Genomic DNA, 287,551 nt, shown 5'->3' with positions numbered 1-287,551 from the left:
AGAGAACAGTGACAGGATCAGAGAAATGGGCTTTTAACTAACATGCAAAGTGATGAATGGATTGACCACAATGTAGACTAATGGAGCCATGGAACTAATTAGGCCGAGCAGAGCTGTGCTTAAATGTAAATGGATTGAGCTGGATGAAACGTAGGAACAGCTGAGAGAATGATGAGGTCCTTCACTTGGGGGTCAATCAATGGCCAAGCAAACACAATCTATGGGCCCCTGTGAGGTTGTAGTCAAGGTTTTTTTTTTAACATCTGTTAGAATGCAGGTATTGTTGCATGTATACAGTTCCTCTCTGTTTATGCTCGGATGTCTCATAGATCCTCTGTGTCATTGATACATATGGCCGACTGCATGACTTTGCAGAAAAGCTGTAATAAATCTCTAATCACTCTCGTCCCTGGAGCCCAGCTCTCAGACCCTGCATCTTGGCACCTACCACATGTTTGCTGGCGTGCCCTCTGACTTTGCGGTCCGTGTAGACCGCTTCTGTTGGCCGTGCCTCAAATCTGCTGCTTTCACCTCAAGAAATGGCCTGCAAAGATAATTAATGCGCTCAGCCACAACACCTAACCCAGGGTTCTGCGTCTCACGTTGAGCTGCGTTTCACGCGTTGACTCGGTCTTTATGGTCATGCTGTGACCTTGTAAACATCTGTGGAGTGAAGTAAGTGACAGCAGCACGCAGACTTGGCACATGTATTTCTCCGTGTGTTTGTCTTTGCCTGCTATGCTTCCCAGTGCCTCTTGTACAGCACTTATTTAGTGAAAAGAGCTTGCAAGCTAGAAAACTACCGGGTGAGGAGAGCAATAACATCCACTGTGAAGCCCTACCAGTTGATGGGAAGCAGTTCACGCCCTCTGTTTGGCTCTGTAGGTGCTGCACATCCCAGAATTAATGTGTGTAGAAATGCAAATAACCCACCCCAGTAAAAGTTGACATTGCCTCCACTGATAAATTTTTCTGCTGAGGTAAGAGACAATTTAATGCAGAATTAGAAGACACTCTCCACCACCATTTACATCCTTAATTAGCTGTAATTTCTCTGCACCCATTAGAGAGAGAGAGAGAAAGAGAGAGAGAGAGAGAGAGAGAGAGAGAGAGAGAGAGAGAGAGGACAACAATAGAAGAGGAAGAGGTTAAGATGAAAGCGGTGTTGCTCTCCCTGTTGCCAGGCTGGTGTGTGTCTGTTCCTGTCAGAGTGTGTGTGGTGAGTTTGTGTATCAGCACGTCCTCCCCGACTAGGTTGCCTTTGGTGATTGATACACGTCTTGCTCAGTCACCAGCCATTGGCACTGGGGTGGATGTAAACACTGATTAGAGGGAGGAAATGAGGCCCTCACTTTGTCCTCTGTGTCAGGGAGCACTGCGGTGGCTGTCTCTGTTTGTCTAGTTCTTTCCACCTGAGCACGTTTCAGAGGACACCGTTAGCTACGCTTTATAGCCATTATTTAGATAGCGACACAACGGGATGCTCCTTTTGCTCTTTGACTGACATGCCCAGCCATGTGCTCAGCAATTCAGCTCCGTCGGACAAAGTGCCTACAAGTTTGTGAGTGCACAAAAATGATGACGTGTCGGTTTGTGTGAAGGAGAGGCTGGACACGGTTACTGTTAATTTGATGGGAATACACAAGTAGCAAACTGTAATTTTGCCCTCTGTCAATTTAATGCAGAAGGCAAGGTTTCATAAGTGTTTTACCACATTTTACACCACTCTGTCTTTGTTACAAATTGTATTTCCAATCTATTAATTTCACAACTTATTTACAGCTGGTTATATTTAAGTAAAAACCAGACAGATTCTTGATATTGTTTTTTCCAATATTATAAAATGCATACAAGCAGTATGGTTTGCTGTATGTTCATGTTACTGGTTATATTTAGGGATATTTATCATACTGTTTACCTGTAATGTTACAATACATGCAAATCATGAAACTGGATACTTTCCACTTATGAAATTATGACAAACCATTCAATTTGAACAACAAATCGGCTTCAACTACTTTGGTGGAGCCTTATCAGGGAAAGAACAGCGCAGAAAGACTGCTGCACAGAAAACATTTTTCTTTCTTTGCCAGGAAAAATGAACTGTCAACATTTAATGATAGATATTTGCATTGTGATACAAATCGTGTCCTTGGCCCTAAACATAAGATATAGATCCATTTATAATGAATTCAGATAAAGTGTCCCTTTTGCATTCTCGCTCTAATGGATTTGTGGAGCCAGCGTCAGTGACCCTGGTGCAATCGACAAAAACCTGTGCTGGTGGATGATCAAGACAGACATCTATCATTTCCTCTCACACCTTCTAAGACGTCACTGATACATAGGTGCAAATGTTTGTTTTTTTGTTTTTTTGTTGTTTTTTTTTTTGTTTTTGTTTTTGTTTTGTTTTTTTGGAACTGAATGTATGTGTAACTTCTGCAAGCTGGCTGACTTTTTTTCATGGTGTTGTGAGAATGTGAAGAAGAAAGGGGGCAAAAAGACATTAGATTTTTTTTTTCCATCATTAAGCTGTGTCTGGGAGATGATGTGCTAGCCGTATGTGGTCCAGGGGAAGTATTTATAGCCCTGCTGGAATCTTGCTGTGCAGCGTTGATAGCAGAGATAATGGGAGAGAATGGGACGCAGCGAACTGTTCTAATGACACCAACAAGACAAGAGAACAGCGAGGATAAATAAATGTTAGCCATTTTCTCTCGCACATCATTTGCATTTTTTCTTGTTAAGGTCACTTATAGACTCAGACAATAACAATGAGGGGAAAAAAGCTCTTGCCGAATATAAAATCAGAAATAACAAAAACAGAACTACTTAGTATGCAAGTAATTGATTTTATTTCCTAATAGTGTGACATTCAGTTAAAGATAGTGCCGGTTTTTAATTTTTAGCCGCTTTAATTCCTGTGTAGCTGCTTGAGTGGGTTTCCTTGTGAAATAGGGGGAATACAAACAAGATTTCACTTCATTACACAGGAACAAACTGTACAGAAATTGCACTTACTTATGGAAATGACTGTTAAACATGCACAGCATTACGTGCTCTGCCTGTGCTGAAAAACGCTGGAAACATTAAAGTATGAGCATATGAGTACAGACAGTGAGCCAGTAAGGAGGACCAATTACCAAGGACTGAGTTTGAGGAGCACTGTTCCCAGAGATGATCAAAAGGGACAGCTGATTAAAGAAATACATTGACCTTAAAATGGGCCTAATTTAATCGCCCCCTGTTGCTGAAGGCAGAAACACATTCTTAATGATAAACTGACTTTCCTTCTTTTCAGAGGCTCACTGTACCACCTAACTCAAATAGTAGCGAAACTGCTGACGGATCGTGCTGAGCGAGCGGGCCCCGTGTGTGGAAAATAACTTAATTGTTTCCTTTCATACTTCCATCTGACAACAGGAGGAGTTGCAATAACTTTGTGAAAGAGTGGGTCATTAGAGTAACCTCTGGGCCCGTTTTGCTGCCGGAAGGTAATGAGAGACAAACAGCATGGTCAGCAGTAGGCATAAGTGCTGGGGTTTATGGGCAGTGTGTTGTGTCCCAGGTTAACACTGATGCCACCATTTAGAGCTCTGTGTTTTAGCACCCGCCTGCTAATTGAGATGACAAAGGCCATAACAATGACATTGTTGGCCAAACGGCCCTCTCTAGACCTGCGTCTGGCTCCAGTCAAGGACGTCCAGCAGGCCGTAAGTGCAACCTTGGAATTTAAGATGGTGCCTGAGACCTTATGTGTATCTCGAAGACAATTAGCACGGCTCAGGTGGGCCAGCACACATTCTCAGACTCTTCTAAGTGCTAGAACTGCGCCACTTGTTTTGTTTGTTGTACTTAAACTCCCATAAACCACATCCTCCACTCACAACAATGGCACATAAACGGCTCTGGGAAAGCAACTGGAATGGATATTGTGTTTGTTATTTCAAAAATCAAGTTAGATTACCTTATTCGTCATTTATGCTTCTCATTACACACTGAGGCATCCTTGTAAATAGGCTGCTGTTGTAATATGAAACAACATGAATTGACACCCCATAAAACATATATAACGTGTTAACAAGAGATATAAACAAGGCCAGCTGTTGAATTATCTTCGACTATCCTAAAACTGTGTTTGTGATCAATTAAAGCTCAGCCTCACAATTTTACATTGAAAACAGGATGTCTTCTGTTACCAGTCTAATAATAGTAATGCATATGGCGAGTGTTTTGATTAACATAATGGAAAAATAGCCCACATAATTTATCTTCTAAGTCCGAGGGAGAGAGAGCCAGATTGGAGCCTGAGGACTCAATCCACCTCAACATATGCTGCCATTGTAAGTCTCTGAATGTGGAGTATCTCGAGCCTCGTTCCCATGATATTTATTGAAAAACATTTGACTTTATGAGCTGCATACTTAATGAATGCCTATCGATGCTGCGGCTCAGCAGATGAGGCTATAATTCCACATATAAGTATCACAACCACACGTAGACCTCTAATGTTGTTTCTAATTGTGATCTATTCTAATTTCTGTTTGTCAGTCCTGGACCGAGGCCGGTTAAAAGACTACTCTCCATCACCATTTACACTGTTGTTTTGCAAGCAATTTTATGAAGATATATTAACAGTATTGTTATTTATTTCCTCTTAAAGTTAACATTTTCTCTTTCTGTCCTAACTAGACTTTTTTCTTGTACAATAAAAAGAAACAGAAATCCTGATCTGTATGGTTGACAGCTGGTCAACTTAATAAAGCAACTTTTCCTGCTCTGATTGGGTCGCCCAATTTCTGAAGGAAGGCAGTTAAGTTTTAGCTTCTTAATATCAGTCAGCTGTATCAATCCATCTGCCACAGAAACTATCTCTGCTGGATAGGGATTCTTTTTTTTTTTTTTACTAACCTTTTACACATACAGCTCCAGCCTGATGCGAGCTATGACTGAACAAGAACACAGACGAAATCCTTTTTTGCTATACCTCGCCATAAGGGAGGTGTTGATGTCTGGTCCAGCTCTAGTTTTATACCCAGCAAAAGACAAACATAATTCAAATGCATTGCCTGGCTTATCTTATCTTTTAAGATGGAAAAGAAAACCTCGGAAGTAAATCTCATTCATGTATTTGTCTGAAACCAGATCTGCTGTTGCTACTTAACGCTAGTCCATTGGTTTTGTCTGAGTGATTCACCTATCGGAGGAAAGTTAGATGTATTCCACTGATTGTCTAGCTGCAAGGAAAAATCCATCTCGGAGCATCCTGCGGCTGCTGGGCCTTTATTGACATATCAGATGGGACATTGGAGGAGAAATTGGCCTCATTTGTTTCTCATGTCACCTTAATGGCAGATCTCTTTCAAGGGGCAAAGAATTGACAGGCCCCCAGTCTCAGTGAGCAAACAGCCAAACCTAGTTTATTAGTTTCCTCTTGCAAACACTCACCCTAATGTGGCTGGCTAGATCAGCCACCAAAGTTGAAAAGATCCCCCAGAAAATATTAATCAAGTCCTCTGACTGATTGTCTCTGCATGATAAATTATCTGGAAAGGGACAGTGTTGCTATAGCCCAGGGACATTTATCACACACATAGGCTGAGTAGGATTTCCAGGAGAAAAAACGACTATGCTGACAGAGTGGAAGGGTCAATTAGACATTTTCAGTTGGGATGTACTGGATACAGCTTCTCAGAAACAGTGATAAGATGTTGATGTTATATCACTTTCTGTAGTGAAGGCAATGAATGACTTGATGTTTTGCACCAAGGTTGTTCACGTTGTCCAGCTGTATGGCAGTTATAACTTCCACTGTTGGTTATCCACCAACCATCATCGCTGTCAATACTTTTACCAATCACTTCCCTCTTCAGCTGTGTTAGCGTCTTGTTTCCCGGCTTGATTGAAGTTTCTGTACGTCACTTGGAAGTGAACAGGTGTCAACCTAGCACAGGCACCTCGCAGATGGCAGCATAATTAGCATTGATTCTGGCAGGCTTTCACAGGCCAGGGTCTAGATGGCCGTGACGACCAACTAACCTCCCCACCTCTTGATGGGCTACCTCTGGGACAGATCGAAGCTCATTTTACTCCTAGAGTGGTGCACACTAAAGGACTCCTTAGTAACACACACCATCTGAGGCTCACAAATCGCACTGTACAGTCTCTGAGTGAAATGACTGACAGTGTAAACATGCTCTTTAGCTGGCTAAAATAAGCCATGATTAGTGCTTTTGCCTATTTAGAATGATAATGACTTCAAATGAATTTGTTTCTTGTCTGCACAGTTCACGGTTATTAATTAGGGCAGCAACAAATTATTATTTCCTTATCGAATACTCTCCCGATTATTTTCTCAGATGATCAGTGAATGGTGTGGTCTGTAAAATGTCTGAATAATTCCCATCACGAAGCCCAAGTTGATCTGTTCAGGTTGTTTGTTTTGTCCAGCCAACAGTCCAAACTCCAAAAAATGTTCATTTCACTTTCAGACTAAAGAAAAGCAGGAAATATTCACATCTGAGCAGCTGAAACCAGATAATTTTTGGGATATGTGCTTAAAAAAATAACTTAAATTATTAGTTCATTGTCAGAATTATTGCCAATTAATTTTTCTGTCAATCAACTAATCAATTTATCGACTAATCATTTCACCTCCATTGTTGATCTTAGTCTCAATCAATTTATTGATCAAATTATTGATCCAGAATAGAATAGATTAATCTGCATGTATCTCTACCTCTATCCATCCATCATCTTTTTGGATCAACATTCATAAATAATATTTTGGATTTATTTTTTGACTTATTTTGTTGAGGATCAAAGAGTTGCTTTAAACAGAATGAATAAATTATATCTGTATAAATGTTGTTAAATGTGGCAGCATCCTTCAAAAGCAGACAGCAGGATTATTCTCTAAGTGTGTCACTGTTCATGCCTCAGTACGCCTCCTCTTGCTTGGTATTTGTATATTGCAGATTGTATGCTGGAATAAGCCAGCCACTGCACTTCCTGCACTTTGAAATGGATCTCATCTAATCTTATTTCACCGTGTCAAATGGCAGCATGACATGCTGTTTTACTCCGTAACATTTGGTTGTAGTGAACCAGCTGACTGCATCCGATGCGAGGAGTCCCCTTGTTATTATGAACCACTTGTAACGGTGTGTCTGTGGGGTTGTTGTCGGAGTCGGTGGGTCATGCAGACATGTTGGTCACTAATACAATACACAGAAAATTGCTTCCGCGGCAGACATTTGTCATTTGTTTTCGTCCTTGTGTTTGAGTGTGTTCAATCCATTACAGAACCATTTTCTGAATCACTAGACAAATCTACACAAAGACCTTTTAATAACATCCAGTGTAGATTGAATATGGAATCATAGCTCTCTAAATGGCTTATATAGCAATAATAGTAACCAAAATGCAGAACGCAAAACAGAAACACACATCAGTGACTCATTAAAGTCAGCAGCAATAATATAATTGATGATCTCCAGTGTGTTTTTCCCTTTTCACCTCAGTCTCTTTCACCAAATACTGTCAACAGTCAGTCCCTAACAATGAGAACCACCCATGCTGTGTACTGCACTGGTCAGGTGTCAGGATTCATTATATTTGGCTGAGATTTGCATAATGCAAGAGTCATCAAATTAAATTTGCATAATTCCTTTGATTACACTTGTTATTAATATGTGAGTGACATTGATTTACAAAATGGCCTGATATAAGGTTAATGGCTGATGTCACCTTCTTGCGCCTCTGTCTTTTCTCAATTATCGCAAAGCTTTGTTCAGTGTGTCATTTCTGTTTCTATATCCTCAAGTAACACGGCCTTAGACTGTATGCATCTCTGCCTTCACCTCTATACATTACACTGCCTCTGTGCTTGAACCACCCTCTTACACCAGGTTTCTGTAATTATGTAAGGCAGAAAGTAATTTAAATAGGATGAACAGCCATAACATTGGTGTGCCCTGGCCCATTTAAGCACATTTACGTGGGCCATTATTGACAGATGGCTAAGTGTCATTTGTCAAGAAAGGAAGAATTGACAGGGCTACGAAACAGAGTGAAATAGCGGTCAATCAGACCTACTTCACAGTCATAAGAGTAAAAAAAAAAAAAAAAAAAGGGGACATCTCCAGTGTTTCATTTTCTTCTGGGAGAAAGTGTAAGATCATAATACCTATTTTCATAATAATACAAACAGCCTTTAGGCTACAAAATAAGAACCAGGCCATACTCTGTGTGTATCTGTGCATTGCCTGTCAGAGACAGAAGGGTTTCAATCTCTTTTTCATTTCATCCTGATAGCTCTGCCTTTTATTACCGAGGGACAGGAACGTTTCCTGAGGTAAAAAGGAGTGCACATTCCCAAGATAAAGTTGGAGGTTTACAGCTATTTCCAGCCGTAATGTATTATTCCGTTAAAGCAATGATCAGGTAGTGTTGGATGAATGGGAGATGTTCAGCACCATTACTGCCTGGCACATCAGTGAGGCATTATTACATTATCGCTGCTCTTTAGTAGGAGATTGGGTGTGTGACCGGGTTCTGAATACACTCATCCCACTCTCCACGGCGTAAATTGCAGATTGGCTCATTGACTTCAATGATAAAATGTAAAAATTGCCAGTAAAGAGAACATAGACTCAGGTTACTCCTTAGCTGTTTGTCAACGGCAGATGTGACTCAGTTGGTGCAGAGCATGTTAAAGAGTTCCATCTCCCAGAAGTCAATGTCATTTATGCCTGAAACTGCTAAAGCAATAGCTCATCTTGTCTCTGGTGTGTCATACTACACTGCCTTTGTCTGAGATTAAAATTTGCTCTGGTGGTCGGCTAAAATCCTAAAATGTCACTTGTAGTGTAGAGCAAAGATTTACTAACCAGAATATCCTGAAATGAAAAAATGAAAATATTCAGTATTTAAAATTAGATGCGCTAAAGAGCTGTTTAGATTAATAGAAAGGTGTGATCTCCTCATACAAATAATTAACAATTACAATACATGTCACCAGCATCTTTGGGACAATTTGTGTTTGATAATTGACAGCTAATTAATTAAATAATGCATCAACCATCCATCCCATAGACCATGTGTTCAGTGTGTGCTTTAGTGCCACATCAAAGGAAAAAAAAAAAAAACTGAAGGTATTATTATTCTGCTTATTAGGCCTGGGCAGGTGATTGTGGAAATGGATACCGCTAATGTTATTTCGCACGACACTCCAGAAAAGCATTAATCCATGATAATTACCTTGGAAGGAAGCAAATAAAGACAAACTAATGGCGGGGTTGATCATCAATTTCAAACATTCGACTCAAATGCCCTACATTTTTATGCAGGAAACGTCCAGTTGCTGTGCTTCTGCTTGGAATGCCTTTTTAAGTGTATATTATCCTGTCCTTGACTGGGAAAGTGCTAGGAGAAATCATTAAAGCAAATTAGACTATTAACATCCTAAAGAGCATTTATCTTGTGGATCAATAGGCTCTCATCTTCTTTAGAGGACCCTTTGGTGTCCTAAAGCCATTATGAGTCAGATTATGAGGATAGTCAATTCATTACATGCAGATAGGCCAATAATTATTGACACCATAGGTACCAATAATAATTTCAAGTGCATATCTTTTGCAACTTTTAGATTATTTTTAAAAACCAAAAGACAAGCAAATGCGCTATTGTGAATAAATGAAAATGACTTAATGTCTTCAGCTGAATTCATTAAAGTTTTCACACAATCTCGGGAGAATCCAGCCGATCACTGAACAGGATATTTAAAGCATCTTCTCAGAAAAAAAAAAAAAAAAAAGCGAGTCTCTTGGCATTGATACACTTGTCGTAGATCAAGCAACACCTCACCATATGATTTTCCCTGCTTTGCTGACTGTGTGTGAAGATGCCATACACCAGGAATGGATTGGATCTGCAGTCTACCATCACAAGATCTGCGATGCTCCAATCAACACACAAGATGTTCAGACATTTATAATTGCATCATTTTTGCAGCGCCCTGCATGTGACGTCACGGCCGCCTCGTTGATGTTTGCACACGCTGACATTTGTGTCTCCTGGATTATTCGACAAGATAAATCGACACATACATGTGTTTTTTGTTTTTTTTTTTCAGTTAGGTTATTCTTTTAGGTTTCTATTGTATGCCAAGTACGCATTTAAAGAAGCAGGAGGGAAGGAATAATCAGATGTCATGTGGCCCAGGAGTCAACGTACACAAATCAACAGTGCAGCCGCCTTTGACATGATGTTGATTTGATGAACATGATGTTGGACCATTATCTCTCCCCAAGCCTTTGTCAATATGTTGACCAAGAAAGGTATTGTTCAAAACCCATAAATCTCACCCCCTTACGTCGTGCCAATAATAGCCCTAAATAGGAATAAAATGACTTTCCCTTCTTCATCAGTTGTTATGCTAAAAACTGTAACCTCAAAGTGACCGCTGCCACGCATAATATGCTACACCGTTTGTTGTGCGCTGAAAAGGCGAGCGGGAGATCCTTCTGTTCCCCATATGGCCCCATTGTCTTGGTAATGCCGTACAATGCGCCCCCCCCTCCAGAGCATGCTCCCGGCCCTGCTGGTAGAGAATAAACTGTTGGTTTCACAGAGGCGAGCAGGAGGCCTGTGGACACAGAAGTGTGTAAGATGTGGGGCTCCCATGCGCGTGGCGGGTCGATTCCACCCCACGGCCAGGGACAAGCCAGCTGAAGAAATGGAAAACGTTCCCTGAGCGGTAGAGGAGGAATGCTGCACCACAGCAGGATGTGTTTGAAAAGTTTCTCGGCTTGTAATTGGGGGGGGGGGGGGGGAGCACCAGGACTGAATGTGTTGAGTTCCTATTGTTTCTGTTTTGGATGGATTCTAATGGTCATCCCTCATATCTTCACTTCATTTTGAAGCATCATTTGATGACTCACTTCCTGTCACACAAATTTCAGCTCCAAGTTTTAAATTCAATATGTCAATCAATTAAAGCAGTCATGAATTTTGCATTGATAACGATGTAAAAATAAAATTGAGCAACATGTCATCTCGGCATCTATTTAGATTAATTTAAAACATCATTTTTGATTTGTGCGTTTAGACACACTCCATCAACAAATAATTACAGCAACCACCAACAACAAATAATTGTAAATATTTTAATTTATTGATTCATTAGCTATTGGCACAGCAATAGAGCATTACTCGAGCTGTATCCTTTGTGGGGGCTGTGTGAATATTTCCTCCATAGCTTCCATTGTTTGGCCCCTGGTAGCACTGAAGCTAAACTAAATCAGTCAAGGAGTTGCCGAGTAGACAACAACTGCACACGTGCTAAAAACACAATCAGACCATTAAACACTAACTGGCCTTACCACACAACTGTCATGTTCCAGCTGCTTTTTCAACATACATGTAGAGCTGCGATTAACCGTTATTTATATTTTCAATTAATCTGACTTTTTTTTCCCAGTGAATCATTTGGTCTAAAAAAAAATTAAAAAATAAAAAGCAAGAAAATAGTGAAAAATGTCCTTCACAGTTTCTCAGAGCCCAAGGTGACATCTTCAAGTCTTTTTTTTTGGTCCAACCAACAGTGTGAAATTCTGAGATATTCAGTTTATTATTCTGGAAATTAATCAGCAGCTATTTTGATAGACTGATTATCCATCAATTTAATGATTAATTGATTCATGCGTATACATGTATGTTTACAAATGCTCCATGCAATACATATATTTGCGCAAGCATGCTCATAATATCATCTCTCATCACCACAAGCCTCCTCCTCTTCTGTTTGGCCACTTGTTTTTCTCTTTTCCATCCTTTTCTCTTTGTGTCTTAAACAGTTGACCGGGACATTAATAAGAGCACAGTGGAGACATGAACCAGGCCGTCTGTGTGGATGGAGCTGGAGGCTTTGGGAATGTAAGGGTCACCTGGTCAATGAATATGAAGGCCCCTCTTATTATAACTTTGTCAATGACAAATAACAAACTGTTGGTATATGAAATGCTCCGTTGTATCATTTTGTGGAGGACAAGGGACATTTTCAGCTTGGCTGCCTGTACACTAGCCTCTGAGCTGGCCCTGGAAAAGCTGTTTGTTTGACCCTAAGGAGTGAGAATTGACAAAGCAAGCCGGGAGCATTTGTTTCATCTGCTAAGCCATAGATTGAAAATGATTTCCCAATGCCCTGTTTGAGATCCTTGTGAAGGGGGTCATCAATTATTTCCTGATACGTGACACAATATTGTACCTATTTTACTGACCACTGCTTTCTGGTTGGTCAGATAGCATCTCTTTTATCAGCCCATTATTGATGGTGAATGGAAGCCCAGTAAACAGACCTGTGGGTTTATTTCTGCTTTCTCTCTGCCAGGGTGCTGCAGCTCTACAGGGTGAGGGGGAGAGAGGTCAGGAACACAGAGGATGAGCAAGATACAAAAAAATCTTAATAACAATGTAGAAACCTTGTATGTAAATATTTTGAATTTTGTAAGAAACAGCAGTAATAACGCAATAATACCTATATATTCAGCCCTTTTATACACACATACATCACGCACAAAAAAAAGAAAGAAAAAAAGACAACTAGAACAATTGCAAGACATTCATATACAATAAAACTCTTTTAGGCAATGCTGTTTAATCTTCATTTTGCTGGGAGAAGTGTGAGTCTGCTGAAAGCACACTGTTTTTTGAGCAAATGGAGTTCTAAATTGCTTTTTTTAAGTACCATGCGCCAGGGTAATGTCTAGAGGTACCGACACAGCATTCCCGTGGCAATGATTTATGGTGTGGGGCAGCCACAAATTGACTTGTATGCAAGAAATGTAAATGGAAGTGGGACATTTGATGGAGAAGCTCATTTCCAGCCTTAAATGTTTTAAATTAACCACACAAACTCACAAGGCAAAATGTTAATGGGCATTTTTTCACCACTTTTTTTTTTCTTCAAACCCCCCCCCTCCTTTAACTTAATCTACATTACAGGTCAATTTATTATACAAACAGTGATATTGCTCTAGATTTGCAAGGATCAATGGATTTGACAAAGGGGATTCATTTCAGGAAATAAACCTTTGAAATTAGCCAGGGAATGAGGTAAATTTTTGAAATGATATATGTTTAGCACAGGACGGTTTAAATTACATAAAGGTGCAACCAGAACAAAGGAAGCCAGAGACAGACCAACAAAGACAGCAGTGCAAATCCACTCATTCCTCAACCAGGCTGTTTAATACATGTTAAACTGCAATCCTCTACTCATCCTGAAATAGTGCTATATAATCATATGTCACTGTTTTATTCATACTGTTTCATTCATAGGGTTCATACACAGTACAAAGGAGCATTTTTTATAATCCTGATCTATTGATTATTACTTATCCGCCTTGTGAAAAATATGAAAGGGAATCACAACCTTCCAACTTTTAGCATCATTTATTCATCGGACACGAGGCTGTAGCTGGATAACAGGATGGAGGAGTGAAACGTGGAATCAGTGGTGCCCTCAGGCTGAAGAAGAGGTGGCCTAGAGGGAGAAATTGTTTTCTAATAACAAGAGCTTCTGGTCCCCCGAGGGACAATTACAATGTTAGCTCCCTTGTCAGAGTAAAAGCCGCTTTCAAGCTGCTCCTTTCATAATGCTATCATGTTTGCCCCTGAGATATGCCCATGGTCTTCATGTCTCTCTCTCTTTATTTCTCTCTATCACTATTGATTGAGGGGCCATTTATATTCACAGTAGGGGGTCTTAATTATGAGTGTGAGTGAGGCCAGCCAAATAGGGCTAAGTGGTAACAGGGGGCCAATGCCTCTGCCACGGGGCTCTTTACCTATTTAACATTCAGCGCCTCACACCATGATCATTGGCAGTATACTTATAAAATCAACGTTGCTCAGTGGAATAATAACAGTTTTTGAAGTGGCTTCAGTTAGGCTTGTAAGAATGAGAAAAATTAGTATTGTGTTTACTACTGGAAAACAATATATATGTTATCTCACAGGGATTGCAAAATGACATCATTTATGAGCAGTTGTTAAAAAAAAAAAAAACAACTGTATTAGTGCTTGTAATTAGCAATCATGCTTTTTTCTGGCTGTCATTTTTATTGCATTTTCTGTATGAAAATCTGATATTTGAGTCTTGGGGGTTTTTTTTAAACACTCATCCTATTCAGTAGGAAATTACTTTGCTCTTTATAATGTGCCTGTACTGGATTATCTACTGCTAAGTGAAAATATTACAGATTTCACATCCATTTCCTCTTTTTTTCTCGATATGGCAGTCCTCATGAGAATAGCAGCATTGAGTCTTTGCCTCCTCTTTAATTTAAAATCCCCTTATGCAGTTTGGCAAACTGAGACCATCCAGCCAGTAAATGTTCTGACTGAGTGTTAAGTCTCTACATTTCAGTCAGTCGTGGAAATGAGCTCAAGCACAGCTCCCAGTGTTGTGCTAGCTTCAATCTGCCGATCACACAGACAAAATAAGCCCTTCATTTTTACCTTTTCAGGCTTCTCGCTGTACAAATTCTTCCTTAAATGACAACTGGCAGGCAGAACGGCTGAATACTTCTTATTACTCAGTGTGTGCATGACATTTACTTGGTCAATTCATTCGCTGGACTCTTAAATATGTGGTGATAGCTTTGATTAAGAAACATCTTTCACTTGTAGCTGCAGTTTCAAATAACCAGACTCCCTTTTTTTTTTGACATCTGACCTTAGAGAAGGCTGAGAGCGTTTAGGTTCAAGTCCTCTCTCTGTGTGGCAGTGCTCAGTGCTGTGGCCACCATAGTTGAGGGTTGAGGCGGTGGTCGAGGGGTCACGTGGTGCCTGGCTCATAGGCCTCTGTATCTGCAGTCGCTGACAGGAGGACATTGTGTTCCTCTTTTTTTTTTTGCTTTAACCAGTCAGCCATGGCTTACATGGTTTGTTGTGGCCCCAAGATCAGAGGGAGGAAGCTGAATAATGTCTTCCTATTCTTTAAGGGGAGGGCCACGGTTGGTTGATTATAGAATAGCTTTGACAGACCAGAGGGAACTATGGCTTTTGTCCAATTCCCCACACAAAGAAAGGTAAGTTCAGAAAGAGCTTGGGTTGGCTTTTTTAAGCAGATGCTGGCTGGCCTACCCCTCATCATGCCATCATAAACTTATAATACCTTCAGGGACTCCCACCTATGCAGGCTGTCAAAGGACAAGCAGAACCACTCACACTTAAAATACGGCATGAGTAATTTTAATCCAAGGCCAACATGGAGTGAATGATTGAATTTAGAAATCTTAATTTAAATGTTCTTACAAGGGCAGATATCATCGTAAGACTGAATCCTGCCCATGTTTTTTATTTGCAACTGTTTTTTTAAAACAATATTGTCTTCTTCTTTACTTTGCGGTTGATTCTGATTTTTATATCACTGAATAAATTCTATGAATTCCACCCTTCCCTATGCACACGTGCAACGTGTGTGACCACACGCACACACACTCGCACAAAGACCCACAATCCAGACAGTCTGTGAGAATTAGCATTTCATTCAATGTAACAAGACCAATATGTTTCCAGAAGTGCTGCCATACTGAAACAAGTCCTTTACAAAACAGAGCCTGAGGGCTCGGGGCTGACTCCTGGGACCCCGGCAGCCTCCACGGCCTATTTGTTCAGCAGAATCTGTTATTCTGTCACAGCAGGCCTGTCACAAGTGAAATCATTTAAATGTCCAATCCTGTATTTAAGCAGACTGTCTCACCACGAACAGATGAGCAGCACAAAGAATTTATAGCCAGACGTATCAAAGGGTGAGCAGAGCAGTGTGCGACCTGGTGAAGCAGTTGTCCTGTGGGAGCTGATTTAGTGGCTCTCTCCCTTATGCAACAATAACAAACTCTCTCATAATGAATGTCATGGGTATTTCTCATTGTAAATTCAAATTCAGCACTTTAACAGTATGTGTGATGAAGTGTCCATAATACTACTCATTATTACACACTGAATAAATAATTAGAAAAAAGTTGCTCCTACTTTAATCCAGTGCAGTTGGTATTATTTTCTTGTTTCCACCAATAACAAACAGAATTGAGATCAGAAGTTCAAACTGCTGTGTTTGCTACAGACAAGTTATTCTCTGTAATATTTCAAGTTGCTTGTAATACTTCAAGTGGGACATAGTGGACAAAAGGGTTCAGACCACTAAAAGCATTTTGATGTTGGGGTGTAATGGACCTGTCAACTCTGATGGATTTTCAACTCTGCCATATTGTTTGTCCCGCTACAGACAATAGAGAAAGCTAAGGAGATATCCATGCAGGTCTACGTGTGTGTATGTGTGTGTATGTTTGTGTGGTGTGTGTGCATGTGCAGCACACATTGATCAATAGTAAATTTTTATCTGCAATTGGACCAAAATATATAATTGCATGAAGCAGATAAGGGGGAAATACGATGCAGACTGCTCTTAGGGTGATTTCTCATAAACATAAAAGCTGTTTGGAGGATTATAATCAATGGTGCAACACGACCCACCACGTTGATGATGGACTATCATTACAGATTGTTCTCTGTGAGTAATGGGACCGAAGCAAAAACAGATAATGTGATTCAATAATATATTTACTTAATTTGTGAAGAGAAAGAAATGGGAAAATCTCTGACTATCCCAGAGGCCTTAATTAGAAACTTGCCAGAATAGTGAGGATGTAAGTCAGAGCTCGTCGTTGTCTCTCTACTGTACTTGTAGTTGTGTCAGATTTGAAGCAGAAGTGGCTCTCAGCCCCCTGATGCTTGGTGTAGACTCACATTAAGATAGATGATTTGTTTATTAGATTTCCAATCAGAATATAATGGCCTTGAAGCATTAGCTGCTGTAGGGTGTGTCTGCTGAGGAGCCCCCCCCCCATCCCCTACCCCCACCCCTCCCTCCAACCCTCCTGATTTCGTAGCTCTTCCTCTGAGTGTAAACAGACCAGAAAGAGAATTAAAAGAGATCGTATCGCTGTGTGCCATGCCACTGTGCAATTCCCGAGAGATAAACATTAAGCAAAAGGCAGAATGGCTGTGTTTTTTTTTTTTCTAACAGTCATCAAAGACCCCACCCTCTGAGATTGTTATTAGCCAGGATCCCGGGGAATGTCATATTAACAATGAATGTCTGGTAGTGAAGGAGATTGTCCTAAGTATGAGCCCGGCAGGGAGCTCTCTTTAACTCTAATTCACACTGGAATCAGATCGCCCTGCTAAGATCTCATCAGCGTTATTACTCCTGTGCCCAGCCACCTCCTTCTCCACTGTCCATGTGTGTCCTACTGAGCAAGGCAGGCCTCCGCCATCTCCTTTTGCCATTACCACTCCCTTTCTCATTTCATACAGCCTAAACTAATGTTGATCCGTTTGAAGGAGGTGGGGTAGGGGGTGGCATAAAATAACCTTTTTCTACTTTGTTTTTCTGTGACTTTCTTCTGTCTTTTTTTCCTCATTCTTTTGTAAAACATAAAACCTAAAAACTGACTACCTAATTCTCCCTATAAACAGCTGGTGTGCAGGTCTACCAGGAAGTGATGTGTTTTATGTTTCCAGTAGTTTGTCTGGAGTAAGTACCCACCATGGCAGGCGAATAAAATAGCACCACTTGTAACCTAAGATAGAGACTCAGCTAGGGTCCACATTTGTTTTAATTAGTTGTTTAAGTAACGGAAAATATATATATATTTATATATATAGTCTTCATGATCTAGGCCAGAGAATCATGCTGACAGACTGATGGCGCCCATAATGTTTGGTGAATACCTAATATTAGGACTTTGTACAAGAAAGGATTGTAAAATCTTAAGAGAGTTGTGTTTCTGTAGCACCACCTATAGGCACAGTGCCATCAAGTTTGACACAGTTATTCAGAGTTAGAGGTGAAGCTAATTACAGTTGAAACAATTAGTCCAATGAAGGAGTGGAATAAATGAGTCAGTTGAAAAAAAAAAAAAACAACCAAACATTTACTGGTTCCAATTGGTGCTGTTGTTCGTTTGATTTTTTAACTCAGCAAACTGAATATATTTGAGTTTTGGAAAATCAGATACAAAAAACAAGACAGTTAAAGATGTCACCATGATATCACTCAAGGGGAAAATATCCAGGGCATGTAGCACTATACTCAAAATGAGCAATCCAGCATTTAAGAAAATAATAGACTGAATAATCGTTGCAGCCCCACAGCTAATAAAATGTGAAAAAAAGCAATATCACTTTAATACAACATGATTCTGTGAGGTTGCATCTAATGCTATATAGTACATCATGGTATCAGAATTATGTCAACGTGATGCACATTTCCTCATTTGCAGCGCTGACGTGCATACCAGAACATAACACTGAAGTCAGTAGGTCACAGATACGTCTGAAATGTACACACCTTCATGCAAAGCAGCTGTATCTTGCATTGGAGACCCTGTGGGGAGACTTCACTGTAGAAACCTACAGGACTCTGGTTGAGTGTAATGTGTTTGATATTGGCTGAGAGACTGAGGGGGTCGAAGACTTCACTTGTTTTACTCAGATGAATTGGACAGGCTACTAGAAGCGCCGAGGCTTCAGCATCTTGATAGCAAACTTGATAGAGCAATGGGCCGTGGTGGCACTGAACATAGGCTTACATCGATAAAATGCAGCGTGGTGTGTATACAGTATATATCCAACGAGATGTGTATTCAGTTGAAACCATTAAAATGCTAAGAGAACCCTATAGCATAAATGAAATTGTTGTACATACTCACTGGGCCCTGACCGACAAAATGGAGTGCAAATGTTAAGTACTGCGAGATGTAAAAGTACAAACACATTATGGGCAGGTATTAGCTTATAAAACACCGCAAAGCAGGGAAGAGTGTGAACAATCCCTGCACTGCTCTAGCTCACTCCGCTTTTTAAGAATAGCAAGGTTTATTATTGTTTTCTGGAAAAAGTCAAAAAATTTGATGTTATGTACTTTAAGAGTAAGCAGAGGGTTGTTCACAATATTATATGATATAATAATAACACAATATTTTGAGCTTTTGTTCCGATTTTTCAGTTTTCAGGAAAACATGGCAACATTTTGATTTTCATAGTCAGGATATTATATTGTTGAACGTAATCAGAATCGTTGCAGACTTTATTTCTCAGTAGCTGTTTGTGATTTATTGAATTCAGAAATGTGAGATTTCACTTGAAGGTCTTTACCAGAGACATGTTTTTGTTCGACACAGTACGTCAGTCAGACATGAGTCCGACTTGTTTATAAAGCTTTAAATGACCTCAGTCGTCCCTACATCAGATATCATCTTTCATTTTATGCTCCAGCCGGATCACTAAGGTCCTCCACAGCTTGTCTTTTAAATGTTCCACATGTGTCCCATAAAAGTACCGGTGAGGCTGCCTTCTGTTTTTACGTCCCTAAACTGTAGAACACACTGCCTCTAGATATTAGACTGGCAAGCAAGCAAACTAAAGACCTTTCTTTTTAAATCTGCCTTTTAATTTGGAGTAATGTTATAGCCTTAGTCTTTGAGTCTCAAGCATTGGTTTTCAGAAGTTTGTTTCTTGCTTTAACAAGTTGAATAATGGTCTGTTTCACAACCTCGGTGGCTTTAAAACTGAACCATGTGATGTCATATAAAAATGCACCCCAAACTTTGCCACACTCTTTACTCTTTAAGTCTTGAAGGGGAAATGCTCACTGATTTGTTACCACTCAGCAGTACTTTTCTTCTTAATGAATTTTTAATATCCTTAATGACAGCAGAAGAATGATGTCATTAGGAATGGATGTTTGGGAAAAATGCTGACTTGAACTCTTTTGGACGACCATTTTTATAATGATTTAATATAGATTAACGCCCCATAGTAATGAGCAGTTTGGCTATGAGGGGGGCAACCATTTAAAGTAAGACCCCACCATTCATTTAGCCGTACACTTTGAAAACTTCAGAGCTTTTACGATGTATCGCTCGTTCATTCACTGAAGTTTTTGAAGTATCCCGTTAGATGAGACATCAATCTCATCTAAGAGTAGACAAAATATAACAATTATAATATAACAGCTGCCCAAGTTGTGAAACATGCATTCAGTTTCCGTCTCAGAGATGTAATCACATACATTTTCAGAGTATCCAAGGCGAGTATCTTCCTACAACAGTCTACAGCCACTAATGCTGTGATCATCTCCGGACAGAGCAGTAATGCCATGGAGGCAGAGAATTAAGATTGTGTCCTCCTGGTAATTTACCTACTGGACCTTGTGCGCTGGTGAAGTGTGAATCAATTTGTAAAGGATAGTTAAATTTCTATAACAACCTCCCCCTTCTTCACACTTGACTATCCCACATCAGCTATTAAAAAGGAAAAGAGAAAAAAAAATCACATGACGTCTTATGAAGATGATCAAGGGGAAGGCCACTCGCTGGGAATGATAAAACGACTGGCTGCACTTTCACCCTTTTTTTTTTTTTTTTTTTTTTTGCTGAATGGATTGACCTCTCCCTCTGTGTACTGTATGTGTGTATGACAAGCACATGCATTAGGCCGAGAGATAAATAAACAAGCCCGGAATATAAAATGAATAAAACAAGAAGGAGGAAACTGGCTGGCTAGGACACTGATATCCCTTGGCAAAATGTTTTATCATATTCAGCAAAGGAAGAGCCTTTATTTTATTGATTTAAAAAAAAAAAATCCCAGAGGCACTAAAAGGAACAGGCAATGATTAATGTCCCTCTCAGAAAAAGAAATTATATGGAATAAATTAAACTACTGCGGCAGCAAATTGAAAAATAAGGATGTAAATGAGGTTTGAATACTTAATATCTTATAAAGAAAAATAGTCAATGAGCCCCAAAAATGAAGAGGGATTGCCAAAGAAACATAATATTAACTCTAATGACTGAGGCTAGATTCTCTGTACTGTCAGAATTTACCTGTCACAACTGATTTTCTGGCACAGACATGAAAAATGAGGGACAGTGTTTGAAGCAATTGAAGGAACTCAACCTGCTCTCAATGTGAGAAATAAGAGCAGAAACAGATGAAAGTGGCATTAAGGATGTGAAACGTCTTCAGCCTCCGCTGTAATACTGGCTTGCATTACAAGATACATCCATGTAAAACCTCAAAATACTCTAAACACAGCCTGAATGCTTCATCTGTTGTAATGCCAGCAAAGGCTTCATTGTAATCACACATCAGCCCATTACTATAGCATGCAGGTTAATATGTGCATCATTGGAGTGCATTATGTTCATATAAGGAACTCATGTTTATCACAGACTTCATCTCCAGGCTCCATCAAACCTCAGAGTACGTCTTTATGTTAATGCAAATGATCTGCGCTTGATTTATCCAGCATCATGACGTTTATTTTTCCCTCACTATCATCGGAAAAGGTCAAGCTGCTTGAAAGACAGCTCCTGCGATATTTGTCATTTGGACTCTTTTTCAGATCGTCCTCATCACGTTCACACGCTCTCAATTAAGTCACACGCGCAATCTGGAATCAGTCACTCCTCCAGCTATAATTCACGTTACAGTACACGCCGCACAATGCCAGCTAAATGAGAAGAAAGCCACAAGCGAGATGGGGGAGAGAGATCTGTGTTACGCTATCAGTCCAAGTCGTTGTAGAGTTGGCCCCCGGTCCTCCCTATCCATCAGAGGTGGGGTAAAGATGAGAGAGTGAGACTGGGGCCTGGGGAGTGGCAGTCGGGTGCTTGCATTGCACCCCATTACTTCAGATGGATAGCAGAGGGGTGCTCCACATTAAACACTGTTCCCTCAGTCGGAACCTTTAATTATAACTCCTCAGTATCACTTACAGCAGCCCAGCGCAGATGTTAAAAACCTTTCGCGGCTTGGTTACCCCACCTTACTTAATCTCAAGGAGGGGTGAAGATACAGATGGCATATCAAGAGTCTGAGGATATGCTTGATCTCTGACAACAGAAGTGCTTTTCCTGGTGGGGAGGGTTGATGCTCCATGTTTGTGTATGTGGTTAAAAAAAAAAAAGAAAGAAAAAAAAGAATTTGGCATATTTTGCAGTGAAATCGTACTGAGTCAGAAGTTGAGAAGTTGCCATAAAAACTGGTGAGGGGTAAAATGCATCAGAGCTCATACTGTCACTAAAGCGGCGCAACCAATTCAGCAGGGAGCAAGACTTGTGCTCTTAGGTAGGAAGGGAGCACTGTAAATCAGTGTGCCTATGAGCAGCTTTGTTTACATATTACACTCTTTACTCTAGTCTGAAGGGTTCAGCAGCCCTTATATCACCTTGCCTTTGTGTATGGCTCATAAAACTAAAGAAGGAATATAACGCCAGTGTGGTTTGCTGCTTCAACAGTGTGTTGTGGCATCACTGTCAGAGTAATACACACGGAAACATCAAAGAATATGTTGAATTACATCCCGATATACCATCTGAGCAAAGAAAAAGTCGGCTGCAAACTGACTTGAAGGCGATCTGTGGTGTTCAATAGAAAGTTTTCTACCTTAAGTGTCCTGAGGTAAAAAAAAACACATTTTATCTAGAGAGGTTAATTTACAGGATTCCTTTTCATTGAACTCTGGAATGTGCTATTGTACAGCAACACACTCATTAAAACGATTCTGAAAGAATTACTTCACACAGTCACCTGTATTAAACCGAGCAGGTAAACTTGTGGGCAGAGAGCAGCAGTACATCCCGCCGCTGCACTCAGATCACTGTGTTTGAATTACATTATACCACGGAGCAGTACTGTATCTCAATGGGTAACCATTTAAACGTTGTTACTGAGGTGCAATTTAAAGACGTGCCTTGGCAAATTACCACGCTCAGCTGTGAGAAGATACTGCAGAAAAATCCAAATCGGGCTCGTCTTTCTCGCCGCTGTTACCGCGCCGTCCGCTCATCAAGAGGTGGCTCCACACCTGCCTCTTGCATTTACGATAGCCTACTCATTTCAAAGTGCAATAAATTACATCTGTGTAATCTTGTAAAACATTAATTATTGCTGTCACCTTCAAGTTTGCGATCAGGAAAACTTCGTACAGAGCAGTATATTCCCACTCCTTTCACAACAGCCAAATCAAAACACTTTTAAAGGTTTTACTTAATTGCACATCCATACTTAATTGTATTTACACTACCAATGTGGAGGTATATTGGATCAGTATCAAGGTCATAAAGCTTGGTTGTTAACTTAGACTTCCAGACATGTTGCTCACGGCTCTCTCATCCAGCTGATTTTATTACGCAGGATCTAATTAATTGACCTCTCTTACGCTCTTTTGTTGTCACGGGTCGTCTGTAAAACACTGTCTGTGGAGGTGATTTTATATGGGCCAGAGAGTATTTGTGTCAACGTCAAGTCAGGCCTGGATACAAGGTGCCACACTCTAAAGGTTTGGTAAGTGTGATATCCTGACATGGAATCCATTTCCCTGAATCTATAAGCCTTGCCTGAGTGACTATGTATTGTGTGAACAGATAACTCCCTCACCCTCTCCCTCTCTCTCCTCTATACAAACATTCATTGCTGATGGTGCATGCATGGTACCTGAGCAAACACACCAACAATGTGTTACAACAACTGCATTTCAGTTTTGCCACGTTGCTGCTGTGATGCAGATGAACTGTCAAAATGTTTCACAATTTGTTCGTTTTACATTAAAGAATTGCGTTATCACTCATGGAAACCCATAGGGACCTTTCTGTGTTAAACCGCCAGTTTTTCCATCTCTGACATTTTGCTTCAACATACAGAAATACAGTATATATACAAAATGATAATAAAGCCATGGATGCTGTAGTTGCCACAGTTATCAAAGGCAGGTGAGCGTAATGTCACCTCTTACACTATCGCAACCAAAGACCAATGCAATGGATTAGTCTGCCTCAAACTGATATCTCAAGAATCCAGTAAAAGGGTTTTAAGCAACTGAAAAAGTTATTCATGAGAATGGGACTGTTTAATAGATAAGGAAGATAAAGTGTTCTATGACTGGTCAATTGTATCAGTTTGTGTTTCATAGGTTAGGCTTTGATGCAAGTGTACTATGTTGGGTGCAATGTTGATATTGTAAATATATTATTTATAGAGAGAATCTGTGGTGGAAGAAGTATCAATCTTCATCTATCAATCGATTTTGTACGTAAGAAAAAGCAGCAATTCATCAGTGTAAAATTACTCCATAACAAGAGAAAATCCTGCATCACTGTTTTTTTCAAGTGAAAGTAAATTTATCAGCAAAATTTGTTTAAACTGTCAAAAGTAAAAGTAGTCATTCTGCAAAAAGACACCATTCAAAGTGTCATACATGTTATTGGACTACCAACACGGTGCATTTTATTTTGTCAAGGTGGCATTGATTTTAACAACTTTACATACTATCTATAGCAATATATCATCAAACTGATCAAATGAATTAAATGTAAAATCTTAATCTGCAAATTAACCTCTTACAATAGCTGTGAAATAAATGTAGCACATACATTCCGAAATGTAATGGAGTAGATGTAGCCTAAAATGGAAGTACTTAAGTAAAGTAAAAGTATCTAGATGCACTTAGTTGCTTTCCACTGCTACAGAGGATGTAGTGCACATGTTAACGCTTGTTTGCTGTATAATGTTTTTTCAATATGGACCCCAGGATGAATAGTTGTTGCCAAGGTAAAAGCTAATGGAAATCCAATAAAACAATACCCAAATATCAGTAAAAGATATGAAGAATTTGCAGCTAACAATTATTTCCATTATTTATTAATCTGCGGGATACTTTGTCAATAAATTGATTAATCAAACTGTGTATAAAATGTCAGAAAATAGTGGAAAGTGCCCATCACAAGATATCTGGGTCGCAGTGATACGAAACAAAGAAAACCCGGAAACATTCATGTTTGTGAGGCTGGAAGCAGCGGTTTGTTGACATTGTTACTTGGAAAATAACAATTATTGAAGTTCCTGTTGTAGCCTTCAATCTAAGTAATAACTTTTCGACATAGTTTAAACATCATATTTTTTCTCTTAATTCTTCTTGATTTCTTGATTCTTGATTTTTTTCTTGACTGCCTGATGGCAGACAGAAGTCGGTTTTACACAAACAACTGGCAAAGAAAAATTAAATGAAATCCAATTCGGATGATATAAGAAAACAGCTGCATCATAATTATTCTCATAGTGCATGTTAAGAGTTTATGTTGTGAATCAACCATCAGCTCAGTAATCTGTGTCATTTGTTGGATATTTCGAACATGAAAAATACATAATCCACAGGATGAAAACAGCCATGCAGATATTGACTGATGTATTCTTGTTGTGGCGCTGGTAATATTGTAACACTATAGAGGTGACTCCGCTGCACAGCACTGGAATAGAAAACTTAACTTAACAGACCTATGCATTAAACATATTGTAGAGTACAGTGTAACATTCATCACTGTCAAGGAGAGAGTTTGTATAAATTTAAATGCACTGAAGCGTTCACGCATTTTTCCCCTCTTCCTTTGTCGATGGGTGGGAGTATATGTGTATCACCATCAAACTGCTCTATTTTTTTTTTTGTAACACCACAGGATTAGATATGAAGACTTACACAACATAATAGTCGTGTTGTATTTAGCAGAGGTCAAATTCAGCTGATTTAAAATAAGCTTAACTATTAGGGCTGCAACACTTTGTCTCAGTGTGATGTGAAGTCAATTCAATAAAAAGCCAGGCAAAAGAATTGCATTGAGATTTGTGGGAATAGCTTGTTCAAAGATGTAGCCTAGTTTAAAACCAATCATGGCCCCAAGTGCAGAATGTACTGGGAACCAAGACATGGCTGTGTAAGTGCCTGACAGTTTTAACATTAAAATAAATTGCCTAACCTTTTCAACATCCAGTGACAAAAACAGGAAAAATGAAAGATAATGGGTTATTATTCACTGAGAGATCCTATACATAATAATGACATCATCAATAATGGTACACTGGGGCTCATGTAGGGCTCCTGTGGCTTAAAAAAAAGCATTTAATGGAATTACTTATTTTGAATCATCAGTGCTAGTGCAGTCTTTGAATGAAAAAGGGGAGAAAGTGGTGGATAAATGGAGAGAGGGAAAATATTTGTTGGGATGAAAGAAAGGAAGGAAAAAAAAAAGGTGAAATGGAGACAGAAAGGGAGAAAGAGCAGGAGAATGTAACACGTTATAATTCTTTGAGGTCTGTTTCCAACCTTCAGCCATGAGTCAATTTGCCAAATAACACAAGCAGAACCACACAAAAGAGGCACATCAGTAGCAGCTTAAAGTACATGGCAGTAAGTGGGCAATAGACTTACAAAGTATTGCAGCGCTCGCCTGACAAATGCAATAAACAGCATTATCCTTCAGAGGCGATGCTGGTGGTGGCGGCTGTGCTCCACGGCCCTGTGCCCACCTCCTCCTCATTGTGGAGGCCAGGGACAACACACAACACTTGGGAGAGTCAGGGAAGCAGTGGGGGTAGTGGCGCGTGGGGTGGAAGTGGAGGAGGGGGGGGGTTCTTATGTGTGGTGGTGGTGGTGGTAGTGGAGGGGGGTATAGGAGTTGCTGGTAGACCGAGACTGGCACCGACATGTGGGGAGGTGTGTGTGAGGCAATCTACAGAACAAATGAGGGCACTATCGCCTGTCATATTTCACATTTTCCCCGTTCTAAATAAGACAAAGACCATGTGAGCCGGGTGAGCAGAAAGCTCTTAGGAGGCATAAACAGCTGGAGAATGCTGCACCTCCACTGCACTGTGACCCACGCTGCAATAAATCTGTATGAAAGTGATTATGATGAGGCAAAGTGATCAAGCAAATGAAATATCTGGGCTTTAGCATATAACTCGCTGAGGTGAGCTTTATAGCCCTTGCTCTAGGAGAGCCATAGCTTGCATGTCCTGGGCAATTTGCTCCTCTTATTGCATGTCCTGTCTTTACTCTGAGAGGGTTTGGCACTGTGAGCGTTACATGTTAGAGAGCCTGCTCATGTTGTTGTTTGGATACTTGAAGACGGTAAAAGTGAAGATAAAAATAAAGACTGGATTAATTTGTTTATAGGTGGGTGCACCTCCTAGCGCTAAAATATGTCTTATGTTCTAAAACTATTTTTTCACCTAGTTGTTTGACTAGACAGCAGGATTTCAAAGTCTATTTTCCTGAATCTGAGTCCCCTCCCTTTATTTTTAGTATTTATAGATTACCACCTGATTTTGCCCCAGTGCCACATACAGTATAACACATTTTTGGAGACGCATTTAGAGGATGCTAAAGCATGTTAAAAATGATGAGAACAGAATTATGGGATGCCAGACTGAATGTTGACTTCCATCCTTTTTTTTCAGTGTGAATGAAATGCAAAACTGACCAACTAAAATCGAGACTCCTATTACAATCACAATATCTGCCAAAATAATCACAATATGAACTTTTTTGCATATCATTCAGCCCTAATTTTAAGAAAAAAATAATTTTGCAGGTGCTCAACAAAAATATAGGGGCTCTAAAAAAAAATCTTCTTTATATTGCAGTATAACAAATATAAGGGATTTGTGGCCTGTATAGCCTACCATGTTAGGGGTTTTGAGTGGTCTTCTTAAAAATTTGGGGATTGTAAGAAAGTTCTGTTTCTGGCCCCTAAACAGTCTGGAGCCGGCCCTGGCTGGGATGCGGCTCCTGTTTGTCCATATCACAGCGCAACAACTTGGCTTTTTCCTCCAGGCAGTCACTCAGTCAGTGAGCTTCTAGTCGGTCCAGTCAGTTCAGTCAGTCAGTGTCCCACCTCTCTGTGCTGCTGAGTCTATATAGTGATGATCTAGCAATGATAACTGGATCAATACCTCCAGCCATGTGGACAGCCGGCTGGGAGCTGCATCACTACTCTCACAGGCGGCCGAGTTGCGAGCAAACACTTCACCACCTACCCCCGTCCCCATCCCCCACCCCCTCCCGCCGAGACTGTGAGCTTGACAACTCCTCTGATACACTTCATCTTATAATTTGATCAAGAAAAGTGTCACATTAAGCAGATCTCACGGTCATAAATGAGAAATATGTGGATTTTATGAAGTGTAAATGAGTGGCCCTTCATGGATGGTTATTTTAGTGTCAAAATATATTAAATACATAGGAAGGAAAGGCTGCACACGATCACCGTTTCCATACAGCCAGCCATGCGCTGTAGTTAGTTGTTTATCTTGTCACACATTTACTTTAAGGATATTTAAATTTAAGGATAACCAGCCACAGAATAAACAAACATACGTCTGAGAATAATTTTTAACAAAATCCATAAAAATAAAATCCTATACGTGTGTGCTGGGAGTATGTGAGCCAGCAGCAAAGGTAAAACCAATGAGATGTTACTTGTAGGGGAATGAAATTGGTTAATACAAAGGCATGTCGGTAATAACAATGTCCTTTCTCTTGGTGACAAAGACAAAGTGCCTGCGTTTGGAGCGTACAAGCGCAAGAGACAAGTGATGGCTGAAGGTAGACTTTGGGAGAGCATTTGAATTTCATGTCCAAGAAGAGGCAGCCCATCATTAAAAAACCCTAATTTCTGTGTCAGGTAGAGTTACAGGTAATCGATCATCTTGTCACACCGATTTATTTTTTTCTGCCCGTTCAAAGTGAATTCTACTTCTTTCCAATTAAACTTGTTGCTGAAAAAGAAAATGTCTCTGGCTATTAAAGGCACATTTTGCCATGTTAGGTCTTTTTCCACCAAAGGTAATTTCTGAACATTTGGAAGAAAGGAGCCCAAGGGAGGCTGTGGCTTCCAGGCAATTCTTCATGTAGAGCTGATCTGAACGAATCAGACCTTTTGAGGTTGGCATCAGATCTATTAATGTATGTGCATATAGTCTTTTTTTTTAATCTTTTTAACTGGCAGGTGAACAAAACAGGGATGTTACCATTGGTTTATGATTTTCTCTGCCAGTTGGCACTTAAAATGTCATCATCATAATTGTTTGTAATGGTGGAAACAATGAACAAGTGGAGCATCTTATTAATTATTCTTAGATATAAGCACAGCAGGTAACAAAGGAAACTTTCCTCTTTACCAAATGTATGAATACGAAAAATGTGTAAATAAATTTGATACGATTCCAGTTGATTTCTCCACTCACAATGAGGCAGCAGTGAGGTTTTATTAAATGGCTGATAGATGCTTTAGGTCTTGAGAGGAGCTTATATTGAGGAGGGTTTCCCTGACTCTTGATAGCTTCACTCAACTAGACACCGCTGAACAGCAGCTCTGGCCCTGACAGTGTGTGCCACCAAGGCATTGGGATATGTCTGCATAAAAGCCATTTATTGGTACATTTCTAAATGTTAACGCTTGTCAGCTTCAATTTCTTGAAAGACCCTAGGCTCACCTGAGGGGGTGGGGTGGGTGGGGGGGTAAGATGCCTGTGCGGTTCTGAGGGAATACTCCTCCGTCCCTGACAGACGATGACAAAAAAAAAAAAAAATGCCACGGCTTGTGGCCTCTGCCAGTAGCACTGAGGTTTCATATGGGAGCGAGCGCTCCCTTTGTCCCTGGGTCTAATTTATTTATGTGGCTAATCTTCAGGGGGTGGAGCGGGCATGCTCAGGGGTGTGTCATTTTACAGGGGGGACCCACCGGAAGGATCAGTGACCTTGTAGAGACATTGCTGTAAATGCCTGATTCATTTCAATTAGCACACTAGATCTGTCTTAACTCACAAACACATCAACAAAGATTATCAAGGGGCACTTCTTGTCCCAAAAAATGTCCATCATTTACAGTTGTACTCAGGGCCAACTGTGAATCAAATGGCTTGAACTAGTTAATCAAAGTAAGAGATTTTATTAAACACATTTAAAGTTGACTCTTTTTCGTTTGTGGCCTGGTTTAACATGACATGAGCGCTGCTTCACAAGGCTCCTGTAAGATTCAGTGTCAGAGCCAAGACTGCATTCATCCTTACCCAACAGCATTTATTTGGACAGAGGTGCAATGGCAGCAGAAAACGAGTGGAGGAGATGGAGCCTTGATTAGCAGCACCCTTCCCAGCATGCTCCACTATGACAAATGACTGACTTCGAACAATATCTAAGGCGATCAGGATAAAGTACCAACCATTTCAAGGCTCAGCAAAATTCTAATTCTAATTAGACTTTGCACCACACACCAAATAAAAATTGTTCCCATGGCATTTTGGCCTATCAACTGTTTCTCCGATCGCTGAGACAAAACGAATAAAGAAAATGATTAAAGTGATAACAAAGGCATAAAATTTAAATTATTGAGGCACCACATCTGGGATCTGTATGTCACTGCGCTGCCATTTTTACCCTCTCATTCAGCACTCCATTCTTTCTGCATGAGAGAAACTGCAAAACAGAGGGAGGCAAGGAAAAAGGAGAGAAAGAGCAGGAAGAAACTGTAACATTAAAAGGTAGAAGGCGAGAACGCAAATAGGCCTTCAGCTTTAGCGTTATTAATGACTCTTCAAAAATCTCCGACTTTTCCAATCTCTCAGAGAAGCGCATGAAGGAGTCTGCAGATGAAGCTGACCTTCAAAATGTTCTTTGGTCTTTAGTTAAGAAATTCACTTGCCATTATGGCATCATTAAGGAAACAAGGATAAAATTACTCCATGGTTAATGGCCTATAGGATCCCCCACCAAAATTTGTTTCAGATCTAATAAAACTGTGCTTAACACACTCGAATGAATTATGAGGACTGTTATGCAGGGTATTAAAATGTGGAAAATAGATTTTCGAGAGCTTGGAGGACTGGACTTTTCAAATCAGATAGTAGAATGGGATTTTCTGGGCAATAAATTCCACCATGTCTCAATTTAATTTCTTTCAGCTCTTAAATCTAAAGGCATGATTTATCGTATGGTTTTGATCATCTTAAAAATACACTGACTCACTGTAGTCAACTTTGCTTCCCCGAGAAGAACAAACACCAGTGCGCATTCGCATGTTATAGTCTACATACATGAACACGTAAAATAGCTTTTAGTTTTGCTCACAGAGCGGCATGAAGAAAAGCTGTGTACTTAACAAGACGTGTTATTTGAGGTAATAACATATTATTAAGACCTTCATTAAACGGGGTTTGCATTTACATTTGCCTAACATGCTGTTGAGAGAAAGGATGCCGAGTTGGTCATTAGCATATCGCATCAGAGGGTTCGAGAAAGCAGGCAGGAAACTGTTATGGAGAAAAATGAAGCTGCAGGCTATTGAGGCTCTTCACTGTCTCATATACAACCGCATCGCAAACCTGCAGAACTCTCTCATCTCCACCACTTATTACCTGCTATTGTAATCCAGACCCTGATGCCTTCGTGAAATACAGACTTATTATGAAGAGGGGGAAAAGTTAGCCCAAGATGGTGCCACAGAGAGGTGGTTTGTGTGGTAATGGCATTTGCTCTCTTTAAACTTTAATCTTTCCTATTAATTCCCTGCAACTGGAGAATGTGCGAGAGTTAATGTTCCATGAACGTGTTTCTCACTCTGCAATCTCTTCAAGCTAATTACCTTCAGGTGCTAAATGGTGGGAAATTGCCATCCATTTGGATGAGAAAAATTTCACCTCCTGCTCCCTAGTGAAACATTTTTTTGCCGGGCACATTAAGGAAAAAAAGAGAGGAAAAGAGGCAGGCCTCCACCAAGGTAAACAGTGGTCATAAAACTACCTCTTCCTGGTCTTTTCTGTCCTCCTGCCTGAAACAGGAAACCATAGTCCCTCTCTCCCACCGCACTGCTTACCGGCAGAGGTCAGGTAGAGGTCAACAGGTGCTCCTCTTGACAAGGGGAATGCAGAACAGATGTTTGATTGGCATGAATCATCTAAACTGCCCATTAGAAACTTATGATGTGAAAGGATAGGACTCCTGGTGCTAGGACACTTTTTAATTTGTCGTCTAAACAGAGAGGAGATCTTCAAGTTCCTGCATTTTTAATTAGACTCCAATGGTTGGACGTCACCTATCGCGGCAGCAGTCTGGGCAAGAATTTGACAAGTTTGCCTGTCAGATCTGTTTGGGTTTTAATTTAACTTTAACACACATTTACAGCCAATTTCAAGGGACTAACTTTACGAAATTTCACTGTCATTCTTATTGCCTATAATAACATTTTACTGTATTCATAGCTTAGTTATTGAGATGTATGTATGTAGTGACATAAGCCAGGTTTCCATCCAAATGTAGCGCATTTTTTTTCCAGAAAAAGTTTTTCAGGCACAAACTGATACTCATGAACAACTCTGCAGCCTAATACAAACATGTTCATATTGTACTGAATTTTAGAGTGCAAACAGTGACTCTACCTGAAATGTTGCCCATTGCATTTTAAGCCTTTATGGATGCACAACTACATTTGCTCAAAGCTGAACATAGACGTAGGTCAACAATGCCGTCTGGGCAAAAATGTAAACAATTAACTTTTTTTTCCACTTCAACATAAGTTGTTTATACATTATAATTAATGTGGCAACTTGTTGAGAAACCTTTCAGATTGCCTGTGTAGTTCTCTAATGCACCACTACACAAACACAGGTGTATGTGTAGTGGTGCTTCAGTGTTTCATTATTCACAAAAAAAGTTGGTTAGTAACAATAAAACAGTGAACAAAACTATAACAATAAGATTAGTAAGAATTTTGTGTTACAGAAACCACATGTAAATGGGAGAGATTTCCGTTCTTGTGACTTGTTTCTGTGCTGCTAATGGAGAGTCCGACCACTTTGGAAGCCTTAAACACTGAGTCCATCCAACTGTATTCAGCCCCCTGTGAACTCCATATGAAATCCTCACGCTGCAGTTCAGCGGGTTCTCAGAAAGAGTCAGGAAGATGCATCATATGAGGGGAGTAAAAAGGCCAGCTGGGATGGGTGGGCCACATTGTGATCACTCACCTTCATCCCTGATTTGTAGTCATTATCCCTACCAGCGTTTGAAGATCAAAAACAAGGACAGGGAGAGTGATGGGGGACAGAGAGAGGCAGCCGGAGACAGAGAATGGGGGAAAAGAGTGAAGGAGGGAGGGACAAAGAGAAGAGACGGCTGGATATGAGTGTGTGTGGGTGTGTGTGTGTGTGTGTGCGCGTCCTTCCCAGTGACTGCCATTTGCCCCTGTTTTGTGGATATAGGAGTGTAGATGGCAGCGATGTTGGGGAGTGGGTGGGGTTGGGAGGAGGGTGGATAAGGGTGATAGCACCTTAAAACCAACCAAGCTGCAAAAGCAATGAATATTAAATTCACGCCTAAATAGCTGGGTCTATGTGAAGCATTACTGTATTATAATTTTAGATTTGTCACCGATGGGATGCAGGTTTGAGTTGGAACAACAAGGCACGTCAGAGAAACCTTTACCCCTCTGATAACGGCGGAGCTGTAAATTGACAATCTTATCATCAGTTATTGTGAATTTGGCTTTTGGTGGTCTTGCAATCGGACAAATGCAAATAAAGTTTGTTTTATTTGTGCTGGGAAGTGTGATAAGGTAAGACTGTAAAAATAGGAACATACAGTAGCCTATAACAACTAGAGGGAAGTATTCTCTTTACCCATCCATGTCCCAGGCAGAGTGTAAATGTTGAAGGACTCCCATCAGGCCATTGTATAAATTAGCCAAACCCTTACTGTGCTGAAATCTATCCCCAACTGTTTGAGTGAGAAAGCAGAGATTTTTCCCTCCTTTTTTAGATTTAATTATCTTTTGTTGTTCTTTTTATCTACCTTCAAGGATTGTCCTCAGTGGGGGGTTAAAAGAATGGGAAGTGGAAAAGACGAGGGGGGTGTCTGATAGCGAGCGCTGGGTATGTAGGGCTAGTTTGTCCTCTGTTTGATCTGATTCCTTACAATGACACAGCGGGAAATTAAATATGAAACCGAATTTAAGCCACTGCTTAATGAACAACAGGGAAACAAAGTTGACTCTGCTCCAAATGAAGCAAAAGCCTTTAACTTCTCCTCGCAGCATTATCTCTTTAGTTCAGCTTAGTCTGAGGTAATTTTTGCTTCATTCAGACACAACATTCAGGGAAGTGCTTGATGGTTTGTAATAAGAATCCTAATTTAAAACCGTTTATCTTGCAAATATATCCCAAAAAACAGTGCAACAGAAACACAAAGCCTACACTGACTTTTGTCAGTGTAAAATCCAGCAGGTTAATTACTCACTTCAGTTTTTGTGTGATGTATTGGAGGCGAGTTATCCACAGTGGCAAGCCTTCCCACATTATTGATTTAATAGACCTTCTGAAAGAGCTTAGCTTTTCCCCTTTGAGAGAAACAACACATGTAGAACATTAGCTGAATTGATGTTGTTAAATAATTTAGTATCAACCTATACTGTGTGTGCAGTCATTCAAGTGAGGGCTGAGGAACAGTACAGAAATAAAACATTGTTATTGGCTGATTTGTGGTTCTGGACTGCTGCTACGCTTGAGCTTTAGATTGTGATACTGCAACCATGGAAAATATTTGGCTATACCTGAGTTTTCATTTTCTTTTTTAATTAATTAAACATTTTCAAAAATTCTGTGAGAAGTTCAGGGATAAATAACATGAAGCATAAAGACAAATCATGACAAAACTGATCATATAAACATAATAATACTAAAGTTAAAGTTGTATTTTTTTCCTTTCTATGACCAACAACATCATTCTACTTGTAAACAAATCAATAGATTGTTTTACTTCTGACAAGTGGAAATAAGTGGGAATAATTTCAAAGTGAAAGAAAAGTGAATGCAGCAAAAACACTGTCGAACGATGCCTTTGGCAGGAACTGCTCCCCTGCCAAACTGTCACCATTTAGGCCCCGATAACGCAGGTAATTGCATTTCCAGAAGAGCAGGAGCAGATGAAACATGCTGTGGACAGATACTGCTGGCACACTGGCCCCTTCTGTTGGAAAATTTCATTTTTCCACAAGGAAGCCATGAATGCTAAGGCTGAATCCAAATCCGTTTTTCCGCACTTTATCAGTGTGTGGCCCACCAAGTGGGGAGATGGAGGTAATTCATTCAGCTGAGACTCACCACCCTAATCCAATTTCCAGCCTCCCCCAGCAAGAGATAATTACAAGTATTAAAGCTGTTAGGACAGGGGGGAAAGGGCCCTCTCTCTGAAACTCTGCTGCAGGCCCTGGAAATATCGACTGAGCGGGGGGATTTCTGCTGGGAGAACTCAAGCTAAGGTATTGTTCAAAACTAAGAAAGTGTGTTAACTAATGAGGCAAAGGGAATCTCAAGGTATAAAAGGACACCCATAGCCACATGTCATAACATACCCCAGGACTTTTCTTTTTTTTTTTTTTTTTTTTTTTTTTTTTTTCCTCGTGCATCACTTCAGCCTGCACGAACAATTGGTCATTTCATGTGTAAAGACTAGCAGGGCTTCCTGCACAATCAGTATGCATATAATAGTCCTTGAAATGTCCCAACACTTCCAACTCTATATGAACTTCATGATCAGAGGTACAGCACTTTGCTGTCATTGCAGCTCTAAAGAAATACTCTAAACTCAAGATGTGATCCCCAGATAGTTTGTTTTTAGTTTTTTTATAGTTTTTTTTTTAATGGCAGCTATACTTCTTACCAGAACTTTACACATAACCCCATAGTTTATTACAATATCCTCTTCTCATTTTTCACTGTTTGTCTTTGCCTCAGCCGCTCCACCATCACAGCCACCTACACCCCAACCGGTGGTAAACTATATCTTTTCATGTCTTGGAAGCCAAAATGGAGGTCTGAGGCTGGAGCAACACAGAGGGTTTCTTTTTTTCTTTTTTTTTTTTCCGCTGCTTAAACTTTGACTCCTCAAGGAGCAGAAGCTGCAAAAAGCTCTAATTAACGGAAGCAGAGACGCTCCTGCGCTCTCCCATTCAGCACTCCACAATAGACAAACCTATGAAGCAGAACCAGGAATGGAATATTGAAGGAATGAATAGAAAAACACCCAAATAAGAGACCCGACATCACCCCGTCCACTCTTAGTCTCTGCTCTTTATTGTGTGTCTGCGTTGAAGAGGGTCTGCCACAGGAGTCCCATTCTCTATCAATTACTGAAGATCAAAGAGGCGTAAGAGAAGAAGGCTTGCTGATGTAAAGAAATGGCAAAGATTGAGTTTTTGTATCATCTAAGATTACTTTTCTATGAAAATATGTTGAGTCACGCGGATAAGAACAACCTATTTCCATGAAGAGCATTTTTTTAGACTTTTTAAGACTATAGCTTTTAAAGTCTGCAAGAAAAACTCCACCACCAAGGCAGCACAGTCCTCCAAACCTGTTAGTTTAATATTAAATATTATCTTAATGTTTAAAGCTCTTTGTTATTTATCAGCATAAAAATAGAGTAGTAGGAAATGCCACTGTTTTTCATTCAATCATTCAAAAAAAAATCTTAATCTTGAGCTTAAAAAATACTTAAGCACCAATCTGCAATCTCTCAGAAAGTTTTTCAGAGATCTCGCTATCTACATACAAGAAAGCAAACGGACTGTAAAACATGTTTTTAGTGAATATTATAAGGTGTATTACTTTAAATGCCATATAACTCATGTTTGTTCCCTACAAGACAAGATATTTTGTCACTTTAATGTACAACTGTTCCATATTTAGGTGTGACAGTTACTCCAGTTACTTGGAGTTTAAAAAAAAAAAAAATTCACATTGTTTTCCGTAACTCACATTTGAGAGACGTCCCACAGCTCCATGCATATTCATACCAGCCGTTTTAGAGAAGTGCTAATCCAGTTAATGAGGCTCAAACTGGTTCCATTACTACTTAGGTGTGTTCAGGCTCCAAGATGAGTCGGTTATCCCTGTTTGGATGTTGTGGTAATTCAAAGGAAAAAGCTTGAAATGTTTCTGCGACAGGCTCAATCAAAATGGAACAACAAAAAAAATAAAAGGGATGCAATCTTTTTCTCTGCAAAATGGTCTAAATCTGGTTTTAATGGCAGAAATCACATTCTTTTGCAATCCAGAGTTTTAGGTCATTAAGTAAAAAACAATAAATACTGGAGAGTCAGTGACAAATGTTAATAGCGTTAATAAGGCAAAACGAGTTTATTTGTATAGCACCTTTAAACAACAAAGCATTTAAACGTGCTCTACATAAGTTATAAAGGAACACAGGGAAATGTAAAAAGACACACAAATAGGATTTTAATACATATGAAAGATATGAATGAATAGTCCTAAATTTAATTTAATAAAAGGTGGTGGCAAACAGAAAAGTCAGAAATAGCCTTAAGCCATGTAAGTCAAGGATTCACAGTACACTGTACTTGGGATAAATGGTTGCACATTACATCCAGGAGTGATCCAGTTGAAGGATGATCTTACAATAAACAGTGCTTTCCATTTAAATAAATTGGCTGTTGCTAATTGTCCCTCTAAACATGTTGAGGGTCTGAAAATGGTGTATATTGTTGCTAAAGGGGAAGAAATGGCCTCGCTGCTCGTGTTATTTGAAACACTGACATTCCTATTCTTTACCAAGAATGTTTACTATTGTTTGCGAGCGTTATTTCCTTGAAATATGACATATCCTCGGTGCGGGGGGGGGGGGGGGGGGGGGGGGCTGCACAGAGTCTTGTGTGAAGTTTTTAATATGTCACAGGCATAGTGCTGTTTGGAAATGCAGTGTATTTTACTCAGCCCCCAATAATCTATTCTGTTCAGCCAGGCGCATACATTGACAAATGTTTCCAGCATTAGGTATTTACCTAGTGGAATGTAATGGATGTAAAGAGTTTGAAAATGCCTGGCGCACTAACAGCATGGGCAGTAGCAAGACTATCTCGACTGAGGAGAAAATACACTATTCAAAACAGAATCAATGGTTCTGAAGGATGGTGTGTGTGTTTGTGTGTGTACATGGCCATGCACTTGTGTTTAGCTCTTTCTGTATGTTTGTGTGTATATCTGTTTGTGCTCTAAAGCGCTGACTGTAAACTTACCATAAGTCACTCTAGACACAGTAATAGTTTTGCCACAATCCATGCAGCGGAAATGTAAATATTTTTCCTCATGCAAAGACAACGTAGAGACTTTAAGTGTTACAGAAAGTTATAGACAGAATAGCAGACAGGAGGGTTTTTCAAAATGTTGAGGTCACACACCACGAGAAAACTCACCAACAAAACAGCATATTCATTTGGATTTGTATTTACATTTAATTGCTTTATTTATTCCTCTGCTGTATATTCTGCAAATTTTATGCCGGAGCTCTTCGTCACACATGTAGTGATGGTCCAGATACTGATTTCAAAGGGCCATCTGAACACTGCAAATAATAATATTCTCCTGAGATGATTCCTTTGATTTTATTCCTTTCCTTTGGCCTAAGAATAGTCAGAAGCCAGTAAACAATAATGACGTGTTACTTTTCTTTGGTAGCACGAAAACTGTACCTCACACAAAATCTGAGGAAGAAATCCCAAGGACATAACTTAAACTATTGTCCTCAGAGATGGTTAATATTTGAAAATTTGACCTTTCACAAATTTCTTAAAATGCCTTAGTTACTGTAGCAAGTATGAACACATTTTTTTTTATATGAACAAAACAGTTTTTCTAAGTAAGTTATCAATGCTTAGCCAAAGTAAAATCAGTTAGGAAGCAAAACTAAGAAAGTGACAACACATTCGACACCTTGTCAACCACCAGTTTTTGATACCCGGTGCAATAGACACATTTGGTCCATACTCAGAAAGCCTTAATGTGGCAGCTCTACGTCCCTGGCAGGCTGAGAGACGCGAGTTTCTGCTGGGACAGAGGTCTGCGTTGGGACAGTTTGAAGGGGCTGATCCCCGCTTCAACTTGGATTCTCTTCGCCTCATCTGCTGGCTGATCTTTTTCTTCTCTCTCTCTCTCTCTCACTCTCTCACTGAAACTACTTTTCAGACCTATAGAGGCCTTACAACCAGCCAGCTCATTCATTACATGCACCGTGTGTCCTGTCAGACGCAACAGACGGGCAGGACACTTTCACACAAAAGGGGGTAAGATAATTTAAATTACAAACTCTGCTAGAAGTATTACTAACACTGTACTGATCTAAACAGTAGAAATCATTGTGGCTTTGTATGGAAAAATCAGATTAAATGATACACATGTAAATTACTCGTTGGTGACCTTAAAGTTGACTTTGAAACTTTTGGGAATAATGTGATTGGAAATGTAAAAAAAAAAAAAAAATCAAAATCAAACATGTGGTTAGGCTGAAGAAAAGGCAGGTGTGACACATCAAAAGTCTCATATATCTTTTAGAAATGGGATTTATAATCCAGCCTACAACATGAGGGCTGCTATGATGTGCAGTCAATATATGGGTGGCACTCCCCATAAAGGCTCTGGCCTTCTTTCTGTGTTTGATTTATTGTCACAGCAGCTCAGCTCAGATGGCCTCATGAAACCTTTGTCAGTGCAATAATGACACTGTTTTTGTTATTTGAATCATCATTTTGGTCTCGTTTTGCCCATTTACCGTCATTTAACTGGTTTGCTCTATATTCCTGCCCCAGAGAAGTCTTCTATATACAGCAATATCATATGTTTTTTAACTGGGGATAATAGATAGAGAGGCGAAGCTATATATTCAGAAGTGCTTAAATGGTTTCTTTGCTGTTTTTTCTGTATTTTATGATTATTTAAATTGCAAATTGAGATTGAGCTAATCTGTTAGCTGTCAGGCTAGAAAGGAGTTAGTATAAAAATGAATTACTGTTTTTTTAATGCCGGTGAGCAATGAAGCCTTTGAAACTGTTCATAAAGTTAAGTTGAGCTGGACATAGTTTAGTCCATATTCATGAAAAATACAGTCAATAATATTTTTATTTTAACAATTATACATTTATTGTACATGATTGAAGTTTAAGGGTGGTGTTTATTTACTGTATTTGCTACCTCATATTATGTAGACGCATCCTACACACCCTTCCTTAAGTCTTCAATGATGATAATGTTTTATTACAGCCAAATAAGCCTGTTGTCGAGTCAGCATAACAAGTAGAGGTTCGCTTTCAACTTGGAAAAATCTTTAGCAAATTCAAGGCTAGGGTTAATATGTTAAATTCTTACTGAAATTTCAGATCTAGAAATTACATTTTCCGCATTTAGTTACTGACATTCTAGTATTCCTGTATTTCTTTATTTTTAGAGGCGGAGATGGTCGCTGCATGACACCGACCTTTGCCAGAATCCCTTTGTAATTTGAGTACAATGTTGCTCCAGACGAATTAAGTACAAGTTAATGATTAAGCTATGAATCTATCAGACACTTGGTATATGGGAAAGTTTTAGGGAGGAACAGCTCGGCCCGGCTCAGCGATCATTAAAACGTGCTGACAGCGATGGGAGAACAAGTTCCCACTTTGATCCGATGACAGACCTGAGCTCAGCCTAACGTCATCCTCCTGCTCTGCCTCTGCTCTCTCACCTTTATTAACTCTGAGCTTCAGACAACAACGCCTACCACTCAAAATCTGGCACGTACACACTTATAATACGAATGTTAAAGGTATTATGTCATATAGGGAGCATTAATCCATCAAGAGCGCACTTAAGAGCTGTGTGGCTTTCTATTCAAATTTGTTCGGGTCACAGATTTGCAAGATATAAACCATAGATATTGACATTATGTGGATATTTTTCACTATGGCTCTTTATCTCCAATATGCCTGTATTTAGCATATGACATGTAACAGTCATGCTCATTAATGTCTTTCTATGCAATGAATGACAACAGACCAATATTCTTGGCAGTGATCTCTTCTTATCTTCTTATTATCTTATTTATCAGGTTAAAACATCAACATAGATATTCAAACACATTTCGATTCATTAATGATATTTTGAGTATAAACAGACAGTTCTAATTATCTACATTAAACAAGCCCTTGCCTGTAGTTAAGACTACAGCTGTAATATTTAAAGCTGGCAGGTTTTATGCATCTGACAAAGACAGAGGCAGAAAAAGAAATGCAGAAGTTTCGGGGACATCTTTGCTTGTTTTGTTTGTGGAAGCAAACTTTACTGTTTCTTTTGGAAGGATTTATCAGCAGCCTGAATCGTGTCCTGACTTGAGCCTCAGCAGTTAGGTGACAGTGGTGTATGTCAGCCGTAAGCAGCTGTGCTGGTGTAGAAATGAAGGTCTTCTGCTGCCCCCCAGGGGCTTGTAGAGGAGATCACAGACAGCCTCTCTGCTTCATACAAGACTTATCTGATGGTGATGCAGCTTTAATATGTGTATATACGGTCATGCTGAGGGAACAGATCTCAGGTCAGCAGGGTGGGCATTGTGTGCTTTTATACGAATATCATGCTCAAAACAATGTGTAAAAAACTAACTCCAAGTGCACAGGGACAGTTTTTTTATTTTTTATTTCTTTCAGCATCTGTGAGTAAGTATTATTTCATTACACTGTGGCTGGTAAAGCTGCACAGTTAGAATACCGATTTTCTATTTACATTTTCATATACTTTCATTTTCATTTCTGTCATGTTACAGTGAAGAATAATGCACATGATGCTGAGAGTCTGGACAATAAATCTAATTGGTATTTAAATGACAATTACAACATAAGTGTAATGCCATTAAACACAGTCATGGCCCACATTACTAAGTAGATATTTGCTCCAGCAGCAGAAAACAAGGCCTTAACAACAAATGTCTGATTGAACCACAGTATGGAGCTTTGATACACTGTGAAAAGACGAAACGCTGAAGTGCATTAGGACACACAAATGCTCCTAACATCTGTTTCCTTTGTGTTACAGAGGATATTGCTTTGTAGCAAGCAATATGTGCCATCAGTGACTGGTGGAATAATATTTGTGTTCCCCCCTCAAACAGACACACTGTCACAGAAGCACTTGTCTACATTTTGTAGTTGCTCGAGGAAAATAATTGCCTTATCTGCAACTGTCAAAATGATGAATGCCCCGGAGAGCACCGAGAATTGACTGATGGAATTGGGGGAAAATCTAATCCCTGATCTGAACACTTTGTATAATACATTAACCCCTCTGGTACAATAGGCTGCACAGAAACAGATTTGTATAGACTTGTAGAAATAAATTCAACAGAGGCTGAAGGATCGATAAACATCAGGAGTTATGGCCTCGTCTGTACGGAGTCAAACAGAGCGTCACTGAAAACATTAAGTGTATTGAAATGTATGCAGGAGTTGAAGTCAAAGGACAGATACAAAAAATATGATATAATGGAAAAATATCTGCATTATCTGCCATACATAAAACTATAATTGATATGAATAAATAGATTCATTAACCCTAAAAGGAAATTGTAGTTTTACAGCAGCCAGCTCATATGAATTACAAATACACATGAGGTAGAAATACATTCAAAAAGCTAAATAATATAAAAGAACTAAAACAAAATGAATGAAAAACTGAGAGAAGCGATTGAAAATAGGGCTTGATTTACATGTGGTGTGTCAGACTTACTGTATTTTAACATTTAGTTTTAGTTTTTAACTTATTAGCTACATGAGGCTGAGACATATGACATACATACAACATATGAAAAACATAATCACCGTTCAGGTAGCGCTCTGTTTCATGTAAAATAAAACAGAAAATAAGAAACTGTATAAAACCTGGTGACAGATGTCTGACATAAAAAAAATCTACGGTAATTAATACTTCTTGCACTTATTGGCTCGCAGCATAGAGATTCACGTTTCATTAATACATGTTAGGCTGGGCAGTAAATGAATATCCCAATATGAATATTTTTCTAGTGTCTATATAATCTGCTGTAGCGAATAGATGCAAAATCACATTCAACATAATCATTCCACCATTACGCATTACAATGGACAAACCTCTTCATAGATATGTGTTAAACAAAATCTGAGCTCAGTTTTATTACTTGGAATTATTAGTTTGGAAAACAGAACTATATAATAACACAATATGTTAACGTACCAGTGAAAGTCAGTACATGATCACAGTAAATTATCCCCCAGCCCCATATTAGTACAAATTAGTATTGAGGGGAATTGTCACTAATATATAAAAACAAAATTAAATGGAAAAAAACATGTAGAGGTGAATCGTCATTCTGTTTTATAAAAGTGCATGAATGCAGTCTTATCTTTAGATGAATATTTAAGTGACAATGGCAAAGAAATAATGGTTAGGTTAAAGAATTCACTGCACCGTGATATGCACAGGAGGATGATGGGAAATTACCTCGCACTCTTCCTGTATCGGTCCACAAGCAGCAGAGTGGAAACCCCCCACCCCCCCACCCCCCAGATATGAAGGATATCTCTTCTAATTAAAAACGATATCAACTTTTCATAACCTAATGTTCCAAAATGAGGTTTTACTAAAAACGAATAGCTGGCGCCGTCCTGTGAACGGGTTCTCCCTCTTTTTTGTCACAGTTGGGTGGAATACATCACCCCCAATACTAGGAGAGAACATACCTGTAACAGGTTAATGACCTCACACTTTCCACACCATTTCACTTAGCGGGCCATAGCCAGGAAAAGCTAAACGCTTCACTTCCAGTTCACTAAATTATGAATTAGCCAAAAGGTGAGGCGATTAAAGATTCAACATTTCGTGGTTTGACCAATAAACGGTCTCCTCTCTGAGCTCGAGTGGGACATCGTCAACCATTAGCTGAAAACTGTCTTGATATCCATTTCGGAGGGCATAAATATTGGAAGAAATCCAGAAATTACCAATCAAAGTGTTTGCAACCTTAGACAGAAATTACTATCTGTAGTAGAAGTAAAATCAACAGCACAATCTTCATCTGTAGTGATGAATAAATAAATAATACATTAGAAAGTGTTGAATCATGGGGATGTTAAATTATTTGTGATGAAATAGTGGAAATATTTCAACAGATGTCATTTTTAATGCGTTACTCAAGACTGATTTCGATCAATATTAGTTTCAAACCACAATTACCAACATTAACAAGCATTTTCTAAAACACATTACCTTGAATTTGGACAAAATCTCAGTTTTAAGCATTGGCGTTTTCAAACAATCCGAACGCCTACACTGGTCTTGACGTGTCAAACCTCTTCAGGCTTATCTGCTCAGTAACGAGCGTTGACAGGTCACATGGCGCAAACTGTGATGTCTGAATAATTTGAACAAATGCTAAATCATTGCAAAGCAGCCAGAGAGATCAACGACGTGAAAGTGAAGTGTTTGCGCTTCCCCAAGGCTCAGTGGCATCTGTTCTACATGTGTGCAGCAACAACATCCATGTTTCACTATATTAATCCCAATTAATTGTGCTTGTATTAGTGTAAATATTTGACTTTGAAGCGCTAAAGCGTTAATTGGAGTCCCTTCCCACAAACAAATCTATGCGTCAATATTCCACAGCAAAATGGGGGGTTGTTTAAAGGGAAATCGTTTAAATGGTCTATGCAAAATTCCTACGTTATTACAATGATTTTTAACTTGTAGCAGTAGCCTACATTTCACAGCCTCAGTTTTCCTTTTAGTCAACCCCCAGCCTTAGAGTTTGTCTTGTAAAACGTTTGTCTTGAGCACAAATCAGCAGAATAAGACAGGCTGATGTCTCCTTAATTCTGTAAATTGGAGGGTTGTGAGTCCAATTACGGTCTGTTGGTTCAGCCTGAGGCCACCAGGGAGAGCTGTGCCTGCTTCTCAGAGTCACTGGAACAAACCACTCCAACTGCCTCAGCCCTGCCATAAGGAAAGTTATCGCTAATCACTGCTACACATCTTTTTTTTATTGGTTGTGCTGCTGAATACGCACAGTAAAAGAGGGATTTGTAACAATCATCCTGTTTTTTTCAAATGAGGTTGTGAATGTACCTCCACATTTGACCCTGAACTTTATAAAATGTCTTCATGAGGAGAGGATATATATTCTAGTATTTATTTTTCTTTCTGCAATCATGATTACAGCAAAAACAAGCTTTGGTTACACTGATTTTTTTTTTCTCTCACAAATTGGGCTGCTGAGTGTGTGGTTTTTTTTTTTAACCTGGCAAAGGAATTATGTACATGAAACCTCTGCAGGATGTGAGGTTGTTGGGGTCTGTTGCCTCTACTGGCCATTAACTGGGGATTAGTGCTGGTGGGGCACACATGCCTTTGAAGAGGTAATTCCTCACACTTCCTTGCTATAGAAAATCAGGAAGCAATCATAGAAGACACCATGCAGATGGCCCAGACAGGGAAGCCCATGACCACTTTTCTTCAGTCACAATTAAGACTTGGAGTAGCTGCTGCCATTGTGCAAACTTAGCACATCAGAAAATTCAAGCGGACGTCAGAATTAGTCAGAAATGCTCCCGACCCGTCACGCAATCTTGTTTTAAACTGAAGGGGAGAGACGATAAAAGTGAGATCAAATATCTTCTTTTCTTTTTTTTCTTTGTGGAGTTACTGTAACTCAACACAGTCACTTCACAGTTCCACACATATCTGTCAACACAATATATCCAAGTATGTGCAAGGCTGTAAATTAGAGTATACGAGTTGTTGGAGGGTAGAGCATTGTGATGTCACACAGAGACGCTCAGAGACGTTAAGAATATATGTTGGTAAGAGTGATGGCTGTGTATGAATGATTGTACTGCTGCTGGGGGAGAAAGACAAAGTTACACCTATTACTGCTGTGTGTTGGAGCACACTGACCTCTACAGGGACTCCAGGTTACTAGACACATTTTTTCAGTAGAGAGTCTGAGCTTTTATATTTAAACAGAGGGAAATGATCTTTGTATAATACTTTACTACTTTACTAACTTCTTCACTGTTAAAGTAAAAACCCATTGGAACGTATCTCATAGGCTACTGTACAGCAGCAGGTTTTCCATGTTTCTCTTGGGTTTCCTCCGGTGGTCTCTCTGGTAAATTGTTAGCATGTTGTCCAAGCCAACCATATAGTGTTGTATATAGCACTGAGGGTTTGTTCACTCCTTCAGACTGGTCTCTGTTTGAAAATCACTGACTCTGTAAAACCAGGGGCCTTTCGGCTTGACTTGCAAAGCTAAAATTGAAGGTTGGAGATTGCACTTTATTTAAAGTTTGCACGTAAACCAAGAGTTTCGAGGTAGTTTTAAGGGCTGCAGTTGTGCTGTGGGCCTCGCGGTGGGTGTTTACGCCTTTTAGTTTGACGTAGAAGTCAAAACAGAAACATAGGAATTATCTCTTTTATGAGGTGTAATTCTGCTTTTACAGAGTTCACGTTGGTTTGTCCCAGTGAGGAGACTGTAAAGATGCTCACTTTTACATTCATTTTATCTTCCTTTTGATCATGTCATTTTTAACATTTATGTCAAATCACCAGGAAAGCAGTGATATTGATCTAGCAGCAGAGCATATTTTATTATTAGTTTTATTAGCTGTTTATTTGGCTTTGTTGCTTGCCTACAGAAACCAACACAAATGTTCTTTCAATATCCATACTATATTGAACATACAATGTCCATATTACATTATTGAAATATATAAACTATACATTTCAAATATATATTACAGGTCTTTTAATGTAATACATGAATCCTATACAATGTTTATATATGATGTAGTAAACTCATTATACAGTGTATATACACTTTCACATCAGATTGAAAGTGAAATTAAAATCAAGGTAATTATCAGCATAGTAAATATAAAATAGTAAAAGTTACCTTTCAGGTAAAAGAATGATTGTGAAAGAACATATATAAATATAATGATAAAGACAGCAAATCATTTCATAATGAACATTAAACCCACACTTTAAGTAAATGCCGTGATTTGTGATGAAGAGTTTCACCCAAACAAAATTTTGATTCAATTCAAGAAAATACAAATGGTACATTTGTGCCTGTATTCAGTCTTCTGTCTACACTGTCAGGATTTTTTTTTTTACTTGTATGCATTTAACAAACATGGAAATAAAAACAAAATGTATTTCAGAGTTAAACACACCTGTCCCCGCATCTGTAATGACGGAGCTCAACCTTAATTGTAACCTTCGTTAATACAGTTCATTAGATACAGTGAAACTGAAATGATTGTTTTATGTGTAGAAAAGGTTATTTAGTTTACAAAACACGTGTTCTCAATCAATGTTCTCAATGCACAGACCTATATATACTCATTTTCTGGACATTTGTAAGAATTGAGAACTATATTCCAAGAACATATTACGCTAACTAACTAATGCTAACTTACTGCACTATAATCTATTTATCTACTCATTAGTTGGAGTACATAAACCATTTTGTGGTCTGTTGGATTAGTGGCTTTGCAATTGTGTAAACATAACAGCAATAAAGATTTTGAGTCATTAAATAATTGACTTGAGTGTTTTCATGTTAATCATTGCTTCAGTCTCTACAATCTCATGCCATGTTATCTTTCTTTTAGCCAAACACCAGCTATGTGAAGCAGCTGGAGGGGGCCCCCGGAGCCACAGTCACAGCTCTCTCTGTTTCAAGCTGCTGCCATCAGATTATCGACCGCTGGGTTACACGTCAGTCTGCCAGACATTTGATTAGCAGCATCTGTGAAACAGAAAAGTCAAGGGCGAGCATGGGAACTGACTTATCCGCCCCCGAGCAACTGGTCATTTACGAGCCATGTGAGAGGCGCACATGGCTTGTGGCTCTGCTTTGTTTGGATTATGTATTATGTCATTTAACCCCACGTCTCCTAATTTGGTGTATCACTTACATTTATTAATGTCATGGCAAATTCAAATAGATTATTATTTGAAAAAATCTGATATGTGATCCTGCTCCCTGCAGTGCATTTTAAACTCATCCTGGTTTACATAAAAACTGGGTAAAGGTGACACTAAACCACATATCAACTGCACCAAATTCCCAAATGCTAAATACAAGAGACTAGGTGTTCCATCAGCTTCAAAAGTTCCGCTCCTGCCCTTGGAAAAGTAAAGAGAGGTGTGTCTCCCCCCTCGGAGGGGCCTCTTTCCTGCAGAAATGAACAAAGTACCAGCGTGGTTGAAAGAGGGTAAACAGGAGCAGGGGGAAGGGGCTCTTTAACTTTTTCTTGCCAAGGAGCAAAGATAAGTGTCCTTAAGTGTCCTTGAGCAAGAAACTGAACCACAAATTGCACCAGTGTAAGCGTGGGAAACAAACTGAAGTCCCTTTATGTAAATGTAAATGTGAAAAAAATTTTTATCAAACTGTGGTCAGGCACTTCTGCAATAGATAAAGTGCACTCAGTTGTCAGTTTATTAGGTAAACCTGGCTAATACAAATGTAGTCTAATCCAACGGTCCTGCTATAAATCCTACCTTCATTACCTACCTCCTTGACTACAGTTCAACAGCACCACAAACTACATCCTCCAAAATGTTGAATCAACGCCTCTTTAACACAGTTTCAACACAAACTGAACATTATAAACTTCATGTAGAGGAGGATTTATTGCAGGACTGTGGATTAGACTGCATTAGTTTTATCTAAGTGTACCTAATAAACTGCCAACTGAGTGTATATTGACTTAAGAGGGAGAATGTCAGTCATATGAAGACAGGTGCTTTCAGTTGAGTTAACTGGTGCTCATCTGTCATCAGGCATTAATGAAGGGTCCTGGCCTGACCACCTGTTCTGCACATTCTAGTGCCACACAGATGTTTGTGTAGCTGCAGGGGACGTCGCTCTGAGGCCAGCGGTGGTTGTCCTGTGTGGTATGTGCAGCACCCGTCCAGTTTGCCCCGCCTCCGTAATAATAATAATAATAATAATGAAAGTCTTTTTCTGTCCTTTGTTTAAAAGAATGCACACCTGAATCTGTCCTCACTGGGAGACGCAGGTGCATAGCGACATCAAACCAACAGTTTTTTTTTTTTTTTACCATGTGTCAAACAAAGGCAGAGAGCACTAACTACAGAGGCAGTGAAGGTTTTAAAGTCTCCAAACTGTCTAGAAAACTGCGCGACAGATTGAAAGTTTGGAATGCCTTTGTCTTACGCCTTTTTAGGTTGATTAATTTACTCAAATGTAGATACTGACACTATGGTTCGTGAAATGAGGAGAAACAGAATGTTTTCTTTCACTTTCTCGTCCATTTTTAACTTGTTTGTACGAAAATTAACTTCATTTTGATCATTTAGTTACAGCGTATAATGCATTGTGTTTGGTAAGTCTTCTTATAATAATTTCATTTACAATTTTTTATCATTGTCTGTCGGCTGCTCCCGTGAGGGGTCGCCACAGCGGATCACCATCCGCATATTTGATTTGGCATAGGTTTTATGCCGGACGCCCTCCCTGACACAACCAGGGTTCAGGGGAACTGAACTGCCAACCCGGGGAAGAGCGGCCAACCTACCACCTGAGCCATGGCCCCCCTTTAATTTACAATTTACTGCCTCTAAATATGTGATTTAAAAATAACTTAACCACCAAATCACATTCATTAAACCTGATAAGAAGCTGAGACCTGCTAAGCTAGTTAACCTTAGCAGCAGTTTAGCTAGGTTTACTCATGATGATGATGATGATGATGATGATGATGATGAGACTGCAAAAACAGAAACAAACATCATGTGATAACTTCTGCAAAGACTTAGCTGCTGATCTATTAACCTTGGTGCTTGTTTTGTTTTTTGAACTGAATGTGACAGCTCGGAGTAGCGACAGACCGAATGTACTACTGAATTGAAGACAGGTGATGCTGTTCACATCGAAGTGCCTTTAAACAGAGTTGAAAAAATGGAACAAACTACATAATGGTAATTTACACCTCGTGCACGGGCAGCAATACAAAGCCAGAACTACACTGCAGAATGCATCTTTGTCTCTTATTATCATATTTTTGTCCTATAGATGACATATTCTTTAAGAAATTCTACAAGTATTGTAACTGTGAACCAGCTTGACTTGCAACAAAGGCAAAGACAAGTGGTTCTTGGGATGGGAAACAATGTGGGTACATATTGTAGGTGTCCTTTTGGGAGTGGACCTCATTTTTTTGATAAGAATCTTGCAATAAGAGAAGGTAAATGTTAGCTTGTTAGACGCACTGGCCTCTTTATATAACATGTTTTTCATCAAGGGGGAATTTTACCCGTACTTTATCTGCACCCACCATGAACCATATAAGACCACAGCCTTGTGCACCAGAAATAGAGCAGCTTTGTGTACGAGAAATGGCCGAGGCAAAGGTATGAAAATGTTCCCTTCCTGCTGCCCCAATCAGACTGGCCCCTGTGGAAAGAGCTGACTTGTTTCCTGTGGTGTTGACTCCTCTTACAGTTATATATAATGCATATTTAGAGGAGGTGGAGATAGAGCAAGACATAAGACAAAAGGTAGAAGAAAGCCATGAAGGATTTCATTGTCTTATCATTTATAGATTCCTTGTTAGGTTGAATTGGATGGACATCCTGGTAAAATACCAGCCCAGATTTGATTTATTTTCATCATCACTTGAACCTATTTAAATTGCATTTTTAAGGTGCATGTTAGCAACATTAAAGTTGACAAATGACCATATGATCCTCATTTTGTTCCTTTATGAGTTACATGCTAGCCTGCTGCGGCGTGGCACACAGGACACTCACTTATTTTAGCACGGTGGTTTGTGGTCAGATGTGGACATAAGCATATCATTAATACAGCTCACGGCTCTATTTTTGTCACTGACCCATATTAAAATTATCACAGTATAATAAATATATATATAAAAAAATCTATTTAATGTTTGCTATGACAACTCCAACTTCTGAATCCAACAACAGGGCACCACAGTCTGTAATTATTGTTCAACTTAAAACTCAAAATAAACTGTCTCCACTCCTCGGTCAGTGGTGCGTGTTACGCTATGAGTACCACAAATGATTCTTTGTTTCTTCTTCTCTGAGACAAACATCAAAGTGAACAGAAAGGTGGGAATGAAAGCCCACAATTTTGCTTCTGTGAATGGTTGCGGTTCACTTTCTCCACCCCTCCACCCCCTGTTTCCTAAATGTAAAAATGGATACTGGCTGTCTGCTTCCGGCGGTCATTCTGGTGCTGTACAAACATTTCTCAGCATCTTTATCGGATCCTTTTATCTGTGGCAGCCATGCCAGCAGCATCACATGGCCGGTGCTCACATGGCATCCGTTATGTCAAAAAGGAAAAGGCCTGTCATTACACTGTAGAGGCTGGAGATTCATCTATAATTGGTAAATGCATCAGGGCCACATCTTAAAGGGAAATGAGGAGATTCTCCATTGACGCTTAATGTTTCTCATTAGCCACCCCGTGCTCCTTCTGCTCCTTTTAGCCCTAAACTGTAATGTCTGTTTTATTGTGACTAGTAGTGGCAGTAGAAAGGCACTTACTCGGAATTTGGAGCAAAGCCATCAGAGTGGGACAAATGGAGCGAACCATTCAGTAGCTCTAAATTTTTTTTAAGGACCCCTTCGCTCTAGCTTGGTGCTGACACAAAAGGAGGTATTGATGTAAGGAAAGACTGAAGCTTTGTGTTCGTATGCCCACCAGATCTGGCAGGGGAAACAGTTTCTTTCACAAAACCCAATTCAAAATGCGAATGGTGGCACATCTTGTACTCGAGAAACCTACAGTAGGCTTGTTTTCCTTGAGCTATGCAGGACTTTAGTAAGACACCACGCAGAAATTTGGGAAATAAACAAAGAGATGTAGAAAAACATGTAGGAAATTGTAAATATTCTATGCTTTTCTTGCATGGCACAAATGAATTGTGTGGCTTTAAATTCCCTGACAAAGGAATGTGAGCCTTGGTTTGAAGTATATGCATGATGAGTGTATTTCCACCTGAGCAAAGAAGGAAACGGTAAGCAAATATGTGAATGACACCTATTCACTGAGAATCAGAGCAGGGCTTTGTCATCTTGTTTTCTTTGCACCACCTGCTGACCTAACCCCAAGTATTTACTTAAACTCTCCCCTCACGCACAAAGCCATTGTTTGTGTTGCAGAGGGCAGACTTGACACAAAATGGTATGCTAGTATGCTAAAACCATGAAACGTTTAAGTCGGATTTCTAAATTTAGGGTGGGAGTAATGCTTCATGGTCTCTTGTGGGACTGGGTAGAGGGGTTGGCAGTGCTATGCATAAACAGTGAGGTCATAATCAAAATGATAAAGTGTGTTCCAGTGAAAACAAATGCAATTCAACAGAAAAAAGACAAGCAGGAAAGTCAAAGATTTGACTGTATTTGGGCAGAAAATCCCTCTTGTTTATCGCATCACATGCCCTCGAGTACTCTAATGGGTCTTTTTTTGGGAGCAAGGGTCATTCGGCCCTAAAGCATCAATAAAATCCAAATAGAAAGTGGCAGAAATAGAACTGAGAACTGAGTTTACAGAAGTAGGATTTTCAGATTACTTCTAACAATACAGACTTTACTGTCAGTTCCAGGATTTTTTTTTTTTTTAAAGATACCACAGTCATCACAATTAATGTTATTTTGTTTCTTAAACATTTTGGTGGCTGTAATGGTCAGACAGCTTCGGCCTCTGCCCACATCTCATAGGCGCTTTTCACATGTTTTGCTGGATCTAAATCCAGAGAAAACAGGCTTTCGTTTCCGTTCTGTCAAAGGCTTTTATGGGGTGGTCAGCCGCAACGGAGTACTTACAAAAAAAAAAAAAAAAAAAAAAAGTTGTCATGTGTCATGTCACAAAGAAATTTAAAAATGTTACTCTGTATTTCAGTGACATCTTTGGTGTAAAATTGCCCAATTATGATTTCAAGCGTCCTCTGTGACACAGTGTGATTAAATAGTTCATGACTTCCCACTGAAAGATGAATGGACGCATAGATAAGGATAAAAGGATGTTAAGGGATGTACATACATGTAGATAAGTTTTTGCTGTCCTGGTCATTTGCATTTGAGAAACACTGGTGTTTGATGTAATTTCTAAACGGCTTTGAGAAAACTGTGGATAGCAAACACATCAGTGCGGGCCGTGGCAGTGAAACCAAACCACATCACATCTTTGATGTCTGTCTATGGTTGTATGTGTGAAGGAAACCAAAAAGAACAGCACTCATAAATCCCCAGGTTACCGTTTCCTGTTTAAGCACAAAATTAGAGAAATGTCTGGCTTTAATAACAGCGAGACAGTTCACGTGACACTTGATCCAGTTTCAATAAATGCCAACAAAAAGAAAAAAAAAAAAAACATTTTACAGGCTGAATTTTATTTGAAGCAGCATGATATCGGCCAAGAAGTGCTTCCTATGCAAAATTTGCCAGAGAGCTTAATGCATCTTCTGCTGATATACTCAAAAACTGCCCGTATAGATTTTATGTACAGTTGGAAAATGGTCAAAGACGACAGAAGACTCAATAATAGTGATATTTCCTGTACATCAGTTTTATATAAGAGATGAAAACTGCTTAATTTGTCTCCTCATCACTCATGAGTTGTATGCAGTGAGTTTTGTGTGTTGAAATTCTGTTCCCAGTCCACATAGTCACTCATTATCACATGCAACAACCTGAGTTTTATGAATTGCATTCCTCCGCGTGAGATAATTTACTGTGTATTTAGATTTATGTCCCCTTCTCAACCATCATTATCGCCTACAACAGCACCAGTTTTATGTGTAGCTCTGAGACACGTCTGAGTCACCTCAATTTTGTGTCTGTTTATCACAGATCTTGCAGCAATGGGTATCGTACATTCAGATCCTCTGCTTGGGCTGTTTTGCATATTTTGAAAACCCCTCACGATTGATGTGGCAGGGCACCATATAACAGAGAAGGAGGGTGGGGTTACCTAAATGCCCACATTTTACCACCGGTGGTGGTGGGGAGGGGGAGGCTTTAATTCAGTGGAAAGTGGTTATTCTATATTTGCCCCAACCATACAGTGACTCCACCCTCCACACGTCCCACATAAAGCCACTCCAATATAAGAGTTTATGAATGCTGAACCTCTTCTCATTAGGTTTATGCTCTGACGCGGCAGACCTGGTAACACTTTACTAAAACAGAACAATCAGCCCAAACTAACCAGATAATGATCTGTTGACATGACTGATTGTACTTCAAGTGCACTGAGGTGGTTTAGCTTAGCAGTGTGTGAGAGCACGAATGAGAGAATTAATAAATATTTAAACAAAAAAGTCACTGCTTAGTATATAAAGAGAATTAATACAGAAAGAGAGTGACTATATAAACGAAAGCCTCTCTGCATTTCTGTAAGCGGGTGGGGTCAGGTGGACCAAAATGACTCGGACCACATTATATGTAAAGTTGGGGTAATTACTAGGTTAGGAGACTTAAATAGCCAGGCCCACAGTGGTAAACACACTGGAAGTCAAGGCAGCTGCCTCCACAGTATCTTTCCTTCTTTCCTCCTCAGAGACAAACCAGTCAGTGTGCAGGAAAATTTGGTTTAAAAAAAGCAAGAGACGCTTCAATTAACCAGTCAAACAAAAAAGGCTTGGAAATCAGTGCGGGTGTGTTTCACAACTAAAGCTGTGAAATGAACTGTGAATGTTTCTTTTATGGATTCTCTTCTTTCTTTGCACAAAGCACAAAATAGGTCAACAAACTCTTATATGCACACAAATAAATGTGAACCAGCCATGAGCAGTTTTGCTGGTAATGGACAAAATAACAGGAAGACCTCAAGGCAGCAATATCCTCTATCACAACTGCTTGTCTGATGTTGGAATAGCTTTGGAAACGCCCTCCCCCCAGAAGTTTTAAGATGTCAAATTTGGGAGGGGGGTTTGATTTCCGATGTGGTCAGACAACACATTGTATGAACTAGTTATTTTCTAGCAAAACCCAGCCCTTAGAGTCTAAAACAATACAAGACAACAACAGTACAAGATCATGTCAGTCTATTGGTCCACCACTTTGGTCCAGACTGAAATATGATCACTATTGTTGTGAAATCTTGTACAGACATCCCCAGAGGATGGATCCTGCAATTGACCTGTAGTGCCACCATAAGATTTTTTTTAAATGAAATGTGTCAAGATATTGATCTGCAATACTTTCTTCCTGTTTTTTTTTGCATTGCTTCCCCTCTACGAAGAAGATGAAAGAAAGAGGAAGCTGTGCTATTGACTGCAGGATGCAAAAATCTTTCAGACAAGTGGTACAGATGTGATAATTTCACAATTTTATAATTGCACCCTCACTTAAAAATGAGTGAGTAAAAGAATGTTTATTGCAACAACAAAAAATGCAAAAAGAACAGACTGGAACATCATCAAACAGTCTGGCACGCCAGAGTATCGGGGGGCCCCTTTTTATCACCAGCCAAGAGACTTGTGTCAACAGACAGAAACCTGCTGACAAACCTCGCACAATCCTGCAAACCAGCTGCAGTTGGAATGTTTGCGTACAGTAGCAGTGTAAACATCTGTTTTTACAGAAAAGGTCCCTACAATCCAGAGGGACAACTTCAAACTATTTTTGGCCCAATTACAAACATGCATGTACAGCAAACTACTATATACGTGTGCAAGAAAAGTACCCCTGCAGGGGGAGAAAATAACCTGTGGAGCACATTGGAGTCTTAATGGCATTTTAGCGACAAGAATAAATAAATAAATTTAGCATGGAGCATTAAATCTAATTCTCGTGTAGAAATAACCTGGCAAAGCATTGGTATTTCCTCTTCCTGCCATGAGCATTGCTATACAAAGCAATTCATTCTTTTTGCTATGCATTACATTTAATTTCAAGTTTCTTTGGTGTAAAAGCAGCTCGTGTTGCTAATTCAGGAGTCACTGGACAAAAATAACTAATGAGGTTCCTGGAATTTTGTGAAACAGCTAATACTGTATATTGCTCACAAACCCACAGCTATCTCCCTTAGGACTTTCCTAAATTTGCTAAACGACACAGTTTACGTTGGACAGAGAAAATACTCCCGAGTGCAAAAAGATAATCTAGCTTCCCATTGTCACCATGCTCTACCCCATATGTAACATTTCAACATCCTCGCTTCAATAGTTAAAAGCTTTCAATGTTTTTTCTGCTCAACAATACCTTGTCTTCATCAAACTATTTTAAATAGTAAAAAACTTTAAATAGCACACTATCATAAAATATACAGCTCTCTGTATCAGGATAAAAGACCCTAATAAATATCAGTTATCAAATATCAGCTAGAGTTTTCAGAAATGTTGGTTTTTCCTGCATCATGGTTCAGAGTTCATGTCCGTTGAAGTCTATAAAAAGTTGAACACTTTATCCTCAATCAAACTAACAGACTTATCTGTTAACATTTCTTCACTGCTTACAAATTTGTAGCCAAAAAGCTTCAGCGTTGGCCCACAAACTTTCTGGACAACCTGGGCTATTTTGAAAGGTAAACTGAACCTCCATTTCTCTACTTGTTGGGAGGAGTTTTTCTGTGTGGAGTAAACACCGCTGGTCTCCTTGGAGGCCTGGGTGTTCTTCAGGATCCAGGATTTCACTTGTGGAGTGAACGGGATTCCGGTAAACCTGTACATCTCCGTTGCCTTCCTCATGGGGAACCGAGCGATGTCCTCGTACCGCACTAGCATGTAACGCCCGCGCAACCACAGCGGCTGCCTGAGGCCGATCTCTGCAGACATCCTGATGTTGTCGCAGTTCCCTTTCAGCTTCCTCACTTCCTCGTCATCAATGGGTACGTCCCCACCCATGGCCCACTGCTTCCAGTTCTTGTATTTGGCTGCAAAGGCCACCATGCGCGAAGCCAGTACAGCCCGAGGATCCCGAACCAGCTGAATAAACTTAACGTCAAGACGTGGGTCCTCAACTAGGGGACGGAGGGTCTCCAGCTGGCGCACCCTCACTGACTTGATGGCCCTGTGCTCCTTCTGGAGGCAGGACTCAGACGCCATGGTCAGGTTCAAGGGCCCACAGCGCCTGGTCCTGCAATGATAGCGCTCAAAGACCCCTTTGATGAAGGGGCTGCAGACTGACTCCTCACACAAAGAGCTGCTGGACTCCCTGCGGAAGAGGGCGGTGGTGATATGGTCCACAGGGAGGGGGTCGAGAAAGCTCTCCAGCAGGGAGAAGTCACACAGGAAGAGCTGCTTGAGCACATCGCGGTACGCCTTGGCCGCCGCTGTGGCGTTGGTGCCGCCGGTCTCCAGTGTCAACATCTTCTCCACATGCCAGAGCGGCTCAAACAAGTAAAACATGTTATCGCCCTGCTGATTGAAAAACTCGCCCACAAACGAGGAGCCTGTCCTGGTGGTGGCTAATAGGAGAATGTGTTTCCTTCCCCTTGTCATCACCTCCTGGTGCTCACTGTAGTTCTCCAGGCGCTGCTTCATCTGCGGGAAGGCGGGGTCCATCTTGCTGAGTGAGGTGAAGGAACCATTGTGCTTCAGCAGTATGTGGGAAAAGCCACTGAGCTGTAGTGGGGTCTGGGGGGTCTGCTTTAAGGTGAGCTTATCTGACACCCTGAGAGTGAGAGAGGAACCACATAGTTGTATTAGCTTTCAAAGTCATCATAAAGGAGTCACAGCCTTATTGTTTACCTCAAGGACTTTTTGTAAAATACCTATTTAAAGCTTGGAAAAGATACAAATACACAAACCTACTGGAAATCAAAAACATGCTCCATTGGTCACTTAAATGGACTTACCTTGAGATAATGTTGTTTTCCTTCTCAATGATAACAAGTGCCACAAAAAAGACAATGGATATTGTATATTTGATCCTCATTCTTGGATGTAGCTGTGTCTGGATATGCTTTTACAGACTGCTTCTTAATAGGTTCTGCCAATCTCGCAAGTCTCCTGTCGCCTTCTTAAAGAGCCTTCCAGTTATTTGTATTCCTTGCTGTAGGCGATGTTTCACCCTGTAAATGAAATGAACATCAACCTGTCAGTTACACATTTTGCACATTTGAGCAAGGCTGCGAGTACCTACTTCTCAATTCTTCCTGTCTGCTGTTTATTGAAAGCAGGAAGTTAAAGGTCTGCTGCTGCATATGTGAAACTGCGCAGTGGTGCTGAGTCAGAGCGGTGGTTACACAGATGCTCTTCTCCTTTCTATGACTCTTTTCTCCCTCCATCTGTTAGGTGTGCAGAGCATCACTGTAACTGTGTTCTGGGAAGCCAAAGATTTACACAGAGACAAAAATATCATATCTGAAGAAGGTAAGAATAGAAAATAGCTGAGTGTGTTATACTGGAATCTAAGCCAGGCCTTCCCACGAGGAAGTCCTTGTTATCTTTAAGTGCACCGGTGCATTTCGGAAACATGCCCACCCACCATGCAAAGACTGAAAGCTGGTGCACTGCATTTATGAGTCAGTCTTTGTAGAAGTTACTTTAAAAAATGAGCAGAAAAACAAATGAAATATGCGTGACAGACTGCAGTCGAGCACAATTTTGTAATTAAACTGTAATTCCACAACTGCAAAGCTGCTTGCTTAAAAAGTCCGAGTTGTCTGGGTTAGAGTGATAAGCCCACCTCCCACTGATAGGTAGCAGGGCAGCCTGTGGTCCAACAACCAGCTGCTCCTCCATGTCAACACTGAGAGGAGAGCTTTTCAACAGAGGCCCTCAGTGACAACTGCTGGTACAGTAGACCATCTGGTGATGGGTTAATGACTCGCTGCCTCCCCATAATATGCCTTTGTGCTTCTAAAAGAGTGACTGAGACTGGGGGGGGGGCACATGTCCAAACTCTAAGAGGTATAACTGCACAGCGCTGAAATTGAAGGGGAAAGCCTGCTTGTCACAGAGCCATAAATTGTAGAGCTGTAAGCCTGGAGGCCATTCAGGTCGTTTATAAGTCTGCAGAGGGCAGACAGTGGGTAGTCAAATGAAGATAAGGGTGGCTTTAATGATGCCTATTTGGGAATATCTTGCACATTCCTGTGGGATTAATATTAGTTCACTTTTAAGATAATAGCAGCTTGGTTCAGATCCCTGACTAATCTTCAGATTTTAACATAATCCTGCCTACCTCCTCTGCCAGTGAAAGGGTCAATAACACGGCAAGAGTAAATGAGACAGTCTCCTCTCTGAGGAAATTGGCAAAGTGTAATTTTGATGTGTGCCCACAAACATGCCTCAGTTAGGAATTCAAAAGTATATATGAGAGCACACAAGATCTGCAGTAGGAGTTTTTAAATCCTGAATCAGGCGTCTAGGTTTGTGAAAACATTTGCTTATTGGATCTGTCAGGTGCTAGAAACAGAATCCTGAGTGTGGCTGTGATTCCTTATGGATTGCAGGTTTAGCCTAGGGGGGCGACACATTAGGGAAACTGGTGCTATTAATCAGCAGAGCCACAAGCAACAGACCAGCCTTTTCACTCACCACAGCAAGGTACTCATGTGTTTGACACGAAACAAGCAGCACTGTGTAAAGAAATGAAAAACCTGATACATGACCATCATTTTCTGAATTCTGATGAGCCTGAATGTCTTTGAGTTTCTGTGTAACACATCTGGAGACCCAGTTCTCACATCCTGTTGGAACCTGAGTCCCAGGGCAGTTTTGAGCACAGAAGCCAGTCCAAGTGACTACAGTCTAAACACAGGGAATGGTTGGATGCTGCCTGTGAAATTCTCCGGGAGGGAATGGGAAGTTTAGAGCTCCAATAGAGCACTGTTGACGTGGAACGGCATGTAATGAAAAGGTGAACAGCCTGTACACTGAGACACGTTTTCACTGGGAGGAAAAATCAGCTCCGTCTTGCACCACCCTGCCGCATGCCACAACCACAAAGGTCTCTTTACACAGGAGTGACTCTAAAACCCCCTGTGGGCTGAGATCGCAGAACATAAACTCCCAGGTCATTCACACGTCATAGGGTCAGTGACTAAGCCCCTGGATGTTATAAGTCATGTCGAACTGGTCAGATAGTTGGGTGAATCAGAGGAAAGTCCTTAAGCGCTCAGTGCTTATTTAACATTTGAAAATACACAGTCACAGTTTGTCTAAGTAAACCAACAGAGGATTTGTGTAGATCTACACTTTTAGTACAGCATATTTATTCTGCAGTTTATTTTCTACTGTGACTGTACCTGAACAAATTAAGACAAACACCACACATGATTTGGCCTAATGAATAAGACATGAGGGAATGATTACTGACTACAGTACTGTAGTTCTGTGGGATTGAAAATGTACTGTATTACAGCAGTTTTACTTTTTCTCCATATATGATTTGAAATGATCAAAAAAGCTACAATAATTCATCAAGAAAATAAGTAGTCTGGGGGTTTGTCATTTATATGGTAAATTAGATGTACACCAATTATCTCAGCTTATTGCATCTGCTGTGTTAAGTAAAAAAAAAATAAATAAAAAAATACACACGAGCTGACATTCTTGAATATTCACAAACCACTGAGGCATATGACACGTTTGATCATCTGCTCATAACAAAACCGCCACTGCACCATTTATCATCTTGTTACAAATGCTTTTAATAGCTGCCTTTTATTTAATGTAAATCTCATGTGAAGACAAATTAAACACCAGCCAGCCAAACCCCACTTTGCTGGGGATTGTGTTGCAGATGTACACTGTATGTCACACAATATCCCCTTCCAACCGCATAAAGGGATTTTTTTTTCTTAGATCCTTTCAGAAATATAGTATTTAGGTGTGATGATTATAGGAGGATGTGTCCTGATATACAAGAATAACAGACTAGAAAATACAAAATGTTTGAAACGTAATGGTGGAGTAGGGTTAGGCGATACTACAGGTTATATTGTGTGATGATAGACATTTGTCAACTGTAAATTTTCTACAACAGTTATACCATGGTATCTACCTTTGTGATGTTTCTGGCTGTACTAAGTCATTGTGGGAAATCTTATAAATCAATGAAGGTAACATTATACAATGTATTGTTCTCGTCTATATTTATTTGATAGCTCTAGTTTAAGTGACTTTGCGGGTTAAGCTTTAACAAACAAAACACATCATTAACATATGACAGGATGCATTGCTATTGCTTAAACCGTGTAAAATTGTTAAATTAGCTGATGAAAACACCCAAACAGACATTCCCATCTGGTTATTTTATCCACAAACTATCTGAATTTTCTTTCCAGAAAATCTACAATTTTCAATCATGATATACAGTGGGATCATATATCAATGTTGTGCTATAACGTGATAACACAGCATTAGAGTGTGTTATTGAATGTATAGCATAGGCCCTTAACAAAGCAAAACAAGGAAAGTCTGTTGTTGGCCAGTTTAATTGCTGGTTATAGGTAAGTTTCAGTGTGAGTTATTAGGCTATCTGTTATCATCAAATTGAAATATCACTGCCATGGTTAAAAGCCACTCATTTAGAAAAGTGGTTCAACTTTTGTTTGAGAGGGGTCATTAATACTACTAATTAATGGTCTTGCCAAAAATTCTATTTGGCCAAATATGTATTAAAAGTAGTAATTTCAAATATGGGGAATATTAATTGGCAGGTTTTAATAAAAGAGTGTGTATAGGAGGTTTAAGGTTTAATTACTACAGGGGTGTTGATATATATGTTTTGGACAATGTGGTGGACAGTAGATGTAGTGGTTATGCAGCAAATACATGCATGCATGGTAATACTGTAAATCTAGAGCAGTGACTTTGCTGTTAAGTGATTTATGAACAAATTGACCGGAGACATAAAAGAGTTAAAAGTCTGATTTATGTAATGGGATAGTGGTTAGGGCCTCTTGAAATCTTGAAGTTAAAGGTCAAAAGGACAAGCCGAGCAAACTGAAGTCATGCTTTCATAATAAAACAGACTGCCCATGAAAGTCACTTCCTTTAAATGACTTATTTGTCAGAGTGAGTGACTTCCATTTTACTTTGTATAAGTTATTCGTATGATTACATCACAGTTTAACAGTCATCCTGGGTGATATTATAGGTTTTAGTTATTTATGAAGTATCATTCAAATTTAAGGGGACCAGTTTCTCTGCTCTCCATACCCACCATCATGATGAGCCGCGGTGTCTGAGGGCGTCCCGCTTCGGTTCATCCGTGAGGTTGATCAGCCTTTCCTCCAGGAGCGACTCCGGATAGAAATGAATTCCATTACTTCTTCACTTGTGCGACAAAGAACAGTCAAATCCAAAAGAAGTAGCAGAACTAGTTTTTGTAAGTAAAACCTGTAATTCAGATGGAATCATGTTTGATAAGGCTCCAGGTCAGGCCACCCGGTGAACTGAAGGACAAGTCCATCCAACAAGTTGCGACTCAGTGAATCACATGAGAAAGTTTTGGTCCAAAGGAGCGGAGCTTCAGGCAGGAGGCGCACCGCCTTGGCCCCTCACAGAGCCTCAGTTTATAGTCTGTAATAAGAGATAACAAAACAAACTTTCACATATAAATCAAATGATTTACAATATCAAGTTAAACAACGGGGTGTTGGCCCGAAATTGCAGTTATTTAGCCCAAATTTGTGTTTTTAGTAGTTATTGATGGTCATAACAAAAGAAGTGGCAAGCACTCCACCTAGTGGAGATAAATGAATTGTGCGTCCCAACTTTTATATAAAGCTTTAGGTGGAATGGGTAGAAAACACACACAGATACTGTCTACCGTCCACTCAATTAGTGTACTTAATTACAACTTTTATTTATTGATAAAGTTTAGGGTTACAAAAATTTAGAAAATTAGAATAATGACGAGAAAAGGATATTAGATAAAATAATTAAAGTCAATGCACATTTTACTGAATGAATGTACCGTAAAATTTTGAGGAACTTTATAATTATAATCCACTATATTTCAAAGGGGAAATATTGTTTTTATTCCACTACATTGTAGCTAATTAGTAACCTTGCAGATCAACATTTTTCATATGTAACAAAAGATCAGATCATAAGATATGACTTTTTTTATGTATTTAGTAAATTAGCTCCAACTCGATCACTTACAACATTAACACATCACTCTTAACTCATTACTGCATCAGTCATAATAAAACAATAATATAGTGCGTCTGTAACACTTTTTGATATTTAAATTTATTAATAATTAACCCTTTGAATGCAGGTAGTATATTTTTACATTTTTCTATTTTATGTCTAAAGGAATCGAATACTTATTCGACTACAGATAACGGTGATATGATGATAGAAAGTGCTGACTGATTTAGAACTACAATTCCCATCAAACGTGTCGCTTAATGATGACGCACATATTGAGAATTTTCAGGAAGGTTGCAAAACAGTTGCGTCAGAAACTTGCGCACTTGTACCCAGAAAGGTGAACGACGAACGTTGTTCTTTCGGTATGTAACTTTGAATTGTACCTCAAAATAGCATCAGCATGTCACTGAAAATGTATTAGTAATGTTATTAGTTAGTTTATTTTCTTAAACTAAAACGGAAATACCTGTAGTGTCTAAAAGACTGTCTTTTACGCAGATATGTCGTGCTAGCTAACGTTTGCTAGGTTACTTAAGTAGTGAAACAGTAGGATATCAAAGTTTATTTTCTTCTCGGTATTATTGTTGTATTACTTAAACCTTTTTTCCTAACTGACTTTGTGATTTCCACATAATCAAACAGACAGAAATGTGCTACCAATGTGCTACTTAGCATCATGTCGCACTCAGTTCCTGTACCTGTGTTTATCTCTCAGGCTGATACAGGATAACATACAGTGACCATGTTGGTTGCGAGGCTGACATGCCTGAGGAGTCTCCCCTTATCCGTGCTGAGGCAGGGCTCCCCGGCCCTGAGAGCACCCACCCTGAAGGCCTGTCCACCCCTGCTCAGGCCCCAGCAGGTACAGTAAAGTTAACACTGGCACACATAGCTCTCTAACAAGCTTCTTCGTAATTGTGTCAACTGTCCATTAGGATGACACCACCACTATTATTGCTACTATGAAAACAGTAGACAAGGTTAGAAGAAACTCTTATAAATCTTTGGTCACAACAGTAGAGACTGAAATACATAAACAATTACATCATGTAGTTGGCCTTGAATGTCTGGAAACAACCCCTTAAAGCATTTAATGTACATAAAGTATCAAGTCCCTAGTTCTTTTTAAATACATTCAAATGAGTCTTTCCTTGATGTGACTTGTGAGTTTATCATCCAGTCCGTTGTAATACTGTATGTATATCTTATTGATGGACAGATTAAGACTCGAAACAAAGTCTACAATTTACCTAGAAACAGAATAAATGTCAGATAATGCCTCCACTCCACTTTGTTTTGTATACAGCGCTTGCCTCAGCCAGGGTCCTGGGTGAGAGCAAAGTAACTAGAAGAAGCCTAATATTCCTCATCATCACGAAATAAGATATGTTGGCAGCAATTCAGATGTTTCAAACAGGATAGAAAAAATTGTCCAGTAACTGATGTGGTGCAACTTTGAGCCAGTCTTGTCCCATTAGTGTCCTCATTAGTGCATCTGAACTTCCCTCTCAGCGAGGTTGCTCTCAATAAGGCCGCCAGCTCAATATCTAAAATCTAAAATGATAGAAGTTCAATAAGGCACTGTAGGTCAACTGACTGATATATGTTGCTCACTCGCTGATTGTTTGTGGTTTTGATTTCTAGAAGTTGGGCATAAAATCCTAGACAGTGTTTCCCACAGGATTGGATTCTATTTGTGAAGGTAGCTGACCAGGGAGTGGTGCTTTTGAAAATAATTATTAAATAATACTGTATATAAGGTTAAACACTGCAAATATTTTAATTGCCTAGGACTTTGTGATAGATAAATAAATAACTGAACAATATATACTGCTTTACTGTCAGTCTCACCTGTTGCTTCTGCCCTGGCTGGCCCTCCCACAGCAGCATGTTGGCTGGTGTCCTCCTCTTCCTCTCCTACATGTCTCTTTTCATTAGCTAGAGCTATCCCTTCCTGACCCTCTCTTGCTGCTTTAGCTGCCACAGCAGTGCTGGTTGAATCCCGGAAATATTTGAAGCAAATTAATTGGATAGCTAATCACACTGGTCAGACTGTTCAGCTTTTCCATGTGCGTTTTCACACATTTTCACACATGGGAAATGCAAGTGTCTAGGTACTCTGTCTTGGTAATCCCTCTGGTCCAGACTGTCTTCGCACCTTTTTAGTTTTTGAAAATGTTTTTTCAAATATGCATCTGGATTGAAGGGACAAACATTCAGCATCAGTTATAGAATTGACATTAACGTTATCCACTTGCATGAGCAGTCAGTATTGACTCGTAGTTATGCTAGCTGTCTTCTCTGTGGGGAAAAGCCGACAACAATCCTTCTTTCCTTGCGTGATCATATTTAGATTCAGAGTGATTGTGACAGGCTGCCTCAAATAAATCAGTGTATGGAAAATACTACTAGTCACCTAATTAGTATTTGCTTGTTTAATGCCTGTTCTTCTTTTATCAGGGTTTTTCCTCTAAGGCTAGATTTGGTTTTCGTCGTGGGAGGACGACCAAAGACCAGCTCAAAGATGCAGCTTTTGAGCCAGCAACAGATACCGCCATTAGAAGTAAGTACTGTGACATATATGATTTACATATTCTATTACAAACTGTTACATAACTGGAGTTTTATGCTGTCAACCTTCTCAAACAGTTTTTGAGTCTAATAATAATTTAATAGTCTAATAGTTTTGCAAAGAATATAATAAACCCACATAGATGGAAACCTTCTTTTATGGTAAACAAAATGACTACTGCATATAATAAAATTTTCTTTTGAAGCACAAATTATACCTTTTACCTCGGACAGTCACATTCCTGGTCTTCAACACTTTACAAGTAATTAGGTTTATGGTATGGTACAATGGAAATTAATGTGTCTAAAACAATTTTTGTTCTGTCCCTAGTTGACAGCATGGGAAGAATGGTTCTGGCTGGAGGTGCAGCAGTTGGTCTTGGAGCTCTTTGTTACTACGGACTCGGCATGTCAAACGAAATTGGTGCCATTGAGAAAGCAGTGTGAGTAACAGCTTTTTGTACCGGCTGCTCTTTCATTTTGTTCTGAAGCACAGATCATTAGAAAGTGTCCGTGATCGACTTTCGTTTGTTTTTCTTTCCCTCTCTCTGCAGGATCTGGCCTCAGTATGTGAAGGACAGGATCCACTCCACCTACATGTACTTTGCGGGCAGTGTTGGAATGACTGCTCTGTCAGCTGTAGCTGTGAGCAGGACCCCAGCGCTTATGGGTCTGATGATGAGAGGATCCTGGCTGGTAAGCTTTATAACTCAACACACTCACACACAGATGTATTTTTGAAGTCCTCACCGTATTGCAATATTCCTTTTTTAAAATTAAATTGAAGGCTAATAAACCACAGATTTCATTTTTTATTATTTGCACTTTTCAGTTGTGGCTCAGATGTATTTGACATATTTGTGAGTTCATGGGTTATTAATTTGTTCTAAACTAGGCTATTGGAGCGACTTTTGCAGCCATGATTGGCGCTGGCATGCTGGTCAGGTCCATTTCATATGAGCACAGCCCAATGCCTAAACACCTCGCTTGGATGCTCCATGCAGGTTTGTAAGACAAGTTCCTGTGGAAATATATTACTCTGTTCTGTTGTCCCAAACAGCCTTGTTCTTTCTGTCATGTAGTTGCCTTGGTTTAACACTAGATGGCAGTCATGTAAAAGGCGCAGTGAGGAATACCTGCTGTAGCATTCAATACACCTACAGTACATCCAGACGTATGGCACAGACCTGTTTAATTGTTGTTTGCTTTGAATGCGGTATTTAGCTGTGTTTCTGTTGTATTAATTCATAAGGTGTCATGGGTGCTGTCATCGCCCCCCTTACTCTCCTGGGAGGGCCTCTGATGATGAGGGCCGCCTGGTACACAGCAGGCATTGTGGGAGGTCTGTCTACTGTGGCCATGTGTGCCCCGAGCGAGAAGTTCCTCAATATGGGTGGGCCATTGGCCGTGGGCTTTGGAGTGGTCTTCGCTTCCTCTCTTGGTTAGTATAATGCAGTTTCACTTCAGAAACCCTGTTTAGGTTTCACCACAGATAATACTTCAAGGTGTCAACACTGAAGATGGCACTGCAAATACTAGAGAATGTGAGGGTGCATCAGCACCCGCTGTGCTACCACAGTCAGTGGCCTCATTCAAATCAGTGAGGAGGCTGCATTTTTTTCATTACAGTGTTGTTGATCTGAACACCAGTAATGTCTGCACTCTATACATAGACATGTCAATATAAACAGCAGTCTTCCATTTACATTACAGTGCTTCTGTGTTGTAGTGTTTACAACTGATGACGCTGAAAGTATAGAAGTGTGAACATCTTTGCAAAATGTCACTAACTTAAATTAGACAATTTGAATACGAATTATACCATTAAACAGCTAATTATTAAACTTCAGGTACTGAGGGTTTTTTTTATGATAATGTCCTGTGCCACATGAGAAACTGCAAACCCGATGAGTAAATCACACCTAAAGTGTTATTTTTCACACAACTAATCTGGTTGATTTATGTAAATGAATTTGCTCGACGTCAGACAATAAAAGAATATTTGAGCTCTGTATGAATTAATAAGCATGAACTACAGCATTTAACTGGTGTAATATATGGAGCATACTTATTTACTAATGAAACTATACAGGCTTGACATAGATTTATGAAAGTCAAACTTGTAATATAAATGAGGAGGATTTGTTAATGTAATGGGAAATTTAACTGTGTAAAAATGTAAAGACCTTGGTAATATTTTGTATATATGTGTTTGTCAGATAGTGTAACAAGACTTTCTAATTCTTCACACAGTTGATCTAAACACTGTACCTGCCTATCTAGACTTAAACATAGGTATAGTTTGTTTTTTATTTTCATTTTAGCAAAGAAACAAAGAAAGTGGATAGTGTGCACACCTCTCCCCAGCTGGGTACAAGTGCAGGGCAAAAAACAAAAGTATATGCAAAATTCAGTGGGCAGACATGCTCTCCTTTTTCCTGTGTTTGTTTTTAATTTCTGGCTCAACAAATGTATAAGAATCTAATTTGGTTGCAGTTATGGACAGAAATCTGGCCATGACTGAGCGCCATTTCTGTCATGGCTCAATTTCTGAGCATCAAAGTGCACATGATGATCTTGTTAGACAAACCAGAACAATTTGTAGTTCAGATTTAAAAATGTATATATGTTTACTAACAATTAAGTCGCCAAAAATTGAGAACTGTGGTCACTATAGTTTCTGTAAAAACTTCAGATAGGTAGTTGATCATTCAGCTATCTACATAATTAGATAATCAGTTAGCCCTCGATGCTACCGCTTTGAATCCACCACTGTACTGAATCTGTGCTTGTCAGACTCACAGAATATGTCCCTGTCTTTTTCAGGATCAATGTTCCTGCCACCCACCTCAGCATTTGGAGCAGGCCTTTACTCAGTGGCCGTCTATGGAGGCCTGGTCCTGTTCAGCATGTTCCTTCTCTATGATACACAGAAGGTCATCAAGAGGGCAGAGACATACCCACTCTATGGTGTACAGAAATATGACCCCATCAACGCGTAAGTCACTCCAGGAAATATAAAATACATTTTAAAGGTTTTCTACACAGTAATGTTTGTGAAACGTTTGGAATTCCCTGCATCCAGGTATACGTTCTCTTAAATTATGGTCAGCTCTGCGTCTATTTTGCACTTACCAACAAATACAATCTATTTCAACTAATTCACTCGTTAATTAACAGATAACATTTTATGACCAATTAACGCAGAAAAGCAGTTAATTCTAAACGGTTCACACACTTTTTATCACCACTGTATGCACTTGCACTGAGGTGTGGATGTTAAATTCTTGATAATCTTACAGGTGTATGGGGATTTACATGGACACATTGAACATCTTCATGAGGCTTGTGATGATTCTGGCCAACGGTGGTGGTGGCAAAAGGAAGTGAACAGCGGCATTCTGACTTCAGCTTCAGTTTCACCTTTCACAGAACTGAGCAAAATCTTGTTTTATTACTAGCAGCATACACCAGATGTTATCTTTTAGTGGCTACTATTGTCTAACTAGTAAATAAACATGAGTGCTTTGCAAGTGAGCGAAGATGATTGCACTCTCTGGTGCGTGTCGCTGGTCAAAGTTAAACAGATGCACAGTTGTACATTGATTACACACAGACAAAGCTCTTATCTTGATTGTGGAAGTATCTGGTTTTCCTGAGGGGTTTTCCTGCCTCAGATGTTCTTTGTATTGTACTTTATGTTTTCTATTTATTTTCTCTTGAAAGTTCAAGAATCTGGTATATGCAGCAGAAATACCACAAATGTCAACCATAATCACAACAAATGTGATATGAATATGAATATATTATTCCAGTATACACTGATATTGCACTTCTGCGATGGATTAAAGAGGTTGGCATTAGTTCATATACATCTGGGAAAATATTTTCAAGAATGGAATCGCTCAATAAACAAGTCAAAAGGGATGTTTTTTGTCAGATGTTGCTGCTGTGTGAGCTCCCTTGTAGCTTGTAGCTGTATCTATTTTGGGAAAGTGATCTTGAAATCCAGCAGAAGATGAGATGACATGATTCCTGACATACTGTAGGTGTTTCTCACCAAAGATAGTTTGACATGTCACAGTAGGGAAATCACAGGTGTAAATAAGAAATGTAATGTCTGAATTCCATTTAGCTGCTTCAGTTTCAGGGTCCTGGTGGTGTTCATGTCGGCTCACTGGGACAGCTGAATACAACAGAGCTATTGTTAATGTTACTAGTAACACCTGTGCTTTTCCTACTATGTCAAAATTAAGTAAAAAACACTGTAAATTTAAAAAGTAAAAAATGCATTTTATAGCATTTTTCATTCATAAACATAAATGACTGATGAATTTTGAATAATTACTATCATTATCAATGAATCTGCTGATTGATTTCTCAATTAGCCCATTAATTGTTTTGTCTAGAAAATGCCAAAAATAGTGAAAAATTAATGTTATAATTTCAACAGTCAAAACCCCAATGATATTAAATTTACAAAAATATACAGAAAAACATCAAATTCTTAATTTTTACTTTAAAAAATGTCTGAAACGATCAATCATCAACTAATCGATTGATCGTTGCGGCATTAGATTTTGGGGCTCTCGAATACGAGTGTAATTCACACACAGTAATATTATCATATTGTGGCCCTATTGCCTAATAAGTTAATATCCTTTTACAGAGTCTTGGTTCTTATTATTTCCTCTTAAATCAATTATCAAACTTGTTTTCTTGTCAGTCATTTATTTTCTTAGAAAGTCACATTATGGACATTTGTAATAATAATATTACCAAATATTCATACATTTGCATTGATTCTGTTTGAACATCAAATATAACTTAGTTATAAACTTAGTTTGATGTGATATGATATAATAGACTATTACAACAATAGAATAATCTGTTCTGTTTGTTGAAAAACTTCTAATGGTAACAATAATTACATTTTAGGTGCATAATATAAGAAATGTATTGGTGACACCGATGGATGTTTGAAATAAGTTCAGTGACCTGCAAAACTAACCACCAGCACTCAAACAACTAGAGCAGCAGCTAAGATTAATAGTGAGCGGAGCCTATAATCAGTGTGAGAAAATGTTGTACAGTTTTGCCCACAACCTGTCGCTGCTTCTAAATAATTAAAACCTTGTGTATTTTATCATTTGTCATCTACACCAGACTGAGGGACCAGCGGGGGTCCACCTTGTATTTGCCTATAAACAGTCAGTGTGTAGCAGCAGATGACAAAGGCTTAGCGTAGTAATCCTCTTGTCCACCATCTGGCCGCTCCTCTAAAATTAAACCTCCAAACCAGGGCACTTGCAACAGATGCTAACATCTGTAAATATGCAGGTGCTTCATTAAAGCACATACACGTGGAGCACACAGCTGCCAGGCAGCGTTTAAATCTCTTAGATCATGCTCATGTTTAGGATCGTTATGATTCATATAAACTGTGAATTTAAAAACCTTGCAGATGGGAGGGATAAAAAGGGCAATAATGGATGATATTGGGGGAAAGCCTCAGCATGCGGAGAGCTGCCATTACTGGGGATAAACATTGCCCTCTGTCAGTCATTTTCAGATTGATGACCAATATTTGGTTAGGGTCCAGGGTTTTTACTGCTTAACGAAAGCTTGAGTCAGTGTGTGTGTTATAGTTTGACCATTTTTACCCACAATACCTTAAGAACTCAAAGCACTTTGTCTTATGATCGTACAGAGATGCACTGTAGGTTGTTTTCATATCAGACTAAACCTTTCACTGTGCAGTGTTTCAGCTCAATTTTAGATTTTGGTAATGTCAGTCCACCACTTTGGTCCACCCTGAAATATCTTAACCACTACTGGAGATATTGCCTTCAGAGTTTGCACAGACAATCATGTTCCCCAGAGGATGAATCCTCATAACTTTGGTGATCCCCTGACTTCTCCTCTAGCGCCACCATGAGGTTTATGGCTCTTAGTGAAATGTTTCCACAGCTATAGGATGGATTGCCTTCAATCCCCTGAACTAAACTCTAGCACCATCACCAGGTCAAAATACTTTGGTTTATGGCTGAATACTTGACATTTCCCCCAGCCTAAAGCATATGTTGTGTTTAGCGCTAACTAGCAAATATTAGCATGAAAAGTATTTCATGTATTTAAGTTAATTTATTTAAAATAAATTTACATTGTTTACACAGTTAACTATTTTCATACTTATGTTGATTATTAGTGTAAATATTTACATCAGCAACTAATGATTAGCTGAAGCTGCTTCAGAAAGTTTATTATCTCTCTGTTTTTTTCTCATTAAGTGTGAGTGATCCAACCACCGCGACCACCCACAGTTACACACACTAAACGAACATGATAAACATTAAATATCAGTATGTTAGCATGCTAAAGCTGGCATTTAGCTCAAAGCACTGCCGTGCCTAAGTGCAACCAAGTGCAAAATAATTCAGTAGATTATTTCGGTGCATTTTTGAGGTGCTTGTCCTTTACTTGAGTATTTCTGTTTAATGCTACTTTATATTTAGTAAATATAGGCCCTCTACTTTAAAAATAATCTAGTTACATTACATTTATCTGGAAGCCATAGTAAATAGTTGCTTTACAGATTCAGAAAAAAACTTCTAAACATCTTTACATTTTTGATTTTGAGTAACATCTAATTCTTGTCTTCACTGTCAAATTCCAGTATAAACACAGCAGTCCACGGTTTCTTTTGTTTATTTTCATGAACAGAGCAGATTTATCATTGGCTGCCAACCAGTCAGAGGTGAGGGTGTCACTGAACATCAGACACTATTTTTATACCTGTGAATACAAGGAGAGCAAAAGTCTGCACCTCGAAGTGAGTAAGTCAATCAAGTGAACTAACCTCGCCAGCGAACGTGCGCTCACATGACAACTGCTGAAAAACAAGAAGGTGCAAAAACCCCCCAAGGGCAAAGTGGAAATTGTGTTCAAAAATAAAGAATATGACGTTTCAGGGTTTTGATCGTCATCAGATACGTGGAGGGTTGCAAGATCCAAACGTCACACACGTCTTTTTCTTTTTTTTTCTTTTCTTTTTTTTATAATCAGATCAGCTGTTTATTTTTGGGCTGTACCCCCGAATTGAGCTCAGCTTTTTGGTTTTCACCGGCTTAATCTGCAAATGATTCACACCAGAAGGACGTCTTACAGTTTTAGACTTGTGCCTAGTGGCAAACATTGTGTGCAACATGACATACGAACATTAAAACTGAACTGAAAATGTAAAGTAGGCTTGCAGCTCAAGATTTAAAATCAAACAACACACCCTCATGGGGCCATGTTGTGTGTCTTGAGGCGCAGTGATTGACAGGTCACTGGGTCTCCTGGGGAAAGTGGACTGCAAAGGCCAAAGAAAGCCTCTTGGCTGTAAGTGCATCAGAGATCCACAAGTACAGCTCAGGCTTGTGTTGGTCAGTGAGCTGCCAAGGAGAGCAGGAAGCTTAGGCCAGTGGGACTTACTACATGTGACTAATGAGTTTGCTGAAGCCCTTTAAAACAGCAGTGGAAGGAGCCAAATGTGCCATGTGTCTCTGCAAATCAACAAAGAAACAAATGTGCAGCGCGCGACTAGAAAGGATGATAAACTTGAGTACATTGGATATAATACTGACAGCATCATAGATTTCAAACGCTTCATTGTAAGTCTAAAGAAGCATAGTATGTCACAAAGTCTCTGATTTCACAGTAATCATGGATGCAAGTGCCCCATGTGTACATTGTCACATGTGCAGAGGTGTGATGATCACGCCGCATTGTGTGAAACCTCAACTCTCTTCCCTTGATGTGTAGTTTTTTCCAGGAGAAATCGGAGTGAGAGCAGCCTGGTGGAAGAAGATGTCTGCGGAGGGAAGGGATGCGTCACTGGATTAGTGCCTGAGAATCTTGTCCCAGCCTCTTCCTCCTGAGCTGCTGAGACGCCTCCAGAAAGGGCACGACACTCGCTGCTCGCTTTCCCTCCACTAAGCCTTCCACATGAGCCAGCCAAGCCTTACCTCCCCTCCAGGATGAAGAAAGAAAAGAAAACGCATGCTTTGCTGTTTCTCCTCCTGCTTCAATTCACCTTGGGTAGGCTTTTTTTTTTCTTTCTTTTTCTCATCTTTGTTTGTGCTAAAGACTTCTTGCCTTGCTCTTATCTGGTTAATCCCCTAACACACTGGGGGCTTGTACATCTTAGTGTAGACTGCTCTTGCTGCTTGTACTTCATATTTAAATGTGTGGTTATGTGTTTGTTTGTATTTTGATAGTAGTAACTTAAATACAAATCTGTTTATAATCATGCCCTTCCTCCTCCTCCTCGTCCTCCTCCTCCCTGCTTTCGGTTCCTGTCCTTTTTAGCAAGTGAGTGCAACAGTTATCACTTAACTACATAAGCATTTCCCTTAGAACAAAGTATAGATACATCTATGTGACTTGTGTGACATTTGTATAGCATATGGATCGGCTTGCTAATTTCTATTTTACTGGAATAACTTGCGGCATGTTTATTTGTTTTTCCTTAAAGGGCAATCAGACTATGCTCCATATTTTTATGATAATGGACCCAGCAGTACAAATGGGAATATGGCCCTGTTCAGCATCTCCGAGGACACACCAGTTGGTAGGTCTCACATGCAAGTCTGATGATGACTTTAACAGTCACTGGTCTTTTTAATTTCATTGTGAGATGATGTTCAGTGTAATTTAAAGGTGTTTATGTCACAGCTATGAGGCTCCAGTTAATCACTGTAATACCTTTTGGATTGTGACGTACGTCAAGACCTACGGGAAGAAAACAAATGGGCGGTGGCTCATCATGACCTGATTATCAAATGTGTCATTTACACTGAATAAGAAAACACAGAGAAACTAGAATTAAATTAAACAAAAGCGTTTGCACCTTCGCTGCATGATTTTAGTGGATGTAGAAATGTCATGTTTAGGCTGCACTGATTCTCTGTTTCTGTCTGTCATTTGTTTCCACATAGGTACACAGATATACATCCTGAATGGCACAGATCCAGAGGGGGACCCGGTACGATATGGTCTGACTTTTGAAAAGGGCTCCAAAGAATATTTTAGGGTGGAACCCAAATCTGGAAACGTGACTCTAATTCAGGAGCTCGACAGAGAGGTGAGCCTTTTAAAGAGACTCTTGTTTTGAAAGTCTGTCACCACTGTGGCTCAGCGTGACATTTACCTTTTTCTTTGTAGAAACAAGGTGAAATCTCAGTGCTGGTGAGCATCACAGATGGAAGAAATAAAGTAAGTTCTTAGTATTTATGTGATACGTTTTTGTTCATACTGACTTGTGAATGAATCACACCATTTCTACTTTCATAACCTCCAGCCCATCATGTTTTTACAGTTGTGGCTATAACATTATAATAGTGAATTAAAACAAAATAAATAGATCTAAACATGTACATATACAATATCTGCTCCTGCAAAATATGTGCTGTGACAGAATGGAAACAAACAGCAGGAAACTTACTATGACTACAATGTGGACTTGAGAAATGAATAAATATATAGAATGAGCTTTTTGCGATCACTTCCAGTTAATTATTTGTTGTAGTTATTTTTATTTGTGGTTGAGAGTTTGTGTTTTTGTTGCTGCTTTCAGGTTGTTGAAACAGTGAGAGTGTTTGTCACAGACGCCAACGATGAACCACCTGAATTTCAAAACCTGCCTTTCATCATTGATATCCCAGAGGTACAGTTTATCAAGCAAATACACCTTATATAATATAAGTGATTCAATGAAGTCCTTGTTCTAAATCTTACAGCTGAGTCAAAAAATAATAATAATAATTGAGAATAAAGTGGGTTTCAGGGTTATAAAATATTTTGTCTCTTTATCAGGACACTACTTCGGGAAGTAGCATCTACAGAGTCCAAGCCGTGGATAAGGATATGGGCTCAGGAGGCAGCGTCTCATATTATCTACAGGTAACTTTACAGCTTCATTGTTATGCAGATGATGCACAGCTGTAACCCTGGCATCTCTAAAGCCTCTTAGTGAAATTGAGGGCTGGATGAAAACTTTTTTTGAAACTGAAGTAAAACAAGGTTACCCAAGGCTGTTTTTCCAAGGTTACCACTAAACCGTAGGAGCACATTGGATGATTCATGTTGATTTTTTTAAGCACTAAATCCTGGTGTTTATTTTGACTCTAAATTTGTTTTTCAAACTCAGGTGAAAAGATTTATCCACATGTTTCTGGTTGAACTTTGCAACAAAGAAAATGTAATTCATACTTTTATTTTGTCTCACTCAGTCTACTGCATCTATCTTTACTCTGGCATTAAGCTAAAAAAAAAAAGAAGCTCTCTCCAAAATGCAGCAGCTAGCCTTTTACAGCAACATGTGCATGGAAAAGTGACCTAAAGTAACCTAGGCTAAAACAGTTACAGCTATTTTTGGTATTTGCACGTGACTTCCAGTTAAATTCAGGCTCATTTGTAAGATTTTACTAAGCACACATAGAGCTGTTAATAGCTTGGCTTCAGCCTATACCTCTGGACCTCTTAACTCCTGGACCCTGGACTTCACCCTGAAGTCTGCCAACAAGTTGATCCTCTCAGTTCCCAAAACCTTATTTAATAGCATGAGCGAGCATTTCTTATTTTTTTTATTTTTTTTAGTTTCTATTTTCATCTTTTTACTCTTTTGCATTTACTTTTTATTGGTGCTCTTTAATGTTTAGATTCAATTTCCACTTTGTAATCCATTCTTTAAAAAGCGTGTTATTTTTATTATTACAACTGCACCATTGTTATCCTCATGGTGATACTGTTAACTGGCTTGGTGTGGCCCTAACATGGAGGGTGTAAGACCAGAGGTCGAGCTGACATCATGAGAGCTGTGCCGCCATGTGGAGGAAGGAAAAGGGCATTTGAGTGATGGGACAGTGTTTGTAGGGGAAAGATTAATCTCATACCAGAGAGCAGTCTGAAAATGGTGTTACTTTAGTGGATTAAATTTCAATTACATTTGAGCAAGGCATTGAAGGCTTAATAACGGCTTAGGTTTGGTCCGGGCCAACAGCTGACAGCACAGTACTTGTAGCTGTCCATGTGTTAACTATGTGACAAAACTATCCTGATGGAAGAGTGTTGAAAAGTGATTAGAAATTGGCTTGGTTGCACTCGATGGCTGACTTCAAGCGAGACTGAAACACGTGTCTGCTGTTATCCTGTCAGACCTCCCCATTCGCCAAGTTCACCATCGATGGGCACAGCGGGATCCTTAGAGTCAAACCAGGCGAGACTCTGGACTACGAGACCACGCCAACACACTTTGTGACGGTGGTCGCAAAGGTGAGAGGTCGCTGTTAAACACACATTCACCCTGTGAGCAACAGGTTTCAGATTCATCCATCTTATCAACATTCAAGTCATATATTTTTGCCATTTGTTGCATTTGATTACATTACTTTTTGGGAGTTAACACAGCTTGATGCCGAGACCTAAACTGGGGCGTTAATCAAATATTTGCTAAAGAAAATGACTAAAGTTTTTGAATAACCCCCAACAACCTTTCTCTTATTCTGGTGGTTGTCAAATTAAAATCACTTGGAAACTGGAAGGTTTTTAATGGTGTGAGATCTACTTCTGCACATGAAACAAGGCAAAACAAAGCAGCGCAGGAACCTGGAGTCCTGATGGTGTTGCTCCCAGTGGGACTAAACTGAAGTGTACCTCAGCTCTGTGTGTCTGTAGACTAATGTTCTGTTGATATAGCCACTTAAATACCTGTCTTTAATGACGCTGGGTAAATAGCATCAGATACTCAGACATTAAAACCATGATAATATATAAGTATAAAATTTTTGGTCTAATCGTTTCCATCAATTCAGTCAGTCAGTTGAACTCACTAATGGTTAAACTGAGAGAAGACATTACTGCGTTATATCCACACAGAGAACGGTCTCTGCATCTTTCGCACTCACTGAAGCATGAAAGCATCATTAACATAGCCATGCAAATGGAATTACAGATTTCAGTGTTTCCAATTATATTGAAATTGAGGATGAGGAGATTTACATCCCATTTTAAAGACAGTGAAGCATCCTACCAACGTGCCTGATAAAATCTTACCAAACCATTTTGAAAATAAACATATGTACTGCCAATATTTCATTTTATTATGTGATGTTATTTGACTGGTTTATAGAAACCAAACTTCTCAGTTTCAAGCTAAGGCATTTGGTTTCTCCAAGCCAGTGGAAACCTTTAATCTTAGCAATTTTAATTTCTCCAAACATTTAGTTTGGTTAAAAACAGCTTTTGGTTAAATTAGATATTGTCTTTAAAAAGAACTTCTGGTAGCAGATGCATATCACGGGCCTGCCCACACAAAGATCGCATCATTTCAAATGTAAAATGAAAATGTCCATAACCACATCTTTGTTATTTTATCATACATTTCTTTGGACAGAAGAATCAACTAAATGTGTAGATAATGATTAATTGTACATTTTTCTTCTCAGGATGGAGGAGGAAAGTACAAGGGGAAACATCAGGTGTTGACCTCCACAGCCACTGTAACAGTTAATGTAATTGATGCCCAAGACATGCCTCCATCCTTCGTGGGAACCCCTTACTTTGGCTACGTCTACGAAGTCTCAGTTCCTGTAAGTCCTCCTCTGATTCTCTACACAACATTACGGCGATCAGGGCATTGATTTTGTTTACAAAGAGTTTTTTTTTCTTCTTTTCCCAGGGTTCTGAAATATTCACTGTCTATGCTAAAGACGGAGATCAAGGCAATCCTAACCCCATACATTATTCCATTATGAATGGTAAGAAACATAGATCAAGAGATGAATTCCAGTGTGAGCTGCCTTGTGTACTGTGTTTGTTGTTTGTCACATTTACCACTTCTGTCCTCACCTTTCAGGTAGTGATGGTGTCTTTGATATAAATAATACCAGTGGATGCATCACCCTGACAACGTATCCATCTCTGCTGAAAAACGAATTATATGAAATTATAGTCAAGGTAATGTTTAATTCATCATCTCATATAAGGTGATTTGCTTTTGCCGCTGAATTTGTTGATGGGCGTAACTTTTAACCCCAGGCATCTGAGGTCGGACCAAACGAACAGCTGTCTGATGACTACGACATCACCACGGTGACAGTCCGGGTGGTGGATCTCAACAACCACCCTCCGACCTTTTACGGAGAAAATGGACCACAGAGCAAGTTCGAGGTCACCATGTACGAGCATCCACCTGCAGGGGAGATCCTCCGGGGCTTTAAGATCACCGTCAATGACTCCGATCAGGTAGCTTTATTCCCACATTCTCACTTTAGATGTACAGTGATGTGCTGGACAAAAGCTGGTTTTCGAATAATTTTCTACTGAATGCTGCCTTGTCATGTTGAGTTTGCTCCTCTACTGACAGATCCACTAATACCTCTGGGTACAATGTTGCATAAATATCTGCCCAATAGCCTCAAAGTATGAGCACTTATACAACACCATTTAAAAATGTTCATAAAATCTGTTCATTAATTCAAGATGAAAATGTTATTCATGATGCCTTGTTTGTTTTGTTGTGCAGGGAGCAAACGCTAAATTTAAACTGAGGCTTGTGGGGCCGAGCCGCGTGCTGCGAGTGGTTCCCCAGACGGTCCTCAATGAAGCACAGGTGACCATCATTGTGGAGGACACATCTGGCATCGACTATGAAAAGGGAGCAACCCTTTCTTTTAAGGTTAGCCTTACTTACCTAACACTGATAGCAATATTTCACGATGAATTAAATGTCTTGTTTTCTCTGGTCAACAGCCCAAAATCCAGAGATATTTGTTGTTGAGAAAAATTGTTGTTGATAAATTTTGGCTATGCTCAAGGGATGGCGAAGGTCTGTCTGTCCGTCACTTTGGTCCAGACTAAAATATCTCCTATATCCTTCCTCTGGTGCCACCAGCAGGTTGAAATTTGCAAATTTGCAATTTCCATAATGAAATGTATGAGCTGTTACTTTGATACTTTGATTGATGACCAGTTAGTTTAAAAATTAATAACATTACCATAAGTCTCAGCAGTACTACTTTGCATGTTAGCAAATGTTAACAAATCTATTCATTTCTCATGTAATAACAACCCTCTGGCCAGTTATTACATTTTCTTTTATTTTGCCATGACAAGTAAATATTAAAAACTAATTCTGATATCTAACAGTTTCTTAACAATGAGCATTACTGCCCCACAGAGCCACTTCTGTGGCTGTTTGTCAATAAACCAATCAGTTTATCAACTAAACGTTTGAGAACTAATTTAACCACACTTTGCATGTGTCTGTCTGCAGCTGCTGGCAGTGGAGATCGACACTCCTGAGCGCTTCAGTGCGACAGCTGACATAGTCATCAACCTGCTGGACACAAACGACAACATCCCCAAATTCACATCCGATTATTACATCGCCAGGGTCCCTGAGAACTCTCCTGGAGGCTCCAGCGTTGCGACTGTAACGGTAAGTCAATCACGATTAAACTCTGGTCTGACCTAACCAAAGTGATTATATAATCCATCAATCCTCCAATGAATGCATATTACTCGGTGCAGTTCTTTAGGTGAAAGCAAGGTTGTCACCAGGGGGGGAAAAAAAACAGTCAGTGGTCCCTGGCTTTGTTTTTGTTGTTCCTCATTATGAAATCCATGTCTGCATGTGACATCCTGGCATGTGCTTTCTGTTATACCTCAGGTGGGGAGTATTATTAATAGAAATATTGGCACATTTGTCTCATCGTTTCTATTCCACTGTAGCTATGTATCCTGCAGCCAGGCAATATGTCCAAGCTATGCAACGTGGAATAAAAAGCTTAATTTTGCCCCAAGGTTAATCATGCTGACCTACGAGTCCATCCCCACTCACAACAGGAAGAGACTTATAGCCTGCCCCACCCACTCTACATGAGCTTAAGACCCTAGCTGGTTGTCCTCAATCAGCTCCAGTAAAAAAACATCTAAACACCTTCACTTAGCTTGTGTGTGTAACTATACTTAATTAAATTGATCAGATTGGTAAATATTCTTGTTTACAGAGTGTACCTTTTTCATACTTTATTGTAAGAGCTATAAGTACTCATCTTCTAATCTCTGTCCTTCCAGGCAAATGATCCAGATTCGGGGCCTTGGGGTGAAGTCAAATACACGATTTATGGATCAGGATCAGATTTGTAAGTACAAACCTTTCACTCCTGCCAGTTTAGGTTTGCTCTGATCAGATACTTAACTCTTGCATTTCCACAAACACATTTCATAGAGTGACAAGTTATTTTTATGGTACAACTCGAGGCTGCTCAGAGGTTTCGGGGTGTTTGGTAAACTCAGTCAACAGGCCACTAGTCTTGATTCTCTTTGATCGAAGAGGTTAGCAGGAAACCAGTTTGATTGGCCCCTCTGCTGCACAAACAGCCCGCTCTAAAATGGCTGCAAGATGCTGGCTAATCTCCTAATTGGATTGGAGAGTTAAAAATAGACAGCCTGGCCCGTCTCACATAGGGAGAGCCAATTAACATGCAATGTGACAGCTGGAGCCACAGAAACGGCAGCTTTGAAAAGCAAGGCAGCGTGCAGTGAAGGAAAAGTGAGAATTTATGCTAGTCTGCAGGCAGCGACCTGAGTTAATTGTGCGAAAGTTATCAGTTTCAAGGCAACTTGTGAATTTTCACAGTGAAAAACAAGATGGAGAAGACGGCTGAATAAAATGGCAGTAAGCCCAATGATGAACAAGCAAGCACAAACCTACACGCATGCTGTATAACTCTTTAAATTTGTTATTTTTGCAGCCCTTCGTGTGAAATACTTACATTATTATAAAACGTTTGAAGTTGTTCTGAAGGCAGAACATTTTGTTTGATAAAAAATGTTGAACAATCTTGGTGAACATCGGTGCAGTCTATCACATGGCAGGGCGTGTATTGCTGCCTGCCACAATGTCTGTTTTTAATTCAACCACTGGGAAGTCAGAAAATCTCAAATTCTATGCATAAGTTCTTTGAAAGAAAAAAATAGAAATGTCAAAATTTCCATGAGAACTGGCAAAATGTTATTAGAGAATAATGTACAGTATAAAAAAACAAATTAAAAACCCTTCAAATCCAAATAGATCAGAATATTTTCTTTACTGAATCTGGTGAGAATTGGATAAAAACAAAAAAATGTCTTTAAGAAAGGGATCCAGAAAGAATGTCAAAAGGTTTTTGCCTTTGCATCTCATTTAATGTGACTCAAACAAAAAGTTCAGATGCAACCAAATATTATTAACATTTACTTTGCTGGCCTATTATAACATTTTGTAAAATCTTACTGGACTCTCTTCAGTAGTTACTGAGTTATCTGACAAATACAGCAAAAAAACAAAAAACAAAAACAGAAATCTACCTGAAATTGTAGATTTACAAAACTGATAAGACAAAACTGTGGCTACCCGGAAAAATTCATAAAACTAGAGGTTAATATGAATCAACAGACAAACAAACAAATAACATGATTGGCTTTACTGATCCTCAGGGAGGAAAGTCACATGTTACAGTGGCAAAAAAAGGGATAGGAAATATGAAAAAGAAACAAATATTTAAAAACAAATAATGAATTATTAATAAATTGTATACATCATCATCACCATCAATATATTTTTACAACATGCTCCCTGTGATAAAGGACAGAAATCTGCTTTTTAGAGTGAACTATTAAGGGAGTGAGTCATGTAGAGATTCACAGTACGTGACATAGTGTAAAAATCACTTGCGTCGTGAATTAAGATGCCTATCTTAGAAACACTTGGTTCAGTGGGATGTGTTTAACACAGAATGGACAGCTGTGGTTGTGACTCATACACCGTCTGAACCGTTCTGAACCTGCAGGTTTGCCATCCACCCGTCATCAGGCGTCATCTCCACGCAGCCCTGGACCAGCCTGGACGCAGAGGTCAGGTCTAAATACAACTTCTACGTCAAGGCTGAGGATTCGGAGGGGAAGTACAGCTTGGCCGAAGTCTTCGTCACTGTCCTCGACATGAATGACCACTCTCCAGAATTTGATGACAAACTCCTGGAGAAGACCATGATCATTGGCATACCTGTCAGAGTAGAGGTACATACATGATGCTGCAACATTCTTGCATTGTACTGAAAATACATTTCAAAATCAAAAGGTAAAAACACTCGCTGTTTGTGATCACACATTTAGAGATCATAGTATGGAAGTCCAGGACTGCCAATATTAAAAAGCAATTATCTTTACTGTAGTTTAATTTGATCCACCATCCTGATGTTGTAAAATCTCGCTTAGCAACTGAGCTTCATTCAAAACTGAATGAAGTCATATATTATAAATATTAGACTTTCAATTAATAAATTGACTTAATATCCAGTATGCAGGCTTTTGACTGAAATATTCAACCAACAATTTTGTGTTATTCTGCTTCTTTCTACAGGCCGTAGATGACGACGCAGAGTCTCCAAACAACGTCATTCAGTACTCCATCATGACAGCCGATCCTGACAATGCATTTGATATCAACGCTGACACCGGGGAGATCAAGCTGAAGCCATACATCAAGTCCATGGAGATTGTGCAGAACATCACCAAGCAGAAGGACTGCAAGTGGTCTCTGGTGGTCCAGGCCAGGGACAGGGGCTCTCCTTCTTTCAGCACAACAGCCGTGGTCAACATCGACATCACCGAGGCGGTAAGACCCGCTCTGACTCGCAGCATGCTTGCAGCGCTTTCTATTCCAAGCCTGAGCTATAGATTCAAGCAGTTTAAGAGAGGATAAATGACATTGTTGTCATGCTATGCAACTGCTAATTTAGCATCCTTGTTTCAGCCGGCCACATTTCATTTGCCTCATGTCCTCATTAACATGAACCCATATTTTTTCTAATACTTCATGTTTTCACTATGTATTCATCCTCTCACTCTTCATGACATGACTCAGTGTTTTTGGTTTTGTTTCTGTGTTGTGTATCGTGCTTTTCAGATCAAAGGTCGAATTGTTTCATACTTCATGGGCCTCAGCAAGCGTCCGCTGACTGTTTTTGGAATTTGTCTCAGCCTTGTCACTTCCCTCATTTTACTAACAATCTGCATATCCACAATCCTGTACTGTAATGCAGTGAAAAAGTCACGAATCAACCCTGAGAGTAACTACATTAAAGTGATCCGCAGAGTCAAGTGAGAAATAACTGATACCTGTACCGCTATTCATTCATAACCCTCAAAAACATTTTATTTTTTTTACTGGTTTTACTTATGTCTGTAAAAGAGTACTGGAGCACATCATATGACAATAAGATATTTTCTTTTCTATTTTCCATATTTTTATCCGTTTTATTTTTTTAAATTGGAAAATGTTATAAATGATATATATTTCTCATAATATAGTATGGATTTTTACGATACCATCATCCTATCATTCACTATTTAAAATACTTGCTTTTTTTTAGAGCATGACTCAGAATATTTGTGACTAAGATGGAGCCTTTTACTTGGGATTTAAACCTGGATTTGCTCACTTAATCTCTATTTTTCTCACACAAACATGCACTTCAGTCCGTTTTGGTCTCATGAACTCATCATTCTTCTTCAGCCCTCATCAGTCACATGCCAAAGACAAATCCTAATGCACTGCACTGCCAGACGCATTCCCGACAACTAGTGTTGTGCTTAGTTCTTAGCTTCGCACCAGCAGTCCTGTACTGTGGGACAGAGGAAGACTGAGGGTGACTGAGTGCAAGTGCGGAAGTGTTACATTGTCAGTAGACATGTTGTTTGGGCCTCCTCTGTCAGTGCTTTGCTCATCCATCTCTCATGCTTGCATGCTTCAGGCAAATGTTACGTTAACGCTTTGATTCAGTCCATTGGACTTGATTTAAACAATTTTATTTGTGCTCTTTTACAGACTCCTCTCAAGGGGCCTATGGCGGCCTTTTTAATGAAAAGTAGAGACAACCCAATGAAAGCTCTAGGCATGGTCACTGTTATCATTAGTACGTTGGTAGGGGTGACTGTTTTGATCTCTACGGCTATGTACATGCGCAACTCAAAGTCCAACAGGATCATGCCGGCACGTCGCATCATCAGGAGGCGACCCAGGGACCAGCAGCCCTGGACCTTCAAGATGCCCAATATCACATTCAACCACCCTGCAGACAAGTTCACCATCGGTGACCCAGAGAGAAGCCCCCACCGGAACACCGGCAACCCCCGGCCGAAGCCTCCACCCCCCAGTGCACCTTCTCTTCCCCCTCCACCTCCATCTAACACACGGCCCAGTGAGAGGCCCCGGGCTGTCCCAACAATATCTGGCGCGCTGGCTTCCAAAGGTTCAAAGAAAGCTAAATCTAGTCGCCGCAAAGAGGGAAATATAAGCTCTGCTTTAGTGTCGGAGCTTAAGATGAAGCTGGAGCAGAAAATCATCGAGAGCAACCAAGGTTATTATTAACACAAACATCTTGTTTAAGGTTGTCCAGTCCATTCTTTGACGACTCTACTGCTCTTAGCTCATCTATTGTCGCAGAGTTCTCATCTGAACCTCGTGATGATCTGGTAGGGTGGGCCTACCTTTAGGTTATTAATGGGTAAACAGTATAAGGGTACAACAGGAAGGCTTTCAGGTGTTTATGTCTTAACGTGAGATGTTAAGCAAATGGGATTCACTGCTGACCTGGCTTAGGGAAAGAGAGGCGAGAGCTGGAGTCTGTCGGTGGTGCAGTAGGTAATTCACCACACTGCCATCTTGAGGAGGATTACATCATCTGAACACTAAGAAGCAACCACTGTAAATTGCCCAGAGAAAGGGAGAGAGAGAGAGGATTACAAAGATTTACTGTGTATACATAAGTTGCATAACTTCCTGAAAAGCATAATATTCCAAAACTCTGTGGTGTTTTCAACACTGAATTAGGATTTCACTCAATAAATCCTAAAAAAAAAAACCAAACATGTGCAGCTGAATGACACAGTCAGGAAGAACACCACTGCTTATTATAAAGTGCTAAAGGACCTGTGTGTTAATATTTTTACTGTGTTACATCAGCCGCTTGAAAGCTGAGAAGTTGCTCTTTTGTATGATTACAATGTGCCACTGTAGGTTTTCACAGTAACACAAGCTGAGTTGCTTTTATTTATTTGACTGTGATTCTAGAAAAATGCTTTTATATAAATTGACATGGGTCCAATTTAAATGTACAGCGCTGTATTATTTTCTTTATTTTGAATACACATACTGTATATGACAAGATATGTACATTTCCCAGTTGTATCTTGCAGCAGTAAATAACACAAAATACAAACGAAACCATCTAACTCCACTCATGGGATACTGTTGGTAAAAATGAGTCGTCTGCTTGAGATTTTCAAGCTCAGATTGCTATGTATATAACTTGCTTGGACATTTCCTTTATAGATATACATGTTTATATGTAGAATCTGTGTCGAACATTTAGGGTCCACATGCAGTTACTTTCCATGTTACGCTCCAATGCCTTCAAATGTAGGCACATACAGTTTAATCTCTGTAATAAATATCTTGTATCTGACTATATCTTAACTTATAACTATCTTAAATAAGTTGAGATAAACTATATATCTTAACTGTAAATTACAATTGCCTCGTCCTATAAAGTAACTTATTTGTACCGTCTTTGTACTGTCTTGATTTTGAATAAATATTTGAAAATAAATTGGTCCATGCTTCTTTTTGTCCACGGGTTAGATTTGTTATAATAGTTTTGTTTAGAACACTTAATTTTAAGTTTATATTAGTTTAGTTTGATAAAGTTTTCTGTGGAGAAGAATGTAATGTTTTCAGTGTAAACAACATGGTAAATCAAAGGCAACAAATATTAATAAATAATAATATATGTAAACTCTATATTAATTTGAAATGCCAATATGCTAAACTGCAAACCAGTGCTGGAAAGTAACTAAGTAGATTTACTCAAGTACTGTACATAAGTACAATTTTTACTTTAGTTAAGGTTACTTTATACTCCACTACATTTGAGAAGGAAATATTGTACATTTAAATGCCAATTAAGATTTTACACAAATCCATATGTTTAACAATCTTATGAAATTCAGTGTTTTATTAAAGATTACACCGGTGGTTCCCAGCATTTTTGGCTGGTGACTTTTTAAGAGAAAAGCCTCAAAGACGGGTAGAATTATCACAACAAAACTATCTCTTGAACCTTAGGAGGGGCCCGATCCTTAGGTTTGGAAACACTGGACAAAACTGCATAACTGCATATAAAGAGGTAAAAACTGGATCCACTGCAAACAGCAACAGCAGTAAAATGCTGCTTATACATTGATGCATCAGTATTAACAATCTCATGTCAGGTATAATTTTATTTAGTCACAGGGGCCTGTTCTTTTACTTTTGACACTTAAAGTACATTTAGCTGTTAATACAGTTGTACATTGACGTAAGTGATTGTAAATGTAGGACTTGTAATTGCAATGGAGTATATTATTAGTTGTATTGGTACTTAAGCTAAGGATCAGAGTACCTCTTTCAACACTGCTCAAAATATTATATAGTGTAGAAAAGATCTTTATATTTCATTTTATATTTGTATATTTTACATTATCATATATAGCAATAATTAACGTCTGTTCATTTATCGGTAAAAAAATGTTAAAGTATGTATATATATATATAAATAAAACATAATTGATGCAGTGATGCCATTGTGGGTATGAATTGACTAAACATCATATACGTAACAAAACTAACAGAAAGTACAACACACACTCTCTATTTGCCTGTGCAGCTGATGTACAGACGCTGTGAGCTCAGAGCTGTCATTAAATGGAAATATCATGTCCTGCTGACTAGGATTCAGATAGAAAATCACTTTAATCTGCTTACGAGTGTATGTATAAATGCACGGGAAAACACTGCTTATGTAACAAATCCTCTGAGTGATTGTGCTAAAAAAAAAAAAAAAAAAAAAAAAAAAAAAAAAAAATCACAGTATGTCTCAGCATTCGTCTTTGAATTCTCTTTAATCCACATAAACCATCATTTCATTCCATTACAAGACAGAAAATCTGGAGTCTGTAAAAAGAAACAATAGAAAAAAAGAGCTGCTTTTTTTAAAAAAAATAAATAAATGTGCTGGAGCATAAACCCACACACAATCCACTCTATTACAATTTAGCTCGGTGAAGCTAACAATAAAGAAATACATACAGTGTTGATTATTTACATTTTTTAAATTTATGAGTACATGTCTTTGTATTCAGTATCAAACATTAAGAAAAAAAGTGACTCAAAGAAATATCAAATGCATTTTAGCACAAACCCTCTGTACAAGTACATTAACACAAATAGTAGCAAACTCTCCCTATAATACGGAAGAAAGGCATCTCCATTTTGAGCTGATAGCTTGAAATTTATATTTACAGGGTGACTATATACTCAATATATACTCCAGTTTGTGCCTCTCACGTATTACCATTACATTCAAGTCACAGAGCTACAGTAAGCATTCAGTTTTCTGAAAGATAAATAACAGACTGTCTTTGATAAAACCTAGTAGATCATTTAATAAAACTTACCGCCGTTCTCAAGCTATTTCCAGTATCAGAGGTTCTTATCACCATCTGGATGAAACAATACTCTGTTTGCTTCACTGAAAGAAAAAAGAAGATTCTCTATCTGTTTCCCCAGCGACTGTTTCCTAATGTGATGATAGCTGGAAATGACATATGTTCTTGCTCAATTTGTACAACTTGACCCAAATTTGAAGAATTCACTATCAACTATATTTTTCCTTATTGATGTTTCTATTTTTTTCCCCCGAACAAAATAAAATACTAATATTCATTCAGATGGGGAGAAGAGTCTTTGAGGGTTCAAGGAAATAGCACCAAATTTTGTCAAACTGTCTTTTGAGTTTTTTAAAAATTGCTAGGTGTTTCATTTTCAGAAAATCTGATGTGTAACACTACGATTAAAAATGTAATACTAAGACATGAGAGGCACAAATTGAGGATACACTCAGAGGTATATATACTATATGTACAGTTCTTGACTTTGATTCTAGTACATATGAGCTGCACTCCCTCCTTTGGGCCTGTCCTCAGACTTCCCCTTCTTTTTTGGCTTTTCCTCTGAGTCCTTGCACAGGCCTTCGTCGCTGGTTGCCTGCAGGCTGTCAAAGGTGCCCTGCCTCTCCGTCCCCTGTAGGTTCTCTCTGTGCAGCCTGTGCTTCTTCCACAGATCCACACAGCGCTCCACACAGCTGAACCTGGCCTCTGTGGTGCAGGCAAACATGCCGGCCGGCACTGCCAGCACCATGGCGCACACAATGACTATAATGTGGATGAGCCTCTCTCTTTGCTCCAGCTCACTGATGTCACTTCCTGTCACAAACACGATGCACTGGCCTTCCCTCGGCGGATGGTTCTTCAGGGTCACACACACCTCGTATTTGGTGACAGGAAGCAGGTCACTCACTGAGTAGCTGTGAATGCCGGGGCCAATGTAGATCGTGTCCTTTTTAGGTGAATCATATTTGCCAAAGTGGATGGTGAACCATGTCTCTGCAGGGTTGTCTGTCACTGCATACCACTCAAGGGTGATACCATAAACTGTTTGCTTGGCGATGCGGATGTCAATGTAGGCATTCTCTTCAGACGACAACACGGGGACAGGAGGAGGGAGAGGAGCAGAGGTGTTGGAAGAGCTGATGTCAACCATTATGCCAACAGAGGAGTTGCCAATGAAGTTGTTGGCCATGCAGGTGTAGAGTCCTCGGTCTGCCAGGTGAAGAGAGGGAATCACCAGCTGGGAGGTGACAGTCTCTGAGTCTATGTGAGTCTCTGAAACTGAAAGGAGAAAACAGAGCATCAGAGTGGACTGCTTTTAAATCAGAGGCTTGTTTACATCTGGTAAAGACATGGTAAGGTAATCTTCAAGAAGGTATTGTTGCCACATGTTCTCATAAAGCAGATGTAGCCCAAAGGTTCAAGATATACCTCACTAAGTGCTCCCACAGCAGGTTCACAACAGTTTAATGGATGGCTGTAATAAAATAAAAATAAAAAATCTTACCAGCAAATCCTCTTATAATCTTCAGACTGTATATCCACTGAATGGTCGGGCCCGGCCTAGCCTTGACTAAGCATGCAAGTGTTGCATTTGCGCCGAGAGGTAAAGTGATGTTAGTCTCTGGGGCAGAAGCCACTGGCTTCATGCATGTTTTCAACTGGATCTCGTGGAAAAACTTGTCTGCTTTGGAGATGGGCCCCGAGCACATCAAATAAGAGTTCATCAGAATGATGGGAGGGCCGACTGTCCTGATGAATTCAACAAAGCCTTTGAGGCGACAATCGCACAACCAGGGGTTGTCATGTAGCGCCAAAACCACATTGGAAACCAGCCCTTCTTTCCCCCATGCTTTCTCTGCAGTTTGGTAAAGAGGCCAATTCATGAAGACATCTTTGGATATGACACTAAGATGATTGAAGGATAAATCTAAGTAGGTTAGGGTGGGTAAGTGTCTCAGGGCCTGTTCAGGTAGGACATCCAGTTGATTGTGCTTCAGGTCTAAAATCTTGAGTTTCGGTGTGTCCTGAAAGGCTGTCCATGGAATTGAAGTCAGCTTGTTCCCTTGTAGCCTCAGCTCAGTCAGTCTGGAGAGCCCCTCCAGGCTTTTAATGTTCATCAGGGTGATCTCATTGAAATTCAGCCAAAGGAACTCCAAGGGACTAACTTTGGAGAAAGATCCTTGTGGTAACTCAGTCAGGTGGCAGTTTTCAATTCGGATTTTAGTGAAATCATGTGGAATATCCTCTGGGACTTGTCCCATGGAGGTTTCCATACATAGTAAAGACCTAGAATGGATAGACAGGATATGTTTAGACAAGAAAACCTTATGGCAAGTGTATATTCTATCTTCACAGCTAATTTTCACACAGCAACTGCACAAATTTATGGATACTGTTCTCATTGCTTAGCAGGTTACATTTAAGACAACACTCATGTCTAAAAAGGGTTTATGGCTAAAATATAACCTGTTTTTAAAGGTTTGTATAGCTTCAGTGGTAACTTACCTTCCCAAGTTATCATCTGTGCAGGAGCAGCCAATCACACAAGTTGACAATCCAGGGGAGATGAGATAAGATACCAAAGTGATATATAATGCGACATAAAAGGTGTCCATATTCCTGAAGGAGCATGTGAAATAGGCCTGTGAGGGCAGGACATGCCCATGGGTTGCGTGGAAGAAAGCCTATTACCTTAATCTTCCTTGACGTAACAGTTAAGACACCAAATAACATTTGAGACACACAGAAGAGCTGTATTTATAGCAATGGTCCACTTTGTCTATATAGAATATTGTCTGATCTGCTCAGATGCACGAATTTTGTGCAATCCAGTTCATGTGAGTGATTGTTGATTGTGCTGCTCCACTTTCAGGTATGACCCCAAAATGCTTTGCATCAGTCTAATTTAATTTATTTGTCCCCCACCAAAGAACATGCACAGATATTAAGTGGGCCGGAGCCCGTCAGGCTTAGCAGCAAAGAGAGGGAGGGCTGAAGAGAGACAGAGAGACAGATGTCTGGAGGACTATAACCTGACCTCAATCTGTACACCGTTTGTCTCTCAGGTTGTTAAAGGCTGAATCAGCATACAAAGTAAGCTTGAAAACATCTACAACACTCTGGTGCCAATCTTTAACTCACATTTTCCTTCATTGCCCAAGCTTTTTATGAGCATATGTACTAATTTAACAGGTAAAAAGATTAATCAGATATTCTGCAATATAGGCAACCTCCCAATTATGATATATATTATATAAATATTTGGTGATTGCTTATTGTTTATGTGCTTGCATTATATATCAAATTAGGACATTTGCCAAAAAGCCTTTACAAATTTTTTTTTTTTTTTTTTAAAAATGGTATTTTTCTGGTCTATTTCAATATCAGATGCCTGTTCTATCTCAAAGGACAAATCAATCTATGCCCTGAAGTTGATTTAGGTTTCTCATTCACAGATATATATGGATATGAATCTATCTACACATTTGTATTCCAGGTTCTTAAGAATTTAATTAAATCGTAAACCTTTACAAGAGAACGCTAGTGTTATTGATACTTCCTTCGTTGCGTTGTTGCGTGGCACCATCGACACCACTGTCGAACTATATAGACACATCATCAAGGCCAGTACAAGACATAAGAAAGTAAGTGGCTCCTTAGAGCATCCATGTCCAAATGCCCCACGAGATATTTATATATGCATATGATGTTTTTATGCCTTACTATACTTTGACGTTTTTTTGACGTTTGAATGCTTTACTATACTATGACCTTCTATGCTTTAGAAAACTATGACGTATTTTATGTCTTTATATACATTTTTATGCCTTACTATACTATGACATTTTTAAGATGTATTATAGTAGGACATTTTTATGACCTTTTAATGCCATACTACACCATGACCTTTTTATGACATTTTTATCCATACTATACTATGATGTTTTTATGCCTTATTATAGTATGACCTTTTTATGACTTGTGTTTTTAAATCACATTTTTGTCTTGTTCTACTGTGACATTTTTATACCGTACTATACCATAATTTTTTTTTTTTTTTTTTATTTCTTACTATACTATGACGTTTATGCCTTGTCATACTATGACGTTTTTATCCATTATACGATTACTCTTTTATGTCTTACTATACTATCGCGTTTTCATGCCTTACTATACTGTGAAGTTTTTATGATGTATAATCACGTTTTATGCCTTATTGTAGTATGACGCTTTAATGACCTTTTTATTCCTTGTGTTTTAATGACATTTGTCTTGTTATACTGTGATGTTTTTTATACCTGACTATACTATGACATTTTTTATGCCTTGTCATACTATGGCATTTTTATCCTTTATTATATGATGCCTTACTATACTATCACGTTTTCATGCGTTACTATACTATCACGTTTTTATACCTTTATACCTACTATGAAGTTTTTATGATGATTATACTATGACATTTTTATGCCTTATTATAGTATGACCTTTTTGTCTTGTTATACTATGACATTTTTATGACGTTTTCATGCCTTACTATACTATGACGTTTTTCTCTTACTATACTACGTTTTTATACCTTTATACCTACTATGAAGATTTTATGATATATTATACTATGATGTTTGTATGCCCTATTATAGTATGACCTTTTTACGACCTTTTTATGCCATACTATACTATGGCATTTTTATACCTTACTACAGTATGAAGTTTTTATGATGTATTATACTGGGACATTTATATGCCTTATTATAGTATGACCTTTTTATGACCTTTTAATGCCATACTATACTATGGCATTTTTATACCTTACTACAGTATGATGTTTTTATGATGTATTATACTGGGACATTTATATGCCTTATTATAGTATGACCTTTTTATGACCTTTTAATGCCATACTACACTATGACCTTTTTATGACGTTTTTATGCCATACTATACTATGACGTTTTTGTGATGTATTATACTATGACGTTTTTGTGCATTATTATAGTATGATTTTTTTATGACATTTTTATCTTGTTATACTGTGACATTTTTATGCCCTACTATACTGTGATGTTCTTATGACGTTTTCATGTCATACTATACTATGACATTTTTCTGACCTTTTTATGCCTTACTATACTATGACACTTTTTATGCCTTACTATACTATGACCTGTTTGTCTTACTATACTACAACGTTCTTATACCTTTATACCTACTATGAAGTTTTTATGATGTATTATACTATGAAGTTTTTATGCCTTATTATAGTATGACCTTTTTATGATGTATTATACTATGTTTTTATGCCTTATTGTAGTATGACCTTTTTATGCCATACTATACTATGACATTTTTATACCTCACAAAAGTATGTTTTTTTATGATGTATTATACAAAGACATTTATATGCCTTTTTATAGTATGATGTTTTTATGACCTTTTAATGCCATACTACACTATGACCTTTTTATGACCTTTAATGCCTTACTATACTATGACACTTTTTATGCCTTACTTTACAATGACGTTTTTCTGTCTTACTATATTGCAACGTTTTTATACCTTTATACCTACTATGAAGTTTTTATGATGTATTATACTATGAAGTTTTTATGCCTTATTGTAGTATGACCTTTTTATGACATTACGCCATACTATACTATGACATTTTTATGATGTTTTCTTGTCTTACTATACTATGACATTTTTCTGACCTTTTTATGCCTTACTATACTATGACGTTTTTCTGTCTTACTATACTACGTTTTTATACCTTTATACATACTATGACATTTTTATGCCTCATTATAGTATGACCTTTTTGTCTTGTTATACTGTGACATTTTTATGCCCTACTATACTATGACGTTTTTTATGACGTTTTCCTGTCTTACTATAGAATGACATTTTTCTGACCTTTTTATGCCTTACTATACTACAACATTTTTATACCTTTACACATACTATGACATTTTTATGCCTTATTATAGTATGACCTTTTTGTCTTGTTATACTGTGACATTTTTATGCCCTACTATACTATGATGTTTTTATGCGTTATTATAGTATGACCTTTTTATGACATTTTTGTCTTGTTGTACTGTGACAGGCACTTTTCATGTCTTACTATACTATGACATTTTTCTGTCTTATTATACTATGATGTTTTTATACCTTTATACCTACTATGAAGTTTTTAATGATGTATTATACTATGACATTTTTATGCCTTATTGTAGTATGACCTTTTTATGCCATACTATAGTATGTTTTTATTATGTATTATACTAGGACATTTATATGCCTTATTATAGTATGACGTTTTTATGACCTTTTAATGCCATACTACACTATGACCTTTTTTTTGCATTACTATACTTATGTTTTATGATGTTTTTATGAATTACTATACTATGACTTTATGCCCTACTATACCTTTTTATAACATATTATACTGATGTTTTTATGATGTATTATATTATGACTTTCAATGCTTTATTATAGAATTACCTTTTTTTCTTACTAGCTTTGATGTTTTTCATGCCTTACTACAGAATGACCTTTTAATGCATTACTGTAATATGACTTTATGCCTTACTGTAATAGGCATGTGTAGGACCCAAATGCAGCACAGAGTACAACAAAAACAGTTTGTAGAGACTTATTTCTACCATGACAGAAACTGGAGATGGCAAGTTAATCAAAAAAAAGTTAGAAATCTTCCTGGTAGACCTGGAGGCACTTGCTGAATGAGCCAGCACAGGAACATGCAGATGAAGTCCAAAGTTACAAAAGCAGTTCTTGAGGTTGGAGACAAAAGGTTGAAGTGTTTACCAGGGTTCAGACGAAAAGGGCAAGGTGTTTTTATGCCTTACTATACTATGACGTTTTCATGATGTATTGAATTATGACGTTTTTATGCCTTATTATAGTAAAGCATAAAAAGCGTCATAGCATAGTAAGGCATAAAAACATAGTATAGTAGGGCATAAAAACTTCATCGTATAGTGAGGCATGTAAATTGCAAAGTTACTATACAATGACTTTTGTATGCCCTACTATGACATATTTACGCCTTACTATACTATGACGTTTTTATGACTTACAACTACACTATGACATTCTCTATCCCTCACTATAATGACATTTTAATTGCTTACTATACTGTGACCTTTTTATGCATCACTAAAATATCACTTTTTATGCCTTACTGTAAAAGGCATGTGTTGGACCCAAATGCAGCACACAGTACAACAAAAACAGTTTGTAGAGATTCAACCATGACAGAAACTGGAGCTGGCAGGTTAATTCAAAAAAACTGTTAGAAAGCTTTCTGGTAGACCTTGAGGCTCTAGCTGAATGAGCCAGCACAGGAACATGCAGATGAAGTCCAAAGTTACAAAAGCAGTTCTCAAGGTTAGAGACAGAAGGTTGAAGTGTTTACCAGGGTTCAGACGAAAAGTGCATGTCGGGGACAAACAGGTTCAGCAACGGGGAATCAGTCCAAGAAATGCTGGGGTGTCTTGCATGGAGAAAAGCAAACAACAATCTGGCAAAGAATGACTGGAAGGCTGGGGTTTGTATACTGGGTGAGTGTAATCAGGAGCAGCTGTGTGACCAGGTGAATGGAGTTGGCTTGATGAGGTGGCAGTGGCTAATGCAGGGTGGTGCAGGAGAACAGGGTGAAAGGAAAATTACAAACTGGGAGCTGGATGACAGGGAATGCTGAAGTGAGGCAGGTGACATGAGATGCAGAACTGTGACACTTACTATACTACACTTTTTACACCTTACATTTTTATGCTTTATTATACTATGATGTTTTCATGATGTATTGAACTATGACGCTTTTATGCCTTATTGTAGTAAGGAATAAAAAACGTCATTAAAACATGGTAGTATAGTAGGGCATAAAAACATAGTATGATAAGGCATAAAAACATCATAGTATATTAAGGCATAAAAACGTCATAAAAATGTCATTCTATACTAAAGCATAAAAACGTCATAGTATAGTAAGGTATAAAAATATCATAGTATATTAAGGCATAAAAACTTCATAGTATAGTGAGGCATGTAAATTACAAAGTTACTATACAATGACTTTTGTATGCCTTACTATATGACGTTTTTATGATGTTTTTATGACTTACAATACTATGACATTCTCTTTCCCTCACTATACTATGATAGTTTTATGATTAGTAAGGCATAAAAAACATACTCTAGTAAGGCATAGAAATGTCATAGTATATTAAGGCTTAAAAAAGTAATGAAAACGTCATAGTATAATAATGCATAAAAAACATCATAAAAATGTCATGCTATAGTATGGCATAAAAAATATCATAGTATAGTATGGCATAGAAATTTCATAAAATCATCATAGTATTGTAAGGCATAAAAACATTATAAAATGTGTGCGAATATGTACTGTGACTGTGTACTGTGACGTATTATGATGTATTTTATGCCTTACCATACTATGATATTTTTATGATGTTTTTTTACAACTTATAAGAAATAAAAATATCATAAAAAGGTCATACTATACTAAGGAATAAAAAACGTAATAGAAGACATGCTAGAAGAAAAGGCAGGGGACCATCAAAGTCAACAGGATTCAGCTGTGGATAACAAATATCTCCAAATCCATCTAATAGAGTGCTGAATAGACAAACATTCCCCAGATAGCTAGGCTGCTAATAAAAATTGACATTGTTATAGTCAGAAGATCTTCACTGACACTGAGTGAAAAATGAGTGTATGTTTTGCTACAGCATCATAATGTTTCAGTGAATTAGCAATTTGTGTGAGAAATGTACATTCAATTTTTTTTAATGGACGTATTTATTCTTTTAATAGGCTACATGTAATAGGCTAATTTCTGCTTCAGTCAAGATTGATCTTGATTTCTTTAAAAAAAAAATAGAATAAAAACAATATTTTAATGTGCAAGAAAAAAGCTTGTACACATTTATCAATATAAAAATATTTATTTTTATACAGTACATTCATGCATACACATATATTTCAGGTCACAAATATTTACACATTATAAAATGTACTGTATTTTAGGTTTTTGCCCCAACGGTAAACCTGGCACGTTAACATTATACTGACATACAAAACAGACTAATAACTGCTGGTCCATCGCTTCTCTAAATACTTTATGTTTTAAATGAGGAATTTAACACAATGCAGAGGTTACATCTTGGAAAAGAAATGATGGGTTTTAGACAGTTTAGGGCAACATTTCAAGACAATGTCCTCTGCCAAACATCACCTTTAAAAGTGCATGATGAATAAAAAAAAAAAAATACACATTTACACCACATGTAAATACTGAAACCGTCACTTTGTGTATTTTCCCTTTTTTGTTGTCTACCAAATGAATGGTAGTTTTCATTCCCACAAGGCTGTAAAACAGTTTCATACATCCAATGCTGAAAGAGCTATCAGTGTCCTCTGAAGACCCTTAAAAGAGGATCATATAACTCTTTTGAGTCTCTCAGCACTGCAGTTTATCTATTCACATCGCAGGCCGTTAGAAAACAAAGTGCATCCTCTGGAGTTTGAGGCATACATTTGGTTTTAGCAGAAGTACTCATTAGGTGGCCCCTCAGTCCTAGCTGTAGCCTCTGAGTCAACACTGGACCTCGCTGAAAGCAGCCTGTTGGATTCATCAGGGTTTAGCCTGGTCAGATACTCGCCCTCCATCCCTTTAGCTTTGGCCCCGGGGCCAAGGGTCTCAAACGTGACATATGAGTCCTGCATCTCCTTGGACTGCCGCCCCAGCAGCTTTTGGCAGCGTTTCTTTAGCGCCCCACAGCACACAATCAGTGTCAGGGGGACAGCAATAACGCACGCCACTGTTATCACCACTACATTAATAAGCTTCTGAGTGCCACTAGCACTGGCCGCCTCGTCTGTTGAGAAGATTACACACTGCTCCTTTTTCGGGATCAGGCCTTTGACGCAAACACAAGCAATGTACTTCGTCTTTGGCACAAGGCCGTCAATGGTGATCCGGTTCTTTCCAGCACCCACATTGATGCGACGCATGTCTCTCTCACCAAATACTGCATACAGGACACTGAATTCTGTGGTGTTTGTGGCTGTGGGGGCTCGCCAGTTCAGAGAGACAGTATGGTCGGTGTCACCAATCACCTTCACCGAGCGAACTACCCTTTTCTCTGGAGCCTGCTGCAATGATGAGGCGTTGGCCGCTAAGTTCAAAGCATCCTGCTCCACCTCCGTGGGCTTCTGGGGGTTTGACACCTTGCCTCGTGCCTGAGAAACGCCGTCAGAGATGCTGTAGCTCTCAATCTCATACTTCCCAGTCACGCCTTTGCCATTGAGAGGTTCGATGATGGGCTGTCCTGCTGTGGTTGTTGGTGGAGGAACATATCTGGCAATAAGCTTCTCCTGGTATGCTGCTCTTCCAATGCCACCAGGTTTCTTCCCTCTGTTTCTCTTAGAGACACCACCACCTGTCTCCTCTGACCGAAAGGAATCTGTGATCACCAAGGAGATGATGGCATCTGCAGTGCCCACAAAATTGGTTGCTTTGCACACATATTTCCCAGAGTCACGGTAGGAGACTGCAGGCACGCTCAGAATCGACCAAATGATGCCCTCCTTTGAAATCTCTTCCTGAACTGAAAAACACAAAAGCAGAAGTGCACAGAGTTAAGCAGATTGGCACAAAATGAATAACTTTAATCTCATTGATACTTTGACTTGGACAGAAATAGATACTGTTCTAATCTAAGCACATCTAAACTCACCGGTGCCATTCATTTTCTTGCCATCAGCACGGCTCCAGGACAGCTCGGGGATGGGGACACCAACCGTGCCACAGCGCAGTAAGACATTGTTGCCCAGTGAGCTCCGAACACGAGCCACGGCTGTGTGCACCCGGGGGCCCTGGCACCTCTGCAGCTCCGCCTCGGTGAAAAGAACCCCTGACAGGCTCTCTGGATCAGCACACCTCAGCCTGGTGTCGACTAGTGCCACAGATGATGATGGGGACTTCTGAAATTGGACCAGATCGTACAGCCGGCAGTCGCACAGCCACGGGTTGTCATGGAGGCCTGTAGAGGAAATAAAGTGTGTCAGTTACAACAAGAATTTTTTTTTTCAACTCAGTATCCTCATATGAACTACTGCATCTTTACACAACACTTAGATCTTGCAGCTTTAAGTTGCAATAAATAGAATTAGTCTGACAACTTGACACACTGCACACAATAACTATAATTAGACTAATCCCTAACTCAGCTTTAAATGCATCTGGTGTCAAAGGAGTGGCATGCAAGGCAGCTTAAAAAGAATACTTTCCAGCATCTCAATATGTCACAGCTTGAGCCTCACCGAGAATTAGTTTGGAGGAATCAGTGTCCTGGGATGGCTTCACACTCAGCCACATTGTGAGAACATCAGCAGGAACAGTTGTCAGACTGTTGCTGGATAAGTCCAGATAGGTGATATTCTTAATGTACATGGTGGCTTCGATAGGGATGGTGGAGATCTTGTTGTTGTGCAAGTCAAGGAGCCTCAGGTTTGGCATATCAGTCAGAGACTCCCAGGGAAAGGAGGTGAGGGCGTTTCCGTCCAGCCTGAGCTCATCCAGGTTGTAAAGACCCCGAAAACTGTCAACATTCAGTAAATTCAGTGAATTGAAAGACATCCAGAGAAACTCCAGATTGTTGAGGTAGTGGAAGTTGTTGCTAGAAATCCTCGTGATTGCTGTTTTCTCAATACGAAGCTTTGATGTGTCAGTGGGGAAATTTGGAGGGACCACAGTGATTTCTGGATCATTGCAAAGCACACTCCTGCAAGAAAAAAAAAAAAAAAAGAGACAAATATTATTATTTATGATAAGTGCAATATTACAGCTACTTTCACATTTTTATATTTGTAGAAATGAATTTAGTAGCCAAACCTTTTCTGTTTAACATGAAAATAATATAATTTAGTTTTTATTAGGAAAACGTGGTAGCCTATTGTTCAGTAACAAGCAAAGGAGATTAAAGAGCAACTCCAAGTTAATCCTCCACTATACAGGGAGACTTAACACAAGAAAGCTACAGTAAAAATCTATTTTGCATGCAAGAAATAATAAAAGTATGCATACATTAACAATGAATTAGTTAGTAATTGCTGTAGTCAATTTACCTTGCTTTTGATCCATCGCTTAATTTGTGGAAGAAGCAGCTGCACTGTGCAGGACAGGAACTAACCAAGAGAGGAAGAAAAACTAAAGCCAAACAAAAAGCAGCAGTAAAATGTCTACTCATTTTGTCTCCCGTGCGTTACTTAACGCTATGCAACTAAACTACTATTTAAAAAAAAATAAATAGGCGCAGCTACTTGGTCTAACGGGACCTCAGATGCATCGTTGTTGTCTTGCAGGCTCACAGCTCCATACTGCTGCGACTGGTTTGAATCCTCAGATAAAAAGGATAGGCAGGGATTAGCGAAGGACTTGGGTTATTTTCATTCACACGATTAGGCTATTGCTTCCTGGAAGCTGATAGGCTGCATAGTTTTCACTCTCATTCTCAGGGAACTATTTTCCAATAGTTGATTGGATGGTTAATTATGGACGCAACTAAATGTACACAACAGCTCCTAAATACAGGTAGACACAACAGGCCTGCTCTCAGGATAGAAAGCCTTATTTAAACTACATGTAGGTAACAATCATGCATATTATTTTTTTTATTAGTGAGGAATTCCTTGACAGTTTTAAATATGTTTTGTTTTTCATGCTGCCATACAATATACTCCTATGTAATATATAATATCCTCCCAAATGTTGGAGTAAACACTGTAACAGTGACAGTATATGGCCAAGTATCAACAGATTACAACTCTGACATGAAAGCACGTGAATGTCATGAAGCTGCAGCTCATTTTAACAAGGTTCTGGTTTTGTTACAGCTCCTCAAGCCGTGGTCATTTTTTTTGACATGTTGAATACATTCATAGACTTATATTTTGATGATGGCTAGAACCTGGCAACAACTGACCACTAGATAGCAGTGGAGAGTTAGAAAGAGTGTACAATGTATTGAGTTACTTGCCTTTTTGTTATTAGACCAAAACTTCAAACCAGATAAATGACTGATGTGTCACCCCATCCAGTAGATCAATGCGTATGAACAGTTTTTTGGGGGGGGTTTGTAAAATTTGCCTTCCTATTTTGTGTTTATAATTTCTGATTCACAAGGAAAGCATCATTTCCCAAAGTAAATTATAATACACCATGGACTTCATCAGAGCCTATAAACACTCACTCGTTGTTTCCTCCTTCACAGATGCAAAGTCTTGCATTATGTGAGAATAATCTGCAATTTTTAATATTACTATTATATATTAATATAATACTATTTGTAATAATTTACTATAGTTTTCTGTGGATACATGTTGATATTCTGCATGTAATTGTGTGTTTGGGTGTGACCCACTTTGTGTGCTGATAGATATGTCACAGACTCTGAGGGTTTTTCACAGGTGCAGGGGTTTAAAGATGTCGCTGTGCGGCCAGGATTTCAAATCCTTTAATCCAGTCATCTCTCTGTCTCTCATTAATGCATCTTTGTTCTATTTCTTTCAGAAGGGTTGTCCCAGACATGACTAGAGAAAAACATCCAGCCCTGGCTGCACTTTCTCCCCATCTGGCCTCCAGTGGGACACATCTTGGATCAGGGATGGGGAAGGAGCTGATATATTGTCTCAAGGTACTACATTAAAAAAAAAAAAGTATTTGAGTGAAATATTGAAAAAAACTAAACTTCCCATAACTGCAGATACAAAGTGAAATAAAACCAAATCCCTCATTTTGCATTTCCAGTTTGAGAAACATTCATTTACAGACCTTGGAGTAGATAACATTCGAGATTTATTTTACGTGACAACAGATTTATCCAGATCAACATCTAGTGATTTCAGTCATTAGATAAAAGTTAAAATATGTCCTTATAGTAGAGGAAAAGCAGAATGTCGCTGAAAATGGAAAACGCTGTAGTACCGGTGCTCAATTTCTTCTCATTTCTTCTAATGTTTATCACTTAATACTTTGACGGGAATAAACAAAAAAAACTTTGTGCCAGTTGTTCATCTTTCGCCTGGTCCTCAGTCTGTGGCTGCAAATGCAATTTGCAACAGTGAAACCTTTGTCTCATTGCAAAACCAGCAGATTATGATGGTGTAATTAAGTATTTGGCAATGCACCAGTTGTGCTGCCACTACAAAGGTGCGAGCGATTTGGAACAAAAATATTACAGACAGAGATTCAGGTCAATTACAGCCATGGGTATAAAGTTCCTCTGGTTTAGATTACAATCATCATCAATCCACTGCATTTGCGTGTGTTGTACTGGTTGAGCCTGGCTCTTATTTCGTCACACTCAGCTGCTGTAGATTAACAGACTGTTTTATCGAATCTTTTACATTGTGAAATTGGCACTTGCTGCTTTATGTTCCTGCATGGCCTCACAGCGCTCCCTCAGTTTATGACGAACACTTCTATAGGCCTCCGGTTGGGATTTTAGGGCAGCAGACAAACATGCTGATGTACATCTAATGATGCTTCAATTTATCTGTAAGAGAACAACATTTCTTCTGCCACATTGAAGCATCATTATATGTACATCAGCATGTCCCATGTGTCAGAGTGGCAGATGCAGCGGTATAAGCATTGACATTGCAGCTCTTTTTTTTCTGAAAGTGAGGAAGCCTGTAACTGGATGGGACGCTGAGCTTTTAGTCAGGACAATATGGGCAGTTTGAGAAAAGGGTATTATTAGTCCATTGGGACACATCATTACTTCATAGTTAATGAGTTTGTGGTAATCTGTGGACAGATTAGTGGTGCAATCAGACTCTGCCCAAATGTTACATTTTAAAAGCTTCGGGCTGCTGCGAGAGCAAAAGGTCTCTTTTCCAGTGTCCTCGTTTTTAACTGTTGGTCAACAGTTCAAGACAGATAAATCATCAAGTAAATGAATGAAGTCTGAATGCTTTCACACACTTTTTATTTTACCTTTTACACTTAATTGGAGTTTGCAATAATTTGTCAGTTTAACTCTTGAATGTGCAACCCAAAAATTATGCTCAGTGAAATTAAACTCAAAAGTTAACAGAGTTTAAGGCACACAGAGTAAAACAGACTGGGTAATAAGGATGTAGAGGAAGAATCACAGTGTAACTATGTGTCCTTTTAAGCAGCTGGAATAAATGTGTAACTGACTTGATGAGATGATGTAATTTTGAAAGAAAAGGACTACCAACTCCATAAACAGTTAAAAGATGTACAATGTCTGATCATAACAGTGACGTCAATAACAATTCTCCAAATTGCAAATATACATTATACTAACAGTACCAGATGGTCTATCATTATTCAAGAGTCAGATATTCAAAGTCAACTTTGCAGAATTTGTTTGGAGGCTACATTCACTGGATAAAGCCAGACCAGTAATAAAATGTTTCAGAGGGTAAAACATTTGTCTTTTTAAAAAGCCACAGCACACAAACGTGTGTGTACTGACAACATTGAAGCAGTGGTGTTATTATCCCATCAACACCTCCTTATTTCAGAAACAATAGCATAAGCAATACATTTTCTTTAGAAAAACAAACATCAAGAAAATGAAATATAAAATGAAATTTAGAATAAAGCAGATGATTTTACTCTGTAGGCAGAATGTGCAGAACACTGTGACTGCTTTAGACTGGGTTTTGGCTGCTACTGAAGAGCAGATCAACCAGCTGCCTTTAAGAGTACAAATTATCACATGCAAGCATATCGAGTAACTCGAAAGACAACATTTCCCATGTTCCCATTCTCTCTTCTTATCAGCCACAACAGCTGAATGAAGTGGACTAGTAAAGGAAAGTTGATCTTTGAACCGAAGGGTTTCTGCGGAAAAGTTTCAAATTGACAACAAACAAAAAAAAAACACCCACAATTTTTGCGACTTTTACATCGAAGAGTTGCGCAGCAAACGCGCAAACTTTTTGCGCCCAGACAGTTTGAAGGAGTTCTGCTCGTTAGCACATTCTTCGGGGGATTGGCAAAGGGGCTTTTGCTAAGATTAGTCAGTTTATGCGTTTTCACGTGAAAGAGCCTTTATAAAGGAGTCATTTTGTTGGGGACGGTGGTGAGCTACACATCAGGAAAAGGACTTGTCTGTTTTGTGCAAAGTTTATTTTGTGCATTTCAACATGGCAGCGTATACATTACCGGAGGGATTCACGGAGTTTGATATGTTTACATTCGGCACAGCACTTCTCGTTGGGGGTAAGTAGCGCCAGCACACAGGAAGACATCTTTACACAAGAATTAAAGGGACAGTACACTCTGAAACCATTTGTCTATATAAAATTAGTAGAGTCTTCGACTGCAAGTTCACAGGTTCTCAACCAAAATCACTGGTTTTAGAAAGCTCCAAATTTCAAACTTGACTGTTCAAAGTGAAGCTATATTGAAATAGAGGCTATTTCATGGCCTTAATGTTTGGGGTAAGATCAGGGTTATAAGACCGTGCTGATGAATTCAAACTGATGAGTGGGGTTAAACTCAAGATGCTACTGAAGATTAATTTGAAATCTCCATTTCTTTGTCACTTTCAGGCCTGCTTGGATTCTTCCTCAATGCCATCAGCATCGTGTCTTTCCTCACAGTGAAGGAGATGCGGAATCCCAGTAACTTCTTTGTGTTCAATCTTGCTGTGGCTGACCTCTGTCTGAATATTAATGGACTCACAGCTGCCTATGCAAGCTACCTCAGGTATGAAATCTATTTCATTATCAGGGGGGATACTACATTTCTTTCAGCAATCCCTCCCCACAAAAAAGGCTTAGTATTTGATATTAGCCGTTGGATGTCACAAGATAAATAAGCCTCTGGGTTTCATAATCCAATTCACAATCCACTTTATTCAGCGTGTAAAGTTCACATTCTGCAGCACACCTGTTGGAAGTTGGAGGAAAAGTAAAACAACTTTTAAATAAAGTTTTTGATTCCTGTTTAAACCCCTTGTATGTTTTATTAAGTGGTTCTCAAACAGGGCATCAGCAGGGCTCAGTTAAGATAGTCACGGGGACCCCCTAACACCAATTTGTCCCACTCTATGTGCATGGTGTTTTGTGTATGTATCATGTACAAATATATTTAATGAAAATGCACCATGTAAGCACAGTAAGACTAGAAAATGGGTCCTCAAGATTTGGTAATAATTCAGGAGTTGCCTGAAGGACCCTATTACTTCAGTGTATAATGTGATTTAGTGATGTATGCAGTATTAATAAACAATTTAGTAAATAATCCAATTACCACAGACTAATTTCCATGTCCTCAAGGGAATTGCTTGTTTTGGTAATCCGGCCTTGGGCACTGAGAAGTCGCCCCCAAGGATTTTCATTATAAATATGATGCGTTACAAGTTGATTAAAATTCATTTTTCTGACTTTTTTTTTTGGTGACACATTTGAGAGTTTTACCTCCTCAGGGCTTGAACAATCTGACAGTCGAACATCACTATTGGATTTTACTGCTCACAGCTCAAAAGTACCCTGTGATGAAGGGCGGGAGCTGCATAGAAATCAGACCATTATTCTGTGACAACCATGCTTTCAAAAATGTAACCAATCTGCATCTTCAGCCTGTCATAGTTATATAATAATACTGTTTATATAATACCTGATATTGACAACTTTCTTCTGCATTATGGAATATGACTAAAGTTTTGTCGTCCTCTCTAGATATTGGCCATTTGGTCAAGATGGATGTGGCTACCACGGTTTCCAGGGGATGATCGCGGTCCTGGCCTCCATCAGTTTCATGGCTGCCATCGCTTGGGACAGATATCACCAGTACTGCACCAGTGAGTACAAGATATCACCAGTGCTGCACATTCAATTCATTGTGCAAAAGAGTCCAAATATGTCATGTTTGAAATCAGTAATACTGCCTGAAAAAAATATCAAAATAGAATAAAGTTGTAAAACCCGCACTTATAGAGTTTGGACTTCTAAGATACTATGTCTTTATCCTGTAGGACAGAAGCTCTTCTGGAGCACAACTCTGACAATGAGCGGTATTATCTGGATTCTGTCCATCTTCTGGGCTGCTGTTCCTCTAATGGGATGGGGCGTCTATGACTTTGAGCCCATGAGGACTTGCTGCACGCTGGACTACACCAGAGGGGACAGGTGGAGTTATAGAAATATAGGAATAATACCAAATCTGGAATGTTAGCATGTTAGCACCCAATTCATAATTCTATGTCAAATATTTACAATGTTCCATATTATTTTCCTATTTACCTCTCTTCAACAGGGACTATGTGACCTACATGCTAACTCTGGTGCTGCTCTACCTGATGTTCCCGGCCATCACCATGTTGTCGTGTTACGATGCCATCTACAAACACTTCAAGAAGATCCATCACCACAGGGTAAATGTGCCTCAGTATACTCAAAACGCATTTTAAGGGAACACTCCAATTTGTTTTTGTTTTTTTTGTTTTAATGTTAGATCAGTGAAAATTATTTTTTTCTACTTAACCTGATCTAGGCTGACTTGTTTTGGCTGTGCCTGTAGAACGCAGAGTTTATCTTGATTGTTATATTAGGACACACAGACAGACAAGGACCCAGAGGTTTTTGAGCATCTTGAATATTATGTTGGGAAATTGCTTTCTTGATGAGAGTTATAAGCTCAGCACTTTTCTGCCCTGTGCGCCCTGCAGATTGATTTATGACATTTACACTGTCTGTGTCTGCAGAGTGACCAGATGATGTGCAGATTAGAACTCACATATTGCGTATTACATACAAACACATTATAAGGCTAAACCTTAATTTGTCGACTCTTCCTTTTCAGTCGCTAGATATGAGCTTGTCCTTTATTTTCAGCTGCACTGCATCATCTGCAAGTTCTAAATCCACCCAAAAGAATGTGTAATATCTACGCTAATACACTGAACTTTGTTTTTCTAGTTTAACACCAATATGCCCTTGAGGGTCATGCTGATGTGCTGGGGCCCCTACGTCCTCATGTGTATCTACGCCTGCTTTGAGAACGTGAAGGTCGTGTCTCCAAAGCTGCGAATGGTGAGTACTTATTTTGTTTTAGGGAAGATACAAACTGTTAGCTTGTTTACAGCCTTTCTTCATTGATGTCACCATGTTCCTATATCAGAAATTACTTTGTTGAGAACAATGATTTTTTTTAAATGAATCAAAATGATGGCCAGACACAGATTGTAATAAACCAGAACTATTCTTTAAATCAAGCACTTTGAAAATAACTGAAGTACTTGTTTCCTCTCTCAGGTGCTTCCAGTTGTTGCAAAAACAAATCCTATCTTCAACGCTCTCCTCTACTCGTTCGGAAATGAGTTCTACCGAGGCGGCGTGTGGCACTTCCTCACCGGACAAAAGATTGTTGATCCAGTTATTAAGAAGTCAAAATAAAAGGAAACTCAGTGTCCTCTGGCAAAAAAAATATGAGCCCATCATTTGCTCTTATGATAGGTTCCTCACACTTTTGGTAGGGTATTGTAAAGTAAACATCATTGAACCATTTAGACGCCTGTACAGTTGTCATATTTTCACACGTGGGAAGTAGATGAAACTCAGGACAATCTCTACATTTGGAGCCGCGACTGTAGCCTCATGCTGGATTTGTGTTCATTTACAGTATGTGTTGCAAGTAATTTATCCGTTTTCAAATGATTGCATTCTTACTACATTAATTTGTCTTTGACCTACACTGCTCCTCCGTCACTCACAATAAAAAGATTGTGTTGCTGCTCTTCTACTGTGTGCTCCATCTATTTTCAGATGGTTTTCAACTTGAACAACAACACTGGTTTAAGAAGCCGAATTTCTACAGTTGGCCAGCATCCTTGGATGCCCTTTCTTGACACGACTGGCCCAGGCATTCACTAAGAAGATTAATGCATTGTGTTTTTGTTACAAAGACTGTCTAAGGTGATGTAACGTCTTTATATAGTAAGAAGGCATTCACTGTGTTAAGACTCTGTTATGCAACTATGCTATAGTTACCACCTGAGACATAGTGAACTTAATCACATTAAGGTAGCTGGTTATTTAAATCGATAAACTAATAAATGAATAGGTAGATTAGTGTGTTGGATTTTTTTAAAACTGTACTTTGAGCTAAACTTGAAGGCGTATTCCTCTCCACATTCTCCTCATGGAACTTATTTAGCAGTTTTCACACTTTTTCATTGTTCCGAGTTGTTCAAAAACAAATGCAGAGCTCATTGTAATCCGAGGAAGTGCCGACGTTCGCCTCCATGCACATGACTAAAGAAGCCATTGTGCACTTGTTTACCGAAGTAACTGGATATTAAACCTGATGTAGATGTTAGGTTAGGTAAGATGTTAGGAGAGTATGTTGGTAGGTTGAATGATAGACAAGAATTTATGCAATTTAGAAGCAATACATCCCTGTTGACACTGACTAGTCAGGGCAGCCACATTATTTTGCTCTGTTTTACCCCATTTCTTTGGTTTACATGAATTGCATTTTGCCTTTTCTAAACATGAGCCACATTTATGTAAAGTGTTAACAGTGTCAGCAAGGCAGCAGAGAAAAAGAGACTGCTGCACTCTGATCTCTGAGCTGCTAAATACACACACTCCAGAAATAAGCCACAGTGAGACAGTCTATGTCACACTAACCTCAGAGGTGACTAACATTCTTGCCAGGAAGTCATCAGCAATTGAAATCCTCTCACTGTCAATGGTCGCACGTCTTAACAGGGGAGGAGTCAGCTGTAATGAGCAACAATCATGCAGGTTCAGAGAGTCCTGTTGACTTAAATTAGATAAATAACATGTATTTAAGTCTTGAATTGCAGTGTTATCAGCATGTAGCAGCTGTGACACTTTGTCTAATTGAAGGCATCACTTCACAAATTACTAATGCACAAATCAGGGGATTACATTGCCAGAGGATAGAGCAGTGACATCTTTTTTGTTGTTTTGAAAATAACAAAGACTGAGACAGAGGGACTTGATCCAACTCAAAATCAATGTATAAACACTGACAAAACTCAATTCAAGTCAAAATCATTCACTTTAAATCCAAGCACTTATGAAAATACAAATTAACTCCTTTAAATGTAAAGCATGTTTTATTATTTTAGTCTTACTACATTAACAAAAGAAAGCCACACATTTAATGAAATCTTTGTATTTTTGTGTGTATTATTTCTTCTTCAGTGAAAGGCATTCTTCAGGTGTGAAAGTCTTTGTTGAAAAGAGGTTAACAGTAAAGTCAGGAGTTGACCTCAGGAATAAGTGTTGGTTGTCACTCCAGCACATGCACAAGCTCTGCTCATTATCAGGTGTTAAAAGTTGGACATAATCACGTACTTCCTCATAAACTCTACTGAGTCCACCTAGGATGATCAGGGGTTTTTCTCAGCAGAGAATGAGAAATCCAACAGATTAGCATCAATTTCTTGGAATGAGTGGTTTCCTTTGACTGACAGCTGATTACAAGACAGTGTATGGGCTAGTGATCTAATTCAGTTAGAGCTGCAGAAAGAAGCAGCACTAATAGCAACAAGCTCCCAGGAAGAACGACTTGTCACAGATAGATATAGCCTCGCTGAGCTGTCTTCCAAAACATTGTGCCGATAACTAAATGTGACTACAGCGGTTTGCATTCAGTCGAGTCAGGGAAAGGTGAAGGTGTTCCTGCCTCTGCTTGCATAGTGATGATAGAGTGAGTGTGTTAAAACTAATGCTAGACACAGACAGATGGTGTAAAAACATCTGTCCTTACGCAGCACAAACAGCAGCCCCACCACACATGGGTGCAGACATGTGACATTTTCAGAGAGATTTAGTTAGTCAGTCTGATTCTGACCTTAAGAACACAAGGACACCAGGGCCACAGCCAGAAATGTAGAAATCCTGAGGTCATTTGTTCACCTAGTGCAACCCCACCCCAGTAAATTAAGTTTAATCGACTAATTTGATAGAAAATCTGAACTGAATTTTCAGATTATTTTACATTTATCTTTCATATTTATTTCTTTCATATTTACAAAACACATGTAAATTACAAAGTATTTCATGTAATATTCATCTATTGACTTGATGTTGTTTCCAACTACACTAACACACTACACTACATCTGTTGAATAAAGATAATAAATCCTTTCATTTCATCTCCAAAACAGTCACGTTTAAAAATATTTACAGGTGTTAAAATGAGCCTCAACAAAATGTAATTTGTGCATGACTGTAAACTGTAAATTTCCAAAACAATACAAAATAACATTTATTAATCCGGTAAGAACATATTACATTTATCACTTTAAAACTCTTAAAGTTAGAGATATAAATGAGGATTATGGCTGAAGAGCACACACCAACTGATGATCTGTTTAAGTTTGTAAGACAGCTTCTGAGTTACAGTTTGAGAAAGAAAAAACAATTAAACAGAATATAACAGACTGTTAAAAGTTGAAGCACAGACGTCATTTTAGGGAAAGATTGGTTGCATAAGTTAAAAGTTAATGAGCAACATTGTGTTGACCCACTAAGTGCAACGGTTGATGTTTATGTTGAATAATACTTGTTGCGTTATGTTGTCTCATCCTCAGCCTCTTATTTCTTACTTATTTGTTTTTCAGAAAAGAAAACCAAAGGTCAGAGTAAATCATATACGTTAAATATTACACATGAGAGTCCATAGGTCAGATTAGATGACACATGTCACATGACGAAAACATACTAACACTGTCTGGGTCTGTGTACTGACACCAGTATCTCCTGTGGATTTCTACATTGTTGCTGACGTTCTGCCAAATTACTAGAATGAGTTTGTAGAGATTATCCATGTACTCGCATCTCTGCACTGTCACTCATATGAAATCTGTGTTTAAAAAACTGCAGTGGGCCTGTGGTATTAGACTATAATATAGAAAGTGTTTATCTAACAGCTGCTGCTGTGCCAAGCCTCTCTCATTAGTGAAATTGGGCAGTTATTTCCTGTGGTGTGTTAATCCTCCTGTTGGTGTATTAATGTTGCCTTTTCTTCATCAAATCATCCACTGAACACGCTGGAAACTCCCCTCCACCGCCTTCTGAGACCATCATCCAATCTACTGTTTTACATAACAGTAATCATCATAAGTGTCATTATAAACAACTAGGAGACAAGATGCTCTCTTGGCTGCTGTCTTTACCCATACTGATATCAATGATATAGGTAAAGATATACTGTCACACGTATCACAAGTATGAAAATCTGCAAAAGAAATGATTTGTTATCTTAATAACAATGGTAATAAGAGGTTGTAGTAGTGGTACTCGTTGTAAAATTAGACATTCAATAGCATCTTTTCAAATGAATGCCCAAACTAATGTTTCCAAATAGAGGAATATGATATAAAGATAAAAATGTCCCATAAATAAGTTTTCCAGCTAATCATATTTGAGGTCTGTTATTACTGATGTAAACAAACATTCTAATTCTAATTCATTCTAGTAAATAGCAAAAAAAACAAAAAAAAACAAAAACAATATTTATTTATTTGTTTGTTTGTTTATTCATTTATAAATTAGTTTGACTATATGACTACTTTAAACTAATGCCATCAGGAATGTATTTTAGATTACCAGCATGTTGATGGGGGATTGGTTTGATTCCAGAAGTCATTAGACTTGTGAACAGCCATCTATTTGAAGTGGTCTCTTTGCCTTGTGCATAGACTAATAAATGCATATGAATATTTTGACTTCTGCTTTTTGTAAATGTAATCGTAACGGAATTTGTTGGCCAGCTAAGGACTGGCCACCGTTACAGATCTGTGTGTATTTTAACTCTTTTGTGTAACTCATTATTAATGTGTGTGCTCTTGATTGTGGCCTTGAATTATCCCTTGAAGAACAAATTAAGCATCTTGAATCATATAGATTCATTTAGATTATTTGGTTGTTGTCTGGTGTCTGAAATAGGAGGTTCCAGTCTTGTGTTTTGAATTGTGGTGAGTGCTACGCTTGGTTTTAGATCATGAATGACACATTTGTTACTATTTGCAAGTCTTCACTGCCCTCTACTGGCAAATAATAACAGAGCTAGTTAAGAAATGAAAAGATAAATAAACAATCCTTTTATACTTTTATCATGATGCTGAAAATACATTTTCTTTAAGAAACATTATTTTTAAATAATATTTTAAAAATATGTTTTAATATTATTGAGCTTTTAACACCGTAATAAAATAATAAACACTTTAAGTCCCCATTGTTTAGCATTTAGAGGCAGTATGCAAACATTTAATGACTGGTTTATAACACTGTAATGTGGTCATATACAGCTATAAGAACATTTAAATTTCTTATGAATGTACAGTATTTGTCAGCCATTAGAAATTCTCACATGAAGACATATTTCATATTTTATTTTATATAGCACAGTGTTTTACAATATTATCATTCATTATCTGTTTATACAACAACCTCCACAGGAACTATAGTTGTTGACAAATAAATCAATAAACACACATCTCCTTACGCCTGTATTATAGTACTTTTTAAACTAATTATTACATTTTTTATGCTTCTCATGAATAATTGGGGAACTAAATAACTACATAACTAAATTGGGGAACTTAATCTTACCAATTAATTTAAAATGGGAATATTTGTAACTACAAGAGATAGAGAGAATAAAAATCCATCTGAAAACCATCTGAAAAGTCTTTAAGGAGCAAACACTGATTATAATAATATATACAATTCAGTTATTTTAAAACTAAAGAAGGCGGTAGCTATTACTCCCTTGAGGTACTGGGCTGGGTGGGATGAGATTTTTTTCTGTGCACTTGTACATTTTCACCACAAGCTGTCGCCGGTGTGTTGTGCTAAAGTAAAAAGGCTCTCCAAATGGTTCGTACTGTGGCTTCATCTCAGGACATCTCAGAGCTGCGTCCAAAAGTCTTTGTTTCATTAGTGTTGTTATGAACATATTTAGGTTCTGTGGTGGCTACATTTTTGACAAAGTCATGAACAGAAAAAGTGTGTGTGTGTGTGTGTGTGTGTGTTTAAGCGTTTTTGCTGTTTGTCTCTGGTGACGGGAGCTGTCCACAGCCTCGTGGTGCTGAAATCTCCTCAGCTCCAACAGCACCGGCTCGTTTATGAGTTCATTGGCATAACCTTATTATATTTACAAACCTTTCCATAAACTCACTTAAATTCACTTGAAGATCTTATTAAGCTTTAACATCGTGTAACTAATATGTGTCTCCCCCAAAATAATCTATATTAATAGATGCCCAGTATTGATGAGGTTTGTAGTGTTCTTCAGTATTCTGAAGATTTATTTGTATTTTATTTTGAGATTAACATCAGGCTGATTTCGTGTGTATACGCCAATAAATGAACGTGAAACTATATTTCTCCGCATCATCAAAGTCAAGAGTACCACACTTGGCATTAGGAATAAAAAAGCCCTTTTCTCTTGCCTGCTCTTGTAGAGGGGTCGTGATGTGGTGCTCATTGGCTCTTATTGGTTGAAGTGATTGCTGCCATGGTTGGAAATTAACATAAAGGAGGCAAGTGACGAAGGGATCCACTTGGGGGCAAGCTGGCGATGCGTCATAGCTCTTGGTGAAAAGGGGAGACAAAAAAGGACGAAAATAGCGCCGAACCTGCGGGTTAATGTGCATCAATGGCCACGAAGTCACTCGTGGTCTCAGAGCTGAGCGCAAAAGTGCCACAGGTGATAGGAGGTATGAGCACAGAGATGAGAGACTTTGAGCGTCCTAGGATTTGCAAATAAGTAACAAAAAAATCGCTCCAAACAAACTTTGCCATGTAAGATTAGTGGCCGAAACCTCTGCGCGGTGCAGAAAACCTGCTATTTCACCACGTCACTTCTCGGGAGATCATGAAACAACATCGGATGCGGCTGAGGCGAGGGCAAGTTGGGGCAGCTGAAGAAAGCCATCTTCACGGATGAAGCAGCCAAGTTCCTCTGCGCCTCTCCCTTTACGCACAGGCGAGGTGAGGACGGAGAGCATCACATCAATGTAGAGAAAACACCAATGAGTCGTCCGAGGTGCTGAAAGATCGGCAGCAGACGGGAGAAGCACAACTACAATTTTGAACCGAAAACCATCCAAAAAAAAAAAGAAAAAAAAAAAGAAAAAAAAAGCACACCATGGATGGAGAAGGGGGATCCTCCGGGCTGGCTAAATCGGCCGCCGTAAAACTGTCCGAGATGGGAGAGAGAACCAAACAGTTAGGCACCGCGATGAGGGATCCTCACCAGCAAAGACGGATCATATTAGTGATCGTTTGCGTCGCTCTCCTGCTGGACAATATGCTCTACATGGTAATCGTGCCAATTATTCCAGACTATCTTGCTGATCTGGAGAGTGAGCAGTCAGAGCACGTCCACTTAGTGATGCACCCCAACACTTCAGCCAACAGCACAAGCCAAGACAAAAGCAACAAGAACAATTTAGATATCCAAATAGGAGTACTTTTTGCATCTAAAGCCATCCTGCAGCTGTTAGTTAACCCGCTCTCGGGAACTTTCATAGACCGGGTTGGATATGACATTCCACTTTTAATTGGACTGACTGTTATGTTCCTATCCACCTGCATATTCGCTTTTGGGGAGAACTACACGACGCTCTTTGTGGCCAGAAGTTTGCAGGGTCTGGGGTCTGCTTTCGCGGACACCTCTGGGATCGCGATGATAGCTGACAAATATACGGTGGAGGCAGAGAGAAGCAAGGCGCTGGGTATCGCTCTGGCGTTTATCTCTTTCGGGAGTCTGGTGGCGCCTCCCTTCGGGGGGGTCCTGTACGAGTTCGCGGGCAAGAGAGTGCCCTTCATCGTGCTCGCCTGCATTTGCCTGGCGGACGGCTTCCTGGTGCTGGCCGTGATCAAGCCGTTCTCCAACAGGACTAGAGAGAACATGCCAGTCGGTACCCCCATATACAGACTCATGATTGACCCGTATATAGCTGTGGTGGCCGGGGCGCTGACAGTGTGCAACATCCCACTGGCTTTTCTAGAGCCCACCATAGCCAACTGGATGGAGACCACCATGCACTCCACTCAGTGGGAAATGGGACTCACCTGGCTCCCAGCCTTCTTCCCTCACGTCCTCGGTGTGTACATTACAGTTAAATTGGCAGCACAGCATCCAAATCTGCAGTGGTTCTACGGAGCTTTAGGTATGGTTATCATAGGAGCGAGCTCCTGCACAGTACCCGCATGCAAAACTTTTGGACAGCTCATCGCCCCGTTGTGCGGCATTTGTTTCGGTATTGCACTTGTAGACACTGCACTGCTGCCGACACTTGCGTTTTTAGTTGACGTGCGTCATGTCTCAGTGTATGGTAGTGTTTATGCTATAGCAGATATTTCCTATTCTGTTGCATATGCTATGGGTCCCATAGTAGCCGGGCAGATAGTGCACAGTCTCGGGTTTGTACAACTGAATCTGGGTATGGGTCTCGTCAATGTGCTTTACGCACCAGCCCTGCTGCTGCTGCGAAACGTGTGCCAAATGAAGCCGTCCTACTCGGAGAGAGATAACCTGTTAGACGAGGGTCCGCAGGGGCTCTACGATACGATCAAGATGGAGGAGAGGAGAGCTAAAAAGAAGGGCTACAGTTCGGCAGGGAACTGCCTTCCAGTAGATGAAAATGGGTTTGACCCATTCGGAGCACAGCGGTCCTTATCAGAAGAGTCGTCCGGTCCAGAGTACACTTAGACCGGTCACACTCTGACCGCCCCCCACCACCGCCCCTGAAACATTCCCCTGAAAAGATTTGAGGCAGGCAGACTATAATCTAGTGATTTAAACTTTTATGTAAGTACCGATGTGCAATATAAACACCCAATCACCAAAATCATGATTGTGTGACCCGTTTTCCAAGGTTTTTTTTTTTCTTTCTTTCTTCTTGACTGTGATTTCATTGTGTCGAACAAGTCTATGTAGCGTTTGTCATGGACGTCTAACTGGAGTTTTGTGAGAGATCTATCAGCTAATGTTGAATTTGTGTGTATCAATGAGTATTGTAAAAAGATATAAATAGATAAATGTGCGTACAAGATTATATGGGACCAACTATAAGCAGCACATTTCCCCCCCCTTACACGAAAATAGCCTATATTTTTAGTCTGAGGAAACTTTTTTTACTTGCACATCAAAGGCCTCATTTTCTTGTTTTTGTTGTTTAAAAAAATCGTAAAATTTGATTTTGTAACAAGTGTGTCTGTTTGTTATTATTTTTAATTCAGATGGGGTATTTTTTTGTCGTTGTTGTTTGAAATTAAATGTATCATAATAAATGGATTTTGTACATATGTGGATATATGCACAATGTAAATTGTTCAAACATACGTGGACCTCTACAAAGTGTATGTGTGTATGTGTGTGTTTGTGTGCGCGCGCGCGTGTACGTATGAAATATTTTGTCAAAACGTAGCCAATGAAGTCAGTCTCCTTAAGATGAACAAATATGTATTCATTTATCAATTGTCGTTTTAATAAATCTCTGTTTGGATCTGTGCGACACTGATGATTTCATTCTTATCTCAAGCGTCACACGAATAAAAACAACATAACTGGGAAACTTTTTTCGTTAGAAATATAAAGAATTTATATTATTAAAGTGATTCAAATTCTTATTTTGCTTCTTAAGAAGCATTAAAATACCAAAGATAGAAAAAACGAGTCTCAGCTGAATTTTGTTTTGTACTTAAGGTGGAAAAAACACGAAACTTTCTATAATTAAAGAAGAATTGCTCTCCAGTTTAATTGAGACACTTGGTTTGCACACATTGCGCTATCAAACACACAGAAAGAGGAGAGAGGAAGCGCAACAGGAAAACCAAAACATACACAAATGAACTGATCCAAGTGCGCAGCAGTTTGAGAATCATATGGCATCAGCCTGCCAACAAGCGCATCATGTATGTAAATCTTAACAGATATAGCACCACACAGTAACTATCTGCTCATGGCCAACATGACCTATGAATGACAAACCAAAAAACCGACTCTCACTATTTATATATATATATATATATATATATATTAAAATTAGTATGGTTGTGGGACAAGAGTTGGGGAGGGCATGGGGTGTTGTGGGGCTGAGGGTGGGGTGCGGGCGGCGGGCTGTCAAGAAATATGTTCCTCGAATAGATGTCGATGGGAGGAGTTTCGTGCCTCAAGGGGGTAGGTAGACGCAAACACCTTCAGCATCTTTTCCACGGCGCGCTTTAATGTGGAATCACAGCCTTATGTCGAAGCGTGGGGACCGGGGAGCAGTCTAGCGCCGACACGGAGCTTTACTCTAATATGGGATTTCACGGCGTGGACGTGGGAGGCAATGTGAACTTGCACACACTTCTCTGACCTCTTGGGTAGCACACCGATCAAGTAAGGTAACTTTTTCTTTCTCTCTCTCTCCCTCTCTCGAATAATAACAAAGGAGATTTTGTATTTATTAAAAACCTATTTTCTGTATGAGGAAGATTATTCATCTTAAAAACTCTTTTTTAAAGTCCACTTTGCTCTGACAACGAATTTTGAAAAGTTTTCTAATCGTGAATCATTTAACTTGTTTTTGGTCAAACCAACTTCCAGTTATACAATAACAATTTCGCATATATTTTTTGTTTCAAGAAATATATATTTTCTAATTAAATTCCTTTTAAAAAGTGAAACTGCAAGTGAAATAACTACAATTCGTCTCCCTTTATTGGCTTAACTGTTATTTGCTTTAGGAAAAAATGAAGCTTTTAATGCTGAAACAGAGATGAATTGAGTTGTTAAGATGCATATCGCTTTGCAGCGGTGAGCTATGAGGCGCAGCTGGAATTTAAGGACAAACAGCAAATTGCATTAGGCTGCAAAATGAAGAAAGATGGAAGCCGGCTGGCTCACTTTCAGACAGCACTTTGTGGTTCTATTTCTCTGTAGGCCTGATTATATTTAATGCGTTTTGTTTTACTTTCTTGTTCTCTCTTAACGTGCTTCGCGCAGGGAAGGCTGAACTCAAACCACCTCTAGAGGGTTTCCGCATTATTTACCCTTGAGTGGACTGGAATGCAAAGATGCCAGTGCTGGAGAAAGAGACGGCCAGAGACCGAGACAGCCAAGTATGAAAACAAGTCATTGTTTCTATAGTGAAACTGTTTTTCCGTACATCAGCATTCATTCCATATCTTCCACATTAGCTATATAAAGTTTTCATCCTGAGCGCTGTCCACGGTGCTGAAGTTTGCAAACTAACGGGGCTGGATTTCAGTGCCATGGACAGCGCCAGGTTCACTTACGTTAATTGGCCGCTAGGGGCGAAAATTGCAACAGGCTTTTCACTCCTTAGGGCCTGTAAAACCTTATTCCAAACACTGATATAGAACATTTCTTTCTTTTTTTGTGGAGCGATTTAATCAACACTGAGCCAGTGGTGTATTACATTAGAATGGAGTTTGCATTGCATTGCATTGTGTTTTGATTTGATTTTTGTTCATTTTTTCTCTGTATGTCTTTGCAGAAAGAAATGTCAAAAACTGTCTACACAGTCCCCATTTCCAGGAACCCACAGCTACAGCTAACTGTACAATTCAAATGTACTAGTCAATATTAACATCTTGGGTTAACAACAGTATCCAGTATGCAAATGATCAACCATCAGACAGAAAATCTAATCAATTTGCAACAGTGTATTTTAAGTCCCATGAGGCTGTGGAATTTATTCTCACATAGGCCTTGAAGCATTTAGGATGAATTATTAACTCTGGTTCTAATAATAATGAAAGCATAAAGGAAAGATGTGAGGGAATTACGTCTTTAACAAAAGACAATAAATATGCTGAGCAGCTGCTGTCCTTTCTTTATGAGTATATATACCAATCTGTTCTTTTTATGGCTTCAGGTGTTGCCAAAGGTCCCTGTGCCCCCACTGAAGCAAACCCTTGACACGTACTTGAAATGTGTCCAGCACCTTGTGAAGGAGGAGCAGTTTAAGAAAACAAAGGCCATCGTGGAGAAGTTCGGGGCTCCTGGAGGTGTCGGAGAGGTTCTACAGAAGAAGCTTTTAGAGAGGAGGGACAAGACGACCAACTGGGTAAACTCTCAGATTTTTTTTTTTTATAAGTGTTTAAGAGAAGTTGTATATTTTGCTCTTTTTTTTTCTTTCTAACTTTCTCTGGTTCATCATTTAGAAAAATCAGATGATGACACAGAGGATACAATAAATTGACTATGAAACTCTGCCTTTGCTCCTTCTAGTCTGAAAACAAAAACAAAAATGGTCTCAGATTTCGTCTCCAATATGATAGAATTCTTATGATATTACATAACCAATTCATAAAAGAGTTGAAAATTGTGAAACAGCTGGCGATAAAGATTTATCGGAGCCTCGGCTCGTCCTTTGTTGCTTCAATCTCTCCTCCTGCGTCTGGGTGATCGCTCAGCCCACAACTCATCCAGCTCAGTGAAATCTATCACGCTCCCACTCTCACTCTGGCGTTCTCTCCCACTCTCCTTTTCATCTGGCAGTGATACACTGTAATAGTTTTTTACTCCACTGCCTGCAGGTCTCAACTCTGAAAGTAATAACTTGAGTCCAAAACGTTTAGCAAAGCAACATTTCTCAAAAAGCATCCCTGTGTTTTTATTTAGGTCTATGACTACTGGCTGGAGGACATGTACTTGAACAACAGGTTGGCCCTACCGGTCAACTCCAGTCCTGTCATGGTGTTTCCTAAGCAGACGTTCAGAGATCAGAAAGATGCCCTCAGGTATGTGCTGGACTTTTGCTTCTGCTTTTGTTCAGACTAAATAATGTTTACATGATGTGAGTTTTGAAACTTTATCCACCTCTCCTTCGTTAGCTGTGACGCACCAAAGACACTGACGAAGGTGTTTCAGAGAAGATCCGGACAGAAACTGCCACTTTGCAACAACAGCATCATGTGTAGGTCAATGACAGGAGCGATTACAAGGAAAACTTCATCGTACATCATTTCATACTGAAAAAAGAAAAACTGCTATGGCAATTTAAGACATGTATAAGACAATATGAAAAATATGTATCTGCAACAGAACATCTAGATTTTTTTCATAATGGACTTTGATAACAGAAAATACTTCAGATGTTAAAGTCAGGTTTTGGATCAAGTGAGTTGATCAAAGTGAAAGGGTTTCTTTCTCAACTGAACTCCATAGACCAGAATACAATGACAATTATTTTTTATTAATGATTAATCTCACAAACCCTTTTCTTGATTAACCAATTGATTTGTCCAAAAAATGTCAAAAAAACACATTTAGATAGAGTCTAAGTAGATGTCTTTAAGGTGGAAACTTTCAAATCTTTGCTCCTAAATGTATATAAATGATGAATTGATTATCAAAACAGTTGCAAAGTTGCATTTTCTGTTGATCGTCTGATTGTTTCAGCTCTACTGGAGACCCTTTTTCTCTCCTATAAGATGTTACTTTGTGGGCAACTGCATTTAAAAACCCACATGCTGGAATGGTTGCAGCACATTCTCTGACAGATTTCAAGCAATTCTGGGAAATGTAAAAAATCTCAGATTTAAGCAAAGGTATATAAATGCACCGTCTTGCACCAAAAAAGTAACTCACTCATCAGATCTCTTGAGGCTATCTGATGGTCAATTTCATGTTTTCAGAAGTTTGGAAGCTGGTTGCTTAATTCAGTGTGTGGCCTCTCGGTTCTGTAAGACACTGTGCACTCAAAAAAAAAATGAAAAGACACCAGATAGCAAAGGTTAACAAGACTGAATGCTGCACACCATCACTAACCAAAGAAAATATACATATCGTTCAGCTGTGTAGCCGCTGACAGGCTTTATGTTCCTCTCAGCAGACACAGACTCAGATTAAGATGTGAAATACAGACGTGGAGAGAATCACTGGCATCATCTCTTGACCAAATCTCTGCCCATTATTAAATGAGCCATGGTCACAAGACATTACACCAGTCCGTCCAGCCCTATAACTCAACATTAGCTTTTGTCAGCTCATGCTGCACAAACTGAATATTTCCAGAGCACCCCAAGCAGCTGGTAATCTACTGACACGACCACTTATTAGATTGGGAGTGACAGGGCCAAGCTCTCCGCAGAGACCGCTAGTCAGGCCTCATTTCGGGGTGTGGTGCACTGAGGCCGCCTCCTTTCTATTGATCTAGCTTTGAACGTAATAACAACAAGACAAATGACATACAACATAAGACCCGACAGGGCTCTGTGTTTTCCCTATTTGCCCACACCGCCCACTCACACATACAGACAGCCTCTCTCTCTTTCTCTCTCTCTCACAAACACAGATAAACACACACAGCTCGCTCACTGTATCCTAGTAATTTAACCATAATGTGATTACCGAGTCCTTTGAGAGATGAGAGTACATCTAATTATAATCACCGGCCAGTCCGCTCTATATGTTCAGTGTTTTACAGCAACCTCTGTGCCCTGTTTTCTTTTAATGTCACCCTTTTCGTTCTTTTTAGATTTGCAGCTCAAATCGTCAAAGGAGTTTTGGAGTATAAGGGACTCATTGAAGAGTAAGTACCCTCAGAGTCCTACATCTCAACTACGTTACCCTCACAGAGTAAAGTCAGTCAATTGAAGATGAAAATAAAATGTATAACGATGAGTCATGGAGTCATCAGAGGTGAGCTGATGTGTGTGATAACGTCTCTCAGGCGAGCACTACCGGTGGATTTCGCTCGAGGCCAGTTAGCTGGAACCCCTCTGTGCATGGAGCAGTACTACCGCCTCTTCACCTCCTACCGCTACCCGGGGATAAAGACAGACACGCTGAAGGTCCAGATGAACGCAGCCTCCTCAGCGCCGGAGCACATTATTGTGGCGTGCAAGAGCCAGGTCAGGACGCCGGCCTCTCGGTAGACTTTTGATTCTCACAAACACACTTCTAACTGAAGACAGTGCCCAGTCCATTTGAGAGGAAATATGTAAGAATGTTGTAATATAATATTCAGTTTATCAATAGATGCCGAGAGAAGAATCGTTCTTAAAAGCGGTCAGTACATCACATCAGACACAAACTAGGACTTTTTTTTTTTTTGCTCTTTCTTATCACCAGAGATGTAGTAGATATTTCACTTCATGCAGCAATACTGGCCTCTAGTGCAGATAAACTATTCCTTCATCAGTCTGCAAAGTACAGGACTAAGGTCAGCAGTGCCATCTTTGAATATAATTCATTACAGATATCATAGGAACAGGATCATTTGTATACAACTGAAAAAGTCATGAATACGAGGTTTGGTTCCCAGTGACAGGCAGTTGGAAAATTTGAATAAAACGCTTAATGTCTCAAAGGACTCTAAAGAGTATAAGTTTACCTATGTTATATAAATATGCAATTCAATACAAAATAAACTGAAAAACTAACTGCATGATACAAAATACTGGACTGAAAATGTATAACAGGTTTACCTGAGCTACCAGCTGTTGCCATGCCACACCTACTCTGCAGCATCTAATGGACGCTTAAGTATAAACTGCTTAAGGTTGTACATCAACCTCTGCAGGCGAAGTTTTACCCAGTTATCACAGCATACAGGGCAGACTAACAATATGACTTCTGTTACGACTGTTAGTGGGTAATCATTTGACTCATCTTATCTATAATTTACATTTTTAAATGGATAGGAGAGCCAGGCCCTGAGCATGCATGGCTGCACTTGATAGATTCCCTTTGAAAACACAGCGCCTTTATGAAGTCGCTCAAGTTAACGCTGCTCAAAGATGTTAAAGCGTCTATTTGAATACCTAAACTGGTCTGAATTATTTCCGTATTAAGATGCACAGATATCTACAGAATGCAACCATTGACAATTACATCGATCTCTGGAGCCTGACTGATCAGGAAGTGGTGGACAGAGAATGTTTTAACAGCCACTGTGGAACGGGTCGTGTTTTTGTATCTCATCTCTCTTACTGGGGCGGAGTGACGCTTCACTAGAGCAGCGGGTGCAGACAGTCATCTCTCACACAAGACTCTCCCAACTGTGCTGTGCATTTTAACAGGAAGAGTTTCTATTCATAAGAGATGTTTTTAAAAAAACATGTACAACATGGTGGAAGCTTAATGCCATGCTACAGTGCGTGGATCATATCAACAAAGTTCATCTAGTACAAAAAAAAAAAAAAAAAGCTGCAAGACTAAAGATTTTAGGTAATTGGTTATAGACAAAAAATCCACATTGTGTGTTTCTCACATGAACTTTGAATTACCACAACAAGGCACAGCGGGTGCTCTCACCTGGAAATGGTTCTGGGAACTATCAATCTGTGGCACTCAAGGGCTGGTCCCTATGGAGATACAGGCAGTTAACTTAATTACTGTTGATTGAATCTGCCACTTGTCTGAGAGCTTCCTTGAATAGCATCTTTAACCGATAGGAGCCATATTTTCAGTAGCACTTGGCCATTTTTAGTCCCCACTGGTATCCTATTTATCTCCACACTAATAATATGTGAAAGCGGTGTATCCTTGAGGTGATCCAGTGCATGATGGAGTAGTTAAGAAACACGTGATTTCTGTGATCTATTTTTCTCACTAGTTTTTCGTGTTGGATGTCGTCGCAAAAAGCAAGAGGCTCAACGAGACGGAGATCTTATCCCAGCTGGAGAAGATCACGAAAATGGCAGAAAACGCAAACGAAAGACTCCCTCCTGTTGGTATCCTGACATCCGATGGGAGAACAGATTGGGCACAAGCCAGAGATGCACTAACAAAAGGTCTCAGCTTAAACATGTCTCTAATGTGTATCACTTTCAGTCCTCCTCATTATCCATAAACCATTTCTACGTGGATAATCCAGAACATATTTCATCTGCTTCCTTCTTCCATCCAGATCAAACCAACAGGGACTCTCTGGCCCTGATCGAGAGCTGTCTGTGCGTGGTGTGTCTGGATGAACCCAGCGGCCTGATGCCCAGTGACACCAACAGGGCCCTGCTGATGCTGCATGGTGGCGGCCGTGATAAGAACGGGGCAAACCGCTGGTATGACAAGTCAATGCAGGTAGGACACGTTAAAGGTACGTCCATCCTCCACGGATAAAGAGTTTGTTCCATGCAATTAATCCGGACTCTCGCAGTTTGTTGTAGGAGTGGACGGGATATGTGGAGTCGTGTGCGAGCATTCGCCATTCGAGGGGATAGTTCTGGTGCAGTGCTCTGAGTACCTGATGAAATATATGTAAGTCAGCTCATTGCAGCGAGATATAATCATACACTGAATACTTTTATCTCAATGAATGTTGCTGAGGACGACATGTGTTGTTGTTCTAAACAGAAACGCTAGTCCCTCCAAGATGGCGACGGTTTCCGGCATCAGAGAGCTGCCCCCTCCGAGAAGACTGCTCTGGAAATGCAACCCGCACATCCAGGGGCTCCTGACAGCATCTGGAGACAGACTCCAGAGGCAAATCCGACACAAACAAACAAACAAACAAACACAGATCAACATCCACAAATAAATTCAAGTCTTTCTAGAGACATGAGGTCTCACATCTTCTGTGCTCCCTCCTTCAGGCTGGTGAATAATCTTGACATGGATGTTTTCAAGTTCAAAGCTTATGGAAAAGAATTCATCAAAAAGCAGAAGATGAGTCCAGACGCGTTTATACAAATGGCCTTACAACTTGCATTTTACAAGTAAAGAACTTTCATTATATCTGTGTTTCAATTTTACAAAAGATATTTTGGGCTTTACTGTGCACTTTCAAATATACCATATAAATATTGCCATGAACGTGTCCGTCACGTATTCAGATGCAACGGACGGCTGGTGTCCACTTATGAGAGCGCGTCCATCCGGCGTTTCCAAGAGGGTCGGGTAGATAACATTCGCTCTGCCACCCCTGAGGCCCTGGCCTTCGTGATGTCCATGACAGATGAGAGGGCCACTTTCACCGTGAGTCATTTTTCTCACTTTGACCCCAATTACTAACTCCCACATCACTGTTCATCACGCCTGCTCAAATGAAACAGGTGCGACGGGCCACCTCGGCACACCAAACCCAGTCTCCCCATTCAAACAGATGATCTCCCTGCAGATTTAATGGATCTATGAAAAATGAATTTACTGGATGTTCTGCTCTCTTTCTTTACAATGTGACAAATGCCCTGTCTTTACTTTTTTTCCTCTAAATAAGTATTTACTTCTCCTACAGGACTCAGAAAAAATGAAACGATTGAGGGATGCAATTAATGCCCAGACAAATTATACAATTGCAGTAAGTATTTTAAACCAGTTTTCAATATATTAATGTCATAGCCAAAATTTAAATGTGTAAACTAAACAAGTAAACATGATCTTACAATGTTGCTCCATCCAAAATGTATCCCTTGCTCCCTGGAGACTTTAAAGGAATAGTTTGACATGTTGGGAAATGCACTTGCTGGCTTTCTTGCCAAGAGTTAAATGGGAATATCTGTCCTATAAATATGAAAATATGACGAGGAAACAGTCAGCCTAGCTTAGCAGAAAGACTTGGAGCAAGGAGCTATAGCTAGTTCAAAAAAATGTTAAAGTCACAGACCACAATTGGTGTGTAGCACCTGTTCTATCTTAATCATCACAGTCCACATGGTTTGTGGTCCAACTGCAACTCAGGTACTTCACTGAACTCTGCAATCTACTATGATGTGACTATTATCATGGCAAAGGTACTGAGGACTGGGCCTGTGAAGCCTATGTCTGCTCATATCAGGGCTCTAATTGAAAACACTTCATTAGCACTGAGCAAAAAACATGTCTTCCAGGCTATTACAGGAATGGCAATAGACAATCATTTGCTCGGACTTCTGAGGATCTCAAAGGAGCTCAACATGGAGAAGCCCGAGATGTTCTGTGATGAAACGTATCTGGCCAGTAACCAGTTCATCCTCTCTACCAGTCAGGTAATATGTTATCACATTATATCCTAACATATAATATTTGCTTGGTTGAGATTAGTGCTTTAAATTCCATGCTAATTATCAATGGAGAGGAAGTACAGTATAAGTACACATACTTCCCAAGAACCTAGGACACATACAGAGGAGATGCCGTTGAGAAAAAAAAAAACTTTCACTCTGTGAAACGAGACCTCTGCTTCTTCACTGCCTGGCCATAAATTACAAAAAGGTGGAGCTCACCAGGTTCTCTTTAAAAGTCCACACTGACTTTTAAACTATTCTAATTACCAGAGAGATAACTTGACTGCCATCTGCCAATTTCTTGCCACCTGAAGTCAAACCTGCTAGTGTTGAGTGTCAAGGTGAGAAACCACAACCTAGGTCCAGTATCTATTGGCAAAAACTTTGACAGCTTCACAGGCACCACATGCATTTAGCACTGAGCTGTATAGTCAGTAAAGAAAACCAAGTACACGTAGAAGAGTGGGAGGTCCTAACGAGACCCTGAACTCAGCAAAACAACAAAACTCTACAAAAGGCTAATTAAAAATATTGAGTTTGTGCTGGTGTTTGGGTTCCTCACTAAGGGGTCTGTGCTTCCTGTTACAGTCTTTTTAATTGGAGACCCTGGCAGACTCATCGACTGCCCTCGGCATTGAGATTATTCACTTAGACCATCTTTATATTTAGCCACAGCCTGGCTGATACTGCTTGAACCTCACTCTAAAAATAAATATATATATTTTTACATATATTAATTGAAGCAGGCGCACACCTTTCCTACATGAAATACATACACTCCGCAAACTACATTCACAGGAGCTGACAATTGCATTGTTATTTGTCTGACTGAGGGGTGCTGGAACAAGTGCATGAAATAACTATGGGATGACTCTTCAGCCTTGGCATGCGTTTCCATTTCTGGTGACAAAAGAAAGAGCATATGTTGTTTATACTCAGCACTAACTTGTCAATCATTAGTAATCATGATATTTTGAGCAAAAACGAAAGCGCATTTTGAAACACGCCATCGCCGGTTAATGAACTTCAAAAGTCATTCAACCCGCGTCACGCTGATTGAAACTTTGTCATCATAATATTCTCTGTCAGCAAGATCTTTCCTAGAAGTGACGCAACTACCGAAAAAGAGTCATCTATGGAAGACAAGGGAAAAAAGATATCAGAGAGTTTTCCAAGCGCTAAGCATTACAGATGTCAAAGGAAAAACTACCAAAGTGTTAACATCCCTCAGACCAGGTTTCCACCTCTGTGACATATGCAGGGTTACAGCAGTCATTCCTGGCTGTGGTGGGATGTAAACTGACACCAGAGTAATTAAACCCTCTCATTTGGACTTAGTTAATTAATCGAACAACAAAAAATGCAATACCAACTATTTTAATAAAAATTTGAATAATTGATTTGGGTCATCTTTCAAGCAAAAACAACCATTTACTGGTTCCAACTTGTCAAATATGAAATACATTTGTGTTTGGGACTGCTGATTGGACCACAAGGTATCTGAAGAAGTCACGTTTGACCCTGGAAACTTGTAATGAGCATTTTCTCCTGGGTTCCAGCAGTTTATAGACTAACTGATCGTTAGTAAGGGCCCTTTTCCAAACACTCTTTCTCTTGACTATCTAAACTGTCCTAACCCAGGCTGTGTCCTCCTGTCTCCAGGTTCCAACCACAGTGGAAATGTTCTGTTGTTACGGCCCGGTGGTACCCAACGGCTATGGTGCCTGTTACAACCCGCAGTCAGACCACATCATCTTCTGTGTGTCTAGTTTCTGGGAGAACACAGAGACGAGTTCGGCCGTTTTCGTCAAAGTCCTGAACGAGGGCTTGCTTGAAATCAGGGACCTGTGCAATAGAAGCAGCGCTGCAGCTACCAAACTGGCTGACAGCAGCCAGGGAGCCGGCCAGCCTCATACATCAGGGAACTAAAGCCATACTGAGAAAGCACGCCCACTCAGCTGCTCCTCTCAGCACTCTTAGACTTTAGATTTTAGCTTTAGACCTAGTAGTTGAGATACCGTCATGTGTCTTTGTTGTCTGTGCAATAGTGTTCCCTTCACAACAAAGTGCAAAGCCTTAAAACTTCATATATAGTGTGTAAATATATATATATAAAAAAAATGTGAACAAAAAGTGGAAAACAAGTTTTCTTTTGGATCCGTGTAGACAGAATGATTTCCGCTTGAACCGGCAGACTGACATTAACCGGTCTGCTGCCTTTAGGAAACTGAAGCCATGCCTGCTTTGTAGCACTGATGAGAGGGGAACCTCCTCTATCAGAGAGTGAATAAACTGGGTGATCCCAATATATATCTCACACACATAGAGTAGTAATATAATAGATATGACAGGATTATGTAGTAAAAAAAAAAAAAAAAAAAATCCTATAATGTATTAAAGTGACTTCTAACAATCATAACATCCTGTAAATGTGATTCTGCCAATCTGTTTCATTCTGTGTCTGCCATTACGTTAAAAAAAAAAAAGAAACTGGATCAATGGTACTATAAGATTCATTTTAATGTTGTAAAGTTGTTTTTTTTTACTCTTGTATGTAAATTATTTTATTCTACTGACACCATGAGGTTGCCAAAGAGGTTGTGCATATGTGAAGTCCGTCTGATGAGGCACTTTAAGATATTTATATGAAGACATGAATGAATAACTGTAAACGTAGGGGACTGGTTAGAAATAGCGTGTGTTGTGGGAAAACGTGTGTGATATGGTTTCATTGGCACATTTGAAGTCATCTAGTTGTACTGTGTGTATGTGTTCTATATTATAGCAATAGTTAAAAGGTGTAATGACCAGTGCTACTGTATAAGCAAGATACAGTCCAGTGGTGACTAGGCGAGGCAAACCACTGTGTTCATGTGTATATAAGTGCTTTGTATCTGCACTTAGAGGTAGAGTGAGGGTAGTGATGTATTGTTGTACTGTAGGTACTTTGTGCAATAACAAAATAGCAAGTGCAGTGAGGGTATATGTGCAATTTACCAAATCTGTTCATTAGACGCATGGAGCTTACATACAATGACATTAGGCCTAACTATGGTAGCTATTTTTGATATTCAGAAACATTATATGGAGTAACATTAGAATGAATTATGGCAATCGACATCATGCATGCCGTTTTGGTGAAAAATGTCCATGCAAAGTGTACTGTGACTTGGATTCATCGGCAAATTTATGTTGTGGGTCTTAAAAAATATGAGGATATTTGTTGTCCTGTGTCCAGGTGACACTTACCGTATGTTTGTCATGTATCTGTGTATCATCAGCCAAAGTGAATGTGAACCATGTCGATGGTTAACGTCAAGAAAAGAAACACATGCATGTTTATTCTTATATACTAACTGTATTTTTGTATGGTTACATGAAGAGCTTAAATAACGATAAAGTATTATTAAAGGGTACACATGAGTAACAAAAATGCCTTAAAATAAACTGATGCAAACTGTTTTCCATAATTCCTGACAGATGTAATATTCTATAAATGTTTAATGTTCATTTGATCTACTTGGTGTTTGCCGTCCATTCTGATTGGTACATGTAAAAGAATGTAATATTTGTCATGTGTTACTCAGTGGATTTTCCCTTTGTCTTGTTCACACAAAGTAACTTGTGGGTAAATCAGGCTGTTATATCTATTATACCACAGCATAGTAATAATGTGGGTGGATAAATTAATGTTATACTCGTCCATGATCCACATCCACATTTTTGTGAATGGCAACTAATGTGTAACACGTCATTGACAACGAGAATATAGTGTTTTATTGAGTCATTTAATATCCAATGAATGTCCAGTGAAAATTTATTTTTTTAAGGTTCCAACAGTATTTTGCTGATAGAAGACATTGCCAGTGTAGATGGATGGAATAAAACTGCTGTGTAGCTAAAGCTGATATTCAATTCCAGAAATAAAACAAACTTCAAACTATCATTTCCAGTGTTGTCAGTGTTTTCTTAATATTAAAGCCCCGTCTAGTGAATTTTCCTTAATATATGAAATGCTCAACTAATGCTAGAAACAAATTCTCAAATTCACAAATTCACAGCGCAGCCTGACAGCACCTTCCTAAATTTTGTCAGTTTCGGTGTGAGCCATGGGATTGGGATCCAGTTTACTTCTCCCTTGTACAATATAATACAAGTTATCTGCTGCCGAATAATTGTACTTTGAGTCCTATAATTACGCCATTAACACCCAGTTTCCCACACTTAATATATGTATGACTTGCAAGTCCAATTGCCTTCATAAAACTCTAAGAGTTACTCAGACCTGGATGACTGAGAATCTTCACAGACATGACACTACTGTAAATCAAAGTTACTGCTGTTTTCCGATGCTGTGTGAGGTTTGTTTACATCAGTAATGGTTGTTAAAAGTGACAAAAAAGTGAATTTACTCAAATGAATTTCAGTTTCCAAACACAGTGCTAAGAACATGGTTGTAAAGTAAACCCTACGCATGATGATCAGTCTCACGCACAGCTGTAATTGGAGAAACAGTTGGACTCGTTTGCATAGGGTTGTCTGTTTGCATCAAGGCCACTTCAGTGACACACTCCCAACAGATGGCTTCGTTTCATTGGCATCTGATAATAAGGTCTTTTGGGAGAGACCTAAATTAAATTCTCCATTGGGTTAACCACTGAACCAGGTCAACCAAGTGCCCAAAAAACATTAAACATTTAGTCAAGCTTCTGTGAACTTTGTTCTATTAAATATGAAATACAAACTGGGCTGAAACTGAATCATGCACACTCATATGGACTAAACAAATAGTTCAGTGTGTTAGTGGTAGCAAACACAAAACAGCCCAGTTCTATGAATGTATTCAGTGGCCGTGTGTTTTGTCACTATATTACTGCAGAACTAAGAGGCTGGTTAAACTAAATTTGTATAACAATTTGACAACACGCTGCAATAAATACAATCTAGGAAGATTCGTGCACTTAAAAGTTTTATCAGGTTTATAATACTCACACAGGATTTTACGACTCTGGAGTTACCATGGCAGCTACTACTATTCCCTTTGTCACGATGATTGAGAGGTAATGAGTGTGAGAAATGTGTGATTGGAAGTTTTTAACTGGCCTACACAGCGCCTTGCCAGATGATGTCACTTTGCGTTGCATCAAAAGGTGAGTCAACTTTTTTTGCCAGACAACCCTGTATTGTTTTGCCAGAGCCCCTAGTGTTGGCTGCCGCTGTACCGTCAGACAGGCTCCAATCAAATGAGCAATGAAGGTGTTTTTTTTGTTTGTTTTTTTTCATGCTGGGTTACTGTCAGTCTTAACACAGCCTTAGAATCCCAGACAGATTCAGCCCATTTTACTGTATCGCAAGAGTCGACGCTAACTAACTGACAGAGAATATAGACGTAAATTCTCCCACTGAGGCTGAATTCAGGTATTGAAGACCACTGTGAGGAAAACAGCTCACACTGCTGTGCAAGTCACCTCACAGGCCTAATGCTGGCTGTCCAGCCACGAGTCTATCGACAGAACATTAAGCTGGGACATCTGAAGCCAGTGCTGGAGGCGACCAGTGATTTCACTGCGTGAGGAGCTGCTAGTGACAAGCCTTGGCGTTGAGATCAATGGCGGAAGCCCACCTGGAGATGGATGATGGGAGAATATTACCACTAATAAGTGTCTGCCATGCTGCAGACGGAGACAGAACCTCACCTGCTGACTGCTATCGACTGGAGAGCGGAGCAGAGGGGAGCAGAGCTGTCCATCCATGTTCCCTCCTCCCTGCTTAGGGGCCGAGAGAAATGAAAGGCCAGGTTTCTACTTCAACCGCGAATGGCAAAAACTATTGTCTATGCGAGTTAAATCTCATACATTCAAACATTTCCCTCCACAGGTAAGTGAGTTACAAAGAGATCCACTGTCATACAATGACAAACTGAAGATGATCTCAGCGGGAAGTGGCAGAAAACGATTAGTAGCCACAATTTGAGTTTGTACACTAAAGTGCAATGTAATACTAAGCATCATGAAATGCAGATATATATGCAAATATCTTTTAACAGTGCCAGTAGTTCTTAAAAAGCATGCACAAAGCATCATTTCATAAATAAACTAGCTTTCTGCCCTTACAGTTGACCAGCCAACACGCGCTAAACCCATGAGCTCTCACAAATCATGCGCTGTAATCACTAATCACCATGTAGTCGTAATGAGCCTCTAATCGAACACATGCACATGAATCAAAGATAACAGCTGCAAGATTACAATCTGACTCGATTCAACAGCCAATTAGTTACACTGAACCTGTCATCCAAATGTGTTACCCTGCACTATTAATGTATTAGATAATTCAGAAGCCACAAGTGATGATGCAGCCATCTTTGAAAATAAATCTGAGGTTGATACCACCCCCCACCCCCCCAAAAAAAGGAACAGAAAATAAAAGTCCCATTGTCTTGTGTTTCAGATATTGAAATTTAAGAAGAAGAAACTCAAAGATAGTATAGTACCACTGCCATTCCTACAATATTTCAATTAAAGCTGAGTCTATATTATAGCTGTCTGTTTTCATTCACAAAGGAATTCTGATAATGGCCATTCTGGCATTTATGAAGGAACTGCTCCCAGGGCAGGAACTACATTTACACACCATCTTGGAGCCTAATTGGGCAAGAAGTGAAGGCCCATTAAACAAGACGCCACAATATAGTATATGACAAGAGCTGAAACGAAATACCTCCATGGAAGCTGTCCAATTTAAGTTAGAAGTAGATAAAAAAAAAAGCACTGATTCTGCTTTGACAGAATCCTGTGTATTTCAGCTTCATATAGTGACTGAGTGGCTTCCATTTTAGTAAACAGGGAATGAATCAGCATTGAGAGATATGCAAAGAAAAACTGTCAAAATAGAGCATGAACTATTCATATTTTTCTGAAGGACAGCAGTATAATAATATCATAGGCACATCAATTAATCCAGAAAAAGAAAAATGTGAAAAAAGACTGCAGTCATAATCACACATTGTTGCATGTCACCGCAGTAGTAGTCAACTTCAAGCTCTTCACTTCAGCGACTGTCAACAGTTTCTTCAGCTGTTTTGATATGTTATAATGAGGCTCTGCGGGATGACAACATGACACCTATTCATCTCATGGTGGACTGCTTCTACTTTCTTTTCCCATTTACTCCCTGTTCGGAGCAGCTACTTGTTCTCTCACGGTTCCTAAACAATAATCCATCGCCAGGCTGCATATCAGCCGTAACACAAGCCACGCTACTGTAAACGTAGTACCTAAACAGCGTTGGCAACGTATGATTCATTTTGTGATTGGAAGATCAATAACCAATTTGAAGATGACCTGGTGGAGAGGATCCAGATTGCAGGGCCCGTGCTTCGATGTGCAGCGTAAATCTCGGTGGTGGTGGATGCGCATCTAGGCCTGCCACAGCTCCTGCTCTGGGGAATGATTTATGCCTCGGTCCTGCGACATGTCCTGTAGCGGTTGGGCTCTCATCGAACGGCCGGGGCTAATTTGAGTGTCCACAGTGAGAGAGGTTGGTGAGTGAATAGTGTGGATAGTAAGAGAAAGGGTCAGGGTGTTACGGTTATAGAAAGTGCAGAAAGTCATGATTGGTGTGGAGGATTAAAAAAATAAAAAAGCCCAACAGTCATTAATCATTAGCTTTATCATCAGGATCATTATCATAAGCACACTGTGGGGCTCACAGGGGTATAAATGACTTCTCACGAGCACGCACATGCAAGATCTGAACAGAAATAAAAAAGAAAAAGAGATGGAGAGTGAGAGTCCATGACTGGGTGTGAGTTAAGACTCTGGAAGGTAAATGGTTGTGCCAGGCCATCATCCTAAGACCAGAGTCAATCATCCACAAAAGCACTGCAAAGAGACAATTGCTTAAATGCCCTCCTCACATCGGAGTAACAACCGTTCTTCCGCCTGCATGGCCTCCCAGTTCAGCATGAGAGTCAGTTGCATAAGTGCCAAAACATGAACGGATCCAAGACGACAGGAGGGAGAAAAGTTAGATGGAGGGAACTCATTAGGAGCGCTGCACTCTCCTCACAAACCCTATCTCTGTAATGCGGAGGAATTTGCGAACTGGCCATGAGTTCTGAAGGATATCTCATAATGCTTGACAAGTGAAAACCGCCACCAGGCAGCTAATAGCTACACTGTCATGAGGGCAAATAAAAAGGCATGGGTTCGCATGCATGTAGGCTCTGCGGCTCTGGTCATGTGAGACACACACTTTGCAAAAAAGGCAATTCCCTCACTCCCTAAGTTCCCCAACAGATCTGTCCCACTGCCAGGCCAGATGTGAGATGAAAGGATTGTTGGTGTTAGTGAAAGGGGTTGACCCAGGAGAAGAGGATTTAAAAAAAAAAAAAAAAAAGGTGTGCTTCACCAAGTACTCAGCTCCCAGGTGGCCATTTGTCCCAGTAATATCGTCCCTGTGGAGCAGAGCCGTGTGAGGTGGAGAGGAGATGAACAGAGGCCCACAGTGAGCAGCAGCAGCAGCAGCTTCCACGAGCCCCACATCTGCCAGTGGCTCCATCACTCTCAGGACTATGGTAACGTAACCACACGCCATGGAGCGGCGCCCGCTTCCTGACTCCGCCAATTACAGTGACCCATTATGAGGAACGAAACGCACCCTCAACAGATGGATGAACGGAGGTGTGTTCATTCGCTTGTTTGGTGGAAGTAGAGACAAAGCCTATTTTGATGCTGATGTGCTCCTTGCCTCTGGTCTAAAGGGACACGAAGAGACTTTTTAAAGCTTCCCTAATGGATCATTCTTATTTTTTATGTGACATTTATATGGTTATTTTTACCATAGTGTGGTTCAAGGATGAGGTAAAAGTATTATGACATAATTAGGTACTTGCCATACTATAATGTATCAGTAAAACTGTTTAATTTTTATAAAATTCTTTCAATAAAGAAGAAGAATTGAAGGGCATTATACATTCAACCTTCCGTGGAACCTTTAAATACCACTTTTGAATATATCCACGTTTTCGCAATCAAACATAATAATATTATGTTATATCATTAGTATTATTATTATTATGTGATGTCCTTTCCCCTACTGGTGAAGCAAACAACAAAGTTAAAATACAAACAGCACCATGGGGAATGCAAACCCTATGATCAACGCTCACACCACGCCGCGTAGTTCACAGGGGAGTTCCTTCTGAAATAAACTTTATCCTACCACAAAGAGATATTATGAGAAATCAAATCGGAGGCATTAGGAACCTAATGGGCCGCACAGTCGCGAAGCAATACTCTATTGGCCACCACACTCAGGTTTGGCTCATGAAGCTTTCTGTACATTCTTGAGCTCATTTGTGTGTATTTACTTCCAGGGGGGGCTGTGAAGGTAGATGAAGCAACGACAGAGAGAGGCGAGAAGCCGGAGCTGTAAAGTAATGGTTCCATTTTTAATGAGCGGCTGGGGACCGCAATATCTGGTGACAGAGAGGGCTCCTCTGCCGAGTCTCTGTCACAGTGGAAAGGCTCATCCTAAATCTCTCTCTTATTGCTACGACCAGCGCGACAATATCTCACTCTGGAGGCAGAACTTCAGGTTTTTATGGGCGCTCGGATAATTGAACAGCAAGAGGTAAAAAGGCCTAATCCACTTACCCGTAAAGGAAGTGTATCCAAACTAAATGATTGGTGAATTGATATTGGTATTCTCTTCCGCCCCTCTGTTGCCTTTCACTCGTAGTAGTTTGTCAGTGAAATTTGTTTGTGAACCAGCTAGCGGTGTTTGGCACTGGAGCGATGGTATCATCTAGGCTACATGTGTCCTGGTGTAAATAAGCCTGTCAGTTTAGCCACTAGTTCATATGTAACAGAGGACAGGACTGAGGGATGGTGGCAGTGCCACTTTATGGCCCCTCAAACCACACTTGTCAGGGGAAACCGGCCCACAAGACAGTTCGGACGGGCAGGACAAATAGGCTTTGTCTCTGTAGTTTACAATTACCCTGGCTATATCGCATTTTCAGGCTCTGAACTGACGTGGAGAAATATCAGCTGGCACAGACTCACTGTTTGCTTTTGTCCAGGTGAAAGTAAGCATCAAGTCAGACTTTTACCTCCACCCTCAAACAAAATACTGACAGGTGTAAAAAGGCACCAAAATGATTCAAATGTAAGAAATCCAAATAGGACCTTCAAGGTGCTTGGAAAACAATATGACACTAGCGGACATCTTGAAATTCTGCGCACAGTGCAGAATATAATAAATCTTCCATCTGCACACAGAAAAAATCTAAATGCTTTCCCAAGGAGGTGCAAAAAAGAAATGATTTATTCCTGTAAAAGCAAATATTTTGACACAAGTCCTGGCACCAAATCACTTACTCTTATTTTTTTTCTATTGGTGCACTTTAATATGTTGTCTTGATTCCAAATGAAATATTTGATCATGAATAAGGTGTTAAGCAGAGTGCAAAGATAAAAGAATCTATCTAAGTATTTTTCATCTTAATTAGAAGTCGTAAATCCCCCAGAGTTATGATACTTGCAACCACTTTAGCATGTCTCATTTATGTTTGGATTAAAAAGGATGTCTCTGTAAAGACTGCAGGGCTTTCACAGATGAAATCCAATTAACATTCAGTAAAAAGGCCCAGCAGGGATTCACTTTCTAACCAGGAAATCCTCAACCCCCCGTGCAGCCTTGCTGGTGAATAACTGTGCTTTCAAAACACTGTAATTACAGCTTTGTCACAGCAAAACACACAAATACTGTGTGGTTCTTCAATACATCTATGACCAACAGTCAGGAGGTCTAAACTGAACTCATTTGCCTGTGCCTTCCACTTACACTCCTCTCCAACGTCCAGGAGAAGAAACCGTTGCTTTTTGTGCTGCTACGCTAACAGTGACAGCTCCATAACAAGTCCAGTGCACTGCAGAGCCTAGAGGTCCACTCTGCCAGCGCTATTCTGAAAAGCAGTAAAGGCACATGCAGACAGCTCCCCCTCCACCCACCCACCCACCCACCCCTCCTTTGGACACATATACACACACACACACTCACTGAGTCAACCTGTGACATGTGACAGGCCTGCGCCTCAAGTCGCTCTGCTCTGCTATTCCCCACAGTCCACTGTCACAGACACCTCACATACATGCAGCAAGCAACATTGATAGTTTAGAAGTTATGTCAGCATTATGAAAACGATTCTCAGAGCCCGAGGCGACACCGTTGAATTGTTGGTTTGCCCAACCAACAATACAACACCCAAAGGAAGCTCAATTTATAATGATATAAAACAGAAAAACACATTAAATCCTCACATTTGATTAGCTGGAACCACCTGCTGTTTGGATTTTAGTGATTTTTTTTACCAGACTAATCAATGAATCATTTCAGCACTACATCTATGAAATAAAAATACATTCAAACTTATTTGCCTTGTTTTTCTACCAGATAACGACCGTTGCCATGTGTTGGAATCTAATCATATCCTGAAAATGATCAAGGCCAAAAGTCTTCCTCCTTTGAAATGTGTGGGAAGCATCTGTCTCTTGCACCTCTGAAACCCCAAGAGAGAAATTCATCTGATGTGGTAACATGCTGAAAGTACCCTAATACCAACATACATGCACTCATCTATACATCTCATTCTACGCACACCCTCCTCCTCTGCAAGTCATGTTATAGTTTAAAATATTCTTAAAGCAGAAATAAAACTTGTGCTTGTTCCCTAATAAGCTTCCTGTAGCACTTTGAAATCTTTGCCAGGGAACTGAATATATTTTTCTCTTTTTGAAATTATGATTGGTCTTGTGCGGACACGAAACAGATGGTGTTATCTGCCTCATGGGTGGAAGGAGCAACAAGTGTGCAATTAAAGTCCGGAAGACATGCCTTCAGTTCAAAACAGATAAACTTGAGAAAATAAACCAATTCAGCCATATACCGCAAAAATGAATAGTTCATACCTGGTGCCTTTGGATAGTTAAATTTGACGTCTACAATCTGAATATATGTTAAAATGAAATCAGCAAGCGTACTCGACAGCTAATGAACAGTTCATGCAAATTTAAGTGGTCAGCAATATGTGAACTGTGCCCAAATTAAATGTTTGCATACACACTTGGAGCTAATCATCTTTCCACAATTGCCCGTCCAGCAGTTTTTTTTTTTTTTTTCCCCACTAAACATGCTGAGGTTATAAGTTTTATAAAGAAAAAAAAACATAGTGAGTAAGAACTCATTTCAAATAAGTTTAAATGAGAAATAGCGCAACACAAGAGGTAGTTAACTCGTACATTTTTCTCCCACATATCCTTCATGGGCTTCTTCTTCACAAGCTGTTGTGGCGATCAGGCCATTCTTTACTCTTGTGTGTGAGCAGCGATGGCCTTGCTCCATCTTTCATTCAAGCTGAGTCAGTATCAATCACATGACACTCAAATGATAGATAGGCAATCTTATAACACTAGGAGCAAAAATAACTTCACTCACTCAATCCTTGACCTTACGGAGCGAGCAGTCAGTTTGGTTAAAAGCTACAGCTATCACATAAAAATGGATTTTTCTTTCGGATCAATTGCAGTGGAAACATTTGAACTAAAATGGCCATAGAAGGCTGTCACTAATAAATAATTGCTGTTGTTATGGATTTATACACCACCTCCGCCTCCTCTAGAGCAGGCCATATTTAAGAGAGCCTTTGACTGCAGGCTATTTAGACTGAATAAAAGACAATGCAAGCAGGTTTTCGGTGCAGCGAAGGAACTGCCTTTGGACGAGGAACCATCTCAGCATGTGTAGAGCCGGAGGAGAGACACAATTACCATCAAACGATAGCGTCTATGCCACTGCTAAGGCGCCACACAGGACACAGAGGAAGTGGTGAAACATTTAGGTCATGCCGAGTTCAAACAAGCTCACAGATACAGCAGTGAGAGTTGAGGACATTTACAGAGGACATGTGATCAATCAAAAAATTTGATTTAACGGAAGAGCGATGCTTAAATTTGGAGAACACGACCATGACAAGGCAAACATCCTGCCTGCAGAGGAACATGGGTCATTAATGGCTTAATAAACTTGCTGATGGCTGGGAGAAAGAATTGATGGGTGTGGCTGCAATTTGTTCCAAGATGACAATGATTATTGCAAGTGTTTTTCCCTACCACGGCTTGAAAATCACATTTTGGCTTTATGTGTCTTGGAGAAGTGTGTAACTACAAAATATAGCCTCAGATTCAACATTAAGCTCGACTGACTGTGTCCCACTCGAGTAAATGAGCTACTGTAACCAGATGCACCTGTGCTGAGGGTCATGCCAGAAAAACATTTCTTAATAAATCCCTTTGAAAACTGAAAGTGCATAGATTAATTAGAGTAGGAGTATAACCACCTCAGAGTGAGCTCTTTGATGTCTAAAATGTCATTTCTAATTCTGAACAGGTGACTCCTGTAATAGCGTGGTCATACTGCAAAGGTTTCAAAATGAAAAAAATACATTGACAGCTTGAAGAATGTACTGGACCCTACCCAGATGTTAAATTGTTAATCGATCTTTTAATCTTTTTTTTTTTGTCTACTTAGATGTTAGCAGTGAATACTTTTACATATCAACCATGCTTGCTAGTACCAATAGAGATATGGCAATAATTCAGGACCAATGTTCCAAGATTAGCATCAAATGCAAATTAGCTGCATCCCACAAGTTCCCTGATGCCCCAGGTGGTTGTACAGCATCCATTTTCCTTTTTCATAAAATAAGAACTTTATCATGGAAAGGACATAGCATGAATAATTAGCAAAAGAGAGCTCATGACAACGAATTCTATTTTTGTCTTATGTCCTCAGTCCAAACAAATGTAAGCTGCAGCTCCCAGGGTTTCATCAAACATATCAATATTCAGCTGATAATGCCTTTAATCTGTGGCCAACCGAACCTTGCATAACTCCTCCAAACACAACAGGGAGTTTCCACTAATGATCAAAAATGACAAGGAAATATGAAGTAAATAGCCGATAATGAATTTAAATAGGCCTCCCCATTTATAATACAGTACCCTACATTATCAGACCTGACCTTCTTGGATGGAAACAAAGCAAAAATGCAGAAAATTATGTGGCAACGTTGTTCCAGCTTCAAAAGAATCTAATGATGGACTGTTTGATGCATGTTATTTGTTCTCTGGGGTCCATTGATAATTCATACACTTGACTAAAGAAAACTTGGCATTACTATAGCGCTGTGTGTCAGTTCAAATGTATGAAAACACTGTAAGGTTGCTTGATCCCGTGATTCTCCACAATGAACTCAACTCAAGACCAAATTTGCCATTTGAGCCGGGAAGAAGTGACTGCTGCACTTCCTCATTCATGCTTCAACACACTCTTCCTGGATGCATTTAAATGCATTTTACAATTCTAACTAGATTTCTCTTTGCTACACTTGATGTATAGCATTTATCAGTTCAGTTACTGTTTTGAGTACCTTCATCCATGAGTAATGGAGTAAAATCACAAAGTGTCATTCTTCTCTGGGGCACTAGCCAAGGATGCGCTGTCTCCCTTGTTGCATGACAATCCATCTAATAATTGTTGAGTCATTTCACAAAAAAACCCACAAATGTCAATCACATGGTGGCGCTAGAGGTAAAGTCAGGGGATCACTAAAGGTCTGTAGGATTTATCTTCTGGGAACCATGAATGTCCGTCCAAAATTTATGCCAATGCATTCAGCAGAAGTTGAGATATTTCACTTAATAGGGAAAACTTCAACCTGCTGGTGGCGCTGGAGGAAAAGTCAAGGGCTCATTGACGTCATGGCAATCCATCCAGCGGTTAATATTTCAGTCTGAACGCACTCCCCAAACAACGGACATTGCCATTCCTAGCGCCACACTGCTAGCATTGCTAAAAACAACACAAGTAAAAAACAACAGAAATTGAAATCACGCATTTATAATTTAATTAACCGGCAGCGGGAAGCAGATGTTTTGTGAAGAAACACAATTTTATTTGAACTTATAAAGTTCAATATCTGCCAGCATTATTTACTTAACTTTTCCATTTACAAACTGCAATAGAGTGATTATGTTTAAATGACTAAACACTGTTCGTGTTCATGGCTTTATGACAGATGGCAGCCAAAAGGTCAAAGACACGCATGAGGCTCACTGCAGAGGGCTCAATCCAGTAGGAAACCCCTGTGTGTCTCTGGTGAATCCCCTTGAGAGAGACGCCACCAAAGGCTTTTTTTGAACTCAGCCAGCTACAAAGAGAGACCCCCTACTTCTGGTCCTGATTCCATGAAGGCAGACAGCGCCGAGCTTAGAGACGCCTACACCTCATTCATTCATTCATTCATTTACAGGCTCCCAGGAGTCCATTCAGTACCGCGCGTGGTGGGGACAAAACCAATTTAACATTCAACTCAAAATATTTAGTCAATAAACTCCTGCTGACTGGGTAATCTGTATAGTGACAGATAACAGCTCATTAGGCAAGTAACTAGATAATCACACAGAGAAAAAGTCAACACACGCATCACTGGAATACTCAGTAATGTCTATCATCGACTAACCAAACAGTAAGAGGCTAAAAAACAAGCAGGGTATTACATTTTTTGTTATATGGTATTAGTATACATATCAACTTTAACTTTTTAATGTTGTGTGTTAAATTGAATATTTTACGTGCCTTACGTTGCTTAAAAAATTGTCAAATGTCAACAAACCTGAATACAAAATGTCAAAGGTCAAACCTCTGAGACCTCCGTCAAGCAGCTTCTTCTTGATGCAAATGACGCTGTGTTTTGTCCACCAGGCAGAGAAATCACACGGGAGCCCCACTGCCTGACTCTCGCCTCTGACTGGATGTTCTATGATCTACTCTTTACTTAATGAGGTGTCATGTACAGTTTATATAAAAGGTATGACCTTATTAAACTGTGAGTGAAAGGGTGAAGCAATAGCTGGGGAAAGATAAATGGCAAGGCTGTATGGAAACTCATTTAGCCTGTAACATCCATGGGACAAGAAGCCATCATACTGATTGTTCAGAGATGTATTACTGACATTTGTGGCTCCATTCGAACGGTGCTACAGAATAAAATATAGGCAATATTAAAGATAAGAATATGACATTAACTTAAAACTGATTCATTTTTATTAAGGTTGTTTGAAAAACAAAATTTTTCAGAAAAATTCCTCAATTTTCATTCAAATTGAACAAATATTAGAAACAAATTGACCCTGAAATCAGCTGTAAAATACAGAAACAAACAAAGCTAATTCATATTTTAAGTGCATCTGGGTTCTTTGGAATGTTTATCACACACAACCAAGAACCCACAAAAATGTATTCGTAGAACCATAATCGTAACCAGAATTTCATAGCTATAAATGCAGAAGGTAAGAGATTACTTCACAAAGAGCCAGACTGCTTTCTTAAACCAAACCGCTTTTCAGAGAATGCTTCAAGCTTTCCAAACCCTGTTCTTGTTATTCTTTTCCTTTAACTTGATTTCTGACAGCCAATTCAATTAGGCTGGATATGTGTGGGTGTAAAAAAAAGGCAACATGACAAACTCTGAAGATGGATGGCAACCTTTGCCTCACCATTAAAATCACAATTGCGTCATATTGAAGCTCAATCCATTGGCGTATATCCAGCAGCAGCAAAATGAACACAGGGTGGACTGCAGCGACAGACAGGGTCATTAACTAATCCCCTTCTGCAGGTCGGTTGTTTTTGAAAAGGATCTGCGTGCCAGATTTTCACTTTCAGCTGCCAGTGGTGGAGACCACTTTTGGTACTGTTAATTTAAAGTTTGTCTAACAAAAACATTACGATAAAAAATAAATCTAAAAGGCAGACTGGTAAGCGTTTCGCTTTCCGAAGATAAGGCGTGGTGACTCATCGGCCACCTGACCTTAATGGCAGTCTGTGGGGACATGTTGTCTGGCCGAGCGCCTGTCGGATTCATCGGGCACCAGGGGAGGAGCTGACCTGTTGGTAGATGAAGGAGTAGAGGCTGACGTCAGGGCGCCGACCGAGGCAGCTCCTGCACACTGAGCTGTAGTACTGCCCCAGGAGATCATACACCTCCCCTGTAATGGAGACAAGGAGATTGTGTATGTTGCGCAGTGGACTGATATTACAGCAAGGGACATGTGGACAAGTTTTCACCATCTGTAATAAGCCATATTATTGTGTCATGAGTTCACATCATTTACAACAAAATCCTAAGAGGAAACAGAATTCTAAAATAAAAAAATGAATCATAGTGTTAAACCATGCGCCACACCGTTGGCAGTGCAATCACAAAAAAGTGCATATTAGAGAAGCTCAGTTGCATATAAACAAGAAGCAGGCAAGATGCTTGTTTGCCTTACCGACACCGATATTCCTCTGAGTGAGGAAAGAGTGCATGTTGTGGACATCTGTCATGAGCTGGCTGTCACCAAAGGTGAAATAGGCTACATCTCGGCCCGCCTCAGCAGCTGCCAGCATCTGGAGCAGAGCTGGAGGAAAAGAAGGCTGCGTTAAATCTAAACAGTGAGAGTGACACAAAATCTGTTTCAGTGCAGTAGAAGGATTGGCCTTTACTGAATTGAAACTTGGCTTATACTTTGTTCTCACGCTTTAATCTTTTTACTACAGCAAAGGTCAAATAAACAGAGGTTTGAGGAGTCATCCAGTAGCTGAATCACAATTAGTGAGCGGCAACAGCCTCTGTGGCATGTACAGTAAAAGGTAAATAATCGAGGGAATAGGTCTCACCCCTACTGAGAACTCTGGATTAGTTACAAAGAGAGGCCAGGTCTGGCCCCGGAGAGCTGTGAATATTTTAAGAGACTGGAAATGTGTCTGCTGATTAATGAAGGTTGGGACAGTGGCAAGTTAATGAGGAAAACTGAATCAACATTTTCAGAAGAGGGCTGAGCTGAATATGTCTGCGCTTCAGCAGTTTCTCTCCTCTGTTCTGTTACAACTACTTTCTTCAAAAATTATCTGACAATTAAAAAATAAGTGGCTATGCGAGGCCACAGAAGGTAAACCCAGGAGGAGAGCGCCATCTGAATTACGAAGCTCTTCCCGGGAGGCATGTCATTAAGCAGGCAGTAGGTGATTGTGTCTATGGAGGGCTGTACCTTGCTTCAGCTAATTAACAAATATGTATGGATGTATGTATAGCTTGAAAGCACGGGGGCGCTAAGTCAGGTGGAAAGTGAGAAGCCGAGCTACTACTGCAAGCGGTTAGTATAGACTCTCCTTAAGCTCCCTGCTCAGTGACAGTGAAACAAGGCTCAGACAAAGTGCTGTAACGGATTGATGGACTCGAGCAAGCGATCAATTTCACTATTAATGAAACATATTAACTTTGTCATTTGATCAATAGAAGGAAGGCGACGAGCAGGCCTTAAGTAAATGAACGCATTCCCGGAAGACAAATGGGTGCCCACACTGATCTGCTGGAGCCTTTCAATCTGAAATGTATTCTGTTATAACCAGGAGGAGAGTTCGCTAAGACTGCCAAGTGCGCAAAGATGATCCGAGCACATTTCTGCACAAAATCTGCTGACGGCAGTGTAACGTCAGTGCTTACCTTTGAGACGCGTGTCTCCTCCAAAAACCCCACAGCCCCAGTTCCCTGTCGCCACTGCCGCAAGGTTTTGACTTTGTTCCTCAGGGCGAGCAAAGCCACAGTAGGCCTAAATGACGAGGCAGCAAGTTAGCAAAGGAAATGTAAGGACAAAGAAATACACAGGTTGATATGATAGGACATAAGATCAAGTAAAAAAAAAACATTTGCTGTGTCTGAAATTATTCACTACTCTTTATGTAGAAAACAGTACTTTATTTCATAGTGAGCTGAACACTGAGACTTATGAATCATTACTATGAATCATCATGATTATGTAGTGTCAAATAACTGTTATTAAAAGGCAAAACATTGCACTATGGGATTTTTAGCAAAAAGCTGTATTTGTGCTACACACACTACATTTTGTGGGAATTTTAAGGGGTTATATATATTTGGACATTGAGAGAGAGATTTGGACACTGAAATAAAAGTCAATATAATGTACTAGGTAGCAAATAGGGAGTGATTTCAGACACTGGCATTGCCTCACAATAAGCAAACCTTCTGTTCTCAAAATTGTGAACGAACCTGGTTTTCTTGGGGTGACATTACATCAAGCTGTCGGCCACATGAGGCCGTGCCATTCAAGTGAGTGGGGAACGATATGTCATTTGGTACAAAAAGCCAGAATCAGCTCTGACGAGCCTCAGGTCTTGGGATCAGCCCACTGTTCCAGATCAGTGGTATGTATAATAACAGCCAGCCCTACAGAACATCTCCATACCATCAAATGTAAATGGAATATATAGAAAGCGAGCGACAAAATAATTCTGATGGCCTGCAGGCCTGAGCTCAACACATTGTTGAGTGAAAGCGCGCATAGGTTGATTGGCCTGACAGAACATACATTTTTACCATTGTGTCATTTGGCAAATTCGCACCACAATTTCACTGCCACTCGAGAGAAACCGGCTTGGGTTTTACACATTAGTAATTGCACACTGCGGACAAAATCCATGTGCATGAGCATTTCACACGTCAAGTGGGTTATATGTCACATATGTCAAAATAATTTCTAGTAGCAGCAGATATTAAATAAAAGATCTGAAGGGGCTCTGGACATTAGTCTTCAGATTGGAGATGAAGTCAATTGTGAAACTGAATTGTAAGAGCACATCCTCTCCCTGAACAGTCATAAATTCTTCCTGTGAAAGGGCAGATATGACAGTTCACTAAACAATATTCGAAACAGGATTGATCTTCATGTTGGTGCATTCTTCACACCCCTGTCAGAGCTGTCAAACTCCTCCATGCTTTCTGACGGCAGACTTGACAATATTAACATCTTGATTTTCTATTACGAATGAGCATCTTGGACTGGGAAGACACCACATATGGAAGGATTCCTATTTTTTTTTAAAATCTGTGATGTAAATTTAATAATTGTGATTAATCACCCTGAGGTCAATTACGTTGATTAAAATTCATTCTGGGTCTAATGGACAGTGTAATGAACAAGATTAAGCTTATTCTCTACATAAATGACAATGCATCAGTCTGCATTACACACGTATCTATAATTCAAATATTTACCATGAGAAAAGTAAACATGAGTCAATGTCATCTCAGCTGGCATTTGTGAAGAGACAGTTTTCCGATTGTCAGGCAAATGGATTTACACTGAAACCATTAAATCTGTGCAAACCAAGCATGATGCGAAATGCCAAATAAATTAAAAAAATTACATCACTGTAGCCATACACTGTTAAAGAAACAAGACTATAGGGGATCAAAGCGTAACATCAAAGTGTAGTGGGTAGATTCCCATCACACTTCCACTGCCATAAATAATTTGTCTACAAAAGAAAAATAATGCAGTTAGAGCAGCACTTACCATATGCTTACTAATATCAGTTTTCCAATGAGCTGGCATGTTTTATTTTGGATGTCAGACATTTTCATCTAAACCAGAGTCTGATCTTGTGCCAAGCACAAGAGCAAAAGGCAAAACCCAGTATTTATCTTTTGAAAACGAGACAGACAAGAGAATGAAATGAAAACACTCAAACAAACAAAAAATCAAGAAGGAAACACACATTAAAGGAAAAATACAAGATAACCTTGTTGAGTTCTCGGTTGATTCTCTCTGGGCTAAACTGTTCAAGAAAGTTCCTGAACTGCAGTGCATCAATGGCCACAATTTCTGTACATCTTCTCTGCCAGCCGTCTCTGGAACAAATCATAGAGATAGTTTTGCAGTGTTTTCTGTACAACAGATCCACACGGCGTGTGTGAAATGGGGCAATAATTTCTTGTAGCTACATCCATGTTAGAAATAGGAAGATGGACAAGAGAAAGTCAATGAAACCTGACAAGCATGACCAAGGCATGCTATGAGACATTAAAAGCCATGTCTGTAGTTTACCATTTTCTAACAGAAAATTCACATGATACTTAAAGCTTTAAATTACTACCTTTGGATGATGAAAAGCTGCAGAGAATATGAGCATTTGCTAAACTAACGCTCTTGGTGAGGCTGTATTTGGTGCTTTGTATTAAATGCTAACATCAGCACAACAATGTGATTTTAATGACAATGCTAACATACCTGAGGTTTAGCAGGTACTGTATAATGTTTGCCATCTTTATCATCTTAATGTAGCCTGTTAAGATGCTTGATTTGCTAATTAAATTAAACACAAAGTAAATGTCATTTGTTTTGCTGGTATTTGGTCATAAAAGTCAGGTGATCACCACAGTCAGTAGGATTAATTATCTGGGTACCATGAAAATTTGATTGCAATCCATCCAATAGTTGTAGAGCTATTTAAGTCTGGACTAAAGTGGTGGACCGACCAACCAAACGAAATTGCCCTCCCCTGAAGCAGGGTGTTAGCGCCTGAAATGATTGTAGGGAAGGGGTTAAACGTAGCATTAAGCTATAATTTATGCATTTTAAGTGCCATAAATACCTTGGGGTTGTGTCCTGGTGGCTGCCACCCCATTGGTAGGTGTTAGCATAGCCTGTGTATTTACTGTACTGCTGTGTACCTGGTAATAACAAACAGGGATATCAGATACAAACCATTGCAAAGCATGAACATATTAATCTTGATTTTTATGTAACAAAGCTGAAAAGGCTGGTAAGATTACATTGCATTGACAGACACATAACATTCATTTTAGCTACCAATTATGCTAAATGAAACAATGGTTAAAGGGAAATGACAAGAGTATTTCAATTTTGTTGTAACAATCCTAATGTAACAACAATCAATGTGTTTTGATTTGACAGAGATTTATAAACTCTAACATGACTGCCATTGATATACTTTTAGTGGTGGATATATTATGCTAAAAAGGTTGTGTAGCAAATATCATATTGTATAACATCTTCTGAAATATACTCTTACACCAAACAACAACCTAAATCTGTTAAAAAATTCCAACAAACAGCCACATAAATTATCAACACATAGACACCAAGAAAGGGAATAATATCAACATCCTACACAATACTAGTTGATTTGAATATTCATTGTAATAACAAAGGGTTTTCAGAGGGTGTGTCTGTAGTGATTCTGCCTGATGTGATTGGATGAAACAGGAGCAGCTGTCTTCTGACAAGAGGAAGGTCAAGTCATTGCTCCCCCCTTAAAACGACGCGAGAGGCAGCGACTGACCGCCAGCCCACAGGGGAACACTCAACACCCGTGAAAGGGGAGAGGAAGGTGGGGAGGCAACAGCACAGTCAAACAAATGAGGCCACAAATTATCTTCCCATTCATTAGCGCTCATTAGAACCTGGCTGTTGAGAGCACTCGCTGAGCTGCTTCATGCTGCAATGTGAATAAACCAAGTGATTAGTAGTGGGGTCTTAGTCAGCAGGTATTAGGAGGTGCACGTGGGGGGAGGGAATCTCTACAGCACGTTCCACTTGAGAGGCATTTCACTAATAATCACCGTCTCTCTCACTTTTTTTTTTTTTTAATTTTAAGTAAAAAGAAAAATTACTAGGCAATAATACAATAAGACACTTAAGTACCTAATTTAGTTCACCAGTATCTCTAGACATACTGCAGAACTCATGGCGATCATGGAACTAACAAGTCTCTACTCAAGTATGGACAAATCAGAAATTGAGGCGCTTCAGTCCCACTGAGGCTTCTGGATTTTGAGGTGCAGACTTTACCCTGGGTACAGAAGAGGCAATGTAGATTTGTGGTTGGCCAAGTCACAGTTGACAAAAGACATGAGAGAATACTAAGGGGCTTAGTATCAGCAGTGTCAGCTTTTTTTTTTTTTTTTTGCAATCATACAACTGGCCACATACACTCATGTCAACTTGCACCCCCAAGGGAGCTAAATGAATATTTGTATCTACATTAAAGTCAGAGCTCTTGTGCTACTAGCACAATTTATAGACCAATTTATGGATAAAACATTCTGGTGTTAGAAATTAGAAATAAAAATGTAAAGTATGTAAAGTTCACAACGAGATAACACTACCACCGCTAAAACTAGATGGCTTTGTGTTAACTATGCATACACCTGACCTTTACGGGTTCTCCAAAAATATCAAACTCTATGATCAACCACATTTGCATTTGAAAGGCATAACCTTCAGGAACAATATAAATTATGCTTTCGATTTTTTATGCAACCCATTTGTCATTTAAAAATGATTTGTTGTGGGAAGCAGATCAATCTTGGTCAGGGAAAGATGTGTCTGGTTATTAGAAATTATTTATAAACAACAAATAGGTTGCATAAAGATCAGTAGGTATGATTCCCGATGTTCCTGAAGGTTGTTCCATTCATGTGTAAATACATCAAAACAAAGTGTCTCATATTTGTGCTGTACCAGAGACTGTAAAAGGTCAGAAGTGCCTCTCATTGTCGAGGTAAAAATGAGCAACTGTAGAAGTTTTACTACTGTATTATTGTCTGTGTGTGAAGAAATGAGGATAGAATGCTACAACATTTTAGCCATAAAAGTTTTCAAATTAAAAAAAACAAAAATCACACTTTAAGGCCATTATTGGTTTCACCAAAGACTATTTTCAAAAATGTAAAACCACTACTATTCATGCTGATAGATAAGTCAAAGCAAGATTTCGTCCCTATGCCACAATCTCCTGCCTGTGTTAAGCTTGCACCGTAGTTTCTGGTCAGTACTGCCATCAATGAATCATACGACTTCTCCTTGATACTATTTATACTTTTGACCGCCGCAACGGCAGCCAGATACCTAGCAATCAAGGAAAATTCAATTAGGCCTGGGCACTTTTGCAAATTTCAGTGCAGACATAAGATCCATTAGCTTCCCTACTGTATGCCAAAACGTATCACAGGGGAATATAATTTACCACATGGCCACAATGCAGCAAAGACTTGGACTTTTACAACGCGGGGACGAGAGATACGGGCAGGGTTTAATAAAGATGATGGAATGGAAGAGTCCATTAGTGAAGCAGGTCTTGGGCAGGTCTTCCAGCTATAATTAATTCTGGGCCCCAGTAATAAAGTTAAGTGGCGTTAGTGGAGGCGAGGGAGAGATGGCCGGCAAGAAGTCTGAAGGTGACTCCACCGAAACAAGACGATCTGATACAGTGGTATGATTGGTGATCAGGAGGGCGGAGGCTCCGTTTCCTCACTTCCTGCTCTAACCCAACCCACTTGTTATGCAATGATAAGGCAGTTCATCTGTATGGGTGGCTGTATGGCCATCTACTATGTAACAGTGGTTCAAGTTATGGACTTGCATGACATGACATAACTTAACAATGTAACAGAGAACAGGGAATCCAAATTGTTACACTAATATCTGCCTGGAGCAAAGACCTAACTGAAGTAGACCATTAACTGATTTTTTTGGGCACTTATGAGCAGCTGAAACAAGCTGTAAAGACACCACTGACATACTGTATTATCACCTTCTAAAGTTGATATGGCGAACTTGTTAGCAAACAGGTTCTTATTTGCACATGTAGCAAATATGGAGGAACATTAGCGTTCATTCGTAGTCCTGTCTTAGGCCATCTGGTGAATGTAAGTCCAGTATTCACTCTCCATTTTCCACCAGCTATTGAGGGAAATATCAGGAGTTGGTGACCAATTAGCAGATAATATCTTTGGCTAATCATTAACTCATTTTATGTCTGCCATTTGGTACCGCATACATAATGTACAAATTGTCAGAGCTTTTCCACTAAAAACATCTCCTTGTGTCTGGAAACAATACTGAAGAGGGCGGGGAGAGGAGCCAAACAATAAAGTGGCATACAGTAAAACCAAAACAATTAGCTAAAAGAGACCTTATGGTCATTGTTATTATAAAAAAGTGATGATAGCTGCTTTAGGGCAATACTAAAGGGGCAATTTTAACATCTCAATAAAGGGCTCACTAATTGTGTTTAAAAGGAAATAATCATGAATTTTTACAACCCAGCTTTAAAATCCACACATTACTGATTTAAATGATTTTTATTGAGGTGGACTGACAACTGGATTTGTGTAGGCTTCCTTCAATTTTGACAAGCTACTGCCATATTACATAACACTGGTTTCCTAGCTTCTTCATCTAACGCAATCAAACAGCCACAATAGTATAGACAAACAGTGTTAGATAAAAAAAATAAAAAATAAATAAAATAAAAAAAAAACAGACAGGCGCCATCAGCCTCCTGCAGGGACTCCTCAAGGCAAGCCCTTGTTAGTGGGTCTGCTGGCCTGTCCCAACGTTGTCTGCTGCAACCACTCAATACTGAAGTACAATCAGTGGGAATTACTCAACAGAAAGACCCAACAGAGCAATCAGGAAAGCCCAATCTCCTGCTCCCGACTGATGCAACTCTCCCTTTTACAGCCAATCAAAAGGAAACATGTGACAAGGACAGATACAGAAAACAGGGTAATTGCCACAAACATCCTTTTGCCTCTTGCTGAGCCAGGATGGGGTAAATAAATTGAAGGTGTGCAATGTGCAGTCACACATGCTGTGTGTGACCAGAAACGTTTACCGTTTCCTCTGTCAAATTATAGGTCAAGCATGAGAAAAGTGAACCCGGGGCATTATTGATCTTATCAGGATCAACGGAATAAATCATGAATAATTGATGAACAGGACTCCTTCAGCAAAAATTATCGTTTAACAAAGTGAGCGAGAATTTTTGATCACTGACCTGTGATGATCAAACATTCGTTATGATCCAGGGCTTCAGTGAAGAGGCGAGAAACAATAAGTTCAGGATTGATCAGAAAACGGATTTCCTCTTGAACCAGACCAGAGCTGGTGACTCCTCCTCCCACAAACTGATTGGCAAAATCCACCTGCAAATCAAGAATGAGAATCAATAAAACGTTACTTTCAAATATTTGATCTTTTGTCACATGCATGTATTCTTATGAAACAAAACAGCAGACAACATAATCTAGATGAAGTGAACTAAACATTTTCTCTGACTGTGAATTATATAGCTTCCCAAACTTGAGGAAAACACCCCATGAAAGGGTGTCAGCCCTTTTCCTTTTACATGTGACAGAATCCCAGACAAGCTGATTGGGAAGGTGGCCTGAGGTGCTCACATTACTCAGACCTCTGTCCCCCATGCCAAAATGAGCTCTCTCCAGGAGCAGCACTTCAGTGTGCTGCTCCTGGAGCAAATATCACAACAAGAGTGCAGGCCTACAGTCCAAAGCAAACATCTCCCTCCAGTCATAACATGCTGCTAAATTGACTGCTGACTGATGCCTGTGATATCTTTTGCTGCTTGTGTTCTTTCAGCTTTGTGCACAGATCTCTGGGTGACACTGATGTACTTCTTTATTTTGGTCTGTTTATGATTCAAAAGAAAATACGCATCTCTTCGTTTCAGCTCAGACACAGACGTGGCAACTCATTGTTTTAGTCAGAAGGCAGCCACGTGGAACATACATATAATCCAATTTCTGGACTGACAGTTGTTGCTCACTGGCCTGTAGAAGAGACCAGACCAACCCCGTCACAACCTCAGGAAGAGGCTGCAAAGGGGTGAGCTGCAGTCTGAGAGCAGATCTCCCCAAACTGGTCACTCAACTCTGGGACAACAAGCCAGACTCCAAAGTCTGCTTTGACAGGCTGTCAGCACCCCCCACCCACCCAGAGCAGAGCATCCATCAATCCAGGCCGCAGTGTGCCCCGGAGCTGGTCATGTGTGCACATCAACTGTCAGCTTGTGGCAACTGGAGGCAAACAAAAGGTGAAAGGCAAAGCAGGCCATCCTGACAGTGTACAGGAAGCATGGCCGACACTTTGAGCAGAGGAGGCTCAGAGGCCTCGACCCCAGTCCCAGCACACATTCCCTCCGACGTGTCACAGGCTCCCTCAAAGGCCTTTTCAGCACTGGTAAGCAATCTGGGTGAAAGACTCCAGAATGAGGTGGCTCAGTGACTGACTACAACAGGGGGGAAAAGAGGACGGGAACCAAGCATGAGGAGGAGTATCTCGCCAACTAAAAACTCCATCAAGCAAAAAAATTATTATTTTGCAAATTAAAGTTCCTCTAAATCACACCATTGTGTTGTCTTTCGACGAGTCAACACTCCTGGGACATTTCTCCTCCTCTGCATCTTACCTGAAGCATTCCACAACCATCATCCTCAATGGTTCCTTCACAAGTAATGTGGAGCTTTGTGAGCGGAGTCTGTGAGCTGAAACAAAGAATAAATTGTTTTCCAGTTATCGACAATAGGTCAAACGATGGATCTTTAATTGCTTCCAAACAGCCTACTGGATTTATCCTACTGGCAGAGACAATCAACATACTACTACCATTTCTATTAGTAATTATAATGTTTCCTTTACTTCTTTAGTTCAATATACTACACCTTTTCCAATTAAGGGGTTTATCCAAACTTTTTCGTGTGAATGTTAGAAGTCCAGTAGGCTCTGAAAAGCAAAAAAAGGAAGTAACAATGTCACAGCCGTGTCTTACTTTACATCAATAAGAATGCATTACTGGAAAAAATGAAATTACTCATGAAAATGAAATCAGAACACCTACTTTGCTCAGTGACATTTTTGAAATAGCACATCAGGGTTTTCAGCTTCTCAATCTTCTTTGAAGAGGACCCCTCAAACAGCCTGAAGTCAAAGAGAAATTGTATATATGATGCTCCTTTCATAAAAATGAAAAGATAGTTTTTAAGCAAGCAAATTATGCATGGCATCACAGCAAACCACCAAGTCTTAGACTCAAAAAGCTATAGCCAAGACCTGGAAAAATGAGTCTCTGTAAAACCAGTGCCATAGAGACACAAGACCTCCACTTTAGCCATGTGAGTTCAGTCATGCTTTAACTTTTGATATGAATTAGTTCATCTCTCACTCAGCTTCTCTTTCAGTCACTAGCCGATTATGTAGGAGCTCCTTCACTGTTACGACAATGGAGTTGCCCCAGGCTTGCCATCACAGAGTCACACTCATGTGCCACTTCACAGCACTCACATAAAAAAAAGGAACAGAGAGGGGAAACAGGGCTCCCTCCTTGGGGATACATTAAGAAGCCCTGTGTCCCTTTTAAGCAACATCCTCAGGAGGCAAAGGGTCAGTCCGCCTGAAAAGTAACACACAAACGCGCGCACACAAAGCTGCTGGTAGTGCGGTGCAGTTGGTGGGTTTGAATGAACTTTCAGCATTAAGCCCACCGTCTCCCTTTCGAGCAAATCTATAAAGAGCCCAACCGCCCGCCTCACGAGCCACAAAAAAAGAAAATCATTTCATGTGAGTGAAATGAAATAATGATAAAAGCTTGATGCACTGGGGGCCCTTCAGGGGCTGAGAAACTCATTCATCGAAGTCAACTCCTGCATTCGTTTCTCTTTTTTGTCAATGTGGCCCCTAGAAACAATCATACGTTGTGTAGTCCTCAGGGCAAACTGCCTTTGACATAAGCTAGCCACTAGTGAGAGTAGGCTTTTAGTAACAAATCGCAAAAAGGGTCTTCTGGGAGTGAGGAATTAATACACAATTATATAACATCACTATACTCCCCACAGATGTGCAGAAAACTATGATGTAACTCAGGAAAAGGGTATAAGTGACTACAGTAGGTATAACAGCTGGGTTTCTGCATCATCAGCAAAAGAAAACTTAGCTAATACTAATTCATGGTAAAATAAGTTTATAATAAGTTTGCTTAAGAACACTTTGAATGACAGAGCAAACGTACAAAAAAAAAGTCTCAATTGCCACAAAGTCTCAATTATCTCAATGCAAATAAGAAATCTGCACTGAGATAAAAGAACATCTGCAGATAAAAGCTTTGTTTTTACTTCCTTTACCTATCCTGCAAGCACTCTTGTGAAATGATAATGAAGAAGAAGAAAAAAAAATAGAGGACCCCAAAGAACGATTGTTAAATAAGAAATAAATAAATGAAAATTTCAAAGCATTTAATATCTGCCTCACACCAAATTGGTGTTACCAAAGTGTTACCCACAGGCTAAAATGATGACACTTGGTTTCCTTTCAAATCAGAGCAAAACCTTTATGTGAATGAAATACTGATGCAATTGAACTTAGTGTTACAGTCTTCTGCAAAAACAGCCAATGGCCTTCTCCATTGTCAAAGGCAGCCATCTGAGTCAATGTTAATCCAATTCCCACCTCCATTTAGGTAATTGAACTATGATGCCAACAGAGATGGGGGACATGACTGAGAAGCGATCTGCAGACTGATTTTGCATTACGCGACCCAGACGATCGCCTCAGTGAAAGTTTGCAGGGATAAAAAAAAAAAAAAAAAAAAAAAATCCCATCCTGTTTGTCATAATCGACAATTTTGAAAAAAATAAAAAAGAATTGCCTGTGAACTAGAGTTACAGTGAAAGAAATAATGACAGTGTCCTAATCAGCAGAATTAATAAGATCAGAGGTTTGAAACAATNTGAAAAATTGCACGGATAAAAAAAAAAAAATCCCATCCTGTTTGTCATAATCGACAATTTTGAAAAAAATAAAAAAGAATTGCCTGTGAACTAGAGTTACAGTGAAAGAAATAATGACAGTGTCCTAATCAGCAGAATTAATAAGATCAGAGGTTTGAAACAATGGTTGGCTCCCGTGCAAACCTCCTATTTAGTGTCTTCTTTACTGTCTGTACCCTTTTTGTCATTCATACATTATCAGTGAATCATTTTGCCCTCATCTCCTTAAGCTGTACAAAAGCATACATCATTTTTTTGAGACAGAATGCCCAGCTGTGTGTTAATAATGTTGTGATTAGATAAACCGAAATATTTGGTTCTGGTGAGTAGAGCAGGCCAAAGGAAAGGTCTACCCAGTGCTTAATAATATAACTACACAATTTAAAAGCTCAGTGGCTTTTAAAAATGCCCCAATGAACAGTGACTGATGGGATCAGTGCCTATTTTCTGAAGGTAAAATCTTTCAGATTGGTGTGTACGGAAGTCAGATTGATCACTGCACTGCATTGATCAATACACTCTTGCTAAAAGATAGTGTTTGCTCATGTGTAATTAAAACTACGTACAATGTAAATGTTGTTTGCCTTAAAATGGTAAGTGAGGAAAGCATATACAGTAGTGCCCCCTCATGGAAATGAAGCTAGTTGTCACAGCAGTATCATTTATGATCGTGTAACTTTAAGCATCATGAGTCAAAGCACATCCCTACATTACCTGACGAAGTTGATGTCTGGATAGTTGCAGTACTCAGTCCTTCTAGAGTTGCGTCGCGGGAAGGTGCAGAAGAAGGCGTTGGCGAGCAGACATGCCACCTGCTCCTGAGACACAGTGATGGAGTGGTTCGTGCCCCTCTTGAGGAGGGGTATCGGCTAAAGGACGGAACAGAAGTACAACCGAGGAAGGTCAAAATCATTTGTTTTGTCAATTTGCCAAATGAAACACTGAAGTACGTTGCATAAATGCAATAATTTTGCAGCACTCTGCTCTTCTTGAATCAGCCATCATAATTACAATCAAGGTCCTTTCGTGCTCACATGTGATCCATACTTCCAATGAAGGTTATGGATTTATACATAAAGAATGCATCAGTATAAGCAGTTCTGTATCTGTTGGGCTACAAGATGCATGGACAAATGTTGGACGACTTCTCACTTTAGGTTCTCCACTAAAAACTGTGAAATTACCAAGTTATTTAACAGTTTTTTATCAATGGCATTTTCAATAGATTTATTTGAGACTAGACAAAAAATTGTATATCCATTTTAAACAGATTTTTCTCTATTAGAGAATAACAACTAATTACAAAAAAATGAACACAAGTTTCCATGTTACAGATGTGTAGACTGAGGTTTCATTTTGATGGTCTACAACAGTTTGCCACATGTACGCTTGAATAATATTTTAGCACAAATTTGTTTGCTTGGGAAATGTTTCACTTCTGTGGGCCACTTAATCAAACTAAATTTAACACACAGATATAAAATTAAAATGAGATGAGTGGCTGCTGCTTGGCCAAATTAATACACAAAAACCTTTTTAAAGAGACTTTTGCAGCTACATCTACATGCCAAAAAAAACACATGACCAAACGGACAATAAAACATCTGATAAATGACTATCAATAGCTATGTGCCTTGACCTCACCATTTTTACTACTATTTCACAAGCCTGTTTGTCCTGCCATGACCTTTGGGATCAACCTGCTGCGGTGATCTACTATGTCACAGACCAGTGACTCAGTGTCCGATAGTTAGTGATGGCTGTTACCTTGGTACAGAGCTCAGATGCTCTCAGTGCTAATTGCACCATGTCTGGCAACAGGGAGCCAAACAGATGTTCGGCAGCATCAGGCTCCAGGACCTTGGAGAGAGAAAGAGATCTGTTTATGTTTGTTGTTTTGCCAGAAAACTCAGCTGTGACATTATTAGCTGTTTGGGCTGAGTAGTTTGAGACGGACAGATCACATTACCAGCTCTGGTCCATATCAAAATGTTGAGACTTTATGGGCAATTTTACAGAGAAACAGAGATTAATAACAAATAAGCAACACAGAACATCATAGGGCAATACACCTCTATAAAAATGATTAAATTATAATACCGTGCATGTATATGACTATTATCCCATATTGGACCTTTAAAAGATTAAATGAAAGATATGGCTTCATATTATTAAAATACATCTGGCTTTAGTTGGACAGTTCATCCATAATAATATCACCAGAACCAAATATTCAAGTAATATACCCACCATCCATGACTCCACAACACTGCCTAAGTGCACTAACATATCTTAGACAATGTACCATACTACCTGTATTTACACCCATATTGGCTACAAAATGTCAGAATGATCAATCACAAAGCAATTTCATCAAGGCTGCAGGACCACGCCAACTGATTAAACAGTCTTCCTGGAATAGATGCAAATGACCGAGCATTTGAAATAGAAAGGACAGTGTGTTCCCAGGACAAGGAGCCTTGACTGGTGATTTAGCCTAGAACATTTATATTATGGCAAAGGAAGCCTGACTAAACACTGTCATAAGTAATGACCTGGTTGACATCATAAACTGCTCCTATGGGCGTAATAAATGAAGGCAGTTGACAGAAAGACGGCGGATATAGCTGAGGCAGTATAAGCCGAGCTCTTTAAATCAGCAGAAGACAGTGCATCAAATCAACGGAACTAACTCTCTGTATGACTTGATACAGGTCTGTACATCACACCAAACTGACAAAGTAATCAAGCAAGATGTCAGGGTGTGGGCAGTGAGAAACCAAAGCTCCCATGTAGATTTAACACAGCGCCTCACGCTCCTGTTCCTATTCCCCGCAGGTACGAGCAATAAAGCAATCTGCTTGACTGCGTCTGTGGACGTGTGACCATGTAAAAATAAAACACTTGCGTGCTCATAACCGTAAATACAGCGCTGGCTGGGCTACAGAAAGAGACATGAACAAAAGTGATGCTGTCCATCAACAGCTTTTCAGTTATTCATAAGATGTGATCGCTGAGATGAATATTCAATGAAGTTGCCCAGCCCGTCATTCTATGCCATTCATGTCTACTTTTCTCTGACACTCAAAACCGTCCTGCTACAGAGTCTCCACACTGGCTTCTCCAGGGTAAAGTAACATAGTGAAAAATGGGATACTTTACATTGTACTGTTTGCCGGTCCCGTGTACAATCCTGTGTAATTGGCTTTTCAAATTAAATGTGTTACACATCAACACTATATTCTGTGGGCTATATGAGCCCAGTTCCGTCACTACATTACAAATACTATACATGTAGCATGATTGCTACTGCCTCTTCAGCATTTTAGACTATTAAAACATAGATTCATTACTCAAGCTGTGAATAAATTCTGAAAGGGAAAGAAGCAATAAACAGCCTTGGTTAAAAGGAACTGCGTACCAACTTTGCAATAATACACAGTATAAATAAAGCAAATGTATTTTGTGTGAGCTACAATTACATACAGGTGGCTCTAAAAAGTTAGTTTTACATTATTTCCTTAATCATCGCTGATACCAACACATTCATTTCAATCAACAAAACAATCAAAAGTTTAATGTTATCAGCCACAATTTATTGGCACCTCACTTGAAATCCAACTACTTCAATATGTTTAATGGTACTTGACATTTTGCAGTCTGACAAAAATCTAATTTTGCCATTCCAGTGGACCTGACACAATCCAAATACAGCTTTGACGACAAAACTTGGCCTGTGGGTAGAGCCTCTTAACATGTTCAGATTTTATCTCATAAAACTCCCATTGTAATATGATTTATGGCATACATACGGCACACAATTGGTTCAACAACATACGGCTGGAGTAAAGCACTCTCTGGGATATAATGCCAGCCATTTTCATTTCTGACAAGTTACTAAATGTGACCTTTTGGCAAAAGATTAAATTATTTCTCTAGACTCCCACTTTACCTCTGAAGGACTGCAACATTCTCCTGTGCGAAATCCATTAATGTTCTTGTGCAAAAATGACAGAAACACATCTGACATACTGGCGTTGCATGTACTTTTTTACCTGAAATGTAAGAAATCATAAAACCTGTGGCTGATGTAGTCTAGATGATGCCATCAACCACAGAGTGGATGAGCACTCCCTTACTATGAGAAAAATAAAGCCTATTATTTGTCTAGTCTTATAGGCTCAGGATTTCTTATATGAAACACTCATGTCACAACACGTCCCATCGCTTCAAATGGAATATTCCCATCCCCTTCATGAGCCAGACAAGAGTTCAGCCCTCCCTGATTCTCTACACAGGATGACGCAGAGTGCGTCAAGACAACAGATGATGGATGGCCTCCAAAAGAGGCTGGAGAAGACACTGACAAATCTGAGCAATGACCAGTGAACTAACAGTGCTCTGGCCATCATGATGCAACTCAGGCCTATTTTCCTCTTAGCCTGTAAAGAAAATGACTTAGCTGAGGACAGTAAAAAAAAAACAAAACAAAAAAAAAAACAAGCAAATCACACCTAAAAATACAACCTCATAATCTGAGCCTCAGAACTCAAAACAGCCAGATGTCCAGATAGCACAAAAAGATAAATTATGTACAAATTAACGTGCGTGCACACACAATGCTTGAGAAAGCCACGGAACAATACAGAGCAAACATTTTCGACAAAATATGTTCAAACTTTACTCACACAAAGAATTTACTATAAAAATAAGCATTTTTTGACTCTCACGCATTCCACATGACAGGCTCATCACACTGTATGTACTGTTCGAATTCAAGACTGGGTTTTGAAGCACTGTGACAAAACGTCTGAATAGTTGTTGTGACCTTTTTGTGTACATGGTGCTATGAAGATATTAGGCCCATCTATTGATACTGATTCACAATGACACTTAAATACTGTTTATATTAAGCTAAATCTAATCTGGTGTTAAATGAGACATTCGCATCCCTGCGCCTCTCACAAACTGAAGATCACCAACTAATGAGCCATCTGCACCTTCTTTAACCCGAGGTCTGTGAGAAGCAGCAACGCTGGTTTACGATGCCTTCTGCTGGGCAGTTAAGTGTCATGATTGGACAGTTGATGTTTCATTAGTCTACAGTTAATCCTCTCACATCTTTAACATGCGCTTCCATCTGTGTTCCCATGTCTGCATGCCAGCATTAATTCAATGACTCTTCCAACAATGTTTTTTTTTTTTTTTTTAAGACCAACAGAAACTTCATTCACGTCCTGGTTCAGTGAAATTCATAAAACAATCAGTTATCATAGCAGATATTTATTGTTTTACCTTAGTGCAGTACAAATGTAATGCTGTGAAATCCCACTTCTGGGCATGTGAGGCACTGTATTTCAATACTGCATTCTGTAAGAAACAAATTCAGCATTTAAAAATGAGTGTGAATCAACATTTTAAGTCAGAATGAGGATGCATGTGTGTTAAAACAAATTCTGAAAGACCTTAATGAGTCTGTCAGTTTTCTAAGCTCATGGTGCCATCTTGTGGCATAATCTGGTAACAACAACTATAGCACACATGACAAGGAATAAATTAGGACTTGCCAATAAAATAACACATATGAAACTTGCCTTCAACTCAAGTGGACTTGTAAATTTCTTGTTTAAAGTTTCCTTGATCAGCTCCCATCGACTCTTATTCTGCATTTCATGTGTTTCCTGTTGAAGCACAACTGTTGTTAGTTCTCTGCAGGGGGAATTCAGTTCAGCTTTAAAATTGCAAAGAATAATAATGTTGTCAGTGATCATTTCAACATTTGTAACTGAGAGAAGAAGCATGAACAGCTGCTGTGAAAAATTATAACCTCAGTCTGGATGGATAAGCACCATAACCTGGAGAATCTCTTGACAGAATTACCTAAAGTGATATTTTAACATTTTCAAACAACTCAATACAGTTAAATATCATGGTGGTTATCCTATCAGCCCATTGGTAGCAACAATAGACTGAATATGCCTTTAGTTGGGTCTTATAACGTGATTACACTGTTTACATGACCCATATTGAACCTATGGTGTACAATCTGTGAATTCAAAGTAGTCTTAAAACGCTTTTAAAGATTTGAATATGCCATTTGTGTGTCTTTATAAACATAATCCATGACTACAACTGTTTTTATACTGACAGGTCTATAAACACTTGAACTATTACCTCATCTTCTACAGGAAACAGGTTACTACCAGAACAGGGCATCTTGACATGGACATTGTCCCAGGTATCTTTAAACTTAGTAGGATATGGAACAGGAACTTTACCATTCTGAAGAAGGTCTGTCTGTCAATGGGAGTGGATTAGAAAAATAGCATTAATACATGTAATATTTGTATGCAAACCAAATAGTTGTACTGACAATAAAATATACATTTGCGAGAAACTTAAAGATGTTGCTGTATGTTAACACTTCAGTTTTTTGCAAATTATTCCATGATGCAGTTTTTCAAGTTCTGGTCCTCTGTGATAGAATTTCTCATTTTGATGTTTGAGGTTGGGTTTCATTACCCAATTCCATTTTGGATCTGGTTTTAATTTTGATAAATGGTTTCCTTGGGAAACAGCGGGAGATGCTGTTTCCCAACATCTGACGCTGCCTAGCTGTTACTCTGATACTTTTTTAGCAGGGCACGGTCAGAGAGTATAAGAGCACTCTAGTGTGAAAATATCCCTCCTTCTGTTTCTGTGCAGCAGCGGTCCCTTTGCAAAGGTTTTAATAAACTTTAAAGACAACTTTGTTTCTTGATTCTTATTTCAGATTCCCACTACATACAGTAACCTTAAATATGTAACTTTTTAAAAGACTTTAGCCAGCCATTACAAAGTCTGGCTTAAACTACACTTAACATACTAATATAATATTCCTGCAGCCACTTAATCTATACAAAATTATGAATTGGTGACTGGAGCATCATTTACCATAAAATAGGCAGAAACTACCACTACTCTTTGCAGAAACCTGCAAAAACATTGTGGAGGCCACTGGAATTACTGTGTGTTTCTCTGATGTAACCACCTGTAGGGCTGTGCATCCTATAAAAAAAAAGAAAGAACTGCTCAAACCCTTATCATCACAGTGTGCTGGCCAGGAACATCCTTTAGCGGAGGAAGCCGTCCGCCGCATTCAGGCATTCTCTTAAGCTCACTGATTGGCGTCCCCAGCCATTTGACATCAGCAGATGGACTCTCCGTGTCTGTGTCTGCATCTTGTTTCTCTGGAGGCTTATCTGGCCTGACCCGTCTCACAGGTAGACGTGGTGATGAGGTCCCTGAAAAGAAATCTGTTATTTTGGTACTGTGCTTGACAGAGCCCTCTGAGTTTGCTGCGCATGTTTCCATTTCTTCTTTTTCTAATCCACCATCATTGCTGGACAGTGTCAGCATAAACCCACTCCCTGCAGAATCCTTGGAAGATGGAGACACCGGATTGTCTTCTTCCAGGTCTTGTGGTGTCAAGGGTTGTGTTTCTTCATCCATGTCAGAGACTGTAGGTTTTTCAGCATTTTGGAAGTCCAGAGAATGAGCTGAGGTGCTTTGAAAGGCACTGTCATCTGCAGTTTCTGCCTCATCTTGGGTTTGGCACACTTCATCTGTATTTGGGTTCTTTCTGGGCTTAACTAACCATTGGTCAAGAGTATTTCTTAACTTCTGCTGCTGTCTGGGGCTGATTTTTTGATGGGAAACGTTTGTCTTCACACGTCGTAAACCACCTGCTCCAGTCTTTGGCTGTATATCCATCTTCATCTCTGTGTTGTTTTGCCCCTTTTCTTCATTGACTGTATCATTATCTCTGCGCTTACTACATGAAGATGGGCCTGGAGAATAAGAGAAAAAAACTGTTTTACAAAAGAGAGAGATAATGAAATAAAGCTGATAACTTTTGACGCATAATCTGACAATTGTCTGATTATTACCAAATTACCTTGGAGAGAAGATGAAGGGGAGGTTGGGGCACGGTTACCAACCCTGAATCTCTTTGCTAAAGGTTCAAAGTCTGTCAGTTCAGTCATTCTGAATAAAAGGAGAAAGCAACACAATCCATAGTATTTTGAGACAGAGCAGCGTCTTGGCAGTTTAAAAATTAAAAGACACTACATGTATACTCACAATACAATTTGAGCTGACACCAACAGTGAAGTTTTTGTCCAGACTTGTCTCTTGGGCAGTCCCCTCTTCAATAATTGAGCAAATCTTAAAATACGATATGCAGCCATACATGATACTATTTATTTTAAAGGAATCCCATTTCGGTGCTTTAGTCAGGGAAGAAATTTGATGAGTTGCTAAATGCAAATAGACTTAGTAACGTCAGCTAATGATGTAGGAAAATGCTGACTTTAGACGACTGATAACCAACCATAGCTTATTAGCTTACATGCTAACTAGATCTGAACTACACCGGGTTGTTAAAACAACCGAAAAACAACCTGGTTCAGAATAGCACTTGAGCAGGTACTGGGTAGAGTGACAGCTTTCTATTAAAAACAGCTTCAAAGTACACCACAGGAAAGTTTGTTTGTCTTTGGTCTATGTTAAAAGCACAACTGTACTTTTTACTGTTTGCTAAAATTCAATGGTGGCGCTGCTCAACGTCAAAACACTTCCGGGGCGCGAGTGACGTAACAACTACTAAAATAACGCGATATCTCCAAAGCTCTTCAAAAAAAAAAATCTCCAAAGTTCTTCTCCGTTTATCACACCAGTTTTGCTGTAGTAGGCTACATACTGCTTACATTTTGCATTATATACTTACCGTGTCTATTAACAATGCTAAATGCTATGAAAAACGGAGAAGTGACAAATGGCAGAAACCCACCTTCTTGTGACTGTTAGTAGTAAAGCAAGTATTGTTTAACCAGTGGTAATAATATTCTAAATTATAATATAACTGTCTGGTAAACCCTCTCGCAAATATTTGCTGTCTTTTCAATCCACCTTTGCATTTTGTTTGTTTTACTTGGCCTCCTGCTTGGTAGCTTACCTGTCTTTGGCTACACCCATCACAAAGATGCACCTGACCACTAGGAAGCAAAAACACAAGCGTCCGAGTCATTAGCAGACATACCGTCGGTCTAAGAGGAACACACTAAATACTTACTAACTTACTAACCGGGATCATGGTCAGAAAACACATCATTTTCGCCGTATTTTTCCTTTGTTACATTTCTGGGATTTACAACAAAGGTGAGGCACATTTGATTTGGGTTGCATGTTGTGTTGTGCTTCGAGGGAGCAGAGAAAAACTCGGCTTTTTTTTTTTTACACGAACGGATGAATTTTTATGATCCGCTTTGTCTGTTTTTGTTATTTTAAAACTGTGCAATTATAAACCAAGGATAAAGTAACAAGAGGGTTAAATATTTCTCAATACGTTTTCCTTTTGTTAATGCCTGTGTCCTGAGAAGAAATACATGCGTTAACTGTTATTTTCCCAGTATTTACAGTTTCATTGTGTATTTACCTTTCTTCCAGACCTTTCTTTCAATGGGCTTACATCAAAACTTTCCAAGTACTCCATTGTAAATCCTCAGGTGATTCACAGAAGAACAAGGACTGTCAACAGACCGCCACAGTCAAAAGAGGTTGGTGTACAACCCTGATTAAATAATCTTTTTAACTGATATTACAGTATGAGAACATTTAATAATGCTTTCTTTTAACCCATTTCAGAAGTATGGAGAGGAGACAATATCATATGCACTCAACATAAACAACAGAAAGCACCTCCTTCATCTAAAAGCTAACAAGTAGGCACAGTTCATTCATACTGACATTATTGTAAGTCCCTGTTTGTGTTTCAGATCAAATGTTGGACATATTCTTTTCTCTCTTTGTCAGAGACTTTTTACACCCAAACTTTGATCAGTATTCACATGACACCGCTGGTAACCACAGTTCGTCATTCATAAGACATGTAAGTCGACAGTTGCGCATTCTGGTTTATAAGGCTACTATAACATCAACCTTTAACCTGATTTTATTTCCTCTTTCTCAGAGGCACTGCTATTTCCACGGAGAGGTGGAGGGATATGAGAATTCAGTGGTAGCGCTCAGCACATGCTCTGGCCTCAGGTTTGATTATCTATGTTCCTGTTTTTAGTGCCTTCTGTGAGTAATGAATGGAGCTAGAGCTTGGCCCTGAATCTATGACAACACTTACAGTAACTGATTGTGTTGAGTTATTATTTCATAATATTTTGTTGTGAAATGAATGCTTGAGGGCAACAAAATCACTTTATTGAAGTTAATAAAGTTAATAAGTTGAACTTGAATAAATTGATATAACGTATAACACAGTTTATTATCTTTACTGGTGTATCAATATTGGGAAATCCTCTTAATAAGATGTGATACTGATTTGAACCATATTACTGGGGCTAAAGCAGAGCCACACATCAAACTAAAGATGGACCTGACCATTTTTTCCCATTTATTACTATTGGTTCAAAGGTTCTTAGTTACCGGTCAAACTTTATCAAAGCAATCTGTCATGTACATTATGTTAGGTAACGTCATGACGTGGCGTAGATTAAAAGTATTCATCTAAAGTTATGTCTGCTGTGCGCTACTTCTCCATAGGGGAGTGATCATCTTTGGAAATGAGACCTATGGACTTGAGCCTATGCCAGAGTCCGCCACCAATGAGCATCTTCTGTATGTAATGAAGGACATTCAGTCTGAGCCTGTCACCTGTGGGGTCGTCGGTGAGGCTGAATCAACACAAAGCCACGAACCCTTTGAACCTGGCCACTCGCTGACTTCACTGCTGCGGGTTAGGATGCTCACTATATTCACTTTAACTCATATTATATTCAGTGTGATTATTTTGCATAGTGGCTGAGGCTTTGAAGTGTCTGCTTGTCCTTATTCTGTTTCCTATTTTAACAGAGGAAGCGCAATTTGCCACAAACTAGCTATGTGGAGTTGGTGCTGGTTGCCGATCATCTCAGGGTGGGTGTGTTTATGTGTTTATGAATTGACTATTGTGTAAACGAGAATGAATTGTTTGCTGTTTCACCCTAGAGGCAAGTGAATGAGCATATTTACCAAAGGTGCCATTAGTCAGCAAGGAATGTGTTTTTCCAACACAAATATTGCAGTGCTTTTCCTGTGCTGCAGACTATATTGTCAAAAATATTTTTTTATTATTGTGTTAATTGTATTTGCAGTATGAATTTAAGGAAAGAAATGAGACGGCGGTACGAGAAGAGTTGGTGGAAATGGCTAACCTGCTGGACGCGGTGAGATTTTAAGTTGTTTGTAAAAGAAACGATGCTAAATTTCCATTAATGGTAATGTTGTTTCTGTGCTAGAGCTGTGTTATGGTCTTAAATAGTCCGCTTTTATTTTCTGTTCTACTCTAGTATTACAAACAACTGAATATCCGTGTCGTGTTGGTGGGCCTGGAGATTTTTAAGGACGGTAATCCATTTGATGTGGATGGCTCTGCAGGAGACGTGTTGGGGAGGTTTGTTCAGTGGAGGAAGACGACTCTGATACCAAAGATCAGGCATGACATTGGTCAACTCCTTGTGTAAGTAATGCCTGGACTTTGTCCTTTTTCTTTAAATAATATGATGCCATCACATGACATTGTTTGATACAAGTCAACTGCGTGACTTATCTCTTGGTCCACTTGTTTCTCAGTGGTCAACCGAACCCATACAATGGAGGTGTATTAGGTATGGCCTTCGTGGGCACCGTCTGCTCCGTAGCGACAGCTGGAGGAATCAACGTGGTTAGTTCAACTCCCTTTTAACTTCTAACACCAGCTGACACCGTGGTGCCTCGGCAGCATGAGCCTTAGTGTAGAACCTGATACTATCTGCATTATTCATGGACACTTGTATAAGTGCAGCTTGTTTTCAAACAGGTTAGACTTACCATAGTCTTTTTAAGCTCCATGACTAGGCATCTTTTATTGTCTTATTGGATTCCTTATTCTTTTGTCTCGTGATGCCTCATGTTGTTCTTGATTTGAAGTCATACCAGAAGGAAAAATAACTTCCTGATCAACTAAAAAAAACCACACCCTACATAGTTGAATTGCTGCCCATCTTTTCCCATCAGTGAACGACCCTTTCATACCCAACCTCTTCCTCCAACATTCCGATTCAACAGGAGATAAATGAAATCAATCAAGCAAAATACCGTCTTTCACTGTGACTAAAAAGTAAAAAGTTAACTAAAGGAAGTGTTTTTCTTGTTTGTTTTTTTTTACTTGAATTTCCCATTTAGGATAATCCAGTATATTAAGGTATATAAACTAAGGAGAATATTAGCACTGAATGTACTTTGTATCTTACTGAGTGTGTTTTCACAGTTCAGTAACAACAACCTGCCTTACGTCTCCACTGTTGTGGCGCACGAGATGGGACATAACCTGGGTATGAATCACGACAACACCCGCTGCAAATGTAGTGGAGAAGCCTGCATCATGGCAGCCAGTGCTAGGTAAAACATCTTCCATAAAATATTTCTTAACTCCTTGACATGAAATTGAAAAAAAGCAGTGGTTAAAATCCCACAGTACATAGTACATATTATATTCTGTGCCTTTTACAACACCCATACTGTCATAAGTAAGCTTTTTCTCCCTCAAAATAAAAGAAAAATGTCCATGTGTACTTAGTGTATTACTGAGCATCGGCCCTTGGATTTTACAGGATTTAACGTGTCAAGTGTAGTGTGTTTCTGTATAACGTAGCCTCTTTTACTTTACTCTCTACAGTTATTTCCTCAATGAATGAACACTCAGTCCATTCATTCAGGAAGCAAACATATGATCTTGTCAAAGATTGTTTAGTAACGTGAGGCCTGTCCAAATAGACATTTCCATTAATAGCTTATCTTGTCACCCTGTAGTGGTTCCACCACTTTCAGCAGCTGCAGTGCAACAGACTTTGAGACTCTGATCCTCCGTGGAGGAGGCGTGTGTCTGAAAAACCAGCCCTCCCCGTCAGATGTGGTTGGTTCTGCCGAATGCGGCAATGGCCGGCTGGACCAAGGAGAGCAGTGTGACTGTGGCAAACCAGAGGTAGAGTACTGCCTAACTGATAAACTCCTGCACTGAGCACTTAATGTTGTTTCGTGTTGTGTTCTGGTAGTTTTCACTCTGTTTTTAAAATGGGAATAAAGTGTTTTTATGCAGGTATATTAGATCTGACAACCAGTAAATATGAATGTATACCAGATATTTACACAGACAGAAACGATTTTTGTGGAAATCTGAATTAAGAATCAAGAGTCACGCCTGTCTTTGTGGGTTTTATTGAAAACAGCGTCTGCAAATGGGCTCAACACGTATAGAGAGATCAAAGGTCCCCATAATGTGAGAACCCCAAAATGAGAACAATCCAGTCTTTTATACTATTGCAAAAAAAAAAAAAAGAAAGAGAATGTGGGAGTCTCCACCCCTGGCCTACAGTTGGTGATTTTAGGCTGCACAGGCAGGGTCAAAACCTGATGTACGAGGAAGTTATGCAGATAAAGAACTACCACAGTTCACCTGAGATCGAGACAGTTTATCAACTACAAAGAGGTTACACTAAGAGCACACGTATGATGAATTACATTTTCCAATTACAATAAGAAGGCAGGTTACAAATACAATCACACTAAATTTTTCCACTACACAATCTAGGGGTTGTCTTTGTAATTTACTCTCAATTTAGACGTGTAGTGAATGAATGCCATGCTACAACCTCAAGGATCTTAGAATAAAAAAATATTCTGGCGTTGTTAAATTCTTGTACTTTTTTATGTCTTTGTAGTGTGGTGATACGCATAGTTTTACACTGTTTCCATTTCATATAGGAATGCAATAACAGATGCTGTGATGCTGCAACCTGCAAGTTTACACGCGGGGCCGCCTGCGCTCAGGGGAGCTGCTGTGAAGACTGTCAGGTCAGCATTGTACTGGACTCGCGACTGGGGTTATGTAGCTTAGAACTGCACTGAATAAAGGCAATAAATTCTGCATTCTTCGCACTTAAAATATACATTTTTTCTGTTTTTGTATGTGATGCTCTTTTGTTTTAGATCAGAGTGTCTGGAACGCCGTGCAGAGAGTCTGTCAACGCCTGTGATCTCCCTGAATACTGTGATGGAAATAGCGGGTTCTGTCCCGACGACTTCTACGTCATGGACGGCCTGCCATGCCAAAACAATGCCGCATACTGCTTTGAGGGCAGATGCCAGACGTATGATTTCCAGTGCAAACATCTCTTTGCACCAGGTACATTCAAATAAGGGCTGATGTGGTTAATCCACATTATGTGTCTATCAGGAGACAGCGATCACCTGGCAACATATTAATTCACGTCTCTCATCATTAATATTTTATGTTGGCTATTATTTCTCTCTTGGGCAGATGAAGCGACAAAGGCAGCAGATGTTTGTTTCCAGCATGCAAACACTCAGGGAAACTTATTTGGAAACTGTGGCATCACCAGCAAAGTAGATTTCATCAAATGTCCTGTAGCGTAAGTACTGGTAGATCTATAAAAAGCGTGTAACTGCAGTCATGTTACAGTTAGGATCAAGTTCACAGTGATAAAACTCCTAACTCATTTATTGCAAGACACATCAACACAGAGCCCACCTGTTGAAATTATGTGGGGAACATTTAAGATTTTTCAGTTACTCATCTGGCCAAATATCAAATCCTCCATCCTCTCAACAGAGTTGGGCTGAGTGGACCCGCGTGGATACGACTGTACTGTCTTTCACCACTGTTGCCATGTACTTAGGATGGTTATTTTAAGCAAAATGATGTGATGCAACTTTATTTTGTCAGGTGAAGGAGGTGAAGGATAGTTTAGCTTTTTTTTTATTATTATTATTTCTTCAGCATTTAGCTCATTAACAGCAGTGGGCAATGAACGTTTTTCTCTTGAACCTCCGCTGCAGAGACGCCATGTGTGGAAAGGTGCAGTGTACTAACGTGGACGTCAACAACCCCCCTCCTGGTGCCCATGTCAGCATCCAAATAGTTGAAGGGTCAAGATGTGTTAATGCAGACTTCAACCTCGGCACAGATGTGCTAGATCCTGCCTACGTTAACACTGGCAGCCCTTGTGGTACAGGAAAGGTGAGCTGACATTGAAGACTGAACTTTTTTAAGAACTGTACACGTCAGAGAGAAGGAATGTATTCATGAAATTATGTGACTTGATTTGTTCCAGTAAGGTTCTGCCAATGTGAAAGTGGATGTGGACGCATAGTGACGCATCATTTTCATTTTAATTCTTTTTCAGGCCTGCCTTGACTTTAAGTGTGTAAACGCCACTGCTCTGTTGCCCAAGTTGGTCTGTGATGCCCAGACCACCTGCAATGGCCGAGGGGTAAAACTTTTTTTTTTTTTAAAAAGACATTTTCCTTACTTTCTTTACTCAGTTACCAGCCACTAATAAAAAGTCTGACTTTGCTGTTTTTTTTTTTTTATTCCTTCAGGTATGTAATGACCAAGGGAACTGCCACTGTGAAAACGGGTGGGGCCCACCCCAGTGTGCCAGGTCAGGGCGTGGTGGCAGCATAAACAGTGGTCCGGCTCAGATAGGTGTGTTTTAATTGATTCTATCAATTTACTTTTCAAGACAAATGAAGTTGTTACTGCGACACTGTAATCTAATGTAAGATTGTGTGGCCTATATCAAGGCTTCATATTACTCATATATTAATCATTTGCTGCTGACCCGAGCGTGGTAGCAATGGTCCCTTGCTACATCTGCTCTTGAAGCACCCAGATGTCAATGTGTTTTGGCCTTAAATAATTTTAATAATAGTGGTGGATCAGGAACCACATTAGCAATTAATCGTCTTACATACAATTTAGCAGTTGTTCTACCATTAGTGATATATAAATCTAAATTGTCATGCATATTATTTTTGTCATGATGTCTTGTATTGTCGTGTGTGTTTGAAAATGTAAAAAAAAAAAAAAAACCATCACTGTAAAGTCAGCCTATCATTGATATAACTGTAGGGAATCTGCCAGGAATACCTACTGACCGCTAAGTGTAACTAATGCTACTGTTCCTTATTCACATCTGGCCTTGGCAACCTCAGACTACTCCGTCAGGAACGGCCTGTTGATCTTCTTCCTGTTGGTGGTTCCTGTTCTGGTCCTTCTCATTCTGGTGCTGCTCTACACCTTTAGGAGAGATACCCTGAACCTCTGCCTGAAAAGAAGGAGGAAGTAAGCATCAAGTCACATTGGGAAATATTTTGATACATATTATAAAGTCTGCAGTTGCAATGTCTTTGCAATGTTTTTTTTAAGGTTTTCTTATTGTAGGCCAGGTAATGCTCAGAATGGAACTCCAAATGGACAGCCAAACACACATGTTCGTACAAGTACCACGACCCAGCCTCCAGCACAGACTCCACCTGATAGGGCAAGTATTTTTGTTTACTTTTAGTCATTACTGCAGGGAAGGCAGTGCAATATTTATTCTGCAGCTGGAAAATCAGGTTTTCATTACCTGAAAATGCCATCACACAAAAGCAGTAGATCAATAATCAGTATATCTTTAAAAGCTGACTAATAATAGGTTGTTATTTTCTTTCTTAATTCTAGCCTGGAAATCTGCCAGCTACCGCAGCTCCAATTTCTGGGTATGTACTGATTTAACTTTCTTAATTTCACTCAATCCCTATTGTCCTCACACATACAGACGGGTAAGAACTTTGATCTTACAAGCTGACCTGTATGACTGGTTGACCTGAATTTTCACTTAACCTGTCAGTTTCAGGTATGGAGAATTGGATTACTGGAATGCAGAAACAAGCGCTGCCCCTGCACGACCACCGGCTCCTAGGCAGGGCCCCGGAGTGCCCAGACCTATCCCTCCCAAGTAGCCACCGCATTGATTTTCTTTTTATACCAAATATATGAATGTATGGAGTTTAGTACAGCTTTACACCGTATGAAGAGACAATTTTAAACACTGTGATTATAATAGACTCACTGAAACCTGTTGCCAGCACCTTTATAAGGTTGGCTGTAGTAACGTGGTCTTGGTTAATGTGTAAATATTTAGTGGTATATATATGTTTTATTCGAGTCATTGCAAATATGTGCACACAAAATGTAACAAAAAACAATCTTTTGTATTATGTTTTTCCCCCCCCAAAGTATTTTAATGATTTTGTGAATTTTGAGATCATGGATTTTGATTGTAATAAAAAACATGTATCAGGCAATATTTGTTTTTCTATTTTTACTGTAGGAGTGTGAGTTTCTTGGAAGTTTTACTGTAGATGTTAGCCCTAGTTTGTGTCACTTTGTAATGTAATGATAATACATGAGGCACAAACTTAAACTATGCTGCTTACACAATGATGTTTCAGTATTAATAATCTAGTGATGTCCTGTAGGGCCTTTAGTAAAGGCAATGATAATATATCAGTGAGAGGGACTACTTTACTACTTTATCTACATTTTGCTGCTAATACTAATGTAGTACAATTGGAAAGCTCCCCTTCCATAAATAAAGCCAGTCAGAAAATATTTTAAAAATATGACAGCGGCAGAGGTGGAGGACACCATTTGAATGGCACTAAAATAGGCAGCTGAGTAGTATGTGAGATATTACAGCCAATGATTTGGGGGCTCTGTAGTAAGAGGATTTTTTCAATAAAGATTCATAACGCTTTAAGTCATTGCATCACGATGTCATTTTATTGCCAGGGCTTATACATCTGACAATCATTTCTCCACATAACTTCTCTGTTAGAGATGGTGCCAAGGAGCCAGCAGATGGTTCAAGTGCAAGTCTTAAATAATTAATTGGTGTTTTATTTATTCATTCATTCATTGATTTGTTTGTTTATTAGTTTGTACAATTGAATCTAACCTTTTGCTACCTCCATATCAAAGCGCTTCCGTATTTCCCCGCCTCTCCAGTCAGTCTCCCTTCTTTTGCTTTATTTTGTGGGCTTTTATTCTGAAAGGATTGTGGGCTGAAGTCACGTGTTTCCTTATGTTTCGACAGCGGAAGTTAACTGCTATCTGTAACTTTCTATGGCTGCAATACTATGTAAAAATCTGAGGCTTAAACTGGCTCCCTGGTAGCCATGGCAGCAGAAGAGAAGGCGGGTGTCGGTCGGGCCCCGGCTTGTCTGTGTGTCCTCTGCGGGCTACCTGCCACAGGGAAGTCCACTCTGGCCCGCACGGTGCTCAGCGCCGCTGCACAGCACGGATGGAGAGCCACTGTTGTGCCGTACGATGACCTGATCCCGGAGCATGCTTTTCAGACCAGAGCTGTGGAGGACGGAGTCGCACTGCAAGATGTGGTAAAGACAACTGAGCTAAATTGGAAGATTTTTACTGCGAGTTCAGCATCCAAATAGATGCGACGGAGTCCGTCCCTAATCTAATAATGCCAGCCCCACTGAATCCAAAAGGAGGACTGGACTTTTACTGTAACACTAATGTTACATGCGAAACTAAATTAAAAATACAGATATTGCAGTAATGATCTAAATTTTGTATCAATATCATAGGAATATTTTAGTGGTACACATAGAAGTGCTGTATTAAATTATACTGGCAAGAGTAAAAGTACATTTAGATAGAACTGAAACAATTACTCCATTAATCAAAAACAAGTTTTTAAATAGAAATTGCCATAACTTGTGATTGCTATTTTTCAGTGTTATTATATATATATATATGTTTATAGTTATTGTTATTATTGTTGTTATTATTATTTCTTACTAATCATAGACCAAATAATTACTAAGGTCACACATATTCCCTATAAGTATCAAAGATATTGCAAGTCATTGTCCTCATTGTCGTCCCCCCACCCCCCCAGCACACTGAATGGAAGTTACACAGACACGCTGTGCTGCAGTGCATTGAGCAGTTCATGAAGAAACCTGAAGTGTTGGCCGAGCTGCCAAGCAAATGTCAGATCAACAGGGCTGCGTGGGAACAATGCATTCACACTCTGCTGCAGCCTGAAGGTTTGGACCACTCTTGTGCTGACCGGACTCCACTTCTCTTTCTACTGGATGACAACTTCTACTATCCAAGCATGAGATATGAAGTGTACCAACTTGCAAGAAAGTGTGAGCCTCTGTTTTCTGTGTAAAGGTTAAACCACTGAATGTTTACGAAAGACTATGCTGGTAGTTTTGCAAGTTTTAGCCCATACATTACAATCCTTGTATATTTTAGATATCTATTTAAAATTTTTAAAGGACACTGAGCTTATATATTGATTTCATGCTTCAAACTTATCAAAATCCTTGAATCCAGGAGCTTTCTGCAAGCACCTGAATGCACCAGGGAATGTTTTTAAAAACATTGTCTTGCAACAGAAGACCATCATTTTGGAGCATTTAAAGGCAACTACATGTTTACTATGATGAATAAGTGATTCCAAGAAAGTCTCAAGACTTCAAGTAAATTTGTGTTAGTGTTGCTGCTGCTGGCGGCTGCCTGGATGACTGGGAAAATAAATCATTTATTATTTTCTCAAACGTGCAAAACTACCGTTATGCAGTTTAAATAGTTGCCCCTTTGGTTGAATTACTCAGTCAGTTGTCTTTGCAGATTCACTGGGGTTTGGAGTCATGCATCAGCAGAAACCAGAGCAGGTCTGAGCCCATTCCCACTGAGGTGATATTAGAGATGGTGAAGCGCTTGGAGTCTCCAAATCCACAGAAGAACCCATGGGAGACAAAAAGCATTTACCTCAACACTACAGACAATTTGTCCAAATGTGACATGTAAGACAGCAAAACAAGCAGTTACTAACACTTTTTACTGAAGTGCAATAATTGGATATTAATTGGTTGCATCTGTCTGTGGATCTGACTTGTCTTCAGCCAGAAGGTAATGGAGTTGATCTCCTCTGCACTGAGCAACCCGCTGAGCCCTGTAGAGGACAACACTGAACAAAAGGTGTGTCAGCGTTAATAAGAATTTTAATATATGCAACTAGAGTGGTGGAAAATGTATTGTTTATCTATTGTTATAAATTGTTGTCCTGTACTATGCAGGAAGCCGCCCGTCTGAAATGTGCCTCTAGTGTGGTCCACCAGGCTGACCAGGCCTGTCGACGCCTGATCTCTGAGGCCATGAAGACTGCCAGAGGTCAGCTGAGAGCTTCAATAATATTTGACATTTCACCGTTTACTCACTTTGTCATTTGCAGCCCTGTCGTAATGATACATTTGTCACCTTAACTTCAGAAAATCAAGTGTCCTCTGGACACATGAGGTCTCTGGCGACCCAGCTGAATGAATCCAAAGCAACATTTCTTCACAACCTGCGAAAACAGTTGCTTCAGGAAACGTCGCTCACTCAAGAAGAGGACTTTGATGTGGAACGTGTGGTGAAAAGAGCAGTGGATGTTTTCAACCACGAGAAAAAGGAGATCTTGCTGAGAATCATAAATGACCATAAATGACTTTTTTCCACAAAGCAATATTTAATTGCATCCAGTCATTAGTGAATGTGTGTAATTTGTATTTAATTAAATGTAAATAAAATGCTGGTTACCTCAGTTCTTGGAACATTGTGGCATCATTTTATTTAGAAAGAAAAACTTGAAAGAAATATTTTTTAAACACTCAATAAGCTACTGTGTAGTGGCCATGTATGTGGTTTCTGCAAATATGGTGTGAAGTGTTGATCAGATAACATCTTGTTTGTCAGGATACACGTGATATGAGTTTAAATTGATAAGAGCCCATTAATCTCAAAGTTACTATCTTCTGTCCAAAATAAGTTAATCACATACAAACAACTTAACCAACTGAATAAGTCTTTACTTTAGACCAAGATTACAAATACTCTTATTATTATTTCCACAAAATCAGAAACTACTACTTAAAATAAAAAGTAACATTATTTCACATTACATCATAACAGGGTTACCCTGGATCTTTACAGTGCCTCAACATCAGTTACTACACACTTAAAATGTGGCTACATTGAAATTTGATTTTGTACTAAAAATTGATATATACGGTACAACAAAGCTACTCAAGACAGTTTATAAATAGTTGTAGAAAATGGTATAAATTAATTAAAAAAAAAAAAAAAAAAACTTAAATCTATCTAAAATATTACTGACTCATTTGGTTGGACACTTTCTACAGTCTATGGAGTGAGGTATAAATAAATATCAGAACAGCAAGCAGGATTATGATGTGTGTGGCTGGACACAAACCTAAATTTTGGACATCTGAACATCCCACTTTAGTTTCTCACAGCAACATAAGTCCAGCTTATTTAACTGAGATAGAAACTTTGGTGCATAATTAGCTGAACAAGCGATACACAGATGTTGGACAAAAGCCCTGCAGTGAATACAAAGCTGGGGAAGTGAAGTTTAAATACTGCTAACTGGTCTTTGATTTAAAATGTCTCATATGTAGCTGCCTATGTAATAGTTTTTTACTGAGAGAGCTGAGTGAAACCCTGGTGAGTCACTGCAAAGAGATAAAATGTTGCAAATCCCCAAAATCCCAATGATATTCTAAACACAAGCAACACTGACTGTAAGATCCTGGAAACTACGCTGTACTGCAAGGTGTGTCTGTGGTTTTGTCCATTGACAACTAATATTAAGGCTCAAAGTTGAGAATAATGTAGAACTGTAAGGCAGAAATATAATGCAGGTATTGAGTGTAAAATAGATAGTAAACTGTACATAACAAAAATATAAATCAGTGTAACAAGCAAAATACTGAAAACAAGAATCTATGACTCCATGTGGTTCCTTGTCACAAGCAATCACTTTTGATGTTGGCCGCGCGCAAAACAATATTTAATTGCATCCAGTCATTAGTGAATGTGTGTAATTTGTATTTAATTAAATGTAAATAAAATGCTGGTTACCTCAGTTCTTGGAACATTGTGGCATCATTTTATTTAGAAAGAAAAACTTGAAAGAAATATTTTTTAAACACTCAATAAGCTACTGTGTAGTGGCCATGTATGTGGTTTCTGCAAATATGGTGTGAAGTGTTGATCAGATAACATCTTGTTTGTCAGGATACACGTGATATGAGTTTAAATTGATAAGAGCCCATTAATCTCAAAGTTACTATCTTCTGTCCAAAATAAGTTAATCACATACAAACAACTTAACCAACTGAATAAGTCTTTACTTTAGACCAAGATTACAAATACTCTTATTATTATTTCCACAAAATCAGAAACTACTACTTAAAATAAAAAGTAACATTATTTCACATTACATCATCACAGGGTTATTATTGTTGTTATTATTATTTCTTACTAATCATAGACCAAATAATTACTAAGGTCACACATATTCCCTATAAGTATCAAAGATATTGCAAGTCATTGTCCTCATTGTCGTCCCCCCACCCCCCCAGCACACTGAATGGAAGTTACACAGACACGCCGTGCTGCAGTGCATTGAGCAGTTCATGAAGAAACCTGAAGTGTTGGCCGAGCTGCCAAGCAAATGTCAGATCAACAGGGCTGCGTGGGAACAATGCATTCGCACTCTGCTGCAGCCTGAAGGTTTGGACCACTCTTGTGCTGACCGGACTCCACTTCTCTTTCTACTGGATGACAACTTCTACTATCCAAGCATGAGATATGAAGTGTACCAACTTGCAAGAAAGCGTGAGCCTCTGTTTTCTGTGTAAAGGTTAAACCACTGAATGTTTGCGAAAGACTATGCTGGTAGTTTTGCAAGTTTTAGCCCATACATTACAATCCTTGTATATTTTAGATATCTATTTAAAATTTTTAAAGGACACTGAGCTTATATATTGATTTCATGCTTCAAACTTATCAAAATCCTTGAATCCAGGAGCTTTCTGCAAGCACCTGAATGCACCAGGGAATGTTTTTAAAAACATTGTCTTGCAACAGAAGACCATCATTTTGGAGCATTTAAAGGCAACTACATGTTTACTATGATGAATAAGTGATTCCAAGAAAGTCTCAAGACTTCAAGTAAATTTGTGTTAGTGTTGCTGCTGCTGGCGGCTGCCTGGATGACTGGGAAAATAAATCATTTATTATTTTCTCAAACGTGCAAAACTACCGTTATGCAGTTTAAATAGTTGCCCCTTTGGTTGAATTACTCAGTCAGTTGTCTTTGCAGATTCACTGGGGTTTGGAGTCATGCATCAGCAGAAACCAGAGCAGGTCTGAGCCCATTCCCACTGAGGTGATATTAGAGATGGTGAAGCGCTTGGAGTCTCCAAATCCACAGAAGAACCCATGGGAGACAAAAAGCATTTACCTCAACACTACAGACAATTTGTCCAAATGTGACATGTAAGACAGCAAAACAAGCAGTTACTAACACTTTTTACTGAAGTGCAATAATTGGATATTAATTGGTTGCATCTGTCTGTGGATCTGACTTGTCTTCAGCCAGAAGGTAATGGAGTTGATCTCCTCTGCACTGAGCAACCCGCTGAGCCCTGTAGAGGACAACACTGAACAAAAGGTGTGTCAGCGTTAATAAGAATTTTAATATATGCAACTAGAGTGGTGGAAAATGTATTGTTTATCTATTGTTATAAATTGTTGTCCTGTACTATGCAGGAAGCCGCCCGTCTGAAATGTGCCTCTAGTGTGGTCCACCAGGCTGACCAGGCCTGTCGACGCCTGATCTCTGAGGCCATGAAGACTGCCAGAGGTCAGCTGAGAGCTTCAATAATATTTGACATTTCACCGTTTACTCACTTTGTCATTTGCAGCCCTGTCGTAATGATACATTTGTCACCTTAACTTCAGAAAATCAAGTGTCCTCTGGACACATGAGGTCTCTGGCGACCCAGCTGAATGAATCCAAAGCAACATTTCTTCACAACCTGCGAAAACAGTTGCTTCAGGAAACGTCGCTCACTCAAGAAGAGGACTTTGATGTGGAACGTGTGGTGAAAAGAGCAGTGGATGTTTTCGACCACGAGAAAAAGGAGATCTTGCTGAGAATCATAAATGACCATAAATGACTTTTTTCCACAAAGCAATATTTAATTGCATCCAGTCATTAGTGAATGTGTGTAATTTGTATTTAATTAAATGTAAATAAAATGCTGGTTACCTCAGTTCTTGGAACATTGTGGCATCATTTTATTTAGAAAGAAAAACTTGAAAGAAATATTTTTTAAACACTCAATAAGCTACTGTGTAGTGGCCATGTATGTGGTTTCTGCAAATATGGTGTGAAGTGTTGATCAGATAACATCTTGTTTGTCAGGATACACGTGATATGAGTTTAAATTGATAAGAGCTCATTAATCTCAAAGTTACTATCTTCTGTCCAAAATAAGTTAATCACATACAAACAACTTAACCAACTGAATAAGTCTTTACTTTAGACCAAGATTACAAATACTCTTATTATTATTTCCACAAAATCAGAAACTACTACTTAAAATAAAAAGTAACATTATTTCACATTACATCATAACAGGGTTACCCTGGATCTTTACAGTGCCTCAACATCAGTTACTACACACTTAAAATGTGGCTACATTGAAATTTGATTTTGTACTAAAAATTGATATATACGGTACAACAAAGCTACTCAAGACAGTTTATAAATAGTTGTAGAAAATGGTATAAATTAATTAAAAAAAAAAAAAAAAATACTTAAATCTATCTAAAATATTACTGACTCATTTGGTTGGACACTTTCTACAGTCTATGGAGTGAGGTATAAATAAATATCAGAACAGCAAGCAGGATTATGATGTGTGTGGCTGGACACAAACCTAAATTTTGGACATCTGAACATCCCACTTTAGTTTCTCACAGCAACATAAGTCCAGCTTATTTAACTGAGATAGAAACTTTGGTGCATAATTAGCTGAACAAGTGATACACAGATGTTGGACAAAAGCCCTGCAGTGAATACAAAGCTGGGGAAGTGAAGTTTAAATACTGCTAACTGGTCTTTGATTTAAAATGTCTCATATGTAGCTGCCTATGTAATAGTTTTTTACTGAGAGAGCTGAGTGAAACCCTGGTGAGTCACTGCAAAGAGATAAAATGTTGCAAATCCCCAAAATCCCAATGATATTCTAAACACAAGCAACACTGACTGTAAGATCCTGGAAACTACGCTGTACTGCAAGGTGTGTCTGTGGTTTTGTCCATTGACAACTAATATTAAGGCTCAAAGTTGAGAATAATGTAGAACTGTAAGGCAGAAATATAATGCAGGTATTGAGTGTAAAATAGATAGTAAACTGTACATAACAAAAATATAAATCAGTGTAACAAGCAAAATACTGAAAACAAGAATCTATGACTCCATGTGGTTCCTTGTCATAAGCAATCACTTTTGATGTTGGCCGCGCGCAAAATGGCATGCAAAGTCGTATTTGTCTATGCACATGTGTCCACAGATGTTGCACTGGAAAGGATGTTCATAGCCATGACAACCCATGTGAATGGTGTAGAGGATATTGTCAGAAAAGTGAATATCACAATGCTGGCATTTATGCAAGAGCTGTTGATCCGGTATGGTCAGGGCAGGAGTGGGTGTGCTCGGCTGGCTGTTGCTAACACTCGCAGTAAAGGCGTTCATGTTGTTGGCGAAACCGAGGCCAGGAACAGGACTACAAGTGCCGTGGACCGAGGTGGGAGATTCTTTTTTAGACGGTGACGTCTGCACTCTGTTTGAACACAATACAACCTGTTCACTAGAGACCTGATGTATGAGGATGGGCTTCTCGTCTTTTAAGGACTCCCTGTCTGGGGATGCAGCAGTCTGAGACTCAGGGTGAAGGTCGGCCAACTGGCCAGCAAGTGTAGACAGCTGGTCCAGTGGGTGATTAAACGTCAGATCATTAGCGCCCCTGTTGCAACTGTCATTCTCATCCACCTTGGGGAGATTCTTATACTCACTACCGTTCAAATGGTGGTGAATCTTGTGAGACAAGTCATTCAGATAATCCGACTTTGGTATCACCATGGGCGGAGGGTTGAAATTAATGAGCAGTCGCCTGCTGAAGCCCAGCGAGCCCGTCCTCTTCTGCAAGGCGCTCAGCATTCTCTTGTTGGAGAAAGGAGAGCGAACGACCCTAGTGGGCAAGAGTTTGTGGCGGCGGCGACGGTGGTGCGACAGGTTGCTGCGGTCGCTGCAGCGGAAGGCGCAGAGGTCACACTTGTACGGCTTCTCTCCTGTGTGTGAGCGCATGTGGGCTTCTAAGTGGCGCTCGTACGCTGAAGCAAATGGGCACAGCTGGCAGCGGTGAGGCTTTTCTCCTGGGTTATAATCATGAGAGGAAATAAATGCAGTAAGGTTGATATTAGATATTCTACTGTGAAAGAGTAAACAGCAGTGAGGCAATAAGTACAACGTCTTATGTGTGCTGCACAAGGGATTGTATAAAGTAGGGCTAGATTATACAAACAAAAAACAGACAGCAATAAGATCTTCCAATATTTCATCCTTAATTGTCTAATTAATGTAGATCACATTGTAACTGTCTCCAGAATTTCAAATCATTTTGACATAAATGTGGCTTACTAATTATTTAGAGAGAATTGGCATCATTAACAATATAAAATCCTAGCATAGAAGTTACAACAGATGTCAGAGTCAAATCAGATTTAATTTTTAAAGCCAAAATCAAAAAATCATCATCTTTTCCTCTAGGGGCTTAACAATCTGTATAGCATACAACACCCTTGAATCAGAAAACATAAATCATAGGATAGCTGGTTTTGGAAATGTGTGTGTTCAGTTTTTGACCAACTAGAATGCCATTCAAACTATGTGTGACTCATCGTTATTTCCAACCACTGTCGTGTACTCTTGAGCAGTCACAGATTTGGACAAGATTTTGCATTTCATGAGACTCTGCCCTGGGTATGTGGACATGGGAAGACTCAGTAGTATCACTGTCTCCATTAGGGCTGCAATGATTACTTTCATTATCAATCAATCTGATCTGACATCGTTTTGTCCAAAAAATGCCAGAAAGAAGTGATAAGTGCCACTTGTAATTTCCCACAGCCCAAGGTGATGTATTCAAATTTCTTCTTTTTGTCTGTCTAAAACTCAAACATGATATATTTACTGTTATAAATGACAAAATGTAGCATCAGATCCTCACATTTGAGAGGCTGGGACTGAGGAATGTTTGGTACTTTTAATTGGAAAAATTACTAAAACAATTAATGGATTATATAAATAATTGATTAAATTTCTGTCAATCAGCTAATCAATTAATTGAGTAATCATTGCAGCTCTGATCTACACTTTATATTGGAAAACTTAAATGTATTTATAGCTGTAAATACAGTACAACTTACATATACTGTTTTATCTGATTGGGAACATTTCCACTGGAAAAAAAAAGTAAATTTTACAAATGTAAACTACCTTAATGACCCCCACCTTGAGAGCCACTGGTATACGACAACTCCTCAGTAGTCTAGATTGCTTGCAGTGTTTCAATTGTAACATTTCGGGCATTGGTGTCCACCTAGTGAATGAATGCAGTGGAAACACTAACCTGTGTGGATGCGGATGTGCTCTATTAAGCGAGCCATGCCCTTATTGGCATAGCTGCAGTAGCTGCACTTGTACTTCCCATCGCAGGTCCTCTCCAGGCCGTCCATCTGTACGTCTGCCCCATCCTCAAGTGGCAGGCTCACCTCCACAGACGGAGGGTCCAGACCATTCTGCTCACTTCTGGGTGCAGCTACAAGCAAACACACCATGACTTTAACATCTTACTCTGTATTTATCAAAGACACGGTGTTTTTTTTTTTAAATTTAATGTGCATCTTTCCCACCGGCTTGAAAATGCTCCGCTGACTCTTTTTCCCCACAAACAGAGCCTGAGATCATGTTGACATGCTGGGTTTGCTGTGTCAGGTATTCTTGAAATTCCTTCACAAAATCCACAGGCTCGCTCTTTATCTCTTCCATTTCTTCCGTCTGTGTTGAACCTGAGGACATGAGTTAATAGTCAGACGTGTGACAACTCAGCTTTGACATTTGACAGTTAATGACCAGCAGAAGCTAACCTAACTAGCTGCCTATAAAACACGTTAGCTCATAGACGTTAACAACAGTACTAACGTCACCTAACACCGGTTATTTGACACCATATTCACCGCAGTTCATATCTTACCTTTCAGTGACTGAACAACATTGTCGCTAAACAGAGAGAAATGTGGAAATGGAGCCCCTCGGGATAAATTATCGGCTACAATCGTTACCAGGTGAACGCTTGACTGCTTCCGCTTTTTTTTCTCTGATACCCCTGCTTGTGTTCCGCGTGTACCCTAAACGTAACTGTTGGGTACTTCGGGTACCATCGGAAAAAATAAAACCATCAATAACGAACATACAAACGAGTCCCAAGAACGCTTCTCAAACCAGTGGTACACTTTTCCTGTGTATTCTACTTATTTTTATTCAAAGCCACTGGTAAAAGGTAACTATGCCCAACAGCTTATATTTATTTAGTACTTACTTAAAGGTTTATCATAACCAATGTTCATCGTGATTACACAACCACTAAATTCGACTCGTACAAGAGGCACTTGAAGGCAGCAAGTAAACATTTCGTAACAAATCATGGCTGCCCCGTTGGTCAGGATTTTCTCAAAGGTGAGACTAAATATTATGGTCATATTTGTGTGCATTTGCGTTATTTCTGCTCCGATTTCAACATATTTGCACTGTGTTAGTCCTTCATCCTTGGGTAATCTGTCTGCTTCTTGCTTACGTGACGTTGTTAGCTAACAGACGGCTAACACTAGCAGACAAACTAACTTGTTTATCACTAACTAAACAGTGGTTGCTAACTCCAAAAGAAACGTCTAAGTTACTGACTTGTGCCATTAGTGGCGAATGGCGACCGACATGACTCTGTAATATTATTCTTCCAACTTGTTCTCTGTCCTGCTTTTAGTCTTGCAGACAGATCTCTCGACCATGGGGGGCATGCCAGGCTGGATGGAGGAGTCTGACCACCAGATCTGCCCCAGATATGGCTTCAGACCAGGCACCCGGGGTGATCTCCTTTCCTCCCCTTCAGACGTATTCAGAAGAGGAGAGCATGATGAGGGAAGCAGGTGAGTTGGGAATCTAGTAACACGTATCCAACTGGTGCTTACAGCTGGAGACAGAAATACCTGAAGCACTGAACATCTGTCTTGTTGTTTGACAGTGAAAAAATACGCACAAGAGCGCATCGCCCCATTTGTGTCAAAGATGGATGAAAATTCTGTCATGGACGAGGAAGTGATCAAATCTCTCTTTGAACAGGGTGTATGTAATTCATTTAATTCACATGTCATTACATTTAAGTCATTGCCAGTCTCTTTTTTCCGTTTGTTGACTCTGATATTGAATATTCACAGCTCATGGGCATTGAGATCGACCCAGAATATGGCGGCACTGGCTCTACGTTCTTCTCCTCCATCCTGGTCATCGAGGAGCTGGCGAAGGTGGATCCCTCTGTGGCTGTGCTCTGTGACATCCAGAACACACTGATCAACACACTGTTTGCCAATCTGGGTACCCCAGCTCAGAAAGAGAAGTACCTCAGCCGACTCTCAACTGACATGGTGAGCAATTTGACAATCTGTTTCTAAGTATAAAACACTGTTTTTTATTGTGGCATGAATCAAATGGTGCTTTCCCCGTTGTAAACTGAAGGCGAAGACAGCTAAGACAGAAAGATGTTGCTGTTGAACAACTGGAATAGATCACCTGACTGGCTGTGCATGTTCTACACCACATTTACTGGAATGTTTCCCTACACTTTCTCATGTACCTTTTCTCATGTCGCACAGGTTGGAAGCTTCTGCCTCTCTGAAGCAGAGTCGGGGACCGACGCCTTTTCTCTGAAGACACGTGCTGAAAAACACAAGGACTATTTCATCATCAACGGATCCAAGATGTGGATCAGTAATGCAGAGCATGCAGGTGTATTCCTGGTAATGGCCAATGTGGACCCTTCTGCTGTGAGTAACTTCCCATCTTGTTACCTGTTTTCAGGCAAAATACTCAGTCTACTACTTTATTTATTATATTTCGCAAGGAAAGATCTTAATGTAAAAAATACTTCATCCTCTTTGCTTAAATCCCTATGAATGTGCTATAGAGTCAAATTGATTTTTATCTAGTAATTGTTTCAGCCTAAACAACTTATCATTGATATGTTCCCGCATCTCTCTCTGAGTTTCCACGTGGAATAACAGAATAATGTCACCCAAAACAACAGAATCACAAATTATGAACCTAAAATTATAAAGCTCACTAAAATCTAAAGATTTAATCTCCTCAAGAGTATTTTTTATTTATTTATTTATTCATTTTTTATCACAGGTCTATCGTATTGGATTATATTACATTCTACCAGTTTTACTTTTATAATGTTCACACCCTGTTGACACAGATATTTTTAATACTTCCCTGAACGCGTCTATAATTACAAATATGATGTCAGATTGTCCTGTGATTGACAGGGTTACAGAGGCATCACCTGCTTCATCGTGGATCGGGACACTGAGGGCCTTGAGATTTGCAAGAAGGAGAACAAGCTCGGCCTGCGAGCGTCCTCCACCTGCCCGCTGAACTTGGACAATGTCAAGGTGATACCAAACACATTGCTGTGTACCGGACGATTGTGAAACAAACCTGCTGTGACCTTGCTTAACCGTGTGCTCTCTGTTGTAGGTACCAGAGAAGAACATTTTGGGACAGATCGGTCATGGGTACAAGTATGCCATCGGAATGTTGAACGAGGGCCGGATTGGAATCGCAAGTCAGGTAAACCATGTTTAAAACAAGCTAAATTTCATCTATTCAAGATGACAACACGTAAAATTTAAATGTTGCATGAGCTAAATCATTTTGTATTTCAGATGCTTGGACTGGCACAGGGTTGCTTTGACCACACCATCCCTTACACCAGACAGAGGATGCAGTTCGGAAAACGCATCTTTGACTTCCAGGTTCAGATCTCCATTCTTTTACGTAACATGTTTGTGACTATTCACATTAGGCCGGTGGCCGGTGTATTATTTAATGAGCGCTTACATGTATGTTGTTATGGTGCTCTTTGTATTCCAGGGCCTGCAGCACCAAATTAGCCACATGGCAACGCAGATCGAGGCCGCTCGGCTGCTGACGTACAACGCCGCTCGTCTGAAGGAGGCTGGGAGACCTTTCATTAAGGAGGCCTGCATGGCTAAATACTTCACTGCAGAGGTGAGCTTCCTGATTCATTGGCTACAGTTCATTACAAGGTTTTTAGGATTGTTAATGTATATTTCTAGCATGAATTGTGATTGTTTCCTTGGAGCACTGAGCTGTTTTATCAATCATACATATTATTCTATTCTGATCTCTTTTGTGTTGCTGAATCTTGATTATTCTCTTCATAATTCATCTGTTTCATAAGTCTTTGTTATATGTTCTGTAATCTCTGCGTTATATATTCAGTTATTCTATATTCTCTGAAACTCAGTGAAGCATCTCCCTAGTTAAATTCAAGTCATTATATTATCTTATGTTTCAGGTTGCAACCCTAACCACATCAAAGTGCATCGAATGGATGGGAGGGGTGGGCTTCACCAAAGACTACCCCATAGAAAAATACTACAGAGACTGTAAAATTGGTGAGTATGACTAGAAAAATACTTGAGTTGTGTTTGCTGCCTGTTTTGTGAAAGCACTGTTTAGATTAGAGGTGGTTTAGGTGACTGAGACTAAAGCTACGCCGTGTAAAATGACACAGCTCATAAGGGCTGCAGGGAGGTCAGGTGTAGCTGTTTGTGATTGGACCACAGTGGGGTGGAGCGTAGGGCTGATAGCAGCGGCTGTAATCGGACTCTGTAGGAATTCCCCTCTCAGAGTGTCATTATGCCAACACACAGCCAAGGGAAGTTGCCAGGGCAAAATGTCACTTTTCCTTTCATCGCCTCCATTTCAGCTCCTCAGTTCTCCAGCTGGAGCATAATGAGCCTCCTTTGTCTCCTGATAGTGAAAGCTGCAGATTTGTGTAGTGTGCAGGGGAATTTGACAAAATTGACCTTGTGTTTTTTTTTTTTTTTTTTTGTACAGCAGGAATTTATTCTAATGCTTTGTTTTGTCTTCATATGCAGGCACCATTTATGAGGGCACGACGAATATTCAGCTATCCAGTATAGCAAAGTTCATTGATAAGGAGTATGACCACTGAAACCATCTGACTGGAGCCTGGTAGATTGCACTCTGCTGTGTTACACTCCATAGGTTTTTTTTTTGGTTTTTTTTCCTCAAATGACTTTGGTGGGATAAATGCAGCAACATTGCATTGTTGTAGAGCTGCTTTCATGTTTTTAGAGTTTTGTTGCAGTTTCAACTTGTACACTTGGTAAAGTAGTTCCCACTATTGATGTTACTGATGTAGTCACAGTTCCCCAGCTTTGAGGTTAAAGTTGCTTTGGTGTGATAATTTTTTTTTTTTTTTTTCATTTCTCCATTCATTTTCTATCACAGCATTTTTCATATGTAGATCTCTACCAATTTCCTCTTGGCCATATTTGTGTTCTTCTGCTTATTGTTATGTGTTGATGAATCAGGTCAGAATAACATCTATGTATTGCAATATGAGAAGGAATTTTTTTTTGAAAGATATTAATTGGGGTTTTCCTTGAATGTTCCAGTGCATACAGAAGGTCTGATATGATTGAGATCAGTAACTCAATAGTGCATTTTCTTTGCAGCATGGCTGTAACAGTCCCTGCACTTACATGCTCCATAAATACTGTACAGTGCCTTACTGGCAAAACGAGAAAGCAATTTCACATCTTAAGAAGAAATTATATGTAAAGAGTGATCTGTCAATAATTGACAAAATCAATAAATGTGAAGTATACTGTGCTACGATCAATATCATCTTTGGTTTGAGTGAGGTGTCGCCTGGTTGCAGATTAATACCAAGTTCTGTCACTAGATGGGAGCATTCTCCAGAGTGACAGCAGCATTCTGAGATGAGGCAGCTTCTCAGTGAAAGGGCAGTCAATTACCACGTCTCATAACAGCCTGTCACCTCTAATGATATTTTATATCAATTTAATTATGCCGGTGCTTCAGATGAAAAGAGCCTGCCTTGCATAATTGCCTCACTGATCATTTTACAGGTGAGATTGATTACATTTCCGTGGCCTATATGCTGTGTGAAATGAGGTGTATTGTTTTACACGTGTCCAAATCTACAGACCCCTAAGAGCTAGTACCCATGACCCCTTACAAAAAATGTATATGTTACTTGCAAGGTATCTGTTTAACAACAAGAAAAGCTATTCTTTACTGAAGGTAACATAAGTTATTTATTGAGAAAAAGACAGAGTCATAATTGCGCAGTGGTAGAGATTGGAAGTATTGCTATCAAATTAAGAAATGTTTAAATTTATGATTTCCATGAAGTTAATGGATAACAGTGCATTTTTATACACTGACTGTCTGACATTATGTCATTTTTTCTTTAAAACTAATTAAATGTTGTTTTAACAGGAAAGTAAAAAAGCTCTTTCTCTTTGGTGCCCTGAAAACCCTCTATCTAACAATGTACTGAGAGGAAAAAAAAAAAAGGGTAAAATGGTCTATAAAAGATAAACAGACAAATATATAAAGACATTATTTTATCTTCACATATTTTATCGATCATTCCATTTACTGAATATGGTTCCAAAATAATGAAATGTCTAGTTTGATACTGTTTTATGTCATGGAAGAGAAGATCGAGTATTGTGATCATAAGATTATATGTACTAATTAATATATGATAAATATTCAGTGTCTTCTATTGACACTTTGTCAAAAAGCAGTTTTGGAGAGTGTTTCCACATATGAAGGAAGATGAAAAGTGAGATGTCTGTCAGACAGAGAATGACCATACATACATTGTATTTCACCACCATCAAATTCTGTAAAAGAAACTGAACTATTTGTATTTCAGTGAGCTGCTGAAGAAGTATAATTTAGTCCCGGGTCTTTACTGAGAACAAATAATCTGACATGATGTAATTAGATATAAACCTCTGTACTTCAGGTTAATCTGAGGATGGTGTTGGTGTTATTGTGTCACTTTGAAGTGAAGATGACAGATGCTCGGACAGACATATTATAAACATATTCTTTCATATCTGATTAATAAGATCAGGCATTTCCAAAATCACTTAAACACCAGAACTGTAAAGGGGAAGCACGGGCCTGCGTTTGCATCATTGATTGAGTGTACTCTGTTTTCCCCTCTGATCCACTCTGACTTGTTCTGTCTATTGAAGGAGCCCCTGTTTAATGAACATAATCTGATGAAAACACAGCTATCTGCTTTTCACTTTGAATCGGCAAACGCAGCTCAACTGGCCTCTTTCTCCGCCCCCATCTTTAACACAGCTATGAGACCTCTAATTATGCAGGGATTCAAGTAGCTTTTCACAAAACACAGTGTTGTCCTTTAGAGCTGAAGAGCGCTCCATGAGCTAAAAGGACAGGCTGCATGTTTGTAGGTTGAGCAAATTCAATTTGTTTGATTAGTTCACTGTATCTGCTTCACGTTTGGTTTAAATGATGAATCTCAAATGCATCCCATGTTGAGTTTTTTTTTTTTTGCACATTTTCTTTTATTTTTGGCCATTTCATCAGCATGTCTGAGCCAACTTTCACCCTAAATTATACCTCAGTGTGTGCACAAAAATACTGAGGTGCCTTTTCATCAAAGGCCTGGAGACATCATTTCTTTGTGTTTCATTCGGCTGTTTGTCAGTGACAGATTTGTTTGTCGATGCAAATGACATTGCAGAGGCCAGATGTTAGATCCAAGAGTCCAGGATCCGTCATAACTCTGCATCTCAATCTGTAATCTTAGTTACAGTTTTAGTCGAGTTTTCACTCTCAGTCTGAAAGCAGAAACAGATTTTGTGTCTTTATTTTCTTCTAATCTAATCACACTCGACCATATTAATGTCTCATTACACATACAAATATGACTTGCTGCATCCACTATTGTAGCAAGTGACAGCAACAGGACCTTGTTTCATGCATTACACCACCTGCTGCCATTGTAGGCCTGCGGGCTTTTATATAGAAAGCTGATTTGAAAAGGCTTTATCACAATGGTAAGCCTTCAGTTTGATGTCTGCCTGTAGCACTTCCTGACTAATAAAATTACACTGGAGTCAATGAGCTCCGGTCTAGGTGAAATGCACAGTGCGTGTTGCTTTCCTGTTGCGCGAAGGTGGAAGGGAGGAAACTTGAAATGCAACAGATGAGTGACAGGTTGAGCCTCAGCAGGTCACAGTGTTCAGCAACAGCTTCAGCACAGAAATAGAGTATTAAAAAAATGTTCAATCAGTCTTGTGCAATAAAAAATAAATATAATACTACTTTTTAAATCTATGTTACGTCATTAGCTTGATACTATTGTTTGATATATCTACCGTGGTTTACATTAATGCGTAAAATCTATGCGTAATTTGCGTAATATTTGTGCCAAGGCCAAGTTGCTCAGCTCTGCCTTCAAATGTGATAATCTCTGGGCCATTTATTCAATTTACTGACCGGTGATTGCGGCTCGCGCACGCCCCAAAAACCTTGAGACATTTTCCTCTTTAATCTAATTGGATGATAACTGTTGAGCCCGAAGCCAAAACGCTTGCGCGGCCCTTTTTTTTTTCCTTTGAGTCTATTCTCGTCACAGCCCCCCCCGGATTCATCTCAAACCCCATTTGCTATTGTACCTGCCCAATAGCAGAGACCGAGCGCGTTTTAACTCGGATGGCATTTTTTATTTCATCATTACAATCCGGCGCAAGTTTGACGCAGTGATCTGTGCGCTCTCACTCCGATCATCCTCAGGAGGTGGACGCGGCTTCACGCGACTCTCTGTTTTTATTCTCTGTCTCCTTCTCCTATGATTTTAACATAAACTATAAACCAAGAAAATCTTTTTTTAAGGCGTTTTTCTCCCTTTGATAATTTTTGATGGTTATCCACATCGGACAGTAAACGGTGATGGCAGACTCTGATGCTCAAGAGACTCGCCAACCTGCAAAAGATTCGCCGTTCTCCATAAAGAACCTGCTGAACATCGAAGACAAACCCACGAAGCCTAAAAGCTTCCTCGGCTCGTCCAAAGGAGTGTTTGAAGGCAGCTTCTTCTCTCGGCTCGGTGACTTGTCTCTCCCACGGTTTGAGTTGCCCACACAGAGAATTGGACTATCAGGGCAGTATCTGGAAAGAGCGTCCACCTGGTGGTACCCATACACGCTCGGGGCTCATCTCAGGACCGGGGGTAAATATTAACTACTTTATCTCAGATAAGGATCCGAATTTAGGTGAATTTTACAACAAAAGGCCTGTTGGCATACTCCATATTGTGAAAGGATATGTGATTCTCATAATTAGATGCTTAATTACAAGGAATCATGTCATATAAACTCTCGATTACTATCAATATTTTAACAAAATGAAAGACGCATAGGCCCATTCCGTAGGCTATAGTACGATCTGAAATACAGGTGATTGCCTTTGCAGATCACGTTTGTAAACTGTAAAATATCTTTTCTGCAGGGTCTGAGAAGGCCAACCTAAGGGAGGCATCACCGGCACCGGACAGGCGCTCCCCGGATCTCCAAAAAAGTGACCAAGATGTCAAAGAGGAAAGCGCCGACGACGACATCGCGCTGGACGAAAGTGACGCGGAAGAGCCAAAGAAAGAAACAGACCACGGGGACGACTGGAGGAGAAAAACGGACGAGCTGGACTCCGAGAAGAAGCCCTGCCGAAAGAAGAAGACGCGCACGGTGTTTTCCAGGAGTCAGGTCTTCCAGCTGGAGTCCACCTTCGACATCAAGCGCTACCTTAGCAGCTCGGAGAGGGCAGGCCTGGCCGCGTCCCTGCACCTGACGGAGACGCAGGTGAAAATCTGGTTTCAGAACCGGAGGAATAAGTGGAAAAGGCAGCTGGCCGCGGAGCTGGAGGCGGCCAACCTGAGCCATGCGGCGGCGCAGAGGATTGTGCGGGTTCCCATACTTTACCACGAGAACGGAGCCCCAGAAACGAGCGGTGGCCCCGCTGCAAACTCACCGGGGAGCCAGTCACTCGTGGCTTTTCCCCACCACATGTACTATTCCCACCCGGTCCCTCTGCTGAGGCCTGTTTAACATTGACTGTCATTATGAGCTGTAAATATGTTTTTAAATGAGAGTGACCTTGATTGAAAAAAAATTACAATTTTGTATATTTTGTAGATTCAACGGGCACAATGTTAGGTCATATTATTATTATTATTATTATTATTATTGTTATTATTAGGCTATTATTATTATTGTTATTATTATTTGTAATGATCCTTTATCCTGCTGAAGTGTCCTTGGGCAAGGCACAGAGTCCCTATTACAGCCCTCAAAGGTGTTGCAGAGGGATACTAGAAAATTATCATTATTATTATTATTATTATTATTATTATTATTATTATTATTATTATCTCAAAGTGGGTGAATATATTTTAATGTATTCCATTTGAAAAAAAGAACTTGTTTTGAACAGGGTTGACTGTCCATATGTATTTTACAGAGAATTGTGTCAGTGTTTGTAGCTAAAAAATGTGGAATTTAATATTTTGATATTTTCCAATATTGTGCAATACTGTTGGCTTCACATTAGGCTACCAGCCTTTGTCACCTATAGTTCACTTTTACAGAAAAAAACGACCCTTTTCTCTTTGTAATAGTGAGAACAATCATGTGATCCTTAAAAAGAAAAAAAAAAAGCATCCCCGAAAAACTGCAGGTGTAGAGGCAATTGTTTTAATGACGCAGTGTTTTCCCGGTAATTTCAAAGCCATGAAAGAGCCAAAAATAGCCTCTGTTTTTATGTATGGTTTTCTTCTGATATTGTTATTGAAATTCTGTATATTATATGGTCTTACACTCAGTAAAGATTTCGTTCCAAAAAGAAATGTATGTATCCTTAATATAAAAGTGATGCACAAGGGCAAAGAGTTATTCATTTCAGTCATGTCGTAAAAAAAAAAATCTTGGTTTTCAATCATTTGTGAGGATGGAGTGATCTATTTGAAACATCTCAGACGACATATTAAGGCACAATGAGGTTATGGTGCTCTCCAAAATAAAATATCACCTTTGAATCATTTTAACAGTTGAATAATGATGGCCATCTTTTTCTTAATCTGGTAACTTCAGAATTTTGGAGCTTCAATTTGAACGGCATTTTAGAGCCTTTTTTTTTTTATTTAGGTGTTATCACTGATCTTGTTTTGCTACATAATATTGCGCTTTCTTTAATGAAAACATTACATTCTGGTAATTAAGATCAATAGGCTGTAGAATAAGGTGGACATGTGGAAATTAAATGCAAATTTGGAGAATTAAAGAGCAAGGCGTTGTTAATTTTTCATAAATTTAGTTTAACCACACTCATTTTTCTTCTTTTAGATGGAAGAGTTATTTTTATTTTTCTTGGCACCTGAGAAGAGATCTGTAATCGCCTACTACATGACCTGCTGGCCTAGGCCTATATGAGATTAGGAGTTATTTAAATAGATTAAACCTGTTGTTTTCTCTTCTTATCAAAGAAGAAGAAGAAGAAGAAGAAGAAGAAGGAAGGTTACAACAGCCTGATTAAACCAGCATAGACCTGTATTCACAGCTAGCCTCAGAAGTTACTCTAGGCTACATTATCGTGTTTGTATATTTGTAATGTATTTATTTTAAAGAAAGACATAATAACTCAGAAAACACATCCCATCTCATGTGTCAATGAGGGAGAGAGAGAGAGAGAGAGAGAGAGAGCAAGAGAAAACGAGAGAGAGAGCGGGCGGAATAGTCCTCTGTCATGTGACCTGCCCCGAGACAACGGAAATATACGTCAAAGCAAATCAACCATTCATATCGTAGGCGGGAATTTGAACATTCATTTCAACCAATCAGCGCCCTCTGGTTTATACGGCAGCACTTGCTTAGACGGGAGTTAGCTTCACGCAGCCGCCTTTGCTAGCGAGTAATTTCCACGCTACATATATTTTTTGTATTTTATCGTAAAACCAAGGCATAATAATTAGGATTGTTAAACAAAAGAATCGTCTTCGTCTGAACGCTACTAAACTGAAGCGGTAAGTGAAGTGAAACTGCTAACACCGGGGCTTATAGTCTTCGTTGTCTTCACTGTTAGCAAACACCGGTGGCAGCAGATGTGGGCTTGGTGTAATTGCTGGATGTAACGGAACAGTTTGTATTGTTTTTGTGAAATAAAGGGCAAATGCTCTGGCTGGGCTTGGGTAAAAGCAAGCAGGAAAACCGTTGGTCCAAAAGTTAGCTAGCAGATTACTCCCAACTGATCGAAAAAGGAAATTAAAAATGTATTTCAGAAAATCGCAAAGGCATAAAATGCATGCTTTACAGCTCATTTGCCAGCAGCATTGAATTCACGGATGTATTTCCATTTACAGCAAGCCTAATTATACTGGTAACTGCAAGTTTATTGTCTGATAGAAAGTAGCAAATCAATAAGTGCGTGTTTTTCTTTTCAGTGTAAACATGATAAATGTCTTAAAAGTGATTGATCAGTTATATTTAGAAGTCAAGAACATCTCAAAAACCACTTTGTAAAGGTACTTGCAGAACCACAAGTACCTGTACAATATAATGAAGTTAAATACAAAGTCCAGGAAACTATTACTACAGCTGTGAAGCTTATAATATAAATGAATAATGGGAATAAAACAATGAATGAATGAGACATAAACACATGTTTAGACAGTGTCAGGTAAGCGTCAATTCAACTATGGTATCCAAAGCTTCAGTTTCTGATGTTATTGAATTAGATTAAACAATATTCTAATCTGTGTATAACCCCTGTAAATTGCTTGGAAGTATCGATTTTCGGAGTTAGTGGTTATTTTGCTCTTTTGCAGATGACAGGCTCAAACGAGTACAAGCTGAACCAGGGACCAGAGGACAGCATCTCTGCTGTCAAGTTCAGCCCCAGCACAGCTCAGTTCCTGCTGGTTTCCTCATGGGACTGCACTGTCCGTCTCTATGATGTCGGAGGCAACACCATGCGGATGAAGTACCAGCACACAGCTCCAGTTCTTGACTGTGCTTTTTATGTAGGTCACAGGTTTTTGTATGCATTTATGTTCCTTATTTTCATGTCAAAGCCTAGAAGTCTGTGGTTCTTACAGGTAATGTTCACCTTTTTACCTGCAGGACCCAACACATTCTTGGAGTGGAGGTTTAGATGCACAGTTAAAAACTCATGATTTGAACACAGACCAAGGTATGTCGCAAGCCTGTTAAATACTGTTAAAAGCTTCTGGGCAGTATCATAACTCTTCAACTATGGGTTAAATTTGCTAAATTTGTTTATTACATTCTATTGTCTAATGTTCTCCTTAAACAGATACAATAGTTGGAACACATGATGCCCCCATTCGTTGTGTGGAGTACTGCCCAGAGGTTAATGTCATGGTAACGGGTAGCTGGGACAGATCAGTTCGGCTGTGGGACCCGAGGACGCCGTGCAATGCTGGCACCTTTACTCAGCCTGAAAAGGTAGAGCAAAAGAGACACATTAGTGTTTAACCATGTTGTTTGTGTCAGAAAGAGTCACTCAGAATCGCTTAACTAATGTAAATGTAAAGTACTGTGAATGTGCAAGATTTTATGATTGACTTTCCTGCAGGAAGATATGTTATCCAAACTTCCTAGTTTATCTACTAGTTTAGACTTCATTTCTAAACCTAAATGAGATGGTATTAAAGTCACAATGACATGACATTTTCAGAGTTTCCTGCTGTGATTGAATTGATGTATTTGTCAAAAGAAACAAGATGTTTAGGAAGGACATAACACGTTGAACAGTCATTTAAAAGAGTAATCTGGCAGGAAGTTACTTGGGCATTGAAATACTTTGATTTATGTTTATGCTTTTATTATAGAATTTTCATTCATACGTACCACTGGTACACAACATGGTAGCCATTAAAGCTGTTCTCTTCTTACATTTCGTACTTAATGTTCTTACTGTTCATACTTACATTTAATTAGGTACAGATGTTACAACTTGATAATACAGGTTCTTCATAATTATTTGAGTTTATTGTGAAAAAGCTGAATACTACATTATGACCGAGAAAATACAGAAACCTGGTGAAGAAGGTGTCATTTCACTGTGATCCTGTTACCACTGTTTGTGTAGGTATTGAGTGAGACATTGCCAGTGTTGTGTCTCCCCCTTGTCTAATACGTTATCTATGTGAAAGGTGTATACCCTGTCCGTGGCTGGAGATAGGCTAATCGTTGGCACAGCTGGAAGACGAGTCCTGGTGTGGGATTTGAGGAACATGGGCTACGTACAGCAAAGAAGAGAGTCCAGCCTCAAGTATCAGACTCGCTGCATTAGAGCCTTCCCCAACAAACAGGTACACTTTGAATTACAACTGACTTTTCATCAGTTAAAGTTTACACAGTTCTAATGAAACATACAGACAATGAAAATGTGACTGGTTATTTACTAGAATATCATATTGCAAATACAGATTCCTGTGTTAATGTGAAGAAGTCAGATGGTAACTTCATATTTTCTGTCTCGGCTCCAGGGCTACGTCTTGAGTTCAATTGAGGGACGTGTAGCTGTGGAGTACCTGGACCCAAGCCAGGAGGTTCAGAAGAAGAAGTACGCCTTCAAGTGCCACAGGCTGAAGGAGGAAGGAATTGAGCATGTTTACCCCGTCAATGCAATCTCATTTCACAGTGTCCATAACACCTTTGCCACAGGTACGACGTGCTAGTTAGTACTTGACAAAAGCAATGATTTAGTTTGTTTCTGTTATGAGGCAGTTTGCTTTTACAAAGCTCATAAATTTACCTGTGACCTTTTCTGTGTTGAGCTGCCAAGGTTGCACGTGGAACACACTGTTATTGCAGATCCATATCGCAGCAGTAACACGGCCTAAATCTTTTGAGGTTGACCTTGAGCCTCTCCTTCTACCAGGTGGCTCAGACGGCTTTGTGAACATCTGGGACCCGTTCAACAAGAAGCGACTGTGTCAGTTCCACCGGTACCCGACCAGCATCGCCTCTCTCGCCTTCAATAACGACGGCACCATGCTCGCCATCGCCGCGTCCTACATGCATGAGAAGGGAGACATTAGCCACCCAGAGGATGCCATCTTCATCCGCCAAGTCACAGATGCCGAGACCAAGCCCAAGTGAGTCTTCCCCACCCCTGTTGTCCCCAGTAATGCATAGTATGGCAGCTTGCTACTCACTGAATCTGTGAGCGGCTGCATTTACAAGGAGCACGTCCAGCTGCAGCGTATGCTGATCTGTATCTCTGTCCATCCACCTTTCAATATCCGACAGTTGAAAGATGCACAGATGAGAACTTGATCCCCCCCCACCACCCCCAGTCTGTGTATCTGTGCTGTCAATGTTCAGACAAATATAAACCTGCTTTACAATGCAATCCATTTCAGTAGCCATGTAATAAATACTACCTTCATGAAACTAGAAACATACTTTTTTTTTTGTAAACTTGTAGCAGTCTGTGGTAATATAGCTTAACCCAGAAAGCAGCCTTTTCTATAATCAATTTTACATTATCTTCAAAAGGTTAGTCAGTTTAACTGTATTGATTATGATTTTGCACAGTGTTGAACCTGAAACATGTAGTATTTAATGAGTAGGATATCACTTTCCTCCATGCATTGGTTCAGTGATTGCTCTTCAGTTGATTGAATCTGTTCTTTTCTGTCTTTTGGTTTACAGGTCAACCTAAACTCCCCCTGGAATGGTTCCCTCCGCGTCTGAAAACCTTCATCACATTTGGGTTATCTGCTGGCATCCAGTGTATCATTACCACATTGTTTTCTGTCATTTATTTCCATTCCAATAATAACAGTTTCTTTCTTGTAAGTAATGTTTGTTAAAATCTTCTTTTCTTTTCTGGCTCTTGTTAAATATTTCATTGTTTTGTGTCTGTTCTGACAACTAAGTATTGTTGTTGTCTTGACTAATGTTTTGCATACACCTTTCTGGCATTTTTTTGCATGGTCATCTTGGAGTCACCGGACATGAATGGATTTTTTTTTTTACCATTTTTGTTGACTCTTAAGATGGAGCTACATTTTAACATGACACTGAAGCTGTCCTTGGATCAGTCTTTTAGCACTGATATGAGCTTTGTGAGTATAATTAAAAGAACATTTTGACCAAGTCAGTTCATACTCGTAACATTTGTCGCGTTTACTACCTGTGGAAGAAAACCTGAGAAATGCCAGGAATGTGTCGGGGCAGAAGAGGTTGCTCTCTTGATGATGTGTTGAGGGAAAGTGATGATCCACTCGTCTTGCCGAGGGCTCCACTTGCCCCCAGACAGTGACCTGTGCTGATAGACATCAGAGGTCTGCGGCCTAAACCAGATCCTGCTTTAATACTGGGGAAAATTGGGAGAAAACCACTAAACTGGATGACCTGGCTGCACCTGGCAGACTTGGCGGGGGGTGGGGGGTGTTAACACTAAAACAAAATGGTCATGAGGCTCACTTATAGATATGCATTATTTTTAATTGTGCATTATCAGTTGAGAAGCCTGAGTGGTAAATTCAAGTTCTGCCAGTGCTGAAACACTGCCAACTTGAGTTCTGTCCATCTTTTAGTTTCACTGCGCCGTGGGTTTGTTTCTAACTCATTTATTGAGAATTACATACAGAGAAACGCAATTTTAAAAAGAAACATTCTCATAATTGTATTAATATAGAAGATAAAAGATGATGTTTCAGTATGCTCGTACTTTTTCATCATTATCGCTGAATTTATCTGCTGCAGTTTTGCGAGTTGTTACACTGGTGACAGAGTCAGACGCAGCGCAGACCTTTTTAATGCAGTATTCGGTAGCGTATGAATGGGAACAGCGAACGCAGCAGTGCCCTGCAAAAGTCTAAGTGGTGTCTTTTTCCCTCAGTTCAGATTTTCAATTGCAACTAATGCAATTTCTGAAGCCCTTCAGCCAAAGCAGCAGAGAAGATATAGATGTCAATTATTCTGTTTAAGAGCCTCAATTTTTTCTAATGGCTCTATCTGCTTCTGCGGTATCCTGGAAATGATTAGTTCGGTTTGGTTAAATGATGTAACTAATTCCCATGATTGTCGATAATGAGTCTGTCTTTGACGTTGGATTATGACTGCAGCTTAATATGAAACGGCATTCGTTTTGGGACATAATTACTGCTTATGAAGCAGATGTAGAATGGCCAGGGGTTTGTTGTTGGGGCTACAGCGAATTACCTTATTTCCTGTCATCTTTGGCTTCCGCTAAATTGGAAAATTGAGTTCTTTGAGTGTGCATTAAAACTGTTAAGGTTTTCTTGTCTGTATTGGAAAGCTATTTTATAGGAGAAAGTAATTTAGCTGCCAATTTGTCAGGTGCATTAAAGCAATTAGTATTTTTGGGACCTTGACACAGTTTCCAAAGAGCTGCAAATGTAGAGTCTTTTGTCCAGTACTTTAAAGGATTTATTAAGGTCTGTAATTTAACAAATTGCAGAAGATACATCTGTTGCATTATCTATCAACATCTTCATCCAAGCCTGTCTCCACAGAGCTTGCTCCAGAGCTTTTTTTCTTTTCTTTTTTTTTTTTTTTTGTTTGTTCCTTCAGCAAAGGCCAAGTTAACCACATCTGTGGTTGTGTGGCCAGGCTCTGATTTCCAACCGCTGAAGTGTTGCAGACAGTTTGGCTCTACATGAAACCGTTACATGACAATTAAAATGGGTGATTGTGCTCCAACAGCCTGTCAGGTGCATTTAACCCAACCACAAAAGGCTCTTATGTTCACTCAAGAGGGCACGGATGACCTTCAACCAGACATCTTATCTCTTAAGACCGGCTTCTAATATTATATCAAGCTGATGATACCGTCCTTCATGAGCTGTGGAGAAATGGGGAAATCACATGATGCATCAGGAAAATATTGACAGCATTCTGTATTCTGGCTTGTCTTCTGTTTCACTGCCACATATTGCAGACCCGAGATGAAGACAGTGACACTGTGCAATAATGCAGTTTCTTCCTTTAACAGAAAATTAAGCAATTCAGTCGGTTTTAACGAGCATACAGCGAATTTGTATCATTATTTCACGCCAAAAATGTATTGTTTCATTGCAAGTCTTTCTAATCGAATGCTTGGAGAAGCGTCTGTGAAGGTGGTGCTGAAAACAGATTTCTAGTGGTGGTAGCAGTTAAGCAGCTCTTTGTGACATTGATCTCAGTAAAGCTGCCTTATGTCTAACCACAGGAACATGCATAAAGATTTTAAGATTTGTGGGTGCCACTTTCTAATAAGGTGTACTATAGAAAAGGGGGTTTCAGTTAAAACTAATGAAATTACCCATTGTTGATAAATCATTTATATATTTATATATATATATATATATATGAGTAGGTAATAAGCTCGTAAAGACATATTTTTCTTTTAAATTCAACAGTAAGACCCCCCAGTGGACAGTTCAGGCACTTATGTCTGCTGGGCTACAGAGCATCAACATCAAAATCCATCCATTAAAGGAATAGCTTGATGTTTTGGGAAATGAACTCATTTGTTTTCTTGCAGAATTAGATGAGAAGATTAATATCACCCTCATGTTTGTCTGTTAAAAAAGGAGCAACTGCACCATTGGTCAGACAAACCAAAACATCTAAAGTAAACACCTGGACTGTGGGAAATTATAACAGGCCCTTTCCACTATTTCTGGCATTTTATAGACAAAAAGATTAATCATAAAAATAATAATCTGCAGGTGAGTGTGGCTGTCATCTACAAACTAAGCTGAGCACAAGAGAAAATGAATGAGATGTGGGTGGTTTACCACTGCTAAACAGCTTCCTCAGGGAAACCCTGATGAAGATTTTCTCACCTCATAAAAACCCATCAAGTCTACACTTGTGAAATTTAATAACTTGTTAAAAAGATTGATTTTGGTCCTGATCTGTAGTTTTTTCCACAGGGTAAGTGGTCTGATATCCATTGGAGAGCTGTTCCTGATAAATTAAAGAAGTAGCAAAAAAGACAGCAGTTTATGCCACTGCAGGATGTACACCACCCGCATTGATTTTCATTTTCAACCTGGCAACCCAAAGCTCCTGATATCAGTGTTTATTACTGATCTGTAAAACATCAAAGATTTCTTATTAAACATTAGTGTCATTTAGAGATGAACACCCACAGTTTGTACACAGCCATTAAGACCGGGCCAAAATCTAGACCATGGTCCTGTCCTGTAGAGAGCTGGCGTCCAGTTGCCAGTACATCCCAGCTGGGGAATGAAATCTGAGCCTTTTACTTGGATGTGGCTGTGGCCCTGCACCTACACTCGAAGCTGCCCCCGCCCCGGGGAGGCTTTTAAAAAGCTTCGGTGGGCAAGACAGCATCTTCTGGAGAGCATTGTAGTTACATTAGAGCCTAATTAGACGGTAAAGCTCAAGGCCATGTAACCCACTGCTAGGTTTCACACTCGCAGCCATCCATCTCTTTACAGTCCGGGCAGGCAGGGCCGCATGGGGCTGACTGGTGAAGGAGACTCTCACCTGGGAGCTGAGCCATAGTAAATCAAAAATCTCGGGGGGATGACAACAGGGTCACAGATTTTGGGCTTGAGGTGCCACTTTGGCTCCTAGGCTTTTAGTTGCAGATTAATCATTTGATAATGAGTCATGTGACATTGGTGTTTTAGAGTCAGGTCTGCATTGTTAGTTTAGACTTTGTATGAATAAATGTACAATATGCTGAATTTACATCACAGGCTCTGACAATGAAGAACCAAAAAAGTATCTTTGATCCAGACTGAAAGATCTCAACAGCTATTAGATGGATTGCCATTCAATTCTGCACATTCATGGTCTTCCTCCTCCACCAAGAGGTTCACTGTGTGGTTTTGAATAAAATATCCCAACAATTATTGGATGAATTGCCGTTTAAATTTTGTAAAGACATTCGTGTCCACTTGAGGATAAATTATAATCACTTTGGTGATCAAGCGGCTTTCCATCTAACACCACCATCGGGTCAAATTTCAACGTGTCCAGTACTTCAGTTTATGACAAAATACTTTCAAAACTGATGTGTGTTTTTTTGTCCAATGGTAACTTGCCAATGTTAGCACACCAGCATGAACACACACCACTACTAAGGCTGTAAATGTTCACCTTTAAGCCAACTTAGACCATTAAAGAGGTTTTCCATACGAGGCTTCCCTGAAGGTCAGACATCAAGATATCACAGTAAACATTCACTTCAAAAGTAAATTTGGGCTTTAGAGGGAAAAAAAAGTGCAGCAGTTGAATGAGCTTTCATGTCACCTGTCAAACTGATGAATGTATGTATAAAGAGGACAGGGGCAGTCGGTGCATCTGGGGTCATGTTTGAAAATGTATGGCCAGGGGGCACCAGAGCTCCAGAGAGGTGACGGTGAAAACGCACGGAAAAGTGAACTCTCGTTTGTGACTTTTGTTTTCCCAGAAAATGAAACAGCTCTGTCCTTAACTAGTGAATCATTTTTCTGCTTTATACTGATTGATTTATTCAGGTTTTCTTCCGAGTCATTCATTGTTTAAGGTGTTGCCTGCGAAACGGAGAGACAATATTTAAGTGTTCGTTACTGATGAAGGACACTCTTCCGTGTATAGGGTGTCATATTGTGCCATGACTGGGTTGACAATTTCCTCCAGGGGTGAAACCACAAACACTTAAACTGATCCATGTCCTATAGAGAACCACCTGTCAGGCTGTGTGAGAACTGAGGGCATGTCCTGCAGATCACACAACATACTCCACTTGAAAACATAGAACCTGTTGCATTGTACTGATGATTTGCGGTCAGCTTTGGAGTGACAGGCAGTTTTCTTTATACAGTCAAAAAAAAAAAAAACGGCGAGGGCAGATCCCATGGGGGACTTTGGAAAACAGTAACTTGTTATCCCCATTTAAACCGAAATCAGATTGCAGGGCTTTTCAGGCCAGCCTCTTTGTACGCTGCCTGTGTCTATGAAACCCTCTGTGCTGTTTAATGGGTTCATGGCCACAGGGCAAGGGTTACAGTTTGTCCTTCCTGCAATTAGCATTCACGGTTAGCTTAGCAGAACTAATGCACCACATCTTTGAGGCTCAAGTTCCCTGTGTGCCTCTGAGTGACTGCAGGCAAGATTTAACTGACTCCTTGTATCCATTTCAACCTGCATTATTAGATGTTATTGGCAAAATCCCCTGAAGAATATCATTTCAAGGCAACTGTTATCAGCCAATTAAGTGTCGGTGTCACATTGTTGCTCTTTGGAAAAACAGGGGAGATGGCTGATGGGCTTTTGTATACCATGTGCTGATACACAGTGTAGCTCCAGGTTAAATAGTTACAGGAATATTAGCACAAGGGCCACGTCTCCTGTGTCATTTGCACACCATAGATCAATAAGGGCCACTTCCACTCTATTGTCAGTCTGCATTTGTTTCTCATATGTTTTTGTCGCATTTCTGCATCACAACAACAACAACAACAAAACTTGGTTTTCCCTGTGACATTTAGGTCAAGACACTGTGATCTCATGGCAGTTTTCAGTACACAGGGACATTTACACCAAAGCTATTGTGGGAGCAGTTGTGGGCCGTAGGGATCTCATGGGTCTTAAGTGACACCACTGCTAAAGCGAAGCAGCTTGGAGCTGTTTGCTGCTATTAGCTTTCTCCGTGTTGTGTAATATTATATAGTTTATGTATGAATCCATGGACGTTTATGTAGGTTGACTGCAGCTTTGAGAACTATAGTAAATATGTAGGCTGTAATGAGGACTGTGGGACTTTCAGAGAACAAGTGAATGCATCTTTTTAAAATTATGTGTGAAAATTGAAAACAGACATAACAGTACAACTGAACACTGCTCTCAAGAACTAAAGGTGAAAGGCCCTTACATACATCTCTCACTCTTGAGTTAATAATTGTATTTATACAGCATTTCTCAAATACAAGTTACAAATTGCTTCGCAAAAAGACATAAAAATAAGAAGATGCATAGATCTGAGCAAAATAAAACATTACTTTATAAATTAAAGTACATATGCAGGGAAAAATCTATGTTATTGAATATGAAATACATTTGTCATTTCCTAAGTGCATTCTGTCTGAGTGATCTGTGACTGCAGTGCATTATGGAGCCAAATCAATGAGACAAAAAGGAGGTGCTTTCATAAACAGTTTTTGATTATTGAACATTATTAACTTTTCTGAATTCAGCGAAGTGAAACAGCGTGTTGACCCATCGACTCAAATGCAGATTAAGCAAACTAATGTGAATACAGAGATCAATGCATTCATCCACTGATGTTTTATGGGCGTAGAACGGCGATGCATTGAGAAGTCTGGCTCTAATTCATCATCGTCCACACATTATATTATTATTGATGGCTCTTGCCTCAGGCTAGTCCATTTGTTTTTTAGATTTGTGACAGGCAGGCAGCAGAATGCTGGATGGAGGTTTATTCCGCAGCCATGCCAGCAACATCGCACACTGCTCGCTCTTATTCATCTATTGACCATCATACCTCCCAATAATCTGGCGCCTGACACATTTGACAACATTATGTGGAACAGGTCAGAGGACTCCGCTAATGAAACTGAATGATGGATGTTGTTATCCGCAGCATTAACCTTGCTAATAGTTGTCACAGGCAGCACATTTACACACACGTAGCTGCAGCCCTGCAGAGCCTGCTGGGATTGTCATAAAAAATAAAGAGCTGCTCATTCAGTGAGGTGGTCCAGAGGCATGTGCAAAATAAATAAACACAATAAAACAGCACACAGTGTTGCAGCTCAGCAAGCATTAGCGGGTCAAAACATGTCGAGGTGAAAATTGGACAAAATTTGATTGAAAAGAGAGACTTTTTTGGTTGTCTAGGTTACATTTTAACAATTGTTTTAACAGCATATAAATGACCATATTTCATTGTTAAGGAGATTCTAACTACAATTTGAAATATAGTCCCTGAAATGCAATTGAAACAACAGTAATATGTAATTTAGATGGTAAACTTTCACTTTTCAGTCAAATTTAATCAGGTTTTAACGAAGACGTCAGAGGTCTTGTGACCAAAACAATACTAACTCAGTAGGTGTTTCTTGAAAAATATTAACTGTGAAAAACTGGCTTGGGAAAGGGGAAAAACAAGATTGTTAAGGGGATGAAAAAAGCAGTAGGACTGCCGCATACTTTAGAGATCTGACTACAGACCTGCAGGTGAATTTTAGCTCTAGTAAAGAGTCAACAAAATAGAAGTCAGCACAATAAGATACTAAATCACACATTATTATTGTTTTTTTAATTAAAAAAAGCATGTGAGCAGATATTTTCCATGTCTGGAGTCTTAGAAAGGAGGTAGAAAATGACATAGTAAAAATCACATTCTGTGCGAACACTGTGAGTGAAGTCATAAGAGAGGTCTGTAACACCAGGGGTGAAGTGAGCTGTATGACTGCGAACGCTCGGCTCGGCTCTGCTCCACTCCATCCATCCCGCATGGCTAATGTATCCCTCTCAATAGTCGGGGACAAGGGGAGAGAAGACTGCTTGTGTGAAGCACAAAAAGCCCCAGCGCAGCCATGTTCGCAACAGTAATTGGCAAGGAAGCTTCATTTCATTCACTCCTGTATGTCTTTTGTTGTCCTGTAGGTTTTTACAAGTGTGGTGCTTTTGAGAGTTGTTTAAAAAAAAAAAAATGGCTAATTTCTGCAGCCCCCCTGCCTGTCACCGCCATGTGCCCATTTATTTATTTTTAACGAATACACAATGGAAAGATTCTCCCTTTAATTTGGTCAACACTGAAGTGTATTAACAACCAAACATTTAGCAGTGTCTTGAGTCTGAGTACCTTACTTAATTTTGAACATGTGCAAGAAGTGGAAAAACATTTAATCTCTTATGAATCCTGCTGCTTTCACACTCTGAAAGCTTTGTTGCTGTTCTGTAAAGTAGCGGTCACAGAATAGAGGTTGGTGGGCATTAGCGGGAGGACCTGGCTCCTTTCATCATCACATTGCAGTAGTTGTATAAAAGCCTGCAAAATGTAGCTCGTAGTTACATTTTCACCACAATTACACTCTATCCTGTTGTAAAATGCTTTAAAAGATTTTTCACACTCACATTGGTGCATTTTTTTCCCCCCTCATAAGCACTCTTAACCCTCAGATACACCAGTTTTATACAAATACAGCTGCAAAGAAAGGTCTTGGGGGAATAGCATCTACTTACTTTGTCAGGTACAGCATTATGTTGTATATTTCTCTGCTTTATTCTTTCATGGATCCTGTATTTCCATAAGTATTTACATGTTTTCATCCAGCTGTAACAATGTTGTATGCCAGTGGTTCCCAAACTAATTTGCTTGTGAGCATCAAAGAGTAATTTTGCCTTCTCAGATTGTTTCATACAGGATTGAACAGGTTAACAAGTGGAGTATTTCTAATCTCAAAGGTGGACATCTCAAATTCCTGGTCAAATAAACCCAAAGCTAACTGCATGATGGTTCAGTGACAACATTTGCTTTTTTTAACATTTGGGTGAACTGACTCCTTAAGATACAATAATGGTATATAATCTTAAAGGAGCTATTTGTAAGTTTTGCTACCGCTACAATGCTAGCGTTAGCATTAACAGCTGTTACCAGTCTAGAAGAAATGTTGCGAGTTCAGCATCAAACTTCATTCCTTTACTCGCCAAGAGTTGTCTCCAGCAGTGGAAAGCAATGCTAATGTTAACTTCAGTCTCTATCCCGTCTTTTCTTCTACTGATATTAGCACGCTAACCACTGTAGCCTCCAATTTGCCCTGAAGACGCAGCGCTGCTCAGAGGGCGTATTATAATCTCTTGTCTCATAAAGGCAACAATGGCAGACGCTCTTGTCAAGCGGCGATCATTACCAGCTGTTTGGTGGCTAAGAAAACTTAGAAACAGCCTCTTAAAAGTCATATTTAGGAGAAATGCTTTTGTAGCTAAAACTGATGGATTTAAAGCTGAGGTGAGCTTCTACAGGCAGATAAGAGATGCCAAAGCAAAGTGATGTTCAGAATTGTTAACTGCTGAATATTAGTGCACCAGTAGTTTCAGTGCATTTTCACATTGTATTTATATTGGGGCACAATCAGAGCAAAGAGTCATTCCCCACTTAGAGTAAACACAGCTTTTCCCGTGGGGTTAGACTCTTAGTACAACACAATCTCTTCTCTAGGGCCCTTTACAGATGAAACAGGCTTGCATCTCAGAAAATATTACAGTTAAAAAGAGGATGTTGACCCCCCCCCCGACCAAAGCTTTGAGCTGAAGCAGCAAAATCACAGAAAATGAGGGAGGTTCACATATTGGGGTCAAACTGTTTGCTGAGTTTGTTCACCTGAGTAGGCAAGAAGCGTTGCAAACATTTTGGAGAGAGAAAACAGTTAATGTCCTCAGGTACTGACCCATATGAACACAGCGCTGTGGTGCAGGAATTCCAGCTGAATGGCTGTGGCTGAGACAGTGGCTCATTCCTTTGGATATGTCATTCGAGAGCGATCTGTTGCTCATGTGCAGGCTGCTCAGCAGTTCCATGTCCTTTACAAAGGAAAGGTCAGACCAGTCACCTGACCTGACAACCCTGGGGACTGTGCCGAATGGCTACAGGTCAGAGTTGGACACCTGGCCTTATCGCAGGGGTCAAGACTTTTAGTTCTTCACTTACTTGTGTCAGCTCACCAAGTCTTTCTAATATAGATCTTCCAGATAGAACACATATCTATAGGTTATATGATGTACTATATATGTTTACTGCAAAACAAACTGCATATTTACAGCTGATTGTGTTTTACTATAGATTCACTTAAACTCAATATCCGGGAGGATTTCCATAACAGAACCTTCATTGATTCAGTTTCCAGAGGAATTGCAGCCTGGATCAGTTTACCTTGTTACCTTGTCACACTATGTTCTGGTCTGATCTCCATGTCCATTTCCGCTCGGCTCCCCCTCGCCCCCCCCACCCCACCCCAGTCACCACCAGGCCGCCCAACAGAGCTCGCTTTGTCCCTGTGGCCAGTCATCCATTCCTAATCTCCAGTCTTTTACCGCGCTGGAGACGTGCTGCATGCTTTCAAAAAGCAGAGTGAGCTGTTGATGCATGCCCTCCATCTTCAAAATGAAGCTCTGAAGAAGCCTTGTGACCCAGTACTGACAAATGACCGAATATTACAGATCGTTTGCAGCATGCAGATCTGAAGGAAAGAAACCCGGGAGGGGCCACCTCATTCAAAACCTTGTAAATCATTATGAGAAGCATTGAATCATTAAATCAGTTTATTACGACACCAGATAATACAAATACATGTAAACATAAAAACACAATGACTGAAAAAAAAAACACACCAATGAATAAAACCACCATGCTTAAATCAATCAATGAAGAGTATGGTAAGCAGTCATGCTTCTTGAAAGTGCTTGACGTTTTTTTTTTTTTTTTTAAATGAACAAATTATTCATTTAATGAAAATACAATAAAACCAACCTGCACCCACCACTCATGTGAATTACATACAGTAATTTTTTCCTTCTCATCCCAGATCATATAATGGTGCCACTACTGTTTAACAAGTGCTGTGGAGAAAACTGTTCCTGAGGACACTCTTTAGTACTGAAGTTTAAATATACAAAGACAGTGAATTCATCAAAAGCACTTACAAATTCAAGCAATGTTGACTGACATCTCAGAACAACCAGAGTCTAAAAAATGTGCGCCTATTAGTGCAAACAGCACAGTGCTGTTTGTACAACCACCAATGATCTGTCCCTCCCTCAGGTGAAACAGTAAACAGACATTTTGAAAAAGTGAGGAGCTTGAGTACAGTGTAATGATGTTTCAGGTAGAGAGATGCCATGCAAAGAGATACCATCAACACGGAGAGCTCCCTCTATTGCATTAGCTAAAGGCACTGATATCTTGATGGAAATAACTTCATTTTGGCCACTACCAGGCCCAGTAAATACAATTGCTAGCTGTTAGCGCAGCTGTGTAAGCCTGGTAACTGATGGAAAGTGACTCAGACACAGTTATGAATGGCGCTGGTGGCTGCGCCTGTGCGCTCTTGAATACGTTATCGTCTCCTCTGTGCTGTAGAGCATATTAATAAAGCACCTTACAGTTACACCGTCTAAACAGACCGTAAATCACTTCCCATTAAACCCATAGAGGCAGTAACATGCTCGGCCCTCATCGCACTGGAGGCCACCGGTTTTTAACTGCCACAATTAACACATTAAACACTTCAATCCTGAACTGATGTGACACAATCAGCTAACATAATGATTAATTAATGGCTAGTGTAAAGTGTGGGCTAGCCCTAGAAATTCAAAACAAGAGAAAGTTAATCAGGCTAATTGTCTGAAACCATCTTCATTAACATAACATTGCCACTGAGGATCGTAAAATCAGGAAAATTGGCAAATGGGGCTTTTTCTTTTCTTTTCTTTTCTTTTTCCTTAATAAATTCTCACATAAAGACATTCAGGACTTGTACTATTGGAACAATATAACAAAATACAAACACTGCATAGTAAAAGGCACTCAGTAAAAATGAACTAAATAAAGAGTTTTTTTTTTGCATCTGCACGTTTGTTGTGAGGGCTATCCTCTTTATTGCCCATACACACGGTCATATGCTGAGTGTGATGCTGTGAATGGTGTCCGCTGGGATTTTGGCATCTGCTTCCTCCCCGCTGATCCTGAAGATGACAAAGGTGTTGGATGGGATGGTGGTGGTGGCGCTCACAGATTTACCCAGCCAGCCATGAGAGCCACGCTTATACATTTTAACTGTTACCTGGGAGAAGAGAAAGAGGAAATACAGATAATTAAGGTTAGAGAGTGAGAATTTATTAAGAAACTTCTGGTCTTCAAGTGGCTAAAAACAAGGTGCTTTTCATGGATTGTCAGGGCTTTTCCTGGGGTCATGACCCTGACTCGGACCTTCTGACCTCTGGTTAGAGCTAAGCAGACACTCATGACTTTCACCTTTGACTGCTACATTTACAAGCTGTTGCTTGGTCGGTTGGCCTGTAGATTGAACAGCCAGTATAAACCTAGTGATTCTGGCTTGTTGAAAGAGGGACTGGGATTAATCCATGACTAGAATAAAAAAAATTTGGTCAAGCTTGAGGTCCATTTTGACCACGAAAGTATAGATTTGGTATCTAAGCTTCTTAGACATCTAGATTACATAATAATTATTCCCACAGAATTGAATTTCAGTTTATAACTGGTAAATTCACATTGAAATGTAGTCCTTCAAATAACATAGAAAACGTTGTATGTCTATAGCCTACATGTATAAAAAAAATGTGTTTTTTAAAAACTATATTTAGCCTGATTTTAAGGAAATGACAAAATCTATGCTTTATTTTTTTTCATTACTGGTTAATCTGCTGATTTTCTTGATTAACACATTTATTGATAAATCTAAGAAATATCATAAAATTGACAGAATTGACAGTTAAAACCCCAAACATATTCAACTCAAAAGTGACTCAAACAATAAATTGATTAGCAAAATCGTTGCTGATTAATTTGGACTGATCGATTAATAGGCTGATTTTTTCAGTTATACCATGTTTACTGGGGAGGTCAATTATAGTTTGAGGTGTGTATTACATGGTAAAAAAACAAAAAAAACAATTCTCCTTTATTGTAAGATAATACTGAGATACGCTTTAGGAACCAATTCGTTGTTCAATGAAATAGCTTTTGGAAAAATTAACTTTCCCTAACCCTGCAAAAATTTTGTGTCAGAAAAGCTGTTGGAGAAGTGATCCGACAGCAGTCTAAAACAGAATAAATATTAAATTAACCTTGTTCTCGCTCTGAGCTTTTTTAATTCCCCTCCACATCTTGAATGGAGTCATACCTCTCTTGATTTTATGTAGGTTGTAGGGCATAATACGCTTTAACACTACATCAAAACTGCCTGTTATGTTTGAGCCTGACAATGGAAGCCTAACTAGATTTAGACATGCAGGTAACTGAACCACATCCATTTCAAAAAGAATGCCTCGCTGCATCTCTTGTTTGGCTGCATTTACAGGGGATAACAGAATATTACAGTGCCTTTTCACAGTTCCATTTTCTTTCACTTTAGCATTAGGCAATTTTTCAATTATTATTTTTTTTCCATGTTCTTTCATCCCTGGCTCTCCATAATGTCTGGGCCTTTTAGTTAATGGTAGCGACAGTCAGAGCCCAGTATATCGGCCCTTGTCCATTTTGCAGGTCATTGTGGAAGCCCAATAGGCCTTTTATTACGCCGACATCAAAAGGCAGATAAGCATTAGAGGTGGGGAAAATACCCTGCACTAGATATGTTCCCTCTTTCCTTTGTCTGCTATTGAAAGTGATCATTTTAATAGTGAAGAGGTTGGTGAGCTTTGGGGCTGATGGGAAGTGCGACACCCCTGACAGCCTACGAATATGAGCAAGTCGATAACACAACACAAGCACACAACACCTGCACACTCTTGCTGCTAACCTAATTATCCGCAACAAAGGCCACTGCGATTTCAGACACACATCTTTCCACCATTTAGTTACTTATTAGTGTGCATTAAAACAGGGAGAAAGAGAGAGAAAAACTAAACAATTGTGTCTTATATTGCAGCCTTGGCCGAACGCCACATGGCTCGTATTACAATAGCATCAGACACTTCAGAGTGAGTGAGTGTCTATTAATTTAGGATGCATGAAAAAATAGCCTCATGACAGCTGGTGGCAGAGAGGCATATAAACCAACACAAAAACATCAGAGAGGAATTATTCTAACAAATTACAGCCAAACGTAATAGTTGGTAATCAGCAATTAACTAATTTAGTGGAACCAAAGTTGAGTACTTCCATCTTTGCGGCGTTGCAGAGGCACAGACACAATACTGGTTCTGCCTGGACATAAGTATACAAAATATTCACGTCATTTAGCAAGAGCAGTGTGAGAGGCTACGAAACACACATACTGCACATACAGCATCCAAAGAGCATTTACCTCCGTCAAGGCTGCACAATATTCTGAATGTTCTTTTAATAAAAGAAAATATGCAGAGCAGACAACCATGCTGATTGGATTACCTGCCTCCAACAATCTGGAAACTGGTTATTAGAAAATGGTGTGGAAAAAAGAAAAGAAAAACCCTCCAAATAGAAGAAAAAAAAAGAATTTTGGAGGCCTTTTTTCAAAAATATTATTGGGATTATACCAATGAGATTTGTAGGAATCAGGACTTAAAATTGATAGCGGACAATGGTTTAGACAACAATGAATGCATCCTATACCAACACATTCTACAGAAAATCTATAAGAAAATCCTGTATGATTTGAAAATCAAGCACTAAAACAAGTCTGATTTACGCAAGTCTTCCTCTGCCATACAGGAAGGATGCTGCCGTCTTTGGCATCAAATCAAAGAGGGGAGTTCTGTGTGGTCTAGACTACCTGCCTGCCAGGTGTTGATCTATAGAGACGATGTGTCAGGTACAGGAACTGTTACTACATGCTACCCTTTTAACCACTTGAGGCAAGTGTCTGAGGGTGAAGACGATACAGTGTCTTATTTACAGTGGAACAAAGTGTAAAGGAGCGGCTGACATAAAAAAATGTTACTTAAAGTGCAATCTGCATCCTACATGTCACAGCTGCACAGCTTTCTAAACGCCAAGATGAACAGTCGCTAAAAGTGTCTCACTTCTGTCTGTGAATTGTCCACAAGTGGACGAGAATCATCACTATTTCAAGCACAGACAGGCCTGAGTGTGTGTGTGTGTGTGTGTGTATGTGTGTGTGTGTGTATGTGTGTGTATATAGCTCTTCATTGCGAGGATAGGACCCTTGGGGCTAAGGTTGGGTGTCACACAAAGGGCTGAAAGCTCACCTAACGGTGTCTACCCCCTGTTCAGCCTCTCACTTTCGGTGTCGGGGGAGTCGTGTGAATGACATCACTCCTCACATTTCAACGAGACAAACTCCATGTTCTTATTTACCGTCTGCTAACAATCATAAATCCTGCCTCTGGTTCACTGTTGACCTTTTACCCTCTTAAACTCAAGACAACAGCTCATTCTCCATCTAAAAAAAAAAGGAAACCTTACAAATAGCTGATGGCTGTCTTCACTGGTTTCCTTATCTTCTACCTGTGGGGGTGTTTATGTCACAGATTCTCAACCAGGTTGGTGTAGTGACAGTTCAGAAATCCCAAATGACTTCTTTTAATTGGCAAACAAAACATATGAACATGCATCACGAACTTGCAGATCATCTAATTGTTCCGATATTAATGTGATTATTTGCCGTTGAAGGTCTGACAGGTGTGATGAACATGAATAATGTGAGGAACTGTGTAATTGGGTAGGGACGTGTCACCACCTGTGTGTATTGCCATTGACAAAGTTCAGATTCTTCCCTGATAAAGTCAAAGAATCCCAGCGGGGTATCAGTCAGCAGGGGCTGTTACCCGGAGCCATGGGTGCAGTGTTTCAGGTGAACTCTGAGTGAGCGTAACGCCACACCGGCCTCAGACGACGGACTCTTTGTTCCACACCGTGTCTCACCAGACACAGATGGGGAGGAACACTGAGTAACACACCTCTGGCACACCAAACATCTTTGTCGACGAGCCAAATGCGATGGAATCGGACCAAGTGTTTCGCTGTCATTTCGGCTGGATGTAACGAGGCAATTAGGTAAACACTGTGTGGTTTGGCTCACTAGATGAATATATTAACGACCTGGGAGGAGAGGTGTGAATCACTGGATTATCAGGGGTTTGATTCAATTCCTGAACTTGCTGGTTTGATCCAAGACAGATTATTGTTTTTCTCAATTTGATTTTAGTTTGGATTTACTGACTCAGAAACATAAGACAAATAATATGAAGCTAACTTTATTCTATTACAAGGAGAAAAGAAAATTATGTTTTTAACATTGTTCTAAAATAAGATAAAAACATTAGGTAAGAATCAGAAACACTGAAAACTTTTTCCATAAATAGTGTTCAATATCTAATTTAAACTCGCTCTATGACAATCTTTCATAGATGTCTGGTACTCATCAACTATAACTAAAGTTATCAAAGGGTGCATCAGTTTAACATACTTTATAATGTATTTATCTTTAGAGTAGACTTTCATCTTTTCAGTCATTATGGTAATTTTCTAAAATCATGCTGTCTTAAAATAATTCCATGTACAATTCACAGCAAAGTATAGACGGTATCTGAAACCCTGCAAATATGGCGTCTCCCTACCTTCAAATGTATAAATCTTTGAGAAGATGATGAAAAATGGTCCATTTGTTTTAATTTAGAAAAACCTCTCTCAAAAAGCAGGATAGGAGTCAAAAGGTTCAACAAGTTAAACAATTTCCCCCATTTTTGAATATCTGTTCATTGTTGCCTGAACAGTGCTGAGCACATTTCACTCTCAGCAGTGTAGGAGCAGTTGTCGTAATATGAATCTATTGGCAGTAACAGCAATAACTACAAGTATAAGTAAGTAAACTAGAACAATCAGGTTTCAGCCATTTTATCCCTTTTACCGGATTGATGCATTAAATTTGCAAAATTTATAATTGACACATCAACAATGCAAAGAGTGAGTCTTTGACTCATTGTTTCATAGGTTTGAAACAAAAAAGTTAATATCAGTAATGATTAATCTGTCAAATTATTTTTTCTATTAATTGCTTAAATGTTATAAAATGTATAAAATGTCAGAAAATACTCAAAAGCCCCCATCATAAGTTCCCAGAGCCAAAGGTGATGTTTCCACAGTGCCTGATTTGCCCAACCAGCACTTGAAGATATTCAATTTACAATGATAAGATAACATTTTATTAATCCCAGGGGGAAATTAGATATACAGATATAGATATTAGAGATATAGAATAGACACATAAGTATGGAATCCTCACATTTGAGAAGCTGGAGCCAGTGAATGTTTTTCATTTTCCAATTAGCTGTTAATCAACATTTCTGTGTAAGTTTCTGTTGACCAACTAATTAATTCATCTACTAATTGTTGGAGTAGTAGAGGAGAGTAAATGAAGCCCTGAATGGCATCAGTCCAATAACTGCTTGCTGCTTCAAACATCATAACTGAACTCTTATGTGCCCCAGTTCTGGACCATTCATTAAGATGCCTAAACTTTGGTTTGGTGACATTACCGTCCATAACTACATTTGCCTAAAGCCATGGATGCAAAAAAAATTACTGGTTAAGTTCTGAATAGCTACGTCTCTGCTTCCAAACAACCTGCCTCAGCTAACAGGAAGCCATTAGACTCTTGGCAATAACCATTTACATCCATTCACCCAGCTCTGACTTTATTTCCATCCACATAAGTGCATTTTCTGCGAGAGGTTAAAATATGAATCCCCCTCCTTTTTCTCCTCAATGGGTCTGGTTGTCTGGCTGACTTGAGAGGGCACAATCTATGACTGATTTAATTTGCTCTTTACGAACATCTCTAACAGCATTACCCCCAGAGCATACACTGACTGCCCCCATCTGACTCCATTAACTCCCAAATCAGGTTTAAAGACCATATTGATGCCGTCCGTTATTAAGGGTGATTATCAAAACAACAGACAATGGGCCAAAGTGTCTGTTAACTAGTTTATCCATAATTTCACGTAACTGTAACAGATGGCAGGGCTGTCAATTATATACTGTATCTGCTGCACACAGTGGCCACACACTGTCTGGATATGCAGCATATTAGCCTTTACATTAAAAGAACGATAGTCTGCTCACAGGTGGTCAGAGGAAATGGACTGAGCACACAAAATAAACTATGATATTAAATGCCAAACACAGAAATGCACTAATAATAATAATAATAATAATAATAATAAGGATAATAATAATAATAAAAAATACAAAGTCACAGATAAAAAATTCTAAACGTTGCCACAGTCCCCTTCACCACCTTTATTCTCCTCAATTAACGAGAATGGCTTTTGAAACTGTAATTAAGTGTCTCTGCTCCACTCGGCCTCTTCATTATTCATGAATCCCTATTGATCACATCGTACAACCTATACTGTGGGGATCACTGGAATATCCTGAATCCCCAAAACAAATAGATGAGCTGAGCGAGCCATCGCAAAGGGATGGGCAATAATTCAATATTATTGTTAACAGACTATGAATATGATCATATCATATGGGCTGTAACTAATGATTATTTTCATTACTGAATCTGCATTTTATTTGATTGATTAATCATTATTTCTATGAAATGTTAGGGAAAATAAGCCCACCCCAGGCTCCAAAGTGATGCTTGTTTTATCAAACTAACAATCCAAAACTCAAACATTTTAAGTAAAGCATCTCATCACCACGTATGACAAACTGGACATATTCGGCATTTTTGCTTGAAAAATGACTGAAATGATTAATGAATTATCAAAAGTAGTTATATAATTGCCAATTGAGTTTCTATCAACTGACTTATTGTTTTAGCTCTACATGTAATGTCATTGTTTTACAAAATTCTGTTGTTGAAATTAATTAATTAAATTAAAAACTGACTAAATCAATTATTGAACTTTTTGGTTCTACTGATGTAAAGCATCCCAATGGAACACACTTCATTGCACTGAACATCAGTTATTTTATATGTGATTTTACTCTTTCTCACATTTGTGATGTATATTAATATTGGCTGAACACTCTTGTTAAATATCATGATGTCTATTTTAACAACATCGCTCAGTCTTATGAAGTCATATGTCGTTTTTTTCTGTGATTTTTTTGCATTCAGTATACTGAATACAATATTTATGAGTATCACAGATATTACTACCTGCTGTGTGTCTTCAACAACCACAGCTCATTCCACATTCAAAGAAATTATTATGTAATGAATATTAATGGATTGGAGCTTTATTTTAAACATGTATTCAAATTTACTCAAACTCAATCTCCACCTGTATTAAGTAGGAATGTGTAAAACATGAACTCTGGCGGTTGATGTTTAACTAAATTAACAAAAGAGCGCTTGAAGAGCTCTCTAAAATGACTGGTATTGCAGGCTGGGTGATGAATTTGGAGGAAACACATTGAGTCATCTTCAAATTGACAGATGCAGAATCTCTCCACGGGACTCTTCACTGCGGTTTAGTGCTCGAGTGAAAAAATAGATTTTACCAAGTTTAATCACACGCTATTACAAGGCAGCTTTTATCATTGCCTTCCACCGTGTAAGTGCTGGTGTCTTCACTAGTTCATTACAGACACTTGTGATTCTGCAGCACTCTTCTCATGTGTAATTGCATGGTTAGCTTTCCTCTGTAGCTTCCTACACACACTCTGGTGCAAATTATTTCCAATTCCAGTTTCCTTTCGAGAGCGATGCTGCAATTACAGAAATCTGAACATCCTGGCAATTTCCCCACAATTTTCATTTTTGTTGAAAAATGCTGTGCAACTAATAGATCTTTCTCTCTGTGAATTTCTTCAAAAAAACTTTCCTTTTAAACTCACAGACATCATCCCTCCACCGAGCTTAGTCGAATACCTGATGAACCGATGGGCAGTGAACTCTAGGGGACTTACAATCCGATAAATTGCACTTTTGGTTAAAAAAAACTTTCTCTGTTCATGTCTGGTAACTGAAAATATACCTGAGATGTTTGTGTGGTCAAAAAACATCCATTTACAAGGTCACAGGTTTTCAGTGAAATTACAGACAGCCTTGTTCACATAATTTTTTTTATCAGTAAATATAAGGTTGCCACATTCGCAAATGATTGTAAATAAATGATTTATAATTAATAGTAATGGGCAGTGCATATGATTTCTTCAAATGGCTTCATTTTCTTTTTTTTCTCTACATAAAGAGACCAAAAAGCCACAGTGGCTGCCAATATTATCTATTTAGGCAGCAGAATTTGCAGGCTTTGTAAATGGCCAGCTCCTGGCCTTTTGTGTGCCTCCATTCATTATCACCACAAAGCGGTTGATGTCTCCCCTCTCTGCCTTTTCTGTGCTAAGCACAGAGTGCAGCAGCCTGTCCATTACAGGCCTGTGACGCGTGCAGCCTGGGAGATGGCCAAACAGAGAGGAATGTCAGCGTGGAGTTAAATTAACAAGCTACATCTGTGTGGAATCTGTAGCCAGTCACAGAGACGAGATGTATCTCCCGAAAAACGAGGCCTGATTATTTGTCAGCCGAGATGTTGTCGGTGAATTTGCAGCTTTTTGCTCTGTGGCTTTGCTTCTATTAATCAGCTGACAGGGTGGTGTAGTCAAGTTACGGTCGAAGGAACTCAATTGTTGTTTCTCAGCTAGGCAATTAGTAGACATTCTATATGCTGACTGTGAGTTAGTTTTTTTTTTTTTAAACACAGGGGCTTCATTTTCTGCTCCTCCTGAATTGACTGGATTCTATAAACTGGTACAAAAGCCTCATGAAACAGTCAAAATTCAGAGTAGGAGACGACATGAAGATGAACAACATAAGTAACCTGCACTTTAAATTATGACATGAATAGATCTAAAGCTCTTTCTCTCCCTCCCTCCCTAACACACACACACACACACACACACACACACACACACACACACACACACACACACACACACACACACACACACACACACTGTAATTACCCCTCAATCCATACAAATTGAATGAAGCCAGAACCGTGGTCTAAGAATATAGACCATAATTAATAAATTACAGCCACTCTACTCAATCATTCTCCACTTTGGGGACATGTAGACATCCCATTCTCCGCAGAGTAATTGACTGAGCCCACAGAAAACACACCTAGTGCCTCCACGGTGGCTTTGTGGATACATCTGGTGCCACTTCTAACAACCAAACAGATGCCTGAGTGAAACTGTAGGTCATATCGCAGATCTTCCAGCCCTGTGTGTTTACAAGTAACAAATCAAAAGCATGCATTATTTCTGGGTTCTGAAAATACGCCTGGGGGAGCTATCAGGTTTCTTTGCCACCCCCCTCAAGCTTCCCCTCACAGCTGCTACACACGAGCAAGGATCTTTTTCTTTTTTCTACAGAAGAAAGGGTGACACAGTCATCAAGTCCAAAGGAGCAAAATCTTAAAATGTTTAAGTCGACTGAAGAAATCCTGAAGTAAAATATTTTTTTCCAAGTGGTTATTGCAACTGAATACTTGGAATCTAATAATGGGAAACAAATATATACATAGGTGTGTATTTTTTTTGGGGGGGGGGGGGGGGGGTCGACAGAAAAGCAGGATATTTACCATCTATTGTCAATGTCACATGTCTCTGTGAAATATGGGGGCAACATGCACCTCACACTGCCTCCATTTACAAATATTTCTTTGAAAATAATATATTTCGTTGTCGTCGTGTGTGTCCCCTTGGGCTAGAAAAGGGCCTGCTGAAGACGGTCTAATGATTGTCGGGTCATGTATCAAATGCACAGCAGCTGGAGGCGAGAGGGGAGAGTACATACAGTCTGGGTGTTTAGGGTGGGGTGGGGGGAAAACTAAAGCCTGAGTGGAGTCTGTAAGGAAAGCCCAGGCTGAGTGTTTTGGTGCTGACAGTGGGTGTGAATCTGTAATGGCCGCTGAGTAGGGGTCACACTCCCCGGACTTTAAGAGTTCTGACCTTTGTCTGTCTAACATGTAGTTTATTCAACAAATTTATTTAACAAGCAGGACTGAAGCACGGTGGCATGAGCAAAAATAATTCAATGTTTGCGGATTCTTTCAGGTAAAAATGTCACATTATTCTGTGTAAATCATTCGGATTCAACCTTTATATTCACTGCCATAGTGACAGTTAAGATTTTGCCAAATCCATTCATTACCTTGCAATAAAATAAACAATAACAATCAAAAATACCAACGAATCTAAGAATGTGAATAGGCTCATATGATGCTTTTGAGACTGTGCACTTGCCATGATTTTTCATTCACTCACGTGCTAATGAGTGCCTTGCAGGAAAGCAGAATGACTTACCTCAATATAAAACTGAAAGGTTAAGGCAGAAATTAACACTAGGAGTGCTAATGGAAATGATCTGAGAGAGCACTAGAGGGAAGGCAGCCCTACAGGTTTCAAAGAATCTTTATTCAGCTTTTTCTAGAATTTGAATTAAGATTTAATTTTGAAAAAAAGGACACTATAATTGCTTTACTTATAAATAATAATGACTGTAATTAGTTGAACTTAGCTTGATAATTATAAATGATCTGTGGTGTGATTAAAAAATGCAAAGTATAATTTTTTCTTTAACTGAATGGCTCTTGGCTAAAACTGTATGGTAATCACTTAATCTGATGTTTATACAGTAATATCCTGACATTTTTAAATGATCATAATTGTTTTCAAATAACTGTAAAATCGCTGTCATGTTCTGCAGTCTTCAACCTAAATCAAACCTGTGTTTTTCCAGCTCTCTGAACATGAGAGGAATGAAATGTGAGTGAGTCAGTCATAAAGTACTACTGCCACCTGCTGGTCTTATGGCTCATGTTGGGCTCTATGCTTTATATTATTATTTGGAGCCACTGACACAGCTTTCAACCCTCATTTACTTACAGTACCTGTTCCTGGTAGCTCATCAGAGCCAGTGCAGTGGACTGACCTGAGGAGCATGTCCCAGCAGGGCCCACAGTGCATCAGCTGACAGGGTCTTGACTCTGGAAAACTCAAGCGTGTCCGTCTCCTGTCTGTTGAGAGCGATGTACTGGCAGCCCTGGAAGTCTCCTTTCAGCTGCTCGCCACAGTGCAGCCGCATTAGATCCCATGTTCCCACCCTCCTCAGGACCTCCCGCACTGACTCCATCTGCCTGTACGACAGATGACCTGCAGGACAAAAAGCAACACGGTGACTTGGTAGCATTCCTGTCAGAAGAAGCCTGCTTAATGTAATTTTACTCTATGGTGGAATTCATTACGCTGCAAAAAAAAAAAAAAATTGATGAGTTCTAAAAGTCCTATTAGAATATTTCATGCGTTTTTTTTGTTTTTTTTTGAGTGTCATCAGGTGAGAGATGACAGGAAATGAGAGAAGAGAGGGAAGCGATGACATACAACAAAGGTGCCCTGCAAAATTCAAACAGGGGACACATAATGAGCACCTTGTTTCCAAAACCATTTCAAAATTCAAATTATAAAATCATAAAACAGGACTAAGAACAGAATAAGGTGAAGTGCTGCACTACAATGAAGAAAAACAACACTGATAATAAAGCATTCTTAAAACAAGTGGATTTGTTTTGGAAACAGGTTGATTTTTTTTTTTTTATCACCAAGTGTAATTTTAGTTGATTCTTGCACAACTGTCTGTTTTAATCTGTCAGTTCCTGAAACAAGCTAATTTGGAAACAAGTTGAAAACGATCTGTCGTCACTCTCATAGTTTAGGACTCAGAAATAGAGAAAATAACATGTTGACGTGATGGAGATTTTTACAGTTTAACAGAACACTGACTGATTTCCTTGAGTATTAATGTCTATCCTTTATGGACCCACTCACCAGAGAGCCATGAAGGAGTCAGTGCATCTGATATCCAGGCCATGTAGCCCTCCCTGAAAGATCTGAGGAAGTCGTCTATCTGGCTGTGGGAGACCAGCTCCCTCCTCTTCCTCAGCTCCTCCTCCAGCTCGCAGTCTGGGGAGAGGAAGATGACCCTGGGGAAGAAAAGGCTTTGGCGCACGGACACTCCACTCCTCTTCAAATGGCCACATAAGTTAGCCGTCTTGGTCTAGAGGAGAAGACAGTTAAATCTAGGGATGGAAATGATTATTTTAATTCACATATGATCTATCTATAAAATGTATGAAAACCACCAGGGATGGGTATCAAGCCTTAATAAGTTTTGGTGCCAACTGAAATGTGCCTATAGCATCAGAAATATAGAGTCCAGTGTCCAGTCAGATTTGTCTTCTTTATATTTTCTTTGATCAGTCTCTGATTTAAATAATAATTTTATAGACTGTATTTTTAGGCAACATTGGAGAAGTTTCAATTATCTTGTTAAATTAAAAGCTAGTTCGATGTATCAGTAATCAACAGATCTGTTATGTGACAACATTAAAGACATACAAATTTAGACGTCCCCTTAATTTCTAATTGGACCTATTTTAAGAAATTATACATCCTCAAATTGGCACAGACGGTCGAGCTGTATCTCCTTTGTGTAAATTAATTAAGTTAATAGATCCAATTCAAGCAGAACTTTTTCAATTATGCAGTGTGTGTTTGCCATCAGACTCTTCTGTCAAGCTCCCAGTCCAAATCGAGCATCTATAGAGATGGAAATGAATGACTCCTCACAGACCCAGGCACATAAGGTGACAGCTGTGTTTAGGCACCTGCCTGCTTTCACTCCCCCCTCCCCTATGAACATAATTATGGCCTTTCAAATGAAGAGCGCCCACTTGGGAAGTTTAGGAAGCCCCAGTGTAGTGTTTGAAATTTCCATATAAATTGTTATGGTGACTCATAATCTCTTAACACGGCTGGGGTTTGGATGAAAACAATGTGCTGGACAACTGATTGGACCTTGGACTTAAATGTGCCAGACAGTTTGACATTCAGGTTTCCATGATGCTGTTTCGACATTACAAGCGACATGTGTCTTTTTACCATGATAGCTTTAAGGGGATCTTCAGTCTGCTCAATGCAGGTATTGGTAAAGTTTTGGTCCTCTTCTTTCACTTGCACATGCCAGTTTTGGTTGTGAGCCGCCGACACTGTGCCTCTCCAGGGTTTTACATCAATGCAGAAGATCCCGTGGCCTGTGTAAAAAAACAAACAAACATTAATCTATGTGAAAGTTTAAAGACTTCAAACATTAGTGTAATACAGTTATCAATTATTTCCTGAAGGCCTTAGCTCAAACATTAATTTACTACTTTAACTTACAATTCATACAACAAAATACAAGATAGAATTTAGACGACAGAAATTACCATGACATGGACAGTATTAACCAACTCATGCAATGATTCACTCCTCCCTTATATGTACAGTAACTCAGCTACAACAACCATTGAAGACACATCTTTATATTATGATAACCAATGTTCATACCATATTGAATTCTAAATCACAGTATGAATGTCATATTGATTTAATGCACAGCACTGTCATGAAACACCATTTCATTACACACACCAACCTGTGAGTATAACAATGTTGATGTCATCTTTGGTAGTCTGATACTGGGGGATACGCAGATTGCAGTAAACATCTTGATTTCTCAGCCCGGTGAGTTTCCTACAGTGAGCACATGGAAAAATGGGTGAAAAAAAGTAAAGAAAATTAAATATTAGGTTAGATTTCAATTAAAAGTACTGTTCATGAGCACAAACAGAAGTTAACAATGCATTTTTTTAGCCACTTGGGGGCAGTGGAACAAGCTGTAGACATAACTTTGACATAGTATGATCTTAAAAGGTTTTTAAACATGGACGTTTTGGCAAACAATTGCCTATTAACATGCCCAGCAGACACAGAGCAACATTTGCATTCAATTGTAGTTGTGTTTCTTGCCATCTGACGAATGTTATTTTAAAAGTCACTCTTCTTCTACCTCTGTTTTAGTCTCCACCAACTCCAGAGGAAAACATCTACTCCACTATGTTCAGCAGCAAGCTGCTATCTTTGCCTGTCTGCTGTTCAGTGCTAGGCAGATAGTGCGCAGTGGGTTTAACAGAGATTTTTCACTGAAAACAGTGTGAGAGTGGTGAGTGTGAGCTGAAATAGTAAAGTGGCAGGCTGTAAAACCAAAACAATGAGCTTAAGGACAATCAAATGCTCCACAGACCTGAGGGTAAACTGTCAATTCTCTGTGGATTGATCACTACAAATGAATCCTTTTACTTTATTTATTTATTAGAGCAGCTTTAAGTAAACTCAGTACTTACCTGACATGTTGTAAAAATTCAGGTAGTGTTTGTGTGTGCAGTTGGCTCTGGCCTTGGGCACTTTCTGAAGCTTTGGAGCTGATCTGAAAGTGGGTAAACAGGCTTCCAAGCTGAGGCATTCTAGTCTTTGGCTGAAAAAAAAAAATAGGTTAACATCTAAATGACCAGGCAGTTTGATTAAGAGACAACATATGCAGTAAAAACAAAAACTTGTCTACATAGCTGCAGATGTTTGGATTTGTTACTGTTGTACAGTCAACATGATGCTGTTGTTTAAACTGTATTACACATGTTTAAGCCAAGTCAACAAGTTTGTGTATAAGGTTAGCTACAAGTTATATTTCACACATTGTGTTAGGCTAAACAAATTGCTCCGGCATTAAAAGCATCCTGAAGGCATGCTAACTGCTGCGTTCAGCCTTAACAGCTCTGTTGACAACACTTGCACGCTTAAACTTGAACTTCAGGACCCTGTGAAGAGAACAAAGAGCACAGACAAGAGGCATGCTGAACTCACACAAGCACCGAAACAAAACAACTCATAAGCCTACTGTCGAGGTCTCGCGCTGCTTAAAGAGCCTTTGAAGAAGGGAAAATTAGGGGAATTCAGTTCGACATTTTCCCGGCGTTAATGTCGGACTACGGGTCTTTTCTCGAAATACCAAGCAATGTAACTCTATCCAGCAGCTGTTTCACAATTTCACCGCCCCGCCTCCTCCTCCTCCTCCTCTCCGGCTGTACTTCCAGCGTTCCTGGAAGAAGTAAACAACAGACCACGTGCACCACCTGCAGCATCATATTTCGCCCTCCGAGACATGACGTCAGAGCACGTCACTCAGTCCTGCAGTGTTTGTGTGATGCGTTTAGGGAACGATGCCTGCTATTTTCATGTGATGTTTATCCGATGCTTTGGACCGAGAATCTGTTTGACAACCATTGCTGGAAGAAATACACAACTTCAACATACATGCCTGATATTTGTGGTCGTTTTGTGTCTCCTTATGATTATGTTACATCTCTTTGTATCACTTTGTGTCTCTTTTAATGTGTTTTGCTGTTTTGAAGCTGTCATTCGTGGTCAATTTGTGTCTCCTTATGGCTATTTTGTGTCTTTGTGTCATTTTGTAGATGTTTTGTGTGTCTTTGTGGTGGTTTTGCATTGTAGCGTCTCTTACATTGTAGTTATTTTGTGTCTCCTTTGTTCATTTTGCTTCTGTTTGTGGTCATTCTGCATCTCTTTTTTTGTTTTGCATCTCTTTTAGGACATTTTGCATCTCTTTGTAGTTGTTTTTTGTCTCTTTGTGGATATTTTGTGGGTCTGTGCCCAATAGGCCTGTTCAGTTACCTATCCATGTCAACTCTACCAGTGAAAAATACTCCAATGGTACAAGCACATGCCCTAAATGTGTGTTTAAGCGAATGTAAACAAGTATATGCAGTAAAATGTACTCAACTAGTATCAAAAGTACTCACTGTGACAAAGATTAGCGTTTATAGTCTGTGCTGTGCCGTTGGATGAAAACCTTGTATCTCCAGCTGAGAAAACAGTCCCACCATGACGTCCATTTAGTTGCTGTTTTGGAGTTTTGTTCGCATCACATGACCTTCATCAGCAGATGTAATTTGCACCGTTGTCAGGGAATTGTAGAATAATGCTCAGAAGAAAAAAAAACAGAATTTGAACATCTACAGTGGCTGATGGAGATCAAAGTTCCAGAACAGCTATTAAATGGACTTTTAGGCAGGAAGTTAAAAATTATACAAGTTATATATTCTCAAGTCAGTGCCAAGGCCTACATATCTGATCACCTTCCTTATATCTGATCAAGATGTGCTGTAGTAGGATTTGAAAAGTAGGTGTGTGATTGTATTGATTATTTTTGAGTGTGGCCTTGCTCTGGAAGAGAAATATGGAATAATTCAGAGAGCCATATAGCTGGTTCAAAGTTTGGTTTGATGGTATGATCCAATATGATTAATTTTATGATGTAACTGTACAAAATTAAGGTGAGTTAGGGACTACAATTAATATTCATGATTACGAGTGACTCTTGAGAGAACAAAAAACAAACCTAGAAGTAGAGAAGTTTAACTTAGGATTGGCTGAAACTATTAAGATTTTATATTTCATGCATATGGGAGGACACTGATGAAATACACAGTGGGTCCAAAGGTCTGAGACCAGTTCTTATTCTGTTTTGCCCATATTGGCTTTTTCTTTTTCTGAAGTCATAGATAGGCCGCTATGGATTTTCTTGCACATTCAACAGGATTCTCACATCCTGCATGAGCCTCCAGAGAGGATATTACAAAAGTGATGAAGAATATTTAATTCAGCAGTAAATACACATTGAAAATCTCAATGTGCTGATAAACAATATCCGGATAGCACAAAATACTATGAAAAAGCTTAATATCAAGAGCAGATAGCCAAATCAGCTCATATGGGCTCAATGGAAGCCAATAAACAGAGGCACTCCGTCCCTCCTGACCTTCACTTCTGGTTTAGATCGGGGCGATAAAGCAGGCGCAACCTCAATAAAACCCATACAATGGAGTAAAATAAATAGATATTAAATTAAAGCAGAGGCAATACTGGCTGAACTGCTGCAGGAATTCGAGAACAAAAGCTTCTTTGTGCAGTTTAATATTGTCTACAATCACCACCTCATGATACATTTCCAATCGTTTTCATCTCTTGCCTTGACATATCAACACATATAATCATCTTGTATTGGAACTTGCAAATGACTTGTGCTTGTCTCTGTGTGAGAAAGCGCCATGTTTATATATTAAATGCGCTTCATGCTCCTAGTTTGGCCTTTTCGGTCAGAGTTAATATCAAATTCATAATCTGTTTCATCTCTGACTGTCCACCGAGGAGGAGTTCATGGTGTCAAATATTGTCATGAGCGCATGTTTGCATCTCTGCTACATTTTATATCCTTTTAGCCACCAAATACCCCAAATAAGCATTTAGTTGAGGAATTAGCAAACTGGTTATTTTGGTGTCATTAAACCCAAGACCCATGTTGTGTTCAGCCTGTTGTCATGGGCTGAAATACAGGCCCTCTTCATGTCCACTGCATGCTTCAAGTGGTTCCTGAAGCCTTGCGTCTACTATTGTCAGCGTTAATGTCATTTTCACCTAATGCACCTGAAGAGCTCCACTGTGTGCGTGAGGAGTTACCAAGGGTTTTCAGGTCCCCTCTAAAGTCTAATTAGGCATCAGAGTTCACACTTGGGGGCTTAGCTACGATTGTATAGTGGATTTAGTGACCTTATTAGAAAGAAAGTGAGCATAATCTGGAGAATGATAATGGTATGAGTTTCATGCATTTGTCAGAATCTGAATATAATCTACAAGCTGATGATATTCAGTTTCTAGTACTGTCCAAAAAAAAAAAAAGAAAGATAATTTTTCACGCTGACGATATTTCCATTTTCAATCCTTCAAATCAAATATCTCATTTGCAGAAGTAATGGCTACAGGACATCGCTGACGCTCTGCTCACTAATTTTTGCTCATTTCATTTGAATTATTAATACGAGAGATTCTCCATATGCTCTCCGAGGATTCTTGTCCATTCGTTTTGGAGAGAATTAGCATTTTAGAGTGAAGAGTATAAAGAGCTTAACTGCCCCAATCAAACGGTGTGATTTAAACCCTGTCTAATCGAGATGTTTAATAAGGGTTGCAGCTCAATGACCTGAAGTAAATGGTCCCAAAATGTTCCTGGTTCTCAATCACCTGTATAATTAGGACCATTTCACCTGAAAAAGCCTGGGCACTGAAATGAGGTTTGCAAAAATAAGACTGTAGAAATGAGGTGAAATGACCCTTTAGGGGGTGTTTTTTGGCTAATGTGCTGAATGCCAAATTACTAACAAAACAGACAACTTGTAATCTCCCCTGATATAATAAACCCAGTTAAACCTGGGCTCAAAAATGAAGCGCGAAAGTGTGAAAAACAGTTTTGGTATCGACCCCAAATAACCTTCTTTGTGGCTGGCCTGCCTCAGTAATTAGTTATGCCATATGAAGAGGTAATTTGTATGCTAAAGTTTAATTGTTCAATTATCACTGGATGTGAGAGGAGGCCTCGATGCCATTTCATCATGTTTGAAAACAGTGTTGAACTCCTCGTGCCACATATTGTAATAGCTGGCAATTACAGAGAGAGCCCTCTCACTAAGTTGACTGATGCAGGCTGGCCTCACTGAAAAGCCTCTGCTACCTGCCTGGCGCTGTCGCTGGCAGCGAAGAGTGGGTCCATTCAGGCGGCAGAGCTGAACCCGCCAAGCTCTCACTGTGGAAAAGGACATCAACTAGCTGCTGACAGACAGCATAAACACCAACTACACAAGTACTACTGAGGGACAACATGTTAAAACAACATTATCACAGAGTAAACAAGACAAGATTGGTTCAACGTTCCTTGCTATCACCTTCAGGTTATAAACAGAAGGTGAAATAAGTTGACTTGAACAACAATCGCCAGCATTTTCCAGTGTTTTAGTTTTGTAGTTCTCGACTTTGCATTTCACCCTGAGAGGCGTTGTGAGTTTACATCATCTGAATGCATCTGGGACTGAGTGTCGGCTCAGTGATTACATTTTTTTTTTCTGTATAGTGACCTCTCAATGAAGGCCATATTTTCTTAAATGAATTTAATTTCATACAGCTACTTTTTTTTTCTCACAACTACTAGGTAAATAATGAAGACGCCTAGTGTTGCCATCTACAGGCTGCTATTAAACAAGACAATAAATCTACAATCAAGAGAACTCTGCAGGTTCAAATATAGCAGTATAAAATACATGAGGGTCAAAAAAGTGTAGCAAAGCAACAATTATGACAAAGAAAAAAACTATACTGTTAAAGAGGTTAAGATATTCTGTGGAACACGAAGTTGGATTTGATCATCATGTTACATGTAAATAAGGTTCTGCAGGAAATAAGTAATCTAATGTGTGTTTTCTTTCCATTTTCTTTGGAGTTATGTGTAATTCATTCTGTTGTTACAGTAACACGCATCGGTGACTGATGACCTGAGATGATGACCGCTGATTACTGATCCATTTCATGCTTTCCAGGGGCCCAGATGGGAATCCAGGAGACAAAAGATGCCCCGTCATTTTCACCCAGCAGCTTTTCAAGATTCTCATTAGCGCTCTAAATTGAACCATATGTGTCCAGTTTGTAATTAGCTCCTATAGGATAAGAGGTGACATCTTTGATGGAGTAAAGGTCTATTCTATTAAGATTGATATCATTTTTACTTTATATATATATATATATATATATATACATATATATATACAGATATGGACAGAACTGTGAAGTCAACTCATTTCAACTTATAGAGCATTAGAATGAGAAGTCTTTAAGATGATCAATAAATAATAGAAAGTTGCAGTAATAGGACACATCCTTGAAGCTATACACGGATGTGTAAAGGAAGTAGTATTTCAAGACTCCTATGTCAATCACACATTAAACAACTGCAGTGAACAAGCTTCAGTTTAAATGGTGCAGAGGACCCCTTGAACTACATGAACCCTTCCTGCTTTGGTTTATACAAACCTCCCTTTTGGCAGAAAAGAGAAAACTGGCTAACTGACATGCTGCTTATCCTCGTGAGCAGGGTGCAGTTCAGATGTTTTTGTCGGTCTGTGGTTACACTGGACCCTCATGGAGCTAATGCAGCGCCTGTGTGGCTCAGGTGACTAGTTGTACATTCTTTTAACGTTAAAGAATCCTTTATTAGCTGTGGGTGAGGAGCTTTGAGATGAATAAGACAATAGTGTTTGTGTCCCAACTACTCAAACTCTGTCACTTCACGAGTCAAAAAGTTAAAGTTGAAAAGCAAAGACTAAACAGCTTTGTTTGTATGGCACTTTTGAGACATAGAGGCAGTTCCAAGTGAGTTAGTAAGGTAAATAAAAACTGTACATTTTGACGTTTAAAAGCAAAAAAAAAAAAGCAAAATAAAATAAATTAGAATAGAATACAATAAGATGAACATGTAACCAAAAGCTGCTGGATGGTTCATCGTTCATCGCACAATAATCACTGCACATTTATCCGAGGACTAACTGTGGAACATAGTGTATGTAGTTGATTTGTCCAACTCCAAAAACTATTTCTACACATTTTCTTTGTTACTAAAAATGTAGATTGGTGAAGGTAAATAAACAGCTTTAGGGGGTCTTATATAACACTGCTTCATTTTCATTTAGGTAATGAAATACTATAAACATTCTTCTTTACTTGAACAACAAGCGGCAGCGACAGACACAGTCCCTTTGATGAGTGATTTGTAAAACCAGAGGTATAACAACAGGTATTTTCAGCTCTCCCCAAACAGAAAAATGCCCCTTTCATGTTCCTCCAACTTGGTACTCACAATCTGAAACAAGGGTGCAATTGTGGTTGTCACCAAACAATGACATTTTTTCTTTCTTTCACTCTCTAAATTCCCCATATCATCTCTACACAGATGAGCAATTTGTCTGTCATGAGGTCTGGGGCATCGGCCCACTCCAGGCCTATTTCACTGACAACACTGTTATTAGCTGTAAGCCGAGCCAGTGGCAAATGAATCTGCCCACTGTTCGGGAGGCCAGGGCTCTTTTCAGCGATTAATTTGATAAATATATTAATTATGAATCTGGATGACAGTACAATCTGATTGTCAGGCTTCCAGACTTGGCCTTTGTGATAAGTCAGCTTTGAGATCGGGGGTGTGGGGGCTCCTCGGGTTTCAGGAGCTGTCATCCCCGGGGCTCAGCCTCTTATCAGCGCCTGACCCATTCACTCAGTAATTTCCTGTGTGTTGTAATTAAATGGAGGCTTTCTGATTGCAAGTGACTCTCTTTAAGAGGTGCTTCTTGGGTTTCAGGTGGAAGGGATGTTCAGTGGACTGGCTGTCTCCCCTGCCCTCTGCAGGACTTACTGGGCACTGAATGTCCTATTTATGCAGCAGGATGTGGGTCTTTAATACCCCCTCATAATTTGTGCTAGACATTATTCATCTGTCTGGTATGACTCATATGCAAGATGGTTTGTCTGATCACCAAATGACCCAAAGAATGACAAACATTAGTGATTACTTCTGTCAATAATAATGTCAATAATATCAACATGAAAAGTGCAACTTAATATTGTCATGTTGTAATAATAGCACTAAAATGAGTGTTTTTTGTTTTTTTCTTGTTGCACTTAATGTAAACTCAAAGCTCTCTGTCATATTTAGCACATAGTATCAGTCCTCTTTGCGTTTTGAAGCATAACCTGAATGATGGTCCGCTTTATTTGTACACTGGGATCTTTTGGCTTCTGCTCAGAAGTTTAGGAAATCCACTGCTGGCTGCTGACAGTGGATCATCCACATTTACTGGAGGTGCTGACTCTACCCGACCATCTCCGACTGGATACTGTTACAGAACTGGCAGGCGGACATCCTGAGCCCGGTGTGGGGCCTGCAGCAGCGGTCTGCTGTCATTACTGTCTGACAAATGGCTACAAGGCAGTGGAAGAGTGAAAAAAAAGTCAAGAAAAATAATGCTAGAAGCAAATATAGAAAAGTCTGGACTTGCCTGGTTATTTCTTTTATATCTGTATAAAGAAACAATTTCAATAACCCTTAACATCAAGCCCTGCTGTCTGTTGAAAATCCCTATCTTATCCTTGTTAAAAAAAAAAAGTGAGACTTTGGAGGGACAAGTCAAAGTGACACACATTAACTGCGTTTCATAATTTCCTATTTTTATTCACCAGTAGTAAAACCCTTATGCTGTAGAGTGGGATCCAATGAAAGCCTGAATTAGCTCAGCTGTGCTGCCTCTGAAGGGACAAAAGGTTTCCCTGCTGCCCTCTTTCACGTCTCTTCTCTGGTATCACCAAATCCTATAATTAAAATCCCGTTTTTTTTCATACGGCTGGTGAGCGCCATTAATTCAGAGAGTGGAGCCATTCTGGAGGTTGTAGCTCCCAGGGCAGCACTGGGAAAGAGGTGGGGCAGTGGCTTTTCAACATTAATGGCCCCCTATGTGTGCCTGCTATTAATCTCAACAAGGAGTGAAGTGGCCCCCATCTCAGCTGCAGGGGCAGGACGACGGCCGCCAAAATACTGTGGCGATTAAATGGAGTTCTGTCTTGGGCCCTTTACTCAGACCATTGACTTTTAAATAGGTTCTAACAGTGTGCTCACCTTTACTTTCCATTAATTTGTCCATGAAATCATGAACATTGTTCTCTTTTAAATCACTTGTTATCATAAGCAGCTCTTATTTTTTTTAATAAAGGAAGCAGAGTCTTTGTGCAAAGCAGATATTTCGACACAACCTGATATGACACCATGTTATGTCTTGTAGAATTAAACTCTGTAATAACATTTCAGCTTGTCAGACAGCATCTTGGCTAAAAGCCCAAACTGTAGGTCACCTCTTACTTACTTTCAAACGTGTCACATAATTCATATATCTATGAGAAGCCAAGCAGGCAATTTACAAATGCCATTGGGCAAGGTATGAACTATAAATAACATGAATATGAAAAAGATGAAAACAGCACTGACCTTGCTTCACCACAAGGCGGAACCAGTGATTAAATTTTGCTGCACTTGAAGCTCATTGCTCCTGCAATGGAATGACAGTTCAACAGAGGCTTTGAGTCTGTTTGTAATACTGCAGTGCTTCACTAGATGGCAGGAGTGCACGATTTAATGACTGAGCTTGTGTCATCATGACAATGAACCTTAAAGATAATCTCTTTTCATAAGCCAGCGGCCTGAACAAACAGGAGAGTCATAGATTTTGCTTTTCAGTCTGGTCAACAGTGATTGCTGAGATGTAAAGCTGGTTTCTATATATAAAAATGACATATAATCAAAGTGGTTATAAGACATTGTTTGGTGGTAAATCCCAAGTATGTTTATGATCTGATTAAGTTTTCATCTGCATATCAATTATAGAAACTTACCATATTGATGCAGTAATAGTTACATCACTGTGTGAGAGCTGCATGCTGGAGAGGGGACACCGGAGGTTAATTGCAGTCTACTGCAAGTGGGATACAACGGCTCCATGCAAACACTCTCATATTCATGCAATCATGCTGATATGAAATTAATTTTCTGAAGCCCAAATCTGCTGTCATCCCCTTGTTGCTTCTATTCATGCTGGCTACGTTAAGCCAGAAATAAAAGAATAATTACGCATTAGCGTTTCTAATTAAGGTTTCTCTCAAAGGTGAATTGAACACTGATGGAATTTTTGGGGGATTTATTAAATTACTGTGAAATCAAATTAGGGGAGCAAATTAATCCTTGCAGTGAATTAGATCAGTGGATGAGAAAATTGACTTTTCAACACAGAGCAGGGGATGAGAAGGCTGGATTGGTGTAAAACACAGACACAGTGCAGGTTGCTGAGCTCAGGTGATTATCAGGGATGGATGGGAGCAGCTTTTGTTTAACTGAAGAATGTTCACATAGGCCCCGGTAACATGTAGGGGGGCGGAGCATCCAGAAAGTATCCAGAGAAGCGAGAGACTCTATCTCATAATTTTTTTTTTTTATCTCTGCAAGCCAAGAGAAGTGCCCTTGGCTCCTCAGTGCACATGGCTTTTCCTTGACACTCCTGCACCTTGATTTATCTTCTCAGTGACATGCTGCACAGTGATGCTCTTGCCTCTCTACACTGTATTTTCGAGGCATTACAACAATGCATGTAGGAACTCTGTCTGTTTTTGCATTGATTTCCAAGCGGATTTGCATCCCAGAAAAATCATGTTTTCCTGAGTGCACCAAACTTGAGAATGATGATGGTAAAGATGTAAACTTGCTTTAAGCAAGCAAACACTGCAACATTTCAGCTTGATGTGTACACGTATACTAGAGCACATGTCATGAAGGAATAATTTGACTTTTTGAAAACTAAACTTATTCGTTTTATTGCAGAATTAGATGAGAAGATTGATACCTCTTTCATTTTTTTAAGTACGCAGCTAGAGCCAGGAAGTGATTAGCTTAGCTTAGTTTAGCATTAAGACTAGAAGCCAGGGGAAACACCAAGCTTAGCTCTCAAAAGATCACTTGCTATGATGTTTAATTTGGACTCAAACAGTAAAAACATCAATTAGTGGTTTCATCGGGAGCTATGTACTCTTTGTCATCATCCTAAGTCGCTGCGGTGCTAGCTGTTAGCCCAGAGTAACTCTCTCTAAAACAGTATTTTGGCAGATTTTGTTACTTTCATACGGAGCCAGGTTAGCTGTTACTTCATTTCCAGTCTTTAAGCTAAGATAAACTAAGCTAAGCTAACCACTTCCTGGTGAGTGAGCCTCAGCAAGAAAGAGAATAAGCATTTTCCCCAAAATGTCACCGCTAGTGACAGAGCAATAGATTTTTTTAATGCCTGCCTATGAAGCAGGTTTTAGTTCAGTGATTTCTAGCTTTGGGGGGGAAACAATTAATATTGAAAAATACTAATTCAGTTTAGTGGGCCACAAAAATAAATTGCCCAACTATTCCATTGCTATTCAGACTATCAGATATTTTTGCTGATTTACACTTTGACGACTCACAGTTTATCGGATCCAGTGTAAACTTGCAATTGCTGCAGCCATCATCAAAATCTTGATTGATTTTCTCTCCCCATATGATCTATCGAGTGACATCAGAACAAGAGAAGCATGCTGGAAACAAGTGACACTCTCTGGATATATGAGTGTTCATTTTTATCAGGGTCAAATAAAGGTCAAAATTCAAAGATTTCCAGTCAGTTGCTGTAGGCTTTATCTCTTGGCGGCACACAGAGTGGACTGATTGTTTGTCAGATCTGCTCTTTAATTTCTACATTAGCTGACTGACACTGGTTACTTAACCTCAGATAGTAATAAACACAACAGGTCTGTAAGAAAACAGGACCATACTTTCCCCTTCACATTACTGCAGTATTATGTGACAAACTGATTTATCTGGTGTCACGAAGAACAATTTTAATTCACACTCCAAAGTGGAGGATGCATCTAAACCATAGACTGTATATAAAAAACAGGTTCAAGTCAACTACATTAGGAAAAATTGTTTGTTTGTTCAATTTGCCCTGCAACACAAGATAAAATATGATTCTCCGTTTCATGTTTATCTGGACGTTACTCAATCCAAAAACGCTTGGTACTCTGCTTGAGCATTGCTAATAAGAAGATCAATACATTGCAAATTGTGGTTGCTTTTGCTGTTTGATCTAGCTGAAGCTTCAAAGAAAAGCTGATAATGACACTGTGAACTCATCTGTGAAATAAAGAGATGAAAGACAGACTGCCTCCTATTTGAGCTGCTGTATGACCCAGTTTGACACCGTAAAGGGTGAATGTGCAAAAACATCTGTCTTTTATATTATAATGTGGCGAAAATCCCACTGGTATCAAACTCAGCTGCACTTTTTCCTCTGTCAACATTAGCCAAAAATACGGTTTATTCATACTCATCTGTAAGGTTCGACAGTTTTACGTTAATTATGCTACAAATCTGACACCATGCTGCTGTAGTTGCACAGCAAATATTTGCAGACAACTGTCCAGCTTGCGGATAATAATTGCAGGCCAATGTTTTATGATACAAATATTAACAAAGAGGCTTTTGTCAGCACCTGCTGTAAAACACTAACACCATGTCAAGCTAAAATCCTTTGGTTTTGTACCTGTAACTGTTGCCTATTCGCAGCCATGAGCATGTTGTCACATGGCCAAAACCCTCCTGGATCCATAATCAAAATAAGCTTTTACTCCTTAGGCCTGTATTAACAGTGCGCTGACTATAAATTGCTGATGGCGAGCTCAGGCTCGGTGCTGGGTTTCCTCGACATCACCACAGCTAACGTGAAAAGACAGGGGCCTCAGACTGTTCAGGAGGGTTTGGATGGTGCACTGCCCAGCCAGACATACAGATGGAGGACATGGACAAAAGCCTCTTATCAAGGAGGCTTTTCTAGCATTCATACACAGCACTCAGTGATATGTTATCACATTATTGGATTATTGTTACTGATGCATTAACATCAGCAGTATTTTAATGTTGTAGCTGGTTGAGGTTATGTACTGTATTTTAAGCGCTTCTGGACCATGATGCATTGAGGATGCATTGAATAGATGATGATATGTCTCTGCAATAGCCTATAACTAGTAATTATGGCTTTCAGATAAATGTAGTGGAGTAAAAAATACAGCGTTTTCATTTAATTTTTAGTGGGGTAGAAGTATAAAGAAGAATAAAAAGGAAATACAATAAAAAATATTGTTCATAAGTAGTTGAGTAAATGGGACCTTCCAGCCCAGGTACCTGAACTATGGCTGAAAGCTATGGGTTCAATACAGTATAAGTATGTATATGAAGTATGAGCTGTATAGTATCAAAAGTAACTACACTGTATTTCTAGGTGGTTTAAGGAAATGTATCAAAATTTCTGAGTCTATCGGAAAGTGATGAGACCGGCTGGGGCTAGCTGGTTAGTAAACGTCAGTAGCAGAAACGTGACAGAGAGTAGAGAGGAGTTAACATTGGCGTGGCTTTCCACCTCTGAAGACAGCTGTTGGTGAGTAAAGGAATGGAGTTTGATGCTGAACTCGCAATGTTTCTTCTGGACCGCTAAGTCAACAGCTGTTAATGCTAACGTTGGCTATGTAACAATAGCAAAACTTACAATATTGTGTAATATTAGCTGGACTGCCAAGAAATTTGGTACAGACATTCATGGTCTCCAGAGGATGAATTCTACTGACTTTGGTGATCCACTGACTCATCTAGCCCCATCATATCTACATTTTTGTTTACCCATCTATATGCCCGTTTGGTTTTATTTACAATGAACATTACAGCCCCATGAAGCTGTTAACATATGCCATATGTTTTTTATGTAAAATCTCAGCTGCCAAATATACATTGTGGAGTGAACAGTGAAGTATTTCCCACTGAAATGCAGCAGAGTAGAACGATAAAGTAGCATAAAAGGGAAAAACTCAAATAAAAGTACCTCAAAATTATACTCAAGGGTAGAACTTGACTACTTTCCACCACTATTACACAATGTGGACGTAAAATAAGTGCAGACAGTGTTTGTGTGTACTAAAGAACATATTTTTTTAATAGCAGTGAACCATCAAATTATGTCAGCTTTAACAGGCTTGATCTTCAAAGGATAAACCTGTCGTTACATAATCAAACACATCCCGGCATTGTTTAAACAAGCAGACGTGGCTGATAACATGATGCAATCACAGACAAAAAGGGATCTGAACGGGGGTTTATTTTTAGCCCTGCAGCTTCATTGGTTTCCAACAGCCTCATAAAGCCTGTAGCTGTCATGATCTCTCATTGACTGAACCAATTACTAATTATAGAGCTGTCTGATGAGAACAGGTACAGGGAGATATATGATGTGACAAAAGCGCTGTTCAGGTTCATCACAAGAGCTCCACTGAGCGTTGAAGCTTGTCGTTATTAATGGATATGTTTAAATGAAGCTGAATGTGACTTGAACAATTAGAGTGGTGACCTGGGAGTTTCCGGCGGGGGTGGGGGCGACAGGATATGGGAGACTCGCTATTTTAGGTGACGCCCCTATGGGTCGTATCAGAGGTTATAGGGACAAACAGGCGTTCAGGTTGGAGGACTTCAGCTCCAGAATTTAAAATACCAAATTCAAAATCTGTTGGTATAAACAATGTATTTATTGCTTTCATTTTATGTGTTTCCTGAACTGTGACCTCAATAATATTAGAGTCAAAATGAACTTCTAGTTCATAATATATCCAAAGGATGTAAATATAAGTCCTCAGTTTTAGCTTTTTGTGTTTTATGTGGTTGTGTTTCATTTATTAAAGCAATTGCTGTTATTACTTCATTTTCTGAATGTATTTGTTGCTGACTAAGCCTTATCTGTTAATTGTGTTGTTAAGGTGGTTAATGAAATAAGAAGTGTCAGTGTTTGAGGTTATTGTTTTCAACCACGCTCAGGATGGAAATGCCGGTCCACCACTTTGGTCCAGACTGACATATCTCAACAACTATTGGATGAATTTCCATTAAACTTAGTCATTGATGGTCCCCAGAGGATGTATACTACTGACTTTGGTGTTCATCTGACATTTTCAACAGCATATAAGTGTCTCTCCCAAAATGTTGAACCTTTCCTGTAATGTAAACCCATACAGCAAGTGTAGAAACCTTAAACACAAGCTCAACATTTTCACTATAAGATATCAATAAAAACTTTGGACAACTATAACCTTGTATGGGTTTCAAGATACTGTTCTGTACGTGCAAGCTCAAGCTGTTCAATATCAGACCGGCTGTGGGCAGCGGTGATGGCTAAGTCAGGGGTAAAATGAAGCTGACTTCTCAGCACTATCGTTAGCACTGTCAACACCTTCCCCTCTCCTTACTTGCAGGTTGGCATTTCACTCTGTTTGTATAAAGCTTCTTGTCTGGGTGAGTGTCCCTCCTGTCTTAGCCTATGAGACCTTTTGGAGCCATAAGGCGGCTGAACTCTCCTGAGTTATGTAATGCGTCGTCTCAAGTCTGAATTTTACAAGTTTTCCAAGTTGTCACATTTGAACCGAATTCCCCTAACTTTTTGCTTAAGCAAGTTCCTCTCAACTCAGCATTAGAAATCCTGCATCACTAGTTGAGATATGTTGAAAATATAAGTGACAAGTCTATATTCAAAAGGTGAGTCAGGAAAACGTAGCAGCTAAAGCATACATCTAGGTTTAAAATTTATGCTGGCCTGCCAATCCGAGGGAACTCAAGTGTGGAATTGGAACTGGCAGCGAATTCAAATCCACACTGTCACAGCAAAAAGGGAGGAGTGCTGCAGGCTCTCTCTCGTCCTACCATCTCTCACAGTCAAGTCCTGCACTTGTTAAATCTTCTGACAAGAGGTATTATCTTCAAAGTGCGGACCTGCAAACTTGAGATCTTGTCTCAAACACAGTAAAACCAAAAGGTTTCAGCCAATGGTTCCAGCTTCTCTAACGTGAGGATTCGCTGCCTAGTTCTGGTACGTAGCTGTATGTATATCTTTTGATTTTTTTATAGACTAAACAACATATTAAAAGCAGAATAAATAATAATGAAAATAGTGAAATGTAGCCCTTAAGTCAACAATATAAACAAACTGAAACCTGCTAGTTTAACTGTAGTTTATAAAACACTCTATAACTCATGCATGTTTTACGATGGTTTTGTATTTTGTGCTTTTATTGTGTCTGTATTTGGCATGATTTATCAATGAGATGCACTCATCCAACACCAGACAAAGGAGCTGCTGTGCTCTATTCATTCTAGGTGATATTACCTGAGGCCCGGAGTCGTCAAAGCCCATGTGTCCACCTTGAATTAGGCCTCATTTACATGGATCTGCATACACATAATGCTCTCATCTAATAAATACTCTTTCAGGTGGAATGAAAGAGGATAGTTTGTATTTTGGAAAAAACAGCATCCTTATTTATCAAAAGCTATTTCCATACGCATCTGTCTAATGTGGCATGATGCTCAATGGGGATGTTTGTTATGTGGCTTTGTTTTTGTCTTCAGCAAAAATCCTCATCTTAGTCACTTTTTTAAAAGAAAATTTTAGCTGGAGCTCCAGCTAAAACAACAAAATCCACCCATATCACCCAATCCCCTCTAAGCTATGTTTTTAGAATGACTTTTTTTTTCACAAGCACTATTGTCCGTGTTGCTGGCATTTAATTATGAAAAGAATAATTAAAATGATTCCGGCAAAAAAGAAAAGCTGAACTTGTGTTTGAGATCAACTGGTGGCTCTGTGCTGATAAGGCCCTCTGAACTGACAGGAGAGAGCTGCAGAGGCGCTTGCATGACAGCGCTTGATTGTGTCATCTCTCCAAAGACTGATTGCTCCTATGACATGTGAGAGTATAATGAAGGAAATGCCTCCATCATAGCGAAAGTCTTACTCAGGACCAAAATGGGGCTGCATTTCAGAATAATGTCACCCAGCAGCTGGCAGAGTTGTCTAGTCCTTCCCTTGCAGCCGCTTTCTTTTTGCATCAGGAGCAAACATCCATCCCATGTACTTCTCAGACACCATTACAGGATGGCATTTTAATGAGCCTCACATCCGAGGTTTTCCCTCTACCTTTTTTTTTTTATTTTTTTTTATCCTGTTCCATCTCACCTTTTGCCACACTGGAGAAAGTGAGGCAAACACAGCAGCCTGCATTGTATCACATCTCCACAGTCAAACACCATGTGAATGTGTGTTGCAGCAACAATAACTCTTTCCACCCACACATTCTCACACACCCCCCCACCACCACCACCACCACCACCCCACCCTTCCCTTATTGCAACCACACCACCACCTCACCCTGCTCCAGCGCTTTCAGTGGCTCACGTGCCGCAGCACACTCCAATGAGTCCCACGCTTCAGAGGAAAAATTCTCCACACTCCAAGTCCAGAGGGGCAGCAGCAGAGTGCGGGGGCGTCATCCGGCTTCCAGAGGAACGGAAGATGTTGCTCCTTATCAATCTGATGAAGCAGACTTAATTAGTGAAGATATTTGAGAAAAGCATGAGGAGGATGAGATGCTGCTGGAATGCAATGATGGTTCAATGCAATGAAACCAAACTTGACCAGCTTAACATGAATTCATTTGTCTTTTATCAGACATTTTGATTAAAAAAAAAGAAAAAGGTTTTATTAAATGGGCCAGAGTGAAAAAAAATGACATATGGTGTGATGAATTTTGAGAATTAAAATATGTGCTTCTTCATAAGATGTTGTCTATGCTCTGTTGTGCAGTGTGTGGCAGTTTTCTTTACCTGTCATGAATTTATTGCCATGACACTGCTGTCTTCTTGGCCAGGTCTCCCTTCCCTTGGAAAGAAAAAAAAAGCACTTTGAATACATCAGACAAGGATGACATCATTTAATGCTGTAGGAAATTCACAATAAATTATTTATTTAAAAAGAAAATAACCCAGGAAGTGAACAAACGAAATCATTTTACACATTTTACAGAAGTGCCATTTACTGTTAAATCTGCTCCACAAATTTCCATCAAAGGTAAGTTTGGATTAGGTGAAAGGAAGGAAACTCTCTGAGGGGGAAATCTATGCCATTTCCTATTTCTACGAAGAATCCCCCACTTCACCCTTATTAATGTCCTTTGTCTTTGACTGTTTCTCAGAGGAGACGGGGGAGAGATCAAGTAGCCCACACACTGTGCAGTGTGTGCGGAGGGGTGATGCCTCAAGAGCGCATCACAGGACGACAAAACCCCACCGCAAGACGCAGTGCCAGAATAGAGCAGCTTTGGCACGAGAGCTTGTTTCCTGTAGTTTAGTGTGAGAAAAAAAGAGGGGAAATCGACCTTACGAATCCCCACACATACTTCTTGTCATGCCGGAATCCTCCTGATCATCTTTGCTGGCTCGCGCACAGAGATAATGTAGTGGAGAGAAAACGGGGATCTCCACCGGTGGAGAGATCTGGGGATGCATGGACACGGTTATGGGTGATTAATGCCATTTTGCAGCGGCGAAACAAGAATGGATATGTGCACAAAAAGTGGGGATAAGTGAGTTTCGGGGGCCCACAGGATGGACACTGCGGAGGTAATTCTCTCTGTGTTGGTGGTTGTGATTATTATAGTGTCGTTGCTGTCCAACGTCCTGGTGCTGATCTGCTTTCTGTACAACCCGGAGATCCGCAAGCAGGTCCCCGGTCTGTTCAACCTCAACCTCACCTTCTGCAACTTGTTGCTGACCGTGTCCAACATGCCGCTCACTTTGGTGGGACTTGTCAGTAAGGCTCAGCCGGGGGGAGACGGATTCTGCCAAATCGTGGGATTCCTGGAGACCTTCCTGTCCACCAACTCGATGCTGAGCATGGCAGCTCTGAGCATCGACAGGTGGATCGCGGTGGTGTTCCCCCTGAGGTATCACTCCAAAATGCGCCATAAAGACGCGGCTTTTGTGCTCGGGTACACGTGGGCGCACTCCATGTCCTTCTCCACGGTGGCCACCTGCCTCTCCTGGGTGGGATATCACCGGCTTTACGCGTCCTGCACCCTGTCCAACCCCAGGGCGAGCAGTCGGACCCAGTTTGTTATCTTCACCGTATTTTTCCACTCCTTCACCTTTCTCCTGTCTTTTATAGTGTTATGTGTCACATACCTCAAAGTGCTTAAAGTGGCAAGGTTTCACTGTAAGAGGATCGATGTTATTACAATGCAAACTTTGGTGCTGCTGGTGGATATACACCCCAGGTGAGCTCCTTTAACTTATTATTCCTGTTTGTTCGGGTTTTTTTATTACACCTTCACAAAGCACTTAATATCACTGATCCCAGAGCTTTCTGTAATGTAGATCCGTATTGGAAAAGCCTATAATAAGGCAGTTTCAAGATTCTTCAGTTAAAAGAAGAAAAAGAACAAACTGTTCAAACCCTCATTAAAAAAGAGGGGAAATGTCCTGTCACTGGTGCCATTATTTCTCTTCATGTTGATTTTAAAACCTGAAATGACACAGTTCTGTACCTGTGTCAGGACAAAACAGTACAGTTAATGATGCTTTGCACTGACATTTGAGTTGTGCCCTCAGTATTCAGAGGGGGATGCAAAATCTGATTACACTGAAATGTCATACAGCGATTCCTTTACTTTGCCTCCATACAGTATGGCTAAAAAACCCAATGTGTGTGTGTGTGTGTGTATGTTACTACTGTGAGCTACTTTCTATTAGGTGCATACTGATGTTCTAACTCCTGGCTGTCTTTGCTCACGCTGATGACCTAATTTTCATAAACTATTACTAGAAGCAGAGTGTCATCATGACATCACAGCCGTGGTGCATTCAGGTTCACACCTAAAGTCACACATGCACACATGTAAAGTGTTGTATATGTATAATTCTGGATAAAAGGGATTTCTCACTTTGTATTACAAAGTGTCTTTGGGAGAAATCAGTTATTTTTGCCTCAGCTCAGCCTCTGCTGGCTGCTTCTCTAATAAACCCCTGCACAGCACAAATGGACAGCAGTAGCCTACACCCACTCCTCGCTGTCCTTTATGAGATTTCTAGAGACACTTTCAGGTCTTCCCTGAGTGTGTCCCGCTGATTATAAACACTGTGTTCCCAGTGTTCGCCAGCGTTGCCTGGAGGAGCAGAAGAGGCGACGACAGAGAGCGACGAGGAAGATCAGCACCTTCATTGGCACCTTCATGCTCTGCTTCGCTCCCTATGTGATCACAAGGTGAGTCTTGGAGAGAGAGAGGGAGGGAAGAGGAGAGGGAAACCGTGCTGGCCTGGCACACACACTGCGGCGTATACACAGCCCTTTTGTTTTGCTGGTATCCCCCAAATCTCCCTCCTCTCCTGTCGACTGCCCCCACTTCCTCCCCTCTGCCTTGTCTCTGCTTCCTCTCCACACCAGCAAGAGTTGGAAGATGAGATTGGCTGACCTTGTGATAAGTAATATGCCTCTGCTCTGCTGTTGCTGCTGCATTAGCACTTTTCTCCTCAAGTTCGATGGGTGCATCTCAGTTAGTTAGGTAGAATCCACTTGCATCAATCACTGGATAAAAACAGGATGTCAAATGAGGCCTGTAGTGAGTGAGTTATAAGTGTGTGATGTGCAAGTGGATATGAGAGTTTTATTTGTACAGGTTAAAATAATTATACATAGGAGATGAGAATATCAAATCATCCGATTTTTTGTCTAACTCCTCATTTTTCTCACCTTGTTTTGTCAGTTTTGTGACTTTCCAGCAAAGAAATGGCTCCTCATTTATCATCCAGAATAACCGGGACAATTTATGGAAGATTTTAAATGCCTTTTTTTTTTATGTTGTGAGCACCCAAGTCAGTGCATTAATCTCAGAGAAAGTTCGGCCTATCTCAAAGCCTGGACACAGAAAACCAAAATTATCTCCTGGGTATGGCTGGGTACCAATAGATGAGTAAATTACTAAGTAAAGGTCAGAAAATATATCTGTGCCTCATTCCCATACTGGAAAAGTGACAAATTAAAATATACTCAAAACATGTCAATTTAAAGGAGCGGCTCACAGCTGGAAATAAAAAAAAGTGAAGCTAATTGCGAATGGCAGTGAAACAGCCCCAGGACCACCATTGAAAACAGAAAATAACTATTCTAGAAAAAAATCTTCCTGTCTCTTTTTTTAAGTTTAATTGGGTCTGGCCTTGTAAAGTCACAGTTTGATTGATATCCTATGTCACAAGTGTCCATTTCTGTTAGTGTAATACAGTTAAATATATTGATTTCTTGCATATTAAGTAAAAAGACCATACTGTAAAGTACTGGCCCTTTAAGACATCATATATCAGTACCCTACATCTTATGTAACATGTATCTCTACTAGGAAGATGTACAGCTGTGTTGCACAGTGGCTCGCTTAAGACAGAAGATAAAAATTAAATGATTGTCTGGTGGGAGATATATCATCTTCTAAATATTGCTCATTAACATCTTTAATTAAGACTTTAATTTAGACTTTTTTTTTAATCAAAACAGGTTGTCACTGAGTTTTTCAGTCACTTGGACCATGAGCAGCTACAATTTGTTGTGTTATTAGTAAACTGTCAGTAATGAATGACCACAGCAGCACTGTGCATGCTCTCATTCTGCAAATGGCAGTTTACTAATTACAATCTGAATATATTACACTAAAAGCTCCTCCGCTGCCTCTCCAGTGCTCATTTGTTGTCAGGGTCATCATGTGTATAGTAAAAACCCTGCTGTGCGATGTGGCAGCTGACTTAACCTCCTGTTCACTCCAGTGCTGTGGAGTGTGTGGGCAAATGCCAGTGATGGCTACTGGCCCATGTTGGGCCAGTGTTAATGTGCTGACAGAGCTCAATTGTTGACGGAGTAATCATACAGAGTGCAAGAGTAGAGGATCAGCGATTTTTAAATTTTATTTTACACCTTTTATGATACTACATACGGTAAAATATTTCAACACTTGACAAAAATTAGAGTGGAAGCACCAATTCAATTTGTTTATGAGCATGAGTGAGATTAGCAACTTCGAGATGCAGACAACAGGCGAGACTGTACAGCTCATTAGGTGACCCTCATATCAAATATACGAAACTTTAAGCACACGAGGGTTTTTCTCCCATCAGATTTGCTGGAAGAACTCATCGTCCTCTGTCATTTAAGGTTTTTCTTCTTAGCCTTCAGTCTAATGCTATATTAAATCACAACCACAGTTAATTGGCCTGTTTCCAGACACTCATTACTGCTTAGACAGGTCTGTTTTATTCTTCCGGGGGCTCTGCCTTTGCCTTTTCTGACATGAAATGCTGCTGGCTGCAAATGAGAAATGAGGTGAAAAGTAGCCTCACACTATAAATCCACACACATGAAAGAAAGAGGGGGAAGCTCTTCATGGAGGTTCACTTGCCAGCTGCCTATATTTTATCATGAGGGCGATTGCAAACAATAACTTAAGACAAAATATTTCTAAGGTGACTCTCTTCAGAAATAAATGCTGGTTCTTTACATAATCACACAGGAGTAAAGAAGCACCCTGCTCCCAGCCAAAAAAATGGTGATGTTAAGGGTAACAATTTCTTGCAAATGTATTTTTTATTTCTGCATAATAAGCTTAGGGCATGCATGTCTTTTCCAGTGTGTTGACTTGCCTCTCCTCTGCTCTCACCCCCCCTCTCTTTATGCTTGCCTGCAGGATCGTGGAGTTATTTCCAGCGGTGCCTATCAATCCTCACTGGGGAATTGTCTCCAAGTGCTTAGCTTATAGCAAGGCGGCCTGCGACCCCTTCGTGTACTCCCTGCTGCGGCACCAGTACAAGAAGACATGCACTGACATCATCAACAGGCTGCTGAAGCGCAGCTCCTTGAACACGTCCGGGCGCGGGCACGAGAACCAAGGCAACAGCATACCGACGGTGGAGTGACAGAGAGTGGACTGATGGGATATGGTCTGAGGGTTGACCTGGCAACTGTCAGGGAAACGTGAAGCTGATTTATCGTAGATTAAGAAGAGGACAAATATTGGTTGTTCCTGTCCACGTCTGCTTGAATTTGGTCTGACATGCCAAAAAAAGAAAAAGAAAAAAAGAGGAGTCATGACAGACAAGGGCAAATCCCTGCACAGGAATACCACTGTGCTTGCATACTGAGTTCCCAGAACAGCAGATCAGTGCAGTGAACTTGCTGCGAGGACATTAAACAATGGCAGATTTCACATCCACCTGGAGAGACAGATGTGCTCACCCAAGAAGAACGGCCAGTTCATAGCCTCATTACTTTAACTAGAGTAGCTTTCAGCCTGACATAAGATATATTGATTTTGCAGTATATGTTTGTTTCGACATTACTGTAGCATATATTCATAATATCTTTAAAAAAGATGGGAAAGGCTGTATGTCTGTTTTAGTCTGTGCAAAGTGTTTGCAAGTGACCAGTTGATACATTCACGCTGTATGTAGCACTGAAAACTAGCCTAACCAAAATTAATTATATATTTTATCCCCTAATTGTAGAAAAGATGAAAACATACAGAACAGCAGACAGTGCCGCTGCACAGTCCGCCTCAGGTTTTTTCAGAATTGATTGGGAAAAAAACACCCAGTTAAGTAAATTCTTAGACTACTTTTATTTTGTAATACATTGCATTTGTAGTGTGAGGGCCAATGGAAGGAAAAAAAGCGAGATAATGTGTTTCTTGTGTATTAACACATTGCCATTGTTTGTGCTGTCAGCGCCCATTTGGAAGGACTTACTGACCCGGCCAAGCAGAGTTTTAATGGGAAAAATGGGCCTTCAAAACCGGCTGCCTTCTCTGACATGACTGACATATGCCCCTAAGGTTGTTTAGGCAAGTGGAGCGTGACCGACTGTACTTGCCCGGGTTGTTATTCACAGAGAGGAGTAACCCACAGAGACTGCTTCATGCTGTCTCACACACTTGGGAAAGAAGGACAACAAAGGGAAATGTACATGATGTCTTTATTTTCCTTTGTGATATTTGTGACAGCATCATGAAGGCAGCACCTCCTATTTGTTTGGACAACTCTGTTTTTTTCACAATAAAATCAGTTTGCAGTTATTGAACATGCTAGCACTAGTTAGTATGTTAGTCAGGCTCAGTGAAGGCAATCATCATGCTCCTAATTGAGATTAATTTCTTGTGTCAGAGCCCGCAACCGAACAACATGTCTAAACTATGTTCTATAGTGGCTCGCTTAAAAATATTGATGGTATTTTCCATCAGTTTGATCGTAACAGTTCTGTATTCTTGAAAAGTTAGCAGGCTAGCAAATTAGCTTGCTATTAGCTACAGGCTGGTATGATCACTATGAAAGTGGAAGTTTAGCTAAGATAACTAGTTATTGTAGATTCCCTCCTTATGACCGAAACACAATATTTAGGGTACTATTTTAAGCACTAGATTTCGTAATATTAACTGTCACCTCTGATCAAATAGTTTCTACCTCAAGAGGTGTGATTTTACATAAAAACAGTAAAGGTCTTAAACTGAAAAAGCAATAGATAATATTTGAAAATCATCCTGTAACACTCATATTTCCAGAAGCATTTACAAAATACAGACTATACATTCAAAGTGTTTGGTCTTTGGCACTGGGTGTAAGAGCTGAAATGATGGGTATGGATTATAACCTTCATTCTATGAAGAAGAGACCTGTAACCTGCGAGCCTTCAACACACAAATAACCTCTCTTCACTATACAATTATTTACCAGAATAAAAAACAAAAAGAAATTAGTTCTTGCCAGAATTTATTTTAGCACTGCAACATTATCAATAATTTATAAGTTATTGGTTTGGTCCATAAAATGTCAAAAAATATTCTGTTTATTATCATAAAAGAAAAACATGACATAATAACATTTAAGAAGCTGGAACCACTGAAGTTTTGGGCATTTCTGCTCAAAAAATGACTTAAACAATCGGGCAGCATCGCATATTTAAAACAAGGAATCTGAACCTGTTTGAATTGATGCTGGGTAGTGTAATGTGGCACGTGTATTTTAAGCACTATCAGTTTAATTACACACAAATCAGGGAATAAATATGAGTTCAGTCTATGAAATATTTCAGAGTGAAAACCATAAGGTACTGTATATTGGTTATAGGTCAAATGAGTCAATTCAATGAACTAGAAGGGGCAGAATCTTTTCCCATTCAAATTATTTTATTGGCAGAGAAGCTTTGCCTCTTGCATAATTAGATCTTCAGCTTTATAGTTAGATGTATCCATGGAAATCAAAATTATGACATTTCAGTATTTTCAGGAAGGATACATGCCAACCAATAATCAGCATAGGCCCTTTTCAATGGGATGGATAGCTATAGAAGGATGGCAGTACCACACTTTTACATGCACATTGACTAGATACATACTGTATATTAATTTAGTCATATTGCTTGTACTGTATAGTTATTTTCAGGCAATTCTCAAAGACAGGTCACGAGCCCTCTTGATTGACAAGGTATCATCTGATCCACTACCTGTTATGTTCTATTTTTCCTGTACCAGAGGACAGGAAGCCCTGTACCAGATGGCTTTAGATTGAGCTCTGCTCAGTAGACAGAGAATACAGAATAATATTTCTCATGAACATTTATTTTATAGACATCTTATTTTCAGTTTATGTTCTTCCATTGGGATTTTCAGGAGATTTGGACATAGTGCATTCAGACTGCATATGTGTGTGGGGGAGGGGAGCTATAAGTGAGATGTGGTATCTACAGTTAGAACACACAGTGCCACAATTGTCAGTGACGCCCAGTGAGCCAAATGTTAGTAGCTGCATATAAGAGATGATAAATTTAAAAAAAAAATGTAATTAACAATTAATACATACAGATGTTTACTTTTATTTTGTGTCCACCAGTTTAAGGATTTATGATAAAAACAGAGGAGAAATGGTTGTTTTGGATACATGATGCATTGTGTAGTACTGTATGGCACTCCGAGACATCTGATGCCTTAAATTCTGTAAAATAAGGTGGTTTAGTTTTTCCATTCACGTTAACATTTTAACATCTTGAACAATTTAGACAGAATAAATCATTGCCTTATTCACTTCCATTCATTAACATTACCTAGAATCTGCCACTGTATTTCTGTACCCTAATTCAGCTTTCCATGGTAATTTCTCGCTGATGTTTTTTGCACTGATGTAGAGTAGTTATTTTTCTCATAAACAATGACTATGGTTATTGGTGAAAAAACAAGCTAAACATGAAATGATACATGTTGACAGGTTTAGATAAATGACAAAGTGAAAAGTATTTTTGTGTCTTTTTAATATACGTACATGTAATTTATGACGACACTGTACTTGTTTTGAGTGTTACAGAATGTGCTGCTTCAAATGCAAATTAAGTTTTAACTGTTGTTGATAGTTGACAGTGAAGTGAGTGTAATATACCTCATTTTGTTATGGTGACTGACTTGACAGCCGGAAGTGTTTTGTTATGTACCTCCTAATTTATTAAACCTTGGCTCAAATGCTGCTGCTAAAGATGGCTAAGATGACAAAGTGATGATGACGGTGGTGATGTGATGACAGATGAAGAGGGTGATGATGCTGACAGTTACGACTGCTGTTGATAAGATGAGAATATCTGCTGTTGATGGTGATTGTAATTGTAATTGATGGAGAAAATGAGGAAGATGACTGTTTAATATTTTGACCATAATGATTAAAGTAAACTGTAGACTTTACCAAAATGGTCTGGTACTGTTTTGAAAAAAGAAAAAGAAAAAGTGTGCTCTTTTTTACAAAATGAAGTTATCCATGATGGGTTCTGGAAGGTTTTGCAAAGGTCTGTTTTGGATTGGGTCCAAAGTCTTCTGCAGTTAAACCAGAAAAACGCATAATTTTAGCAAAATAAATGTTTTTTTAGTATTCAACAACTTCAGCACATTTTCCATTAGGCTAAATAACATTGAATATGTTCTGAAAAATGAATGCTTACAAAATCACTGTTTTACTTTGGCACCCAAATTACAACATCAGTCATAATCTTGTCTTTAAAGTTTTTTTTTTTTTCAAACAAATCATTGTGGGGCACAAGGGGAAAAAAGGAGGGCTTGACATGTCTGATATAACTTCTAGCTTTTGTATTCGCAGCAATTCAGACTGTCTCCACCTGCAATCAGTTTGAGCCAGAGGGAAGCGATTTTTCAGTTCACACCACAGTGCAGGTGGTAATGAAACAACATCAGCAGCTAACTGAGGCGGCCTCAGCTGTAAATGACTTGAGACTGTGTACACTTATCTGCACCCCAGGAGCCAGTGATTATCTTCAGGTGGGTGGCACTGACCATAACACATAGCTTAATCATTGTTGGCCTCAACTCGTTCAGTCAACTGACCCCCGTGAGTGAGAAATAAACCACAACTCAAAAGTGAAAAGTGGACACCTCGCTCTGTAAAACACGGGAATGTTTGTCATTTTTCTCTTTATAACCCTTTGAACCAGAAATCAAGAGGTTAAAAACGTTATTTGTCATGAAGCCCATGATCTTTTGTTGAATGAATTTTAAAGCTACACTAATGCTTTCAAGTGATTTAGTGCAGTGGGTGCAGTGAAGATTAATTTTCTTTTTAAATGTGAAAAAAAAAGGGCAATAACATCTCTTTTGACAGGTACTTGGAAAGCCTCAAAACGAAAAATAAAGCATATGAAAAGTGATAGCAAAGAAGGAATGTTGGGTTTGTTGACTTAAATATCCAAATGAGCACAAGACCCAGCAAAGGGCCCCTTCTACTGACACAAACCAGTCCTCTTGTTTATGAATGCTGCTTTGTGTTTCAACCAAACTCCAAAAAACCCAACAAACTTCACCTCCACATCTGAATGACATATTGGCGAATTTGTGAAAACTCTCCTGGAGAATCCAGCATGACTATCTCCTTCATATGTCAATAAACAAAGAGCATGTGGTGCTAATTACCCCACTTATACTCTTGTTTCTCTCCCATATTTCACCATACGCTTTCTGTTTGACTGTGTTCTAGAAAATGTGACGCACATTGTTGCTGGGCTGTTATGTCATAGGTGTGGCTGCTGCTCAGTGTCAATACTGATTTATATGTTTTTCCCAAGAAAAACTAAAGTATCACATTTTAATGAAAATCAGGGGAAAGTTGTACTTGTTAGTTTTGTGCAGTTTAGGGCAGATCAGGCTCCTGCACACATCCACACCCCACCCACAAAGGTGTTTTCACATATTTTGGCTGATCAGACCACTTCTCAGGACTGTGTGGAGTGTACAGACGCTGCTTGATGAACATCTCCCTCCCTGCAACTTGCACCTTTATCAACTAACTGTCTCTGACATGAAATGAATGCTCCCTAGTTGCAAATATCGCAGTCTTTCCCATTTCTACCATCCGTCCTGTATAATGTGAACGTGGGATCTATCTGAAATCGCTCCCTTTCTAACTTTAAAGTCGTGTACATTTCATAGACACTATATAGTGAATACATTTACATGCTCAAAATGCACTCGCATAAAATTGTGGACAGCAAATGATTTCAGGCACAGATTCAGACCTTTTTCACACAGTGTCACACAGTACCACTGTAATTCAATACCTTAATGAAGACTGTATTTCAGTAAGATGTTCAGTTCCAGGGCTTTGATATTGTGCATGCTTGCTCACTGGTTTGACTTACTGGGACACCTAAATGGAACAGGGCCATTATTATTGAATAATTCATCATCAACATTATTAGTTTCACTTGTGCTTTCTCCTTTTTTTCCTTTGAACAACCATGCTGTTAAGAAAAGGTCTGTGAGAGCTTGGTAAAGGGGCTATTTGTCAGTTTTCTCTGCCACTAAATGTGGTTTCCAGGAACAGTTGGTGGCGATTGTTGCTTGACAAGAGCATCAGCCATCATTGTCTTTTGAAAAAAAAAAAAAAAAACTCTCAAATGACTGTAACCAGTAGTTATGAGGAGCTGGGTTAGATGCCAATAAAATAGTAATACACCAATATCTAATATTTAGGCTCTATGAGGAGGATGATAAGTAAAACACAACCACTGCAGCATTTGTTTATACTCACAGAATTAAAAAACAGCACTCATGTGAATATGAGCTTAATAAAAAAGCAAGGCCTTTAAAATAAAACAAATTAACTCAAAACATCCCTCTGTTCAGAGCTCTGTTTGACACATTAATATAAAAAACAAAATGATTACACTTTTTAACCCGGGTATTCAAATTACTGAGTTCAATGTATAACCCTTTTTTTTAGTCCTTATTTATTTCCTCTTCCGTTGTATAGTTGTATCCTTCCTCAAGAGAAATTTTCAGTTTTTGTAGTAATTCGACTATGAGTCTTTTTCTTTTTAGTTCAGTTAGGGCACCCTTTGTTTCTATTATATTAGATCTTACCTGGTATCCCAGTGGAGAAGCTGGTGTATCCAAATCCATGGAGTTGCTCCTGAACTTCTTTATGTGCAGCCACAGTGGTGGTCGGGGGTCCCGCTTGTTGAAACTCCTGCAGTCATCCTCGTTCAGAAATCGACCATTAAAAAAAACAAAACAACCTGCATACCATACATTTTAACTTCAGTTAATGTCAAATTCTTTTTTATAGTATGCAGATGAATACCATTTTACAACAGTTACTTCTGACCAAATGGGTGCTGATATAGAGTACAACAGCACTGGGACTTTCAACTACATGTATCACTCTGCTTTACAGGTGTTTTATTGGCAGTTAATTAGGATTACATTAACAGTCGTTATCTGTCTTAGATTGTAATTTTGCAAAGATTAACATAAATTATGTAACTGTCAGAAAGGAAGAAGGGAAGGAAAAAAGCCTGGATACCTCAGCACACACCTGAGGTAACAAGCTAGTGTGCATGTCAGGAAAATGTCCAGTACCAGTTCAGTTGTGGAACTATTTGTGTTGGCGCCAAACAAATGATGAAATACATAAACTAATCATAATCTGTTGTTGCTTATTACTAATATGGCGCTTGTAGAACTGTTGTATAAAAGCAATATCACATTCAGGGTTGTGATGTTGTACTGCATATCAGCACGGCTGTGATTCGGTCGTAGGTAAGAGGCTGCTTAAATATCTCATGGTTTTCTTTTAACCTTTTTTAAGCTTATGGCTCACTCAAATGTTCACAAAATAGAACATGACTGACTAGAAAATACATTTCACAAGACAGTTTATGTAAGCAATATGTCACAACACAAAAACCACACATCTTTTTTTTTTTTTATCAACCACAACACGTTGTTTTTTTTCATCATAAATTTAGCATGAGGCTAGCATCGCTTTTAAGCTAGCACTGAAAAAGTGACTCACACTCACCAGAGAACAGTCATAAAAGACACATGAACGTGGTCCTCTTGGATCCTCTGGTAACACAACAGTTCTCGGAACAAGGCAACTCTCTGCTGGATAACCTCAACATTGTAATTAAGAGACATAACTTTTAATTAACGCTGCTCGGACTGCGCATGTACTAGACTCCGCTCTCTCCCCCTCCCTTCCCCTCTCCTGACGTCAACTCTCCATGAACGTGCTATGCGCCACCTCTTGGACTTTTGGTAGAACTGCAACATAAATCTACCACTTAATTAAACTGTTAAATTTATGACCAAACTGAACTGTTCTTCGCAGGAAACTTTCAAGAACTTATTTGAAAATAATGCACTTGTAAAATAAAGCACAACTGAATATAGTTGTTCATGTTTTTTTCATCAGTTAGATCTACACTTAAAACAGATCCACTACTTTCAACCAGATGATGAGTATGAAAAAAATAAAACAAAGATCTAAACTTCAGAGTGAAACACTTGAGTCTTCTGTGATTTTTCTGTTCAGTTTATGGGGGTTACATGTCGCAAAAAGAATTTCGCTTCTAATCGCTTCTAATCACTCCTATGTAGCACAAAACCGCCCATCTCATGTAGTTCCCAGCATAGCTCCACCCAGCTTCAACCTGAGCAGATGGTTAATCAGCTATAAGTGCAAACACCTGTGTGAGTGTGCAAGACCTTGAATACATTTGGATGTTTGGCAATGAATGTATTTGATCTTCTATCTATCTTTTATGTGTTTCTATGTTTAGTTGCTATGTATTGTGCAAATGTAACAAAAATAATCAATAACAGGCACTGTCACAATTTTAAAACTAAATATCCAAAAAACCTCCCATTATCCCATTTTCCTAAACCTAGAGCTGCTGCGTGTACCAGCTGTATGTGAGTATACGTCTGTCCTGTGTGCTCTGCTGCTGGTGTGTGTGGAGTTAGTTTGCTCGTTAACAAAACCTGTAGGCTAACATCTGCACTGTGGCTTTTTCACTGGGCAGTCCCCTCTCTCCTTTTACTCCTGGCAGCCTCCCACACAACACCAAAGCTTTACTCACTCCTACTACACACACACACACACGCACACACACACACGCACACTACTGATCTGTGCCCTGACGGTTTGAGTTTGGTTAACGATTGATAATGTGTTTCATTAAACACCAGAGAGATTCACACGGCAAGTAAATATTGATCTTAAGAAAAAGACTCGTACTTGCAAATGGGGTCAATGTGTTATATTATTTCATCTGTTAACAATGTATTCAACTTGTTTCAAAAACTTATTTACAGTCTTACTTACAGTTTGACTTTTTAATTCGGTTCACACACATTAAAGGATTATTCTGCTTTATTACAGCCTGGCTCTTATTTGAAGCCACGTTAGCAGTTTGGCTCTGGCAGTGGTAAGCTCAACTCTCTAGCCTGGTCCAGGCTGAACAACATCTCAACATTCATTGAATAGGTTGCAGTTAAATTATATACAGACATCAATGTTCCCTGGTGGATGACTTTTAATGACTTAAGTGATCACCCTGACTTTTCGCCATGACAGTGCATTCATTGTGCCCAGAGGATGAATCCTGCTGACTCAGTTGATCCCTTAACATTTCCATCTGGCATCATCATTGGTATTCATGTATGGTCAAAAGTATGAAAATAAGCCCAGTTAAGCCACATTGCATGAAAGTGGAATTTCCCTGAGGTTTAATCAAAACAAGTACATCAAACCACACTTAAATATTTATGTCTTTTGCACATATGGGATCGAAGTAAATAATACATCTTAACTTATCTTTAACAAATTTTTCTAACCACGGTCCTCCTCTTTGCTGATCTGGTTGTCATCTTTGATGTGCATTGAGCCCACAGAGAGTCTAATCTGTCTCCGGGGCTCTGGAGTAGCGGAGGGAAGAGAGGTTAAGAGCTGGTTTACCAATCCTGCATGGCGACTCACTCCTGTGATATCCAGGGCGGCACTCTAACACTTCAAAGGCTGGACGGACTTCTGAAGAAGCGTTGGCCTTTCAACTGTTGGCAAGGTCAGCTGGTGCCTGTGTCTTCCCACACATCTGCACGGTATCACAGCTGTAGGCCACAGCGGCTACACTGCACACCCTGCACACCGTGCAACCACCCTCCCCCCATCCCACCCTGATCCACACCCACTATCACTCAAAGGGATCGTCTGCTGTCCATATGGGAAGAAGTTTGTCTTACAAGTTCTCATCAGGTTATCTCATCAGCTATTGGATGGATTGTCATGAAATTTTGCACAGATATTCATGGTGCCCAGTCCCCGAATCCTACCGACTTTGATCATCTCTTGACTTTTCCTGTAGCGCCACCAGCAGGTTGACATTTGGATGGATTGCCAAGAAATATGGTAGACATTTCACTAACCTTGTTTCATTTTACACACATCCAGCTGTTCTCTTATTCTTCTTCCTTCCTTGCTAGCTTGGTAGTTTGTCAGTTTATACAGGACTGAAATAGATTCAAGTTTTTTATGTAAGGCATGCAAACAGTGAGGTTGCCTATTGTACCACCTCCATACACTGATACAGTAACTTTAATACCAAAAATAACGGTTTATTTTCATTTTGCATTTAAAAGATTAAAACTTGAAAAACCACCCGGATGGCCCCTTCAATATGTAAAATCCCACTTACATGCTGTACAGATTCTTTCTGTTTCAAATCAAAGTCACCGACTCTGGTATAGAGCTGCAGGAAGCATGGTAATACTAAGAACCTCTGATATGTCTTATGCTCGCCAGTGCTCTGAGATGATGACAGGTGTGTGAGTCTCCATTCAATAACCTTTGGAGGAGGAGAAAAGAGGTTAAGGTCTTCCTCTAATTGCATGCTGGCCAGAGAGAAGGAGGGTCAGTGTTGTTGTCAGAATAAGCTAGTGATCTGTGAAAGCCCCAGCAGAGCTCTGATAATTAGCGCCTTTCCACCCCGACACTCCTGCGATATGATCACACTGCTGCAGAAATCAAATGAGATGATGCTTAAAATTAACCACAGTGATTACAACTAAGTTATGGGAATGTAATGGTGTTTATTTTCCATTAGGGAGGTTCAATCAAAACAGGAGCGAATGTAAAATCGGAGATCATTTTGATATTATCATCTCGGTAAATCACTCATTACTGCAAACATTTTGACTTTCTTTATCATTTCTGATGTGAAGTCCTCTAAAATACTTTGTTACAGATTGATTTTATATGTGTGTCATTTCCGAAAAAAATTTGCTAAATGATTATATATGAATATGATGAAGTATATTGTCATGCATGCTTGCCTGTAAATGAACGTTAACATTTCCAACATTTATGTGATTCACATTTTTACATATCCAGCTGATGCCCTGTGCACTAGGTTGCCCCATTAATTGGAACAGATTCAGTAAATGTGTACCAACTGAATACTGCTTTCTCTATAATTAGTAGTAATATTACATGGTTCTTTCCAGGAAACTAAAATTTTGGAAATTCAAATTAAAAGACCTATTGTGTAATTGATTGGACATTACACACACTTATGCAGACACTTTCAAGGTGTTTTCCATGAGTAAAATCAAATCCACACTCTACCACATGAGCAGCTTAATAAGTTCAGTTTGTGCAAACATAGTCTTTAATAGTCTTTAATTCTTTAATGATTTGCCAAATGCAAAGTTTATAAAAAAATTAATCAGTGACACACAAAAAGCCACCGTGTCCACAAGTTTCTTAATGGACCAAAAATTGTACAAGTGCAGGTAATAAAGCTTTTGTAATGGTTTACATGTGTTACATAAGTTAATAAGTATGTACATAATGACAGTCATGGCCATTTCTCAGAGTGGCTAAAATTAGATGCTAAGACATATTCCTTATCTATAGTTTGTATATCAATTTTCTTTTATTTAAAAAAATAAGTTCTGAATTGATTATATTCTCTTATCTGCCATTTCAGTATTTATACTTGTGTCACAAGGAGTGATGGTAGATGTATTATAGACTGAAAAAAAAGGGGTTGAACAAACATAGCCCTTGATAGAAAGAAATACTTTTACATTTACGGTGGATATCAAGGAAAGCTGAGATGACAACAGTCACCGCAGAGAGAGCTTATGCCTAGGGACAAAACCAAACTAAACAAAAAAACAAATAAAGCATCCCGTTTAAATTAATCCACATTTTCAATCTCCAGACACTAATTCCTCTGACAGTCCTGTGGAGGAATCTGACAAAGGTCCAAACCCAGGCCTGGAGTTCACCCCAGTCAGATCAGAGCAGATGTTTGTTTTCAATTCTTCCTGCAGCTTCCTCATCCTGTCATTATGTTCCCGTGCGTCTTTCTCTGGTCCTGCGAGCCTGGAGCTGCCTGACGGGCAGTCTGATGGGCTGCTTGTTGAATTTTTCCATGATTTCTTTGATTCGTGACAGGTTGGTGCGGCCGATGATGAAGTCGCACCTGGTGGCGCCAATCTCGTAGCCCACCTCGCACTTCCTGCTGCTGAGGCTGTAGCCTTCGGCCCTCGCTGTCACTCTGTACTCTCCGGGGTTCAGCAAGCGCCAGTAGTCACCATCAGCAGCTGAAAACACACACACACACACACACACACACACACACACACACACACACACACACACACACACACACACATCAAATAAATATTTTGTATACTCAAACAAACCTTTCCAGTTTGCCGCACTGAACTCCAAAAAGCAGGAAAGATTATTTAGAGTTTTTAAACTTCTTTTACACAATATGTCAGTTTAATGGCAGTAGCCTATTATACATCTTCAGCAGCACAAAATGTTGTTGATACACAGCAGTGGGAAAAACTGAAGTTAAATAAAGGGGGGGTGGGGGGGGTGGATGGTTCATCTGATGACGTGACCCTTTATCAAAGTTTTAGCCCAGTAACCATAACCATATTGCAGCTTAACATTGCATTATTTCGAATCAAAGTTTCAGCTCACTGTTGATGTATGTAAAATGTAGCTTCACGTTGGCTAATTTAAAGTATTTTGTTTCTACAGTGTCCTATCTAACTAAGCCAGCTTCTTCTACCATAAGAAATATTAACCATTGGTGACATTTGTTATGGATTTAGTCTGATTCAGTTTGATGGAGGGAAAAATTCATTAATACTGTAAAAACTATGCTCCTTTGTTCATGAAAGGTCCAGTATAATATACTTTTAATAATCCCTATAAGGCCTTGTACCTTTTTGGGTTTCATGACTTCACAGTGACTCCTACATATAATACAGTCTCGCTGTATATGATGATGATATGTTTGCTATCCTTTCACTCTGTGAACTTCTAACATTTTCCTTCATCACAATGTATGTTCATCAGCTTTTTTAAAAAAAAAATTTATCACATGAAACCAAATCACTGTCCATCCCATTTTTTTCCACTCACTTTTTTTTCCCATAAAAATGATCAAAGTGGTACTTCAGCAATTCAGCATAGCACTTCCATAAATTGAGGGTCCAAAAGCAGCAGAGGGTGAGACATCAGGACTTTTAGCCTCTAATAGAGACTTCAAGTGGAAAAAAAAGAAGAAACAAGCTTAATTTTTTCTCTTGATAAACCAAAGAAGACGAATTTCACAGTAATAAGAGAAATACAGTGAGCATGTTTGATCTTTTCTGCTCTCAGGGTCAATAAAAAAAACACAAAACAAAAATTGATCTAATTACTGTTGGCACAACCTTTAGCAATACCCACTTTTCTCTCTGAAACTCTTTACTACAGATGCTGCACCCTCAAGGGTTTTACCTACAGTATAAAGGACCATGTTAACATGAAATTTAAGTTAAATCACAACAAGCGTAACAGTTACACATTATTTGTGCAACAGCAGCAGTATGCAAATCTTGTCCTAGAAAGCTGAATTTGAACAGCCTACTAAGCAGTGGCAAAAAAAAAAGAAAAAGAAAAAGAAGCAAGCATCACAAAAGCTTTAATCTGAAACCTCAAATAAAAGTTAGAGAGTTCTTTGTGTTCTACTTCTGGAAAGGAGGTGTTCTGTATTCCTATTTAGATTTTTTAAAAATAGCTCTGCTTTGTCATGCTGGATTTTCTTGGCCATGCCGTGCTGAACGCTGCCTTTATGTGACCCTGGGAACACGAGTGCTCTTGTGCTGTATTTTCAGCCGTTGACTCACTCATAAAAACGACAGTGTTGCTTCCTTGCTGTCATCCAAACACCCACCTGACACGTCTGAACGGTCACAGACACAAATGACACATGATAGCAGGTCTGTTTCTGCTGCTGATCTACAGCCGATCCAAACAGTTACACATGGACATCTGCGCTCACATTACTCACATTGAGATGGCAGAAGGGAATCTAATTGTTTCCTGATATGCATCACTATAAAATGCTAATGAGCTAATGAATTCTTTGTTTGGCAAAACATCTTTCGTTGATGTGCATCAGTAGCTCCCAGGCTGTCTGTCTGTCCTGCCTTCTCAGTGATCTAAGGTCGATTCATCCTGACGAAAGGACGACTGCTTTCGGTTTATAAATCTTTATACTGTTCCAAAGCAAATTCAAAGCAGATGAAAAGGTACACTCTTCTAAATAAATAGCCTAAAAATCTATCCCGACTGCAACTGAGAATAGCAGGGTTTCTGAGAGGAAGCGGTGACTTATACTTAGTTCCAGGAATAATAATGGCTAATGTCCTTTTGGACATTCGATTTCACGCTCTAAGTACAAAACTACTTTGGCTTTGAAGGCTGCATTTTTTAGGCATCAGCAGAGATTGCCTTGAGGACGCACAAATCGATAGTCAAATTCAGAGCAGAGGGCCTCGACAACACTGGTTATGACTGTGAATTGAGTCAGACTCCAACTCAAATACATCAGCTGCTTTTGTTTGTATTTTTTTTTTGTTCCATCTTTACACCGGAAGACTAACTTACTGTAAGAGTGACTCATTCCTGAGGAATAAGCTGAAGTGTAGAGACAGTTGAGTCAGTGCACCCTGAGGTATAGCTGCTGCTGCTTTGACTGCAAAATCTGAGCTTACTCACTCACATAAAAATTCAGGGATGAAGGGAAAACACATCCACATGCTGCAAAAAACACAATGGCAGCTGCTCGTATCCAGACAAACTTGAACTGAACACATTTCTGAGGTGTTTGTTTTGTAATGGTGGCTTGCTCAAATGAACAATAGCTGAAATTATATATAAAAGTCAGGTGAAATGCGATATCTTACCTGTGCGAACATCGTGGCCGATGCCCTCCACCGAGACGATGGCGTTAGCTATTCCGCGACCTTGCAGGTCCCTCACTACACCTTTGATCCCACGATGCACCTGCATATGAAAAGCACGGCCCATGCAGCCATGTGTGAATCCTGCCCTAAGTTTACCCCATCAACATCTCCTGCATAATTTAATACAATGTATATTACAGGATAATGATGATGTGATGTATAATGTATGACGCACAGTGTTTGATCTTCAGTTTAACGGAACAGTTTAACATGTTGTAATATTTTTTGCTCCTCATCCAGCATCAATATTTCAATAAAGGCTGGCCCCAGCAGGGGGGCTGGCTCCTCTGAAGTCCACATCACCAGACAGAATACAACATAACAGGCCGACAAGTCTGTCGAATTTCTTCTCAAAGTGCAGCTGAGAATGCAGCCTTGTTTCGCCTGAATTTGGAGGACGGGACCTTTGCAACCCTCAGTATCTTATAATACAGTGTGAACTGCTCAGTTATTTAATGAAATCAGTTAATAAAATCTGGAATTTCTTTTTTGCTTTGGCCTCGGTGTCGTTCAGAGGATCCAGTGGTTTCCTGTTGGCCTTTTCTGCAAATTTCAGAGAGGCATCAATTTAGGTGTCTGACAGTTAAACTATTCTTCACTGTGTATAGAGTATGTGATCAGCTCGTATGGTATCAGTACGGGACTTTTAAGTGAGCACTAGGGAGAGAAGAATTACAGAAACAAATGAATGCGGACAACCATATCCCTGAAATAACTCCAAAATAATAATATAAAAAGCATGTGTATGTGTGGCGTGTTTGATTGTGCTCAGGTTTCCTTGTGTGTGTGCGTGTGTGTGTGTGTGTGTATGTGTGAGCTGCGGGGGCTACTTTGCCTCTGTACCTGCTCCATGAAGACGAGAAGAGACTCGCGATTGTTCTCCCACTCCTCAGGCAGTTCGCTCTCATGAGGGAATTTGTCACAACCCACATACATCGACAACTCAAAGCAGTTGGTGTGCAAGTAGCTGAAATCATTCATACCTGCCAAGAAAGACCAAACGTATTTGTGTACAGGGCAGCATCAACCTAGGTCAGCATTTTGTCAGGTCAATAGCCAGAATTTGCGGCGATAATTAAGAGTGAAATGGGGTCTAAAGCCCTCTCACTTTTGCCTGTCTTTGTTTGTTTGCCTTTGAATTCTTACATGATACTTTGAGCCAAAACCTAGAGGCGCTGAGGCAGCCAAAGGGGTTCAGTACTGAATATGCAGATGTGGGTGCTAAACAAAGCTACAGCTCAAAGGCTCAGAGCTGAGCAGAGAAATCCTGCATAACACAGTGTTAGGCTCAGTGAGAAAACTGCTATGGACACTAACTGCCAGCCGCAGTGTGCCAGGACGCTCCGTTGACGGTGCCGTCCTCCTTGGCAAAGTCTTCTGTGTGGCAGACCCGTCGGTTGGCATCAGTCATCAGGCGGTGGGTGGATGCGTAGGAGAAGGCCAGCCAGCGGAAGACGTGGTCATCCGGGGTAGGGGTCTGCTCCCTGCTCACCCCCTGGGAGCGAGTTTTGTCGTATGGGAAGGTCACCACCAGCTCCCCTCCCTGGAGGTTACCGCCCAGCACAAAGGGCATCTTCTCCATCCATGCTATCAGAGCCCGTGTCTCCACGGCAACCTACAGTGGGGGGACACAGGAGAGCGGAGGATAATGTAATTCATCCGATCACCTAAGTACCGTGATTGCTAAATGAACTCCCTCAGGCTGAAAACAATTTCACCGCAATGTGCTTTCAAGCGGGAGTGATAAAGTCATCAAAAAGGCTGTTCACACACTCCCATGCTGTAAACTAATTTTACTAATATTTATTCTGAAAAGTGAACAAATGTCACGTGGGTTCCAGTGGCTTGTATTTGCATGTCACAATCAGGAAATTAATCAAATTGTGTCTGTTGTTGGGGGAATATATTTAAACTAGCCCTGCTATCTTGAAGCACTGGTTGGGCCGGTCGGTGAGGCGAGCGAGGACAGTTTTCACAGCTTCCTGAGCACAGATGGGGATCCCAGCTCTGCAGCTGCTGCAGCTATTCTGGAGGCTATGTGTGACTCACTCATGGCTCACAGTAACACAACATCCAAACACTCGTGAGGATGAGCTTTTAATAGATCGCCGGTTATATTTTAGCTCACAGCCTCTTCGTCACAAATAGCAAATGCATCCGCTTCGCCCAAAATAGACAGCGCTGATATGCCCACATTGCTGTTTTACCCTTTTCAAGAGGCGGACTGTCTTCACTGTGAGATTTGTTTTTTAACTGGAAGGGGCAGGACGTGGTCATAATTTGTGACCTATAGGTGACAATTAGTATAGAAATTAATCGGAAAACATTTTATTAAAGATGCAGCAGGAAGATAAAAATTTGATGGTGTTACTTCATATTGTAAACAATGAAAGCTGTGAGTAGGACTTTGGAGTGGCCTATAACACAAAAGGTCAATGTGGCATTTCTGTAAACCATAGTCTTAAAATTGCCTGCCTTTACTTGCAGGGATGTTGAAATATACACATTAAATGAGTTTAATATATAACACAACATTTTATCTAACTGAATCAGTCAGACTCACAGAGGCATTTCTGGACTGGTACCACTCTGGGATGGGCACATGGTGGTTGAACATTTTGCGAGGGATCCACTTCTTGGCCTCGGCTTCCCACAGTATGGTGTTGAGATCGGCGAAGTTATGGTGAATGTCTATTCCATCATTGCTCCATCGACCCAGAGACCAGCCGCTGAGCTCTGAACCCTGGGTAACAGGAAAAGCAACAGAAAGACAATATGAAGGAAATTCAGAGAAAATTATAGTTGTGGCATGGTTCAGATGGCTTGGTGGGGAAGCATTGTATTCATCCTTTAAGATGTCCAGCAGTGTGATCAGATCATGGACAGCAGCAGAGGGGACAGGGGGTTCCATCATCACATCACAGCTCAACCAGGGGCTACATTTGAACAAGTCATAACACTGCTGTCTTCCTGCTGATCACAAAACCCACCAGTCCACACATAGGCAGCTGGTCAACCAAGGAGCATGCTGTAGAGAGGAGGAAGGTCAACACTGGCAACCAAAAACAACTTAAAGGTGCTATATGTAGCCTAAGTTTTCTCTGCCGCCGAACATGGTTTCTTGCAGGGAGTGGGTGGTGGAGGTGGTGGTGATAATGGTCGCTTGCCAATAGCTTCAGCTATTGATGTGTTTACAACACAAGAGGTTAGAAAACACCCTCAGAGCAGTGTTACTTCATCCTCTCATGCTGAACGAAGGCTACAGTGATTCACTATCGGCCCAGGGTCTAGCTGGTTAGCATGCAAACTTCAGAAGAAGAAAAAAAATGATAGAAATAGAGTCAGCAAGAGTTAACATGGGCATTGCTTTCCACCGCTGGAGACTGCTCTTGGTGATGACAGAAATGACGTTAGTTTGCTGGCAACGTTGCTTCTAGACTGAAGTAAACAGCTGTTAATGCTAACAGAATGCTAGCAGAACACTGCTTATGCACACACACACCCACACACCCACACCCACACACACACACACACACACACACACACACACACACACACACACACACACACACAGCAGACCCAGATCAACTCTATCAATTCAATGGAGATGTGTTTTTGGTCACATACATATCAAATCCAATATTCATTTCTCTTTAGCTTGTTTGAGCCAGCCACTTATTTACTTTGTCTCCCCATTTGGTGCTAGTGGCGCCTAAGATTGTTTGCTAGAAATAACTGGCTGTGGTTTTATATGAAAGGTTGGTGAGAGCCAACTCAACATTTAAAGCTATGTGCAGCTGGGGAACCAAACAATGAGCCAAAAGAGGCTAAAAGCTGCTAAACTGTGCCATGATATAGAGTTGGGCATTTATTCTGAGAGGTGTGCGAAACTACTAGTGACCCTTTTACATTACACATAGTCATTTGATTCAATGTAGATATCAAAAATATAGCTTAATAAGGCTATAATCATTGCACCAGCCATGATAAAATGTGATGATTTGATCTACCCTTTTACAGGCCTCATGGTTTTGAATAGCCTTATCTCTTTTAACTGTGCATGTACATGGAAATTAGCACCATTAGCTTTTGTGAAACAGAGCATTATAGGACATACAGCACACTTGCACATCAGGTCACCAAATGACATGATGTCATTGACTGTGCTGAAGCCAAGCATTGTCAGACTCACTTATGTCCTCCTTTACTTGTCTTTGTCTATTTGCTTTTCATTAATACAGGGCCTTTAATCTTACAGGCCTGCAGCTGATTTAAAACCATACCAAGCAACATGTGTTTCAGTGGTATTTTACAGCAGAACAGGCAGCCACTTCTGTTCACTCGTATAACACATATATAGACTTTTGGACCTCACTGTATGGTTCATCAGGGCACTGTTCATTTTATATATTCAACCTGTTCATTCAAACCAATTTTCTAGCATGCACCTGCACCACATGTGCTCTTATTGAGAGAAGACCTGCCAAGCAGATATGGTGCTGTTTTCACCAGAGGCCAGTGCGTGATATGAGGTCACTAATGGCCGTCTTGCAGACCTACCACTTCAAAGGCTTTCTCGTACCCATCGGGGTTGACAGATGGCAATAGATGGATTCTGGTCTCCTCAACCAGATGACGTATCCTCTGGTTGCCAGATAGATACTCAAGACACATGAACTGCATCAGCAGGAGGAGTAGCTCCCGTCCCAGCACCTCGTTACCATGGGAACCTGCTGTGTAACGAAACTCTGGTTCACCTGGTCAACAGGTTCATACAAAGGGAGAGATTGGGGGAAAAGAAAGAGGAAGATTAAATATGCAATCACTGTGACTACATGTGCAGCCACACAGAGAAAAACACTCCGAGGAACACAGTGTGATGTCTCTGATGTTGTTATTATTGTACATTAAATTGAGCAATCACGTCCTGTTGCATCAAAACTCGCTGTTGCCTTAAATACACTCACCAACTTCATGCTCTCCCGGGTTGTCAGAAATCTCTATCGCATACAGCTTGAGGCCGCTGTGGCTCTTTCCTATGTTATAGATCCGGGTGATGTTGGGGCACATCTCATTTACCACCTTCATAAGCTGTGGAGCGTAAATAATGAGGCATCAGCTCTTAATAGATCATATAAAATCTTACCTAAAATATCTTTTACACAATAACATCAAATTTATTCAAACATTAAGAAAAACAATTTTGAGATATTTTCATGTTATGCAGCTTCTTCTCCGCAACATGTGAAATATAGTGTGTAACTACATTTCTTGTAGGTCTGGTTTCTAGTTACTTCACAAACAAATGATCTTACACAAAGAAACCATAATAAGCTCATAGAAAACAGGAAATTGTGCCAAATAACTTATTTTTACTTGTTCTGGAACTTTCTACCATATTTCATGGACTTCATCAGTCGATGAAGTTGCCACAATATGGGCAAGAAGTCATAAAAGTGCTCACAATAATGTAAAGTTTGAATATCTACTGTTCAATGACAAATGAGCAAACTCCATCCGCTGAAAGCTCCAGGACAAGCGAGTAAGTTAACCTTGAGTTGAGACTGTTTTGTGTTTTCAAGGTAGAGGATAAACTGTCAAGTTCAAAGTATAGATGGTAAATTTGTTCAAATTAGTTGCTTGTGGATGAGCTAAAAGATGGATGAGATCATTATCTAATTCATTTAATCAGATATAATCATGAGAGCACATATCACAATCCTGATGAAGCTGAAAAGCTTAGTTTCTGAGTGAAAACATTTAAACAAATAGGTATATTTTTTTACTTTGTTTCTTATTTCGTCTTGAATATTCTATAAAGAAATACCTTAAATTTTCAGAGGCTTAAGGTGTTTCTACTCTAAATTCTGGGTATTTGAAGCCTCACAATAGTACAAAATAATCTCCATGTTATTAGAAATTTCAAAAGCAATATCACCAGTGCTGTGACACAGACCCTATTTAATATCACTCTAGCAAGTGAGGGAGGCTGTGTGAGAAGCAGTCAAGGTAATTATGAAGACAGGCTCATAGAGGAGCTGATTAAAATAGCAGTGACTATCATTTACCCATATGGGCATGAGTGAAGACACAAAGAAGTGCAGCAAGGAAAAAGACTAACAAGCTGTTAAGTAGAGCGACTGCATTAATGTCAGAAAGCTGTGTTTACTCACTCTTCCAGCTGCTGCCGAAGAAATTAACCAGTCTGGAGGGATGGGGTTTTAATTAAGTCTGGGTTGAATCTTGACTATTCTAACCAAGTACACAAACATCTGCTTTTGTTCATTAAACACAAGATTACATCTAGTTTAATAAGACACAGAATCCCCTTGGTAAACATACCTGGGTCGTAGTTAGCGGAATCAATATAGAACATTCTGTTTTAAAGGTCTTTTAACAGTACACAACCCAGTGAGTGTTTATTTTTCCTTATGATAAAACTGAATGGTGCTGACGGTGTTTAAATCTGCTTATAGCAACTATATACTTAGGCTAATGCTGTCATCAAATGAGGCTCCTTGGCTGGGATGTGCCACGATAATGGCCAGGGAATGTGCCATCCTCCTCTTTGAAGAATATGGAAAATGTTCTTTCTTTCCACCTCCTTTAAAATGGTTTTCTACTGTCCACGCTCTGGCAATATCAGTAGTCCCAGGGCTACTACATTACAGTCAGTTCGTGATCTGGGAAAGGACAGTCCTTAAGAGATATCTTTTTCACTCCTCTCATGGGGTATGTACTTTATTTGAAAAGTCACAATGGCCTATTTCCACTCTGAGGTCCTTTCACAGCACTATTTAAAGTGCCGTGGACAAGAGGGAGATATGGTACCAAGGTACCTGCATGGAGAAAAGAAATGTCAAGGGTGAAAAGGCTGTAGAAGCTGAGTTTTAAAAATAGTCCTTCCTTTCTTTGTGAAGGTCTATAGAGGCTGGACACCCAGTGCGACACACATTAGCCTCAAAGGTAACAAAAAAAAAAAAATTGAAAGAGAAGACAAGTCTTTTTAATTGTTCATTTTTTTGTGGCTGGGCTAGAAAAGAGGGTCGTTGTGCTACAATGAGCTATACAGAGCCCGCGTTAATTGGACTAAGTCTCATTGTGGGTCATAACAGCAGGTTAGGACACCAGTAGCAGACTGTTTGGCACAGGAGGGCCGCTACATTAGAGACGATTACGATTCACAGCACTTGTACCTTCACAATCACTCAGTCACAGGGTACACAGTGACAAATACAGCTGTCCTCCTTGTCGGTACAAACGGGCTACTGTTCATGACAACTATATGAATAAGTAATGACACAACCGAGGAGATGCTGTATGCATTTTCATGTGGCTGGCAGCGCAGGGTTCATTTGTTGCTGTTGCACACTTTGTTCTTGCAAAAGGACACAACTTGTCTGGTGTTGGCTCACAGTTACGCAGGATGTTTTATTGCTCCATGCTCTGGTCCCTTTGCTGAATAAGAAATAAGTAGGCTGTTGTTTCCTGTTCGCTGTGACTCACCTGTCTCATCTCTTTGTAGCTGTGGTGTCTGAAGTCCAAGTCGTCTGTCGTGATGACTTCATTGCGTCTGTGATAATAATTATTTGGATCTGCAGGGAATCAGAGAACATTCAGTTATTGATATTCAGAAATTAAAGAAGGCTTTATTTGTATATTACTTTATTTATAATGATATCTAAGGAAAGGAATGATCAGTCACACCAGGTGTGTAAAGACTATAAAAGCTGAGCATCTGCTCTCTTTCCTCATGTTCAGCCATATTACTAAGAAACATATTTTCTCTATTGTTTATAGTGGTGTCTAGCCTTCCAGAAAGTTCTGGTATTTTGTGCCAAGGTTTCGAGATAAGTGCCTTTGAGGTTTCTGTCGGCATCCCAACACAAAGGACGTGAAATTTAATTTAATGTGCTGTGCTCCCAGCGCTCAAAAGTTACACATTAATAACTCAACAGCAACCTGGCTTTATAGAAACAATGTCCCAGTTACTGTGGATAATCTCGACAGACGTTCCTGTGCCGAGTTTTCATTGAGACTATTTTTTCAGAAGAAAATGTTTTAGTGAAAACTGTTTCAAAACCTGCAGGACATAAAATCAAAACTGCATGGTTTGATACAGAGGTAAGTAGGAAAACCTGAGGGGTAGGCTTGTGTTTAGGGTGAACTGTCCCTTTAACCAATACAAACATTCAAGTCAATTAAAAAGGTATGCTTTTTATAAGGGTCACATGGCTTTCAGACTGAAAACAGCCCTGCAGTTAAAAAAAAAAAAAAAAAAATGCAAGTGGCTTTGTTGGCGGGGGCGTGTGGCTTCAGGCACTGGTGAGTCACTGAAATCCAAGAGGTCCAGAGCCAAAACATGGCACAGCAGTTTATAATACTATGAAACAGGAAAGTAAATAATCTGACACAGTCTACATAGGTTAGGGTGGATGGATCAACACAACCTAAGATTTTAACACAGGAAGCAGCTGTTCATTTACAGTTTCCTCAGCAGTCAACACTGTTTTTTTGTTGTTGTTTTTTTTTTTTTTTTTTTAACCATGACTGCAGTCTTTCTCCGACTGTAACTATTTATTATTGTTACCATGACAACAAAGGTCTCCTAACCATAACAAAGTTATTATTTTAACTCAAACCACGCAACCAGCAACGTTCTTGAGAGCACTGATCAACATACTATGTTGTCGTTTAATTTAGAAGATTTTTGGGATGATCATTTAACATTTCGTCACATCGATGTCAAGTTAATCTACCTGAGCTTCAGTGTATTTCATTGGCCAACACAAGGCCTTGCCAGATGACTTTTCATTGCTCTGTGGCAAAAGCTGAACCAGATTCTTTTCTGTATTTTTTTGCCCTCAGCAACCCCACTGTATTGATGTAGTTGCCTCATTCAAATAAATAAGCCTGCTTCATTTTTTTTTCATTCATTCATTTGGAATTATTCATGTGCCTGCTTTGTCCATACAAACCCGTCACCTGGCATAGGACAGCCAAGGATCTCCACTCGCATGCAGATGCTGCCGCTGTGGAACCAAGAGCGAGGGTTGACTCGGATGTATCGGGCGACCACCGGCGCTGGGAAGATGTTCCGGACTGGGATCTCCTTCTCCCTGTTGGCACTGAAGATCTACTGAGGCAAACACAGTCAGCCCGATGGTGATTTAACACTGAAGAACAGGATTTTTCATTTCATTTATTAGTTTATTTCTCAGAAGGTGATGGCTTTCGATCAACAGCTGTAAATGGGCCAAATGTAGCCTACATTGCTAATTGTCATTAATTGTCCTAGATATTAAAAGGCATAAATAAATAAAACATACATTCAACTTTATCTTTAAAGTTGAATGCACTGTATGTATGTTTGCTTTTGGAAATAGAATAAGTTGATATCCCTGGGAGTTTATTGTAAATTTTAACGTCCACAGTCGGACTTCTTCTCTGCACCTTTTGGCATTTTTGAAAGACAAGCAGTGCAGTTTGGCATTTTGCGCAAAGGGAGGGCGAGCTGGTGAGCGGGAAGCTTGTATCGGAGACTAAATCAATGTAGAGGCATTATCTCCCACATCTATGACATCACCAGCCAAGGGAGCTTACAGTTACACCAAAATTTCATTTGTGGGGATGTGAACCACAGCAGGGAGCAACGGAGATATGATTCTACTCAAAAGTATCAACTTAATCAGATCTGCATGTTCACTGATAATGGGATTATTTATGTGATTGTTATTTTACATCCGATGCATCAGCGATTAGTTGCTGTAGTTTGTTGTCAGGGTATTGCTGTGTTTGGTTTCTGTCTATTCAGTTACTTCAAGTAGAAAAGAGAGGCAAGATGAGGTCCCCATCTGCTTGAGGATCATCAGTATTTACTATTCCCTCTCAGCTCATTAAGCTTGGAAATAAGCAGAGACCCAAAGCTCCCTGTGTAATTGCTCTCAAGCAAGAATTAATTTTTCTGTCTGCTTCCAGTCAGTCAGGGACAGACAAAACAAGACTCCTTATGAAGCTACTATACAGTGAGGAAGAATAATAACGCTCGAGCTCAAAAGCTTTACTTTGTAGATGTTGGGAAATGTGCGTTTTTAAATGTCATGATTGTTACTCACCAAGTCCCTTGAGCCGTTCTTCAGAGTGATCCAGGTGTGGCTGTCGTTGCTCACCATGACCTTGTACGAGGTCACCCAGTCACTTCTGTTATGAGAGGAGGAAAAGAAATATCCTGTCAGGCTGAATTCAATGCAAATGCAGCACTGAGGTGACGGCGAGGAAGTCGCTCAGCACACGTCCAGCCGCGCTTAAATCTCACAGGGTGGAAGTCCATTTTAAAAGTGGGAAAATTGGAGAGGAGGTCAAAGAATTTATATTAGAAGTGTCACTTGTGTCTTTTATTATTTAAAGTTTTGGCATCTGATCAAAAGTGAGAGATGATTTTCATCTTAACTGGGTGGAGTTTCGATTCAGAAATTCAGGAAACTTTAGTCTGATATATATATAAGTGAATGAACCAAATTTAAAAATCCACATAGTCAGGCTTTGACTTGGGTTTTCTAAAATCCAGGCTATGGCCCTGGCAACAATAATGTAACTTTAACAAAAATCAATAATGAATGGAGGTAAATGGAAAGGCATGGTTGTCCAGAAGTACAGCATGCATTTGAACATGGTCAATACAAATGTAAAGCACACAGGCGTTGCAGTCAAGGAGCTACAACTTACAAGCACACTGGTACGGTCCAATAGAAGTAGCATATGTAGAGCACAAGGGGGTGAAAAATCAAAACACTACAGTGTCTCTTTTTTTATGTCTGTCTGCAAGAGGAGTTCACTGATGACTTAATGTCCCATCATACCAGGCAGAGCTCTGCCCGGAGTGTGCAGTATGTAGGCTGGCAGTGGCTCCAATGCTTTTGGATAAAGACATCAGTGCTGAGCTGGTACAGCTTGGCAAGAATTCCCAGTTCTGCTAATTAAAGCGCTGTTATAGACAGAAGCCCCTGAGCTGGCACCACAGACAGCTACATGCCCTACAGAGCTAATTGAGGAGAAATTCTGTCTCAGGAATCAATGTCTTCTTGTGCCCTTAGATCGTGCTGGCCGTGAAGGAAAATTACAAACACAGCCTGATAGAGTATCTCCCCATGCTCTCCAGCTACGCAGCAGTTTCCAGAAGTCTATGCCACCCTTCCCAATTAAGAAGCACAAAGGCCAAAAGTTGTCAAATATTATTACAGAGCAAAGTCAGAGTAGGTAGATGGTGCGGGAAACTGTGAACAGAAGCAGTTGTTCGTTTTTTTTTTCTTTTATGAAGAGAAGACCGACTTAAATGTAAGTACAGCCTTTCTCTTCAGTTCAACACTATGTTGTTGTACGTTGGTCCAGCATTTAACTATTTACTTTACACATTTTTTAACCCCTATAATGAATATTTTGCATAGCATCAAAATTCATTATTGTAGTGGAAGAACCTTTCATTAATCATTTACTGACATATAACAGCAGAACTGAGAACTAACTTAATACCATATTTTGGTCTGTAAAAGCCATCATGTCCCCAGCCACATGCATATGGTACAACCTGGCAACCCTTAAGCTGTTGTTATTAATGGATTATTACTGATTTTGAAAGTAAAGGTAAATATGAATATGATTAAATCTATTACTCCTAACCTTTAAAACCTCAGTCAGCAGTCCTTATTCAAAATATTACCTCAAACCTATTACTTCAATTTAGACCACACGCCTGTACAGTGAGGATGAGTTTACTGTATTGTTCCCTGACACAATAGGAGCTTATACAGCCAGGTCTACAGATGCATAATGGAGAATCCAGTCTTGTTGAAAAGTGTGGGGCTGTATAATTCAAGGTGAAGCACTATGACAACAGGTACGTTACTCCATAACAAAACACACACACACCTAATCCTTTGTGAGCCTCGAGTGGATTTCTGAAGAGCTCATGAAGAGCTCAGCTATGTACTGTACAGCATGTGTTTTCTGTGCGCATGTGAGCATAAAGGGTCAGAATTGACACAAATTCAATCTAGCGTCAACATAACACCGGGTTAACTTTGTTCAGTGGATAGTGGGCAGTAAACCAAACCAAACCCGAGACAATGGATGTTTTGACCCAGTGTTATTATTGTTTTCCTTCAACCTGAACGATCTATCACACATTTATTGCTGATACGACCTATAGGAGCTAGGTGAAAACTGACCCAGAGTCAGAAAGAGTGCTACTCTACAATTATGCATGAGTCTACATATTTTATCTTTACCTTAAAAACTGTACAAAATAATTTACACTCTAGTATAGTAACTGAGGCGACAGAGGTGAGTAGGTGATTTCCAAATTTAGAGTATATGTTAAAGAAAGTATATGTATATAATTAAAGTCATAAATAATCCCTACTTGTTATACCCCCCCCTTTTTTTACCCTTCATCTGAGTGTGATGAACCAGCTTACAGTCCAGTAAAATCTATTTCCTCCAGTGTTATTTTTATAATGTGGTGACCTTTTAAGAGACATGAAAGAATGAGGCTGCACTCCAATCAATAAATCCTCAATCCCACAGTGAGGGGATCAGAAAAGACTTGTGAAAAGGGCAAACACCAGTGAAGGATCGGCGCCATGTGGAATGAGATTGAAAAGCTTGTTTTGTTTATATTTGTGAAAGTCAAATTTTCCACTTGGGTTTAAAGGAAAATCTAAGAGACATTTGGAGCTTTGGAGCAATTATTGCTGACGGTCTACTTCCAGTTTTCATTTCCCATAGTCATTTTGAAACTCATGCCATATTTAATTTGGCCATGTACGTGTTTTTGGGCTGACATTAGCCAAGTGGTTGTAGTGGTACGGCTCTATGGACAGCAAATTTGGTCTGTCACTTTGGCCACAACTTTGATCTGGACTGACTTTATCTCAGCAAATATTGGATGGATTGCCATGAAATTTTGTATCAACAGTCATACCTCCCAGAGGATGAATCCTACAAACTTGACAAGATTAACTGCTAATCTAAGTATGTTACCAATAAAATGACAGTCGGCCAGCCAGACAGTCTATTTCCATGAGGGGAGTTCAATTTATCTTTGTAAACTGAAGGTGATTAGTCAGACACAATGCATAAGATAAAAATCTAAATAATAATAATCTATTTTGCATATTTTCCATTCATATTTTATCTTTCTTCCATCCTGCTCTTATATGGACTATAGTGTTGGTCTGAGATAAGTTGAGTGAATAATGTGGAGCACGATGCCTGCCCTGACCAACTTTTGCAAACAAAAACATGACAAAGCTTAAGAGAAGATTCATATTAAATATCTTGGATTATCTGGCTCTGTGGAAATTGCTTTTCGTGTTCTACAAAAATGAAATGATTTAAAACAACTTCAAGACAGACATCACCGGGATTTGAAGCAACTTAGGAAAACTGGCACGAAACCCCACCCCCCACAATTATCCTTTCAAGTCAGCTTGGACAACAAGAAAATCCCCATCCTCACTGTGCGACCATCTGCAACTCTCCATGCATGTCTGCAGGGTTCCTACTCACGACCAGAGGGAGCTCCTGCCTTGTGTGATGACCCCTGTGAACTTTGTCAGCCTCCTGGCATCCACCTCGAACCACTGGAGCGGGTCATCTCTCCCCGCGCACCAGGCCCCGTCATAGAGGTCATCTTCATAAAGGCCTGCCTGCAGGCCAGAAACAGCCGCGTGGAGCACAGTTTTATTCCAGATGTACATGTTGACTCACACACACACACACACACACACACACACACACACACACACACACACACAGTCTATGCATGGTACAGAGCACTGTACTGACAGGCTCTACTTGGCTTTCTTAAAAATTTATGAAAGCTTATTATTCAAGTGTTGACAGTGGAGAGGGTGACGTGTGCAAAACTCAACAAGGCTGAGATGTTTCAATCTGATCCTGTGACAATCTAAACTATGCTGTCTAGATGAGAATCAGCCAGGCCTGATAAATGTGTTTTCTACCATGATGAAGACAGTATATGGTCTGTATAAAACAGGTGCAGCCTACACAACTCATACTGGGCTAGAGGGAGATAACAAGGGCAAAACAAGGCCGGTGAAGCTGACTTACAGAAAATGAACTCCGGACACATCTGTGAGACAGGGCTGCCTCTTTCCCAAACCCCAGCATTCCTGAATTTTCTGCAACAGTTTTAGCGCTGTGACGTGTCACTGATGTAACGTGAGGACACGTTTTCTTAACGCTCGCTAGCTCGGTTCAACAGCTGAAAATGTTAAACTAATTATAATGCATTAAAATGCTTCTCCATCCGTAAAGCCTTGTGCTGCACCAGTTGACAATGTTGGCTCAGAGCGAGATGGTGCGAACCGTCACGCACATGCTGTATGCTGACAGGCCACATTGTTCATCTACTTCATCCGAACTTAAACATTGTGTTGACACACAGTTCTGTACATGCTGAGTCTATAATATCGCTGCCTCTTTATCATAACTGCCGAGTCACTTTGAAGTAGGCCTTTCTCGTTATGCCTAAACACAGAATCGTAAGAAAACGGACGAATGGGATGTAACACGTCTCCATTTACATATTCTCACTTCAAAGATGAGTTAAAGGTAATTTATTATGTAAATCTAATATCACTACTTACTGATGCCCTGACACATTTGAGGTTTTGTGATCTATATTTGGTTAATATTCAACATCACTGTATTATGTTTCATTCATTTTAAATGTGTTTGGTGTTGACTGAAGCTCTCCTCCAATGAATGTGGCCCTATGTGTTGTGTCTTGTAGAAATGAATTTAAAAATCTTTATCCTGAAAAGTAAATGAAGTAAATTTTGGATTATTGAGAATTTTTTGAATGAATGCAAATGTCATATTCCTGCAAAGATCCCCGTCAACTCCTCATAGGTGGCAAAGGCCTGTTAGAGAAGCCCGACACACATCTTCCTGTTGTCAAAGAAGCTGATTGGCTGATCCGACTTTGTGTCGGAATGCGGGTTCGAAATGGGAAAACAAACAAAAAAAAGTCACGTGAACAATCCTTTACTTTTTCATTAACGTGCAGCAAGGAGACGCACGTTCCAGACGTAAGTGCACCACATTCCTAAAGCCAAAATGCATAAACTAAGTTTGTTGTTGAAAATGGACGAGAGTTGCAAATGATAGGTTTAGTTTAATGTTCTGTTTGTCTGGTAGTTACTGTAGCAGAACGTCTGTAACAGATTTCAGTGAAATATGAATGAAGGTTTGGCCACGGAACAAGTGATTACATTTTGACGCCAATCCACATCCAGGTGCAGATCCAGGAGCTTCCATGAACTACTTGCTTGAATGAAAAAAATCTGGCACATGTATACCATAATTGTCTATTGCTATATGTATTTTGCTGCAGGGTAGCTTTCTTTCATCAACATTTCTTTTGCACTTATTACAATTTTACAGGATATGTGCTATCTCAGTAATTTTTCAGTTGTGCCTGTTGGTGTGTGTCTCTCAATATCAAGAGCAAGTTAAATTCATCCCAGTACTGTTGGTGTCTGGAACCTAAACAAACTGTCGCAGCTACAAAAGTGGAAATAAACCAAGTCCACTGGCCACAGGCCCGATTCAACAGGCAACATCTGCTTTTGATGTGTTTCTCCTGATTTACAGATAATTGTGCTCTAGAATGGACACTATCTCTGTCCCGCCACGATTCCCGACGTGCACACATACATGCACAGGGGTGCACGCGCAGCAAACAATAAATCCTTTGTTTTGCTGGTTTCCTGAAACATAGTGCCCCCGCTGTCTTGAGTGAATTAACAGCATGTGTGTGTATGTTTCATTAATTGTGCCGTTGGATTCGGCGCGGCGCAGCCTGCAGAGGATGAGGCTCGCTGCAGACTGTACGCAGGCTAATACCCTCAAAGCACAGCTTGCACTAACAGGAAATACCTCTTCTCCCAGATGCCAGTCCTTTTTTATTAGGTTTGGGGACTTGCCCCTGGTATTGATGGCAACACTATTACTTTCTATGTTGGGTTAGCTTTGAAGTATTAAAAATATGCTGTGAGCTGAAATAGAATGATAATGTCATCCACATTTAACTGAGGAGAAGCAACTTATCACAGCAGACATCTTTCCAAGGAGCATTAATATGAACTTAAACAGATATCAAAATGAAAAGATACCGTCTCCCAGCCGTATTTTTTTTGTATTGCTGCTGGAAAATGATTCCACCAAACATGAAGGCATCCAAGGAAAGGTGAGATTGGCCAGGGTGTAACGTGAGCCCCAATACTTCTGGTAAGCTTACTCAAGCTACGCCAACACTTTATATTCCCGTCTTACCTGAATGTTAAGACGACCTCTGTGTGCACCAAGGCCGTAGCGTTTCGTAGTTGAAGCATGAAGCTGGAAATCATCAATCTTCAGCGTCTCCAATCCCATAGGAGGGCATTCTGGGTGATGAGAATGATAAATTGGCATGTGATGGTAATGTTATGTATCATGTGTTGCTTCGCTACAGGAGCGTTGCTTTCTGCACAGCACCTGAGTCAGGGGCCCATGCATGCGTTCGTTAATAGCTTGACAAAAATGACTCAACAGTAATGAGCAATTTGGACTTGAGCTCAAATGTGTGAAGCAAACAAGACAGCAGCTGCAGTCTGTTTGCAACTGAGGAGAGCTAATAATACAAGCTCTGTTGAGAAAGGCTAATGCAGTCAACACATAGTGAGCAGTGAACAGCTTCATCTAATAATGTGAAACGCCCAAATTAAAGCTGAATGCGATTGCTATCATAGCGGCCATTATCTGTGTTGATGTCTCTTTGTTCTGCCTCTCGACAACACACACACGCGCACACACACACGCATACACACGTGCACACACACACAACAAAAACTGAACCGCATGTGCACACAATGCTGCGTATAAACAACCCATTCTCTAAAAAACCTGGAAAATCAAACAACAAAAGGAAGAAGCCTGAATGAATGAAATGGAGTTTTAACAGCGTGACGGAGACTTTGATGTTTCAACTGCTGTGAATTTCAAAACGTGTCAAGCTTCATGGGTGATTAATGACTGTACACTATGAAAGCTTCCCCCTTTTTTTCCTTTTTTTTGGGGTAATTTTGCAATGCACACCTATCACAGCCATCTAACTGCACCCTGAATACATGATTAAATAGTTTAAAAATGACTGGAGCAATATGATTATATTGAAAGAGAGAAAATGGGACATTGCAGCAGCTGCGGACACAAAACTTGTATTTTCAAAGGTTTTGATTAAACCATAAAATGAGAGGAAACTCTTTCAATGTCAGGAAGTGATTGTTATGATTTTCAGCCGTTATTGGATAATGGACTTTCACGGATGATGAGAGTTAGATTTTGTTTTTCACAGTAATCCACAGGCTGTAGAATGAATAAATAAGGATTGGATTAAATTAACAGAAGGTTAATTCTCATACATCACCATACATTTACTTAACACAGCTCACTGTATGCTCAAACACTGCTGTGCACTGTTGGACTAAGAGAGTTTTGGTGCCAGTCATAGCAACAGATAAAGTGACAAACAGGTCAAAATCATAAAAAAAAGTGGTGTGATCCTTCAAGTTTTTGCACAAATTCCTGTAAGATATCTAAAACAAACTACCTACGGCTCCTGCAGAGTCTCACAGCAACTCCCATATGGTTGGCGTACAGACAGATTAGAGCAGAGGCAGAAAAATCCTGACCTTTAGTTTCTGCTGAGGGTCAAGCTCCAAGAGCTGTGGATTCAACTGTTCCCATGATGCAACCTAATCACGTCTTCTTGTTTGACCCTCACTGCTATAAACGCCAGTGTCCTAAGTCCACGTCTCCTGCTATAACAAGGCTTTCTGTGTTTTAAAGTGTCCAAGCCCAAACTGAAATAACCTTGATGACATCACTGTGACCTCATCTGGGTTACAGGGTTATTTTCTCAGACTTGACTCGGGCTGTGTCCAAAATCATTCCCTCATCCACTCACTCACTCACCACTCCCTTTGGAATAGACACTAAATAGTGAGAAGTGAAGTGAGATTTCTGACTTATCATCATCATCATCATCATCATCGTTTTATGTCGTCAGCTGCTGAGTTGTGCAGCAGTGGGTTGCATCTACTGTATAAAATGTGGTGCATTGCAAAGTGGGATTATGCAGTGGATGAATTTCATGTTCAGAAGTCAGACACCCAAATAAAAAGGGGCGAGGGTAAATGTAGTGCCAGATACAGACACAGCCTCAGACCTGCTTCTACTGACTCAGTGGTACTCCCCATTACTAGTAAACTGACTGTGATGTGTGTGAAGTTATTGTGATGTGGAGTTAGCTGGGGACACCTAAAGCGGAGGCAGTAGTCACTGTATGGGATGACTGGGAGCTGTGATTCAGACTGCAGTGTGTGTGTGTGTGTGTGTGTGTGTGTGTGTGTCTGTGTGTTTGTGTGACCTTGATGTCTTGCTCTAGGCATGTTGTGTGGCCTCATGCTTAGTCGTGCAGAAATGCCACAATGCAAACACCACTCATCTTGTCATGGGATATGTCATTTCATTTTTTCAGACTTGCTTTCCTCATCTATTTTTTTGAAAGATTTTAAATATCCACTGTGTGATTTGTCTTTTGTTGCCACGTTCAAACAGTCTTACAAAACTGTTGTTAAATTGAATTATTTAAACTTATTGTTTTAGAATTGAATTTTAATCCTAAATCATAAATTCATATCTGTAGATGATGATAAAGCACAGTGCAGGTCTCTAAAAGAGCCTGATCGATCAATGCAATGAGTCCCATGGCTCATATCTTTACTGGCGGTACTGATGATGGCAATTAGCATTCATCAATATGAATAATCATACTGTAATTAACTCCATGAGCGTGCCAATTATCCTGTTGCAGCCACTGACGCCACAGCAGTGGTCTGTCAGGCAGGCGGCTGTATTTGAGGCATTCCTGCCTTTATTTTGGAAAAACACAGTTTTAAAAAGAGAAGGCTGCACATCACTTAAGAATGTTTTAATTTGCTGCTGGAGGGAGTTTGCAGTTCATTTGAACAAATGCCTGCCTTTAAGTGACTGCAGTAACTGAGATGGTGGTCACTAAATAGAGCTCTTTGTGTGAGATTGGCTCATCGTTTACACCACAATGAATATCGCCCAGCGAGGGCCAAATGGACAAATCAAGGCTGACGTGTGAAGTTCCCGTTGCCCAGTGGCTCTTTGGGTCAGATGGAGTGGTTTGCAGACTTCCCTGGACCACAGCAACGGAATTTCAGAGCAAGAATTTCCGATTGGGCACCGGTCTGTTTGAACATATGCTTCACATGTCGCTGTCACACAGCCAGGACTGGCTTCACAATGAACACTCAGAGGTGAAACAGGCACAAAGAGGACAAAGGAATTTTCCTCAAGAATACTGTAGATAGTAGCAGTAGCAGTCCAGATACTGGACATTTTCTATTACAGTATATATATATATACATGCATGTGAAGTTGGCAGTAATGTAAATATTTATGTCCGTAGAGGAAGCTGGCTTTGCGTTTTATAACTCTTCCATCAGCCTGATATGTCTGAGCCACTGAAGTCAATCGTCAATCACATGCACTGTGATTTTTTAGAGAAGCCACAGACAAAGAAGATCAGCTTCCAAAATCCACACGCGCATGAGGGAATTTATGTTTGGTGCATAAAGAAAACATAGCTTGAGACCAAATTAGCTGCCGCTGTAAAACTCGGGTGTAAAAAGTTGATTAACAAGCCAGAAGCAAAGACAGTGGTAGGACCAGTAAGAGCAGTATCTACAGTAACTCTATACAGCAATAAAACATGTGTTGCTCCACTTGTGACCCTTTATGTCTATATTTAAAATCCTTTTGGAATCAGACACATACTGTAAGTCCACGGGCTTTCTGAATGGAACGATCACAACATATTAGGGACAACCCGGCCCTCGAAGCAGCCCAAAGGATCAAGGTTAGCAGGACAAAAAAAAAAAAAGATGGGCGTCCGCCATGTTGCAAAGCCCTAAATCATTATCACCATCTGTATGCAATCCTTCACGAGAGGACCCACACAGGAACACAGCATCTGGATTCAACAATAATGTATAATAGAAATGACAAAACACACAGTCAAGGCTTCATATGCTGCTGCTAAAAGCCAAAACCAATTCCGGGATCAAAGTTTAGTCAGGTTATGTATCACAAGTTCTTATTTCACATCTGGTGGAGTGTAATTAATTCATGTTACAATGTTTATGTACCGTAAGCTCCCACACGAAGAGCTCTTGACCCGTTTTTAACTGATACACTTGGAACAATCGAAACAGGAGCTGAGATTTGCCACTATAAGCTGTAATAGCAATTTTCCTGAATGTGTTTGATTGAGCGTTTTATTGATCATGAATTCAGCTTTTCATTCGTTTTTTTTGTGTTTTTTTTTTTTCCAAAGTTACACAATCTTACTTTGAGGGATAAATCATAATACAAATCATCAGACAGCTGCACAGCAACCCTTGATGCAATTTTGACTTTTCAACAGACCAATATTTCAAAAAACCCTCAATAGCATTTTGTCAACCTCAGCCTTTGTAGCTTGACTGTACATGTGATAAACTGTCATATCTCGGCAGAAACATCTTGTTTCAACACGTTTCTCTGACGACTGATGGGAATAATGAATGAGCTGCTGAAACATCCGCTGAATCAGACTTTGAAAATCACTGCTCGTCTTAGAACCCTGTTTAATGAATTCCCTATTGTTTTGGTATGTGTGGATGTGGCAGCCACTGAGGCTTTGCTACACCTTCAACAATGGCCAAATAATTACAATTTTCAAGGCTAAACAATTTCCTAAGCTGAGTAATAGAGCTCTTGATGTATAGAAAGTGTGTGAATCGTGTGACCCTGATAAATCAGCTGCTACCAGGAGACGCTGGAACGAATTCGGAAAACAGATTGGTGTTGAGTCACAGTTTCAAACCATGAAAACAGGATTTTCGGGAGTCTGGGCTGTCCAGATCTCAACTGCGTGGGCTTCTTTGTGCCAGGCATGTCGGCGTTGAGTTCCCAGTTTCCTACATGCAATAATATCCAACTTTCTGCTCCCATTCCCCTAGAGGCAAATTAAAGATGGCAGCCTCTCTGTCTGCCTCGGTAGGTTCCTTACAATAGTTTCAACATAAACACATCAATTCTCCATTGGTCTCCACGCCCAATCTTAACCTCCCAGCATTATTAAATACAGCTTCCCGTTCTGCTAAATGTCTCACACTGTGCAAAAAGAAGAAAAAAGTATAATATGGGCAACATCAGCATGTTCAGAGCTGTGGAAAGTCTGAGGTCAAAGTACACGCGCTTTGCCCTAAATCTCGCTTTCAGTCAAGCGAACTTAATCTGTCATCCAACGTGACAGGAAGGCTACTGGGGCATCTTGGCTTCAGCTTAGCAAATATACTGTGATCCATGGAAACCAAACACAATGCTTCATAGGCAAAGAGGACATCAGTGCCTCTGTGGCTTGACTCCACTTCTGAGAGCATCATCTTATATTGCCAGACTTTTCCTCTCAGGGAGGGAAAAAAAAAAAAAAAGAGAAAGAAAAATTGCTTTCCGAAAACTCTTCGCCTCTCCAAAATATTTGTCATCTCTGAGAAAGTTGGTTTCCTTTTTCCCCATCCTAACAGCTCCTGTGAAAGTGGAGAAATCATCCCCTGAACGTCGGAGGAGGGAGGATGAATTTTTTTGCCGATTATGAATTTCGCACAACAAACGAGAGTGTCAGTGGTTCTTTGACTCACCTTCTTTTGTTGGGTTGTATTGTCCTGCCTCTGAGATGCTGTTCGGGGTCTTCAGGGTGCTCTTCTTGTTCTTCTCGGCCTTTTTGTTGGGTGTTTTCACTAAGGAAGAAAATTACATGAATACAGGAATTTTTTTTAAAGGGGGAATGTAAAAGCTTGAGTCACATTCAAAATTGCTGATTCACTGTTGTCAACATAGAGCAGGAAAGCAATAGTGTTGACACAGAAAAGGGAAAAAAAAAAAAAAGCTTTTCTGGATTCAGTCCTGCACATATGGATGGATTCAGGATTGGGGACGGAACCAAGAGACAATCTCCAGGCACAGGGTTTGAAAGTGTTTAACTCTTACAGTCAGTTACAGTGTATGTCCCCGCTCACAGTGGCGGAGACGATGGCGCAATTTAATTTGCACTCTCATTTAAGATCTTTAATGCACTGATAATATTAACAGTCTCAAGGTCCAAATCAATCATGAAAATACCCTGCATGAGGAGGCGGGGGGGGGGCACATTCCAGGGAATGAAGATGGAAGCGAGGCGTGTGCTTTTTATTTGACCGAGTGTCAGGTCAGGATAGGCCCCACGTGATAACAATCCTTCTCACATCTGAAAGTCTTTATCCGCGTCTCATTCTGGGGACAGGTTAAATCCCCCACAATGCTCCGAGCTGCGTATGTGGTTAAGCGCAGCGGATTTAGAGAGCACAGAGATATGATCATTCAGACGTTGTTGTAGTACAGTGCTCATGCCAGTGAGTAATAACACAATAAATGTACATTTTTGCTCATATTTGCTCATATAGAATTGGAGAGACTTCCAGTATGAAGGCATAGATGTGAGGTTTTTCAGCTCACATGTGGACATTTTAGAATAAAAAGACAAAATCTTTCAAAGTAAAAGTACAAGTTTCTTCACCATAAAATAACACAGATAACAGAGAGAAATAGGGTTTTACAGGGAAATGATAAAAAATATAATATGCAATATATTGAATAAAAAATCTTAAAAAAAGAAAAATCTGTGCCTTGTTTCTCCAAGGTTTGGATTGAACCCATAATTTTCATGATTTCAGATGAGTTGAATGTCTACATGCTTCAAACTTCAAAAATACACTGAATCATTAAACTGATGGGGGGCTGGTGATTTTCACTTGACAAGAGCTTCAGCCATCGTTGGGTTTACAAAAGGGTATAATACGCCCTCAGAGCAGCGCTACGTCTTCAGGGAAGATTGGAGGCTACAGTGAGTCACTATCGGACAGTGACGAGACCGGCAGGGGCGAGCTGGTTAGCATGCTAACTTCAGTGGAGGAAAAGACGTGATAGAAACAAGAGTCAACTTTGGCGTTGCTTTCCACCGCTGGAGACAGCTCTCGGTGAGTAAAGGAATCAAGCTTGATGCTGAACTCGCAACATTTCTTCTAGTCAGGTAAGCAAACAGCTGTTAATGCTAACGCTAGCTATGTAGCAATAGCAAAACTTACAAATCGCTCCTTTAAGAGTCTCCACTTTTTATTCTATTAAACTTACTACGATGCTGTAAATAATTTTACTTGAAAGTCCTTGCAGTCAGTTTTCTCGGGTGCTTAAAAACAAGAATTTACTTTGTTAATATGCTGCAGTGTGATGCAGGAAAGAAGCAGTGGCTTCTGTTTGTTTCACTATTCCTCCTGTAGTCCCACCTGCAGCAGGTATCCCTGCTCAGACATGTGAAGCCAGATGCCTGAAACATGAGGTCACTGTCGACGCAGCTGCTCTAAATTATCTGCCACCAACCAACAGAAACCCTCATGCCTGCTAGTCCTCCAATCACCTGGCAGGATTTTAAACCTACCTACAAACCTGCTACTGCATGTGCTCAGAGTCTCATAGACATTTTCACGCGGACTATAATAGGACAGCACTGCTGGGTCTTGCTGCTTTTGGGAAAAAACGTGGATTTCACATGTGTTCTGGCTCCGACATGAAATGCAGTCCTGACCTCTGCTGTGCGTGAGGTTGTTAATCCCGCTGCTCTGCAGAAGCCACACACACAGAAACACGGCTCAGATCTATGCGTACGGGGGAGTGAGGAGGAGGGCTACCTGAGGAGGTCATTGTTGTTGTCGTGTACTTTTTTTTTTCTCTGCACATCCATCACCACGTGGATTGAATTCAGCTGCTCCTCTGAAGTCCCAGAGGACAGCAAGGTTCAATGTGGTGCCTTAAATTTTCTGTTTCACTTAATCAAACCGTGTCTGGGGCAGGTTAGTTGAGGAAAAGTAATTAAACAGTAGCTCTCTGACATAATAAGGCGCAACTTCTGAAAAATTATTTCAGCTTTTTATGTGAAAAGCATCAACTGCTGCAAAACGAAACAAAACTATGTCTCATTTTTAATGTAACTGTTGTTTTACTGCTTAATACCAAACAATATCATTTCTTATCTATTCACACAATACTGTCATGTTTATTTTATTGAAAACTTCACTCAAAACTTGTGTGTCATCTAGTGGCAGCACTGACTCATAAGTGTGCTTTATTTCAAAAGTTTCAGCAGAACTGAAGTTTTCTAACTTAAATGTTGCCTCTACTGTGCGAAAACTCTCGATGCAGGTGTTGTAACATTTCAAAAAAACCTGTATTGCTCATTGATTGCACTGGGTAATGATGGTGTGGAGAATTCCAAAAGAAAGTTTTATGACTGAATACACAAGAAAGTTTGAGACTTAACTGTAAAGTTGTGCTGCCTAGAGATGGCAATGCTTTTACCTGATTTTGCATCAGCTGTGGTTTTATCCGTCTGCCTGCTGCTGTCTGCCTTCCCCTTGGGCACTTTCTTGGAAGGGTTATGGCCAGGGTGCTCATGCCTGTCAGGTATCGAGGCCACAGGCTTCTCCAGCATTTGGACCTGGTTGTACTGTTCTCTTGTCAGCAGCTCCTGCATGTAGTAATCCTCATCCTCACCAGGAGAGCCATAGCTGAGGTCTGCAAGCCCCACGAGGAGTCCCAGCAGAGCCAGGGGGGTTAGGAGGCTGAGGCGCTGTCTTGTCATGACCCGGGGGGATTATCTCCAGCTGAGAGTCCTGATGCCGTCTCCAGAGGAGCCTGCTGCTGTTGCCGGGCTGCGTCCCATCAACTGCTCCCTCTTCGTCTCCCTTCTCACTCCAACACGGAGAGTTCACAAAGTTCTCAGAGCGCTCCAACTCACTGACGAAAGCAGCGGAGCCAGAGGGTCCATGGACGCCTCAGCCTGGGAAAAATGCAGTGAGGGAGGGAGAAACACAGAGAGCAGGGGATGAGGGAGAGGAGACGGAAGAGGCAGGGAGACGGATAGTACACTTCTCTCCTTTAGATGCTGGCAGGTGACTCAAAAAGAAACCGTTTTCTTCGTGATCTCTTTTCAAATTCAAACCAGTCCACTCTGCTGACACATTGCACTGATTTCATCGGTGTGGGCAGAAGTGAAACGGGGGATAGAAACCTCTCTGGGAAAACATGCATTGACACATTGAGGATCTGCTTTCATCTTCATCTCCTCCCACTCTGTCTGGGGCAGGCGCTTCTCTAACCAGAGGAAAGTTTCCTCTTTCCTGCGGGGGAATCAACACAGGGACTTAAACAGCTCTTAACCAGCTTACAATTCTGTGTATCCAAAGGAGAAGCAGAGGCAAGCTCCCTGATCCATGTAGGGGTTGTGCTTTAAGTCCAAACTGGCAAAGAAGTCAGTGATCTGATCTTTTCAGTTTGAGCAGCAGATCACAGGGTGCACAGCTGTCAGTAAAAGTACACTTACTGCACTTATTATAACACAACATGATATCCCTTTACTGGGAGAAAGATAATTAACTTGTTGCTCCTCTGTAAGCTGCCACATTTTCTGAGGATGTTCTTCTTTCAGCCAAGACCTGTTTGGACTTTGCAGTAATTTACACATTAACAAGCCAGGCTGAAATTTAAACGAAAAATCCCTCCGCTGAGCATCCAGGCATGTTCCAACACAGGGATGGAGCGCTGCCCTGTGTGTCAATGCTCATCACATCAGCGCTGCCTGTTCCTCATGAAGCTCTTTCTCTCCCTTACTCTCTCTCTCTCTGTCTCTCACACACACACACAAACACACACACATACACACACATACACACACACACACACATACACACACATACAGACATGACTACAGCAGCTGATGGAAACCCACTTTCAGAAGAAGACAATAACAAAGCCCAAAGCCAGGAGTCAAACTGATTAAAACCATATTTTTTTATTTCATTGTAATTTAAGAAGATTTTTTAAGTTAAATTGGGGAAAAAAAAGTTTCTCCATAACATGTTATCTCTGGCATTTAAGAAGCATGTGGAGTTATAGCAAAGCAGAGAAATGTCTCGCCTTGGGCTTAAAAGATTTAGTCATAAGGAGTGGGG

The 287,551-nt window shown here is 39.7% G+C and overlaps 19 protein-coding genes across 23 annotated transcripts; 12 read left to right on the top strand and 7 right to left on the bottom strand.

The window, feature by feature from the left end:
* Window positions 1–55,250: 55,250 nt before the first annotated feature.
* chst3 (carbohydrate sulfotransferase 3) lies at window positions 55,251–62,127 on the bottom strand. The gene is made up of 3 exons (XM_022743198.1): window positions 61,933–62,127; window positions 57,614–57,829; window positions 55,251–57,429 (listed from the first exon to the last, which is right to left on the bottom strand). The coding sequence occupies exons 2-3, from the start codon at window positions 57,691–57,693 to the stop codon at window positions 56,202–56,204; spliced, it is 1,308 nt and encodes a 435-aa protein (XP_022598919.1). The 5' UTR covers window positions 57,694–57,829; window positions 61,933–62,127; the 3' UTR covers window positions 55,251–56,201.
* Window positions 62,128–63,154: 1,027 nt separating this feature from the next.
* Window positions 63,155–69,316, top strand: ghitm (growth hormone inducible transmembrane protein). The gene is made up of 9 exons (XM_022743398.1): window positions 63,155–63,235; window positions 63,589–63,735; window positions 65,334–65,436; window positions 65,776–65,887; window positions 65,999–66,140; window positions 66,340–66,448; window positions 66,697–66,885; window positions 68,271–68,442; window positions 68,747–69,316. The coding sequence occupies exons 2-9, from the start codon at window positions 63,616–63,618 to the stop codon at window positions 68,832–68,834; spliced, it is 1,035 nt and encodes a 344-aa protein (XP_022599119.1). The 5' UTR covers window positions 63,155–63,235; window positions 63,589–63,615; the 3' UTR covers window positions 68,835–69,316.
* Window positions 69,317–73,389: 4,073 nt separating this feature from the next.
* Window positions 73,390–86,093, top strand: LOC111219932 (cadherin-related family member 1-like). 2 transcript variants are annotated; one of them, XM_022742789.1, is made up of 18 exons: window positions 73,390–73,526; window positions 73,797–73,799; window positions 73,963–74,058; window positions 74,426–74,571; window positions 74,652–74,702; window positions 75,064–75,153; window positions 75,303–75,389; window positions 76,644–76,760; window positions 77,933–78,076; window positions 78,166–78,244; window positions 78,343–78,443; window positions 78,525–78,731; window positions 79,012–79,164; window positions 79,762–79,926; window positions 80,565–80,632; window positions 82,322–82,550; window positions 82,894–83,148; window positions 84,361–86,093. In XM_022742789.1, the coding sequence occupies exons 1-18, from the start codon at window positions 73,466–73,468 to the stop codon at window positions 84,901–84,903; spliced, it is 2,595 nt and encodes an 864-aa protein (XP_022598510.1). In that variant the 5' UTR covers window positions 73,390–73,465; the 3' UTR covers window positions 84,904–86,093. The 2 variants fall into 2 exon arrangements, with proteins under 2 accessions (XP_022598510.1, XP_022598511.1); XM_022742790.1 differs by lacking the exon at window positions 73,797–73,799.
* A 1,369-nt stretch (window positions 86,094–87,462) lies between these two features.
* lrit2 (leucine rich repeat, Ig-like and transmembrane domains 2) lies at window positions 87,463–90,623 on the bottom strand. The gene is made up of 3 exons (XM_022743084.1): window positions 90,528–90,623; window positions 89,527–90,308; window positions 87,463–89,300 (listed from the first exon to the last, which is right to left on the bottom strand). Exons 2-3 carry the CDS (start codon window positions 90,293–90,295, stop codon window positions 88,513–88,515), a joined length of 1,557 nt encoding a protein of 518 aa, XP_022598805.1. The 5' UTR covers window positions 90,296–90,308; window positions 90,528–90,623; the 3' UTR covers window positions 87,463–88,512.
* Window positions 90,624–97,040: 6,417 nt separating this feature from the next.
* lrit1 (leucine rich repeat, Ig-like and transmembrane domains 1) lies at window positions 97,041–100,421 on the bottom strand. The gene is made up of 4 exons (XM_022743133.1): window positions 100,200–100,421; window positions 99,396–99,856; window positions 98,810–99,115; window positions 97,041–98,680 (listed from the first exon to the last, which is right to left on the bottom strand). The coding sequence occupies exons 1-4, from the start codon at window positions 100,319–100,321 to the stop codon at window positions 97,614–97,616; spliced, it is 1,956 nt and encodes a 651-aa protein (XP_022598854.1). The 5' UTR covers window positions 100,322–100,421; the 3' UTR covers window positions 97,041–97,613.
* A 3,358-nt stretch (window positions 100,422–103,779) lies between these two features.
* On the top strand, window positions 103,780–107,541 carry LOC111220179 (RPE-retinal G protein-coupled receptor-like). Its single transcript, XM_022743178.1, has 7 exons — window positions 103,780–104,331; window positions 104,664–104,820; window positions 105,795–105,916; window positions 106,091–106,244; window positions 106,372–106,489; window positions 107,034–107,147; window positions 107,370–107,541. Exons 1-7 carry the CDS (start codon window positions 104,256–104,258, stop codon window positions 107,508–107,510), a joined length of 882 nt encoding a protein of 293 aa, XP_022598899.1. The 5' UTR covers window positions 103,780–104,255; the 3' UTR covers window positions 107,511–107,541.
* A 6,705-nt stretch (window positions 107,542–114,246) lies between these two features.
* Window positions 114,247–115,906, top strand: LOC111220348 (probable vesicular acetylcholine transporter-B). Its single transcript, XM_022743410.1, has one exon. The coding sequence runs from the start codon at window positions 114,247–114,249 to the stop codon at window positions 115,813–115,815; it is 1,569 nt and encodes a 522-aa protein (XP_022599131.1). The 3' UTR covers window positions 115,816–115,906.
* A 2,184-nt stretch (window positions 115,907–118,090) lies between these two features.
* On the top strand, window positions 118,091–127,973 carry LOC111219604 (choline O-acetyltransferase-like). Its single transcript, XM_022742319.1, has 14 exons — window positions 118,091–118,211; window positions 118,991–119,182; window positions 119,740–119,858; window positions 121,598–121,651; window positions 121,793–121,973; window positions 123,680–123,857; window positions 123,974–124,143; window positions 124,220–124,320; window positions 124,417–124,545; window positions 124,656–124,778; window positions 124,896–125,037; window positions 125,297–125,359; window positions 125,889–126,026; window positions 127,707–127,973. The coding sequence occupies exons 1-14, from the start codon at window positions 118,167–118,169 to the stop codon at window positions 127,971–127,973; spliced, it is 1,902 nt and encodes a 633-aa protein (XP_022598040.1). The 5' UTR covers window positions 118,091–118,166.
* Window positions 127,974–142,216: 14,243 nt separating this feature from the next.
* LOC111220442 (poly(ADP-ribose) glycohydrolase-like) lies at window positions 142,217–164,218 on the bottom strand. The gene is made up of 17 exons (XM_022743531.1): window positions 163,726–164,218; window positions 163,541–163,629; window positions 162,682–163,433; window positions 161,779–161,901; window positions 161,199–161,285; window positions 160,900–160,974; window positions 157,372–157,464; window positions 156,319–156,473; window positions 153,681–153,760; window positions 153,505–153,565; window positions 153,252–153,327; window positions 151,821–151,968; window positions 147,609–147,687; window positions 146,757–146,865; window positions 144,658–144,763; window positions 143,444–143,572; window positions 142,217–143,158 (listed from the first exon to the last, which is right to left on the bottom strand). Exons 1-17 carry the CDS (start codon window positions 163,830–163,832, stop codon window positions 143,031–143,033), a joined length of 2,397 nt encoding a protein of 798 aa, XP_022599252.1. The 5' UTR covers window positions 163,833–164,218; the 3' UTR covers window positions 142,217–143,030.
* A 450-nt stretch (window positions 164,219–164,668) lies between these two features.
* Window positions 164,669–172,818, top strand: LOC111220022 (disintegrin and metalloproteinase domain-containing protein 9-like). Of its 3 annotated transcripts, none has more exons than XM_022742956.1 (22): window positions 164,669–164,802; window positions 165,091–165,200; window positions 165,292–165,365; window positions 165,457–165,532; window positions 165,614–165,690; window positions 166,198–166,390; window positions 166,507–166,569; window positions 166,788–166,859; window positions 166,983–167,152; window positions 167,266–167,356; window positions 167,942–168,072; window positions 168,484–168,655; window positions 169,435–169,524; window positions 169,660–169,855; window positions 169,991–170,102; window positions 170,530–170,710; window positions 170,877–170,963; window positions 171,073–171,178; window positions 171,688–171,817; window positions 171,902–172,016; window positions 172,199–172,236; window positions 172,368–172,818. In XM_022742956.1, the coding sequence occupies exons 1-22, from the start codon at window positions 164,736–164,738 to the stop codon at window positions 172,477–172,479; spliced, it is 2,463 nt and encodes an 820-aa protein (XP_022598677.1). In that variant the 5' UTR covers window positions 164,669–164,735; the 3' UTR covers window positions 172,480–172,818. The 3 variants fall into 3 exon arrangements, with proteins under 3 accessions (XP_022598677.1, XP_022598678.1, XP_022598676.1); XM_022742957.1 differs by having other exon boundaries at window positions 165,289–165,365; window positions 171,917–172,016; XM_022742955.1 differs by having other exon boundaries at window positions 165,289–165,365.
* Window positions 172,819–173,620: 802 nt separating this feature from the next.
* On the top strand, window positions 173,621–176,691 carry LOC111219969 (L-seryl-tRNA(Sec) kinase-like). The gene is made up of 6 exons (XM_022742856.1): window positions 173,621–173,916; window positions 174,441–174,696; window positions 175,143–175,359; window positions 175,459–175,534; window positions 175,633–175,726; window positions 175,825–176,691. Exons 1-6 carry the CDS (start codon window positions 173,698–173,700, stop codon window positions 176,040–176,042), a joined length of 1,080 nt encoding a protein of 359 aa, XP_022598577.1. The 5' UTR covers window positions 173,621–173,697; the 3' UTR covers window positions 176,043–176,691.
* Window positions 176,692–178,120: 1,429 nt separating this feature from the next.
* LOC111219968 (L-seryl-tRNA(Sec) kinase-like) lies at window positions 178,121–179,679 on the top strand. Its single transcript, XM_022742855.1, has 5 exons — window positions 178,121–178,237; window positions 178,725–178,900; window positions 179,000–179,075; window positions 179,174–179,267; window positions 179,366–179,679. Exons 1-5 carry the CDS (start codon window positions 178,211–178,213, stop codon window positions 179,581–179,583), a joined length of 591 nt encoding a protein of 196 aa, XP_022598576.1. The 5' UTR covers window positions 178,121–178,210; the 3' UTR covers window positions 179,584–179,679.
* Window positions 179,680–179,873: 194 nt separating this feature from the next.
* LOC111219967 (zinc finger protein Pegasus-like) lies at window positions 179,874–183,842 on the bottom strand. The gene is made up of 4 exons (XM_022742854.1): window positions 183,727–183,842; window positions 183,386–183,541; window positions 183,103–183,291; window positions 179,874–181,846 (listed from the first exon to the last, which is right to left on the bottom strand). Exons 2-4 carry the CDS (start codon window positions 183,519–183,521, stop codon window positions 180,915–180,917), a joined length of 1,257 nt encoding a protein of 418 aa, XP_022598575.1. The 5' UTR covers window positions 183,522–183,541; window positions 183,727–183,842; the 3' UTR covers window positions 179,874–180,914.
* A 298-nt stretch (window positions 183,843–184,140) lies between these two features.
* Window positions 184,141–188,924, top strand: acadsb (acyl-CoA dehydrogenase short/branched chain). Its single transcript, XM_022743404.1, has 11 exons — window positions 184,141–184,208; window positions 184,513–184,675; window positions 184,771–184,871; window positions 184,964–185,170; window positions 185,399–185,569; window positions 186,074–186,199; window positions 186,285–186,377; window positions 186,473–186,562; window positions 186,681–186,818; window positions 187,129–187,228; window positions 187,715–188,924. Exons 1-11 carry the CDS (start codon window positions 184,176–184,178, stop codon window positions 187,789–187,791), a joined length of 1,299 nt encoding a protein of 432 aa, XP_022599125.1. The 5' UTR covers window positions 184,141–184,175; the 3' UTR covers window positions 187,792–188,924.
* A 2,685-nt stretch (window positions 188,925–191,609) lies between these two features.
* LOC111220354 (homeobox protein HMX3-B-like) lies at window positions 191,610–192,805 on the top strand. The gene is made up of 2 exons (XM_022743420.1): window positions 191,610–191,889; window positions 192,168–192,805. The coding sequence occupies exons 1-2, from the start codon at window positions 191,610–191,612 to the stop codon at window positions 192,758–192,760; spliced, it is 873 nt and encodes a 290-aa protein (XP_022599141.1). The 3' UTR covers window positions 192,761–192,805.
* A 1,760-nt stretch (window positions 192,806–194,565) lies between these two features.
* On the top strand, window positions 194,566–199,984 carry bub3 (BUB3, mitotic checkpoint protein). Its single transcript, XM_022742987.1, has 8 exons — window positions 194,566–194,730; window positions 195,532–195,726; window positions 195,827–195,896; window positions 196,020–196,171; window positions 196,882–197,040; window positions 197,218–197,395; window positions 197,613–197,829; window positions 198,389–199,984. Exons 2-8 carry the CDS (start codon window positions 195,532–195,534, stop codon window positions 198,396–198,398), a joined length of 981 nt encoding a protein of 326 aa, XP_022598708.1. The 5' UTR covers window positions 194,566–194,730; the 3' UTR covers window positions 198,399–199,984.
* A 9,021-nt stretch (window positions 199,985–209,005) lies between these two features.
* On the bottom strand, window positions 209,006–225,242 carry LOC111220157. Of its 2 annotated transcripts, none has more exons than XM_022743148.1 (7): window positions 225,120–225,242; window positions 224,603–224,733; window positions 223,855–223,952; window positions 223,320–223,471; window positions 222,207–222,435; window positions 221,314–221,534; window positions 209,006–210,510 (listed from the first exon to the last, which is right to left on the bottom strand). In XM_022743148.1, exons 2-7 carry the CDS (start codon window positions 224,719–224,721, stop codon window positions 210,343–210,345), a joined length of 987 nt encoding a protein of 328 aa, XP_022598869.1. In that variant the 5' UTR covers window positions 224,722–224,733; window positions 225,120–225,242; the 3' UTR covers window positions 209,006–210,342. The 2 variants fall into 2 exon arrangements, with proteins under 2 accessions (XP_022598869.1, XP_022598871.1); XM_022743150.1 differs by having other exon boundaries at window positions 225,154–225,242.
* A 16,999-nt stretch (window positions 225,243–242,241) lies between these two features.
* On the top strand, window positions 242,242–246,753 carry LOC111220368 (G-protein coupled receptor 26-like). Its single transcript, XM_022743436.1, has 3 exons — window positions 242,242–242,909; window positions 243,782–243,895; window positions 246,357–246,753. Exons 1-3 carry the CDS (start codon window positions 242,242–242,244, stop codon window positions 246,583–246,585), a joined length of 1,011 nt encoding a protein of 336 aa, XP_022599157.1. The 3' UTR covers window positions 246,586–246,753.
* A 10,910-nt stretch (window positions 246,754–257,663) lies between these two features.
* cpxm2 (carboxypeptidase X, M14 family member 2) lies at window positions 257,664–286,134 on the bottom strand. Its single transcript, XM_022743048.1, has 14 exons — window positions 285,900–286,134; window positions 283,151–283,249; window positions 277,671–277,780; window positions 274,878–275,017; window positions 271,427–271,511; window positions 270,297–270,447; window positions 268,818–268,906; window positions 266,279–266,402; window positions 265,872–266,068; window positions 263,875–264,054; window positions 262,629–262,926; window positions 262,155–262,294; window positions 261,252–261,351; window positions 257,664–258,602 (listed from the first exon to the last, which is right to left on the bottom strand). The coding sequence occupies exons 1-14, from the start codon at window positions 286,072–286,074 to the stop codon at window positions 258,346–258,348; spliced, it is 2,145 nt and encodes a 714-aa protein (XP_022598769.1). The 5' UTR covers window positions 286,075–286,134; the 3' UTR covers window positions 257,664–258,345.
* Between the last annotated feature and the right edge of the window lie 1,417 nt (window positions 286,135–287,551).

Source organism: Seriola dumerili, unplaced genomic scaffold, assembly GCF_002260705.1.
Source record: "Seriola dumerili isolate Sdu_G_001 unplaced genomic scaffold, Sdu_1.0 BDQW01000068.1, whole genome shotgun sequence".
Classification (NCBI taxonomy): Eukaryota; Metazoa; Chordata; class Actinopteri; order Carangiformes; family Carangidae; genus Seriola; species Seriola dumerili.
The sequence above is the reverse complement of the archived record's forward strand: the minus strand, read 5'-3'. Positions and strand labels throughout refer to the sequence as shown.

Coding starts and splice junctions, on each gene's coding strand:
- chst3 (XM_022743198.1), bottom strand. CDS start 57,693: ATGAGGATCAAATATACAATATCCATTGTCTTTTTTGTGGCACTTGTT. Junction 57,430..57,613: donor GAAAACAACATTATCTCAAG/GTAAGTCCATTT, acceptor TCTCACTCTCAG/GGTGTCAGATAAGCTCACCT.
- ghitm (XM_022743398.1), top strand. CDS start 63,616: ATGTTGGTTGCGAGGCTGACATGCCTGAGGAGTCTCCCCTTATCCGTG. Junction 63,736..65,333: donor CCCTGCTCAGGCCCCAGCAG/GTACAGTAAAGT, acceptor TTCTTTTATCAG/GGTTTTTCCTCTAAGGCTAG. Junction 66,141..66,339: donor TGATGAGAGGATCCTGGCTG/GTAAGCTTTATA, acceptor GTTCTAAACTAG/GCTATTGGAGCGACTTTTGC.
- LOC111219932 (XM_022742789.1), top strand. CDS start 73,466: ATGAAGAAAGAAAAGAAAACGCATGCTTTGCTGTTTCTCCTCCTGCTT. Junction 74,703..75,063: donor TCACAGATGGAAGAAATAAA/GTAAGTTCTTAG, acceptor TGCTGCTTTCAG/GTTGTTGAAACAGTGAGAGT. Junction 83,149..84,360: donor ACATCGACATCACCGAGGCG/GTAAGACCCGCT, acceptor GCTCTTTTACAG/ACTCCTCTCAAGGGGCCTAT.
- lrit2 (XM_022743084.1), bottom strand. CDS start 90,295: ATGGAAACCTCCATGGGACAAGTCCCAGAGGATATTCCACATGATTTC. Junction 89,301..89,526: donor GATTATAAGAGGATTTGCTG/GTAAGATTTTTT, acceptor TTCTCCTTTCAG/TTTCAGAGACTCACATAGAC.
- lrit1 (XM_022743133.1), bottom strand. CDS start 100,321: ATGAGTAGACATTTTACTGCTGCTTTTTGTTTGGCTTTAGTTTTTCTT. Junction 99,857..100,199: donor AGCGATGGATCAAAAGCAAG/GTAAATTGACTA, acceptor TTTTTCTTGCAG/GAGTGTGCTTTGCAATGATC. Junction 99,116..99,395: donor TTCCTCCAAACTAATTCTCG/GTGAGGCTCAAG, acceptor TTTCCTCTACAG/GCCTCCATGACAACCCGTGG.
- LOC111220179 (XM_022743178.1), top strand. CDS start 104,256: ATGGCAGCGTATACATTACCGGAGGGATTCACGGAGTTTGATATGTTT. Junction 104,821..105,794: donor GCCTATGCAAGCTACCTCAG/GTATGAAATCTA, acceptor CGTCCTCTCTAG/ATATTGGCCATTTGGTCAAG. Junction 106,245..106,371: donor GACTACACCAGAGGGGACAG/GTGGAGTTATAG, acceptor TCTCTTCAACAG/GGACTATGTGACCTACATGC.
- LOC111220348 (XM_022743410.1), top strand. CDS start 114,247: ATGGATGGAGAAGGGGGATCCTCCGGGCTGGCTAAATCGGCCGCCGTA.
- LOC111219604 (XM_022742319.1), top strand. CDS start 118,167: ATGCCAGTGCTGGAGAAAGAGACGGCCAGAGACCGAGACAGCCAA. Junction 124,321..124,416: donor GAGTACCTGATGAAATATAT/GTAAGTCAGCTC, acceptor TGTTCTAAACAG/AAACGCTAGTCCCTCCAAGA. Junction 126,027..127,706: donor TCATCCTCTCTACCAGTCAG/GTAATATGTTAT, acceptor TCCTGTCTCCAG/GTTCCAACCACAGTGGAAAT.
- LOC111220442 (XM_022743531.1), bottom strand. CDS start 163,832: ATGGCTGCATATCGTATTTTAAGATTTGCTCAATTATTGAAGAGGGGA. Junction 161,286..161,778: donor TGTTTCCTGTAGAAGATGAG/GTAATAGTTCAA, acceptor GTGCTTCAACAG/GAAACACATGAAATGCAGAA. Junction 153,761..156,318: donor CCAGACATCAACTTCGTCAG/GTAATGTAGGGA, acceptor CTTTGACTTCAG/GCTGTTTGAGGGGTCCTCTT.
- LOC111220022 (XM_022742955.1), top strand. CDS start 164,736: ATGGTCAGAAAACACATCATTTTCGCCGTATTTTTCCTTTGTTACATT. Junction 166,391..166,506: donor CGCTGACTTCACTGCTGCGG/GTTAGGATGCTC, acceptor CTATTTTAACAG/AGGAAGCGCAATTTGCCACA. Junction 170,103..170,529: donor TTCATCAAATGTCCTGTAGC/GTAAGTACTGGT, acceptor CCTCCGCTGCAG/AGACGCCATGTGTGGAAAGG.
- LOC111219969 (XM_022742856.1), top strand. CDS start 173,698: ATGGCAGCAGAAGAGAAGGCGGGTGTCGGTCGGGCCCCGGCTTGTCTG. Junction 174,697..175,142: donor GTACCAACTTGCAAGAAAGT/GTGAGCCTCTGT, acceptor CAGTTTAAATAG/TTGCCCCTTTGGTTGAATTA. Junction 175,535..175,632: donor AGGACAACACTGAACAAAAG/GTGTGTCAGCGT, acceptor TGTACTATGCAG/GAAGCCGCCCGTCTGAAATG.
- LOC111219968 (XM_022742855.1), top strand. CDS start 178,211: ATGAAGTGTACCAACTTGCAAGAAAGC. Junction 178,238..178,724: donor GTACCAACTTGCAAGAAAGC/GTGAGCCTCTGT, acceptor TTGTCTTTGCAG/ATTCACTGGGGTTTGGAGTC. Junction 178,901..178,999: donor AATTTGTCCAAATGTGACAT/GTAAGACAGCAA, acceptor ACTTGTCTTCAG/CCAGAAGGTAATGGAGTTGA.
- LOC111219967 (XM_022742854.1), bottom strand. CDS start 183,521: ATGGAAGAGATAAAGAGCGAGCCTGTGGATTTTGTGAAGGAATTTCAA. Junction 183,292..183,385: donor AGCGGAGCATTTTCAAGCCG/GTGGGAAAGATG, acceptor GTTTGCTTGTAG/CTGCACCCAGAAGTGAGCAG. Junction 181,847..183,102: donor GCACATCCGCATCCACACAG/GTTAGTGTTTCC, acceptor ATTATAACCCAG/GAGAAAAGCCTCACCGCTGC.
- acadsb (XM_022743404.1), top strand. CDS start 184,176: ATGGCTGCCCCGTTGGTCAGGATTTTCTCAAAG. Junction 184,209..184,512: donor TGGTCAGGATTTTCTCAAAG/GTGAGACTAAAT, acceptor TCCTGCTTTTAG/TCTTGCAGACAGATCTCTCG. Junction 185,171..185,398: donor GCCGACTCTCAACTGACATG/GTGAGCAATTTG, acceptor CATGTCGCACAG/GTTGGAAGCTTCTGCCTCTC.
- LOC111220354 (XM_022743420.1), top strand. CDS start 191,610: ATGGCAGACTCTGATGCTCAAGAGACTCGCCAACCTGCAAAAGATTCG. Junction 191,890..192,167: donor GGCTCATCTCAGGACCGGGG/GTAAATATTAAC, acceptor TCTTTTCTGCAG/GGTCTGAGAAGGCCAACCTA.
- bub3 (XM_022742987.1), top strand. CDS start 195,532: ATGACAGGCTCAAACGAGTACAAGCTGAACCAGGGACCAGAGGACAGC. Junction 196,172..196,881: donor CCTTTACTCAGCCTGAAAAG/GTAGAGCAAAAG, acceptor TCTATGTGAAAG/GTGTATACCCTGTCCGTGGC. Junction 197,041..197,217: donor GAGCCTTCCCCAACAAACAG/GTACACTTTGAA, acceptor TCTCGGCTCCAG/GGCTACGTCTTGAGTTCAAT.
- LOC111220157 (XM_022743148.1), bottom strand. CDS start 224,721: ATGCCTCAGCTTGGAAGCCTGTTTACCCACTTTCAGATCAGCTCCAAA. Junction 221,535..222,206: donor GACTCCTTCATGGCTCTCTG/GTGAGTGGGTCC, acceptor TTTGTCCTGCAG/GTCATCTGTCGTACAGGCAG. Junction 210,511..221,313: donor TGCTGGGACATGCTCCTCAG/GTCAGTCCACTG, acceptor CTCTTCTCCCAG/GTAACAGTTAAAATGTATAA.
- LOC111220368 (XM_022743436.1), top strand. CDS start 242,242: ATGGACACTGCGGAGGTAATTCTCTCTGTGTTGGTGGTTGTGATTATT. Junction 242,910..243,781: donor CTGGTGGATATACACCCCAG/GTGAGCTCCTTT, acceptor CTGTGTTCCCAG/TGTTCGCCAGCGTTGCCTGG. Junction 243,896..246,356: donor GCTCCCTATGTGATCACAAG/GTGAGTCTTGGA, acceptor GCTTGCCTGCAG/GATCGTGGAGTTATTTCCAG.
- cpxm2 (XM_022743048.1), bottom strand. CDS start 286,074: ATGCAGGAGCTGCTGACAAGAGAACAGTACAACCAGGTCCAAATGCTG. Junction 262,295..262,628: donor CTGGCACACTGCGGCTGGCA/GTTAGTGTCCAT, acceptor CTTTCTTGGCAG/GTATGAATGATTTCAGCTAC. Junction 258,603..261,251: donor CGGCCACGATGTTCGCACAG/GTAAGATATCGC, acceptor GTGTGTTTTCAG/CTGCTGATGGTGACTACTGG.